Below are 279,762 nucleotides of genomic sequence, written 5' to 3'. Positions count from 1 at the left end.
TTCCTTCCAAAGAGTAAGCGTCTTTTAATTTCATGGCTGCAATCATCATCTGCAGTGATTTTGGAGCCCTCCAAAATAAAGTCTGACACTGTTTCCACTGTTTCCCCATCTACTTCCCATGAAGTGATGGGACCAGATGCCATGATCTTAGTTTTCTGAATGTTGAGCTTTAGGCCAACTTTTTCACTCTCCTCTTTCACTTTCATCAAGAGGCTTTTGAGTTCCTCTTCACTTTCTGCCATAAGGGTGGTGTCATCTGCATATCTGAGGTGATTGATATTTCTCCCGGCAATCTTGATTCCAGCTTGTGCTTCTTCCAGTCCAGCGTTTCTCATGATGTACTCTGCATATAAGTTAAATAAGCAGGGTGACAATATACAGCCTTGACATACTCCTTTTCCTCTTTGGAACCAGTCTGTTGTTCCATGTCCAGTTCTATCTGTTGTAACCTACCTGCATATAGGTTTCTCCAGAGGCAGGTCAGGTGGTCTGGTATTCCCATCTCTTTCAGAATTTTCCACAGTTTATTGTGATCCACACAGTCAAAGGCTTTGGCATTGTCAATAAAGCAGAAATAGATGTTTTTCTGGAACTCTCTTGCTTTTTCCATGATCCAGCAGATGTTGGCAATTTGATCTCTGGTTCCTTTGCCTTTTCTAAAACCAGCTTGAACATCTGGAAGTTCATGGTTCATGTATTCCTGAAGCCTGGCTTGGAGAATTTTGAGCATTACTTTACTAGCGTGTGGGATGAGTACAATTGTGTGGTACTTTGAGCATTCTTTGGCATTCCCTTCTTTAGGATTGGAATGAAAACTAACCTTTTCCAGACCTGTGGCCACTGCTGAGTTTTCCAAATTTGCTGGCATACTGAGTGCAGCACTTTCATAGCATCATCTTTCAGGATTTGAAATAGCTCAACTGGAATTCCATCACCTCCTCTAGCTTTGTTTGTAGTGATGCTTCCTAAGACCCACTTGACTTCACATTCCAGGATGTCTGGCTCTAGATTAGTGATCACATCATCATGATTATCTTGGTCATGAAGATCTTTTTTGTACAGTTCTTCCGTGTATTCTTGCCACATCTTCTTAATATCTTCTGCTTCTGTTAGGTCCAGACCATTTCTGTCCTTTATCGAGCCCATCTTTGCATGAAATGTTCCCTTGGTATCTCTAATTTTCTTGAAGAGTCTCTAGTCTTTCCCATTTTGTTCTTTTCCTCTATTTCTTTCTTGAGATTCTTAGAAGCCTTATTGTCTAGCAGATAGGACCTGAGAGTCATGCTCTTAAGAGTCTTAAAAGTCTATTGTTTATGAGGTCTTTGGGGCATGTAAACATTCCATCTTTCTGAGTTATCAGCAAAAGATCTTACAGTCACATCCTAGACTTCATCTTTACCCTGAGACCATCTTTTGCTGATAGTGCCAAATCTTGTTCTAAGGTCATTTCTTATGCTGAGAACCTTTTGCTAGCTAGAAACAGTCATAGGTCTTATTTCATAAATTCTGATTAGAAGAAACAAAACTGGACAGTTCCTTCTTTAATTCAACTCTCTCCTCTTTTTATTATAGACACTAGAAGAAGCCACTTATCACATTCAAATTTTGCCTGAAATTCTCCTTAGCAAAATTACATGTTTGTTAAGAACTCCTATTTTCCAAATTTATTCAGTGGATGGTGTTCCTAATTTTTCTGTCATATATCCTCTCTCATCTGGACTCCAATAATAACTTCCACACAGTCCTTCACAGAAGTTTGATAACAGTTTCCTTATGCTCTGTCAAGCTTCTTCTCACTGTCCAGCACCCAAATCAATGTTACAAGCTTTAGGTTTTTGGTACAAAAACACCTCACATACAGGTATCAATTTCTATTTTATTATATATTTACTGACTAACAAACAACTACCAAAATGCAGCATTTTAAAGTAACAGTGTAATCTCTCAGGGTTTTATGATGTTATGGGCTTAGCTGGGCAACTCAGATTTGGAGTCTTTCATGGAAGCTGGGACTAGAGTCACATGAAGACTGAGTTGGTCATCCAAGATGGCTCCCCCACATGGGTAATAATTAATGTTGTCTGTTGGCTAGGAGCTCATCTTAGACTGCCTACCAGATAAACTTAACTCCTTCCCCCTTGCCTTCCTATTCTTGCTTCTCTTTATTTCTTCTCTCTTTCCTTCCATTTCCTGCCTCTCTTTTCTTTCTCTCTCTCCTTCCTTTTCTTTCTTTCTTCCTTTCATTCTTTCTCCCTTCCTCCTTCTTTCTTTCCTTTCTTTCTATTTGATATTTTGAGACTTTAGTCTTTGCAGTGAGGAAACCTGAGACGAGAGAGACCTCATCTTTGTGTCTTGACTAGATGTCAACAATTTGTCAGTAAATGTGTTTCTGGCCCACAGGTGCAGAGCACGGTACATCTCCCATCACTAGTAGGTTTGTGCCACATGGGGTCCCCAAAGCTTGGCTTGAGACCTAAGGCTGTAAAACCACAAATAAGTAATGGGTAATTATAATCCATCAGCAAATAGCCAGAAAGAAGAAAAACAAATGGAATACCCAGACTTGGAAGAACTTTGTGGATTAGAATTGCTGGAAGAGATAAGTGACAAATTTAGAAAATAAATAATCAGAGCATTTAAGGAGATTCTATTAAAACCTTTTTAAAAGACCTTTAGAAATGATTCACAATCACAAAAGTTAGCAAGTGATTCAAAGGAGAGATTGTTTCTTGATGAATACCCAACAGGTAACCTATAAGAGCCACTCAAAGGAAAATCACAAAACAAAGACCGAAACGTAAAAGAAATAAAGCAAAAATAATATAAATGGAGGACAGATCCAGGAGGCATAACATTTTATTACAAGACATAAGAGAAAAAATAGACATATTTGCCTAGGTAGAAAATAAATGTTTAATGAGAAAAGATATCATAAAAATCAATCATATAGGAAATCAATCCTGAATATTCATTGGAAGGACTGATGCTGAAGCTGAAACTCCAATACTTTGGCCACCTGATGCAAAGAGCCAATTCATTGGAAAAGACTTTGATGCTGGGAAAGATTGAGGGCAGGAGAAGAAGGTGGTGACAGAGGATGAAATGGTTGGATGGCATCACTACCTCAATGGACATGAGTTTTAGAAAACTCCAGGAGATAGTGAAGAACAGGGAAGCCTGGCATGCTGCAGTTAGTAGGGTCACAGAGTAGGAGACAACTTAGCAAATGAGCAATGACAATGGGAAAAGATATCATAAATTATGAATGAAATTAAGATAATATAAACTATTTCCAACTGGAGGATGACACAACAACCCATTCCAGTGTTCTTGCCTGGAGAATCCTACGGACAACTGGTGGGTTACAGTCCATAGGGTCCCAATGAGTCGGATGTGACTGAAGTGACTCAGCATGCATACATGCAAACTATTTCCAAACACTATGGCAGATAGTGTTTTTATCTATAATAAAAAAAACTTAAAATTGATTTTGAAAAATGCAACTTGATAAAAATATGAAACAAACTACAGATCCAAATCAAAGTAAATATATAATAGGAGCCTTACTTTCATCAATAGGGAAATGGCTATATTAATTTGGATATGGTCATACAGTAAAAATATTATGGTACCATTAAAAAGATACATCAAAGGTATAAGTACAAAAAGAAATATCATAACTCTGTAGGAGACAGAGAGGGTGGGACGATTTGGGAGAATGGCATTGAAACATGTATAATATAATATATGAAATGAATCACCAAAAAAATGAAATATCATAATATGATCCCATTTTAATAAAGCAAGCAGTTCCCCCAAAGCCTTACATTTCTATACATGTATTATGGGTACACAGATGTAGTTGTCTGTATATGATAATACAAGTCAGAGAAAGAGACAAAAATTTATGATACATGGATGTTATGACTGCATAAGAAAAAAGAGATAATAAAAAAGATCAAGAAGCTTGTTTCTGAGAAAAACAACAAACATGATATGACACAAATTATGTAATTACATAGACATACACTTTGGCCACATGATGTTAAGACCCTGATGCTGGGAAAGATTGAAGGCAAAAGGAGGCATGGGCAGCAGAGGATGAGGTGGTTAGACAGCATCACCGACTCAATGGACCTGAATTTGAGCAAACTCCGGGAGATGGTGGAAGACAGGGATGCCTAGCGTGCCGTAGTCCATAAGGTACCAAAGAGTCAGACATGACTTAGTGACTGAACGACAACAATAAATGTGTATCTATATGCAGAGATATATATATATAAGGAGATGAATTAAATTTTAGAGATAATTACCTCAGGCTGGAGGAATTTCAAGTATAATTTTCTTACATACATGTTAATAATCATTTGAATTTCATTTTTACAGATAATATCCTCACATCCTCAAAAATGTGGAGAGGAAGGCTGGATAAAACTTTAATGAACACATCTTGAGATAGAAAAGGGCTGAAAGGAAGCCTGGTTGAACTTCAGCCAGAAATATGCTTTGATGTAGCACTGAATGGTCCTGCAAGACAGCCTTGATAGCTCAAGAACTGAAAGTTGCCCAAAAGAGATCTAATAGTGTGGGAAGGAAAACCCCTTCAAGCATCGTACAGATAGGAGTGCTCTCCTCTTGCCTGAGAGAGGGTCAGGGCCCTTGTGGGTGTAACAACTGGGTACCAGTGTGTGTGACAGTGATTACCAAGAAATGACAACTGCCAACAGCAACACCTGTGCAAACCCTTAACTCCGCCCTCATTCCCTCTCCTTCCTCCCATAATCCCCTGGGGCCAGAAAGGGGCAGACCGTCTTCCGTAGTCATCTTGTCTGAACCTCCTGAGGGAAGACCCTCACCTGGAAGGATTCGTTGGGAAAGTAAAAATGCTAGCTTTGATAAGCTTTAAAAAAAAAAAAAAGGTGGGAGGAGAATATTAAGGAAAAATTTAAGTCTTCTTTCAAAATGATAAACTGTTCACTAGAATACACCTTAATGCATAATTCTGTTTTCAATGTCAAATGTGGAAAGTGATCTTTTATTTGCTTTCTTTTGTAACATTGCATAATTCCCTTTTCCTACCTCTAAGAGTACTGAGGTAAAGTTCATGTGCTTGGAAATTCAAAAGAGGAAATTGTAGTAATTATTTTAAAAAATTACCAAATATTTCAAATATTTTGGTAATATTATCAAAACGTTACCCCATCACAACAAGGTCCATATACAGTGAACTTATTACATGTCAGACACTGCAGCGTTCTATATGCACATCCTTACAACAACATTATACAAGAAATATTGTTAAACTCAAGTATTTTAGTGAAAAGAAACAGACTCAAGGGAATTAAGTAATTTACTTAAGAATACACTTAGAATATCACAGTCAGTGGTAAATATTAGCTTGAAAACATCTGCCCTTAACCACACAGAACGTGTCTGTGTGTGTTTACCCATGTGAAATAGTCCTTCTGGTCTCATTTGCACAAGAGCGTGTGCCTGTGTGTGTGTGCACTAATGTATGAGTAAAATGTCTTCATTTGTCTGTAAATATTAGAAGTTTTTATCTGATGGTTAACGTCCTAGTAAATCCTGGTGGGCTACAGTCCATGAGGTTGCAACAAGTCAGACACGACTTGGCAACTAAACCTCCACCATTAGGTTTTGAATCACAGGACCCGAACAAAGAATGGTACTCGAAGGTTGCATCAGCTGTTCAGAATGCAATCCAGTGCTACCATGATATCTATGATGAGAAAAAAAGCTACTATCCAAGTTTCACTGGATCATTTTTTCAAAAGGGTAGACAGAATTAAATACAGTAAGGAACCAGAACCTGTGCCGTCAACATCAGGCATGAATGAAATAGAAGTTTGCCTTTCATCTCCTATTGCTGATGATCCTTCAGCTCTACCATCTCCCACCTCCTCTCCCTTCTCCAGTCAGTCACTCTTCTTGCCTGTTCACTGGATGCTGGCCCCTGTATGCCAACTGTTGTACTGGACTACTATACTTTTCCAGCTACTGTATTATAAGATTAAAAATGTCTTATTTGTGTTTGTTTGCTTTTATGTATTATTTGTATGAAAAGTACTAAAAGCCTATTACAGTATAATACTATATGGCTAATTAGTATTTGTTTGGTACCTAGGCTAAGCTTGTTGGACTTACAAACAAAGTGGACCTAAAGAATGTGCTCTCAGAACTCATTTTAACGTAGGGGACTTATTGTAAATAAACTCTGTTCATTCCCTCCATTTCTAAAATCAAGATTTGCATATCTGAGGACTTCCAGAAGGGAAGTGAAGTGGAGTGGAGTCGCTCAGTCGTGCCCGATTCTTTGAGACCCCATGGACTGTAGCCTATCAGGCTCCTCCATCCATGGGATTTTCCAGGCAAGAGTGCTGGAGTGGACTGCCATTTCCTTCCCCAGGGGATCTTCCTGACCCAGGAATCGAACCCCGGTCTCCCACATTGCAGGCAGATGCTTTACCATCTGAGCTGCCTTCCAGAAGCCTAGGCATAATCCTCAGTAGGGAACTAAACCCAAGAGCAGATCCAGGCTCTGTGAAGTAGAAACATGGTGCTCTGGCAGCTGAATGAAGGGAGAGAGCATCTAATAAACAGTCAGTAATGGGTCCTGGAGAAGGTGGACTTTGACCAGGGCCTCAAAGATGGGAAGATTTTCACAAAGTGTAGATAGGTAAAAAAAGCAGAGACATTACTTTGCCAACAAAGGTCCATCTAGTCAAAGCTATTGTTTTTCCAGTAGTCATGTATGGATGTGAGAGTTGGACTATAAAGAAAGCTGAGCACCGAAGAATTGATGTTTTTGAACTGTGGTGTTGGAGAAGACTCTTGAGAGTCCCTTGGACTGCCAGGAGATCCAGTCAGTCCATCCTAAAGGAAGTCAGTCCTGAATATCCATTGGAAGGACTGATGCTGAAGCTGAAACTCCAATACTTTGGCCACCTGATGTGAAGGACTGATTTATTGGAAAAGACCCTGATGCTGGGAAAGATTGAAGGCAGGAGGAGAAGGGGACGACAGAGGATGAGATGTCTGGATGGCATCACTGACTCGATGGACATGAGTTTGAGCAAGCTCCGGGAGTTGGTGATGGACAGGGAGTCCTGGTGTGCTGCAGTCCATGAGGTCGCAAAGAGTTGGACATGATTGAGCGAATGAGCTGAGCTGAACTGAACTGAACTGAAGTGGGTAAGGATTTTATTTAGAAAGAAGTTGTAGGGGCACTGAAGGAGGGAGATTTAGGCCCAGAGGACAGTAGCTGAGAACTGCAGGTACAACAACTTGAGTTAGAGATAGAATAGGAGCAGCAGAAGATGAGGTTAAAAAGTCAGACTAGATCTCTGCCGTGACAGTACTGGACCCCCAAGTAAGGAGTCTGTTCTCAATCTGAAATAGGACAGGGTCACAAATTCTCACTGCAACAGAGGCCAGGTAGGTAACGTAAGTGGGTGAAGAGGGCCGAGTATAAGACACAGGCATACACTTAATTTGTATTAAACACTTAGAAATTATCTTTACTTTCCTAAGCAAATATGTTACTTTTCAATTATAACAAATATATAGCTTCTCAGGCTATCTTTCATCTTCTTATCTTTGAAAGTGATATGAGGAAAGAAAATATTTCTCCACTCTAAGAAGAACAACCGCACAAGCACACACTTAGGTAACAAATCAGTCCCAGCATCAGGAATCAAAAGGGACAGTTTGGGTCTTGGACAAACTGGCATGGACTTTTGTCTTTAGGAGACACTCAATACTCAGCTCTTTATTGCCTCATGACAGCCTGCACCCAGGACTTGCAGATCTTTTAGGTTTTCATGGAAAATCAGAAGTTCTGGTTTTGATGTAAAGTCATTTGATTGCTTAACAAAGGCTAAAAAATAAAAAAGCTGAGTAAGCCAAATAAACAAAATATATATATATATATTCCATTTACTGTAGGCTCCAAATGTGCACCTTTGCTTAGGAAATAATGCTTTTTGAATAGAAGGATAACTCATTTAGAATTTACTTTAGGAACATATCTGCTGGTCATATATGAAATGAACTAAAGCAAAAGGAGAACTCAAAGCAGATAACCGGTTGAGGCATCTTTCAAAAAGCTTGGCTTGAAATGAGTAGGATGCTAAGGAAATGGAAAGGTGTTTCCAGGTATAGGACTGTGAAAAAGAGTTAGGATTTGGATTTCTTTTTTTCTTTCTCCCATGATGTTGATACCAAGGGAGGGTATGACAGTGACCTCAAGACCTCAAGTGTTCCCGAACAGGAAATGTGAAGCAACAGGAACAGTAACAGGCAGAAAGAAATCAGACAAGATTTCAGGAAAGGTTCAGAGGTAATACAAGAAATGAAGTAAAAAGGAGTTTGGATGTCAATGAATACGGAGCTGCCTTGTGATAGCAACTTTTTTTTTAATGTTTCCTTTTCTTTAAGGAGACTTTTTAAAAAATTAACAAAGCAACAGTTGCTCCAAGGCCAGAGGCCCAAAATACTCTTCTGACATATTTTATCAAGCACTTCTAGTGTACTAGACATTATTCTGACTACAGGAAATAGAATCTGAATATGATTGTAAAGTCTGTACTTTCATGAAAAGAATTCTAGTTCAGGAGACAGATAATTTTTTAAAAAATAGAAAATATTAAGTTATGATATGCAAAATACAAAGAAAAAACCATAGTGATGCAGTACAGAATAACTAGGGGTACTTTGATTTGGGTGGTCAGGAGAGGTTTCTCTATGAGGGGGCCAGTTTCCATTTTCTACATTCAAGAGGAGGTCCTCATCTAGAATCTAAACATGTACTGATATATGAGTAAGTGGAAAGAAAATCACCCTGAGCCAAGGAGGACAGAACCTGAGGAATTGGCTAAGAGAGTCCTGACGCTGTTAAATTGTGCTCACTGGTAGGGAAAATTCTCAGCTGAACACAGATACAGCCATTATTCCAATGCAGTATTGGCAAGTGAAAATTGGTTTTTAATTTATTTGTTTACTTCATTGTTTTATTTTTCTCTCATGGAGTGTTTTCTTGCCTATAATATAAATTGAGAGAGGTTTCTGGCAAAGATGGAGCACCTGGGAGTTGGCTTACTTTCCAACTTGAAACAAAACAGGCACAAAAGAACAAAATAGAAGATCTAAGAAGCAATAGGGCTTCCCTAGTGGCTCAGTTGGTAAAGAATCTGCCTGCAATGAAGGAGACCAGGGTTTGACCCCTGGGTCAGGAAGATCCCCTGGGGAGGGAAATGGCAACCTAATCCAGTATTTTTGCATGGAAAGTCCCATGGACAAAGGAGCCTGGCGGGCTATAGTCTATGGGGTCACAAGAGTTGGACATCAGGAAGCAATAGATTTTTAAGACATTGGAAACAGGGGATTAGTAGTTTATCCTGCCCATATTACCACATATTTCTTATTAAATGACTAAATTTAATTAACTGGACTAAGTCTCTAGTGAGAATGTAAAATTTTGTTATTATCATGTTGTAAACAGTTTAGTAGTTTCTTAGAAAGTTAAACATATCTGGGCTATCACGTAGCCCAGACATTTCACACGAAGGTATAAGAATTGAAAACAAACATCCACACAAAGATGTGTACATATAGCTCATAGCAATTTGGTCTCTGATAGCCAAAAACTGAGAAACAAGACAAAAAAAAAACAACAACACATGTCCGTCAGGAAGTAAATGGGAAAACAAATCTTGGTAGAGCTATATGAAGGGATAAACAATTGATACATGGGGCTTCCCAGGCGGCTCAGTGGTAAGGAATCTGCCTGCTAATGCAGAAAACATGGGTTGATCTCTGGGTCTGGAAGATCCCCTGAAGTAGGAAATGGTAAACTGCTCCAGTATTCTTGCCTGCCAAAATCCCATGGACAGAGAAGTCTGGTGGGCTACCGTCCATGGGGTTGCAAAGAATCGAATACAACTGAGCAACTGAGCATGCACTCATACATGCAACTACATGGATAAATCTCAAAGTAGTTTTGCTAGATAAAAAGCCAGAAAACACAGAGGATACACTGTGTGACCTTATATATAGAAAATCCTAAAAAATGTAAATTCTTCTATAATAACAGAATATAGATCAATGTTTGCCAGGGGTTGGAAGGAGGTGAGGATAGGCAGGAAGCAGAAGTACAAAGGTGTGCAAGGAATCTTTTGGGTGTGATTAATATACTCATTATTTTGACTGTGGTGATGTTTTTCATAGGTGTGTAATATGTCAACTGTATACTTTAAATATGCGCAATTTATTGTATACCAATTGTACCTCAATGAAGCTGTTAAAACTGTCAAGGAAAATATTTCAATATGTAGAACCTGACAATCAAAGATTACTGCAGACTCTTTCCTATTTAATGTGTGTGTGTAGTCAATATGACGTTGGTCTTTACCAGTTCAGTTCAGTTCATTCGCTCAGTCGTGTCCGACTCTTTGCGACCCCGTGAATTGCAGCACGCCAGGCCTCCTTGTCCATCACCAACTCCTGGAGTTCACTCAGACTCACATCCGTCGCATCCGTGATGCCATCCAGCCATCTGATCCTGGGTCGTCTCCTTCTCCTCCTGCCCCCAATCCCTCCCAGCATCAGAGACTTTTCCAATGAGTTAACTCTTCACATGAGGTGGACAAAGTACTGGAGTTTCAGCTTTAGCATCATTCCTTCCAAAGAAATCCCAGGGTTGATCTCCTTCAGAATGGACTGGTTGGATCTCCTTGAAGCCCAAGGGACTCTCAAGAGTCTTCTCCAACACCATAGTTCAAAAGCATCACTTCTTCAGCGCTCAGCCTTCTTCATAGCGCTCAACTCTCACATCCATACATGACCACAGGAAAAACCATAGCCTTGACTAGACAGACCTTTGTTGGCAAAGTAATGTCTCTGCTTTTGAATATACTATCTAGATTGGTCATAACTTTTCTTCTAAGGAGTAAGTGTCTTTTAATTTCATGGCTGCAGTCACCATCTGCAGTGATTTTGGAGCCCCCCAAAATAAAGTCTGACACTGTTTCCACTGTTTCTCCATCTATTTCCCATGAAGTGATGGGACCAGATGCCATGATCTTCGTTTTCTGAATGTTGAGCTTTAGGCCAACTTTTTCACTCTCCTCTTTCACTTTCATCAAGAAGCTTTTGAGTTCCTCTTCACTTTCTGCCATAAGGGTGGTGTCATCTGCATATCTGAGGTGATTGATATTTCTCCTGGCAATCTTGATTCCAGCTTGTGCTTCTTCCAGCCCAGCGTTTCTCATGATGTACTCTGCATCTTTCCACAAGTTTCTGTCTTTTGCAAGCTACCACTTGTCCTCTCCCCAGCCCCCGCCAACAGGCGGCTGTCATAGACATACACAACCTTTGCGGGCACAGTTTGGAGAGTCACAGGACTTTTGGAAAAGTGAGACAGTGTCTCACCATAGCCCACAAGGAAGCAGAAATTGTGTGGCAGGGAGCAGGTCACAGATCTCCACCTGATTTTGTTGTTGCTGTTCAGTGGTTAGGTCGTTGTCTGACTCTTTGCCACCCTGTGGACTGCAGCACGGCCAGGTTCCTCTGTCGTTCACTATCTCCCAGAGCTGAGCAAACCTGATTAGCCCTGAGCTTTAAAATAAGCTGATTGGCCAGGCAGGCTGGGAAGATGCCCATCAGAAATTGGCAAAGGAAAACATCTTTCACCATTCACTCTGCAGTATGGTCCTCTCCATCCAAGTTATTTATGTGCAGGGGTGGCCAGTTTTCATGGTGGGTGATGTAGCGAGGTGCGTGCCTCCTCACAGGTCACTAGCTTGTCACTCTCGCCCACTAGAACTTGCCATCTCACGGTTCTTGGCACCAGACATGCAGGTGGGCAGGGCAGGCCAGAGACACCGCAGGTTCCACCTCCGGGACACACATGGGTGCTGCCATCTTGGGCCTTAAAGTTACTGATTTTTTTTATGTTTGTATTTTCAGTGGTTTCAGTTCAGCTCAGTTCAGTCGCTCAGTCGTGTCCGACTCTTTGCGACCCCATGAATCACAGCACACCAGGCCTCCCTGTCCATCACCAACTCCCGGAGTTCACTCAAACTCATGTCCATCGAATCGATGATGCCATCCAGCCATCTCATCCTCTGTCATCCCCTTCTCCTCCTGCCCCCAATCCCTCCCAGCATCAGAGTCTTTTCCAATGAGTTAACTCTTCGCATGAGGTGGACAAAGTATCGGAATTTGAGCTTCAGTATCAGTCCCTCCAAAGAACACACAGGACTGATCTCCTTTATGATGGACTGGTTGGATCTCTTTGCAGTCCAAGGGACTCTCAAGAGTCTTCTCCAACACCACAGTTCAAAAGCATCAATTCTTTGGCACTCAGCTTTCTTCACAATCCAACTCTCACATCCATACATGACCACTGGAGAAACCATAGCCTTGACTAGATGGACCTTAATCAGCAAAGTAATATCTCTGCTTTTGAATATGTCATCTAGGTTGGTCATAACTTTCCTTCCAAGGAGTAAGTGTCTTTTAATTTCATGGCTGCAGTCACCATCTGCAATGATTTTGGAGCCCCCCCCAAAAAATAAAGTCTGCCACTGTTTCCATTGTTTCCCCACCTATTTTCCATGAAGTGATGGGACCAGATGCCATTAGTTTTCTGAATGTTGAGCTTTAAGTCAGCTTTTTCACTCTCTTCTTTCACTTTCATCAAGAGGCTTTTTACAAGCCCTTATTTTCTCCACCCTCCCAGCCTGCCACTCTCCCTTCCTCCTTGTGTGTCATTTTCTATCAACTTCCCTCCTGGCCCTCCAGAAGTACCATCTGAAAAGCAAAGCAAACCAAAGCATCATTGACTTTAAATATCAGGGCTTTATTTCCTCATTTAGCTGTTGAATCAGAAATACACTTTATGCAGACGAGATTCAGTTTGGGGAAGTATTTTATACCAGAACAGTGCATATTTCTCACTAGTATTGAAGATTAATTGCTTTTCTTCTTTTGAATCTCACACAGATACTGATTCATAGCTACCAATAAGCTTAGTTATGAATACAAGTATGGTAGGGATTGATTCATGAGGGGGTTATTAGATATTTCAATCAAGTGGATCTTTCTTTATTGCATCAGCTCAGTTTGATCACCGTGCTCACCCACGTACTTTCAAAGATTGCTAAAAGCAGCACTAACACCCAGTGAAGTCAGTGCTAAATGAAGTATCAAAGATGCAAAATTCTTCTTTTTCTCCTAAACCCCAGAAGAGACACCTATGACACAATGGAAAGTTAAGATGATATGGAATCAACGCTTCAATAAAGTCATTAGTGCCCCTTGGCAAACCGCAGACCTTTAGAAAAAAGACAATCTTATAAATGAGAGCACTTATATCTCCCCTCCCCTCTCATATAACCCTTGCAACACTTGTTCAGAATGCATTTATTTGGAAAGGTAGAATTAAATCCAGTCTTTTTTTCTTTTTCCAGAAATAACCACTGATCTCAATATAGCACCCCAAGGGAGAAAGAAGGTTATTTTAAATGGAGATTAATTTCTTTGGAAGAGACAAAATTCTTGTCACAGAAGGTTTACAAAAAGTTATTCCAGAGTAAGTGTAGAATTTATAAAAATGATGTCTTACGATTCCTACAGATAGCAAAATTCTGCCATCCTTTGTAGCTTATTATATTGGCATAGTAGGAAGACCAACTAAAACATTTAGAATAGAAAGTGTATTTTATTTAAAATTAGAAGAATTCAATTTTACTTATAATCTATATATTTCAGGTCATCTGGCCTGAATTCAATCATATTAAAAATAAATCTCATTTTCTTTGTGTAATCTACCATAGGGATACCACCAGTATTTTCTTCCTTACAGACAAGAATGTGTCCATATGATTCCATTTGTGTGAAATTGTACAGTACAAAAACCTAATCTAAAGTGTCAGAAAGTGGTTTTCTGGGGCCAGTATTGGGAGAATTTACTGAAAAGGAGAACAAGAAACTTTTTAGAGTGATGGACATATCTATCCCTTACATCATTTGCCAAAAACTCATCACACTGTGCACTTAAAATGTATTCATGTTGTTCCTTTTAAATTCTACTTCAATAAAGATTTTTTTAAAACTATATTAAGATACCATTTTTTAAAAACCTATCACATTAGCAAAAAATTCAAAAGCTAGACAGCACGCTTTTTTGGTGAGGTTGGATTTAATGAATAATCATATAGCTTAGGGAGGAAAAAATCTTTCAAGCCCTAAGGAGAGGAATCATATGCCTGTTTATATAATATTCTCAGAATGTATAGCATTCCAGCCAAAAAATGCATTAACAGAATCTAATCAGGTGAGGCTGTCAGATAAGCCCAAACTCAGAGACTTTCTGATGACTCTGAACTCAAAATCTTTCAGTGTTAAAGACAGAGAAATAGTTCCAAATTGAAGGAGACTAAAAAGATATGACAACTAAATGCAATATGTGATCCTAGAATGGATCTTGGAACAGGAAAAAGAAAACTAATTTTAAAGACAATAAATGGGACAATTGATAAAATATGAGTAAAAATACTTATATGATACTATTACACCAATATTAAGTTTCTGAAATTATCTTTATACTGTGGTTATGTAGGAAAATGTCCTTGTTAGGCGATATATGCTGAAGAATTAAAGGATTAAAAGATTATGGTGTCTGGAATTTACTCTGAGATGTTTCATCAATAATAACAGTAGCAATGATTAGAAAGATAGATAAATATGGGCAAAACATTAATGATTGTTGCCTCTGAGTAAAGGTTATATGAGAGCAGGATTTTCAGAACATTTTAAATCTGATAGTTCTTTTAAATTTGGATTTTTAAATAAATAATTTAAATGAATCTTTAGATAGTTTCTCAATGAAAAAGGAAAGCCAAAATAAGAAAACAGAGATTTTTTTTCACTCTGGGCCCCTAGAATTGAGTGCTACTGCTGCTGCTAAGTCACTTCAGTTGTGTTCGACTCTGTGCAAACCCATAGACGGCCGCCCACCAGGCTCCCCTGTCCCTGGGATTCTCCAGGCAAGAACACTGGAGTGGGTTGCCATTTCTTTCTCCAATGCATGAAAGTGAAAAGTGAAAGTGAAGTCGCTCAGTTGTGTCCGACTCTCAGTGACCCCATGGACTGCAGCCCTCCAGGCTCCCCCGTCCATGGGATTTTCCAGGCAAGAGTACTGGAGTGGGGTGCCATTGCCTTCTCTGCTAGAACTGAGTAGACCTCTTGAGTTCTCAGGAAAGATTTCAAAATGTCCCAAGACTATAGCTTTGGGAGGTCTAAGAGCTCAGAAAGTAAGGCCAGAGTATAGCTGGGGTAGGAAGTGGACAAAAATGTGTATACATGATGGTCATGGAAAGAGGTCAATATTTCTTCAGCTCTATTTCTGCTCCTGCTCTGCCAATTTGCTTCTTTAATTCAGAGAGAGTTGAACATTTCATTGCAGTTTTGGCAACATTGGAAAATGCATACACAGTAATACTAGTAACAGGTGTTGATGGCCATAATTTCTTGGGGAGAAAAATGTTGTAGAATTTACCTTGGAACTGGAGTGGACAGCTTAGTATTATTAATCAGAGGTGTTGATGGCCACAATCTTTTCCTGGGGATAAAAATATGTTCCAGAAATTACCCTGAAACTGGGGTAGACAAATTCTTAGGTCCACAATGTGGCCCTTAAGATTAAGACTGCATATTACAGTCACTGTTGGGCCATTGTGGTTTGGAAAAAATACTCCAAGAAAGAAGACACAGATAGAAGGGAAGTCTGTGAGAAGAAGAGAAAAAGGGAGAGAAAGACAAGAATAAGCACATGTTGCCACCACTACCTCAGCTGTCCCTTGAAGGAACTAGTAAGAAGTGGCTGATTCTTGCTCAAACCCCAATGAGAAGAATCATTTGAAATACAGGGGCTGGCCACTGCACTATGGAAATGCCACTCTTTTTCCCAAGTCAGTGAAACTTAAACTGGGCAAGCGTTCACTACTTCTTTGAATTTTTAGAATTCTTTGTTTTAGCTTGCCAACATTTGTCTCATGGCTTCATTTATTCTAATTTTTATGCATGTTTTATCTCCCTTCAGTTCAGGTCAGGTCAGTTCAGTTCAGTTGCTCAGTCGTGTCCGACTCTTTGCAACCCCACCCAAACTGTAAATTTCCTACAGACTGGGTACAGAACATAGTAATTTTTATATTCCTTAAAAAGATCAGTGTAGTGCTAATAACTGATTCTCAATAAATATTTCTTGAGTTAACATGACATAAAAACTAAACAACCAAGCTATCAATATTTTCATTTCACATGTCATTATGTGTGAGAGCCCCCTAGTGTGCAAAAAGAGCTTTGTGAAAGAGCCCAAAGTGAAATCGCTCAGTCGTGTCTGACTCTTTGCAACCCCATGGGCTGTAGCCTACCAGGCTCCTCTGTTCATGGGATTTTCCAGGCAATAGTCCTGGAGTGGATTGACATTTCTCTCTCCAGGGGATCTTCCCAACCCAGGGATCAAACCCGGGTCTCCCGCATTGTAGACAGACGCTTTACTGTCTGAGCCACTCAGGTCAATGGCAATTTGAGTGAGTTTTCAAGGGAACCATCTCAGACTCATTCCTTTCATTCAAGATCCTTCTTTTTATTTTTCTTATCTCTCTGATTTATTCTTCTGAGATGGAAAGATGTGTTTTAGAATATTAGAACTCATTAATTCTCCTCGACAGCAGCACTGACTGCTTCAGTCTCTTTTACAAATGCCTTTTCATTCATCCCATTAATGGAAAATAAAACATGTTATTGATTCTAACATACACCTTTTCACATTTCTGAAGTCAAACAGCATCTTAAAATATATGCCTTTCACGATCACTCTTAGCTGAGCAGTATTCCTAACATAGTTGCTACTGTCTACATGTGGGCACACTTGGTTATGGTACATCTCACATCAGTTGAGTTATGAGCACTGTTTATATCAAGCTTGTTAAATTTATCTGTCATTTGAATATCTTTTGAAAGATATATATTAAGATACACTTAATTGCACATCCATATTTATACACACGCATATACATATACATAGAGAGATAGAGCCACACTTGTCTCTAAAACATAAAGCTAGTGCATATGCAAAAACCACAGGAAAATTACACTAAAATCAATTAGTGCAAGCTGATTATTTCTTGAAAGAATTATGATAGTGTTGCACAACAACAACAAAGTTTCCTACAAGGCCTAAAGGGGGGAAGAGACCAGAATCAACGGAGCTGTGTTGCAATCTATTACTGAGATACATACAAAATGATTGCTTATTATGTGCTGAGCAATGCAACTAGAGGCAGGAAATTTGGCAACTTTCCTTTTGAATAGATGAGAGAAACTTCAGAGTAATGAGTGATGATGTGATCTATTGTACTTTGTGTAGGGCTATCAATAAGATGTAAATTTTTCATCACATTCCTGAATTTTTGAAACAGAAAGAGTTTGCTTGTAAAGATATATGATTCACCTGAAGTAAAAATGGAAACAGTAATAATGGTACATTGAACATCCTGATGAATCTCTAAGGTAGAAACATTTCTCAAAATCATATTGACGATGATAAAAGCATTAACAAGATCAAGATAATGAGCACAAATAATAAATCAGCACAACTGCAGCCACTATAGAAAACAGTGTGGCAGATTCTCAAAGAATTAAAATTAGAACTACGATATTATCTAACCATTACACTTCTGGGAATATATCCAGAGGTGAAAAAAAAAAAAAAAAGGACTAACTTGAAAAGACATCTGTATTCCCATGTTCATAGAAGCTTGATTTACAATAGCCAAGACAGATAAACAGCCTAGTGTTCATCAGTGGATGAACAGATAAAGAAGTTGTGCCATATATGTACGTATTTTACAAATTACTTTGTAAAAGACCTGTGAATTTTTGTAGTATTTGTCATGGGCTAACATTTTATTACATTCTCACTATGAAAGAATACAACTATTTTTCCAAACTGAATTTTCTAGCTGTTAGAAAGTACTAGTGATAAAAAAACGAAATTAATTTCCATATGTTGACGATATATCTGGTTCAGTTCAGTTCAGTCGCTCAGTCGTGTCCGACTCTTTGTGACCTCATGAAACCACAGCACACCAGGCCTCCCTGTGTATCACCAACTCCCGGAGTTTACCCAAACTCATGTTCATTGAGATGGTGATGCCATCCAACCATCTTGTCCTCTGTCGTTCCTTTCTCTTCTTGCCCTCAATTTTTCTCAGCATCAGTGTCTTTTCGAATAAGTCAGCACTTCACATCAGGTGGCCAAAGTATTGGAGTTTCAGCTTTAGCATCAGTCCTTCCAGTGAACACCAGGGCTGATCTCCTTTAGGATGGACTGGTTGGATCTCTTTGCAGTCCAAGGGACTCTCAAGAGTCTTCTCCAACACCACAGTTCAAAAGCATCAATTCTTCAGCACTCAGCCTTCTTCATAGTCCAATTCTCACATTCATACATGACCACTGGAAAAACCATTGCCTTGACTAGACAGACCTTTGTTGACAAAGTAATATCTCTGCTTTTTAATATGCTGTCTAGGTTGGTCATAACTTTCCTTCCAAGGAGTAAGTGTCTTTTAATTTCATGGCTGCAGTAACCATCTGCAGTGACTTTGCTGCTGCTGCTGCTGCTGCTAAGTTGTTTCAGTTGTGTCCAACTCTGTGCGACTTTGGAGCCCCTCAAAATAATAAAATCAGCCACTGTTTCCACTGTTCCCCATCTATTTGCCATGACATGATGGGACCGGATGCCATGATCTTCGTTTTCTGAATGATGAGCTTTAAGCCAACTTTTTCATTTTTATCCAGAGGCTCTTTGGTTCTTCACTTTCTTCCATTAGGGTGGTGTCATCTGTATATCTGAGGTTATTGATATTTCTCCCCAGCAATCTTGATTCCAGCTTGTGCTTCTTCCAGTCCAGCCTTTCTCATGATGTACTCTGCATTTAAGTTAAATAAGCAGGGTGACAATATACAGCCTTGACGTACTCGTTTTCTTATTTGGAATCAATCTGTTGTTCCATGTCCAGTTCTAACTGTTGCTTCCTGACTGCACACAGATTTCTCAAGAGGCAGGTCAGGCTGTCTGGTATTCCCATCTCTTTCAGAATTTTCCATAGCTTGTTGTGATCCACACAGTCAAAGGCTTTGGCATAGTCAATAAAGCAGAAATAGATGTTTTTCTGGAACTCTCTTGCTTTTTCCATGATCCAGTGGATGTTGGCAATTTGATCTCTGGTTCCTCTGCCTTTTTTAAAACCAGCTTGAAACATCTGGAAGTTCACAGTTCACGTACTGTTGAAACCTGGCTTGGAGAATTTTGAACATTACTTTACTAGTGTGTGAGATGAGTGCAATTGTGCGATAGTTTGAGAATTCTTTGGCATTATCTTTCTTTGGAAATGAAAGCTGATCTTTTCCAGTCCAGTGGCCACTGCTGAGTTTTCTGAACTTGCTGGCATATTGAGTGCAACACTTTCACAGCATCATCTTTCAGGATTTGAGATAGCTCAACTGGAATTCCATCACCTCCACTAGCTTTGTTTGTAGTGATGTTTTCTAAGGCCCACTTGACTTCACATTCCAGAATGTCTGGCACTAGGTGATCACACCATCATGATTATCTGGGTCATGAAGATCTTTTTTGTACAGTTTTTCTGTGTATTCTTATCATCTCTTCTTAATATATTCTGCTTCTGTTATGTCCATATGATTTCTGTCCTTTATTGAGCCCATCTTTGCATGAAATGTTCCCTTGGTATCTCTCATTTTCTTGAAGAGATCTCTAGTCTTTCCCATTCTATTGTTTTTAGCTATTTATTTGCATTGATCACTGAGGAAGGCTTTCTTATCTCTCCTTGCTATTCTTTGGAACTCTCCATTCAGATGCTTATATCTTTCCTTTTCTCCTTTGCTTTTCACTTCTCTTCTTTTCACAGCTATTTGTAAGGTCTCCTCCGGCAGCCATTTTGCTTTTTTGCATTTCTTTTTCTTGCGGATGGTCTTGTTCCCTGACTCCTGTACAATGTCACAAAACTCCATCCATAGTTTATCAGGCACTCTATCAGATCTAGTCCCTTAAATCTATTTCTCACTTCCACTGTATAATCATAAGGGATTTGATTTAGGTCATACCTGAATAGCCTAGTGGTTTTCCTTACTTTCTTCAATTTAAGTCCGAATCTGGCAATAAGGAGTTCATGATCTGAGCCACAGTTAGCTCCTGGCCTTGTTTTTGCTGGCTGTATAGAGCTTCTCCATCTTTGGCTGCAAAGAATATAATCAGTCTGATTTCTGTGTTGACCATCTGGTTATGTCCATGTGTAAAGTCTTCTCTTGTGTTGTTGGAAGAAGGTGTTTGCTATGATCAGTGCGTTCTCTTGGCAAAACTCTAGTAGCCTTTGCCCTACTTCATTCTGTACTCCAAAGCCAAATTTGCCTGTTACTTCAAGTGATTCTTGACTTCCTACTTTTGCATTCCAGTCCCCTATAATGAAAAGGACATCTTTTTGGGGTGTTACTTCTAGAAGGTCTTGGAGGTCTTCATAGAACCATTCAACGTCAGCTTCTTCAGCATTACTGGTCAGGGCATAGACTTGGATTACTGTGATATTGACTAGTTTGCCTTGGAAATGTACAGAGGTCATTCTGTCAGTTTTTTTTTTTTTTTATTTTAACTGGAGGCTAATTACTTTACAGTATTGTATGGGTTTTGCCATATATTGACATGAATTTGCCATGGTTGTACATGTGTTCCCCATTCTGAACACCCCTTCCACCTCCCTCCCCATACCATCACTCTGGGCCATCCCAGTGCACCAGCCCCAAACATCCTGTATCATGCATCGAACCTGGGCTGACAATTCATTTCACATACGATGATATACATGTTTCAATGCCATTCTCCCAAATCATCCCACCCTCTCCCTCTCCCACAGAGTCCAAAAGACTGTTCTATATATCTGTGTCTCTTATGCTGTCTCGCATACAGGGTTATTGTTACCATCTTTCTAAATTCAATATATGTGCGTTAGTATACTGTGCTGGTGTTTTTCTTTCTGGCTCACTTCACACTGTGTAATAAGCTCCAGTTTCATCCACCTCATTAGAACTGATTCAAATGTATTCTTTTAATGGCTGAGTAATACTCCATTGTGTATATGTACCACAGCTTTCTTATCCATTCATCTGCTGATGGACATCTAGGTTGCTTCCATGTCCTGCCTATTATAAACAGTGCTGCGATGAACATTGGGGTACACGTGTCTCTTTCAATTCTGGATTCCTCAGTGTGTATGCCCAGCAGTGGGATTGCTGGGTCATAAGGCAGTTCTATTTCCACTCTTTAAGGACTCTCCACATTGTTCTCCATAGTGGCTGTACTAGTTTGCATTCCCACCAAGAGTGTAAGAGGGTTCCCTTTTCTCCACACCCTCTCCAGCATTTATTGCTTGTAGACTTTTGCATCACAGCCATTCTGACTGGTGTGAAATGGTACCTCATTGTGATTTTGATTTGCATTTCTCTGATAATGAGTGATGTTGAGCATCTTTTCACATGTTTGTTAGCCATCTGTATGTCTTCTTTGGAAAAATGTCTGTTTGATTCTTTGGCCCATTTTTTGATTGGGACATTTATTTTTCTGGAATTGAGCTGTAGGAGTTGCTTGTATATTTTTGAGATTAATTATTTGTCAGTTGCTTCATTTGCTATTATTTTCTCCCATTCTGAAGTCTGTCTTTTCACTTTGCTTATAGTTTCCTTTGTTGTGCAGAAGCTTTTAAGTTTAACTAGGTCCCATTTGTTTATTTTTGCTTTTATTTCCAATATTCTGGGAGGTGGGTCATAGAGGATCCTGCTGTGATTTATGTCAGAGAGTGCTTTGCCTATGCTCTCCTCTAGGCGTTTTATAGTTTCTGGTCTTACGTTTAGATCTTTAATCCATTTTGAGTTTATTTTTGTGTATGGTGTTAGAAAGTGTTCTAGTTTCATCCTTTTACAAGTGGTTGACGAGTTTTCCCAGCACCACTTGTTAAAGAGATTGTCTTTTCTTCATTGTATATTCTTGCCTCCTTTGTCAAAATCAGGTGTCCATTGGTGGGTGGATTCATCTCTGGGCTTTCTGTTTTGTTCTGTTGATCTATATTTCTGTCTTTGTGCTGGGACCATACTGTCTTGGTGACTGTGGCTTTGTAGTAGAACCTGAAATCAGGCAGGTTTATTCCTCCAGTTCCATTCTTCTTTCTCAAGATTTCTTTGGCTATTCGAGGTTTTTGTAATTCCATATAAACTGTGAAATCATTTGCTCTAGCTCTGTGAAAAATACTGTTGGTAGCTTGATAAGGATTGCATTGAATCTAAAGATAACTTTGGGTAGTATACTCATTTTCCCTATATTGATTCTTCTGATCCATGAACACGGTATATTTCTCCATCTATTAGTGTCCTCTTTGATTTCTTTCACCAGTGTTTTATAGTTTTCTACATACAGTTTTTTTGTTTCTTTAGATAGATATTTTCCTTCTGTCGTTTTTGAGATTGCATCCAAGTACATCTCAATACAGCCTTGATGTACTCCTTTTCCTATTTGGGACCAGTCTGTTGTTCCATGTCCAATTCTAATTGTTGCTTCCTGACCTGCATACAGGTTTCTCAAGAGGCAGGTCAAGTGGTCTGCTATTCCCATCTCTTTCAGAATTTTCCACAGTTTATTGTGATCCACACAGTCAAAGGCTTTGGCATAGTCAATAAGCAGAAATAGATGTTTTTCTGGAACTCTATTGCTTTGTTGATGATCCAGCAGATGTTGGCAATATGATCTCTGGTTCTTCTGCCTTTTCTAAATCCAGCTTGAACATCTGGAAGTTCACAGTTCATGTATTGCTGAAGCCTGACTTGGAGAATTTTGAGCATTACTTTACTAGCATGTGAGATGAGTGCAATTGTGTGGCAGTTTCAGACCGCTTCCAAATAGGGAAAGGGGTGTGTCAAGGCTGTATGTTGTCACCCTGCTTATTTAACTTATATGAGAGTTGGACTGTGAAGAAAGCTGAGCGCTGAAGAATTGATGCTTTTGAACTGCGATGTTGGAGAAGACTCTTGAGAGTTCCTTGGACTGCAAGGAGATCCAACCAGTCCATCCTAAAGGAGATCAGTCCTGGGTGTTCTTTGGAGGGACTGATGCTGAAGCTGAAACTCCAATACTTTGGCCACCTCATGTGAAGAGTTGATTCATTGGGAAAGACCCTGATGCTGGAAGGGACTAGGGGCAGGAGGAGAAGGGGATGACAGAGGATGAGATGGCTGGATGGCATCACTGACTCAATGGACATGAGTTTGAGTGAACTCTGGAGGTTGTTGATGGACAGAAGGGCTTGGTGTGCTGTGATTCATGGGGTCACAAAGTGTCGGACATGATTGAGCGACTGAACTGAACTGAATGCAGAGTACAACATGAGAAACACTGGGCTGGATGAAGCACAAGCTGGAATCAAGATTGCTGGGAGAAATATCAATAACCTCAGATATGCAGATGACACCACCCATGGCAGAAAGTGAAGAAGAACTAAAGAGTCTCCTGGTGAAAGTAAAAGAGAGTGAGAAAGTTGGCTTAAAGCTCAACATTCAGAAAACTAAGATCATGGCATCTGGTCCCATCACTTCATGGCAAATAGATGGGGAAATAGTGGAATAGGTGGCTGACCTTATTTTGGGAGGCTCCAAAATCACTGCAGATGGTGACTGCAGCCATGAAATTAAAAGACACTTACTCCTTGGAAGGAAAGTTATGACCAATATAGACAGCAAATTAAAAATGAAGAGACGGTAGTTTGCCAACAAAGGTCTGTCTAGTCAAGGCTATGGTTTTTCCAGTAGTCATGTATGGATGTGAGAGCTGGACTGTAAAGAAAGCAGAGTGCTGAAGAATTGATGCTTTGAACTGTGGTGTTGGAGAAGACTCTTGAGAGTCCCTTGGACTCCAAGGAGATCCAACCAGTCCATCCTAAAGGAGATCAGCCCTGGTGTTCACTGGAAGGACTGATGCTAAAGCTGAAACTCCAATACTTTGGCCACCTGATGCAAAGAAATGACTCATTTGAAAAGACACTGATACTGGGAAAGATTGAGGGCAGGAAGAGAAGGGGATGACAGAGGATGAGATGGTTGAATGGCATCACCAACTCAATGGACATGAGTTTGCGTAAACTTTGGGAGTTGGTGAGGGACATGTAGGCCTGGAGTGCCACAGTCCATGGGGTCACAAAGAGTTGGACACGACTGATCGGATGAACTGACTGACATCTCAATAGGTACACATAAATGCATTTGTAAGTAGCAACAGTCACCCATGGTAACAATTCTCAAAAAAATCTAGCAATAGAATTCAAATTTTTCATTCTGGTAAGTGGCATATACCAAACAAACAGACTAGAGCTAGCATCATATTAATCCTGAAGGATGAAATGTTTTTATTTAAGATCAGGAATAAGGCAAATACATCTATTCTCTGCATTTCTATTCAACACTATGCTTGTAGTTGAAGCCAACTCAATAAGGCAAGAATAAAATTAAAGGCATTCTTTTAATTGAATTCTTTAAAATTAAAAGTGTATTGAAAAAATTAATACATGTGTCTTTATTTTCAGATGACACTAAAGTGTTATCTTTATGGAAAAACAAAATGAACTTCATAAAAGTTAAAATTCGTTTATTTTCAAGAGACATCATTAATAAAATGAAAAAATAATTCAGACAAGGAAAATATTTGCAAATCTGAGAAAGGATATGCATAAAAAATAATTTTTTAAAAATCTAAGAACTCAATAATTAGAGGAAACATTCCTTACTCCAAATGTACAATGCAAAAGATTTTAATAGACATTTCATGAGAGGAGATATATGAGAGACTAACAAACACTGAAAATATACTTACTTAGTCATTAGGGAAATGAAAACTCCATAGAGATATTATTATACATTCTCTAAGAGGGATATTTTTGTTTATTTCTTTTTATATCATTTTTTATTGTCATAAAAACCATATCACATGAGCTATACCCTCTTCACAAAGTTTTAAGTATATGGTATAATATTGCTAACTATAGATGCAATGTTGTATGAAAGTTCTCTAGAACTTTTTAACTTCATACCCATTGAGAAGAGGGATACTTTTAAAAATATTAACAATACTAATTGTCATGGAGTATGTGAAGAAACAATCACATAATTATGTTGGGTGTGTAAAATGGTATAGCTACTTTGCAAAATAGTTTTAGTAGTTTCTTAAAAGGAAAATATTACCATGTGAATCAGCAATCTGCACACAAATGTTTATAGAGTCATTATTCAAAATAGCTAAGGGCCTGCTGCTGCTGCTGCTGCTGCTAAGTCGCTTCAGTCATGTCGACTCTGTGAGACCCCATAGATGGCAGCCCACCAGGTTCCCCGTCCCTGGGATTCTCAAGGCAAGAACACTGGAGTGGGTTGCCATTTCCTTCTCCAATGTATGAAACTGAAAAGTGAAAGTGAAGTTGCTCAGTCGTGTCTGACACTTAGCAGTCCCATGGACTGCAGCCTACCAGGCTCCTCCATCCTAAACCAACCCAAATATACATTAATAAATTAATGAATTAATAATCAAAATGTGTTAAATGCATGCAATGGAATGTTATTCAGCAATATAAAGGAGCAAACTACTGATACATGCAATAACAGATGTCTCAAAAATATTTACTAAATGAAAGAAACCAGACATAAATAACTGAATATTGTATTATTTCATTTATATAAAGTACAAATGCATTTATTTAAACTTTATTTACATAAACTTTATTATTTCATTTATATAAACATCATTTAAATAAAGTTTCCATAAAAGGCCAAACTATAGAGACTGAAAGCAGATTCATGGTTGTCTGGGGTTAAGACTGAGAGCCAAGGTTGACTCCTGGAAGTAGGAAATTTGGGGGATCTATAAAAATATTATAAAACTGGACTTTGTTAATGGTTTCACAACAATAAATTTCACTAAAATTCATTGAACTGTACATTTACAATGGGTAAATAGTGTTGTACATAAAGTAGCCCAAAATATAACTGTTAAAAATATATTAGCAACCCAATTCTGTTTTAACCTTTAAGATGAAGTGTAATATTCATCTCCCACACAGACCTTAGGTGGCTTGTCTATTAAATAGCAATAGCAATAATAAGCCTATCAAGCTATTAACAATCAGAGCAAAGAGGACTGGAAATGTCCTCATGTGCAACAACAATTTACTTGGCCTGACACTTCCTGCCCTACTAAACTACTAACAACAACCTTATTGATGTGAAAAGGTTAGTTAAATTGGGCCTGAATCATATAAGAACTTACATAGTTTAGCACATTCTAGTGATATCTAGAACTGGAGACTTTGTTGTTAAATCCAAATGTAAAATCTGTGTCATGGTGCTGAAACACAAAGATAAAGAAAAATATTCTAAAAGAAGCTAGAAGGTATGAAACAAGCTAAAATCATACATAATATGACAATAATGTTAGCAAAATCCTCATCAAAAACAAAGTAAACTAGAAGACAATGGAATAACATATTTTAAACGTTAAAAACTAAAAAGCTATATTTCTATATCCAGTGAAACATATTTCAAAAATGAAGATGAACTACAGACATTTTCAGATAAACAAAAGCTGAGAGATTTTACTGCCAGCACTATTAGAAAAGCTAAAGGAATTTTCGTCAAGCTGTGAGAAATGATACCAGTTCTACAGGAAGAATAATAAACCATGAAATTAGTAAATGGGGGTAAATATGCAAAGTATATTTTAATATGCCAATTTCTTTGAAAGACAAAGTGAAACAACAATATTGCATTGCAAGGTTTTGTAATTGTATTGCATAAAATACATGGTAAAAATATATATATTGTCTTCATGTCAGTCTGAGCAGCTAAAACAAAGTACTACATCTGGGTGGGTTATAAACAACAAAAATTTATTTCTCATATTCCTGTAAGCTAGAAGTCTCAGATCAGGGCACCAGCATGATCAAGTTCTTGCGAGGCCTCTCTTTGAGGTTTCAAATTTCTGATTTCTAGTTGTGTCCTCAAATGATAGAGAACAGAGAAAGGAAGCAAATTCTTTGGTGGTTCTTCTATATACACTAATTTCATTTATGAGGACTCCACAGTCATGACCTCATTGAATCCTAATTCAAGCCCTAAATCAAAAGCCTTACATCCTAATACCATCACACTGCGGGATCGAATTTCAATGTTTGAATTTGGGGGGACATAAACGCTTATTTCAAAACACACAAAAATATGAATAAAAAGACAGGAGAGAGAGTAAAGTGACTTTATTGTTGTTCAGTAGCTCAGTTGTGTCCAGCTCTTTGAGACCCCATGGACTTCAGCATGACAGGCTTCCCTGTCCTTCACCATCTCCAAGAGCTTGCTCAAACTCAAGTCCATTGAGTTGCCAATGCCATCTGACCATCTCATCCTCTGTCATCCCCTTCTCCTCCTGCCTTCAATCTTTCCCAGCATCAGGGTCTTTCCTAATGAGTCGGCTCTTCACATAAGGTGGCCAAAGCATTGGAGCTTCAGCTTTAGCATCAGTCCTTCCAGTGAATATTCAGGGTTGATTTCCGTTAGGTTTGACTGGTTTGCAGGCCAAAGGACTCCAGAAAATCAATGCTTTGGCTCTGTACAAACCTGGTGAGGCCGGGACAGTTTCTCCTCATGAGGCCTGCCAGGCAAGGCCTTGAATTACCTATGGTTGGGGCATAAAGGATTAGACAATTGTTTGGCCTGGACTCAGATTCCTCAGTGTACGTAGTTTACAAAAGAATTGCAAAGTATATAAGGATAAGTTTTATAGAACTAAAAATAAATGGGATACACTTGGAAACTTTAAAACTTCTTTTTTCTGTAACTGAAAGAGCAAATAGGTAAAGTGTGAGTAAGGATACACTTGACCAAGTAAACAGTTTTAGTATACTCCTGCCAACAACTGTGCTCATGCACACTGGGCTATCAAGCCAGATTCAATAAACTGCAAAAAATTTAAATCATGCACAGCATATTTCCTGATCATGAGAGAATTAAATTAGAAAGAGATAGTGAAAACATACTAGTAAACCTTTCATATATTTGGAAATTGAAATGTATATGTCTAAAGCCCATGAACTAAAGAAGAGTCACAAGGTAATTAGAAAATATTCTGAATTAAATGGTAATACAAGCATGTAGTTGTTGTTGTTCAGTTGCCCAGTCATGTCCATCTCTTTGCAACTCCATGGACTACAGCATGCCAGGCTCCCCTGTCCATGTAATTTTCCATGTAAGAATACTGGAGTGGGTTGCAGTGCCCTTCTCCAGTGAATCTTCCCAACCCAGAGACTGAACCCATGTCTATGTCTAACGCATTGGCAGGCAGGTTCTTTACCACTAGTGCCACCTGGAAAGCCCGTGATAAAGAGTAATACTTGTTAATTCCATAGACATAAGCTCCTTTCTGCACTTATTTTGCTGTAAAATATTGTTGTTGTTGTTCAGTCACTAAGTTGTGTCTGACTCTGTGACCCCATGAACTGTGCAGCATGCCAGGCTTCCCTGTCCTTCACTATCTCCCAGAACTTGCTCAAACTCATGTCCATTGATTCAGTGATGCATCCAACCATCTCATCCTCTGTCATCCCCTTCTCCTCCTGCCTTCAATCCTTCCCAGCAACCAGGTCTCTCCTAATGACCTGGCTCTTCACATCAGGTGCCCAAAGTATTGGAGCTTCAGCTTCAGCATCAATCCTTCCAATGAATATTCTGGGTTGATTTCCTTTAGGATTGACTGGTTTAATCTCTTTACTGTCCAAGAGACTCTCAAGAGAGTCTTCTCCAGCACCACAGTTCAAAAGCATCAATTCTTTGGTGCTCAGCCTTCTTTATAGTCCAACTCTCACATACATACATGACTACTGGAAAAACCATAGCTTTAACTATATGGACCTTTGTCAAGAAAGTAAGGTCTCTGCTTTTTAATACATTGTCTAGCTTTGTCATAGCTATTCTTCCAAGGAGTAAGTGTCTTTTAATTTTGTGGCTGCAGTTACCGTAAAATATGTCCATGGTCAAAAGGACGCTGTGTGTAATATATATCAATATGGTACATAAGTCGTTCTGTAGATGGTGGTGTATGTAATATATGCATAAACCATAGATAGATGGTGGTGATAGCAGGAGCACTGAGGACAGTAAAGACAAATCCAGAATGAATGTCTACTTCAATGAGAACAAACTGCTGCACCTCCATGATGGAAAGCACTGAAAGCACTCGACCTTTTAAGGCATTAACTGCCCCCACATCAGTCTTAACCTTTATAAGAGATCGAGACAAAACAGTATGTTGCCCATGCACCAGCCCCAAGCAAGCTGCACCCTATGTCAGACATGGACTGGATGACCCAGAGAGATGTTGTGGGGAGGGAGGTGGGAGGGGGGTTCATGTTTGGGAACGCATGTAAGAATTAAAGATTTTAAAATTAAAAAAAAATTAAAAATTAAAATTAAAAAAAAAACTGTTAGATGCAAATAAATAAATGTTCTAAAATTTGAAAAAAAAAAACAGTATGTTGCACAGATATCATGACTCTCTTTTCTCAGTTCTTGATAGTCTTCTATATACAAAGTTCTTTTAGTGACAGGTATGGAGTTTGTACATACAATCAATAATCTGACTTTCACCACTGCTGGGTGCCCAAACATTAACAGCATAGGCCAATATAAAACCATTTCCAAACAGATCAGTAATTCACCTGGTGTGATGTTAATTACAGCAGACTCACCAAAGGAACACTCATGCTCCGTTCTTACTGTGCCCTCTTCCTCCACACACAAAGGTCAGAATCCTCTTGTTCGAAGGATATCTTGAGACCAATAAACTCTTGATTGTTTTGTAACATAATTTTTTATTTCATTGTTTATGATGAAAAAGTTACCAAATATTGAGGCTGATATTTTAATTCATGCCTGGAAACCATGACTCTTGTGGAGGACAGAAATTAATTTTCTATTCACATGAAAGAGTTAACAAAGTATTTGTTTTCCTATATTTTCAAAATCCTAGAAACTAGTTAATAAGTCTCAGAATCACACATTAAGCATTAGGAGATATGGCCTCAATTTCTTTCTATGGTTTCCTGATCACTCACAATGAACTTCACAGATTTAATTCAATCATCCTATGTGTTTAGACCTTTATCATCAAGAATCTGGAGAAGGCAATGGCACCCCACTCCAGCACTCTTGCCTGGAAAATCCCATGGACGGAGGAGACTGGTGGGCTGCAGTCCATGGGGTCACTAAGAGTTGGACACGACTGAATGACTTCACTTTCACTTTTCACTTTCATGCATTGGAGAAGGAAATGGCAACCCACTCCAGTGTTCTTGCCTGGAGAATCCCAGGGACAGGGGAGCCTCATGGGCTGCCGTCTATGGGGTCTCACAGAGTCAGATACGACTGAAGCGACTTAGCAGCAGCAGCAGCAGCAGCAGCATCAAGAATCTAACTGTATATCCAAATAATAATTTTTCAAGCAAAAATACAGTCTGTGACATGTAATTACCCTTCACTTCGGTTTAGGAATTCTTGAGTAATTAATGCCTTTGGACTCTTAATATCTGCTTTTGAAGGCTTAAATCTAAATAATGTAGAACAGCAGGGTTCAGTAATACCTAGATTTTTTTACTTAATGACAGTTGGTGAAAACAAGAAAGATCTATTTTTCTCATGTGATCTGAGAATAGATTAGAGTAACCCACATTTATGCTGGAGCTCTGTCCTTTTCTCCCAAATGATTCAGCTAAACCTCATGAAGATTTAACATTAGGTAATAGAATGTCCTTTCCTAAAATAGCTACAGTCCAAAAACCTGTTATGTGAGAATGAAGTCAGAGAATTAATAAGAAGAACTGCACAAAGCACCTGGTCATTTCTGAGGCGAAGTGCATGGTAATGGATGGACCAAGGTCATTTTTCCTGGTATCTTTCCCTCTTGAAAAAGTGGCAGAACGGGGACACCAGAGCTCAAGGGAAAATGGGAGTTTGAAGCAGTTATCTAAATAATTCGGGCAAGAGGGCATACTTAGGCTTGTCCAAGTCACTGAATTATTTTGAACCTTGTTGGAAATTTTTTAATGTATCACAAGGACACACATACTGACACTGAATTATTGCATTAAGGAAAAATGTTATCCCCGGAAAAACTAGGCTCATGTACATACACCATGTTAAATAAATACTCAGTTTTCTTTCTACTTTATGTTGCCCAGTAGATAGTAACTTTCACTGGCATAAGAAGTACGAATAATGTCTTTGTATCCTAGACACAGCATTTGTAATTCTGTATTTCTAAAGTAATTTTCTCACTAAATAGCATTGAGTTTGTAGCCAGAAGGAAAAAAAAAAAAAAAACAACAGTGTAGCTGATATGCATACAAAACTAAAGGAAGAAAAGAAAATAGAATTACCCAAATGCTTCTGGGAAATAAAAAGACTTCACAAGCTATACAAAAAAAAACCATTTTATTCACAGAGTACATTTCCAAAATTTCTCCAAGTAAGGGAGGTAGAGAAATTGAAACTTACTGAAACTTCTCAGTACCAGCCATAATTACAATGAACATAGCAAAGAAAAAGACATGTTTTAACAGCAAACCTTCTCCTATGACATTGCATTTAAATTCTGTGGAAAGAACAACTCAGCAGAACCAAAAGATATACTGTTGTTTTCAAGTCACACTATAAAAAGTACCAATTAAAGTTTTTTTCTTACCTGCTACATTTTCTATGAAACTGGAAAAAAAAAAAAAGAAGAAATGAAGAGCACTGATTTTTCCCATACCTACTGCCAGTGGAGTTTGGCTTTATTAGGAAGATGTAATTTCACATACAGTTCAAAAGTGATTTCAATTTTATGGTCTAATCTAACATCTTTTCCAGAATTACTGCATCTATCGACTTGGAGACTTGCAGACTACACTGCATGAGAAAGTCTATTTGAATTTTTCTATTTTTTTCTGAGCTCTAGTCTCTGCAAATTTACTCTTGAAAAATAGCCTTCACATATGTGGAATAATATATAATGTTCAATCATCAAGTTAAAGAGAAATTTTCTTTTTCAAAGCTTTTCAGACCAACTGTGTTGTATGGTAACTGAAGTTCTAGTCATGTTCCAGACTTTTAAAAAATTTAGGCAATCTTTTTCTTTTTTCCTTTTTAATTTTCCTTTTAGTTTTTGGGCTGTGCCACTTGGCAGGAGGGATCTCAATTCCCGGACCAGGGATGGAACCCATGCCCTCTGCTGTGGAAGTGCAGATTCTTAACCACTGGACCACAAGGGAAGCCCCAAGGCTAGCTCTTCAGCGGAGCTCTGTTCAGTGGAGCTTCAGTGTTGTCTGTTCTCACCCTTTTTAGTGTCTCTGATGTAACCCAGTGGTCATCAATCATCACAAATTGTGAATCCTATACACATTATTATGAGGGCTTCCCTGGTGGCTAAGTGGTAATGAATCCTCCTGCCAATGCAGGAGACAGGCATTCCATCCCTGGGTCAGGAAGATCCCCTGGAGAAGGAAATAGCTACCCACTGCAGTATATTTGCCTGGAAAATCCCACGGATAGAGGAGGCTGGCAAGCTACTTTCCATGGGGTCACAAAGAGTCTGACATGACTTAGCAACTAAACAACAACAATACACATTATGAAAGAGATGTCTCTAGTAACCTTTCAACAAGAAAGCCCAATGGATTGGTGCTAAAGAATAAATGGGAAATGGGAAAAAAATTGTTTTCTTGCTTCCACGAATGCTAGAATTTGCTGAAAAAACAAGCATTTTCAGTCCGTGTCCTTCTGCGGCTATCACCTAAGGCATTCCCTATGAGCAGGTTCTACTACTTCAACAAAGGATATTTACATACTGTTATCAGACGTCTCCAAGGCCTAGATACTATTGTGCATTTATATAAAATAGTCACATTCACTACACTTGTAAGAGTTCTTGCTGATGATAAAGATACAACTTGGAACAGACATCGTTACACTTCTAGAGTGACAGGGGTACATGAAGGAAATACATAAGGAAGTGGGAGCCAAGCCAGAAAAAGTTAAGGCACCCTCTGCCACCCCCAGCCAGGTCAGCCATCTTTCTCTTTCAATGGGCCTAACTAATGTAAGGGGTGTGTGTATGTGTGTGCTTGCACTAGCACATAGGAGAGGAAACACTTCTAGTCTGCCTAAGTAATAATGAATATAAAAGCCTTTTACTGAGGTATAATTGTGGGGGCAGTAACTAAAGCTAACTTTATGCATAGCACATGGTGATCACGTTTCAAAGGGTCAAGTTCAAGGTGACATTTGCTGCTATATTGCTGCTTCATCATGACAAAAGATCAAAATCACCTTATTTTGCGAGTATGCATCAAGGTAGAGATGGACAAGGGGTGTGAGAATGGGAGTGTTTGCATATTCAGGCTCAAACACCAAGGAAAACCCAACGTGGAGAGGACAGGAAGTGGGGAAGAGTGTAGACCCCGAGGGTCCAAGTAGGTAAAGAGGTACCACTTCTGCTTTTTTCCCCAAGCGCTGCACAGTCTCACGCTGCTTCCTCTAGCATGTTTCCATCATTAGAAATAACAGTTGCATGACAATGTATTTCCTTTAAAATGTTTTAAAAGGTTCTTGGGGCTGACGACAAGGACAACCACCTCCATGCTTCCTCTTCACTGCACACTGAGATCCCTCCCACTGACGTACACACACTGTGTATAAAATAGATAACTAATGAGAACCTACTGTACAGCTTAGGGAACTCTATCTACCCAGTCCTCCACAGTGAACTAAATGGGACAGAAATGCAAAATGGGGGGATATATGTACATGTATAGTTGATTCACTTTGCTGTACAGTAGAAACACAACATTGTAAGCAGATGTACTTTGATTAAAAAAATAAAGATTCTTCCCAGTGGTCCCTCTCAATTAAAGCCCTGATTTTCGTTCTATCATTTTCATTAAACTTCTTTTTTTTTTAAATGACAATTCTTCATTTCTCTTATGGTAAAGAGAAAAACAGACATATCTATCTCCTCATTTTCTCTGCCCTGGATAAAATCACATCTCTTAGATGTTTATTCATATCATGTGAAACATGAGCTTTTAAAATGACAAGTAACTGGAGAAAATCTAATTATATAGAAGCAGAAAGAGACATGATCAATACATTTAGACAGTATTCTATAAGACTTCTAGGTAGTTGCACATTATTGATTATATCCCATAGCTTCAACAAGAAAGCAAATCAGAAAGAATTTTAGCACAATGTAGAGATCAATATGAATACAGGAGGTAGGTAAATGAGTGACCATAGCCAAAATATAATTCCTCTTTTGTGCTTTAGAATTTATAGTTATGGGCTTTGGCTATCGTACAAGTGACCTCAAGTATTATAAGTTAATTTATAATGTTATTTACTCCTTAACTATTAGAGCAGAAGAAATCAGAAATGCTGGCACCAGAAAATCAGAAGGAAATGGAAGCGCATATTTTTTTCTTATTGCAATGACAAGCAGAATTTTTGTGTTATGTTTGAATGAGTTTTCCACTCATGTATTTATTTCAGGTAAAAATTCAGATCAGCCTACACTGGGAGTAAAGTCAGTAGTATCCATTTTCTTATGATAGGAAAAAAAATGGCCAATACAATTGGAGATTCACATAAATTTCCTTTCACTTACAAAATAGAAATTTTACAGTGTTCAACCTAAATACAGTGGCTTCTTACTTAGGAATTTATAAACAGGCAGTCTAGGCCTTTGCCTGCATCTCCAGAGCTTTCTCTGGGCTACTGGGGAACTAGTAGAATATTTGATATTTTCCCAGCTTCGAGAACTTAGAAAAAAATGTATCAAAGTGGGGGGAAAAAGTTTCATTTGTAACAAATGCTGGCAGGGCCATAATTAGGTCAAGATGATCAGAATTCTATCATGGGACACCCAAATTTAAAGAGCACAAGTATTAAAAAAAAAAAAAATGTTTAAGGCAGTGTAAAATTTTAAGCTTCCGAGCAAATTTGCACACCAACTCTCTAGTCACAAGACTGCTAGCTTGACCTCAGAGCTAGGAGATCTTCTGTGGTAGTAGACAGAGAGTGCTGGAAGGCCAAGGCCAAGATCAGACACTTCTCTGACCCTTTGTACGTGGAAAGCTTGGGGACTGGGTTTTTCTTCCTTTCCATTTGCCTCTTCTTCACCCCAGCATGCTGTTCACTGAAGTTGCCTAAACTGCTAGTCATATTCAGTTGTAGTTACTGTTCATATGGGGCTTCCCTGGTGGCTCAAAGGGTAAAGAATCTGCCTGCCATGCAGGAGACTTGGGCTCAATCCTTGGGCGGGGAAGATCCCCTGGAGAAGGACATGGCAACCCACTCCAGTATTCTTGCCTGGAGAATCCCATGGACAGAGGAGCATGGCAGCCTATAGTTCATGGGGATGCAAAGAATCAGACACAACTGAGTGACTAACACACACACACACTGTTCATTTTGTAAGAGGCTTGACCAACATTCCAGGTGCCTCAGTAATGTCTGCCCATGCCCATCCCTGATGTGTGCCCACCAAAATCAGATCATCTCAGAGGAGACCTCTACACTGGGAAAAAGAAGAAATAAAAAGCACAGTATTGTTCTCAAGCCTTATTGCTCCACATGCTCTTCCTAAAGCTCCCATAAAAGTCCTCTTAGAGTTTGATCTTTGAAACTCTACTGACAGAGAGCGTATATTACCTGATTTTGGTGGGAAAGTTTTTATACAACCCAATAAGCATTTCCTGAAGTTTTCAGTGGACTGTAACTTTTTTTCCTCTTTAGGTCCCTCCTAGCAAGGGTTTATCAGTTAAAATTTTCATACAATCAGTATTTTTAAACAGAAATGAAAACCCTAGGTGACTGATTTTCCAAACTGAGAAACAGGAGATGGTATATAATAAAATGACAAACCTACCTGAGTTGCTGACAATGTTATGGGTTATTATTTCTATTTGAAATTATCACTAACACTACTGTAAAGCTTTGGACTAATCTCAGAATACTTTTGGCAAATTCAGAATCCTAAGGATTTCCCCAGTTATTTTCCATATAGATTTTTAAGCCAGGTTGCCCATTGCTTCAGGTACAAGTTATATTTAACCTAAACAAGGTTTTTAGTCCAGAAAAGGGCATACAATATCACAAAGCCAAACACAGAGTACTGTTTGAACATCTGTCACTCTGGATCTCTGTATCGTTTTGAATCATTTGCCCTTGTTAAAATAGGTAAAAGTGAACTATACAGAAACAAAATCCAGGAAGCACTCCTTAACTTCTTATATTACTTTCAATTTAGATGCACAATGTTATATAAACTGTTGGTCAAATACTCTATAGAAAGCATGTGTCCAGTGTCTTCTTCCATAAAAAATCTTTCATATAAAAATCACTTTCTTAAGAAAGACTTAATCCTTCAGGCATCTTAATTTGACCTAAGTCTAATTAAAATCAAACAGAAGTCTTTCTTACTCATGATCCATAATATCAGTGCAGTTCTCCAATTAGAGCTAATAAAAATAAAAATTCATATCAGGCATACATTTTCATTCTCTTCATCCCCTCATTTATCCCCACGGAGCAACCTAATTTTTGCCACTGAAATATAACTTAAAAATTAGACTAATATGTTAGAGGATGATGCTTTCTCCTTGCAGGTGCATCAAAAGTGATGAAATACTTACTTATGAAATGTGTCTACTGCAACCTAAATCTCTTCTGAGCTGAATCTTAAGGGTCAGTAACATTAAAATGTAATCAACCAAATTTGGCAAATAATGAGGTCCAATTCTGAAGGTCTCAATTTCAAAAAAATAAACTAATGGGAGCTTAGAATTTAACTTAAGAGTAATAGAGTATGCCAGAGTACTGTGCAAGATAATGCTAGAAAGATCCTCACTTAGGAACACATATATTCCAGTAAGGATGGATATACTAACTTTATGCTATAAGCACATGTACACACACATAAGCATACACATTCACAACTCCTATATTGAGATATATCTATCTAACCACAGAAAAGGAAATATGTATGGCATACTTGTGAATTATCACTATAAAATAACGCCAAACTGTAATATACTCTGAGAAAGCATTCTCATTAAATTGTAGTCATACTTTGAATGACATGAGCATGGAAGTGAAGACAATATGGAATAATCAAAATATCATTTTGGTCTAATCTGGGGTTTCTCAACCTTGGCACTACTGGGATTTTCATGTGGGTAATTCTTTGTTAGGGGGCTGCTCTGTGCATTATAGATCTTTCATAGGACCCTTGGCCTCTATCTACTAGATGCTGGCAGCACCCTCCAAACCACGACCATCAAAAATGTGTCTTAAGAATTCCCTGGTGATTCAGTGGTCAGGACTCTGAGCTTTCACTGCCAAGGGCCTGGGTTCCATCTCTGGTGGGGGAACTAAGATCCCACAAAAAAGTCTGCAGACACTGGCAAATGTCACCAGACAGGGGAGGAGAATCACCCCAGTTAAGAAGTCATGATCTAATTATACTCTATCCATTTGCTTGCCTTTCAGAAGCCCCAAATATACAACTAACCACTGTACAAATCTCTTGCACAAACCTAGCCCAGGAATTACAAAATGCAAAATTTCCAGAAGACATCTTCAATGGAGCCAAGACACATGAGTTCGATGGAGTTTATTAATTATTGATTATAACAATGTCAACAATTAAAGCACTAATTTGAGTATTATCTATTTTCTTAACTTTTATGTGTGTTTTTTGTTAGGCCTTTTATATTTTGATGAAATGTATAGGTAAAAATGTATTCCTTTTCAGGTAGTTATTAAGTAATAACAGCTCAAAAGAGGAAATATATTCAGGATTGCACATACAGTGCATATTTAGTACAACTCACTCATAGCACATTCTCATTACATTTTTGCTGCCAAATAGGATCAAAAGAGCAAATCGGATCTGCACAGAATCAATACTCTTAAATTCTTAACTTTCTAAGTATCAATAGAATCTGTTTTTTCACCAGTTATATTTTAACTGTTGATCTCTATAATAACCTTAATATTCAATCTTATTTAGAAATTGCCTAGACAGGAAGATCCCCTGGAGTAGGAAATGGCAACCCACTTCAGTATTTTTTTCTGGAAAAGTCCATGGACAGAGAAGCTTGTGGGCCTACAGTCCATGGGGTTGCAAAGAGTCGGACATGACTGAGCGACTGAGCACCACCACATCCCAATGAGGCAGAATTTTTCCAAGGGCTTTGTTATCTTGGGATTATTTAAATGAACCCACCCCAAAACTGCGGCCTGCTTTAGTCTGTATTGTATACTAAGTTTTTTCCACGGAAAATGAAGCAGAACTTTTGGGTACACTTTACCTACATTTTGGTGACACTTAAAAGAATCAAGTTAGTGATATGTACTGTCTCCTTTTAGATGAAGACATCCCCAAACACAAAGACCATGTGAGGTTTCTTTTACCTTTCTCTGTATGTAAACGCATCTGGCTGCCCGTAAACTGTCAACAGAGTTTGTGTGCAGTGTGTCAAAGCTGAGGTAACAAGCCTTCTAAGCTGTCCTATCTGTTACTAAGGGAATCAACAACTACTAACTCACATCCCTTTACTGGTGTGAACCATGTTTTGATGACCATATGTAACTCAGGATTTACTCATGAGATGGTGGGGGGGAGTCACATACACTAAAACAGTTCTGTTCATTTGGAATGATTCGGGGGTAAGGCTCACATCTCATGCTGGTATGAGCATTAGAGCAGCAACCAGTAAGCTGGTTTGTCTCATAGCAAGGTATGGTAGGTAGTACATAATGCATTGATAGCTCTCCAACGGGTTACAGATTTCTGCTGTCTCAGGCCATATGGGTTCCGCTTTCATGGCTGCACAGGAATGAGCCTTGTCTGAGTGTGTGTATGAGTGTACAGGAGTCTATGCATGCTTTTATGTGTGCATGCATACGCTTCATCTTGGAGAGGACCTATTTACCATGGCAGAAAGAAAAGGAAGTATCTTCCGGTCTGTCTTCCAGAGACTAAGCTTGATGTCATTGTGCTTTACTTCATCTCTGAACATTAAATTATAAGATAATTATGCCATTTTGCAAATAAATAATGCACTTGCATTTGTAGTTTTTTGCACTAAAATAATAAGCAAGAGATGTGGGTTTCGGTCCCTGGGTCAGGAAGATCCTATGAAATAGGAAATGACAACCCACTCCAAATCCCCTGGACAGAGAAGTCTGGCAGGCTATGGTCCATGGGGTCACAGAGAGTAGGACACAACTGAGCAACTGAGCACACACAATAATAATGCAAATAGGCTTGCATAAAGCAGACCTAAAATTGAGTTTATGCCCTACATTCTGAGGAGGGAAAGTGATTCGTCCTCCTGACAATGAACCAACACAATCTAAATTCAACAATGTTCCACATTGTCTAAGTGGACTTGACAAAAGGGAAGGGAGTAATTCTTATTTAACAATTTTTTTAATGGAAGGGAGGGGAACTCTAGTTAACAAAGACTTGGTTCAACAAATTACAATTATCAGCTGTAGTGTCTTGTATCCATATTACTCAGTAAGGGATTTTAAAACAATGTACCCCATCACCTACTCACTGCCCTTAAATAGGGCAAAATTAAGTAAGAATTTTTTAAAAACCTAGAGTTCTAATGTTAGTCTGATTAAGATAGCTTTTTTTTTTTTTTAAACTAAGTCAGTTCAGGTTGATAACCACTAACACTTCTACTCTGGCATTTCACTTAATCTACCTTAATTCCTCAGCTTCAATAACTAGTTTTGTCTAGTTTGTGAACTGTACCTTCTCATGTAAATGTGCTTTACCAGCATCACTTCATCAGCATGTTACTAGTTGCAAATCCACCATGTGCCAAATATTTCATGGGATGGTTCACTTCTTTTTTTTTGTCTTCCAAGCCAACAGTGAAAGTAGAGTTTCCCTTGGGTTTCTGTTGTCATTTTTTTCCAAGTTGTCCGTGCAAATCCATGAAATGACCTGATCATTTCCTTTTGAAGTTATGTAGAAAACCTAACAAAAATACCCTGGCTCAGTCCTTTCTTTTTCCACAGTCCCTAGGAAGTGGGCTGGAGTGAAGTGTCCTCACATGGGTCTAACTGCATTCTCAGTGCACCAATTTTATGAAGATACCAGAGTTGAAGAAATTCCTCCGGCATGGCATGAAAGCCAGAAAAGGGTAGGACATTATCATAGTAGTGGTGGCTGATGGGCTGTTCATGCATATTCACAGAGAAGGGCCAGAAGCCATAGATGGCCACCTCTTCACAGAGGCCCAGGGCTGCGCTCACCAGAAAGAGTCCTGTGGACAGGCGCTTGGCGTGAATTCCCCTACTTTTCCAGAACTTCCCAATGCTACGCAGAAAGTTGGGGTTGGCAAAGAGCACTGTTTGATTGGCACCAACATCTGACAGTGTGTAATAAACCCGGAGGGATGGCTCTGTTCCCGTCTTCATAGAAAAGGCAGGCATGTAGATGTAACTGTGGTTATAGACCTTCATGTGGTCCACAAACGTCTTTCTGGACCACAGCAGGTTCTGAAACCTATCAAAGAGAAGAGGCTCAATTAAACCCAGGGAAAAGTAACTCATCAATACCCACTCTACAGTTCTTCTGATGCCCTGATAGGCATGTCTTCTCTGCAAAAAACATAAAAAGCACTTCTCTTGATTTAAAATCCACCTTGAACTTACCAATTATCTCTCATCAAGTAGCCTGGCTTTCCCCCACCCCAACATCTTACACTCAGGTTAAGATTTCTTAATGAAATTCTGTTTGAACTGAAATCCATTGCACATGCTGTTCTCTTTTAGAATTTACTTGCCTGGAATATAAAAATGATTTAATACTCATGAATTCACAAAGGTCGTTGGTTGTTGAATAGACTTGATAAAAGCTACCTGTGGGGCAGACATAAACACAGGACATTTTTCTTCATATGCAAATCAAAAGAACCATTTCAGAGATATTCTTCCCACTGAAATGCTCTGATTCTACAGGTATGAAGCTTTACCAATGAATGCTACAATTATAATAATATATGGAAAAAGAAAGACTTGTTTTGATTAAACAAGGTTGCTGAGATCTGCTCATATTGCTAGCTCCAGAGAACTCTACTTTTCTATGTTCTTTCAATTTGGATTACATAGGAGGATTTCTGACTGAAATGTATTCAGTTAAAACTTATGGTGGACATCCTGTGTGTCAGGCATTGGGGAAGTAAAATGTTTGATCTCAAGAAATTCAAGTCCAGTTGTAGAAACAAAAAATATAACTGAGAACATTAATATAATATAATAACATTACATTAACATTATATATTAAGCACTTAATATAATAACATTAATGTTCTAAGTACAACAGTTGACAGTTGTATAAATTACTATAGAATACAGATGAAAAAATAATTGTCTTGGGAGAGTGGGTTCCAAAAAGAGCTACATTGAGGGGATGGCACTTAAATACATTTCCTTAGGGGAACAAAAGAAGAATAACCATGAAACTATAAAAGACACCAATTGCAAGGGTGCACAGGGTCCTGAAGCAATGATAAAGATCCTGCGATAAAGATTCTGTGTCTCTGGAATGAGTGAGGCAGGGATGACTGGCGGAGGCAGTGGTGGAAGATGAGGTGTGTTGCAGAAACCCTTGTGTGTCTCTCATTTGTTTGGACTGCACTCTGATGATGGGGAACCTTCACAGAAGTGAGTACGCACAGCACTTTACTACCTGGATTACAAATATTCCATCATTTGTTTAGCTCTCAGTCTTTGTCAAGAAAAGTGACTCTGGTGATCTGGGGAGGACAGAAGCTGATGGCCTAGAGACCAGTTAAGAGACTGCCGATGTAGGTCAAACGAAAAAAGACAGTGAGTGAGAGGAGGGCCTTGCAACTTCTTCTTCCACATGGAAGTCATTTGTCTCAGGTTACATGCAGGTAAAGAAGCAGCATCTGATGGGGTGGAGAGGGAGGTGGGAGGGGGGTTCAGGATTGGGGGACACATGTACACCCATGGCTGATTCATGTCAGTTTAGTTGCTCAGTTGTGTCTGACTCTTTGTGATCCCATGAATCACAGCACGCTAGGCCCCCCTGTCCATCACCAACTCCTGGAGTTCACTCAAACTCATGTCCATTGAGTCAGTGTTGCCATTGAGCCATCTCATCCTCTGTCGTCCCCTTCTCCTCCTGCCCCCAATCCCTCCCAGCATCAGGGTCTTTTCCAATGAGTCCAACTCTTCGCATCAGGTGGCCAAAGTATTGGAGTTTCAGCTTCAGCATCAGTCCTGGAAGGACTGATCTCCTTTAGGATGGACTGGTTGGATCTCCTTGCAGTCCAAGGGACTCCCAAGAGTCTTCTCCAACACCACAGTTCAAAAGCATCAATTCTTCGGCACTCAGCTTTCTTCACAGGCCAGCTCTCACATCCATACGTGACCACTGGAAAAACCATAGCCTTGACTAGATGGACCTTTGTTGGCAAAGTAATATCTCTGCTTTTCAATATGCTATCTAGGTTGGTCATAACATTCCATCCAAGGAGTAAGTGTCTTTTAATTTCATGGCTGCAATCACCATCTGCAATGATTTTAGAGCCCCCAAAAATAAAGTTAGCCACTGTTTCCACAGTTTCCCCATCTATTTGCCATGAAGTGATGGGACTGGATGCCATGATCTTCGTTTTCTGAATGTTGAGCTTTAAGCCAACTTTTTCACTCTCCTCTTTCACTTTCATCAAGAGGCTCTTTAGTTCCTCTTCACTTTCTGCCATAAGGGTGGTGTCATCTGCATATCTGAGGTTATTGATATTTCTCCCGGCAATCTAGATTCCAGCTTGTGCTTCACCCAGACCAACGTTTCTCATGATGTTCTCTGCATAGAAGTTAAATAAGCAGGGTGACAATATACAGCCTTGATGTGCTCCTTTTCCTATTTGGAACCAGTCTGTTGTTCCATGTCCAGTTCTAACTGTTGCTTCCTGATCTGCATACAGATTTCTCAAGAGGCAGGTCAGGTGGTCTGGTATTCCCATCTCTTTCGGAATTTTCCACAGTTTATTGTGATCCACACAGTCAAATGCTTTGGCATAGTCGATAAAGCAGAAATAGATGTTTTTCTGGAACTCTCTTGCTTTTTCCATGATCCAGTGGATGGTGGCAATTTGATCTCTGGTTCCTCTGCCTTTTCTAAAACCAGCTTGAACATCTGGAAGTTCACAGTTCACGTATTGCTGAAGCCTGGCTTGGAGAATTTTGGGCATTACTTTACTACTGTGTGAGATGAGTGCAATTGTGTGGTACTTTGAGCATTCTTTGGCATTGCCTTTCTTTGGGATTGGAATGAAAACTGACCTTTTCCAGTCCTGTGGCCACTGCTGAGTTTTCCAAATTTGCTGGCATATTGAGTGAAGCACTTTCACAGCATCATCTTTCAGGATTTGAAATAGCTCAACTGGAATTCCATCACCTCCACTAGCTTTGTTCGTAGTGATGCTTTCTAAGGCCCACTTGACTTCACATTCCAGGATGTCTGGCTCTAGGAGAGTGATCACACCATCGTGATTATCTTGGTCATGAAGATCTGTTTTGTACAGTTCTTCTGTGTATTCTTGCCACCTCTTCTTAATATCTTCTGCTTCTGTTAGGTCCATACCATTTCTGTCCTTTATTGAGCCCATCTTTGCATGAAATGTTCCCTTGGTATCCTTAATTTTCTTGATGAGATCTCTAGTCTTCTTCATTCTGTTGCTTTCCTCTATTTCTTTGCACTGATCACTGAGGAAGGCTTTCTTATCTCTCCTTGCTATTCTTTTTAACTCTGCATTCAGATGCTCATATCTTTCCCTTTCTTCTTTGCTTTCGCTTCTCTTCTTTTCACAGCTATTTGTAAGGCCTCCTCAGACTTAAATTGAAGAAAGTGGGGAAAAGCATTAGACCATTCAGGAATGACCTAAATCAAATCCCTTATGATTATACAGTGGAAGTGAGAAATAGATTTAAGGGACTACATCTGATAGAGTGCCTGATGATCTATGGATGGAGGTTCATGACACTGTACAAGAGACAGGGATCAAGACCATCCCCATGGAAAAGAAATGCAAAAAGATTCATGTCAGTGTACGGCTAAAACCACCACAATACTGTAAAGTAATTAGCCTGTAACTGAAACAAATTAATTAATAAAAAGAAAAACAAATTAGGGAATACTATGTAGCTATCAGAGAGAATGAGGTAGTGCACATGTATACGTAAGTCAAAACATATATATATATGCAGAAAAGGTGTCAAGTATAATAAATATATGAAATTATAAAAGAGCAAAAAAAAAGCAGCAGCATCTGAGAATGGAACTGAGCCATATCAGCAGAGGAAAGTCTGTTCTGACAGGTTGGCAGAGCTCATCAGAAATATGTGAAACTGAAATTCTGAATACACAAATCCACAGGATTTTATGTTGCAATCAGTGTTCTGAACTCTGCCTGCCACGAAAGGTGGGTCTCTCAATTCTGTAGGAAGGGAGATTGCTCAAGTTTTCTTCATGTCCTTGATTCAGCAGCCTGCCTTAGGAACTTTTCCTGGGCCCTGACAAATAGAGAAGTGATAACAGGTTTTTAGGTGTGATTACTTTACCCTGTAAGAAGCCATGGAAGAACACTGATCCCTATTGTGGAGCTGGGCCAGCCTCTGCAACACAAATGCCTACTTCCAACTTCAATAGGCTCCACCTAATAATTCTTTTTTTCTCTCCATTACCCACCCATATCTGCTACTCACCAATGCTTTCCCGATCATGTAGACATATCCTGCAGATTACCTCCTACTTATGGCTCAGACGATAAAGCGTCTTTCTACAATGTGGGAGACCTGGGTTCGATCCCTGGGTTGGGAAGATTCCCCTGGAGAAGGAAATGGCAATCCACTCCAGGACTATTGCCTGGGAAATCCCATGGACAGAGGAGCCTGGAAGGCTCCAGTCTATGGGGTTGCCAAGAGTCGGACACGACTGAGCAACTTCACTTTCACTTTCTCCAACTTTAGTTAGAATAACTTGCATCACAGATTTCTAGACTTTGATGACAGCTGCACAGGGAGGTGAATTTTTATCCAGCCCTCCCTGCTGATTCTGATGCAGGTGTCAGGGGCTACAGTTATTCAGAAAATCAACACCATCAATGTAAGTTATCTAACTCTCTGTACCTATCTATGGGCATCTCTTTCTTTACATCTTCCAATTTCATCCTTGTTGCATTTCTGAGAGGAAGAAGTTTCTCTCAGAAACTGTGAAACAGGCTGTTTTACACCCCCTAGTGTGGGGGTGTGAAAACAGTCAAACTCTCCATCTCTATTGAATCATTCCCTTTTATCTACTAAACATGGTTCTAACTTAATAAAAGATAATTCATTGTATGCCCGGGCTGTTCCCAGAGCCACCCTCTAGTCCTCTCATTTCATCATCAACATTCTAGAGCAGTAAGTACACTCGTACTTGTTCCCTTTCTTGTTGTATTCCCTCCTCACTGCTGTACAGAATGGTTTGTATTCCATAGGGTTCTGCTGGCGGTTGGAACTTATCCCTATTTTTGTAGTGGACTACATACTAAAGAGAATAACAGACAGCTCCAATAAAATCAGGGCAGTTGAGTTTGTGTTCCCTGTCTTAAAGCTGACTGATTATTCTCGAAGATGGCAGTCTTCCTTCCTTGAGTTTTAACCTTGAAAAGAAACACACATCTTGAGTGTACTATTGTACCAATTTTATTGGCGTGGTTAAAAAAAATCTATGTTTTTTATTATTTTTATCTACCTAATTCTTCAGAATAGCTCAGAATTGTTGTATACTGTATGAATGGAAAACTATAAAATAACTGAAAAATAAGAAAAATGAAACTGACCAGTCAATAAATCATTAAGCATAGAAATGATTAAATATCATGAATATGGACATGTAGTAGAAAAACACAGCACAAAGCACAGAAATACAGCACATTTGACAAATGAATTTAATATGTGGTAGTAGAAAGTTGATGAAATGTTTAAAATCAGTTAATAGACAATGTCAAGATAAAGTGTTAGTCACTCGGTCATGTTCAACTCTTTGCAATCCCAAAGACTATGGCTTGCCAGGCTCTTCTGTCCATGGGATTCTCCAGGCCAGAATACTGGAGTGGGTTGCCATTTCCTTCTCTTTATTATGTCAAGATAAATAGTTAACAGTTTGGAAATTTGAGGGGAAACATATTTGTACTTGACAAGAAAATTTTAAAAAAAAGGATAAATATTTAAAGTCCACATTAAAGAATACAAGAAAAACTAAAGAAAAGAAATCAAAATCTTATCATTTACAAAGTACTTTTTCCAAAGAAAAATGGTGACAAAATTATGTTGAGATGTGAAATTTCATTGCCATGAAAAATAAGATAACTGAAATAAAAGAGGGAATGACCCCCAAAAATATGTTCAGCCAACATGACAAACAGAATGTTAATGTTGATAACATGAAAGAAAGCATGAAAGAAAGTGTGAAACATTAAGAAAGAAAGTAGCTCAGTCATGTCCAACTCTTTGCGACCCCAAGAACTATAGACCACCAGTCTCCTCTGTCAGGTAGATTTTTTTTTTTTTAACTGTCTGAAGCCACCAAGGAAGCCACCAACATGAAAATGGACAAAAACAGAAAATTAGAGGGAACTGAAATTCATAAAATGTTCAGCTTCAGGTTGCCAGTCAAGATGCAAACTGAACAGAATCAGAGAAGATGAAAGGTCCAGCTCTCCTCTCCTACAGCATATCTCTAGAAACAAGAGAAAAGATAATTTTAAAAATCTATATCTATTCTGAAAAAAAAAAAAAGAAAAAAGAAAGCAAACCTTCAGTGAATTCCCACATCTGGAACACTTCTGAAAACAGAAAGCTTACATTAAAAAAAAGCAGAATGTAAACTAATCTGCCAAGCATTGCTCTAAAAGTTAGCTGTGCCCTAAGCCTTAAGGCAGGAGACCCTGGAGAAGGTATGTGTCTTGGTACAATCAACAAGGTTAGTATTCAGATTATGGAGCAGCAGGAACACACAGGTGCACTGAACCCTAAAATCCTGCAATGACCAATCATCACTGTGTGTAGTGAGGAGGGAGTGTCGATCTCTATGGAGGGGCAGTGGCTGCATGCATAGATGATAGCTGGCCCAGCCTATGGGAAACTGAGGCTTCTTTACAACTCATACAGTATTGGTAGCCAGGCTTATACCAGGCTTGACACTGATGGGTCAAGAGAGAGACCTACATATTATGATATCTGAGAGTCACCCAAGAGAAAGCCACCTTGCCACTTTTTCTTCAACTGAGAGTGAAGCCCATCTGTCAACAGGTCCAGTCTCTCACAGAGCTCCAAACAAGAACAGATACTCAGGATGAGAAGATGCTGAAGGTAAGTCTTCAACATGAGGGTTAGAGAACAGAATGGAAGAACAAAAGAACTCAGAAAAGGCCAAGATCAGAAGACTCTTGAAGGTCTATAATTTGTTTAGAAATGGCAATAATTATCACACCAATGAACTAAGACTGGGATGCTATAAAATGAAAGAGAACATTTAGGCAGCAAGAAAGAACTACTGGTAATTAACATACATAACAACAGATGGATTCTGGTAAAGGAAAGCCCCAGAAAGTCAGCTTACACAGCAGGCTGAGAAAGCCATCAATCAGATTCTAGTGAGAGAAAAAGTTTCTAAAAGGATGTCTCGACAACAAAAAAGAGCCCCTGATAGATTACATGCTGGCAGTAATGAAAGATTTGCAGCTCTGATGAGAGTCTGGAGATGAATTAGTGACTATTGCATCAAAAGTCTTTATTCACTTTGGGGAAATATTTAAAAAGTTGAAAGTGAAAGTCACTCAGTCATGTCAGACACTTTGTGACCCCATTGACCATACAGTCCATGGAATTCTCTAGGCTAGAATACTGGAGTGTGTAGTCTTTCCCTTCTTCAGGGGATCTTCCCAACCCAGGGATCAAGCCCTGGTCTAGAGCATTGTAGGCAGATTCTTTACCAGATGAGCCATAAGGGAAGCCCAAGAACGCTGGAGTGGGTAGCCTAACCCTTCTCCAGCAGATCTTCCCGATCCAGGAATTGAACTGGGGTCTCCTGCATTGTACGCGGATTTTATACCAACTGAGCTATCAGGGAAGTATCATTAAATGTTGAACCGCGTATTAAATATTTGTAACAGATTTTTTTTTTTTGGTCTCAGATGCAAAGAGGACGTAGACACTAAGGTAAGCACTGACCATTGATTTGATTGTGATATATCTGGATTGAGAGATCAGGAAAGGATAAGTGTATGGTGGAGAATAGTGCTGTGAGGAGCACTTTAAGAGAGAAAAATCTTAATTTTCCATAAGAAATCAATAGATAAATGAAAAAATTGTAAATTGCAATCAATCATGTGGCTTTTAAATGTGAGAAGAGAAATATCAGCTAGAGAAGCTGAAGGCTTTGGAACATTTCTTGAGGGAGTATATGACAAGAGACTGCTGCTTTCTGTATGAAGCTCTGTCATATCATTTGGTCTTGAAAACTGTGCACATTTTGGTAAAATTAGAATCTAGAGTTTCTAAATCATGAAAATATGAAGTAAAGAATATATATATGTGCAACTGAATCACTCTGCTGTATAGCAAAAATTAACACAACACTGTAAATCAACTGTACTTCAACAAAACAAATTTTAAAACCATAAATGAATGTATATTAATCCAAAGAATAATACCACCCAAAAAAGTAATAGTCAAGAAACTTGACTGGTGCACCTAACCAGATAGTTTCAAAATACACATAGCAAAACTAATTAAAATTCAGATAGATATTCACAACTTCACGATCATGATTAAGTCTTTAATTTTAAACTATTATTTTTAAACATGAACAGAAACTTTCTAAAATGATCAGATATTATGTCAGAAAAGAAAACATATAGTATGATATATATGTATACACAAATATATTAAAATAATTACCACCATTCAGTCCAGATCATCTGATCAAAAATGTAATAAAATGAGAAGTCAACAATAAAAACACACATCAGTTCAGTTAGTTCAGTTGATCAGTTTTGTCCGAATCTTTGCGACACCATGGACTACAACATGCCAGGCTTCCCTGTCCAATACCAACTCCCAAAGCTTATTCAAACTCATGTCCATCGAGTCAGTGATGCCATCCAACCATCTCATCCTCTGCTTTCCCCTTCTCCTGCATTCTATCTTCCCCAGAATCAGGATCTTTTCCAATGAGTCAGTTCTTCACATCAGGTGGCCAAAGTATTGGAGTTTCAGCTTCAGCATCAGTCCTTCCAATGAACATTCAGGACTGATTTCCTTTAGGACAGACAGGTTGGATCTTCTTGCAGTCCAAGGGACTCTCAAGAGTCTTCTCCAACACCACAGTTCAAAAGCATCAATTCTTCAGCACTTGGCTTTCTTTATAGTCCAATTCTCACATCCATACATGACTACTGGGAAAACCATACCTTTGACTAGATGGACCTTTGTTGGCAATCTGATTTTTAATATGCTGTCTAGGTTGGTCATAGCTTTTCTTCCAAGGAACAGGCATCTTTTAATTTCATGGCTGAGGTCACCATTTGCAGTGATTTTGGAGCCCCCCAAAATAAAGTCTCTCACTGTTGCCATTGTTTCCGCATCTATTTGCCATGAAGTGATGGGACCAGATGCCATAGAAAACATATTTTAAGAGGAAATTTGTCAACTTTTACAGATAACATAATTACCTGTTAGAATATATATGAGAACCAACTGAAAATTTATTTATTTAAACAAAAAAGACTAGATAAACTTCTAAAAATCCATAGTTAAACTTCATGGATAGAGGTGAAATTCATCAGCTTTATAAAGAATGTCTACAAAAAACCTTACACCTAACATCATACTTTATGGTGAGAAACGAAGCTCCCCCACTATCATCAGGAACAAGTCAAAGATATCGTCAAGTCAAGGATCTCACCACTACTTTTCAACATCATCCTGGAAGTCACCGCTAATACGATTAGATATGAAAAGTAAGTAAAAAGTACACAGATGTGGAAGGAATAAGCAAAACTGTCTTTACAGATGACACATATAGAAAATCTGAAAGAACGGAAGCTGGTGGGACTAATAAGTGACTATAGCAAGGTTGCAGGATTGCTTTCCTATGCACCAGTAATAACAAGTGGAATTTGAAATAAAAAACACAATACAATTTATACTAGCAACCCCCAAAATGAAATACTTAGCCAGAAACCTACCAAAATATGTACAAAATCTATGTGAGGAAAACTGTAAAACTCTAATGAGCTAAATAAAAATAAAGCAACAAGTAAATGGGGAAACACTACATGTTCACAAATAAGAAGACTCAATATTCTCAAGACGTCAATTCTTCCCAACTTGATTTATAGATTCAATGCAACTCAAATCAAAAGTCCAGCAAGTTCTCTTGTGGCTATCAACAAATCTTTCTAAAGCTTATATGGAGAAGCAGAAGTTGGGCTTCCCTTGTGGCTCAGTGGGTAAAGCGTCTGCCTACAATGCGGGAGACCCGGGTTCAATCCCTGGGTCAGGAGGATCCCCTGGAGAAGGAAATGGCAACCCACTCCAGTACTCTTGCCTGGAAAATCCCATGGACTGAGAAGACTGATAGGCTACAGTCCATGGGGTCACAAAGAGTCAGACACGACTGAGCAACTTTCCCTTCCCTTCCCTAAAAGCCTGAGAATAGCAAATACAATATGGAAAGAAAAGAATGAAGTTGGGGGACTGACACTATCTGACTTCAAGTCTTACTATAATGCTATAGGAATCAAGATAGTGTGGAATTGGCAAAAGAATAAATAGATCAGTGTAACAGAAGAGGGAACCGAGAAAGAGACACAAAAATACAGCAGGTCTTTGACAAAGGAACAAAGGTAGTGGAGCTGAGACAGTCTTTTTAACAAATGGTGCTGGAGCAAGTGGACATCTACATGCCAAAAAAAGAAAAAAAAAAGGAATCTAGATACGGACTTTACACCTTTCACAAAAATTCACTCAAAATGCAATATAAGTCTAAATGTAAAATGAAAATCTATAAAACTCCTAGAAGATAATAGAACAGAAAATCTAGATGACCTTAGATATGGCAATGACTTTTTAAATAAAACACCAAAGGCACAATCCATGAAAGAAATCATTGATAAGCTGGACTTCATAAAAATTAAGAACATTTGCTCTGTGAAATACAATGTCATGAGAATGAGAAGACAAGTTATGGCTTGGGAGAAAATATATGCAAAAGAGACAGCTGACAAAGAGCTATTATCTAAAACATACAAAGAACTCTTAAAACACAACAAGAAGAAAACAACTCAATTAAAAAATAGGCCAAAGACATTGACAATTCACCAGATGGCAAATGAGCACATGAAAAGATGTTCTACATCATACATTATTCAGTTCAGTTCAGTTCAGTCACTCAGTCGTGTCCGACTCTTTGCGACCCCAGAACGGCAGCATGTCAGGCCTCGCTGTCCATCACCAACTCCCGAAGTTCATCCAAACTCATGTCCATTGAATCGGTGATGCCATCCAACCATCTCATCCTCTGCCGTCCACTTCTCCTCCTGCCCTCAATCTTTCCCAGCATCAGGGTCTTTTCAAATGAGTCAGCTTTTGGCATCAGGTGGCCAAAGTATTGGAGTTTCAGCTTCAACATCAGTCCTTTCAATGAACACCTAGGTCTGAGCTCCTTTAGGATGGACTGGTTGGATCTCCTTGCAGTGGGATATTCAAATTAAAACAACAATGAGACATCACTACATTATTTCTGGGGAGGCCAAAATCCAGAACATGGCATTCATGATCAGTCACCAAGTTGTATCTGACTGTTTGCAACCCCATGGACTGTAGGCAGCAGGCTACATGATATCACTACATGACATTTTGATATATATACATATCTTTCTTTATTGTTTGTATCCTCTTGAATGTATTGAAAAAAGACTTGATTTTGTTTACTGCTAAATCCATAACACTAAGAAAGCTACCTGACACATGGCACCAAATTAATATTCATGAATGTCTCCTGAAGTATGCAGAAAATCAGAAACCATCTAGGTGTCCATCACTCAGGGAATGGGCAAGACAAATAGCATTATGTCCATTATAAGCAGTGTTGTTATTCAGTTACTAAGTTGTGTCCAGTTCTTTTGTGACCCCATGGACTGCAGTACCCCAGGCCTCCCTGTCCATCACCAACTCTCGGAGCTTACTCAAACTCATGTCCACCGAGTTGGTGATGCCATCCAACCATCTCATCCTCTGTCATCCCCTTCTCCTCCTGCCCTCAATCTTTCCCAGCATAAGGGTCTTTTCAAATGAGTCAGTTCTTTGCATCAGGTGGCCAAAGTATTGGAGTTTCAGCTTCAACATCAGTCCTTCCAATGAACACCCAGGACTGATCTCCTTTAGGATGGACTAATTGGATCTCCTTGCAGTCCAAGGGACTCTCAAGAGTCTTCTCCAACACCACAGTTCAAAAGCATCAATTCTTCGGCACTCAGCTTTCTTCACAGTCCAACTCTCACATCCATACATGACCACAGGAAAAACCATAGCCTTGACTAGATGGACCTTTGTTGGTAAAGTAATATCTCTGCTTTTTAATATGCTGTCTAGGTTGGTCATAACTTTCCTTCCAAGGAGTAAGTGTGTTTTAATTTCATGGCTGCAATCACCATCTGCAGTGATTTTGGAGCCCAAAAAAATAAAGTCAGCCACTGTTTCCCCATCTATTTGCCATGAAGTGATGGGACTGGATGCCATGATCTTCGTTTTCTGAATGTTGAGCTTTAAGCCAACTTTTTCACTCTCCTCTTTCACTTTCATCAAGAGGCTCTTTAGTTCTTCTTCGCTTTCCGCCATAAGGGTGGTGTCATCTGCATATCTGAGGTTATTGATATTTCTCCCAGCAATCTTGATTCCATCTTGTGCTTCACCCAGTCCAACGTTTCTCATGATGTACTCTGCATAGAAGTTAAATAAGCAGGGTGACAATATACAGCCTTGATGTACTCCTTTTCCTATTTGGAACCAGTCTGTTGTTCCATGTCCAGTTCTAACTGTTGCTTCCTGACTTGCATACAGGCTTCTCAAGAGGCAGGTCAGGTGGCCTGGTATTCCCATCTCTTGAAGAATTTTCCAAAGTTTATTATGATCCACACAGTCAAAGGCTTTGGCGTAGTCAATAAAGCAGAAATAGATGTTTTTCTGGAACTCTCTTGCTTTTTCGATGATCCAGCAGATGTTGGCAATTTGATCTCTGGTTCCTCTGCCTTTTCTAAAACCAGCTTGAACATCTGGAAGTTCACAGTTCACGTATTGCTGAAGCCTGGCTTGGAGAATTTTAAGCATTACTTTACTAGCGTGTGAGATGAGTGCCAACCTAGATAGCATATTGAAAAGCAGAGACATTACTTTGCCAACAAAGGTCCATCTACTCAAGGCTATGGTTTTTCCAGTGGTCATGTATGGATGTGAGAGTTGGACTGTGAAGAAAGCTGAGCACTGAAGTATTGATGCTTTTGAACTGTGGTGTTGGAGAAGACTCTTGAGAGTCCCTTGGACTGCAAGGAGATTCAACCAGTCCATTCTAAAAGAGATCAGCCCTGGGATTTCTTTGGAAGGAATGATGCTAAAGCTGAAACTCCAGTACTTTGGCCACCTCATGTGAAGAGTTGACTCATTGGAAAAGACTCCAGTGCTGGGAGGGATTGGGGGCAGGAGGAAAAGGGGACGACAGAGGATGAGATGGCTGGATGGCAACACTGACTCTATGGACGTGAGTTTGAGTGAACTCTGGTAGTTGGTGACTGGCAGGGAGGCCTGGCATACTGAAATTCATGGGGTCATGAGAGTTGGACACGACTGAGTGACTGAACTGAACTGAAATGAGATGAGTGCAATTGTGTGGTAGTTTGAGCATTTTTTGGTATTGCCTTTCTTTAGGACTGGAATGAAAACTGACCTTTTCCAGCCTTGTGGCCATTGCTGAGTTTTTCAAATTTGCTGGCATATTGAGTGAAGCACTTTCACAGCATCATCTTTCAGGATTTGAAATAGCTCAACTGGAATTCCATCACCTCCACTAGCTTTGTTCATAGTGATGCTTCCTAAGGCCCACTTGACTTCACATTCCAGGATGTCTGGCTCCTGGTGAGTGATCACACCATTGTGATTATCTGGGTCATGAAGATCTTTTCTATACAGTGCTTCTGTGTATTCTTGCCACCTCTTCTCAATATCTTCTGCTTCTGTTAGGTCCCTAACATTTCTGTCCTTTATTGTGCCCATTTTTGCATGAGTGATTCCCTTGGTAACTAATTTTCTTGAAGAGATCTTGTGTTATTTACTTGGCTTCTTAATATTTTGGAGCAATTACCATGTTCATAGTTGCTGTCATTTTTCTATCTCTGTGCAGCTGTTTACCAGCTGTTGCTTCCTTTTTCTCTGTCAATGAACACTGATTTTTCTGTTAATTTATATTACCTTCCTCCTCTGGACCTTCTCAACCTACAGGGTTGCCTCTTCCACAAGAAATATTTTACCAGATGGCAAACAACCCATCATAAGAAGCTATCCTCTTCATACACAGTACATATTAAAATATGTACTAAGAAGGCAAACTTTAAAAATATTTGCAGGGTGAAGCTTTCAAACTTAAACTGAGGATGTTGCTAGAGGATGTTCCTCTTAGAGAGAAATTTAGGACAGGCCTTTAAGAGATGGATATATTTGAACTGAATTTTGAAGAGTGAGCAGAAGTTAGCTATGTATATGAAATTGAAAAAAAAAAAAAAAAGAGCATTTCTGCCTGAGAGAGAAGCATGGGCAGAGGAACAGAGGGAGAGAGGGGGTTCTGGGAAGTGCAAACAATTTAATATGATGGAGTTTTAGCACCTTGGGAGTAGGTAGAGTTGAAGCTAGCGTGGTGCACATGTGTGCAGGCTAAGTCACTTCAGTTGTGGCCGACTCTGTGCCACGCCATGGACTGCAGCACTCCAGGCTTCCCTGTCCTTCACTGTCTCTTGAAGTTTGCCCAGATTCATGTCCACTGAGTCAGTGATGCCATTCAACCATCTCATCCTCTGTTGTCCCCTTCTCCCCCTGCCTTCAATCTTTCCAAGCATCTTTCCAATCTTTTCAGTGAGTCAGCTCTTCCCATCAGGTGGCCAAAGTATTGGAGCTTCAGTTTTAGCATCAGTCCTTCCAATGACTATTCAGGGTTGATTTCCTTTAGGATTAACTGGTTTGATCTCCTTGCAGTCCAAGGGACTCTCAAGAATCTTCTTCAGCACCACACTTCAAAAGCATCAGTTCTTTGGTGCTCAGTCTTCTTTATGGTCCAGCTCTCACATCTGTATATGACTATTGGAAAAACCATAGCTTTGACTATACCAGCCTTTGTCAGAAAAGTGATGTCTCTGCTTTTTAATATGCTGTCTAGTTTAGTCATAGCTTTTCTTCCAAGGAGCAAGCAGCTTTTAATCTCATAGCTATAGTCACTGTCTGCAGTGATTTGGAGCCCAAGAAAATAAAGTCTGTCACTGTTTCCAGTTTTTACCCTTCCATCTGCCATGAAATGATAGGACTAGATGCCATGCTCTTAGGATTTTTTTAGTTGAGTTTTAAGCCAGCTTTTTCATTCTCCTCTTTCACCCTTATCAAGAAGCTTTTTAGTTCCTCTTCACTGCCAATCAAGGTTGAGACTTTACTCCTAAGGAAAAATGGAGACTAATTAGCAGTCATCACTCTGTGAGGAAGATGATGGGGGTGTCACCCCCAGAGCTACAGGAGAGGAAGGAGAAGCTATCCTTGCTGACTGAAAGGAACACTGAAAAACGCTGGTCACTGGAAAGCAGCGGTGAGGTCTATGGTGCAGTGTCCACGCTGATTTAGTGCGAATTCTGTACCATTTGTTAGACTTCTGTCCCTCTAAGGTGTGTCAGTGGTTTCAGTTCTTGTGGCTCTTATAATGATATGTAACACAAGAGGAGAAGGTTGTCTGAGGGGAAAGATTATTACCCAGTTTTGAACCTGTTGAACTCTTGGGCACAGGATCACCCAGAAGAACAATGTGCCAACCCCAGAAAATATTGACAAATCATAGCATTTAAATGGTGTGCAATGTGGGCAGAAATTATAACAAAAGGTATGACAGGCAGTGAGGTAAGGGGACACCAGGAATGAGATCAATAACAGAAGAGAAATGAGTTTCAGAAGTTTGTCAACAGTGGTTGATGCTGAGGAGAGATCATGTGAAATGAAGATAGACAATGCTACCTGGAGATTCAACAACATACCCATTTTTGGCAGCATCAGCTATTTTAGTAGAAATCAATCTACATCATGGGTTGAAAACTCACACGTCCAGAGCCAAGGTAATTAGGAAAATATGGAAAAGGACAAAGAATCAGACAAGAGGGAGTGGATCTGAAAATGGAATGTACATGTCCAATCTAAAAGGATTTCTAACTAAAAATAAAAAGTAATGGCTAAGTAAATGTCATGCAGACCAGGTCTGACCCAATGATAACAGCTCAACCCTCAAAACTTATTCAAAATTCTGAATGACAATGAAACCATGGAACCACAATCTTTTTGAGGCAGATGAAAGAACAAATATAGTAGATATGGTCTCTTTTTTATGATGTTAGTGACAGCCTCAGATAAGAAACAGGAAGACCTATAATCGAATTACAGCAATAATAAATTCTACCATAAGATGCTTGTTTAACATGTGTTATCCTACTTAAGCCTTGTAGTAACTCTATGAAAAGGGCATTGCCTGTTTCCTGCTGTGGAGGAAACTAAGGAGTGAGTGGTTAAGTATTCTAGTGAAGTTTCATAGATGGAATGTGTACAGTAGGCTCCAGATTTCAGTTCAGCTCAGTCTGACTCTTGATTTAACATTCTTTCAATTACACTGTGTAGCTTTTCTCTGATGGGAACACAGATCCTTCCTGCACTGAATGGAATTCATTCCCATGATCTAGCATATACTCCTTCTCACGTTCTCATGGATTTGGTCCACGTTACCCTCTTTATTGCCCTTTTCTTCATCCATTTCCTCCCACTGACCCATTTCACCCATATGAGCTCTTGACCAAGTCTTCCTCACTGAAAACCAACTAATAACAAACAAACATTTTCTCAAAAGTATATCTTTTTCTAGCTGCTTCCTGATCTCTTTCCTTCCATCCATAACTGATTTCTTCTTATCTCAAGTCACTCATACTCTCTGGGAATATTCATTCACTTTCATTTCCCAAACTAGGATTGTAATAGGGTGGAAAATACCATCTTAACAACAGACACCAGAGTCTCTTTTGGAAAGATAATTCCCTTTGTTTAAGTGGTGCTAGAGAGGACTCTTGAGAGTTGCTTGGACAATAAGGAGATCAAACTAATTAATCTTCAAGAACATCAACCTTGAATATCATCAGAAGGACTGATGCTGAAGCTAAAGCTCTAATATTCTGGCCACCTGATGCAAAGAGCTGACTCACTGGAAAAGACCCTGATACTGGGAAAGATTGAGGGACAGCAGAGGATTAGATGGTTGGATGGCATCACTGACTCAATGGGCCCAGGAGTTTGTGGAAACTCAGGGAGATAGTGAAGGACAGGGAAGCTTGGCATGCTGCAGTTCATGGGGTCACAAAGAGTTGGACATGACTTAGCAACTGAACAACAAGTTTAGAGGGTGCTTTTGGGTGTTAAGGTTATATTTTAAGAATATGTTCTGGAAACAGAAAGGAAAATAAGTAACTAACCTCTCCTCATACATAATTAAGGGGAATTTGGGGGTGGAGAGAGCCAAAGGGTGAGATGAAGGGAGAACTTAAGAAAAGAATAAAGAGTAACAACACCCTGAGAGCCTATTGAGTAGCTGTAATACACCCAGTGGGACCTTCTCAGTGACAGGTATTGAGAAGAATTGTCCTTCAAATACTTTTACAAACAGAAATGTCAGATGTTTCCTCTTTATATTCTTTGCTTGAGAGTTTTTCAGTGTTTCTGCTCTCTTACCTCTAACCTTCTATAAATTTTGCTACATTGCATAATGCCTTTGGGAACAGTTATTCTGGAAAAGCTAGGGAAAGAAAGCTTTCATCCATGTCTACACTGATGTGAAGCAGAAAGAGAGGAACAGTCACAGGAAATCCTATGAGGAGACAAGTAAACTGAAAGTAACTAAAGGAAATAGGTAATTGCAATAAACAATGGTCTTGTAAATTTAAGCCTATGGAAATTCCCAAAATAATGGGGAGAGCAGTGAACTCTGGCAAATTCAGGGTAGGGGTTCCAGGTCAATCTGAAAAAAATTTCAATGCACAGTTGACCTCTACTCACATTTAAATTCATCTGATGACTTCATCCCCTGAAAGAGGAAATGGCAACCCACTTCAGTATTCTCGCCTGGAAAATCCCATGGACAGAGGAGCCTGGTGGGCTGCAGTCCAAAGGGTCACACAAAGTTGAATACAACTGAGCACACATATACTGTTAGCTTCCTAATCTCAGGCTCCAGTCCAACTCTCAAACATTTCAAAATTAAGTGTCAGAATAGCATAATGGTTAAGAGTGTAAACTCTGAAACCCTAACACCTACATTTGAATCTCATATCTAGCACTGTGAACTTGGCCAAGTCTCTTAAGTATGTACTACAGCTTCTTCATCTGTAAAACAGAGATACTAGTTGTATCTAGCTTATAGGGATGCTTTATTACATGAGTGAATATTTGCAATGTATTTAGAGCAGTATCTGTCCCATTGTCAATATTCAATAAACATTAGCGTTTATTACTACAACCAACAGACTGCTGGCAACTTCCATTTTGATTCATTTACACACTCAACACTTATTTTTTGAGTACCTGTTATGTGCCAGGCATTGTTCTATGTAATACGGGAGAGAGTGGTGAATATAGATAGTCATTTTTGCTCTCTAGGAGCCTGTACTTGAGTGAGAAGAGACAACTAATAAGTAAAAAATGAACACTATGTGGGGAGTTCCATAAAGAAAATAAAGGAGGATCATAGCGAAAGAGAGGGTGGCGTGCTGCTATTTTATTTAGTGACATTTTAGCAGAGGTCTGAAAAAATGAGACAGCATGTCCTGTGGAGATCTACAGGAAGCGTCTCAAACTCAGCATCTTCCCTTCATTATCTTTTGCAATGACCATGTTACTTATGTGAACAAATTGTACAACCAACTATCAATGACTCAACCCAGCCATAAAACACACATTCTTCTCCTTCTTGAAGCTTCTGTACCCAGTTGGTCACTATTTTCCTTTTTATAACGTCCTTTGAGTCTACTTTCTTGTCTCTGTTACATACAGATTGAGCCACATGAAATGGCCTTTTTATAGATTAAAAATAGTTGAATATGGGTATGTGCTCACCCATTACTTACATACTTACGCATATATATAGGTATAGTCAAAGCTATGGTTTTTCCAGTAGCCAGGTACAGATATGAGAGTGGACCATAAAGAAGTCTGTGCCAAAGAATTGATGCATTCGAACTGTGGTGCTATCAAAGACTCTTGAGTACTTGGACAGAAAGGAGATCAAACCAGTCAATCCTAATGGAAATCAACCCTGAATATTCACTGGAAGGACTGACACTGAAGCTGAAGCTCTAATACTTTGGCTACCTGATGTGAAGAACCAACTCACTGGAAAAGGCCCTGATGCTGGGGAAGATTGAAGGCAAAAGGAGAAGAGGGCAGCAGAGGATGAGATGGTTAGATGGCATCACTGACTCAACTGACATTAGTTCAAGCAAACTCTAAGAGATAGTGAAGGACAGGTAGGTCTGGTGTGCTGCAATCATGGGGTCGCAAAGAGTCAGACATGGCTTAAGCAACAGAACAATGCTCACCAAGCTCCAGAGCACACAGAAGGACTACATCCCAGAATCCCTGTGGCTGGGTAGAGCCACAGAATGTGTTCTGGACAGAACTGCTATATGACACTTCAGCAAGGACCCTCAAATCTCTCACTAATACTCAATATTTGCTGGCCTCGTCTTTCTTTTGTCAGTAAGACAGACATAGTCAAGGACTCTATGGCTCTAGGAAAACAGTGGAACCACTGCAGAGAAGTTTAGGTTCATAAATGACAGCATGGAACTCATCCCTTCCCCTTCCTCAAATGACCTCAAATTATAGTTGGATGGGAAAGGTTATATTATTGTATTAATAAAGATTTGGAGTTAGTTCATTAGAGCAATTAGCACACCCTAACTAATAGAGTTGGACTGTGAAGAAGGCTGAGTGCCAAAGAATTGATGCTTTTGAACTGTGGTGTTGGAGAACACTCTTGAGAGTCCCTTGGACTACAAGCAGATCCAACCAGTCCATTCTGAAGGAGATCAGCCCTGGGATTTCTTTGGAAGGAATGATGCTAAAGCTGAAACTCCAGTACTTTGGCCACCTCATGCGAAGAGTTGACTCATTGGAAAAGACTCTGATGCTGGGAGGGATTGGGGGCTGGAGGAGAAGGGGACGACCGAGGATGAGATGGCTGGATGACATCACTGACTTGATGGACGTGAGTCTGAGTGAACTCCAGGAGTTGGTGATGGACAGGGAGGCCTGGCGTGCTGTGATTCATGGGGTCGCAAAGAGCCAGACACGACTGAGCGACTGAAATGAACTGAACTGAACTGAACTAATGTATATCCTCAATGCCAGAGTTTTATTTCAGATCATCATAAATCCTCCTCTGTATCATAGCAACAACATCCAAACTGATCTCTCAGTTTCCAGTCCATCCTTCTCAAGGCTCCCCAATTCATTGTGCCAAGTCCCAGTGTGACCATATCACTCCTTATCAAGGAGGAATTCTTCAATGGTTAGTCCTTAGCTTGTCCAACCAATCTGGATATTCAACACGTTTCATGATATAATCCCTGTCTACTTCTCCAGCATCTCTTTTTGCTATCATCATCAGCACTCTCTGCTTTTGGTCAGGCCAATTACCTGATTTTGCTCAAGCGGTCCACACACACTCATGACTCCAAGCCATTATACATGCTAGCTTTGTGTCTGAAGTGAACACCCCTATTGCCCTGCTAATTTCTACTAATTTTTAAGGACTCAACTCATAGCATATGCTAGAGAAAATTTTCCATGACCCCAAGGCTTGATTAGGTAGCTAACTTTTAGCACTCTTTTGGCACTTAGTTTTATTAAGGTCAAGATTGCCGGGAGAAATATCAATAACCTCAGATATGCAGATGACACCACCCTTATGGCAGAAAGTGAAGAGGAACTAAAAAGCCTCTTGATGAAAGTGAAAGAGGAGAATGAAAAAGTTGGCTTAAAGCTCAACATTCAGAAAACGAAGACCATGGCATCCAGTCCCACCACTTCATGGGAAATAGATGGGGAAACAGTGGAAACAGTGTCAGACTTTATTTTTTGGAGCTCCAAAATCACCACAGATGGTGATTGCAACCATGAAATTAAAAGATGCTTACTCCTTGGAAGAAAAGTTATGACCAACCTAGAGAGCATATTCAAAAGCAGAGACATTACTTTGCCAACAAAGGTCCATCTAGTCAAGGCTATGGTTTTTCCAGTGGTCATGTATGGATGTGAGAGTTGGACTGTGAAGAAGGCTGAGTGCCGAAGAATTGATGCTTTTGAACTATGGTGTTGGCGAAGACTCTTGAGAGTCCCTTGGACTGCAAGGAGATCCAACCAGTCCATTCTGAAGGAGATCAGCCCTGGGATTTCTTTGGAAGGAATGATGCTGTAGCTGAACTCCAGTACTTTGGCCACCTCATGTGAAGAGTTGACTCACTGGAAAAGACTTTGATGCTGGGAGGGATTGGGGGCAGAAGGAGAAGGGGACGACCGAGGATGAGATGGCTGGATGGCATCATTGACTCAATGGATGTGAGTCTGAGTGAACTCCAGGAGTTGGTGATGGACAGGGAGGCCTGGCGTGCTGCGATTCATGGGGTCACAAAGAGTCGGACACAACTGAGCGACTGAACTGAACTGAACTGAGTTACCTTGTCATGTAATCTTCTCTTTATGGTTCCTTTACTGAATTCCTTCAGAAAAGGCTAATATCCTTTATCTCTGTGTTCCCTAAGCCAAATACTGTGCCTGACACAGTGCAGACATTCCTTGTGAATAAATGCATACAGGAATCAATGAATTTCTAAGCATGTTTGCATCTTTGTCACAGAATGTATTTAATCCATTCCAAAATATGCTGCAGAACAAAATGTCTTTTTTTCCCCAAAATACTAAGAAAATACAAGAGATACTTCTGATTGCCTTCACATTTGTCAAGCAACATTTTATTTCACTAGGTTTTATGCAAACTATTACCCTGCCTTACCAGAAAATGGGTAATTAGAAACTGAATAACGCACTTAAATACAGATCTCTCATTAGAAGCTGGTTCATTTTCCTGTAAAAAGAATATGATAATTCTTGACAAACATCAAACTCTCTAAGAATCAAATAATCATTTTTCAATCTCAGGAACCATTTAGAAAAATTTCATTGTTTTCCAGGACAAATAAAATTGTGCTTATTTTTCTGATCAAAGGTGTTCTTTGATGGCTTCTTTTGTAGTCCTCAGAATAGCAGTTATATTCATTTCTCTAAATTTCCATATTTAAAGCCTGGGCTTCCCAGGTGGCACTAGTGATAGAGAGCCCATCTGCCAATGCAGGAGACATACGAGACACAGGTTTGATCCCTGGGTAAGGAAGATCCCCTGGAGAAGGAAACGGCAACCCACTCCAGCATTCTTGCCTGGAAAATCCCATGGACAAAGGAGCCTAGTGGACTACAGTCCACGGGGGTCACAAAGAGTTGGACACGACTGAACGGACTTAGCATGCATGCAATAAACACTTTACTTGCTTCACTACTTTCCATCTTTGTGGGAATTTAACGCCACAGTAAACTTTAAAAACAGATATTGATTTCTTTTAAGATACAAAATTAAGTGAGGTATATTCTAATCTGTGGAATGCGACCATATAAGTAACAATATATGGCAATGTTGGCACAAAACAGTAATACTGTACTTTTAAAAATAGATTCCATTTTAAAAGCCCAGAGAGATGTTATGGGGAGGGAGGTGGGAGGGGGGTTCATGTTTGGGAATGCATGTAAGAATTAAAGATTTTAAAATTAAAAAATAAAAAATAAAAAAATTTAAAAAAATTTAAAAAAAAAGCCAACAGATTTTGCCATATTTTTATCTCATGAAGATTTTAATACAGTGATGGCCTTCCAATTATAGAGAGGGTACTTTGAGAAGACTACACACTCAGTGTCTTCCTTGCTTAATGCATACTATGCAACCTCAAGCAAGTTACTTCATCTCTTTATGCCTCAGTTTTCCTTCTCTGAAAAAAGATGGAGATGACAAGAGCACATAGTTATAGGGTCACTGTGAGGGCTAGCTGAGTTCATATGTATGATATGAAGAATGTCTGGCACATAAGAATTCTTACAATTTTTTCTCTTTCATCATCACCACCATCATCATCATCGTTACTATCAACATCATCATCATCACCACCATCATCATCACCACAATCACCATCATCATCACCACCATCATCATCACTATCACCACCATCACCATCATCATCATCACCATTATCATAATCACCATTATCATATTTGTCACCACCATCATCATCACTATTAACACTGTCACCACCATCAACATCATCACCAGCATTATCATTATCATCACTGTCATCATCTTTCTACCTCTTCTCTCTGCAAGAACAAGTGATGAGAAACGGACTCTTAAAGAACTTAGAGAAAGCAAACATTACTGCCAAAGGAACAAGTTATAAACGAACAGAAAAGCTACTTCCTAGGCAGGATATGGCTGGCACACGTTTATATAGGTATTACTAGAATACTGAAGTGAGTATTAACTGTACATTTGTCAATTTTTAATATTTTGTGGAAAAAATTAAATACACGACTGATATTCAAACTGTCAATGAACACTTGGAAATAACAAGAAAAGAATAAGCCTAACGGACAGTGAAAATGGTCAACGTCAGGCAATTTGTCAGAGATTTACTGAGAGCAAAAAAGGAATATCAAAGAATCTTTTCTATAGTCAATGTCAGGCAATTTGTCAGAGATTTACTGAGAGCAAAAAAGGAATATCAAAGAATCTTTTCTATAATCAAAAAGAGAAAAGCTAAATATCATCAAAGTTTTATGAAAGAATGAGATTTCTCCAAAATACCATAAAATGTAGCATCTCTATTTATCAAAAAGAATGTATTTGTGCCCTCCAAAATGTAATTTAAAACAGTTAATGGAACCACTTGTACGAACACTTCATTATTTGATTATTTAATTTAAAAATCTGTCAATAAAATCACTGTCATAAATCTAAAGTAAATAATGTCTTAATGTCATTGAATGTGAATGTGTTAGTCGCTCACACATTAGTCCAACTCTTTGTGATCCCGCCAGGCTCCTCTGTCCATGGAATTTTCCAGCCAAGAATATTGGAGTGGGTAGAGAGCTATTTCTTTGATTACTTCTCATTCAAAAAGTTAGAAGATAACTTGTATTTTTCTTTTGTCGTATAAACACAACTCAAACTGAAAATCTGGGAAGAGTCTGAAGAAAGGGACCTTTCCCCTCCAGGTATCTGGGGGGGAGGGCATAGAGGAGGATAATCAGTTGAACTTAAGAGTCAAGAAATAGTTGAGGGCAGGGGCACTTGATATCACTGTGCTGTCCACTGACTGATCCAAAGAAACAAAGACTTCATGTTCTCCTCGACTTTGGATGACTTTGCGGGTTGAATGCTAGATACTACCACCAAAAGATAGGACTAATTTGGAGATATTTCTTCATGAGAATTTTTTAAAATGAAATTATTATCAACTAATCATTTACAAATCCCAAGAGCCACCAGAGAGTGTATTTAATAGTCGTGGGAGAGCTAATGGAAATATCCCACTAGCTGTGCCACCTGTACCTTGCAAAGATTACTTGTACAGGCAGCCACAAGACATGTCAGGGTGTCCATGACTGATCTGCAAAGAATACTCATTGTATTTGATGTGGTCATTACATAGAAAGGTCATTATCTCTAAAACATAATCAACTACCAGACTTAACTTCCACTGAACCTTTCTAATCCATTCTTGTGTACGATCATTTGATCACTAGGGTTTCGTGCTACTCAGCAAGCTTGCTCTACTTCTGAAAATCAAGACAGAATGCTGGTTTGTATATAATCACAACATGGTAGGTCTAAAATTGTGAATGAAAAGGTCTGTGTAGGAAGTAAGCTCTGTATAAACTCTACAAAATGATTACTGAGAAGCTTGGAATTTACAATTAACTAAACTCATAAACATTCAGAAAACTAATATCATGACATCTGGTCCCATCACTTCATGGAAAATAGATAGGGAAACAGTGAAAACAGTGTCAGACTTTATTTTGGGGGGCTCCAAAATCACTGCAGATGGTGATTGCAGCCATGAAATTAAAAGACGCTTACTCCTTGGAAGGAGAGTTATGACCAACCTAGATAGCATAGTAAAAGGCAGAGATATTACTTTCCCAACAAAGGTCCGTCTAGTCAAGGCTATGGTTTTTCCAGTGGTCATGTATGGATGTGTGAGTTGGACTGTGAAGAAAGCTGTGCGCCGAAGAATTGATGCTTTTGAACTGTGGTGTTGGAGAAGACTCTTGAGAGTCCCTTGGACTGCAAGGAGACCCAACCAGTCCGTTCTAAAGGAGATCAGTCCTGGGTGTTCATTGGAGGACTGATGCTAAAGCTGAAACTCCAATACTTTGGCCACCTCATGAGAAGAGTTGACTCGTTGGAAAAGACCCTGATGCTGAGAGGAATTGGGGGCAGGAGGAGAAGGGGACAACAGGAGATGAGATGGCTGGATGGCATCACCAACTCGATGGACATGAGTCTGAGTGAACTCCAGGAGTTGGTGATGGACAGGCTGGCCTGGCGTGCTGTGATTTGTGGGGTTACAAAGAGTCGGACATGACTGAGCGACTGAACTGAACTGAACTGAAACTCATAAACATACTTGGGAAGAGAAGAATCCAACTTCAAGGCTTGTTTACAACTCACATGGTGGGATACAGATCATTGAAACACCACATCTATGAGTAAACTGGATAAATTCATTTTTAAGTAGCATTAAATGATGTTTTTATCTTTATGAAAGTGAAACATAGTAATTGTATAATTGTAGAGAAATTAAGAAATATAGATAAGCATAAAGAAGCATGTTTGGCATATGGTAAATGTTCAGTAAATACATGTTGAATGATGAGAAGGAAAAATAAAATAATAATCACATAACAATTTCACCATTCAGAGTTGACCTCTATTAACACACTGATTTCCATCTTTCAACACACACACACACACACGCACACACACCTAAAAGCAGGACTGAAATTTACATACTACTCAGAAAAGTCTCACTCACTTTTTACCCTTTACAGTTGCCTTCATCTTGTTAGATTCTTACTAATGACAGAAGAAAATCTTCAATTGTCAGTTTAAAGTAATTCAGTGTCTTTTGAAGTAAAACAGTCTTTGGGGTAAATATTTAATCCATTTAAAATGCAAAACTTGGGGCTTTCTTGGAGGTCCAGTGGTTAAGACTCTGTGCTTCCAATGCAGGGCTTGGGCTCAGTTCCTGGTAGGAGAACTAAAATCCCTCATGCCTCATGGCCAAAAAAGCAAAACATAAAACAGAAGCAATATTGTAACAAATTCAATAAAGAATTTAAAAATGGCCCAAATTTTTAAAATCTTTAATAAAATAAGATAAAAAAGATAAAATGCAAAACTCCATCAGAGCTATTTTTCCTCTTTCAGGAAGTCTCTCCTGCTCTTCTCCCTTCTTGAGTCTCACAGAAATAATGGATTCTCTGGTCATCTCTAACTTGGTGAGGTTGTGTTATTGGATTCTTAGGGTTTAGCTCTAGTGTTTCTGAGATGTGGCTAGTATCTCTGGTTTTTTTGGATACCAAGCTGACTTCTACTCAAGTCATGGTCCCCTCTGCTGTTCTGTAATCCATGGCTGCCTGCCTTGCCCCAATCTGGAGCCTATTCTTCTCCACTGGCACTTTTTTTTCCAGCCAGGGAGCACCGCATACAGGATCTTAGTTCCCCAGCCAGGGATCAAATCCATGCGCCTGAAGTGGAAGGGCAAAGTCCTAACCACTAAACTGCCAGAGAGTTCCCCCTCCATTGGTGTTTCTAATGATTTTGTATCTTTCTACCGGAAATATGGAAATGTCATAATTCTCAAAATATCCAGGGAGGCTATGGAGATCTGGAGATATTATCTCAAACCCACCTTTGGACACACTCTTCAGTCATTTTTAATTCACCTCCCAGCACCAACATGGACTCCACTTGGGCTACCAGTCGCCTTGGAGAGACATGTGGTCCTTTCAGACACACACCCAGCTCATACACTCTCTTAAGACCCAAACTCTCCAATGTATACCATCACCTGGAAAAACGAAAAGGAGGCATGAGGACAGATGGAAAAGAAAGGGAAAAAAGAGAGAGTACAGAAGAATAGGAAACAAAGGGACAAGAAGAAGAGGTGAATGAAAAATGCTACCAAAAACAAATGGGAAGAAAATCAGGGGATCAAAAGCTTGTGTGCTACAGAATTAGAGAAATAAATAGAGAAAAGGAACAAATATCACTTAACTTCTTTCCCTATCACTGACTCCATTCTTTATCTGCCACAATGAACAACAATCTAGAGAGAAACAGCAAAGGGAAGAAAATAACAAAGAAGAGGAAGTGAAAAGGTCTGTCCCACTTGCTCTCCTCAACTTCAAGGACTAATTATACACCCATTCCTCTCACCTCTAATTCTTTCTAATCATGAACTGCAAACAGCCCCAAACAAACCTCAGCAGACTGCAAAACAGTTGATTCTATGGCTAGGTAGGAACAGAGGCTAAGAGTTAATTATATTACAGTTGTTGAAAACAGAACATCTATTTTAATGTTGTGATTCAAGTTTTAGTGGATTACATCAGCTTTTAAAGTTAACCATCTTTGGCACCTACACATAGATGTGGGGCAAATAGCAATTTCTTCCATTTCTATCTGTCCTGAGTCACTGCCTACCTAAGCTAGAAAGTATTTTATAACAAATTTCATATTTTATATATACACAAAAGTCATTCTCCTATTTCTTGAAAACATGGCTAATATCAATTTCTCCCACTGTTCAAAACTGGGAAAGAAAGGTTAAAAAAAGAGAACAGCACATATGCTGAAATCGTCTTAATATCGTGCTCTATAATCACAGTGTTTTAGGATGATAGACCAAATATATTTGTATGAAGGATGACTTTGGGGGAAAATGCATTGATTTATTGTATCTGCTTTTGGGTTAATTTTATTTTTAACACATTAGTCAATACCATTTAGCATCATCCTGTAAGGGTTTCCTGCAACTTGGTGGAGCAGTTAACTGCTCCTTAGAATCTCTGAGAAAAGTCTTTTAGGTCATATGTGAGTTGGAAAAGCATGGTCCAGAGAAATGTTCAGCAAGAGAAGCTGACTCACAAGAAGGAGTCATAGGGAAAAAAAAAAAAAAAAAAAACCCAACAAAAACCTTTTTGCTCTTCAGGTAGTTTTATTCCAGGAATCAAGGTACATGAGAAAACCCCTAATTTTCCAAAAAGAAAATCTCCAACACTTAAGGAAGAGAGAAAAGACACTAAAGAGTTTATGTCTTTGTCATAGTTGGTAAAAATTACTCATTCAAAATACCGAAGGAATATTAATTAAATAAGAAGTCAATGTGAGGAAAAATGAGTAATATTCAGTCAGTTCAGTCACTTAGTCGTGTCCAACTCTTTGCAACCCCATAAACTGCAGTACGCAAGGTTTCTCTGTCCATCACCAACTCCCGGAGCTTGCTCAAACTCATGTCCATTTAATCAGTGATGCCATCCAACCATCTCATCCTCTGTCATCTCCTTCTTCTCCTGCCTTCAATCTTTCCCAGTAACAGGATCTTTTCCAGTGAGTTAGTTCTTCGCATCAGGTGGCCAAAATATTGGAGCTTCAGCTTCAGCGTCAGTCTTTCCAATGAATATCGAGGAATGATTTCCTTTAGAATTGACTAGTTTGATCTCCTTGCAGTCCAAGGGACTCTCAAGAGTCTTCTCCAACACCACAGTTCAAAAGCACCAATTCTTTGGCACTCGGCTTTGTGGTCCAACTCTAACAATTTTCACAGTGACTGTTCAGTTGAAGATTCTAGGTTCTTTTTCCAAGTGTTTAGCTTTTTTTAAGAGACGGATATTCTCCGATTGCCATTTCTGATCTGAACATCATAGCTGAGGCAAGCGAGGAGAAAGAAGTATTGGCTGCAGGAAATTCTACAGAAGTGGGGAAAGAAAGACCAGAAGGACCTTACCGAGGCTGCGGAAACTCAACTAACTCCAACTGGGTGTCTTTGCTCGGTCATTTCCTATGGAAATTCAGCCAAATGAACAACTTCAGTCTCGGGAGTGCAGAACAAATCTGGAAACAACTGTCTTTATTTGCAAGTCAGATTCTGACTATAGAAGCTGGAGTCTGGAGCTAGCAGCTGCTGGTGCGGTTTCTCATTGTGGCAGGCTTCCTGCTCTGCACCCTACCGATCACACTTGCTCTGCAGTGTAGCTTTGGGAGTTGTTCTCTGTTTCCTCAAAGTCTCATCAGCCTCCCAGTGATTTTAAAATCCATTTTTAAAAGTCCCTTTATGCTTAGACTACCTAGAATGGATTACATTTTCCACAATAAATCTTCAACAATAGAGTGTTTCTAATTATTCAAAAAAAAGACTTAATTCTTTGATTCCCTCCCTTCTATTTTTTTTTTTTGTTGTTGTTGTTTGTTTTGTTATACAGATTTCAAGACTATCATTGTAGGATTGACTTTCAGAAGTGTTATTACTAATTCAAAAGGTAAGAGCATTTTTAAGTTTCTTAATACATGTCAATTCTTTTGTCTTTTTCTAACAGAAAAGATTGCACTAATTTAGTCCCCCATTGTTCTCCCCTGAGAATGAACATCATCGTTTCTCTTTATTTTCGCTGTTCTGATGGTTAAAAATAGATAGCTTGCTATTTTGATGTAATTGTATTTAACTATCAAAACTGTGAATACTTACTCATCTCATGAGCCCTCTGCACTTCTTTGTGACTCTTCCACCTTTATATCCAATTATCTCCTGGGCTGTAATATTTTTGGTGTCTATTTACACGCTATCTTTAAATATGGAAGAGTTTTACCCTTTTTTCTTTTCATAGCTGATGTAAATTCCCCCTCAAATTATTGATGGATTTTCTACTTTATTCATGTTCTGGGAATGAAGAAATTTAAAAGTTCTGGAGTCGAATAATCATCCTCCTGTGATTTCTACCAGCAGAAAGCATTCCATCTTCAGAATAAATAAATAGTAACATTAATGTTATTTTTGTGTGGTTGGTGTCTTTTTCTAAAAAGACTGATTCTTATTCTAAGATTTCATTTATTTATTCATTTGGCTGCATCCGCCCTTAGTTGCAGCATGCAGGAGCTTCACTGTGGCATGAGGGATCTTTCCTTTCTCTGGTTGCAGAGTGCAGGCTTCCTCCAGTTGTGGCATGTGGGCTTAGTTGCCCTGAGGCACATGGGAGCCCAGATCCCTGACCAGGGGTCAAACCTGAGTCTCTCTCATTGAAAGGTGGATTCTTAACCAATGGACTACCAGGCAAGTCCCTGTTTTCCTACATTTCATGTATTAATCCTTACACTGGGTTGAATAGAGTCCTTCCCAAAATCTTTGTCCACCCAGAAACTCAGAATGCAACCTTATTCAGAAATAGGGCCTTCATGATGTAATCAGTTATGTCAAAATTAGGTCACAACAGATGGCCCTAATCCAATGACTGATATTCTTGTAAGACGAGAAGACACGTGCCACTCAGAAGCACACAGGGAGAAGGCCATGTGATGGCAAAGGCAGAGACTGGAATGATCAATCTGTAAGTCGATACCTGGATTTCAGACTGCCAGCCTCTAGAGCTGCGAGACAACACAACTGTTGGTTTCAGCCACCCAGTTTCTTACGGCAGTGCAAAAACTAATATAAGGAGTATACAATACATACCAAGGATTTTGGTATGTGAGCTCAGAGAGAATGTTCAAACTATTTTTTTTCTCAAATTGTGAATAACAGATCCAGCTGAAGTTAGCTCCTAAAGGCACGTGAGTCATTCGCACTTCTCAATTCCAATAAGACATCACACTTGTAGCTTAAAATTGGCCACCATGGCCATTCTTACACCATGGTGGCAGTGGTGAAGGTATAATCTTTCAGGTGTGTCCAACTCTTGTGATGCCATGGACTGTAGCCCACCAGGCTCCTCTGTCCATAGGATTTCCCAGGCAAGAATACTGGAATGGATTGCCATTTTCTTCTCCAGGAAATCTTCCTGACTCAGGGATTGAACCTACATCTCCAGCATTGACAGGTGGATTCCTTACCACTGAGCCACCTCGGAAGCCCAAATCAATTATACTTCAATTTAAAAAGAAAGAAAAGCATCTCAAGGGAGGAGAAAAATGTTCAAACAAATAATAACTGAAAGCTCCTGAACAATAACACAAGTATTTCTAATCAGAAAACAAGTATCTAATGAGAATTTGTTAGGAAGCCTATGCCTTCTGGACTTTTTATTGATATCTGGCACAGGTTATTATATAGCAAAGATTTGAAAAAGGCAGCCTTTTTGTTTCGCATAATTTGTTGCAGCGATGAGCTGAGATGTAACCTAGGAAGAAGACAACCTTTCAGGAGTTTCTGGTCTTAGAAGACAGCAGCAGACCACAGGCTCTGTGACATAGAAAAAAAGCAGAGTCTGTTTCCCATTAGTTCTCCAAAAAACATCATTAATCTTGTGGCAGCAGGGTCAGCTCTAGGAATAACCAGCTGTATACCTGTTGTGACATAAACAGCCCTAAAGTTGACTCCTTTCCAATCCTTCAGAGAAAATATCTCCCCAGCTCCCACTCCTAAGATAGCGGAGGTGTCTGCCATTTCCAGAGTTAGAGAATTATTCTCATTTGCTAAAGCACTTAGATTCCTCCAGGTGGTTCCATAAAGACACTGAGAAGAATAAAACACTAACCCATTATTAGTCATTAATATGTCGATAAAGATCTATTCATCAAATGACTTGTTACTGTCTTAGGGAAAAAAGAGTAGGGACTGGGCGTTGCAAAGATCTGAATCAAAGGATTCTGCCTCTGGGACAGGGCTCTTGTAAAGAAGGAACTCCCCATCACTGGAATGGGAGATAGGATGCTGAAATACGAGAAAGAGACAATATAAAGCAGAGTTTCTCAAACCAAATTTCTCCTTAATAAACATTATGGATTTCCCTGGTGGGCTGTGGTAAAGAATCCACCTCCCAATGCAGGGCACACTGGTTCCATCCCTGGTCCAGAAAAATTCCACATGCCTCAGATCCCTAGAGCCCATGCTCCATGGCAGGCGAAGCCACCACAATGAGAAGCCCATGTGCCAAAACTAGAGAAAGCCCTCGCACAGAAACAAAGACCCAATGTAGCCAAAAATAAATAAATAAACATTAAGATCTCTTGGATCACTGTCCCTACACTGTACTTCCCAAGGCAGCTGTGCCATCCACCAAGAATCACAAATCTGTAAATCCCAAACAACCAAAAGAAAATGTTGCTGAACATGATTTCATTTAATTTGAATTGTGAAAACAACAAAAACGTTTCTTAAATTTTCCAAATGTAAGTATTTAAATATACAGTCATCTTATAATCCTGCATACGCTTTTCCAAAGACCCATGTCCTGCTGGAGATCCTGATATGAAACACCATCAGCGCTACCACCACTACCCCTGTCAGCAACACCTGCACTCCCAGACAGGTAAGAGGCAGGCAAATTCCCAAAGATTAATTTTCCACCCTTCAGCTGAAGGACATCACAGACAATAATTGTTTTAAGGCTGAGGCGAAAATTTAAAGCAGAGAAGCCAGTCCATGTGGGAAGAAAGTGCCTGAAAAGAGAATAAGGAAACAAAAGAATTTGGGATGGCCAAGACTAACTCTTCCATTTTATGCTAATACAACAGGCTTTATTGCTTAGATTGAGTTGTTGTGGGTTTACAAAAAGACAAGAATAAGAATTTCTTATCTGTGTGGTGACTGGCTTAAAAGTGTTGGAAAAACTGTCAACTGGATTCAGCTACTGCTATGGAAAGGGACAGTTGCTAGGGTGATGCTATAAGAATCATAAGGAGATAGGAAACTCAAGGATGCAGACAGGAAATCCACAGGATGCCAATAGGAAGAAGAAAGGCCCTGTTCCTCCAGTCTCTGTCTATTGCCCCCTATTGGAAAGCCTCATAGGGAACCAGCTGGCAAAGGAGAAATATGATTTGTAGAGTCCTGGTTCCAACATCACAAAACACTGTATAGGAAATTGTGTCTGTAGCTAAGAAACAATAGCCTACTGAATGGCACACGTGGTAAGAGTGGAAGCATAAAGATTTGTTGGAAGACTATTGCATATACCAGAAAAGAGACCGTGGTGGCCTGGACCAGGTAGTAGCTGTGGAAAAGGTGAAAAATGGTTACAGTGTTTAAGAGAAGGTTCATCAGCACTGGCAGTGGAGTTAATCAAATGAAAGGTATGCAAGAAAGAGACAAACCAAGATAGACTCGAAGGTTTATGAACTGAACGAGTGGAATCTTCTGAACAACTGAAAATTTTTCTTTGTTTTTTTCTGACGAAGAAGATGACAGAACCCATGGGTCTTAAAGGGACAATAAAAGAGTTCTGCACAGATAATTTTAAGTTTGAAATTCATATTCAATATCCAAATAGATGAGCCAAGCTGGGAGTTGGGTATATGAGCCTGGAGATTATAGAATTAGGTCCTGGCTACAGTACAAATTTAGGAGTCATCAGAGTGCATATAGTATTTAAAGCCTTGAAACTGGGAGAAATCCTGTAGGGAATGAACGAACAGTGAAAAAGAAATGTTAGAGGATAGATTCCTGGGCCACTCCAATGTTTATAGATTTCGAAGATAAGCCAGAAAAAGCTACCAAGAAGCAGCGGCTTTTGAAACAGCATGAAATCAAGAGTGTGAAGCTAAGTGAATCTAGCTAAATGAAGGAAGCTTCAGGAAGCTAACTGAAGACGCATTAAGAGGAAGGATCAAATGTATCACATGGTACTACTAGGAAAAGTAAGATGAGAACTAACAAGTAACAACATGGAATTAAAGAAATAAGCCAAGAAAATGTCCTAAAGTGGGAGGACATGAGCTTTCAGATTAAAAAGGTCCACAGAGTTCTAACATGATAAATGAAAGTAGGCCAATAATAACAAGGCCCATCACTGTGAAATTTCAAAATACTGGGGGTGCAGGAAGACGAGGAGTTAAAGATCAGACCAGCTTAGAATGCAAGGCGAAACAGAACTCCTGGTCATATACAAAAGTAAGGAATCAGAATGACATCACTTTTCTCAAAGCAACTCTGGAATCTAGAAAATACAGGAGAAATGCCTTCTAAATGCTAAAAGGACTTCCAAACAAGAAGTAAAATTCTAACAATAATGTCCATCAAGTGTGAGAGTAGAATAAAGATAATTTCAGACACACAGGGTCTCAGAACCTTTAATTCTCTTGTACCTATTCTTGGTAAGCTATTGGAGACTATGCACCAGCAAACTGGAGAGATAATCCAAGCAAGATGATACAGATTATAGGAACTCAGCGATCAATACATGTAAAAGGTGAAGGGAGTCTTTAGGATGATAGTAAAGGAAGATTACACACACAGAGACACACACATACACACATACAGACACACATGGGAAGATTCTAGACTACCAACTTGCATCTAGTAGATTAGAATGATGCTTCCCAAGGGGTGCAGTGGTAAAGAATCCACCTGCCAATGTAGGAGACACAAGAGACGTGGGTTCCATCCCTAGGTTGGGAAGATCCCCTGGAGAAGGGCATGGTAACCCACTCCAGTGTTCTTACCTGGAAAATTCCATGGACTGAGGGGTATGGGGGGCTTCAGTCCATGGGGTTGCAAAAGAGTTGGACATGAAGCACGCAGCACACACACATTGGAACACGTGAAAAGATTCCAGGACTTATTCTTTAAAAAAGCTGAAATTGCTGATACAGCTAAATGTCATTTAAACCAGGGGTCCCCAACCTGAGGCCTGTTAGGAATTGGGCCACACAGCAGGAGGTAAGAGGTAGGCAAGTGAGCGAAGCTTCATCAGTATTTATAGCCACTCCCAACCGTTTGCACTACTTACTGCCTGAACTCTGCCTCCTGTCTCCTGTCAGACCAATGGCAGCATAATAAATGAAATGAGCTTGAATTATCCTGAAGCTACCAGCCATCCTTGGTCCATGGAAAAATTGTCTTCCATGAAACTGGTCCCTGGTGCCAAAATGGTTGGGGACTGCTGACTTAAACAAATGGTTAGGATTTGGGAAGCTGTACCATAAACAGGTACTTTAAAAAAAGAGAAGGAATAAGAGGTGGATTAACTCCAGGCAAGAAGGACTGGGATTGTAGAGGGGGAGCGGGGAGGTTTCCTTCTCATCTCTTTTATTATCTCTGGAAAGTGGAAAGCTAGGTTATCACCTTGAAGAAGTGGGATGAGCAGGAGATGCTGGAAGTCTGAGAGAGAAGACAGCATATATTCATCTAGAAGTGGGAGAGTGAATGGACTTGAAAAATGCTGTGGAACTGCCTACCAGTTCTTAGTGGCACATAGGAAAGCTGGTTTCTTTGGACTGATGAATACCGCTCATGGAAGGTGTGAGCAGTAAGAAAGAGAAACTACTCCCATATGAGAAAAAAGGACAGTAAGCAGAGAGTGTGGCTCACAAGCCTGAGAGGTCACAATGAAGAGCAGAAGTCAGCTCCAGTGGAGAAATGGCAGGAGTGGTCTGGAAGAGGAGGTAGCCCATGGAAGAGTATGCCCACAACAGTGCACGTTGAACTAGAAGGTGATGACAAGGGCCTCATCTGAAGGAAAGCAATTGCGGCTCAGAGGTTAAAGCGTCTGCCTGGAATGCGGGAGACCTGGGTTTGATCCCTGGGTCGGGAAGATCCCCTGGAGAACGGAATGGCAACCCACTCCAGTACTCTTGCCTGGAGAATCCCATGGAGGGAGCAGCCTGGTAGGCTACAGTCCATGGGGTCGCAAAGAGTTGGACACGACTGAGCGACTTCACTTCACTTCACTTCAAAGAAGATCTCAGTTAAAATATCACAAGATAATCTGGCTGTGAGAATTGATTGTAAAAAGGTGAATCATAATAGAAGAAGAGAACACAGTGAGGGGTAATCACAATTTATCCTGAAAAGGAGTAATCAGTTTCCTTTTGTGCAGGTGGAAGATTCTTGCTGCTGTTTAGTTGCTAAGTCACGTCTAACTTTTTTGCACCTCCATGGACTGTAGCCCACCAAGCTCCTCTGTCCGTGGGATTTCCCAGGCAAGGAGTACTGGAGTGGGTTGCCATTTCCTTCTCCAGGGGATCTTCCCAATCCAGGGACGGAACCCAAGTCTCCTACATTCGCAGGCCGATTCTTTTACTGCTGAGCCACAGGTAAAGCCTGGGAAATGCTTAGGGGTGAGTTTAAAGCTACAAAGAAGAAAAGCAAATATTTAGTGATGGGGTGCTTCTCTTTGAAACAGCCCCCAACAAAACAACTTGAAATAGGAGAGATGGTAAATTCAGCCTTAATACAAAAGTTTTCTGTATTAACTTGCAGTGGCCGGGGCCTTTTTCTTTCTGACTCTTCATGTCTCAGTAGTAATCCTGTGGTTTCTTCTGTTTTTCTTTTCTATTCTTTTAACATTTATCGAGATTGTGTTCTTTCTTTCTTCTGTATTTCCTGCTGCTGTCAGAATCTTGCTACTACAGTATTTTTGCTGTTGTTCAGCTACTCACTCATGTCCAGCTCTTTGCAACTCCATGGACTGCAACATGCCAGGCTTCCCAGTCCTTCATATCTCTCAGGGTTTGCCCAAATTCATGTCCATTGAGTCGATGATGCCATCCAACCATCTCATCCTCTGTTGCCTCCTTCTCCCCCTGCCCTCAATCTTTCCCAGCATCAAGGGTCTTGTCCAATAAGTCAACTCTTCCCATCAGGTGGTCAAAGTATCAGAGCTTCAGCTTCAGTGTTAGTCATCTCAATGGATATTCACGGTTGATTTCCTTTAAGACTGACTGGTTTGATCTCTTTGGAGTCCACGGGACTCTCAAGAGTCTTCTCCAACACCACAGTTCAAAAGCATCAATTCTTTGGCACTCAACTTTCTTTATGATCCAACTCCCACATCTATACATGACTACTGGAAAAACCATAGCTTTGACTAGATGGACCTTTGTCAGCAAAATGATGTCTCTACTTTTTAATATGCTATCTAGGTTCTATACCTGGGTTGGGAAGATCCCCTGGAGAAGGAAATGGCAACCCACTTGCCTGAAGATCCCTGGAGAAAGAAATGGCAACCCACTTCCAGGCAACCCACTTGCCTGAAGATCCCCTGGAGAAGGAAATGGCAACCCACTTTCAGGCAACCCACTTGCCTGAAAAATCCCATGGATGGATAAGCCTGATAGGCTACAGTGCATGGGGTCACAAAGAGTCAGACACGACTGTGCGACTTCACTCACTCACTCTAGGTTTGTCATAGCTTTTCTTCCAAGGAGAAAGCATCTTTTAATTTCTTGGCTGCAGTATGTAGTATTACAAATGCATAAATCACTTTCTTTTTAATCTCCTCAGGAGTTTCACCCAATTGTTTCCTACTCAAAAATTCTCACTTTCCCTTTTAAATGGTAAACTCCTTCCTGGCCTCTTGGAGTTTTCTCTTCCCTCCTCTCCCAGAGATAACAATTAAATATAAGCTGTGATAGCAACTATAAACCCCTAGGTGACAGTTCTCCAACTACTCTCCAGGAAAAGAAAGGAGTCCAAAGTCCTAGGTTCAAGCCAGTTTGACACAGTACTTGATTGAAGCCAATCTCTTCACTTGCCTGTCATTGAAAAATCAGGATAACGCTAAATACTTGTCTTACCAGCCTCTCCATGGGTCAGTCCTATATACCTAATTGTTATGCAATGGTTAATGTTTCTTTCTGGTATGGGTCACTCTTCCTCCATTTATTCTTTCCTTCTACTAATCATTTTTATTTCTCAGTAATTAGCAGGTATTATTTATATAAAAGAAATCATATTTCATCAGATCTGAGATGTTATTATATTATTTAACAATAATACACGAAACAAAGAATACTGCAATGAAACTACAACTCAGTGATTTTACACCAGTGCTACAGATAGCCCTGCACTAGCCTCTTTTTTTTTTTTTTTTAAATCTTTTAGGCACACAGCAGGTGGGATCTTAGCTCCCTGATCAGGGATCAAACCTGTACCCCCTGCATTGGCAGCGTGGAGTCTTAACCACTGGACCACCACGGAAGTTGCCACTAGCCTCTTCCTCACTTAGACATTTCTCTCATCCGTTCTAAGAAACTGGAGAGCCTGGCGGCTACAGTCCATAGGGTCGTAAAGAGTGGGAAACAACTGACCACACACAGGCAACACAAAGAGGAACCAGCAATTTTTCCTATTTTCACTTTGAACTGTTTGACATTTGATATGGAGACAATCATTTTGCATGCATCTTGGTAACTATTTATAATACAGCTGCATCTACTCATGCGTATTTTCTTCCTTTGCTTTATTTTGCTGCCTTACAAGAAAATATAGAGTTGCTTTCAGCATTTCTCTGAAATAACTTGTTTATAAATCAAATTGGCAACTCATTGCTGTTTCCATGCCTTCCTTTATACACAACAGATATTCCAACATTTTGGTTATATTTTAAATGTCAACCAATCTTAACATGTGCAGGACCCACAATGCACAAACCCTACTTAGGGAGTGTCAGCTCTGCCTCAGCTTCTAACTGGTCACCAGAGACTGTAAAAGGCAGCTCAGTTTCACTGATGGTATAATATAAAATTGGACTCCTCTGATCAATTATTTTATCTTGTGTGTAATCCCTTCTTTTTGCCCTTCCCTTTATTAGTACTTGCAGTCTGCGCATGTGTGTGTGTGCACGTGCACACATGCACGTTAGTAGCTCAGTTGTATACAACTCTCTGTGACCCCATGGACTATAGCCCCACCAGGCTCCTCTGTCCATGGAATTCTCCAGGCAAGAATCCTGGAGTGGGTTGCCATTCCCTTCTTCAGAGGATCTTCCCAACCCAGGCATTGTGTCTCCTGCATTGCAGGTGGATTCTTTACCGTCTGAGCCACCAGGGATCATGTTTATCAAACATGTTCTCTCTCTCACAAGTGTACATTCTTCCTGCATCAATAATTTACATCACTACTCTGATCCTTAAGATGCCTGTCCTCATGGGCTGTGGTTGTGTGTGCAGGTGTGAGTCACACAGAGATCTGGATATGAGAGCATATCCAGATATCATTTAAGTTAAAATGCATATCACAATTTATAGGGTCAATCAAAGAATAGATCTCTTATTTTTCTTAAAGTTCTACTAAACAAATTAAAGCAATTTAGTAATAAAAACTTACAGAGGCATGTTCTTATAATTCAATGTGTTGCAAGTAAATATAAACTTAGTAACCCTGCTGGGTCAACTCCTTAAGCTTTCTCACTGGAGTGTAACGTACTCTCAATGGACCTGCATGAAAGTATCATGAGAATTTAGGCTATTTCAATATTTATTTACTAATTAAGTACTAATTATTCTTTTTACAGTTACATTTGATCTGACCAGCTACTTAATTCTGAGGATCAGAACTTCATAGATGGAAAGAATGCTGCAGTCCATGGGGTTACGAAAAGTTGGACACGACTTAGCAACTGAACAACAATAACAAGAGGGAAAGAGAAAGGGAAGGAACAAATGGACATTAATGTGATAACTGCTCCATGTCAGGAGCTGGGTTCTTACTGCCAGGCTCACTTCTACTGCTCCTGGTACAATGTTCCCAAAATGATGCACAGAATGTTCTAACTTTCTGAATTTGGTATATAAGATTTGGGGATCAAGCCAACCCCACTTAGATCTGGAAAAGCAGGAACACACACAAACACACACACACACACACACACACAGTCGGGGCTTCATTCTATTGCTTGCTCCTCTATTGTTGGAGGAGCTACTATATCATCAAAATGAGTCAATATTAGGAGATAATGTAAAATAACTAGGCTTGCTTTTTAATGATTTTTTCCTATTATAAAATGTTGATTTATCTCCTTAGGCATGTAATTTTATATAATTGAAGCCCATGCAATTATATATTTATTTTTCACTTAAATAAGCATTTTACCATTTGCTAAAATTATTCATGAACATTATTCCATAACATCACTGCATAATATTCCATCAACATGGACACAAGTTACAAAACCACTGCTATATTTTTGGATAGCTAAAGAGTGCAACTGTTTTCAAATTACTTACAACATGATATGTGTGCTTGCACACACTAGAGATTTTTCTCTTTGTTTTTAGGATAGATTTGTAGAAAAGTGATAAAATGTCTCTTTTAAGTAATTTTTGTCAACTTTTTAGAGAATCGATTTTAGCTTTTTGCATCCCCTTATTGTACTTTTGTTTTCAAGTTATTCTTTTTTGGGTTTCTGTTATTGTTGCTGCTTCTTTTTTCAACTCTGGAGATACTGGGACTTGAAATTGATGCTGTGTTGAAGTCAGTCTTGGTAGTCTTCCTGGAGGAGTTAAGTTTACTCTGAACAGTCGAGGGATATGAATTGTTGTGACGTAAGGCAGACAGTAGCAGATTATGTTGTCCAAAGATGACCTAGCATACACAGGATTCCCTTGTGGCTCAGCTGGTAAAGAATCTGCCTGCAATGCAGGATACCAGAGTTCAATCCTTGAGTTGGGAACATCCCCAGGAGGAGGCCATGGCAACCCACTCTAGTATTCTTGCCTGGAGAATCCCCATGGACAGAGGAGCTTGGAAGGCTACAGTCATGGGGTCACAGAGAGTCAGACATGACTGAGTGGCTAAGCACAGCAGCATACATATTCTTTTTGTGGGGCGGGGGGGGTGCTGCACTGGGTCTTGGTTGCCACACATGGGCTTTCTCTAGCTGCAGTGCATGAGTTTCTCATCGCAGAGGTTTCTCTTGTTCAGGAGCATAGGCTCTAGAGGACAGGCTCAGTAGGTGCAGCACAAGGTCTGAGTTGCTCCATGCAGAATGTGGGATCCTACCAGACCTGAGCATGCCGTGCTTTGGCAGACAGACCCCTAACCACGGGATGACGAAGGAAGTCATATTGTTTTAACAATGTGACTTTGACACTTCTCCTAATATCAGGAGGATCTGTGCCAGGACTCTCTCCCCTCAACCCTGGGGTGGGTCTTTGTGGTTGCCTCAGCCTACAAAAGTGTGATGGAACTGACCTGTATGTCATTCCAGTGTGAGGTCATAAGAACGCCATGACTTCTGCCTGCCATATTCTTTCTGGATACCAGCTTTGGTGGAAGCCAACTACCATACAAACAGTCCAACTGTCCTGAGCTAGCATGCTGTGAGTGACCACAGAGAGGTTCCTGAGACCACAAGGAGAAAGAGAGATGCCCAGCCTACCCCAGCTGCTCCAATTCTTCTCCATTTCAACTCCAGCCACCCGCTGAAGTTGATTTGATCCATCAGATCTCCCGAGCCTGGTCCTTCCTGAATTCCTGACCCACAGAAACTGTGAAAGACAATAAAACCACTGTTGTTTAAGCCATGGAGAATGACTCGCTATTGAACAACAAAAACTGAAACAAGAGCTTTAAAAAACTTCAGTCTCTCCTTCTCAATTTAAGTGATGCTATTTTCCAGTACAGTCATCCCTTGGTATATGCGAGGACTTGGTTCCAGGACCCAGTCCATGGATGCTCACATCCCTTAAAGTAGGCTCTCCATATCAGTGGCTTCTACATATCATATGTAATGATAACACATAATTATTACTTCATGCAGGTGAGGTTTGTTTAGATATGTTTATATGTTTACCAACTTCTTTGCATCTCAAATTTTCCTTTTGAAGTAACATTCCTTCTTCCTGAGATACAATCTTTAGAATTTCTTTCAGTGAAGGTCTGCTGATGATAACTAATTTTACTGTTTTTCTAGAAAATGTTTTATATTATTTGAAAGATAATCTGTACACACTTCTATGTTGATAGCGTCTTTCTCTCAGCACTTGGAAGATCTTGTCCCACTGTCTTCTGACTTCCACTGACTGTTGGAAGAAGTCTGTTTTTAGTCTAATGATCATTCTTTTGCAGATAATGTCCTTTTTCCTCTAGCTGTTTTTAAAAGCTTCTTATTATCTTTAGTTCAATTTTACTGAATTGCATTTTTAATTTTAATTTCACTCATGTTTGATACCTTGTTTTTTACGGAGTATATTATTCTTTAATTCTGAGGATGTCTCAGCCATCAAAAGTAGTGAAAGTGTTAGTTGCTTAGTCATGTCCAACTCTTTGAGACCCCATGACTGTAGACAGCCAGACTCTTCTGTCCGTGGAATTTTCCACACAAGAATACTGGAATGGATAGTCACTCGCTTCTTCAGGGGATCTTCCTGACCCAGGGATTGAATTCTGGTCTCTTGCATTGCATCTCTATTTTATAATTCCACAATTCCATTTAAATAAAGAGTGGATTTTAGTCCTTCTCATTCCATCCTCCCTGGCGGCTTAGACGGTAGAGTCTGCCTACAATGCAGGAGACCGGGGTTCAATCCCTGGGTCAGGAAGATACCCTGGAAAAGGAAATGGCAACCCACTACAGTAAGCTTGCCTGGAAAATCCCAGGGATGGAGGAGCCTGTCAGGCTGCAGTCCATGGGGTCCCAAAGAGTCAGACATGACTGAGCAACTTCTATTCCATCATCCAAGTTTCTTTGTCTTATCTTCATATTCTCTAGCAAATCTAGCATATTTTCTAGCAAACCTAGCATATTTTCTAGCATATCTCCTATCTAGCAAATTAACTGCTCTATCTCCCAGTTCACTGATACTCTCTTCAGGTATGTCTAATCTGATGTCTGTTCATCTCTACAATTGTATTTTCACTTCTAAAATTCTTATTTGGTTTTTTTAAAGATCTCTATGTAATTTTCATGTTTTACTATTGACTTTTTCCTATAAGAATTTCATACTTAGTAATATACTGCATCTGAAAATTTCAGTAAGTTCTTAGGCATGTTTATCCACAATTTTTATTTATTTTTTTTAATCTCTGAGGACTCTCAATATTGCTAATTTTAATGTTTTCTTAAGAGCTATATCTGTTTGAAACTCCATACAGATCTACACCCTTTTGAAGGGATTTCTTCTCTGTCTTCTGTTTGTTCTGTCTATTCCAGTTCTAGCATCTGTCTTTTAAATTCCCTTACATCATGGCAGATGTTAAGACAGAATGGCTATCAGTGACTGCCAAAACTTGGTGCAAACTGATAAGTTGTTCTAAGTTTGGAGAGAAAAAGAAAAAGAAGTGAGCTGGCAGAAGAGATGAGGATGTTTTAGGAACACAGTCTGGGGCATGAGTCATATAAAATATTAAACAGAAGTTGCTATAACCTTTTTTGGACCCAAGTCATTTTCCTCAAAGCTCAAATTATTTTTTAAAAGTACATCAATAAAACAAATAATTGTTCTCCCAGATAATATCTCCATAATCCCAACTGCTTTGAGTAAAATTAGAGGTGATAACCATTGGATCCCATGGACTGTAGCCCTCCAGACTCCTCTGTCCACGGGATTCCCCAGGCAAGAATACTGGAGTGGATTGTCATTCTCTTCTCCAAGGGATCTTCCTGGCCCAGGAATCAAACGTGCATCTCCTGCATTGGCAGGCAGGAGATTTTTTTACCATTTTTTTTTTACCATTGAGCCACCAGGGAAGCCCATATATATTTGCTGAGATCTCAAAAGCAAAGATAAACAATTATTGACCCCAAGCTGTTCACCCTGATACTACTGTCTCTAATATGCCTACATGGAAACACACACACAGAAAATCGCTGCTCTTTTTTGTCACTGCAAACAATAACTTCCCAAGTTGAAGTCTCAAAGTTCGAAAGTGAATTCTTAATATCATAATAAAGCAATCAATTAAGTTCCAGTTTTTATTTGTTTAACCATCACTGGCCCAAATATGTATTGACCTTCTGTTATGGGCAATTCTATTCAGAAACTGAGAAACAAGCTTTGAGAACTATAATCTCTCCTTTTTATATCATGTTAGGATAGAATGACTTAGTCTAGGCCAGTGAATTTTAAACCGATTAAGAGTAATGGAAATCTTGAAAAATCTGATAAATAATATATAATACATACACATAAATTTTTAAAATAAACTTCAAAAGGTGTTCAGAGATCCCCTTACACCCGTTATGGACACTTAGACCACAGAATATCTCTTAATTGGGAGAAACTTCAGGGTATAAGCTGTCCATCTTCTTCAACTCTGTATATTCTGTCCCAGAGTAGATTTCAAACTATATTTGTTGAATGAGCACCTCAGCAACTCTGTTCCTGTGAAGCTCCCATATTAACACCCCCTTGTCCCCATGAATTTTCAAATCCTCAACCTCTACATACATGTTTTTTGAAAACATTTACTCAAGACTAATCTGATGGGTCTAAACAACTATTTTCCAAACTCCACTTTCATAATTTTCCCTTTTCCACTTCACAAAAGAGAGACATACCTCCTATTATCCCAAATATTATAATGATGCATTGCCCCAGAGTGCAAACACCAGCTGGTCACCCAAGAAAGAAATATTTGTAAGGTACACAGCTTCTGAAAGGGTGTCCTCTGAGAAAAGGCAAAAAGATCTTTATAAGAAATAGAAAGAGGCTGAGCCTTATTTTATCTGGGGGACAATCCTTGGCAATTTCTATACCTTATTTATATGTTGAATAATTAGAATTCAGAAGGGTTATATGCTAACCTTGTAACCATATAAGGTTATACACAACCATACAAGGTTAACATATAACCAGATAAGTGTTATATGTTAACACTTAACTGAATAGAAGGCAGTCAGTTTTTTTTCTGACAGAAAGCCAACTCAACTTAATGAATCAATTTGACAAAGAGCTTTGGCTTTGCTTTGAGGACATGTAGCATACAAAAAGTTAAATCCACACTTCTGAGATTTTGTAAGCATATATTTAAATATGCACAATGCAGCATGCTCTAAAAGTACATACTTGGCAACAATTAAACTTTATGCCAAAAATATTAGGTAACTTTTAAAAGATGAAGGAAATAATGTCGGATTTTAAAAATTGTATTTTTAAAAACTTATTTATTTTTAGTTGGAGGATAATAGCTTTACAATATTAATGCTGTATTAATGCTGTTTCTGCTATATATCAACATGAATCAACCATAGATATATGTAATGCACCCTCCCTCTAGAACCTCCCTTAGTTCTTTTAAAGAGTATTGGAACGAAAATGTTTGCAGACCAACGGGTTAGAGCTGGTATATGTTAATGAAGAGTAAATTCATGAAGAGATCCTTACTGCCTCTACCTGCAAGACCCAGCAAAGGAAAGAAGACAATGACAGCAATGGGTCTAAAAATCCAACAGACTCTGCTGCCACACTTCTCCTAGGCCATGAAGGTACAATACAGAGGGTGACTACAACTGCAGAGCCTTTTCTAATCTGTGTCGCAGACACCTTAACTAATCCTTGCATTCTGGGTGCTGTCAAAGGGAGTTCACTTTCTACCCACTGAACAACAATGCGTTAACAGAACAGATTTCATATTAAGTATTATTATTTTTACACCACACTCAAAAAAAATTTTTTTTAAGAGGTGATGTCTATGTTTATTACCTTAATGATGGTGATAGTATCACGGGTGTTTGCATATGCTAGACTCATCAAATTGTACACAATGAACATATACAGTTTTGGGGGTATATCAACTGTGCCTCAATAAAGATGTTTTTTAAAAATGAGAATGTATGCTAAACAAGATATCCTGACAAAGGCTATAGTAGAGCTCCTTCTTACTGAGTGAAAATTTCTATTCCTAAAAAATATGTATTTATTTATTTGGCTGTGCTGGGTCTTAGCTGGGTCACGGGGGGTCTTCTGTCTTGGTTGTGGCATGCAGGATCTTTAGTTGCAGCATGCAAACTCTTAGTTGCGGCATATAGGATCTTAGTTCCCTGAGAAGGGATTGAACTCGGGCACCGACAGTGAAAGTGCCGACTCCCAGCCACTGGACCATCAAGGAATGCCTATTGGCTAGTTGTTAAGTATATAAAGTTCTCTAATATTATTGTAAGTGGTATGTTTTTCCTTATTTCACAAAATGGAACTGCTGTATGCATTTTGATTTTGTCTTCAAAAACCTTGCAACATTGAATACATTTTGTTAAGTGAAAAACTTTCACTCCCTTTTCCAAAATGACATCACTTGTGAAAACTCAACTGTCTCCTTGTGCAATATATGGCCCATCTGGAAAGATCAGGTGTGCAATGGTCACTGGTTAAGAGTGACTTTGGATTGAGACAAGTCTGGGTGAGGTCCCAGACTGATGAGCAGCAGCTGTGCACATGAGCAGATGACAAAATTTACATCTTGTTTTCTGTAAAAGCACACATTAAAATATTTCCTTATTAGGATTATTCTGAGGATTAAATGAGGCAAAGCACATAAAGAACACAGAACCTGGCATGCCAAAATATTGACTAAATGTTGACCTGAGATTAATCATAATGACTCTTGCTTGCCTGGTATTAATTTTTTATATTAAATTTTTTCCTTTTAAACACTTAATTATTGTGTTTAAAGGAAAGAAATAGTTTGCTTTCTCCTGCTGTAGTTAAAACATTTCTCAAAATCACCATCTCAGTCTCTCATCTTGCTCTAAGTCTTGTTCTAGATAAATACTCTTTTTCACATGCTTTTAAAAATCTTATCACCAATTCCACATATTCAGGTAGAAAATAGAATCTTTTATCCTTCAATGTAATGTACTGAATGTTTCATTCTCCTTCATAAGAACATTTATTTGTTCTTAAAAGTGATTTTATTTCCTACTCAAAATGGGAGTTAAAGTATTATACTGTGGTTATACAAGACACTACCACTGGGGTAAACTGGTTGAAGAGTACAAAGGACTTGCCTACATATTTTTTGTTTGTTTGTTTTACAACTTCTTGTGAATCTGAAATTATTTTTAAAAATTTAAATAAGCAAAGAAAAGTAATTCTTCAAGTATTCTCATGATCTTTTGCTTATTCTCTTGTATCTGATATGAATCCCTCTTAATTTTCCCAGAACCTCAATCCACTTAATTGAATTAAAGAGACATCACCATCATCACTGGTGATTTTCTAATATTTTCTTGATCAGACCTCCCATTCCCCTCAAAAATAAAATAACCACAAAAAACCAAGACTGAGTGAGGGTCAGTAACTAAACTATAAAAGAGAAATGTTTCATTTTCTTACTCTTACTAATTCCTTGCTATGCAATATTAGCTATGTCAACAAACAAATCAGACTAAAAATAATACAGAGCACTAATTTTGGGTCATTCAGTTAAGTTACTAACTCATAAATTTGACTGGCACTTTTGGTTTTCAGTGACATTTTTAAAACCAACTATTTATTATGAAAATAATACATCTATATACACCAACAGCAAAAAGGCTTCCCATATAAAAATGAACAGAAAATTAAAGTACAAATTTTAGAAAATGTCAAATCACCCATGTAGCATTAAGCCCAAAAACATAGAAGGAATAATCTGCATATAGAAAGAACAAAAACACAAAACCTGTCTTGATGATGCCTAAGAGGACATTACAGCCATAAAAAATGCTATGGAAAAATAATTTGGCTCATGGGAAACAAACATAATTAAAAAATGGAAGTAGTAGACTACAGAGTAGAATGAACCCAACTAAAATACTTGGGACTTAATACACACACACACACACACACACACACACACACGTATGCACACACAAAGCGACACAGTACAAGGGAAGAGTTACAAATAATGGTAATATGCCTGGAAGTTCTAATATCCACCTAATAGGAGGACTAGAAAGAGAGAGCAAACATAATGGAGATGAAGAAACTATCAGGCATCTGAAAGAATGCTCACAAACATGAAAAACAATACTAATGGTAACTAGCATTTATATATTGCTTACATATAGCAGGCATAAATAAGCATATATAATTACAATATATTGATACAGATATACTCCCATATTTACCATATACATATATACATAGTTTAATTCATTATATCTATTATGTAAGAATTATTATCCTTGCTTTATAGATGAGAAAACTGAAGGAGAAAGTGTTAAGTAACTCAGTCAGGCTCACAGAGCTGTGCGTGGGTGAGAGGGAAGTGGAACCTGAGTCATCAAGCTTTAGTGGACAGACTCCTAACCGCTACATCCCAACCACTACATCCCACGTCTTCCAGCTCAAAGGAACTCCATCAATGTGCCAAGCAACATTAATGAAAAAAGACCCACTCTAAGATAACATATGTTTTGGTAAACTTTCTGAATTTCAATGATGAAAAGAAATGTATAAAAAGTTTAGTGGAGGAGGTAAAGGAAGATTTCCCTCAAACAAAAAATGAATAAATTTCTATTAGGTTTCTGACTGGCAACTTTGAGTACCAGAAGATAATGAAACAGTACAGTCAAAGCTCTGAAGAATATAAGAAATATCTGACAAAAGTTCACCTCATGTTAATTATAGTTGTCTACAAATGGTGAGGTTTGGGGTAAACTCTTTGTTATCATCTTTTTCTTATTTTTATCTTTTAATTTCTTATAATGATCATACATTTTTGTGGAGAAAATTAAGATCATTGTTATAAGATAAAGATATTCAAATGGATTAAATTTCTTAATGAAAAAAATGAAACTATAAATGCACTAAAATATTAGCAATAGTTAATAAATTAAAAAATACTAGGATAATTGAACCGGGGTCACCTGCATTGCAGGCGGATTCTTTACCAGCTGAGCCACCAGTGAAACCCTTAAAAGCCTTATTTAACACGTCATTTCCAAAGCGGATGTGGTAAGGAAGACTGTCTACAGAAAAATGTTTTAAAGGAAAAGACTAATAAATTTCACTGTATAGAAATGTTGAATTCTGACAGAACATAAGTTAAACGATATGTGTCAGGTTAGAAGAAAACATTAATATTTGCTACATACATAATATAAAACATTCCTATAAATCAACAGGAAAATAGTTTTTAAAAAGAAAAAAAGCACAAAATTAGCAAAAACTACAGGTAATTTACAGAATAAAAAATACAGAGTCAACACCCACTCAGCTTTCTTGTATTCAGAAAACAACACATATTAAGTAAAAAATAACGTATCATTTTTAACTCAACAAACCAACAAAAATTTAAAAGATGAATAGCACATAATGTTTTCAATACTGAAAAACAGGCAGTCTGATGCATTATCGAAGAGGAAGTAAATGGTACATTTTGGAAGTGTAATTTCATGGTATCTGTCAAATTAAAAGTTGTTTGGTTGTGTTTCTGAACATCTATTTTTTGAGAATACTTACTTCAGAACCGAAACAAGGAGCACAGCATTGTTTATCAAGTGACACACAAGTGCTATCCACTCGGATAAGACTTCCTTAGGTGACAAGTGCCTGCACCCAGACTGTCTGGATATTTTACCCTTAATTGCTGGTGTACATGAGACAGCATAAAGGTGATGCTCAAGTCTTCTTTTCACAGAGATCAAGTTTCTCCATGTGAGCAGTCCTTGGAAAAACAGCTCACAGCTCACCACTGGGCTTCATCAGATAGAGACTGACCCCCAAAAGCTCCCACAGCAGCTGCCAAGATTTCTGGAATTGATACTAGAGCAGGAATTTCCCATCTCTTCCCCAAATCTGACTGGATATCACGTGATGTACTATATTGTAATATTATATAATCACACATTCCTGTACACTCCTGCAATATTGCTGTTTTCATGCATGCAGATGCCGCAAAGTGGTCATTTCTTTGTATTTAATAAAACTGATCTGATTTCAGTTCACCAATCAATGCCAATCAATAAGTTGGGACTGAAGCAAACAAGTTGGAAAGTAGTAGTAATGAGTAAACATGATATACTATTACTTCTTGGAGCAAAAACGGTGGATTCGCATGTTATTTTTTACCATCTCTAAAGGCAAAAAACAGAAACCCAGAGGAAGCATGAAACAGTGTTTGGATTCCCTTAATCCTGCCTAGTTTATTTACAATTCCGTCCTTCATCCTTCCTGCCTGTCCAGATGGTTTTTGTCTTTGTTTCCCAAACTGATTTATGTTCACTGTTTTTAAGATGTTAAATACCCTGAAGGCCTTCTTTCTACTTCCTCACAAGCAGAAGTCATAAATTCTTACCTTTGTCGAATTATGCTGGGGTTAGCTGTCACTAAATGACTTTTGGATCCAACATCCTTAGTGTATTCACTTGACAAAGGAGGAAGATTGCATCTAGAAAAACAAAACAAGCTCTTCAGAATGATTTACATACTTTTAAAACAAGTCAACCATCATGGCAAATAGGAATTTACCAAGTCTAGCTCAATTCACAAATAAATGACTTCTGTCACCTCTTCCTTTTAATAGATGTTAGAGGGCTATTACAGCATCTTCAGAATGTTGTCATAAAAACTATCTCTGTGTTAGAAGAAAGAAAATGTCAGCGAGAGAGGTAAGGGATCTACTAAAGGAAAGAGATACAACTAGAGTGAATTTATTCCATTCAAAATATTTTTAAGGTGATAAGTCAGGGTGTGTTAGACTTGAAATGAGCATTTGGGGGGTGTGGCCCCTGGGCAGTAGTCCCCAACCTTTTTGGCTCCAGGGACTGATTTTCATGGAAGACAACTTTCTCACAAACTGGGTGGGAGGGATGGTCTCAAGATGGTTCAAGCACATTCCACTTTGTGCACTTCATTTCTATTATTATTACATCAGCTTTACCTCAGGTCATGAGACATCAGATCCCAGAGGTTGGGGATCCCTGTCCTAGAAAATACAGGACCTATAGTCCTCTCTGTGGATACCAACAAGCCTCAAGAGAAACGGAAGAACTGTATTCACTTGTGTTTTTCATTCTTTTCCCAAATTCTAAATTATAAGAGTACATTTGAGGCAAACACTGCCACCTAAATCAGTGCATGCATGACCAACGTATGGTTGACTTCCAGTGAAAATGTTTTGTCATCCAAAAAAAAATGCAGTGATTCTCCACCATCCCAGTCTAGAGAAGGGACAGAGTACAGGTGACAGAAATAGCCCCTCCTCCCTCCCACACACACCACCCTGCCCTGGGTGCTCTCCTTGACTGCAGTGTCTTATGAATGCTTACAATGGAAAATGCTGCAGCTGCAAATCCAATCTCATGGCTTTCTACAAGTGGGCTGTTACCCAAGTTACGACATCTGCCTCAGTTTCCCCATTACAAAATGAAGATAATGACTTTTCCTCTCCAATAAGCTGTGTGTAAGGATTAAAGTAAGAAATGTATTAAAAAGTCCCTACCTTGAAGCCTCACACATAGCAAAAGCTCAAAAATATTCCATATCAGAAATATATCATGGTAACTCGGTTAGTCATTCGGTCATGTCTGACTCTTTGCAACCCCATGGGCTATAGCCTGCCAGGCTCTTCCATCCATGGAATTCTCTAGACAACAATACTGGAGTGTGTAGCCATTACCTCCTCCAGGGTATCTTCCCAACCCAAGGATGGAACTCAAGTCTCCTGCACTATAGGCAGGCAGATTCTTTATCACTGAGCCACCAGGGAAGCCCTCAAAATACTGGAGTGGGTTGCCATGATCATATCAGTTCAGCTCAGTTCAGCTCAGTTCAGTTCAGTCGCTCAGCCGTGTCCGACTCTTTGCGACCCCATGAATCGCAGCACGCCAGGCCTCCCTGTCCATCACCATCTCCAGGAGTTCACTCAGACTCACGTCCATCGAGTCCGTGATGCCATCCAGCCATCTCATCCTCGGTCGTCCCCTTCTCCTCCTGCCCGCAATCCCTCCCAGCATGAGTCTTTTCCAATGAGATATAAATATAACTAAATACATATTTATTATTTATGACCACCCCAAATGAGTCTATAGCTTCCACTGGATTTTTCTTTCCTTTTTTTTTTTTTTGTATTATGAAGTTTATTTTTTAATTGAAGGATAATTGCTTTACAATATTTATGGGGTTTGCCATACAGCCATGTGAATCAGCCATAGGTGTACACATATCTCCTCCTTTTGAGCCTCCCTACCACCTTCCACCCCATCCCACCCTTGAAGGTTGTCACAGGGCGCCAGATTTGAGCTCCCTGCATCATACAGCACATTCCCACTTGCTGTCCATTCTTTTTTTTTTTCTCCCGTTCTTAGTTTCAGTTTATTTTATTTTTTTTTAGCTTTTTATTTTTTAAATTTTAAAATCTTTAATTCTTACATGCGTTCCCAAAAATGAACCCCCCTCCCACCTCCCTCCCCATAACATCTCTCTGGGTCATCCCCATACACCAGCCCCAAGCATGCTGTATCCTGTGTCAGACATAGACTGGCGATTCAATTCTTACAAAATAGTATACATGTTAGAATGCCATTCTCCCAAATCATCCCACCCTCTCCCTCTCCCTCTGAGTCCAAAAGTCCATTATACACAGCTGTGTCTTTTTTCCTGTCTTGCATACAGGGTCGTCATTGCCATCTTCCTAAATTCCATATATATGTGTTAGTATACTGTATTGGTGTTTTTCTTTCTGGCTTACTTCACTCTGTATAATCGGCTCCAGTTTCATCCATCTCATCAGAACTGATTCAAATGAATTCTTTTTAATGGCTGAGTAATACTCCATTGTGTATATGTACCACAGCTTTCTTATCCATTCATCTGCTGATGGACATCTAGGTTGTTTCCATGTCCTGGCTATTATAAACAGTGCTGCGATGAACATTGGGGTACATGTGTCTCTTTCAATTCTGGTTTCCTCGGTGTGTATGCCCAGAAGTGGGATTGCTGGGTCATAAGGTAGTTCTATTTACAATTTTTTAAGGAATCTCCACACTGTTCTCCATAGTGGCTGTACTAGTTTGCATTCCCACCAACAGTGTAGGAGGGTTCCCTTTTCTCCACACCCTCTCCAGCATTTATTGCTTGCAGATTTTTGGATCACAGCCATTCTGACTGGTGTGAAGTGGTACCTCATTGTGGTTTTGATTTGCATTTCTCTAATAATGAGTGATGTTCAGCATCTTTTCATGTGTTTGTTAGCCATCCGTATGTCTTCTTTGGAGAAATGTCCATTTAGTTCTTTGGCCCATTTTTTGATTGGGTCGTTTATTTTTCTGGAATTGAGCTGCATAAGTTGCTTGTATATTTTTCAGATTAGTTGTTTGTCAGTTGCTTTATTTGCTATTATTTTCTCCCATTTAGAAGGCTGTCTCTTCACCTTGCTTATATTGTCCTTTGTTGTGCTGAAGCTTTTAATTTTAATTAGATCCCATTTGTTTATTTTTGCTTTTATTTCCAGAATTCTGGAAGGCGGATCATAGAGGATCCTGCTGTGATTTATGTCTGAGAGTGTTTTGCCTATGTTCTCCTCTAGGAGTTTTATAGTTTCTGATCTTACATTTAGATCTTTAATCCATTTTGAGTTTATTTTTGTGTGCGGTGTTAGAAAGTGATCTAGTTTCATTCTTTTACAAGTGGTTGACCAGTTTTCCCAGCACCACTTGTTAAAGAGATTGTCTTTACTCCATTGTATATTCTTGCCTCCTTTGTCAAAGATAAGGTGTCCATATGTGTGTGGATTTATCTCTGGGCTTTCTATTTTGTTCCATTGATCTATATGTCTGTCTTTGTGCCAGTACCATACTGTCTTGATGACTGTGGCCTTGTAGTAGAGCCTGAAGTCAGGCAAGTTGATTCCTCCAGTTCCATTCTTCTTTCTCAAGATTGCTTTGGCTATTCGAGGTTTTTTGTATTTCCATATAAATCTTGAAATTATTTGTTCTAGTTCTGTGAAAAATGTGGCTGGTAGCTTGATAGGGATTGCATTGAATTTGTAAATTGCTTTGGGTAGTATACTCATTTTCACTATATTGATTCTTCCGATCCATGAACATGGTATATTTCTCCATCTATTAGTGTCCTCTTTGATTTCTTTCATCAGTGTTTTATAGTTTTCTATGTATAGGTCTTTAGTTTCTTTAGGTAGATATATTCCTAAGTATTTTATTCTTTTCGTTGCAATGGTGAATGGAATTGTTTCCTTAATTTCTTTTTCTACTTTCTCATTATTCATGTATAGGAATGCAAGGGATTTCTGTGTGTTGATTTTATATCATGCAACTTTACTATATTCATTGATTGGCTCTAGTAATTTTCTGGTGGAGTCTTTAGGGTTTTCCATGTAGAGGATCATGTCATCTGCAAACAGTGAGAGTTTTACTTCTTCTTTTCCAATTTGGATTCCTTTTATTTCTTTTTCTGCTCTGATTGCTGTGGCCAAAACTTCCAGAACTATGTTGAATAGTAGCGGTGAAAGTGGACACCCTTGTCTTGTTCCTGACTTTAGGGGAAATGCTTTCAATTTTTCACCATTGAGGATAATGTTTGCTGTGGGTTTGTCATATATAGCTTGTATTATGTTGAGGTATGTTCCCTCTATTCCTGCTTTCTGGAGAGTTTTTATCATAAATGGATGTTGAATTTTGTCAAAGGCCTTCTCTGCATCTATTGAGATAATCATATGGTTTTTATTTTTCAGTTTGTTGATGTGGTGAATTACATTGATTGATTTGCAGATATTGAAGAATCCTTGCATCCCTGGGATAAAGCCCACTTGGTCATGGTGTATGATCTTTTTAATGTGTTGTTGGATTCCGATTGCTAGAATTTTGTTGAGGATTTTTGCATCTATGTTCATCAGTGATATTGGCCTGTAGTTTTCTTTTTTTGTGACATCTTTGTCAGGTTTTGGTATTAGGGTGATGGTGGCCTCATAGAATGAGTTTGGAAGTTTACCTTCCTCTGCAATTTTCTGGAAGAGTTTGAGTAGGATAGGTGTTAGCTCTTCTCGAAATTTTTGGTAGAATTCAGCTGTGAAGCCGTCTGGACCTGGGCTTTTGTTTGCTGGAAGATTTCTGATTACAGTTTCAATTTCCGTGCTTGTGATGGGTCTGTTAAGATTTTCTATTTCTTCCTGGTTCAGTTTTGGAAAATTGTACTTTTCTAAGAATTTGTCCATTTCTTCCACGTTGTCCATTTTATTGGCATACAACTGCTGATAGTAGTCTCTTATGATCCTTTGTATTTCTGTGTTGTCTGTTGTGATCTCTCCATTTTCATTTCTAATTTTATTGATTTGATTTTTCTCTCTTTGCTTCTTGATGAGTCTGGCTAATGGTTTGTCAATTTTATTTATCCTTTCAAAGAACCAGCTTTTGGCTTTGTTGATTTTTGCTATGGTCTCTTTTGTTTCTTTTGCATTTATTTCTGCCCTAATTTTTAAGATTTCTTTCCTTCTACTAACTCTGGGGTTCTCCAATTCTTCCTTTTCTAGTTGCTTTAGTTGTAGAGTTAGGTTATTTATTTGGCTTTTTTCTTGTTTCTTGAGGTATGCCTGTATTGCTATGAACTTTCCTCTTGGCACTGCTTTTATAGTGTCCCACAGGTTTTGGGTTGTTGTGTTTTCATTTTCATTAGTTTCTATGCATATTTTGATTTCTTTTTTGATTTCTTCTGTGATTTGTTGGTTATTCAGAAGTGTGTTGTTCATCCTCCATATGTTGGAATTTTTAATAGTTTTTCTCCTGTAATTGAGATCTAATCTTAATGCATTATGGTCAGAAAAGATGCTTGGAATGATTTCGATTTTTTTGAATTTATCAAGTTTAGATTTATGGCCCAGGATGTGATCTATCCTGGAGAAGGTTCCATGAGCACTTGAAAAAAAGCTGAAATTCATTGTTTTGGGGTGAAATGTCCTAAAGATATCAGTTAGGTCTAACTGATCTAATGTATCATTTAAAGTTTGCGTTTCTTTGTTAATTTTCTGTTTAGTTGATCTGTCCATAGGTGTGAGTGGGGTATTAAAGTCTCCCACTATTATTGTGCTATTGTTGATTTCCCCTTTCATACTTGTTAGCATTTGTCTTACATATTGCGGTGCTCCTATATTGGGTGCATATATATTTATAATTGTTATATCTTCTTCTTGGATTGTTCCTTTGATCATTATGTAGTGGCCTTCTTTGTCTCTTTTCACAGCCTTTGTTTTAAAGTCTATTTTATCGGATATGAGTATTGCCACTCCTGCTTTCTTTTGGTCTCTATTTGCGTGGTATATCTTTTTCCAGCCCTTCACTTTCAGTCTGTATGTGTCCCTTGTTTTGAGGTGGGTCTCTTGTAAGCAGCATATAGAGGGGTCTTGTTTTTGTATCCATTCGGCCACTCTTTGCCTTTTGGTTGGGGCGTTCAACCCATTTACGTTTAAGGTAATTATTGATAAGTATGATCCCGTTACCATTTACTTTATTGTTTTGGGTTCGGGTTTATACACCCTTTTCGTGTTTCCTGTCTAGAGAATGTCCTTTAGAATTTGTTGGAGAGCTGGTTTGGTGGTGCTGAATTCTCTCAGCTTTTGCTTGTCTGTAAAGCTTTTGATTTCTCTTTCGTATTTGAATGAGATCCTTGCTGGGTACAGTAATCTGGGCTGTAGGTTATTGTCTTTCATCACTTTAAGTATGTCTTGCCATTCCCTCCTGGCCTGAAGAGTTTCTATTGAAAGATCAGCTGTTATCCTTATGGGAATCCCCTTGTGTGTTATTTGTTGTTTTTCCCTTGCTGCTTTTAATACTTGTTCTTTCTGTTTGATCTTTGTTAATTTGATTAATATGTGTCTTGGGGTGTTTCGCCTTGGGTTTATCCTATTTGGAACTCTCTGTGTTTCTTGGACTTGGGTGATTATTTCCTTCCCCATTTTAGGGAAGTTTTCAACTATTATCTCCTCAAGGATTTTCTCATGATCTTTCTTTCTGTCTTCTTCTTCTGGGACTCCTATAATTCGAATGTTGGAGCGTTTCATATTGTCCTGGAGGTCTCTGAGATTGTCCTCATTTCTTTTAATTTGTTTTTCTTGTTTCCTCTCTGATTCATTTATTTCTACCATTCTATCTTCTATTTCACTAATCCTATCTTCTGCCTCCGTTATTCTACTATTTGTTGCCTCCAGAGTGTTTCTGATCTCATTTATTGCGTTATTCATTATATTTGACTCTTTTTTATTTCTTCTAGGTCCTTGTTAAACCTTTCTTGCATCTTCTCAATCTTTGTCTCTAGGCTATTTATCTGTGATTCCATTTTGATTTCAAGATTTTGGATCATTTTCACTATCAATATTCGGAATTCCTTCTCCGGTAGATTCCCTACTTCTTCCTCTTTTGTTTGGTTTGGTGGCCAACTCTCCTGTTCCTTTACCTGCTGAGTATTCCTCTGTCTCTTCATCTTGGTTATATTGCTGCGTTTGGGGTGGCCTTTTTATATTCTGGTAATTTGTGGAGTTCTCTTTATTATGGATCTTCCTCACTTTGGGTGGGGTTCTATCAGTGGCTTGTCAAGGTTTCCTGGTTAGGGAGGCTTGTGTTGGAGTTTTGGTGGGTGGAGCTGGGTTTCTTCTCTCTGGAGTGCAGTGGAGTGACCAGTAATGGGTTATGAGACATCAAAGGTTTTGGGATAATTTTGAGCTGCCTGTATATTGAAGCTCAGGGGAGTGTTCCTGTGTTGCTGGAGAATTTGCGTGGTATGTCTGGTTTTGGAACTTGTTGGCCCTTGGGTGGAGCTTGGTTTCAGTGTAGGTATGAAGGCATTTGATGAGCTCCTATTGCTTAATGTTCCCTGAATTCAAGAGTTCTCTAATGTTTTCAGGCTTTGGATTTAAGCCTCCTGCTTCTGGTTTTCAGTTTTATTTTTACAGTAGCCTCTAGACTTCTCCATCTATACAGCACCGATGATAAAACATCTAGGTTAAAGATGAAAAGTTTCTCCACATTGAGGGACACTCAGAGAGGTTCACTGAGTTACAAGGAGAAGAGAAGATGGAGGGGGTAGTTAGAGGTAACTGGAATGAGATGCGGTGAGATCAAAAGAGAAGAGAGCAAGCTAGCCAGTAGTCACTTCCTTATGTGCGCTCTATAGTCTGGACCGCTCAGAGGTATTTACAGAGTTATACGGGGAAGAGGAGAGGGAGGAAGTAGACAGAGGTGACCAGGAGGATAAGAGAGAGGAATGAGTAGGAGAGAGACAAATCCTGCCAGTAACCAGTTCCTTAGGTGTTCTCCACCGTCTGGAACACACAGAGATTCACAGAGTTGGATAGAGAAGAGATGGGGGAGAAAAGAGATAGAGGCCACCTGGTGGAGAAGAAGGAGAGTCCAGAGGAGGAGAGAGTGGTCAAGCCAGTAATCTCGCTCTCAGGTAAACTTGGGTAGTGAAGTTTGGGTTTTTAAATGTACAAAATTGACAACAAAAACCTAAGAGCAAAGATTAAAAATCTAGAGTAGAGGTTGGATTTTCAAAGATACAATATTAAAGAAAAGCAGAAGGAAAAAGGAAGAAAGAAAAAAAAATATTATTAAAAAACAAAACAAAAAAAAAACACCAACAACCATCCAAAGACTATATATGGTGTTTGCCTTAAAAAAAAAAAAGTCTTTTTTTTTCAAATAGTAATAATAGGTTATAGAAATAAAAATTAGAGGAGAAATAGAAGACTGAACAATTAAAAAAAGTTAGAAAAAAAAAGAACAAAGAAAAAAAAAAAACAAAAGAGCAAAAAAAAAAAAAAAAGGAATGATTTTAAAAATAGTAAAAATATATCTAGCCCTTCTCTGATGTTATGGGCCATGTGGGATCACTTCCAAGGTGGTTCCCTCTGTTTAACTTCTTCTGTTTGCTGGTTTTTTAGGCTCACTAGTTCAGTCGCGCTGAGGGGAGGGGGGATGCTGCAAACAAATAGCACTGTCATGTGCACACAGTATCTCAGCCCCGCTTGACCTGTCCTTTCTCACGGCGCACAAACCACTCCGGCTCTACAATGCTCAGCCGGGAACCATCTGGGGCCGGCCCTAGGCTGCGTGCACTTCCCCGGTCCAAGCCACTCAGGTTCAGCGCTCAGGCAGCCCTCAGAGGCACAAATTCGGCTGGGACTGCGCTTTGTGCCCTTCCCAGGTCCGAGTAGCTCAGGAGTTTGGCGAGCACCATCGCCACGGCTTGTCACCTTTTCTGCTGCTGCTGTTCAGCTTTCTGGGTGGACCGCTGGCGCACCCCGTGAGGCAGATTGTGACTGTCCAGCACCCCCAGAAGTCTTAGCAAAGAAGCCTGCTTGCAGTTAGGTATGTAAAGTCTCTCCGGGTCTGCAATTGCCCCTTTCCAGTCCTTACGTCTCTGGCTGCCTGTCCCCGGCAGGGGATGGTCTGCAGCCGGCTTTTTCCGTTCCGTCCTTTGTTCTGTGCTCGGTCCTGGCGGTGTCTTATGTTCGAGCTTTTCGCGTGGTAGCTATCCCACAGTCTGGTTTGCTAGCCCAAGTTAGATCGTTCTGGTTGCGCGTGGGGCGTTCCTGCCCGATTCTTACAAAGCGCTGCAGCCCGCGCCTCCCGCGAGTCCCTGCCCTGCCCCCACTTCCCAATGGCGGATGCAGGCTTCTGTGCTGCTTTTCCGCTGGGGGAGTTACTGTTGGGCTTGTAATCTGTTGGTTTTAATTATTTATCTATTTTTCCTTCCTGTTATGTTGCCCTCTGTGTTTCCAAGGCTCGCCACAGACTCGGCAGGGAGAGTGTTTCCTGGTGTTTGGAAACCTCTCTTCTTAAAATTCCCTTCCCGGGACGGGCTTCCCTTCCCGGGACGGAGCTCCCTCCCCACCTCCTTTGTCTCCTTTCTCGTCTTTTATATTTTTTCCTACCTGTTTTTGAAGACAATGGTCTGCTTTTCTGGTTGCCTGATGTCCTCTGCCAGCCTACAGAAGTTGTTTTGTGGAGTTTGCTCGGCGTTGAAATGTTCTTTTGAGGAATTTGTGAGGGAGAAAGTGGTCTTCCCGTCCTATTCCTCCGCCACCTTTCCCTCCCCTGGATTTTTCTTTCATTACTGAGTCCTGATTTCTCCTCTCCGGCCATATCTCTAAGTTGACTCCAACCATCAGAGCACCTCTAACTTTGTATTATTTCAGCAAAGTAAAGCATCATTTACTTGTTGTTAGAGATCTTACAAATATCAAGGCCTCAGCCATTTCCCAACTATTAAAATTTCCCGGACAAATTTCCTCCAGGATATGCGGTTGTCTGAGAATCGACTCAGCTGATTAGCACAAGTTCCTTGATGTTTTCTTGTGTTTGCCCCTGTGACTCCCACCACATCAGGGCATCTAAGGTAGAAATTTGTCTCACTTGATTTGGAATCTTCCTTTCATCTGCTCTTTGGTAATAAGACCCTGATTCTTCTGACAGCTCCCCACAGAGCAATGAGTCAGCCAGTTGGTGACTTTAGCTGAGTGCTCATTGAAAACAAACACAGTGGGCATTGTGAGAAGCCTGGGGGAAGCCAAGTCTCAGCGCCCACTTGAGGCATCCACAGTCCAACGGTCCCATCATATCCATGCGGTTTCTGCGGGCTGTGCTGGGGAATGAGCTTACTCATAGTGGCCAGGCTCATCTGACCATGGTGCTGACCTTGGGATTCAACTGACCTCTGCCAAGATGAACAGGACTCCCAGGATAAAACACAGGCTAGAATGTGAGCACCTTTTCCTCTCTTTTCTTGGATGAATATATTTACTTAGTTTCTTTAGTTTTTATTGGAATATAGTTGATTTACAATGTTCTGTTAATTTCAAGTGTTTACAGCAAAGTGAATCAGTTATACCTATATACTGACATATTTCCATTCTTTCTCAAATTCTTAGGTTATGACAGAATATTGAGTATAATTCCCTGTGCTATACAGTAGGTCCTTCTTAGTTAACTATTTTATATATAGAAGTGTGTATGTTAATTCCAAACTCCTAATTTATCACTTCCCCTTCAATCTTGATGGCCCTTCATAACATTTGAGAATCAATCTCACTATATTAAAACTGTAAACTCTATTGCTAGAAAGTGCAGTCAACCTATTCTGTCATCAGTAAATGTTGGTGTTCATGAATAACAACTTAGTTTTTCTGTGTGTTCCTTGTAGGTTGATCTGTGGCTTATATGTCTGGATCCCTTCATACCTCCTTTGTTGTCCAGTCGCTCAGTCATGTCAGACTCTTTGTGACCCCGTGGACTACAGCACACCAGGCTTCCCTGTCTTTCACCATCTCTCAGAGGTTGCTCACACTCATATCTGTTGAGTCGGTGATGCCATCCAGCCATCTCATCCTCCGTCATCCCCTTCCCCGCCTTCAATCTTGTCCAGCATCAGGGTCTTTTCCAATCAGTCAGCTCTTTGCATCAGGTGGCCAAACTTTGGAGCTTCAGCACCCATCCTTCCAATGAATATTCAGGGTTGATTTCCTTTAGGATTGACTAGTTTGATCTCTCTGCTGCCCAGGGGACTCTCAGGAGTCTTCTCCAACACCATAGTTTGAAACCATCAACTCTTTAGCACTCAGCCTTCTTTATGGTCCAACTTTCACATTCGTACATGACTACTGGAAAAATAACACCTTTGACTATACAGACACCTCCTGTTACAAAGCAAAACCTCAGAAATACACTTCCAGAGACTAAATGCCAAATTCTGTAACATAGTGAAATGTTTAAAACAATAAGGATAATATTTTATACATTCATTTCTGGAAAATAATGCCATTGTACTCTGGTATAAATAACTGTTCTTCTGGGTAAACTTTCTCTTCAAGTACAAATGCTTGTGATACCTCCCTGCAGCTCTCAGGGAAAAAAAAGCACACTGTAATTTTAGCTCAACTCCTAAATTGATAATTACACAGATTTACATAAAAGGCACATTTAATACAGTCAAATTGTTTCTTATAAGGCATAATTGTGTAAAATTGTTTCAAACTTTGCTTTATTGCTTATTGGCACAATGAACGGATATTACTGGCTGAAGCATCTTAGTAACTGTGCCTGGGATCATAGAGGATGTGGCCACAGAATTGATGACAAATGAAAATTCTTTGAAGTGGGGAGTGGAGATGGGTGGGATTTGGGTAGAATGGAATAGAATACATTTAAAAATTCCTTTTTAAATTATATGTATACTTCTATACATAAAACACATATAATTGAGTATAATTCACAGGCACCAAAATTATATTGTCTTCACTCATACTCCTGAGCCACCCAATTTCTCACCAGGATATAATCACTGTTACCTCTGTCTTTCAGAACTTCAAGATAAATGATATTTAACAATATTATTTTTTTAAGTGTCACTTTTGGTTACAGAGCAAATGTTTATTTTGAAATATGGGAAGGTATATTTTAGCATTAGAAGATGTGTTTGAAAATGTCCAAGCAAAGGAAATTATGGCATTGTTACAATTCTGGAAAACATCTTGAACTGTAATGCACCATTGTACATAGGTAAGGCTATTTTGGGATCTCGTCTTTCACTATAACGGTCCATGTACCCTATAGTCTAGGATCAGACATACATGTTTCTAATCATATTCACTAAATGTTTCATTTTGAACATATGCTATTACCTCAACTTTTACAAGATGCCCCCAAAATGTGTATTAATCAACCATGTATAAATAGATCCATAAGTGGTCAAATAAGAATAATTTACAATTAATCAACATTTAATTACTCCCATATTATAAATTCTTTGTGTGTGTGTGTGTGTGTGTGCACGCACTCAGTTGTGTCTGATTCTTTGCGACCACATGGACCGTAGCCTACCAAGCTCCTCTGTGTTTGGGACTTTCCAGGCAAGAATACTGGAGGGGATTGCCATTTCCTTCTCCAGAGGATCTTCCTGACCCAGGGATTAAACCCATGTCTCCCACATCTCCTGCATCGCAAGAGGATTCTTTCCTGCCAAGCCACGGGGGAAGCCCCATAAACTATCAATTCAGTTCAGTCACTCAGTCGTGTCCAACTCTTTGTGACCTCACGGACTGAGCACGCCAGGCTTCCCTGTCCATCACCAACTCCCGGAGCTTACTCAAACTCATGTCCATCGAGTAAGTGATGTCATCCAACCATCTCATCCTCTGTTGTCCCCTTCTCCTCCTGCCTTCAATCTTTCCCAGCATCAGGATCTTTCCAATAAGTCAGTTCTTCCCATCAGGTAGCCGAAGTAGTGGAGCTTCAGTTTTAGCATCAGTCCTTCCAATGAGTATTCAGGACTGATCTCCTTTAGGATGGACTGGTTGGATCTCCTTGTCATCCAAGGGACTCTCAAGAGTCTTCTCCAACACCACAGTTCAAAAGCATCAATTCTTCAGTGCTCAGCTTTCTTTATAGTCCAATTCTCACATCCATACATGACTACTGGAAAAACCACAGCTTTGACTAGATGGACCTTTGTTGGCAAAGTAATGCCTCTGCTTTTTAATATGCTGTCTAGGTTGGTCATAGCTTTTCTTCCAAGGAGCAAGTGTCTTTTAATTTCACTGCTACAGTCACCATCTGCAGTGATTTTGGAGACCAAAATAATAAAGTCTGTCACTGTTTCCATTGTTTCCCCATCTATTTGCCATGAACTATAAATAAAGCTTTTTAAAGATTCAAATGTGTTAGGACAATGGCACCATTCTTGAAACTGAATCAAAGGCACATGCACACATACCTCTAGTCTTGACGCTGCCGTCTTTGAATTCTTTTCAATCCTCACCTCTCTCATCATCCCATGAACATCCCATGAACATTATTTAATCCTGTGCTGTGCACCCTAATCACAGGCACTTATTAATTTTCAATGTGAATATATCAACATTGATTGTATACAGTGCAAATGTAGTCTTTTGTATTTGTAATAAATAAATATGGATAACCCCATAAGATGCTTAATACTGATTTTCTGCACATTAAGTTTAAAAAAGATCCATCTTCCTAAAGGTGGTGACACACACATGTGTGCTCAGGAATAATTTAAGAAAACACATTGATTATACTGTCTCCTTCTACATTGTACTCAGACATCTTAAAATCACTTAACTTTCCTGAATCTGTGAATATAATATTTCCGCTTCTTCCTTACATAGTTTCTGGAAAAAGAAAGTCAACTTATACTCGAGAGCAATATGAAAAATCAAACTAGACTACGTGAATGTGTTACAGTGTGTGATAGTCACATTATCACATAATCAGAGTTTCCACAATGGAAAGGCTTAGGGAATTGTCTGCAGCCACCTCTGCAAGATTATCAGAAAGCTGAGCTGCAGCAAATGTACCATAGTGCGCTCTGGGTCACAGAGTGAGTCTGTGGCAAGGGCTGGTCCTTCTTCTGAGTTTTCTTTGCCCTCAGACCCCGCCTAACGCCAGTGTCATGGAGGGAGTGCCTCTGCTCTCCTCCTCCACTCTGCTCTCCAGGTGATCGTCTCCGCTTCTATAGCTACCATCTCACCGTGCTCACTCCACGGCTCACAACCCTGTGGAGCCTTGGTATCCTTCCCACATCAGAGCTTGGAAAGGCTGGACTGTGCCCAGAGTGGAATGGACAGAGGGCTCCATCCAGACACCCTTTCCCCACAGAAGGACCCCACTCACTCATCGTTTACCTCTGAGCCACCCTGACCTCGGCAATGACACAGCTCCGGATTCTAAGTCCGTGATGGAACTGTCCAAAATACCATTTCCAACCCCAGTGAAGACCGATACAGATCAGGTACTCACTAAGCAGATGTTAACCTGAATTAAGAGAACTACATTTTTTCCTTCTCCTCTCTTCTATTTTCATTATCTTTCTTGTCTTCTATTTTTATTGCAAAATTAATCATTACAGTGGAGAGGAAAACACATTCTCACACTGGAAAAACTAGGGCAGGGCACCTCCATAAAGGAAAGATAGAAAAGGATTCCCCCTCTGCCGCAGGCTTCACCAGTGAGATGAAGTCCTCTGAGGAGCCCAACCCTTGCTCTCTCAGAAGGAACCTGACCCTCCCCTTGAAATGGCTTCCTTGAAACACTCTCAGACAAGCTTTACTCTCCCCTACTCCGCTTAGCTTAGAGCCCAGAGGTGGCTAAGTGTTTCCTCAGCTACCTATTTTTTGTTTGTTTTGTCACTTTAGACCATTATTTACTTATCCTTATTACCCTTAAAAATGAACACAAACCCCCAACCTCCACCCCACTTCAGCTTTCTGCCCCCTGTGTTGCTTGAGGAGTCAGTCGTCCTGGCCCCAGAGCCTTCTCAGAAGGTAAAGAATCTGCCTGCAATGCAGGAGACCCAGGTTCGATCCCTGGGTCGAGATGACCCTCTGGAGAAGGAAGTGGCAACCCACTCCACTATTCTTGCCTAAAGAAGTCCATGGGCAGAGGAGTTTGGCAGGCCACAGTCAGACACAGCTGAGGGATCAACACAAAGCCTCAATGCCTCACTTATTCCCACTTCAAGGAGACTTTGGGGCCATCGTGTAAGACCCTCCCCAGAGTAGCCTCCAAGCTCCTACATTTCTTCAGTAACAAGTGTCCTCTTTGTCTACAGCGTATCTGCTCATCCCAGAGAAGGTGACATCAGATTCATAAGAAGTCACATGCTCCAGCGGGCCACTCTTTGACACTAACTCTCATTTTCCCATCTTCTTTTATCTTTCCCACTTCCACTCCCTCAGCTCTGAATGGCCCTGTCATATGGCCCCATTGCCCCCCTTCCTCTCTCCAGGCCTCTCAGGGCCAACTTCCTTCCGGCTCAGATTCCAAAGTGTGTCCTTCAGGCGCTCTCCAGCCATGCTGTCCCTCCTCACCCTCCTCCCCTCTCCCCCAGACAGTCCTAAGCCTGTGTCCATCCAATCACTCACTGCCTTTCCTTCTGGTCAAAACCACCCCATGGTGCAGGCTGGCACCATGTCAGTGTCACGGTCTCTATCCTCGGCTGGGTGTGTCCTAGCAGCCCCTTTACACACTCCTGCAGGAACTTCCTGTTTCCCAGCACAAGCGACATCATGTCACCACTCCACTCAGTCCCCTTGCTAAGCTGCCGCCTTGCTCAAAACGTATTCCCCCTCCTTCCTTCCAGTTTCCCTAGCCCTGCACAGACCCACTGCCTCTTCGAATTCCACTCACTACTTCCAAATGCTTTTGAGAAAAACAAAGCAGCAAAAAGTGCAGAATGAAATGAACTCGTGAAATCGCTTATTCATTGAGAATTCGTCTTAAGGACAGGTTTTAAAGTTGGAGTCACCCAACTGTATCATCTAAAATAAGATGAGTGTTTCCACTTTGGGTATCTCCCCTTGACCTCTGAGCGTTTCTTATCTTTGTGCTTTCGTGGGGCCCGTTCCCTGGTTCCCCTGGCCCTCTCCTCAACTCACTTGTATGTGAACTTGGACGGAAGTTGAAGAGAAGCTACAGCTGATTAATCACCAGTGACTGGTCTCCAAAGGCCCCAGGGCTGGCGGGAGGGGTGAGGGAGAGGAGAGAAGGCGGAGGCCACGCTGTGGGAGCTCTCTCTTACCGCATGACAAAATCTGCTTCATCTATTTGACGGCCACAGCCACTCTTCTTCAGAATCCCACCATTTCCCACCACCGCGCATTTCTTCAAGGGCAGCTGGAATGGGGTTGCCTAGCAACAGAAAACAAGGCGGGTTTTCACTGCAGAGAACATACAACCGCTCACCAAATCATTGTTTACAGCAGACCCTGCCGGAGAATTTGATTGAAGACTGGGCAGAGTGAAAAGAGTGCATAGAAAGAAAGATGCCAGGAAGCCTGCAAGGAGCAAACTAGCCCATTCCTTTGAAATAGAAACATTTCTTTTTTAACTCCCTGAAGTGGATTTCAATACAACCACATTTTGGGTATCAAACTGGCCATGCATATAATAGGGAGTAACTGCTAAGGAAAATGGAAAAATCCCCACTAGACACTGGATTCTTTTCAAAGGCATTAAGCTGGGAACAAACTCAAATGAATTCTACTCCCCTGTTTAGATGCACTTTCATTCGTTCATACAATCAGTCATTCACTCAGCAAATGTTGCTGAGCGTTTCCTATGCTAACTGTTGGGGATAAACACAAAGACAGCGAAGTCACAGGTCTCAGGATTCACAGTTTGGGATGTGAGGAGAGTGTGAATATATAAGCTTATGTAACAGACCGTATTGTGAAGGTGACCTTGCTGTACAACAGGAATATTTCAAATGCTGTGGAGAAGCCAGAGAGGGACGAGAAGGACAGAGAAGCCAGAGAGGGACGAGAAGGCACATCTGTGAAGCCGACTCAGGGAGAGCTTTCTTACTTGAGATGAATCTTTAAGGATGAGTAGGATTTTGCAGGCAGGGAGAGCAGCATCAGCAGAGGTGCAGAAGTATGCTGAGAGCAAGTGCAGTGTTTATGAGCAAATGCACACTCTGGGTCTGTTTAGAACTTAGGAGCAACTCAGGGGCAAGTGACTTGTGTCTAACCAGGCAGCATGTGACTTTCTGCAGACATTGACCTGGACTGCAAAGAAAATGTCCCCTGTACCTGAATGTTCCCTGGAGTGCTATTTATAGTACCAGGGACTATCAAAACCCAGCAACAGCCCCTGGAAGTGAAATGCGACATTCAGTCTTTTTTAGCTGGGTCAGCAAGAACCACCAGCGTAGCATTTCCTGCTTGCTGAAACCAGGCACAGTGGCTGGCAGTCTCTGGCGGAAGACGTTACATCTGTATAAAACAACCATGCCCACATTAAGTCATCATTGTTGATGAATCTGAGGGCATCATATGGATTACACCAAAAGAATAAATGATTATATGACCATATGCACATAGGTATAAATAATTAAAGCAGAAAAATGAAATTCCAGGAGCGTACATAGTCACTGGGAGCTGAGGGGTACTCAGCAAAGCCCAAGAAGGAAATTTAACTTCCTTGATTTCTAATTTGTAAAAGGAACAGCCAGAGCTCTGACAATAAAGGTGATGAAGATACAGCACTGAAACTGCAGTGTCTAAGCATATGCCTGCAGATGGAAAGACTTTCCGGAGACTGTCCAGTGACCTCCAGAGCAGGATACAGAGAAGGAGGGTCAGGAAAAGGGCTGCACTCCAACTCTCCTTGATGAGCCAGGATGATACATGGCATTTTTCTCAGTCACTCCTGGGAGGAAGATTTGAATCAATACCAGAAATACACAAGTAAGATCTGTAATTTGCTAGATGTAGATTAAGGTATTTATGCTCAAGTTAACTGCCTTTTTATTCCACAAATATTTACTGAGTGCCTACTATGTTCCAAGCACTGTCCTGGGTGACCAGGACATAATAATCCCTGTTCACAAGGAGGTCAGGTTCTAGTGGGAAATAGATGATAAAGACAAATGAATAAAATAAACAAAATATCATATGGTGGAGAGAAAGAAATCACTGGCATGAGAAAATCAGGAAATACTTTTGAAGAAAACCTGCCATTGAACTAGGGTGGTCAGGAGATATGAAAGCAAATCCCCAAAGGTGAGGGGGTAGTGAGCCTTTCAGGCACCTGGGAGAGTCGGTGGGGCAGATATGGAAGAGGGATACTCCTGGGTTTTAAATGAAGAGAAAGAGGTCATTGTGTCTGGAGATGAGTAAGCAAGGGACAGAGGAGAAGAGATCGGAGACTTAGCTGATAGGAAGGTTGGGGAACAAATTCTATGGGCTTTGGAGGATACTGTAAAGACTCTAAGTTTTATTCTCAGATGAGAATCAAGTCAAGGTAGAGTGAGCAAAGGAGTGGCATTCTGTCATATTCTAGAACAATCACTCTGCTGCTGGGTGAATAGGCTGCAAGATGTCATGCACAGAAAGAGAGACCAGTCTCCTGAAATGACAGGCTAGAGATTATGGTGGCCTGGGCTAGAGTCAGAGCAGCAGGGATGGCCGGAAGAAAGCAGATGCTGGAGATGTTTTGGAGGAACAGCTGACTGGAGTTGCAATGAAAATAGCATAAGAGAAGAATCAAGAACAATGCCAAGGTCGGGGCTCAGACAGCTGTAAAGATGGACTTGCCATTTACCGTGACATGGACAATAACAGAGAAGCAAGTTTGGGTGAGACGATTTGAAGTTCACTTTTAAGTACGTAAAATATGAAATCTCCATTACATTTAAGTGGTGATTTCAAATAAGCAGTTGAATATATGAGAATACAGTCAGGGAACTGATTTCTCCTGAAGATAGAAAGCTGGGGGTGATAAGCATACAGTTGGTATTTAAAATCAGAGGACTACCTGGTGAGCGAGTTTAGACAGGAAAGAGAGGAAGTCTTAGACCTGAATCTCCAGATGCTCCAAGAAAGAAGTTAGGAGACTGAGAAGAAATAGGTAAAAGAGATGGAGGAAGTGGCCAATGGAATGGGAGGGAAAAACAGGAAAGTAACGTGTCTGGGAAGTAAGTTTTTTCTTTTTTTTTTTTAAAGTATCTAAAGATACTCAAGAAGAACAGGAGAAAACTGCAGCAAATGCTATTGATAGATTATGTAAAATAAGAGCTGAAAATTGCCAAGGGATTTTGAACACAGAGGTCAATGGTAACCTTGACCAGGACAGATCTGGTTCAGAAGTGAGGATGGAAGCCTGGTCTAAGTACAGTGAGTAATACGTGCATATTTGCAACTGTTTGTATATAGTTTATTTGAAAAGTGTGGTTTCACTCATGCTCAACTAATATTTAGTTTGCTTTGTAAAAGCCAACTTAAGCCCCACTTTCCGACTGCCGCCCCACCCCCGTTGTTAAGGAAAAGTCCCCAGACCAGACTGACTGGCAATCTCAGTTTTCTGAACAAGAATCTGGGCACAGAACATGCAAATCTGGAAAGCAGTAGTAACAGCATAAACCTGGGTACAAACACTACCTCCTAACTTCCAGATTGTGGGACCCCTTGACATTTCACTTTCTGTCTCTAAACAGGGAACATGCTGCATAGGATTACGTGAAACGACAGAGGTAAAGCATTTCACCAAGCTACTAGCATGGGGTTCCCCCATTATCCTTCCCCTCTTCTTTCACCTTTTTCCTTCTCTTAGCAAGGTCTACTGACTTGTTAAAGCACAGAATACTCAGATTCCATGAGTTTGGGGGAATACACGGTAAAAGAGTGATTCTCAAAATCTATCTTAACATAGAAGATTTTATGGCAGAAAATGTACCTATTTTCTACAGTGTTTACCTATTTGGGGTGACACTAGGGATAAAGAATCTGCCTGCCAATGCAAGAGACCCAAGAGACGTCAGTCTGACTCCTGGATCGAGAAGAGCCCCTGGAGGAGGAAATGGCCACCCACTCCATTTTGCCTGGGAATCCGATGGACAGAGGAGTGGGCTACAGTCTGCGGGACTGCAAATGAGGCGGACAAGACTGAACACACACACATACATATGTAATCTTTCTGTAAGTAAAGCCACTTAGTCGTGTCTGACTCTTTGTGACCCCATGGACTGTAACCTACTAGGCTCCTCTGTCCGTCAGATTTTCCAAGCAAGAATACTGGAGTGGGTTGTCATTTCCTTCTCCAGGGGATCTTCCCGACTCAGGGATTGAACCCAGGTCTCCTGCGTTGCAGGCAAACACTTTACCGTCTGAGCTACCAGGGAAGCCCCTTCTGAATGTATATATGTATATAAATGTATATACTTTTCAAAGACTTTGAACCTAAGCCTAGTTGAGGAGGAAGCTGTTTATGAGTTGGAGCTGGTAATATTTGCTTACTTCCTCTTCATTTGGTCAACACTGGCCCTCACACAGCAATTTCATTTCGATAACTGTTTCTCCAGTGCCCTGAGTGCACTCTTCAGGGCACTGGCAGCAGCAAACAGAACAGCTCACCAAAGTTTAAGAAGGAAAAACTTAGTAGGGAAAATACTGTGAAATGTTTTTAACTAATTGAGACAATACTATCATTATTCTATTTAAGACACAGAATATCTCAACTTGGCAATGATCAATGCTTATTAGAATGATGTGTGAACAAGGTGTTCTCCGTTTGGTGTTTATTACACAGAAAGGGGGGCTTCCCAGTTGGTGCTGGTGGTAAAGAACCCACCTGCTAATGCAGGAAACTAAAAGAGATATGGTTTCAATCCCTGGATTGGGAAGGTCCCCTGGAGGAGGGCGTGGCAACCTGCTCCCGTATTCTTGCCTGGAGAATCCCATGGACAGAGGAACCTGGTGGGCTACAGTTCATAGGGTCACAAAGAGTCAGACACAACTGAAGCAACTTAGCACATACGCATCCACATAGAAAGAACGGAAAATGTTTTGGATAATCCATTTCCACATAAAGATTACAATTCTGTTAAGGAGTATTTTCATTAAGGTACTAACTTCATTCTTTCTTTTCAAAAGTATCTCCTTGCATCCATGTTAGAAAATATCTACTATATCTGAGAACATAGTATTATGCTACAGCACTCCTCATGCTAACCTTAAAAATACTACTCTAAAGGAAAGACTGGATTAGGCAAATTGATTACAGCCATGGGCTCAAAATATTGCATGACCACCAATTCACCTTATAAATCTTTGTCCAGGATTTTTCACCTTCACTCTTCCATCTGTTAATGGCCATCTTCTTAATGACTATATTATATTAACCATCTGGATTCAGATTATGGTTTGCCAGGCCCCTCAAACTCTCAGTGCTTCACTGGAAGTCAGGCATGATAATAACCATCCCATCTGTCTCTCAGTATGATTATGCAAACTAAAAATGAACTGAGGTGTTGAAAATTATCAGAAAACTCTGAAATCCTATATAAATGAGATTAGTACATTACTAAACACTAAAACTGGAGAAAAAATATCATTACATTGCTGGACCACTACTATTACATGTAGTTTATCCTTGTGTGAAAGGCTTTCAATTTCAAAGGTTTTATATAGATTTTAATCAAAGCACTTTTTATCATTGGCCCTTTGAGGGTATATCTACTACTTTGACCAAATAGTTTTTTTTTTAATATATAATTATTTATCTTATTTATGTATTATTTTTGCTTTTGGCTGTGCTGGGTCTTTGCTGCTGTGCACGAGTTTTCTCTAGTTTTGGAGAGCAGGGACTACACTCTAGTCGCAGTGCACCAGCTTCTCATTGCAGCGGCTTCTCTTGTTGCAGAGCACGGCTCCAGCATGCACAGGTTTCAGCAGTTACAGCACATGAGCTCAGTAGTTGTGGCTCCCGGGCTCTAGAGCACGGGCTCAGCAGCTGTGCTGCACAGGCTTAACTGTCCTGCAGCATGTGTGATCTTCCTGGACCAAGGATTGAACCGGTGTCCCCTGCATTGCAAGGTGGACTCAACTACTGGATCACCAGGGAGCCCAGTCAATGAGTTTTTAAATGCACATATTTGTATGAATCATTCCAAGTACCATATTTTTTTTTTTTTTTGCTCCCTGCTCTACACACAAATTAAGAATAGATGAGATGATCAACAACTTGCTCAATAAGCTAATTATTTATATTTAATCCGAAGAGTTCCGTTGAGCATCCAATCTACTCTAAACAGTGTCTGACCTAAACAGTGGCATTTTCTTAACATCATAATGGATATATTATTTTATTTATTTTTAAAATATATTTTATTGAAATACAGTTGATTTACAATGTTAACATCTGCTGTACAGCAAAGTGATTCAGTTACAAATATATACACATTCTTTATTTATATTCTTTTTCTTCATGGTCTATCACAAGATATTGAATATCTTGTGCTATACAGTTAGATTTTGTTCTTTATCCATACTGTGTATAATAGTTTGCATCTGCTAATCCCAAACTCCTACTTCATTCCTTCCCCACTCCCCCTTCCCCTTGGCAACCACAAATCTGTTCTCACATCTGTGAGTCTGTTTCTGTTTCGTAGATTAAGCTCACTTGTGTCATATTTGAGACTCCACGTATAAGCAATATCATACATTTGTTCTCTGTCTGACTTACTTCACTTAATATGATTATCTCTAGGTCCATCCATATTGCTGCAGATTGTATTATTTCATTCTTTTTTTTTATGGCTGAGCAGTATTCCATCTTCTTTATCCACCGTCTTTTGATGAACATTTAGGTTGTTTCCATATCTTGGTTATCGTGAATAGTGCTGCTATGACTTTAGGGGTGCAAGTATCTTTTTGAATTATCACTTTGCCGAGACATATGCCCAGGAATGGAATTACTGGATCATATGACAACTCCATTTTTAGTTTTTTGAGGAATCTCCACACTGGTTTTCACAGCGGCTGCACCAATTTGCATTCCCACCAACAGTGTGGGACGGTTACCTTTTTTCCACATCCTCTTCAGCACTTACTGTTTGTAGATTTTTTTAATGGTGGTTACTCTGACCACCGTGAGGTGGTACCTCACCATAGTTTTGACTTGTACTTCCCTAATAATTAGCAATGTTGAACATCTTTTCATGTGACCACTGGCCATCTGTATGTTTTCTTTGGGAAAAATGTCTATTTAAATCTTCCTCCATAATGGATATACAATTTAATCTCTGAACTTTAAGAACAAACACAAATTCCACCACTCTCTAAATAAGAGTCAATTAATGAAGCTATTCAGAATCTTGCTTCTGAGATTACCTTATCCTCATCACGGCCCATAGCCTACACTCTCTGTGTCTCTTTTAAATAGCTCTGATGCCTGATTTGCCTTCAATTCAACAATTATTTGTTGAGCCCTATTAAGGAGCAGGAGCTGTTATGAATTCTGAAAAGGGACTGATGAACAAACAGACATATATCTTGCTCATGGAAACAGGAAACACAAAATTTAACAAATAGGAAAGTACAGAGTGCTATATAAGGTGAAGAAAAAAATCTTTCTGAGGAAACGATGCTGGGACCTGAGGACTGCAGTTTTTAGGCATAAGAAAGACAGTTGAGATCTCTGGCCTATCAGATAATCTTCAGTTCAGTTCAGCTCAGTCACTCAGTTGTGTCCAACTCTGCGACCTCATGAATTGCAGCACGCCAGGCCTCCCTGTCCATCACCAACTCCTGGAGTTCACCCAAACTCATGTCCATCGAGTCAGTGATGCCATCCAGCCATCTCATCCTCTGTCGTCCCCTTCTCCTCTTGCCCCCAATCCCTCTCAGCATCAGAGTCTTTTCCAATGAGTCAACTCTTCGCATGAGGTGGCCAAAGTACTGGAGCTTCAGCTTTAGCATCAGACCTTCCAAAGAAATCCCAGGGCTGATCTCCTTCAGAATGGACTGCTTGGATCTCCTTGCAGTCCAAGGGACTCGCAAGAGTCTTCTCCAACACCACAGTTCAAAAGCATCAATTCTTCAGTGCTCAGCTTTCTTCACAGTCCAACTCTCACATCCATACATGACTACTGGAAAAACCATAGCCTTGACTAGATGGACCTTTGTTGGCAAAGTAATGTCTCTGCTTTTCAATATGCTATCTAGGTTGGTTATAACTTTCCTTCCAAGGAGTAAGCATCTTTTAATTGCATGGCTGCAATCACCATCTGCAGTGATTTTGGAGCCCCCCAAAATAAAGTCTGACACTGTTTCCACTGTTTCACCATCTATTTCCCATGAAGTGTTGGGACCAGATGCTAAGATTAAAAAAAAAAATAAAGACAAAAATTAGAGTCACTGATGTCTTATGGAATGAATGAAAGTAGAAGACTTGTTACAGGCTGGAAGACTTTTTCAGATAAAAACCACAAATGCCAACTGCGAAAATATTCCTGGCTGAGAATATGACTTTTGACAAAGGCTATTAAAAACTAAAGAACTTAAACCCGGTTCTTTCTGCCTTACATAAATAGCTCCAGAGGATCCAGGAATGGATTTTATAATTGAGTGAATAAAAGCTTTATTTGAAAAGTGAAAGTTGCTCAGTCATGTCCACCTCTTTGCGACCCCATGGAATTCTCAACATACAAAGTGGGTAGTCCTTCCCTTCTCAGGAGATCGTCCCAACCCAGGGGTCTAACCCAGGTCTCCCGCATTGCAGGCAGATTCTTTACCAGCTGAGCCACAAGGGAAGCCCAAGAATACTGGAGTGGGTAACCTATCCCTTCTCCAAAAGATCTTTCTGACCCAGGAATCAAACCGGGGTCTCCTGCATTGCAGGCGGATTCTTTACCAGCTGAGCCACCAGAGAAGCCCTTAAAAGCCTTATTTAACATGTCATTTCCAAAGCCAAATGCCTGACTTCTCCCTCCTCCTCATGAGCAATCCACGCAAGACAACAAAGTAGTCAGACGCAGTAACCATGATCACCTACCCCTCTTCCATCTCACAGACCTAACTAGATGCCCGGAATGACAATTACACTGCCTCTGTGAAGGACTGAGTTAACCACCATCGATCTCTAAAACTCTTAGGAGTTTGAGCTGGCCTTGGGAAGAGGGGAGGAAGGACAGGCATGGGAAAAAAGAAACATGCAAACCATTTAATACAGAAAGAACCGGGCTAAAAAATGTTGCTGTAACTATTCTCATGGGAATATAGAACATTTTAGTAAGAGTGCCTCTGATTGAAAATTAAGTTACAACAGTCTTGAGGAGAGGGGGTAACTTTTAGGCATTCAGTGTAAACAACTAGCTGATGTAAACTCAGAATCAAAGAATAAAAAGTCTTCTACAGAACCATGGTAGGACAAAACTGAGGACTAGGGTGCAGGCTGTAATGTCTCTACATTGAAGTAATAAATATAACTAACTCTAAGGCCAGGGGTTTCCCAGGTGGCACTATGGTAAAGAACCCGCCTGCCAATGCAGGAGTGGCAGCAGACACGGGTTCAATCCCTGGGTCCAGAATATCCCCTGGAGGAGGGCCTAGCAATCTACTCATGTTCTTACCTGGAGAATCCCGTGGACAGAGGAACCAGGTGGGCTATAGTCCATAGGGTCACAAAGACTCGGACACGATTGAAGGAACTGAGTATACAAGCACAACCTTCGATCTAGGCTCCAGTACTCTTGCCTGGAAAATCCCATGGATGGAGGAACCTGGTGGGCTGCAGTCCATGGGGTTGGGAAGAGTCGGACACGACTGAGTGACTTCACTTTCACACACTGGAGAAGGAAATGGCAACCCACTCCAGTGTTCTTGCCTGGAGAATCCCAGGAACAGCGAAGCCTGGTAGGGTGCCGTCTGCGGGGTCACACAGAGTCAGACACGACTGAAGCAACTTAGCAGCAGCAGCAGCAGCAGAAGGAACACCAGGAAGTCAAAAAGTTTGAAATCCTGTAAGTGTCCCACTTAGATTCTTTCCACAGTGAAGTTCGACCAGAAATAACTTAGGCCCTCAACGGGTGAGAAGCAGCTCTGGGGTGCCCAGCATTAGGAAAATTAAGTAACAGACTGAATCAGATTAAGCAGACTAGTGGCCAATTAAAACACTTTAATATTAAGAAATTTCTGTAAGCAATAAACTTGTATGTTTTTGATAGACAAGAAGTAGATGTATTAATATAGGATGCTTGTGAGAGATGCAAATGGGCAGGCAAGGGGGCTCTGTCCCCAGGATTAAATGGACTATAATTTTATAATCAAAGGGAAGTGAGAGAGGGGGAAAAGACCACCTTCTTTGAGGAGATGTCAGGCTTACATCACTAGGTCCTCCTTTGTATTGAACAGGAGAGTGTCTGACCCTATGAGGTCAAACTAGAATTACCATAGTCCTGGGCGTTGTGACATTTTTCTTCCACCTAAAGGCCTGGGGCATATTTTGCGCTTTTACTTATGGCTTTATACTTAAGCAAGCCAGCTTCTGAACTTGTATTTTACAATGCTCTCTTGCTTTTGAAGATGGCAACAAAAGACACCACTGTTTCAAGTTTAATAATAGGATACTTAGGTTACTATCATTCTCACAATACTTCACTGATTCAGTATAAGTTTCACAGACTCACTGAGTGATTTTCACTTACCCACTGCTCTAGATTCTTCTTCCTCTAGCTTTCTTCTATCCCTCTTCTATCCCTCTTTCTTCTATCCCTATTTTATCTATAACCTCTATTCCTCACCTTGTTGCTTTTATACTTGGAGGGAAGGGGAGAAATGCCATAAATATTTCTGAATAAACATGGTTTCATAAACAAACAAAAAAGATGAGGCTGTCAAGCTAAATTTTGTTGGTTTTGTTATGCACGTAACCTTATGCTGATACTTTTAGCTACAAGAGTTGGCATTTCTATTTTCACAATTCAAGGGAAATCTTTTTTGTTACCTTTCAAACTCCTCTTTGATAGGAAGGAAAAGTAAGTCTTCCTTGTCATGCAGTTGTGTTTTCAAGCTGGAGAATTTACCAACTCTTTCAGTACTTAGAACACTGTAAAGTGCCATGATTAAGAATAATAATCAATGTCATTGTTGGATGTGGGTCTCAAGTCCTAATAGAAAAACAGGGGGTTTTGATTTGCAGCCCTTTAGAATGGCCTGAAAGGCTGTCACCAGATGTCAGCTACTATTACTCATGAAGTCAAAACATATGCTTGCCCTTACTTGATGAAAATATCAAGTTTTTGTCCAAAAGAACATGAACTCACACCTAATTGCAGTCCAACCCATTCATTTCTATGTACCTTCACCCACATATCCACATGGACTCCCACATATAATTATGCTTCACCCACACACATAATTTAATTTCTCATCCCTATGTTAATTATATCCTCAACCTAAGCATCTAAATACACCCCCTGCCTCACATCTAATTACAGCCCCCCCTTATGAATGTAATTATACCATTCAGCCACCCATCTAATTATGCCCTCCTTGACGTATTTAATTGCACTGCCCTGCTCAAGGACCTAATTACATTCTAACCAGTCCATCAATTAAGCCCCCAACCCTCCAACCATATTCTTCAGATGCACATCTCTTTATCTCTGTACCCCACTTTCTTATTTCAACTAGAGGCTGCCAACTTCCCACAAGCAAATTCTTAGCAAGTACGGCACCCAGATAAACATGCAAAATAATGATGCATGTTCAGATGCAGTTGAATCAAAAGCAGCTTTGGTGCTTTCAAGTAAATAAGCTTTTCTGGTATTTGTTTTTTCAGTTTTATTTAACCAGGCCCTTGGAAGTCAAAATTAAAATTTCAGCTGTTTTTTTTTTTTTTTTAACTTTGCATGCTTAAGCATTTTTGTGATGAAAAGATCTAGTAATTAGTTAATTTATTTCAGAGACAAATGCTTCTCATTACAGATATTTAATTATTGAACCCTTTAAAAAAGCATTACCCAAAACTTTGCCTGGGGATATATATTTATAAATACTAATGACAGAATATTTGCACATCCCTTCCATTTGAAAAAGGTTAAGTGTTCTTCAATTACACAAAACGAATTTCCAGAAAGCTGTTGCTAAGATCTGTATTCCCCATTCCACTAATAAAATTATGATTATAAAAAGACTAGTTCACTATTAATAGTTCTGCTACACAGGATGCATCTCTGGAAACTGAAAGATGTTGAGTATGCATACATGCTGTGCTGTGCTGAGTCGCTCAGTCTGACTCTGTGAGCCCATGGACTGTAGCCCACCACCTCTGACCATGGGATTTTCCAGGCAAGAATACTGGAGTGGGTTGTGATGCCCTCCTCCAGGGGATCTTCCCAACCCAGGGATCAAACCCAGTTCCCACACTTCAGGCAGATTCTTTACCTTCTGAGTCACCAGGGAATCCCGAGTATTTATATATACAAAAGTAGGAAGTCAAGGAACACCCAGCTGCTGCTGCTGCTAAGTCGCTTCAGTTGTATCCGACTCTGTGCGACCCCATAGACGACAGCCCACCAGGCTCCTCCGTCCCTGGGATTCTCGAGGCAAGAACACTGGAGTGGGTTGCCATTTCCTTCTCCAGTGCGTGAAAGTGAAAAGTGAAAGCAAACTCGCTCAGTCGTGTTAGACTCTTTGTGACCCCATGGACTGCAGCCCACCAGGTTCCTCCGTCCATGGGATTTTCCAGGCAAGAGTACTGGAGAGGGGTGCTATCGCCTTCTCCAGAAACACCTGGAGTAACAGGTAAATTTGGCCTTAGAGTACAAAATGAAGCAGGGCAAAGGCTAATAGAGTTCTGCCAAGAGAATGCACTGAAGATAGCAAACACCCTCTTCCAACAACACAAGAGAAGACTCTACACATGGACATCACCAGATGGCCAACACCGAAATCAGATTGATTATATTCTTTGCAGTGAAAGATGGAGAAGCTCTATACAGTCAATGAAGCAGGGCAAAGGCTAATAGAGTTCTGCCAAGAGAATGCACTGAAGATAGCAAACACCCTCTTCCAACAACACAGGAGAAGACTCTACACATGGACATCACCAGATGGCCAACACCGAAATCAGATTGATTATATTCTTTGCAACAAAAGATGGAGAAGCTCTATACAGTCAGCAAAAACAAGACCGAGAGCTAACTGTGGCTCAGATCCTTATTGCCAAATTCAGACTTAAACTAAAGAAAGTAAGGAAAACCACTAGACCATTCAGGTATGACCTAAATCAAATCCGTAAAGATTATATAGTGGAAGTGAGCAATAGATTTAAGGGACTAGATCTGATAGATAGATCTGATGAAATATGGATGGAGGTTCGTGACACTGTACAGGAGACAGGGAACAAGACCATTGCCAAGAAAAAGAAATGCAAAAAAGAAAAATGGCTGTCTGAGGAGGCCTTACAAATAGCTGTGAAAAGACGAGAAGCAAAAGGCAAAGGAGAAAAGGAAAGATATACCCATTTGAATGCAGCATTCCAAAGAATAGCAAAGAGAGACAAGAAAGCCTTCCTCAGTGATTAGTGCAAAGAAATAGAGTAAAACAACAGAATGGGAAAGACTAGAGATCTCTTCAAGAAAATTAGAGATACCAAGGGAACATTTCATGCAAAGATGGGCTCAATAAAGAACAGAAATGGTATGGACCTAACAGAAGCAGAAGATATTAAGAAGAGGTGACAAGAATACACATAAAAACTATACAAAAAATATCTCACAACCCAGATAATTACAATGGTGTGATCACTCACACTCACCTAGAGCCAGACATCCTGTACTGTGAAGTCAAGTGGGCCTTAGGAAGCATCACTATGAACAAAGCTAGTGGAGGGGATGGAATTCCAGTTGAGCTATTTCAAATCCTGAAAGATGATGCTGTGAAAGTGCTGCACTCAATATCCCAGCAAGTTTGGAAAACTCAGCAGTGGCCACAGGACTGGAAAAGGTCAATTTTCATTCCAATCCCAAAGAAAGGCAATGCCAAAGAATGCTCAAACTACCTCACAATTGCACTCATCTCACACTCTAGTAAAGTAATGCTCAAAATTCTCCAAGCCAGGCTTCGGCAATACGTGAACCATGAACTTCCAGATGTTCAAGCTGGTTTTAGAAAAGGCAGAGGAACCAGAGATCAAATTGCCAACATTTGCTAGATCATTGAAAAAGCAAGAGAGTTCCAGAAAAATATCTATTTCTGCTTGGTTGGCTATGCCAAAGCCTTTGACTGTGTGGATCACAATAAACTGGAAAATTCTGAAAGAGATGGGAATACCAGACCACTTGACCTGCCTCTCGAGAAATCTGTATGCAGGTCAGGAAGCAAAAGTTAGAACTGGACATGGAACAACAGACTGGTTCCAAATAGGAAAAGCAGTACGTCAAGGCTGTATATTGTCACCCAGCTTATTTAACTTGTATGCAGAGTACATCATGAGAAATGCTAGACTGGATGAAGCACAAGCTGGAATTAAGATTGCTAGAAGAAATATCAATAACCTCACATATGCAGATGACACCACCCTTATGGCAGAAAGTGAAGAGAAACTCAAAAGCCTCTTGATGAAAGTGAAAGAGGAGAGTGTAAAAGTTGGCTAAAAGCTCAACATTCAGAAAACAAAGATCATGGCATCTGGTCCCACCACTTCATGGCAAATAGATGGGTAACAGTGGAAACAGCGTCAGACTGTATTTTGCAGGGGGGGGGGGTGCTCCAAAATCATTGCAAATGGTAACTGCAGCCATGAAATTAAAAGACGCTTGCTTCTTGGAAGAAAAGCTATGGCCAATCTAGACAGCATAGTAAAAAGCAGAGACACTACTTTGCCAACAAAGGTCTATCTAGTCAAGGCTATGGTTTTTCCAGTGGTCATGTATGGATGTGAGAGTTGGACTATAAAGAGAGCTGAGTGCTGAAGAACTGATGCTTTCGAACTGCGGTGTTGGAGAAGACTCTTGAGAGTCCCTTGGACAGCAAGGAGATCCAACCAGTCCATTCTAAAGGAAATCAATCCTGAATATTCACTGGAAGGACTGATGCTGAAGCTGAAACTCCAGTTCTTTGGCCACCTGATGAGAAGAGCTGACTCATTTGAAAAGACCCTGATGCTGGGAAAGATTGAGGGCGGGAGGAGAAGGGGACAACAGAGGCTGAGATGGTTGGATGGTATCACCAACTCAATGGACATGAGTTTGTGTAAGCTCCAGTAGTTGGTGATGGACAGGGAGGCCTGGAGTGCTGCAGTTCATGGGGTTGCAAAGAGTCGGACACGACTGAGCGGCTGAACTGAACTGAACTCCCTATTAAACTATTTGACTCAATTCATTATTTAAAAATAACACTTAATCATTCTAAGGAGTACTATGTATTTTCACATATCCATTATTCTGGATATAACTTCTGGAAGCCAACTACAAAATAAAACATCAGTTTAGGTTTCAATTGTTGTATTATGTATTTTTCACATATCTGGATATAACTTCTGGAAGCCAATTATAAAACATCAGTTTAGATTATAATAGAAAAGAACAAATCTGACTCCATATTAGATCTGTTCCTTTTCTTGTGCTTAGTCATTCTGGCTTTGCATCTTTTGTAAAAGAATGTTACAAATGGCTTATTCTCAGGGTTCTGACCTTTAAAGTGTCCATTCATATGGAGATAAAATGTTGCAGAACAGAGAATAACTTTTGTTTCATTGAAGCTGACCTATGTAAACATTGCAAGAACAAAGAATTCTGACAGAAGTTTGCAGCAAACTAATCACATCCCTCCCTCAACTTGCTTTAAAAGTTCAGTTCAGTTCAGTTCAGTTCAGTTCAGTCACTCAGTTGTGTCCGACTCTTTGTGACCCCATGAACCGTCGGGCCTCCCTGTCCATCATCAATTCCCGGAGTTTACCCAAACTCATGTCCATTGAATAGGCAATGCCATCCAACCATCTCATCCTCTGTTGTCCCCTTCTCCTCCTGACTTCAATCTTTCCCAACATCAGGGTCTTTTCAAATGAGTCAGCCCTTTGCATCAGATGGCCAAAATACTGGAGTTTCAGCTTTAACATCAGTACTTCCAATGACCACCCAGGATCGATTTTCCTTAGGATGGACTGGTTGGATCTCCTTGCAGTCCAAGGGACGCTCAAGAGACTTCTCCAACACCACAGTTCAAAAGCATCTCTTCTTCTGCACTCAGCCCTGTTTATAGTCCAACTCTAACATCCATATTGGAGAAGGCAATGGCAACGCACTCCAGTACTTTTGCCTGGAAAATCCCATGGACGGAGGAGCCTGGTAGGCTGCAGTCCATGGGGTCGCAAAGAGTCAGACACGACTGAGTGACTTCACTCTCACTTTTCACTTTCATCCATTGGAGAAGGAAATGGCAACCCACTCTAGTGTTCTTGCCTCGAGAATCCCAGGGACAGAGGAGCCTGGTGGGCTGCTGTCTATGGGATCCCACAGAGTTGGACATGACTGAAGCGACTTAGCAGTAGCAGCAGCAGCAACATCCATACACGACCACTTTGCTGAAACTCTTTGAGGAGTTCCAGTTTGGGGGGTGGGGGCATAAGCAAACTGTCTCCTTGCACAGCCCCGAAATAAAACTTTCTCTATTTCAAACTGCATCGTTTGGGTTTGTTGGGACTCACTGTTTGTCAGGCACACAAACTCACTGTAGGTAATAAGATGTTAGATTTATTGAACATCTCATACTCAATTCCTGGTTAACTTAAGTTTGTTAATGATGTAGTTTCTGATGGAAGGATGCTAAAGATGTGAGGAAGGCTGTCCCTATACTTTAAGCCAGAGGTTGACCACACTTCAAAAATTCTCAAAATCAAGAGGAAAGGAAATATGAAGGGCATGCACATTACAAAGGTTGTGGGCAATGATTCTTAGTGATGGAGCAGAAAGTGGCGGCTGCCACAGAAGAAGCTACACCCTGTATCATGGTGAGACTTCTGTCTTCTCCACTCACAAGGTGAAAGTCCCACCAAAAGCTTTTTCTACAAATACAGGCAGCACATCTCCCTGTTGATGAGCCTTACCCTAGAGCCTGCCTGCCTGCCTGCATCCAAGTTTGGCTTAATGTTTCTTCTGTGACTGCTGGCAAGTCACCTAACATCAGTGTCTTCGTCTTTTCATTTGTAATAATGGTACCCACCTTGTATAGTTGTAAGGATTAAATGAGTTATGTCTAGCTAGCACACGATAAATGATTGCTGTTATTTTTAATCAACTCAGATTTTCTCAGCAGCACAGCCCAGAAACCCTGGGAGTAATGTTTGCACATCTCTCAATATCACCTAACATATAACTCTGCAAAAGCTCTTCTATGCTTGTTCTCTTTCCACCCTCATAAATACTTTTACAGTGGCTGGTTGCTATTAGTCAGCTTCTGGCTCTTGTCTACCATTCCTCCTTCACTCTCATGCACTACTTACTCTTCTAAGACAAAGGTGATGGTATCACAGGTGTTCACAGTGTGTCAAATAATGCTCATTAAATGTGTGTAGCAATTATCCCACAGTAAATCTTCATATAAACAAAGGCTAGTGTGAATCATTTCCCTATCAAAAGAAAAAAGTACAGAATATGTTTGCTCCTTATTCATAGGCGAAAATGTTTGAGATCTTCATTGAGACACTCAGGACCCGTCAATATGCCAAAGTCCCTGTTCATCCTTTACTCAAACCACATCATCTATGCTCATACCCCAAGTTCTCTCCACACCGTTTTATTTACAGCTGCTGACCTTCAATACAGCCTGAATTTCTTGTCTCTCTGTACTTTTGTTGGGGACTTCCCAGGTCGCCCAAGTGGTTAAGAACCTGCCTGCCAATGCAATGCAGGAGACATAAGAGACGTGGGTTTGATCCCTGAGTTGGGAAGATCCCCTGAAGAAGAAAATGGCAACCCACTCCAGTATTCTTGCCTGGAAAATCCTATGGACAGGGGAGCCTGGCAGGCTACAGTCCGTGGAGTGGCAAAGAGTCAGACATGACTGAAACGACTTAGCATACACGTTTGAGGCTGCTCCAGTGCCTCCTCCTCTCCCCTCCTCACAACTTCCCTCCTCTATTATCTACCAAACAAATTATTTTTTACTGTTAATATTTTACTATTAATAATGAAGTGTCTGCAGGTTTATGTCCACTAAGATCCCCCACAAATTCAAGGAAATAATCCAAAAACTAAAGCAGAAGAGAAAAACATTGTAATTCATTTATGCTCAATGAGTCATGAGAATTAGGTATTAAAGCTCTGCACAGAGGCTTGTAACTATGTGTAGAATTGAATCAAATCACTTCTTCAATACTTCAGAGACTTTTAAACTTTTAAACACCACTGTTGATGTTATTATTCTGTTTGCTTTGAAATGGAAGTCTCCTGTTTTTCAAACAAGATTGTATGAAGAAAAATTCCATAAAAAGAAAAAGAAATAGAAAAACAAATGAGAAGATGTTGTTCTGAGGTCAAGGTGGGCATCCTTCCACACTGACCTTTTGTGGTAGTTGCTCAGTTGTGTCTGATTCTTCGAGATTTCATGGACTATAGTTCACCAGGCTCCTCTGTCCATGGGATTGATTCTCTGGGCAAGAAAACTGGAGTGGGATGCCATTTCCTTCTCCAACTGACCTCTTGGTCTCTCTCAGTTTTGAAAGTGACCCTGAGACACAGCAAGGAATTTGATACTTCAGAAAACTACTAACCTAATCAAATTCCTTTTTCCCCCCAGGAATGAAGAACCATAAACATCAAACACCTTTCAGCTAAGAAAATGTGGCAAGTATTTACTGAGTGCCAACCAACCATAAACCAGTTACCATATGATGTGCTGGGGCAAAAACCCCGACCCCCAGCTCAACGTTTATTCCACTAAAATATGGTGGGAATTAAGACATCTGTTTTGTTTTCGACTATAAATAGTTACTCATAGTTCAACTATGCATAGTTACTCAGTAATGCAGCAGACTGTTAAACCGTTAATCCGATTTAACTGATTAAACTTGAACTAGCAACTGCCTGCTAGTTAACTATTAATTATTAAATTTTTAAAAATCAGTATTGTCCCATATATAACTATCTCCATTAAAAATGAAAAAGGAGGGAAAATTGGGAGACTGGGATTGACATGTACACAAACTCAGTCGCTGCAGTCATGTTCTGCTCTTTGCAACCCTATGGACTATAGCCCACTAGACTCCTCTGTCCATGGGATTTCCTAGGCAACAATACTGGAGTGGGGTTGCCATTTCCTATTCCAGGGGATCTTCCTAACCCAGGGATCGAACTGGCATCTCCCGCAATGGCAGGTGGATTCTTTACTGCTGATCCACTAGGGAAGCCCAGGACCAAGAATAAGCATCTCTAATAAGCATGGCAGGGTGATTCTGACATACATGGGCCACACTGAAGGAACTGGGGAGGGTGGGAGGGTGAAATAAACAGAGGTAAGGATGTGAGTACGGAATTTAGAGGCTGTAAAATGTAGCTGATTGGAGGTTCATTGGTGGGGAGCATTCCTGGGAGATGACTAAGGGAGCAAAACTGGGAAAAGGGGTGCTCTGGAAACAACTTTTCCTTTTTTTCTCACAAGTAAGGATGACAGATTTTTTTAAAAATGCAGTTGAGGGAGGTAGGAAGCTCAGAAGCCAGTAACTCTGGAAGAGAATATTCCCCCACTTGATTTCCTCATTTAAAAAATGTTTTTATTAATTTTTTATTGAAGTATAGTCGATTGGCAATGCTTCATTAGTTTCATGTGTACAGCAAACTGAATCAGTTATACATGTACATGTTTCTATGCTTTTTAAGATTCTTTTCCCATATAGGTTATTACAGAGATAATAACCTATTACTCTCTTCAAAGAGTTCTCTGTGCTATGCAATAGGTTCTTATTATTTATCTGTTTATACAGATAAATAATATATTTATCTTATTATTTATCTTTTATACAGGAATGCATGCATGCTCAGTCACGTCTGATTCTCTGTGACCCTTTGGATTGTAGCTCTGCTGGGCTCCTCTGTCCATGGGATTCTCCAGGCAGGAACACTGGAGTGGGTTGCCGTGCCCTCCTCCTCTGTGGGATCTTCCCGACCCACAGATCCTACTGGTGTCTGCCTGTGTCTCCTGTATTGCAGGCAGATTCTTTATTAACTGAGCCACTTGGGAAGCCCTGAAATATACACACTACTATATATAAAAGATAGCTCAGTGAGTAAAGAATCTGCCAGCAATGCAGGAGCTGCAGGAGATGTGGGTTCGATCCTCGGGCTGGGAAAATCCCCTGAAGGACGGCATGGCAACTCACTCCAGAATTGTTGTCTGGGAAATCAGAATCACCCTGCCATGCATAGTTGAGATGAGTATTCTTGGCCAGACACGACTGAGTGACTGAACTGAACTGAACTGATTCTTGGTCCTGGCTTTGCTGGTGGATCAGAGGTAAAGAATACACCTGCCATTTGGGGAGATGCCGGTTCGATCGCTGGGTTGGGAAGATCCCCTGGAGTAGGAAATGGCAACCCCACTCCAGTATTGTTGCCTGGGAAATCCCATGGACAGAGGAGTCTGGTGGGCTACAGTCCATAGGGTCGCAAAAGAGTCAGACACAATGAATCGACTAAATAACAACAATATTCTTGGTCCCACCTCAGCCCTCTTGAATCACTATTTCTGAGTACAGCATGAAAAGTTGAAAGTGCACTCAGGCGTGTCTGACTCTTTTCAAGGCCAGACTTCTGGAGCGGGTACCCTTTTCCTTCAAATTCACGTGCACAATAAAGATTGTGAGTCACCAGATTCTGCCAACTTTCAAATACAGGCTAAGGTCTTCCTTCCTTAGCACTTCCCCTGACAAATCTAATTTTCTGGGATTGTCATCCACAGTCCTGCCCACTGCCACCAAAAAACCTACACCCTGTAACCAATCTAGACACTAGGCATTTGGTACCAATTGCTATCCTCCATTGTATGAATACAGTCATCTTCCACAAATGGAGAATAAGCCAACCAAGAGTATAAAGCATGTCTTGTAACTCTTAATGTCCTCAGACATTACACACTGACCACAATAAGTACGATGAAAGCATCTGCATACTTACAGTGGTCAGTATATATAGATGTTTTCATTTGATTGATTAATTTCAGTTCAGTTTAGTTGCTCAGTCGTGTCCTACTCTTTGCGACTCCATGGACTGCAGCAGGCCAGGCTTCCCTGTCTTTTACCAACTCCCGAGCTTGCTCAAACCCATGTCCATTGAGATGATTGATTTACCTACCCAGAAATGCCAAGAATATAAGCAAATGAAGCAAATCTGTTAACTTTCTCAGACCACTGGTATAAAGGTTAGCAGCTGAGCTAAAAAGAGTCTAGCATAGAGAAGTTGCAAAATCACACATCTACAGAATCCAGGTTGGAAGCACAAGCAGAATGGAAGGAAAACAATAGGGAGTGCTGAGGACTGGGGTAAACAGAGGACACCTGATCAAACTGAAATGATCAGGAACTGATCCATACTCTGCTGATGGGCACTGGGACCCAGTGCTGCCAGATATACTGATGTTTTTCCTAAGGAAAACTAAAAATCCATATTTTTATATGAAATCTAGTCTTTAATATTGATCGTATAGTTCACATGGCTTAAAAAAAAAAAAACTGTAAAAGCCAAACAAAATATATTCGAGGGACAGTTTTGGCTTGCTGGTAGCAATTTTTCCTCTAGAACGCAGGGAGGGCCCTAGCAGATTTATATTTATTCAAAGAGCAGGAAGCTAGAGGGGAAGGGCATGGAAACCCACTCCAGTATTCCTGGGTGGAGAATCCAATGGACAGAGGATCATGGTGGGCTATAGTCCCTGAGGTCGCAGAGTCAGACATGACTGAGCAACTAAGCACAGCACACAGCACAGGAAGCTACAGATGAGAGTAAATCTTAAGTTATTCAGAAATACATAGGAAAAGACATGTGTTAGAGAATCTTTAGCCAAAAAATGAGGAAGACTCTCTCTCCCTTTTCAGGCCCAGAGAAGAAACAGGTCCTTTCAGAAGGCAGTCTGTGGAAGAATTCAGGATATGAAGAGACAACAGATGGAAGGTTTTTTGAGAAGTCTCCCTAAGCCTTACTTTAAAATAATATTGTCATATTCAGATATTACCCACTGTGATTTCTCAACCCTTAGTGGCTGAAGCCTCTCATTCCAAAGAGTTGTTTGTTTTCTAACCAAAATGGGATCATCTTATCCCTGCTATTGCAACATGCAAGCTTATTTAACAAGATATGATGGGCATAACTTATTTAATGGCATGGGCCCATACCATATCTTTATTTAAAGATATGAGCATATCTTATTTAACAAGATACGATGGGCATTATTTTAATGCCAGGATATTATTTGACTGGATAGGTGGCTCATAATTTAACCAATTCCTTACTGTGAGTATTTTAGTGCTAAGTTGCTTCAGTTCAGTTCAGTCGCTCAGTCGTGTCCGACTCTTTGCGACCCCATGAATCGCAGCACGCCAGGCCTCCCCATCCATCACTAATTCCCAGAGTTCACCCAGACTCACATCCATTGAGTCAGTGACGCCACCCAGCCATCTCATCCTCGGTCGTCCCCTTCTCCTCCTGCCCCCAATCCCTCCCAGCATCAGAGTCTTTTCCAATGAGTCAACTCTTTGCATGAGGTGGCCAAAGTACTGGAGTTTCAGCTTTAGCATCATTCCTTCCAAAGAAATCCCAGGGCTGATCTCCTGCAGAATGGACTGGTTGGATCTCCTTGCAGTCCAAGGGACCCTCAAGAGTCTTCTCCAACACCACAGTTGAAAAGCATCAACTCTTCATCGCTCAGCTTTCTTCACAACTCTATGGATCATAGCTTGCCAGGCTCCTCTGTCCATGGGATTCTCCAGGCAAGCATACTGGAGTGGGTAGCCATTTCATCCCATTGGGGTTTTCCCAACCCAGGGATGGAACTGGAGTCTCTGGCGTCTGCTGCACTGGCACATGGGTTGTTTACAACTAGAGCCACCTGGAAAGTCCCATGAATATTTAAGTGGTTCCTAATTTTTCACTTGTGTTAAATAACACTGCTATAAACATCTTCAGATTGTGGCAAATCCAGGAAGGTGGATGAGGAAGAACAGATGAATCCATTCTTCTTTCTCCTTTTGTATAAACTATCAAGTTGGCTTAATTTTATGTAAAGCACCAGAAAGATTGTCATCCCTGACCCATTCCACACAGAATTCCTCTTGGATTGTCATCCCTAACCCATACACACAGAATTTCACATGAGAAATATATATATTGACCTGATACATATAACCTTGAGAACTTGATCAGTTATTTTAAAGTAAATCCTTCCTATATGGAATTACTGGGTCAGATGACAAGCACATATTTAAGGCTTTTGACATACACTGTGAAATTTCCCACCAGAAAAAAACTGTACCAGGTTCACTGACACCAGTGTACCCTGCATTGAAAATAACTTGGGTCATATTAATAGAAGTTAGCAACTGAGCAAGTATTCGTCCATTTCCATAAGAAAAGCACAATGGAAATTTCCTTTAGCTATCTCTCCCAGACATACTAAAGGAGAGACTTTATTGTGTTGTAATCATTCTGTGGCAGTTACTTAATCTGAAGAAAGGCAGTGTAGTTTAAATGGATATATTCCAGGTTTGGCATCAATGGGCCTAAATTCAAATCCAGACTCAGCTTGGAACCAGTTTCTAGCTGGGAGACCTGGGTCACATGAACATCTCTCAGCCTTAATTTCTACATGTAAAATGGAAATGATAAAACCTTTATCAGATGAAACGTTTAGCAAAAAGCCTAGCACATAGTAAGTTCTCAGCCAGCTACAGCTGTACAGTATATCTACACTTCACTCTGTGTATGTTAGTTGCAGAGTCATGTCTGACTCTTTGAGACCCCATGGACTATAGCCCGCTAGACTCCTCTGTCCATGGAATTCCCCAGGCAAGAATACTGGAATGGGTTGCCAGGCCTTCCTCCAGGAGATCTGCCTGACCCAGGGACTGAACCCAGTTTTCCCACATTGCAGGCAGACACTTTACCCTCTGAGGCACCAATTACAAACATATAATTAACTCACACTTTCATAGATTTTATTTAACATATTTGATTTTCATGAATATTTATTAGACATTTTACTTAAAAGGTAACAGTTTTATAAATTTATTTACTTCACTTTCACTTTCCACTTTCATGCATTGGAGAAGGAAATGGCAACCCACTCCAGTATTCTGGCCTGGAGAATCCCAGGGACAGAGGAGCCTAGTGGGTTGCCATCTATGGGGTCACACAGAGTCAGACACAAGTGAAGCGACTTAGCAGCAGCAGCAGAAATAATACATTATTTAAATAAATGTACCTATTTTTTCTAATTTAAAATGAGAATGGTGAATTAAAACAAAAATATGTTCAACATTATTCTTCTAAATAGAAGTATTGCAATTAAGGAACTTGTAGAGGAGTTATAAGCAACTTACACTCATTGCTTTATTTGCATTTATGCTTATTGTAGAGTCATAATTAGTAAATTGAAACATATTTGAAACTCCATTATGTCTTTTTTCTATGTATTTGGCCATCTTCATTTGCATACACTCCTCACTGCTACCCTGTCTCTCCTGCATCTATGGCAGCCTTTCATGTGCTGTAGGATAGTTCCATGATGTCTTTCATTTCCCAGAGACACACAGATTTCTTTTTTCTTTTTTGCACTTACCAATAATATTCTCAAGTAAATGAAGCTTCATTGTTTTGTCAGCAGCAGCTTTGATGGACCATTTGGCTCATATAACCCTTAACTGACTTAGTGAGAAAAAAATGTGCATTGACAGGGTGATTTTCAAGGCTAGAATGATTTCTTTTCAAGTGTACTAAACATAATACCAACCCCATAGCAGCACTGGCAATAGAAAGTTCGAGGTTGGCCAATTTAACCCTCAGCACTTCTCAAACACATCCTAACTGAAGAAAACTTTGCAGACAGATAGAAGAATAACATACATAGACTGCATATTTATACAGGTAACATAATACATCCATATGATTTGTCAATCATTCTCTAAGTGCCCAGGTCATGGAAAGGACTCAAATGTCATGGAGGATGTAACACAGAAACAAATGACAGAGTCAGAGATTCTCCAACCCACTGTGTGACCTTGAGATTTTTACTGAACCTGAGTCTCAGTTTTCTCTTCTATCAAATGAAAATAAAAGGACCTTCTGAGAGGTATTAAGAGAATTAGATAGGATGATAACTAAAAAACGTGCCGAGCCTGGCACGTTTACTCAGTAAATATTAGCAATTACTAACATTAATTAACCACTTCAGCTCAGTTCAGTCGCTCAGTCGTGTCCGACTCTTTGGGACCCCATGGACTGCAGCACGCCAGGCCTCCCTGTCCATCACCAACTCCCGGAGTCCACCCAAACCCATGTGCATTGAGTCGGTGATGCCATCCAACCATCTCATTCTCTGTCATCCTCTTCTCCTCCTGCTTTCAATCTTTCCCAGCATCAGGGTCTTTTCAAATGAGTCAGCTCTTCACATCAGGTGGCCAAAGTATTGGAGTTTCAGCTTTAGCATTAGTTCTTCCAATGAATATTCAGGACTGATTTCCTTTAGGGTGTACTGGTCGTAACCAATAGCCACATTGCTTTGATCTCCTCCCTGTTTTCCATCATTTTTCCAGTGCCCACTTCCCCATATCTGCTCTGCCTATCCCCATAGCTTACATACTCCTGCCTTATTCAGCTTACAACTTCTCTCAACTATCTGCAAGCGAGATTCACCAAGATTCCAGTGGTTTTTACAAACTAAAGCATAAAACCCGAGTTTCCTTCAGGCACTCTCTTTTTAAAGACATGACATAATCCACTACATTTTAATGCCACTATTTTTTTTTACTAATATGATAACAGTTTGCCTTTCCTGCCCCCAAGGTCTCCTAGTCCTCACTTAATCCACCTCACAGCTGACAAATCCTCACCATGATTTAATTTTCTGGACCTAAATCTTCATGTTCTAAACCTTTCCTTGCCTCTATTTGTTCCTTAAGGGAAAGGTCAGCAATGAAGTGATAAAATGCCTTAAGAACTTAATGCCTGTCATTGACTTTTAATTTTTGACCTGTTCTATCTTCTTCCTTCTGAATATTATAGAGCATTTCACTACTTTAGTTGCAAGGTTTTTCATGAAATGGGATTACAATCTGAAAAAGAAGTCTTAAGAGGATTACTTAATTGATGGCTTTTACTACTTCCCAGAAAAGTCATGAACTTTTCAAGTCAAAAGATGATTTTTCTAACCGCACACTCAACATACTAGTTAGTGTCTATAATCTGGCTGAAATATTTTTCCTTACTAGAGTTCCAAGGGGCTAAAATATTATTACAGTCTCTGGTAAGAGGTTGTTTGGGAGCTATATTGATTGGTTTGTTTCCTAAACATTTTGGCTCTGCAGTGCTACAAAGACTAAAAAATGTTTCCCTCTAGCAGCTGAGGCAAGATACCTAAAACAAGCAGGGAAGGAGTATGTTAATTGAAAAGATGGTGGTATTGTAAGAGCCGTCATTTCAAAATACAAATCCCACACGTTTGTTTTGCAAGAAAATTGGTGCTGGGATATCTGATGGCTGGAAGATTAAAGAAGACAGCATGATGGCCTCAACACGGGGGCTTAGAGCCTGGGGATGCCAGCTCCAGGCAGGGAGAAGACCCAGGGGACACCTATTCTTCTAGCTCCATCACTGCTCCTGCCCTTTAGTTCTGCTTGGGCAGAGGGCAAAGCCTGGCTGAACTGACATCACTGACAGTGATTTTAAATCTTTGGAAAGAGGAGCAATTTCTTCATTGTGGTATCTTGCAAGATTGATTTCACTGCAACACCTGAGACCCTGTATTGATAAATAACCACCTAAGGGCAATAATAGTTGCAGCAACACTAGGGGTTCAATGTCTATTTGGGCTGTTCAACTCTGCTTGAGCATCACCACCAGGCTTCTCTTACAGGCTTCAGTCTCAGACAATCATTTAGAGGTTTCCCAAGTGACTGCATCCAATGTGGGGCTTTCCCCCTCTGCTCTGTGATAATGAACTCCAAGTTTCTTACATATAAATATATATGTGCGTGTGTATATATATATATGTGTGTGTGTGTATATATATATGCCACACCTAGTTGGGAGGTCTACCAGGATTACAGTTGGTGATTTTACACAGTAAAATCAAGCTGCTTCAGTCCTTCCACTAAATTTACTGAACCTCTATCACATCCCAAGCTTCAGGGTAATAACTGAGATACTGTAACAGAGAACAAACCTGAAATATATACAACAGCTCTTTCTCAAAGCTCTGCCTCCCAGGCTTGACTTTTAAAGCTATAACACTTTCATTCATATCGAGATAAAAAGTTGCAGAACAGACAATAACATTTGTCTTCCTGATGTTTACAGGATGTCCTAGAAAATAACATTTGTCTTCTTGTATATTTACCTGACCTATGGAGACAACTACAAGAACAAAAGGATTCTGCACCAAGAAGTTTGCAAAAACCAGCCATACCTCTTCCCCTTTTAGTACAGAAGCCTGAATCCGAATTTGGGTAAGATGGATCTTTGGGACACTAGTCTGTCATCTTCTCGGTCTGAGGGTTTTCTGGATAAAGTCATGATTCCTTGTCCAAACATCTCATCTCTTCACTGACTGACTGGCCTGTCGTGTGGCAAGCAATACGAGCTGAGACTTGGTAACAGAAAGTACTACAGAGCTCCCTATCCTCCCAAACTAAATACTGTCCCTGGGACAGTGAATACTGTCTCAAATGAGAGAGAACCTTGAATCAAATACTTAAAACAACTGAATCTGAAGTGATAAATGAGAGGTATCTGAAGAAAGGTACCTGAAGGAACTGATATTCAAACAGGATCCAAGGGATTAACATGAGTGAACCAGATAAGAGAACATAAGAGCTTTCCAGGGAAAGAGACAGAGTGTCAAAAAGCTGTATAGAAAGAGAGCACATAGTGTTTATTAGGGACTGAAAGCAGGCCAGAAAGGTGAAGAGTCAAGGGTGAGAGGGAGCACCGTGCAAACGGATGCCAGAGCTCCAGGCAGGGAACAGAGTAGGCAGAGCCTTGTGGGCCTAAGAAGTCTGTCTTATCCTGAAATCAATGGGATAGCTCAAGGATTTTAAACAATGGGATGACACAATCTGATTTGCATTCTAAAGCAGTAACTCAGGCTGCAATTTGGAAATCGACTGGAGAGGAGGCCAGATAAGATAGAAGAAGGCCAATAAGGGACTATTATAAAATCCTGGGCAAGAGGCCACTGTCACCTGGAACAGCAGGGGAGAGGCAAAGGTGGAAAATAAGGAAGAGAGATGTGAAAGACAAAGAGATATCTTCTCAAACATTCAAATGCCCTTCAGCTCTATCCAATAACAATTTCTCAAGAATAATATATTTGAAAACTGGTTTAATAATAACAAAACAAACTAAAATAAAATACAGTAATTCCCTTATATACAAACCTTCAAGTTGCAAACTTTCAAAGATGTGAATGTGTGTTTCATCAATGTCAGGCATCAGTGAAATTGCAGTTTGCCTTCTGTCTCCTATTGCTGACTATCCATCAGCTCTACCATCTCCTACCTCCTCTCCCTCCTCCAGTCAGTAACTCTTCTTGCCTGTTCACTCGATGCCAGCCCCCATATGCTTTGGACTGTACTACTGCACTTCTCAAGGTACTGTACTATAAGACTAAAAATGTTTTTATTTTTGTATTTTTATGTATTATTTGGGTGAAAGTATTATAAATCTATTATAGTACTATACTATATAATAGATTGTTAGTTTAGGTACCTAGGCTAACTTTGTTGGATTTAAAAAATATTGGATTTATGAATGCATCCTTGAAACAAAACTCATTCATATGTAGGGGACTTATTATAACAACTACATGTCCAGCACCAAAACTGTGGCTTAACTTTAAAACTGTATGATCGTGTTCATCTAAAAACTAGAATGAAACCCTAAGTGATCTCGGGCATGCCACATCCCATACAACGTGGGTCGTTGTTAACACCCACTCCCTTTCCTCCTCCCAGTATTGTGGACTTCACAGGACTGATCCTGGGTCCTTCCAGCACAGGCAGCATCTCCTTCCAAAAGAATGAAGCTGCAGTCATGTGGTTGCAAAAGCTCTGGAAGAACAACTCTCTCTCCTATTGTTAATTCAGCTTGTTTTCACTTCCCATCTGCCATGCTACGTGCCAGGCCCTATCTAGATACTGCCCTCAGAAGCTTTCTGGTGTGCAGAAAGCATATGAACAAATCACTGCTATTCAGTAGTGCAGTGATGGAGATATACACAAATTTGGGCAGGGCAGAGGAGGGGGAGAGCAGATTTTTAGTTGACATGGCAGGCAACAGAGATTTTGGAGAGGAAACTGGGATGCTTTAGCTGGATCTTGAAAGGTAAAGAAGAATTATCAGACAATGAAAGAAAGAGTATGCTGGGCAGAGGGAATAAAAAAGCACAACTTTTGAGGGGAAATGCAAGTTACGTGGTAATCACAGAGTACAGCTGATTCTTGAATGTAGGGGGAAGGGTGGTTAGGGAGCCCAATCGTCTGCACAGTCAAAAACGTTCTCATGTTAACTTATAGTCAGCCCTTCTTATACATGGTTCCTCTGTATTCACGGTTCTGAATCTGAGTTTCAAGCCACAGGAGATGAAGCAGTACTTTAGTATTTACCATTGAAAAAAATTGGCATATAAGTGGTCCCGTGCACTTCAAACCCTTGTTGTTTGAGAATCAATTGTATAAAGTAATAAGCAGCAGGGGAAAGAAGGTGGATGGCTATTACTAAACTGATACCATCGTATATTCTCCAAGAGTTCAGATATTGAAGGCCTGTGTGCCACTGAATGAAGTCTGACCTTTATCTATAGGTGGTAATCAGGCAGGATTAACTTGTCTAAGACTGAGTGCCTGCGGTCTAAAAAAGGAAGTGGCCTCTGGTAAAAGCACCATTGAGGCCAGCAGAGGTCTGTCACTGAAGGCCCTCAATCCAGGCCAACAGCAAGGCAGGATCCCAGCCCTCCCATCATGCCAGGCAAGAGGGCAACTCTTACCCATCCCTGAGCCAATTGATAAATCCCTTTTCTGGCAAGCTATGTCGTTCACCCATGGGTGGAAGGCGTGTCCTCTGGCTGCTAGTCATGACTACAGAGGGCTCACCATCAGCCACAAACTCTGAGATGATAAACCAAGACAAAGTCAAGCTCTGCTGTCAGTTCAGTTCAGTTCAGTTCAGTCGCTCAGTCGTGTCTGACTCTTTGCGACCCCATGAACTGCAGCACGCCAGGCCTCCCTGTCCATCACCATCTCCCGGAGTTCACTCAAACTCACGTCCATCAAGTCGGAGATGCCATCCAGCCATCTCATCCTCTGTCATCCTCTTTTCCTCCTGCCCCCAATCCCTCCCAGCATCAGAGTCTTTTCCAATGAGTCAACTCTTCGCATCTGTATCTTAGTACAAAAACACCACAGTTTTTTGATCACATGAGGGGAAGAGTTAGCACTCCTAATTAGATGATTAATACGCCAGCCTAGCTTAACGGTCCCTCTCCTGGAGTCTTGAACATCTAGAATCTCATCATTTTTAATCATGCAAAGGCAGCAGAGTATCTGCCAGCTGCTACTTGTCCTTCTCCATGAGTCTCCTGCGCTGACCCTGCTCCAGAAGGCTTGGCGAGTGTTCAGTCTGGCCACTTGCTTTTGTTTACTTGCATGGCAAGCAGAGAGGAGCAGCCTAACCATTTACATTTTGTAACGACAGCCATTGGCATCAGGGTGCAGGGCATTGCAGGGAGGCAAGTTCGTTAACAGTGAAACTTGTCAGAAAGTTCTCGAATGAACCTATGTAACAGATGACAAACCCTGACCTACTGCAGTGGCAGAGAGGTCTTGAAAGAGGGGGTGGAATCAAGAGATATTTACAAAAGGAAACAGCACTGGAAAAGTGGTTGGTACAGAGGATGGACTCAAACAGAAGTACAACTCCGGTGATTGAGTGGGTTATGGTATCATTTCCTGCAGCAGGGAATAAAGAAAAGCTGATGGGGAGGGAGAGAGTTAAATTTTGAACATGTGGAAGGTAAGGAGTCTCTGGGACACTGAAGACAGGACCCAAATAAGGGGAGAGAAAGGGTCTCTTTTCACTCACCACCACCTCCCCAGGAGTGCGTCCAGTCCCTAGTACACAACAGAAGTTGCTTAATAAATGCCTGATGAATGAATGTGTCAAGTCTCTATTTTATACAGAATTACCTAAATTTTAGGAAAGCATAGTTTTGCTGGCACAGCGCATATTCATTTTGGTGGCAAGTTCAACAAACGTGAAAGGGAATTTCTGTGGCAGCAAAGCCTTATTTTAAAATGTAACTCAACTCTGATTATATGTTGTTGATTTTCGATTTGTACTAAATTTTATGGATCACATAGAAGTACTATAGTTTTTATATAATCAACAAGGACCTACTGGAAAGCACAGGAAACTATACTCAGTTCTTTGTAATAAGGGAAAAGAATATGAAAAAAAATACATACATATATAGATGTATATATACGTACAACTGTGCTGTATACCCATAACTAACATGATATTGTAAATCAGCTATACTTCTTTAAAAAAATGACACTTGAACAGGACCAATAGATATTTGTAAATAAATAAGTAAATACAAATAAAATTAAGATTGCTGCTGCTGCTGCTAAGTCGCTTCAGTCGTGTCCGACTCTGTGCAACCCCATAAACGGCAGCCCACCAGGCTCCCCCGTCCAGGGGATTCTCCAGGCAAGAACACTGAAGCGGGTTGCCATTTCCTTCTCCAATGCATGAAAGTGAAAAGTGAAAGGGAAGTGGCTCAGTCATGTCCGACCCTCAGCGACCCCATGGACTGCAGCCTTCAAGGCTCCTCCATCCATGGGATTTTCCAGGCAAGAGTACTGGAGTAGGATGCCATTGCCTTCTCCGAAAATTAAGATTAAGGCTTATTTTACTGGAAAAGAAATACTATACTTTTCCCTGGAGTCCATACATATCACTGGCCTTCAGGTTTGAAGAACTCCAACAATCTCCATCTCATCTGGAAGCACCTGCCAACTGCAGTTACGTCATTTCTTAATGACCTTGTGTGTAACAGTCAACATCTATGTCAGACTTTAACAAGAAAAAAAAAAAAAACAATTTGGAAATGTATATGTTCTACGGTTCCAGAATAATAATACTTTGTGAATGTGCTATCATCTGAATAGTAGATAAGACCCCAAATTGTATTAGATCGGCCTAAAGGTTCATTCGGGTTTTTCTGTAAGATGGTATGGAAAAACCCAAATGAAACTTTTGGCCAACTCATCAGAGTAGACCGAACCCTAAGAAGAGCAAAATTTAAGCAAAATAGTCATATACTTATAAGGAGCTGCTAGCCAGTGCATTAACAGCAGATCGCCCAGAGTAAAAATTCTCGAATTAATTTAATTTGCTATTGTTGTTTTGCTCAGCACCTTTTTATTTTCCTTAGCAAAGAGTTAAAAGTCTGAGTCTCAGCAGACAGGAAAAATAAAATGTAGCAAGAAAAATTTTATGTGTAATAGTTTTCAGAGTATAAAATATTGGTTATCCTCAGAAAGCACTTCTGTTTCCATTACAGTCAGCAAATCTTGATCCACACTCTATTCATCCTAAATTTCACCACACTTAGCCTGTCACCTATCCCACCAGCCTCCTCTGTCCATGGAATTCTCCACGCAAGAATATTGGAATGGGGAACCATTTCCTTTTCCGAGGGATCTTCCCCACCAAGGAATCGAACTCAGGTCTCCTGCATTGGAGGCGGATTCTTTACTCTCTGAGTCACCAGGGAAGCCCCATATTTTTCAGACAAACTGCTAATACATTGTCTTGGTTAACAATCTGCCCAGATTCTCTCCTTCACTGAGCGTCTGTGTCCTCCACAGAGGTGACCCAAGAGAGGGTAAGAACTTAATATTTTGTCTAGAAAATTCTTCTTTATCAGGCCTAATTCTCAGCCTGAACCCACAATCAGGTCACTGCAGACTTGGCCTGAGCCCTGGGAAATGTGGACCAGCCCTGGCTTCAGGGAAATGATCTGGGAAAGTAGCCACCCAAAGTTGTGGGAACCACCATCAAGTTACCCACGGTCTTCTGCCTCCAGCCTTGTGGTGTGACGCTGGTAACTTGGCTTCTGTCTTATTTTCAAAACACAGTCCCACATTGTTCTTCCAGATTCCTGGTGCCCAGCTCAGACTCAGTTCTAGAAATGTACCTCTGCCTTGTTCTCAAAAACTGTCCCTATTAGGCCAGGATTAGGGATGAAATAAACATCGTTGACTTCAAACACTCCTTGGAAGGACTGATGCTGAAGTCATTTGATGGGAACAGACGACTCATTGGAAAAGTCCCTGATGCTGGAAAGACTGAGGGCAGAAGAAGAGGGCGTCAGAGGATGAGATGGCTGGATGGAATCACTGATGCAATGGACATGAACTTGGGCAAGCTTTGGGAGATGTTGAGGGACAGGGAGACCTGGTGTGCTGGGGTCACAAAGTCCCTGGGGTCGCAAAGAGTCAAACATGACTGAGCGACTGGAACAACAGGGATACATTTGAACCTGCAGCCATAATGACAGTGTTTCATGCCCTCATGTTTTCAAATTCATCCACATTAGACTTAGCAAATCTCCACTTCCTGGACATGTGGATCTTCTGGCCGCCAGGGAACTTGAACTTGGCCCTGCAGAGGGCCTCACATGCTCCTTGTCCTTCTTCAGCTTGTGGGGATGGACATTATGACTTGGCCAATGTGGACCCTGGCCACTGTGCCCTAGGGCTTTCCAAAGGCACCACACATACCTGTCTGGAGCCTATCAGCTCCAGCACAGAACAACATCTTATTGATACAGATGACATGATGGGGTGGAGCCACACAAGGATGTGAAAACCACCTTTGCCACAGCTTTTCACCATGTGATTGCCTGACAAATAAGGGAAGCCTCCAGAGCTTCAGAGGAAAGCTACTCATGCTTACCTCACACCATGTGGCCACAGAGTGGCAACTCATCCACTTTTGCCTTCTTCCGCCCCAGGTCAAAGATGTAGATCTTAGAAGGGAGACTTTGGGTACGGCTTTTTCTTACAGTACCCGTAACACCGTGCAGGGCAGCAGCCCATGGGACACCAGAAACTTCGGTGGTGTGGCAAAGGGAAACAGCCAGTAATTCTCTACTTTTTGGAGCTGTGGAGCTTCTGGTGGCCAGGAAACTAGAACTTGGCCCCGGAGAGGGCCTCAATCACGTGCTTCTTGCTTTTGCAGCTTGGTGTGGACAGACATTATGATTTGGCCAAGTCCTAACAATCTCCATGCTGGAAACGTCCATCCTGTTCCCCTGGGTCCCTGCCTGGATTAGAGAATCAGCTCCCAAGTCTCTAGAAGGATGGGACCCTGTTCTCCCCTGGTCTGTACCTCCCTGAAGCTGCCAGTTGCCAAAATGTCTAGCCTAGTGGCTGGAAACTTGAAATCAATGACAGCTGAATCTGGCTCTCTGGATAGAGCTTCACACTAGTGGAACATTATGTTTTTCTTCTTTTTCAAATTGAAGTATAACTGATTTGCAATGTTGTGTTACTTTCAAGTGTACAACAAATTGATATAGGTACACATATACATCTACTCTTTCTCAGATTCTTTTCATTACAGGTTATTACAAGATACTGAATATAGTTCCCTGTGCTATACAATAGGCCCTTATTGTTTATCTTTTTATATATAGAAGTGTGTGTATGTTAATCCAAAACTCTTAATTTAACCTTCCCTCTCCTCCCTTTCCCCTTTGGTAACCATTCGTTTATTTCCTTTTTATTTTATTAAAGTATAGTTGATTTACAATATTAATTTCTACTGTATAGCAAAGTGGTTTGGTTATATACACATTCTTTTTCATACTTTTCATTGTGATTTATCACAGATATTGAATCTACATTTCCCTGTGCTATACAGTAAGACCTTGTTTACGCCTTCTCTATATAACAGTTTGCATCTGCTAAGCCCAAACTTCCACTCTATCCCTTCACCATCCCCCTCCGCCTTGGCAACCACAAGTCTGTTTTCTATGTCTGTTTCTGTCTTGCAGATAAGTTTATTTGTATCATCTTTCTGACTCCAGACATATAAGTGATATCATATGGTATTTGTCTTTCTTTTGCCTCTTCTTATCTCCTGGTTACTGACAACAGTTACCTAGATTGAGAATCTTAATCTACTTAGCTACTACTGGCTGGACCTCCTTTTAGTCTCCATAGCTAAATTCACTTCTCTGTTCTATCCCCTCACTGCCCCTTCTTCACCCTGTCGGGCAAGTCTACCCTGAAGCTCTGACCTGCAGATAAGAAGGTGTGTCAGGCCTCGAACAATGGCAAGAACACTGTGTCAGCTCCCAAGGGACCTAAAGCCTACAGGCCAGTTAGCAGAAGAAAGGGAGTGAATTGGTTTGAACAGATACAAACATTAAGAAAATGTTCTCCACACTCACTTTGTATCTTTTTATTCCGACCAAATTAATTAAGTCAGAGAAAATTCAGTGTTGATATGCTCTAAGTTAATCAAATGTATCTTTATGCAGTTACTACTGCTGCTGCTGCTGCTAAGTCGCTTCAGTCGTGTCCGACTCTGTGCGACCCCATAGACAGCAGCCCACCAGGCTCCACCGTCCCTGGGATTCTCCAGGCAAGGACACTGAAGTGGGTTGCCATTTCCTTCTCCAATGCAGGAAAGTGAAAAGTGAAAGTGAAGTCACTCAGTCGTGCCCAACTCTTAGCAACCCCATGGACTGCAGCCTACCAGGCTCCTCTGTCCATGGGATTTGCCAGGCAAGAGTCCTGGAGTGGGGTGCCATTGCCTTCTCTGTTATGCAGTTAAGAGATCGCTAATAGAGTTAAGAAATGCAAATGAGTACATCAAGAGCATAAAAGAAACTGAGGCTTCCTGGTATGAAAACAAAAGCTCAAAATGAAATCAGAATCAGAAATGCCTCTCTACATCTGGACATTGGCCCGTAAGAAGGACCAAGATAAAGACAACAGCTGAAGAAAAACAAAGATATACCAGCTTTCTGTGCAGGAAAATATCCTGTCATGTCAACCAAATCTAAGAAGAAAATGGTCTATGAAACATGCAAACCTCCTGAAAAGAGTTATCACTCCCATCACACCAGTGGATGAGATCTGACTCAGTGGTAACTGGTGCCAAGCAGGCTTTTCAATTGTTTCCAGGAAGTTGTATGTCTGAGCCATGATCAGTCTTTGCACTAAATTTTATACACTGCCAAACATTTTAAAAAGGTCCATACCATGGCAAGATAGACCACTCATTACATCTCATTTCCATTTTATTTTCAACCATAGACAACCTGTGATAATTTTATTAGAAAAGAGAAAGTGTTTGTTGCTCAGTCATGTCCAACTCTTTGCAACTCCCTGGACTGTAGCCTGCCAGGTTCCTTTGTCCATAGAATTCCCCAGGCAAGAATACTGGAGTGGGTTGCCATTTCCTCCTCCAGGGGATCTTCCCTACCCAGAGATCCAGCCCAGATCTCCTAGCATTGCAGGCAGAGTCTTTACCATCTGAGGTACCAGGCAAGCCCAATTTTCATTAGAGAAAGATCTTAACTTATAATTATTTTTAAGTTTGAAAGACAAACACATCTTTCAGTTTACCTTCAACTACTCTGTGGGGCAACTCATTTTTTTTTTCCTTTTATGTTTCTTTTAATTGGAGTATAATTGCTTTACAATGTTGTGTTAGTTTTTGCTGTACCACAATGTGAATCGGCTATATGTATACATATATCTCCTCTCTTGAGACCCACCACCCCCCGCCCATCCCACCCCTCTAGGTTATCACAGAGCACCAAGCCAAGCCCTCTGTGCTATACAGCAGGCTCCCACTAGCTATCTGTCTTACAATGGTAGTGTAGTGTATATATATCAATCCTAATCTTCAATTAGTCCCACCCTCTCCCCTCATTGCGTCCACACATCTGTTCTCTACTCTGTGTCTCTATTCCTGTCCTGCAAATAGGTTCATCAGTACCATTTTTCCAGATTCCACATATATGTGTTGTTGTTTAGTCACTAAGTGATGTCTGATTTTTTTGTGACCCCATGAACTGTAGCCCATCAGGTTTCTCTGTCCATAGGATTTCTCAGGCAAGAATACTGGAGTCTGTTGCCATTTTCTGCTCCAGGGGATCTTCTCAACCAAGGGATAAAACCCGCATTAACTGCATTGGCAGGCAGATTCTTTAGCACCGAGCCACCAGGGAAACCCCAATATACGTGCTATATTCTATATCTGTTTTCCTCTTTCTGACTTACTTCATGCTGAATGACAGACTCTAGATTCATCCACAACTCACTTCTCATCTTGTGCTTTCCTCTCCTCTGAGGATAACAGACATGTGGAAATCCTGGGATGACCCACTCTCCTTATCTTCTCAATTATAGAACAGTATGAGGTACAATAGTTAATCCACTGTTTGGACACAGCATCTTAATTCACTAGAAATTAATAATGTTTCTCACATTGCATATTTCTCACGTCACATTTCAGCATATCATCATCATTAGCCAACTATAATGATACAAATGTCTGACTGCCAGAGTCTGAGGCATTCTCCATCACTTCTTTCTATTTTCCCAAATCCAAGACTCACCAGATTTATCTCCTCACTACTCACCAGCATGGAAAACTGACCCCTTTTCTAGTGCTTCCACTCCCCCATTGGTTCCTTTATTACCAAAATTCCTAAGAAATGCTTACATACCATAAATGCTTAAAAAGACAATAAAAGTAACATCATTATATGTTTGCATCATGCATTCATTACAAAGTACTTTTACATCCCTATTCTCATTTTAACTTTGTTTCTCATAAGAACACTGAACTATGAACACCAGGTATTATCAATTCCGAGCTGAAAATTCTAAAATTCAGGCTGAAAATAGTTACAACCACTAATGACTTTCCTGAGATGACAAATACCATCATAGAAAGGCCAGGTCTAAAACCCAGATGTTTAGATTCCATTCCCTACATATTTTTTCTCTATCACCGGCATTCAATCAATGATGACAGAATAAATGCCCTGAGGTAGTTAATGGCAGTGGAATCGTGTTCTGGATTCCTATAATAAAGAAGCAATGTACAGAGAATAAAGTGCTTCCCTCTGAGAACCTGGACTTCTCTATGACAGATGTGATGTGATTTATAAGGAACAAATATATTTGGTCATTCAGATGACTAAAATATGTTTCTGAAAGATATTTGGTCTTCATCCACAGTTCTGGCCTTACGGCTCCCCAAACCCTTGGAATTTCCTGAGTAATATGAGTGAAGGGAGCATCTTTTATAATATTTGGTCTCTTGTCACCAGTTCCTGGGGGCTTCCCTGGTGGCTCAGAGGATAAAGCATCTGCCTGCAATGCAGGAGACCCGGGTTGGGAAGATCCCCTGGAGAAGGAAATGGCAACCCACTCCAGTATTCTTGCCTGGAGAATCCCATGGACAGAGGAGCCTGGAGGGCTACAGTCCACAGGGTCGCAAAGAGTCAGACACGACTGAGTGACTTCACTTCACTTCCCTTCCCTTCCCCAGTTCCTGAAACTCCTTCAGAGCCACAAAGGTGAAATGGGTGTTTTGTTATTCATCACAAGCCCCTTCACACCACAACTGGGTTTATGCTAATGAAGGTCACTTTTGGAAACCACCTAAGGATGGGGGCTGGTTGTCAAGGGGACTCATCATGAACAGAGGATTGGAAGTTTCAGTCTCACTCCCTGGATCTCCAGGGAGAGGAGAGTGGCCAACAGTTGAATCAAATACTAATGGTCAATGTGCTAGTCAGTCATGCTGACATAATAAAACCATCATAAAACACCCCAAGGATGAGGGTCAGAGATCTTCCAGGTTGTGGAAACAGGGTGCTTCCACTTGCCACCAAGCAAAGCCCCAAGGTCCCCAAGAACAGAAGCTCCTTTGTCGGGGACATTGCTCTATGTAACTCTTCATCAGGCTGTTGATCTGTATCCTCTAATAGCCTTTGTAATAAATCGGTAATGGAACAAGTAAACAGATTCCTTGAGTTCTGTGAGCAGTTCAAGCAAACTCATAGAATGCAAGAAGGAGGTCATAGGAACCTCTGATTTATAGACGGTCAGTCAGACGTCTATGGGGTCGCACAGAGTCGGACACAACTGAAGCGACTTAGCAGCAGCAGCAGCAGCAGCAGCAGTCAGAAGTCAATCAGGATAAGACCTGGACTTGCGACTGGCAGCCTGAGTTGGAGGGAGTCACTGGAACCTCCAATGCATAGTCAGCCAGTTAAAAGCACAAGCCATAACCTGGGCTTGCCACTGATGTCTGAAGTGGAGGGCAGTCTTATTGGACTGAGTCCTTGGTGTGTGTGCTAAGTCACTTCAGTTGTGTCCTCTCTTTGTAACCCCATGAACTGCAGCCCACCAGGCTCCTGTGTCCATGAATACTAGGCAAGAATACTAGAGTGGGTTGCCATGCCTTCCTCCAGGGCATCTTCCTGACTCAGGGATCAAACCTGCATCTCTTAGTCCTTGGAATCTGATGCTAATTCCAGGTATGTAGTGTCAGAATTGCACTGAATTGTAAGACCACCAGTTGATGTCTGAGAATTGCTTGGTGGTGTGGCGAAGTCTCCAGTCACACACATTGGAATTGGGTTCAAGAACCCATTTAATAGAAACCAAAATAAAGGGACTAGTCTTATTTCTCCTTCCTAAGTGGGCCATAAAGGCACTCAAAGTCAAAGGGAAACCACAGTGTGGCAGGAGATCCTAGAGTCTGCATGTCTGGACTCTGCTTTTTATTTTCTCTCAGATAGCTACGAAAAGAATGTCTCATTTCTTTTAAGAATATTCATCTAAGGGAAGTAAAAACCTTAAAATGGTTTCAAGGTAACTGATATAAACTAACAATAAATCACCAGAACCCATAATTTTTCAAGAAGAAAAAAAAGAGAATAAACAATAATACACTGGAAATCAGATGGGCCAGGTTCTACACGTCAGCCCTCCACTTGCAATCTCTAGAATCATGTGTTAGAATCAATCTTTAGAATCATGCAATCTCTAGAATCATGCCTGCCTCAGTTTTCAGTTTCACCTATGAAATGAAGACCACAGTAACCATCACACAGGGTTGCTATGAGGATAAAGCGAGCTAACATGTGAAAAAAAACTAAGGCAGATAGCGCAGGTCAACACACAGCTTCTCAGGTGGCACTAGTGGTAAAGAATCTGCCTGCCAATATAGAAGACATAAGAGACATGGGTTTGATCCCTGGATCAGGAAGATCCCCTGGAGGAGGGCATGACAACCCACTCCAGTGATTTTGCCTGGAGAATCCCATGGACAGAGAAGCCCGGTGGGCTACAGTCCATGGGGTCACAAAGAGTCCTGAAACGGCTTAGCATGCATGCACAGGTCAGCACATGGAGGGAGTCTGTCCAGAGCTGAAATACTAAAATTGCCTAGCCTCTCTTTTGGTTAGACACAGCCGTGAGACTCAGTTCTGATCACTGGCACATCAGCAGGAGTCTATCCATATTTTCCTCTTTTGTTTCCTCGCCACCCTACAGGGATCCTGGATCAAAACTGGGTTACTTGGCCATCAGCTAAGGCTGTTCAAGCAGGAGCCTAAGAACCAGATGGCACTGTGTGGCTACCACCCAGCCTTAAACTACTCACCTAATTTTGAATTACTGCTTGAGATAAATAAGTACCTATTTGGTTAAGCCCCTGTGTCAGAATTAGAGAAATTTTATAATAAAGCCATGAGGAATCATAAGAGGTTCAAAGTTTAGCCAAAACAAGTCTGACAGCATGAACCAACACTGGCTTGGCAAAGATCTATGCCCACCAAACATTAGTCTCCTTAGTTTCCTTCAGTTGAAATGGTATGTGTTTGGAAAATGACTACCATCATACTGGTGAGCAAAAAAGCTGAATTACCGAAAGCCATATATTATACAGTTGAATCTAAATTTTGTTAAGAGAAAAAAAAAAAATTGCTGTGTGAATGTCCAGAAGCTCAGAGGATTCTATTAAGCACGTTACTCAGAAGGAAAATAAAAATGCGTATTTTCATTTTAACAGTCATTTTGACAAAACTGCTTCAACATGTCCTGCTGGGTTTCCCACGGGCCAAGGGTATGGTGGATCTAGGCCAAGTGGAAGTCTATGGCAACCAAAGAAACTGGAAATGAGTGTCTGTTTGAGGTGCGTTAATTATGTGATTCTTTACATATGGCCTTGGGTGGATATTTTGAGGAAAAATGACTCATCTACTTTGTGATGTATATCACGTGAGTATCCAGTACAATGTAAGAGAACGGTAGGCTGACCATGTTTTTATTACACCACAGAAAGATATTTCTCAGATTATATTAGCACAGGTGTGGTTGCTAACATTCCTGCTACTTCCTTACTCATTTCCAAAGAAATTTATGCTCTTTCTGGGAAAAAATATGTTTTAAGCCAAGTGAAAGTGAAAGTAGCTCAGTCATGTCCAACTCTTTGCGACCCCCATGGACTACAGTCCATGGAATTCTCTAGCCCAGAATACCAGAATACTGGAGTGGGTAGCCATTCCCTTCTCCAGGGTATCTTCCCAAATCAGGGATTGAACCCAGGTCTCCCGCATTGCCGGTGGGTTCTTTACCAGCTGAGTCACCAGGGAATCCCAAGAATTCTGGACTGGGTAGCCTGTCCTTTCTCCAGTGGATATTCCAGACTCAGGAATCGAACCGGGGTCTCCTGCACTGCAGATGGATTCTTAACCAGCTGAGCTACTAGGGAAGCCCCAAAATAGTATTTATTCGGCATTATCTACAAATATGGACCATGCAGGCTACAAACAGACAGGCAGAGCAAGGAGTTGATTCCAACCCAGGGGATGGAGGGATCCTAAAGTATTCTCAAAGTGGGAACACCTACGAACACACCTTCCCCTCCAAACACACACACACAGTACATTCTAGAAAACCCACATAAAGATTATAATTCAGCCCTTCATGTCTAATCGGTGCATGCATGCATGCTCAGCCGTGTCCAATTCTCTGCCACCCCATGGACTATAACCTGCCAGGCTCCTCTGTCCATGGAATTTCCCAGTCAAGAATACTGGAGTGGGTTGCCAGTTCCTACTCCAGGGGATCTTCTTGACCTAAGGATTGAACCCACATCTCCTGAAGCTCCTGCATCGGCAGGTGGATTCTTTATCATTGCACCACTTCATACCTAATAATAATCAAGAAGTATCTCATCAAAACACATTGATAGAGCCATTTGGAAACAACTACATCAAACTATCCTGCTTGGTCTCCTATAGTTCAAGCCAGAGCAGAGCAGTGGTCCAGCCCAGGTGGGATGTTTCCAAGGAGATCTTGGCAACCGTGAGCAGCTAGATGAACATCTACACTGAGTGCAAAGCACTGTACGAGGCACAAAAATGAGTTCCACAAAACCTCACAAGATAGTATTGAGATCAGCAAAGAAAGAATTTTAGAAAACTGTGATAGATAGTTATGCAGATAATTGCATAGGAGGTGAAACTGAATAAATTAAAGCCAGGCTTCCCAGGTGGCTCAGTGGTAAAGAATCTGCGTGCCAAGCAGGAGACGCTGAAGACACAGGTTTGAACCCTGGATCAAGAAGACCCCCTGGCGGAGGAAATGGCCACTCCACTATTCTTGCCTGGGAAATCCTATGGACAGAGAAGCCTGGTGAGGTACAGTCCATGGGGTCACAAAAGAGTTGGACATGACCTGGCGACTAAACAGCAGCAGCAGCAACAGATAATAAAGCCGTGGGATGTTGTAAGATGTACAAGTAAGAAGCCACTAACTGTAATTACAAAATACACACCATCTCTACAGGGTCTCTGTGGACCCTCCAACCTTGATTCAGGACCTATTACTTTCCACATCAAACACATAATCTTGGATTGCACCTTGGCAACAACAATAAAAGCAGTGGATAAAAATGGGCGAAGGAATAATACCAATAATAACGATGGCTAACTTATATTGAGCCTTTAGGGGAGACGTATAATATATAATTAAAATAAACACATTAAAATATATAGTTAAAAGTGTAATATAAAGCTATGCATCTCAGTTAGAGAAGGAGTGATTTAGCATTATTTTGCTGAAACACAGGGAAAGGAGAGATGTTATACTCAATTGACAACATGGAGCCCAGCTCACTCACCTGCATTTCTGCCTAATGAGCACATGCCACTTTCTTCCCACCAGGAGCATGAATGAAGCCTAACAATTAACTGACAATTTAGCTTCCTGATAACAAACTAGAACTCTTTCACTAAGAAATAAGAGGGCCCAGGGATATATACCTTTTGTGTTGCTGCAAACTGATTTTCCAAGGTTTCTATAAATTAATTAGTCATTTCAGAATCTCATCAGAAGAATATATATGTAACTTTTTTTTTTCAAGTCCACCCATTGAACTGGTTCAGGCCTTTGGAATGACTGTGCACACACAGTGACAAAATGGCTTAATGCTTTCTAAGAAAAAAAGCACTTTTCCTTTATTATTCAGGGACGGTTCCTTGATCTCCCAGCTGGCAGGGAGAGACACAGAATTCACGCGCATGCACTTGCAAAGGACAATATTTCCTGCTATCTGACTGCTGCAACTTACAGATAAGATGGGAGGTTAGTTTGTATTTCTTTAATCATTTCTTTTCTTCAAATCTATTTCCTAGCACAGGGTCAGTTAGTATGACTGAAAGCCTTCATCTATAAAATTCTATTTGGATTTCTTCAAATATTTTTCTATTTGATGAGCTGTTAAAGGAGATTGCTCCCTTATCTCATCTTTATTTCATAGCAAGTTGGTATCAGTTTTTGCACAAAGAAGATACTACAGATTGGCTTACTCAACCTCAATTCCACTCTTTTTCTAGCTTCCTGCTAAAGCTGCACTGCTTTAAAGAAAACTGCCCCTCTTGGATTCTTTGCAACTAGTGTTCTGGATGCAAATTAATCTTACCCATTAGATGCACTGGAGGAAGGTCTTGAGGGAGGAGGTGAGTTGAAACAACTTCCTGGGGCCAGTTTCTGCTAACGGCAGTGGCCACTGTGTTTTTCTAATCTCTAAACCACGATTATGGCAGTAACTTCTTGTTCTAAGTAATTTCAGGAGCCACCATGACTCCTACTCCACCATTCACCTAATGATTTCTAGGGCTCCCTAGAAATAAGGATTTCCTTTCTTTCCCCCTCACTTGCTACATAGATGCTCTGTGCTGTGCTAAGTTGCTTCAGTTCAGTTCAGTTCAGTCGCTCAGTCGTGTCCGACTCTTTGCAACCCCATGAATTGCAGCATGCCAGGCCTCCCTGTCCATCACCAACTCCTGGAGTTCACTCAAACTCATGCCCATCGAGCCAGTGATGCCATGCAGCCATCTCATCCTCTGTCGTCCCCTTCTCATCCTGCCCCCAATCCCTCACAGCATCAGAGTCTTTTCCAATGAGTCAACTCTTCGCATGAAGTGGCCAAAGTATTGGAGTTTCAGCTTTAGCATCATTCCTTCCAAAGAACACCCAGGACTGATCTCCTTCAGAATGGACTGGTTGGATCTCCTTGCAGTCCAAGGGACTCTCAAGAGTCTTCTCCAACACCACAGTTCAAAAGCATCAATTCTTCGGTGCTCAGCTTTCTTCACAGTCCAACTCTCACATCCATACATGACCACAGGAAAAACCATAGCCTTGACTAGACAGACCTTTGTTGGCAAAGTATGCTAAGTACTGTCTCTGCTGTTCAATATGCTATCTAGATTGGTTATAACTTTCATTCCAAGGAGCAAGTGTCTTTTAATTTCATGGCTGCAGTCACCATCTGCAGTGATTTTGGAGCCCAGAAAAATAAAGTCTGACACTGTTTCCACTGTTTCCCCATCTATTTCCCATGAATTGATGGGACTGGATGCCATGATCTTAGTTTTCTGAATGTTGAGCTTTAAGCCAACTTTTTCACTCTCCTCTTTCACTTTCATCAAGAGGCTCTTTAGTTCTTCTTTGCTTTCTGCCATAAGGGTGGTGTCAACTGCATATCTGAGGTTACTGATATTTCTCCTGGCAATCTTGATTCCAGCTTGTGCTTCTTCCAGCCCAGCGTTTCTCATGATGTACTCTGCATAGAAGTTAAATAGCAGGGTGACAATATACACCCTTGACGTACTCCTTTTCCTATTTGGAACCAGTTTGTCGTTCCATGTCCAGTTCTAACTGTTGCTTCCTGACCTGCATATAGGTTTCTCAAGAAGTTGCCTCAGTTGTGTCTAACTCTGCAGCCCCATAGACTGTAGCCCACCAGGCTCCTCTGTCCATGGGATTTTCCAGGCAAGAATACTAGAGTGGGTTGTCATGCCCTCCTCCAGGGGATCTTCCCAACCCAGGTAGCAAACCTGTATCTCCTGTGTCTTCTGCATTGCAGGCAGATTCTTTACCACTAAGCAACTGGGAAAGTCCATTGTTACACAGATCTATTTTAATAAAAACATTTGATTTCAGTGCTTGGAAAACCACAGAGGAAAACATTAAGGGAGCAAAGCTTAATTTAGACCACTTCAAAACTGGTCAGATACTCTTTCTCCATCACCACCACTCGTCCACTTCAGAGCAGTAATCTAACCACAGGGTTAAGATTCACGAGCTCTAAGAAGCAACTTTTGACCATATGGTCCCATATGGTCCACTCCCCGAGAGCAATACCAGCCTTAAGAAAACATTCCAGTATTGCAAATCTTCAAGATCATTCCACAGCCAACCTCAAAACACTAGAATTCCACAATTCCCTGACCTCGCCTCCTTCTCTGCTTGCCTCCTTCAGTCTCATATGACTCAAATCAGAAGTGCTAGGAAATCTGTTATTCTATTCTATCCTACTGCTGCCCCTGTATCAAAACACCATTTGACTTCTTCCCACACATACACACACAAATGAAAGTTATAAAGGGGAGAATTTATAATTAAGAAGAGAATACAGACTTCTCTGATGGTCCAGCGGTTAAGAATACACCTGCTAAGGCAGGGGACACAAGTTTGATCCCTGGTCCAGGAAGATGCCACAGGGCAACTAAGCCTGTGAGCCACAACTGCTGAAGCCTGCATGCCTAGAGCTGGTGATATGCAACAAGAGAAAGCAACAAAAGCCCAGCATAGTCATAAGTAAATAAATAATTTTTTTTAGAAGAAAGAAGATGAAGTAGATCTGATTAGTAAGAAAAGGCCAGTGATCCCTTTGCTATGATATCAAGACATGTAAAAAACTATATTGAAAGGCAGTAAACTCTTTACTAACCTGGGGGAAGAGAGAATAAGTTGAATTGTCAATGGTGAATGAGTATAAAAACTCCCCATCGTACCACAGGCTTTTCCCCATGGGGGAATTCATTTTAGTCATAGCAAAGAGATGGGCGGGGTCGCAGCAGTCTTCCATCTGTTTCCTAGGAGAGAAAACGGAGAGAGAAAAGAACAGCAGGTTAAGTGAACAGCAGACTCATTCACTTGTCATTCCCACAGAGACGTGCAGCCTTACCTCAGTACCAGCTCACAAAAGCATCTGTGTCTCCAGGGTGATTAGACAACTATTCATTCACCCTTCCAGCCATCGGAATGCATGACTGGAGTATTTCAAGTTTTAAAAAGTTTCAGAAGAACAGACATCAGGTGGTAGGATTGTAAATTGGTGCAACCACTTTGGAAAACAGTATGTCGATGCCTCAGAAAATTAAGACTAGAACTACCATGTGACCCAGCTATTCCACTTCTGGGTATTTATCACATGTGCACAAAAACACTAATTTGAAAAGAAGATATATGCACTCCCGATGTTCACTACAGCATTAAAGTTGTCCCTTGGTATCTGCAGGGAACTGGTTCCAAGATCTGCCTCAGATACTAAAACCCACAGATGCTCAAGTCCCACAGTCAGCCCTCCATATCTGAAGTTCTGCATCCATGGATTCAACCGACCTCACATTGTGCGGTACTATATGTATTGTTTATTGGGAAAAAAAAAACCATGTAGAAGTGAACCTTATGGCAGTTCGAACCCATATTGTTCAAGGGTCAACTGAATTAACGATCATGTAATCATGTGCGTGCTCAGTCGTGTTCGATTCTTTGTGGGTCCACGGACTGCAGGACTGTAGCCCCCCAGGTTCCCCATCCATGGGATTTCCCAGACAAGAATATTGGAGTGGGTTGTCATTTCCTTCTCCAGTATTTACAATAGCCAAGATATAAAAACAACTTAAGCGTCCATCGATGGACGAATGGATAAAGAAGTTGTGGAACACCACAGAATACTACTCAGTCATAAAAAAAGAATGAAATCCTGCCATCTGCAACAACATGGATGACCCTTGAAGGTATTATGCTTAGTGACATAAGTCAGACAGAGAAAGACTGATTTCATTCATAGGCAGAATCTACAAAAATGAACAAAAAACCAAAATAAAACAAAAACAAACTCAGAGTTACAGAGATCAGATTAGTGGTTACCAGAAGGAAAAGAGGCTGGGGGATGGGTGAAACGAGTGAAGGCGGTCACCTCTCTGGTGATGGACGGTAACTAGATTTGAGGTGGTGATCAATTTGTAGTGTATACAGATGTCAAAGTATAAGGCTGTACACCTTACACCTGAAACTGATATAACTAAACAGAAACAAAGAAACATATCAGCTCTCACATGCAGCTGAAATGTGTCTGAAAGCAAAAATAGTCATTGTAATTGCAGACTGATGGATTTAAATATCCAAGGCTTGGATGGCTAACATCTCTTCATGGTAATGTACCATCAAGTGGTGACTTTCAGAGATCAGGGACTTTAGGAGAACTGTACAGAGTAGGAAATACACATATTGGCCCTAAAAAGGGTAAACCCCCCAAAAACTGAGGATATGATCCAAGAACGAGCCCTGGGAAATCTCTGGAAACAGAAACTGAATGAGATGAGGGATGTGATTTCAGGCACTGATGAAGCAACCTGCATTCCAGCTGGTAAATCTCGTGAGCTTTTCCTGTTCTTGTTTTGTCTGACCTCTCAATAGGGTGGGACACAGCTGAGCACAGGAAGGAGCTGAGAAGTCCCACTCCTTCCTTACCCCCTTTCTCTCTGAAACACCAGGGTCTTCTGGATCTCCCCCACCCACCCTCCTGGGATGGCTCACAGCTGTTCCTCTGCTGGTCCCTCACATGGAGGCTACTATTCTACAAGCCAGTCTTCACCCTCTCCTCAAATTCAAAGCCTGTCAGAAACCAACTCTGTTTCCTCACTGAGCTTTCAGGGATAAAAGAGCTTATTCCCCAGTCCCACTTCTAGAAGGACCAATAAAATAAACCGATGACATAAACCACTTCTGAATGGCACCCCCAAGTAGACTTGCCGGCTCAGACATCTTTAGCCACCAGGGGTACCCGAGCTTGGAGCTGAAAAATGGCAGATAATAAAATCATGCTTGGTCTCACAGGGTCGGTTCCACAACCAACCTAAATACCAAACCCCAAGGATGCTCAGGTTCCTTATATACAACGGCACAGTGTTTGCAGATAACCTACACACTTCTTGCCCTGTACCCTAAATCATCTCTAGATTACTTATCATACCTAATTCAATACAAGCATTATTAAAATAGTTATAAAGACAAATGCCATTAAATAGTGACCAGTGTGCAGCAAATTCAAGTTGGCTTTTTAGATCTTTAGGCATTTTTAATTTTTCCAAATACTTTCTATCCACCCATCAGTTGAATCCTTGGATGCAAAATCTGAGGATGAGGATTTACGGGCAACTGTACTTGGGTTCAAAACCTGGTTCTGCAACTTACTAACTCTATAACCCAGGAATGTTACTGGGCTTCAGAAATGGTCTCAGAAACTATTCTTGGGAATTCCCCTGAGGACATACAGGTGCAGCACGTAGACCAAGTTCAAGCTCAACGCGGAGACAGATAAACTGAATCATAGTCCGGGGTTCTTGCCGCCACCTGGTGCTTTCTCTGGTGCTTTTTGGTTGGCACCAGGGGAACTTCACAAAGGTTTCAACAGAAAGGACAGGACTGGGGTCTGGGGAAGCTGGCCTTCTTCTTTCACATTTGCTAGTATCTGTGTCCCTCTTGCTCCTACATCATCATCCCATTTCCCCCAAGTGCCCCTCTTCTCTCGCCTCTCCCATGTTCAATAATTCTTACTGTGTTCCATTATCCAAAAGGCAGCCTGAACAGAGGCAGGAAAGTTTTACAGTGAATTGCCTTCATTTTCTCAAAAGAGCATCCTGGGTACGATCGTCAGTTAACATAGAACAAGACATGGCTTAAGACTGTCTTTAAAAATGAGAACTGCGGACTTCCCTGGTGATCCAGCAGTTGAGAGTCCAGCTGCCAGTGCGAGGGACACGGGTTCAATCCCTGATCTGGGAAGTAAGATCCCACATGCCTCGGGGAAAGTGAGCCTGTGCCCTCCAACAAGAGAAGCCCATGCACAGCTAGAGTAGCCGCCCACTCACCGCAGAGGGGCAACTAGAGAAAGCCCTCGTGCAGCAACGAGACCCAGCACAGCCAATGACAAACTAAAATAACAAACAAAAATTAGGAGAATTATCTTAGGCATGACTCTGAGCTCTGTGAGGTGAGGAAAGTTTTGAGCCCTTAATCCTCTTCTGGTTAAATGGAAATAATGAGAAATGGAATACCTTTTAGTTCTTAGAGTGCTCCTAAGAGATAATTAAGGGAATACATGGGCTTTCCTGGTGTCTCAGAAGGTAAAGTTTCTGCCTGCAATGTAGGAGACCTGGGTTCAATCCCTGGGTCAGGAAGATGCCCTGGAGAAGGAAATGGCAATCCACTCCAGTATTCTTGCCTGGAAAATTCCATGGACAGAGGAGCCTGGCAGGCTATAGTCCATGCAGTCTCAAAGAGTCAGACATGACTGAGTGACTATCACTAACTATTATTAGTCCCAATTCACATCTGAGAAAACGGTATTAGGGCAATTGCAGGACATGCTTTTTCCTCTCTGCAAGGCTGCCTATCAGGACCATTCTGACTCACCCTTATCTTTCTCTTCCCTGAAGAAATGCTTTCTTAACACCAGCCAAACATGCCAGGTGCCTCCCTAGATCTTTCTCTACTTAATTCTCACAGTGAGTGACCTTGGAGCTACATAGCTTTAGGATTTTTTTTTTTTTTTCAGTAATTTAACTTGGGGCACATAACTAGCAAAGCAGGGTGGAGTGTGGCTTTGCTCCCAGGTCTTCTCACTTCATGTCTGGTACTTACTTTCAGCCAGACCATAGCTCTCGCCTCCAAACCAAGCTAAATTTGCCATTTAGCACAAAGTGCTACAGAAAACTCAGAAGAAAAAATTGTCCCAGCTACATAATAAGACCCCATTTAATCTTTATTAGTGGAGAGTGATATGTAAGTGTCCCAGCCACTTCCATATCACTTTATACTGGCTTCCTCTTTTCATCCTCATAAAAAACTAAGATAGAGATGATTACATTATCCTAAATTCACAGACGATGAAACTGAAGCTCGGTCCAAGAGATTTGCTCAAGTCAAGTTCATGAGGTAAATAAATGTTTGCTTAATTATCAATCAAATTGTGTGTTTAGATGGACTCAAATTCACACCTTTTCCTACAGCATCATCATGCTCAGGGCAACTATACCTTGAGGAGGGAAACCAAACACTGGACAAAAATAGAAACCATCACATGCATATAAATACTTTTAAAAATTCAACAAAGAATTATGAATTCAAATTCATAATAATCATAGCACCATTTGCAGTATGGGAGTGTTTTTCCTAGAAACTTATGAACTTTTCCCTCTATCCTCCATCCCGAGTGCCTCTGCATCTTCCGTCTGTCAGGCCCTTTGTCTAGAGGGTGGCTGAAAAGAGACTACAACGTAAAAGTGTGCTCACTCCCCTATTCCTGAGAAGGGCCCCACGAGCTCACCAGCCATATGGCTACATAACCACAGAAGCAAAAGCAGAAGTGGAGATGGTTCTCCCGGCAGCAGGACTGGGAATCAGGGTAGTGGTAGCAATGACTTTTACTGAGCTCTTGCTTAACACTGCTAGGTTTGGGGGAAAAGAAAGTTGAGCTTCACCTCCTGCCATCCTACAGGTGATCCTGGAGAGAAGACACATACCAGCTTTTAGAATGTTTAGCAATTTTTATTCCAACCCCCTTTTTCATCCTTGGCACTGATGCTGCCTATTCTTTGCTTCTCTTATGCCTACAAGCAAAGTTGCTTCAGTCGTGTCCAACTCTTTGCGACTCTCTGGACTATAGCCCACCAGGCTCCTCTGTCCATGGGATTCTCCAGGCAAGAATACTGGAGGGAGTTACCATGCCCTCCTCCAGGGGATCTTCACAACCCAGGGACCAAACCTATGTCTCTTATGTCCCCTGCATTGGCAAGCCAGTTCTTTACCACTAGTGCAACCTAGGAAGCCCAATTTTTATGGCAGGCAATAAAATCACAGGGTTAAAATGGTAAAAGTAAATCCATTTTAATGTTCAAGTTTAAATCTTCAGATTATTAATTTTTACCAGTTGAGTGTAAGGTGAGTACTGGAGTTAAAGCGCAAGTGGTTTTTATTATTTGAATTTAAGCTTCTGCAGAGCTCCTACCCATGACACTATAGCTGCTTTGTGAAGTTAAGTTATTAGGAGCCACATGCTAAAAACTCACTCAGGTTCTCATCGCCTACCAGTGAAAGCCATGCATATCAACAAAGCCAAAAGGACCATACTGGCTTACTGTGCCAGAAAGACTGAGAGACTAACAGACAAATAAGAGTGAAAAGCCAATCACTCAGTGAATAACACCCAGTAATAGCAGAAACTGCGACGGACCGCGCAGCAGAAGCGCACCGCCTGCGAGGACCTTGCAGAAGCGTGGCTGAGAGGACCTACCCCCCACTCGAAGCCAGGGCCGGCAGCCAGGAGGAGCTACCCCATGACCGAGGTCAGGGGCAGCGCCCGAGAGGAGCAACCCCACGTCCAAAGAGCGATGGCTGCGTGGGTACAGGAGGGCTGAGAGGTCAGGAGGGGCGGCGGTGAGGAGATGCCCCTCGTCCAAGGTAAGGGGCAGCAGGTGCACTTTGCTGGAGCAGCCGTGAAGAGATATTCCATGTCCAAGGTAAGAGAAACCCAAGTAAGACGGTAACTGTTGCAAGGACATCAGAGGGCAGACACACTGAAACCGTAATCACAGAAAACTAGTCAATCTAATCACAGGGACCACAGCCTGGTCTAACTCAGTGAAACTAAGCCATGCCCTATGGAGCCACCCAAGACGGGCGTGTCATGGTGGAGAGGTCTGACAGAATGTGGTCCACTGAAGAAGGGAATGGCAAACCACTTCAGTATTCTTGCTTTGAGAACCCCATGAACAGTATGAAAAGGCAAAATGATAGGATACTGAAAGAGGAACTCCCCAGGTCAATAGGTCCCCAGTATGCTACTGGAAATCACTGGAGAAATAACTCCAGAAGGAATGAAGGGATGGAGCCAAGGCAAAAACAATATCCGGTTGTGGATGTGACTGGTGATAGAAGCAACATCTGATGCTATAAAGAGAAATATTGCATAGGAACCTGGATTGTTAGGTCCATGAATCAAGGCAAATTGGAAGTGGTCAAACAGGAGATGGCAAGAGCGAACATCGACATTCTAGGAATCAGCGAACTAAAATGGACTGGAATGGGTGAATTTAACTCAGATGACTATTATATCTACTACTGCGGGCAAGAATCCCTTAGAAGAAATGGAGTAGCCATCATGGTCAACAAAAGAGTCCGAAATGCAGTACTTAGATGCAATCTGAAAAATGACAGAATGATCTCTGTTCATTTCCAAGGCAAACTATTCAATATCACGGTAATCCAAGTCTATGCCCCAACCAGTAATGCTGAAGAAGCTGAAGTTGAACGGTTCTATGAAGACCTACAAGACCTTTTAGAACTAACACCCAAAAAAGATGTCCTTTTCATTATAGGGGACTGGAATGCAAAAGCAGGAAGTCAAGAAACACCTGGAGTAACAGGCAAATTTGGCCTTGGAATACGGAATGAAGCAGGGCAAAGGCTAATAAAGTTCTGCCAAGAGAACGCGTTGGTCATAGCAAGCACCCTCTTCCAACAACAAAAGAGAAGACTCTACACATGGACATCACCAGATGGTCAACACCGAAATCAGATTGATTATATTCTTTGCAGCCATAGATGGAGAAGCTCTATAGAGTTAGCAAAAACAAGACTGGGAGCTGACTGTGGCTCAGATCATGAGCTCCTTATTGCCAAATTCTGACTGAAATTGAAGAAAGTAGGGAAAACCACTAGACCATTCAGGTATGACCTAAATCAAATCCCTTATAATTATACAGTGGAAGTGAGAAATAGATTCAAGGGACTAGATCTGATAGATAGAGTGCCTGATGAACTATGGACGGAGGTTCATGACACTGTACAGGAGACAGGGATCAAGACCATCCCCATGGAAAAGAAATGCAAAAAAGCAAAATGGCTGTCTGGGGAGGCCTTACAAATAGCTGTGAGAAGAAGAGAAGGGAAAAGCAAAGGAGAAAAGGAAAGATATATATATATATATATAAAGAAAGATATAAGCATCTGAATGGAGAGTTTCAAAGAATAGTAAGAAGAGATAAGAAAGCCTTCCTCAGTGATCGATGCAAAGAAATAGAGGAAAACAATACAATGGGAAAGACTAGAGATCTCTTCAAGAAAATTAGAGATACCAAGGGAACATTTCATGCAAAGATGGGTTCGATAAAGGACAGAAATTTTATGGACCTAACAGATGCAGAAGATATTAAGAAGAGGTGGCAAGAATACACAGAACTGTACAAAAAAGAGCTTCATGACCCGGATAATCACGATGGCGTGATCACTCATCTAGAGCCAGACATCGTGGAATGTGAAGTCAAGTGGGCCTTAGAAAGCATCACTACGAACAAAGCTAGTGGAGGGGATGGAATTCCTATCGAGCTATTTCAAATCCTGGAAGATGATGCTGTGAAAGTGCTGCACTCGATATGCCAGCAAATTTGGAAAACTCAGCAGTGGCCACAGGACTGGAAAAGGTCACCTTTCATTCCAATCCCAAAGAAAGGTAATGCCAAAGAATGCTCAAAGTACCGCACAACTGCACTCATCTCACACACTAGTAAAGTAATGCTCAAAATTCTCCAAGCCAGGCTTCAGGTTCACGTGAACCGTGAACTTCCAGATGTTCAAGCTGGTTTTAGAAAAGGCAGAGGAACCAGAGATCAAATTGCCAACATCCGCTGGATCATGGAAAAAGCAAGAGAGTTCCAGAAAAACATCTATTTCTGCTTTATTGACTATGCCAAAGCCTTTGACTGTGTGGATCACAATAAACTGTGGAAAATCCTTCAAGAGATGGGAATACCAGGCCACCTGACCTGCCTCTTGAGAAACATATATGCAGGTCAGGAAGCAACAGTTAGAATTGGACATGGAACAACAGACTGGTTCCAAATAGAAAAGGGTATACGTCAAGGCTTTATATTGTCACCCTGCTTATTTAACTTATATGCAGAGTACATCATGAGAAACGCTGGGCTGGAAGAAGCACAAGCTAGAATCAAGACTGCCGGGAGGAACGCAATAACCTCAAATATGCAGATGACACCACCCTTATGGCATAAAGTGAAGAGGAACTCAAAAGCCTCTTGATGAAAGTGAAAGAGGAGAGTGAAAAAGTTGGCTTAAAGCTCAACATTCAGAAAACTAAGATCATGGCATCTGGTCCCATCACTTCATAGGAAATAGATGGGGAAACAGGGGAAACAGTGTCAGACTTTATCTTTTTGGGCTCCAAAATCACTGCAGATGGTGACTGCAGCCATGAAATTAAAAGACGCTTACTCCTTGGATGGAATGTTATGACCAACCTAGATAGCATATTGAAAAGCAGAGACATTACTTTGCCAACAAAGGTCCATCTACTCAAGGCTATGGTTTTTCCAGTATTCATGTATGGATGTGAGAGTTGGACTGTGAAGAAGGCTGAGAGCTGAAGAATTGATGTTTTTGAACTGTGGTGCTGGAGAAGACTCTGGAGAGTCCCTTGGACTGCAAGATCCAACCAGTCCATTCTAAAGGAGATCAGTCCTAGGTGTTCTTTGGAAGGACTGATGCTAAAGCTGCAACTCCAGTACTTTGGCCACCTCATGCAAAGAGCTGACTCATTGGAAAAGACCCTGATGCTGGGAGGGATTGGGGACAGGAGGAGAAGGGGATGACAGAGGATGAGATGGCTGGATGGCATCACCGACTCAAAGGACGTGAGTCTGAGTGAACTCCGGGAGATGGTGATGGACAGGGAGGCCTGGCGTGCTGTACTTCATGGGGTCGCAAATAGTCGGACATGACTGAGCTATTGAACTGAACTGATAGCAGAAAGTGAAGAGGAACTAAAGAGCCTCTTGATGAAGGTGAAAGAGGAAAGTGAAAATCTGGCTTAAAACTCAACATCCAAAAAACTAAGATCATGACATCTATCCCATTCCTTCATGGCAAATAGATGGGGAAAAAATGGAAACAGTGACAGACTTTGTTTTCTTGATCTCCAAAATCACTGCAGATAGTCACTGCAGCCATGAAATTAAAACATGCTTGCTTCTTGGAAGAAAAGTTATGACAAACCTAGACAGCATACTAAAAAGAAGAGCCATCACTTTGCTGACAAAGGTATGATTTTTCCAGAAGTCATGTATGGACCTGAGAGGTGGACCATAAAGAAAGCTGAGCGTCGAATTGATGCTTTTGAACTGTGGTGTTAGAGAAGCCTCTTGAGAGTCCCTTGGACAGAAGGAGATTAAGCCAGTCAATCCTAAAGAAACCAACTCTGGATATTCATTAGAAGGACAAATGCTGAAGCTGAAGCTACAATACTTTGGCCACCTGATGCGAAGAGCCAACTGATTGGAAAATACCTTAATGCTGGGAAAGACTGAAGGCAAAAGGAGAAGGGGGTGACAGAGGATGAGATGGCTGGATGGCATCATCGACTCAATGGATTTGAGTTTGAGCAAACTCCAGGAGAAGCTGAAGGACAGGGAAGCCTAGTGTACTGTAGTCCATGCGGTTGCAAAGAGTCGGACACGACTGAGCGACTGAACAACAAAGCAACATGAACCCTGCTAAGATCTCTTAGATGCCATGTTCATTGCTCTAGGCACCAGACACGATGAAGGTTGGGAGGCTCCCACTCCAGTGACTGACACTATTGTGCCCCTCCAGAGGAAGAAGTGAATTTGAGAAAGCAAACTTGAAGAAGAGTTCTACCTCTAAAGAGTTCAGCTTTAGACTCAGCTAAACATCTGATTTGATGCCATCTCTGGCCTTCCTGAACAGGTATGCGACAGAGGCTTGTGTGATCATGCCCTTCATCATCATATCTAAACAGGGTATTGAAGCAACCCAAACAGGAAATATCATAAAAGTTGACTGTTCATAACTGAGTGTGTAATTTAAAATTCTATAAGCAACCTAGGAGTAAATGGAATGAGGATTTCCTTATGTGCTTTCTATATTGAAATTCCATCCATCAGGCGAAGTATAAATAAATGTATCTTTAATACTTTAAGAGGAAAATGCTGCAATAATAAATTTATTGTGAAAGCGATTAATTTTACATACAAAAGTTACGAAGGATTATTGATTACAGAAGAGAATAAACTGTCAGTTAAAGGAAATATTAAGTGTGCCTAGAAGATAACTTTAAGGAAAATATTGCATTTTTTCGGCCAATAAATATTTATAAAATTCTACATAATAATATAAGACAATATAACAGAGTTGAAGTTTCATGAAAATCCAAATCTTTGTATAATTAGTTGATATACTAGCATTCAAAATATTAAACAAAATAACCTTTAAGAACTATATTTGATTTTTAGTTTTTAAATTACATTTAGATAGTGAGTTGTTCAGGGAAAAAAAATCCCTAGTTGGGAACTCTTCATATGCAAGATTGTTAAATGCCAAATTTGCTCCTAAAAATTTCATGAAAATAAAAACCCCCACAAACATCATGAGAAATCATCACGACCCAGTCATAATAGAGAATTCCTCATATCCTTCGTAATTGTTTTATTCTTCTTAAAAGCACTTAATACTATTTATATGCTTTTTAAAAAATATTTATGTGCTTAGCTGCACCAGGTCTTTTTTTTAATTTAAATTTATTTATTTTAATTGGAGGTTAATTACTTTACAATATTGTATTGGTTTTGCCATACATCAATATGAATCCGCCACGGGTGTACACGTGTTCCCAATCCTGAACCCCCCTCCTGCCTCCCTCCCTGTACCATCCCTCTGGGTCATCCCAGTGTACCAGCCCCAAGCATCCTGTATCCTGCATTGAACCTAGACTGGCGATTCATTTCTTATATATTATACATGTTTCAATGCCATTCTCCCAAGTCATCCCGCCCTCTCCCTCTCCCACAGAGTCCAAAAGACTGTTCTATACATCTGTGTCTCTTTTGCTGTATCGCATACAGGGTTATCGTTACCATCTTTCTAAATTCCATATATATGCATTACTATACTGTATTGGTGTTTTTCTTTCTGACTTACTTCACTCTGTATAATCGGCTCCAGTTTCATCCACCTCATTAGAACTGATTCAAATGTATTCTTTTTAATGGCTGAGTAATACTCCATTGGAAAGCTGTGGTACATATGCACCGGGTCTTAGTTGTAGCATGTGGGATCTAGTTTCCTGAACAGGGATTGAACCCAGGCCCCTTCCGCACTCGGAGCATGGCGTCTTAGCCACTGGACCACCAGGGAAGTCCCTATACGTTATACGTTTTATCTATAGTTTTACTTATTGTCTGTCTCCGCAAGTCCCACGATTCAAACTCCTTGAGGGCAAAGACTTTTGTCTTACACAAAATAAGTGCTTAATATATGCTGATCAACTGGATGAATAAATTACAAGTAGGAAGAAAAGAAAAAAAAACATAAGAGAATCAAGAGAACCTCAATGCACATTTTGTTACCACTTGTCGAAATTCAAATTGAGGAAGTCAATTCTTTCCAGTTTTAGTCTATGGAGACCAAAAAACAAAAGCCTGACAAAATAGTTGCTACAGCTGGGAGGGATTGGGGGCAGGAGAAGAAGGGGACGACAGAGGATGAGATGGCTGGATGGCATCACAGACTCGATGAAGGTGAGTCTGAGTGAACTCCGGGAGATGGTAATGGACAGGGAGGCCTGGCATGCTGCAATTCATGGGGTCGCAAAGAGTCGGACACGACTGAGCGACTGAACTGAACTGAACTGAACTGAACTGACAGGTGAGTAAACATTTTCAGTAGCAGCAGATCCAGGATTTTTAAGGTTCGATGATAGGTGAATCCAAAGTTCCTTACACTGTGCACTAACAAACATTACTCTGATCAAAGTGAGCATGTCTTTGGGATTGCAGGCCTGCAGCACAGGGACCACAGGACTGCTCCATCAGTGAATGGTGCCAATAAATTCTGTTTCCTTCACCACTGTCAAACTTTCAAAATTTGACTTCTAAAATGTTAGATAAGTTTTCAGATTTTAATCTTGCCTCCAAAAAGTTCCTTCTATTCTAACGCTATCTGACTTCAGTCAAGTATTGATTGTAACATTTGGCTTTTGGCCATAATGTGTATCTAATGCATTTCCTCCGTTCAATCAATGGTTCTTACTGTAAACTGTACTGAGTTCACAAAATTCCTTTTAGATTAGTATATGTTAACTCCTTGGGTTAACATTTTCATTGCTAAAAATGTGCCCACATAACCACATCAGAGGATGGTTTTGAAAGTGGGGTAATACATATAAAATGCTTAGCACATTATATGCTTTCCATAAGTATTCATTCTCCTTAACAGTCAGGGACCATACCATTCTGCTTGTTTCTCATGATCTGCAGTTATGATGGCTTTCTAGATATAATTATTAATAGTTATCCCCCTTCTATTCCCAAACATGTCCCTATTTGGATGATAAATTATATATTCACTCCATCAAGAGTAGAAGATAAACAGAGACTCCTATAAAAGAGGGCCTTTCTTTAAGTGCAGAATCTAATGGCCTAAGAGAAATCAGACAAGTTTCTTTTTTTACATATGTAAATCACAGATTTCACAGAAATTATGGCAGGTAGAGTTTGGACCACTCTGAAGTTTTTTGTTTTTTGGTTTTTTTTTGCCCTAACATAAAGAAATCTGTGTCTTAAAACTACCCATTCTGAAGTGAGTTTAAAAATCAGGAGTCACTGCTGAGAGTCCAGGATCTGGAATAAGCACTAGAAGTTGCTCTGAAGTGAACGAACAGCAGGGCCCTGCCTGCAGCAGACGTGGGAGCAGGTGGTGACAATACCATCTCTGTGGCAAAGACCACATCTTCTGTCCACACCACGGCCCCATAGATGGCTTAGATCCCTGACCTAAGAGATTCAAAATACCCCCTCAGTATAGGGGAGAGATCTGTATTCATCTTATTTCTCTGCAAAATTCTCTTGAACGGTGTGGAGGAGAATTACTTTCATGAGATTATTGCTTACAATAATCTTTTCTACAGTTATAATAAAAAAGCTTCTCAAAGATTAATATTCTGTATAATTTGCCAGGACTACAAAAACAGGGAAAAACAACTCTTGCGTACTACTCAAGATGGCAAGCAATCTTTTATTTAGTGGCATTTTATTCTTCACATTTGAAATGACTGCATAATAAGGAAAAAGTACTCCAAAGAGAAATCAATTTATGCCACATGTAAGTTGCATTTCTCTACCACAGGCAGAGCAGACTTTAAGAAAGGAACTTTTGGAAAACAAGTATTTCAAAGATAATCTGGTTTTCCCAAATACATATTTGTTCTGTAATGTGCTTAACAAGTATATATGATTATTTGAACTGAAGAGCATAAATTTTTCCAGGAAGAATCTCAATAAGCACTTACCTGCAATCTTCCAACTTATGCTTATATATCTATACAACTAGAAAACCTCTAATATTATCCTCTGAGAATCACATGTTTGCTTTTTTGGTAACTGAAACTGACTAGACTCCTTTGACCAGCATTCATTATTTGATTCATTCAATAAATATTTATGGAGCATTTTCTATGTGCCCAGTGCTATTCCAGGTGCTACAGCCAGAATGGGAGCTAGGAAAAGGAGAGGTGGGAATACTCTGCCCTTGTAAATTCTAACAGAGAAGATAAACAAATGATAAATAAAGTATGTGGGTAAGGGGTGGGGTGTAATTTTCAGCAGGGGGCTAAGTAAGTCCTCACTGGTAACTGAGTTTACTCAGACGGAGGTGAGGAAAGTAAGTCATATAGATATCGAGGATATCCCAGGGAGAGCACTTGGGAAGAACAAACAAGTACAAAAGTCTCAAGGCAGGAGTGACCCTGATATGTTCAAAGAACATGAAGGAAACCAACGAAGCTAGACTATGGGTTGGGGAGAGGGGTTCAGAGAAGGAGGATCAGGTCAGATTGCGTATGTGGCTTTTACTCCAGTGAAAGGAGCAGAATCTGTCCTCACCACCAAACTTCTGGTGGCATCATCCACAGCCAGCCAAGAATAAATCCAACTCCAAGATCATGTAAACATTTGGATTTTACTGAAGTTGTAATGGAGGGGGCTGGGTCGCCACACAACAGAAACGTCAATACCTATCTCTCCCCTGGATACAATTCTATCACTTCCTCTAGACTATTGGAAGGCCTGATGCTGAAGCTGAAACTCCAATACTTTGGCCACCTGATGCAAAGAGCTGACTCATTGGAAAAGACCCTGATGCTGGGAAAGATTGAAGGCCGGAGAAGAAGGGGACGACAGAGGATGAGACGGTCGGATGGCATCACCAACTCAATGGAAATGAGTTTGAGTAAACTCCGGGAGTTGGTGATGGACAGGAGGCCTGGCATGTTGCAGTCCTGGGGTTGTGAAGAGCCAGAAATGACTGAGTGACTGAACTGAAATGAACCCAAAATCTGGCCTTTTCTCCATCACCTCTCTCTCTCTTATCCAGAGAAATTTCACTTGATTAATCCCTCTAACTTTGACTCCTTTCGTAATCATTTAACAACAAACTTAGGTATGAGAAGATCTATTATACAAACTTTTTTTCTGATTTTTCCCCTCTTTTTGTTCCTAGCCACAACAGTTAGACAAGGGGAAAAAAATCACAGGAATCCAAATCAAAAAGGAAGAAGTACAACTGTCACCGCTTGCAGATAACATGACACTATACACAGAAAATCCTAAAGACATCACCAAAAAATTAATAGAACTCATCAAAGAATTCAGCAAAGTTGCAAGAGAAAAAATCAATAAACAAAAATTTATTGCATTTCTAATAACTAAAATAAATTATCATTAAGAGAAATCAAGAAAAAATTCCATGTACAATCATATCAAAAACAATAAAATACTTGAGAATAAATCTAACTAAGGAGATAAAAGACTTACTTGGAAAACTGTAAGACACTGATGAAAAGAAGTTGAAGACACAAAGTAACAAATATACTGTGTTCATGGACTGGAAGAATTAATAACGCTAAAGTGACTATATACCCAAATGCAATCTGCAGACTCAATGTAATCACTATCAAAACACCAATGGTGTTTTTCACAGAACGAGAACAAACAGTTATAAAATTTGTATGGAATACAAAAAAGACCCCACATAGCAAAGCAATCTTGATAAAAGAGAACAAAGCTGGAGGTATCCCTGATTTCAAACTATACTACAAAGCTACAGTAATCAAAACAGTATAACACTGATGAAAACCAGATACACAGATCTATGGAACAGAATAGAGAGTTCAGAAACAAACCCACACTTAAATGATCAATTCAGTTCAGTTCAGTTCAGTCACTAGTCATGTCCGACTCTGCAACCCCATGAATCGCAGCATGCCAGGCCTCCCTGTCCATCACCAACTCCCGGAGTTTACCCAAACTCACATCGTTCGAGTAGGTGATGCCGTCCAGCCATCTCATCCTCTGTCATCCCCTTCTCCTCCTGCCTCCAATCTTTCCCAGCATCAGGGTCTTTTCCAATGAGTTAACTCTTTGCATGAGGTAGCCAAAGTATTGGAGTTTCAGTTTCAACATCAGTCCTTCCAGTGAACACCCAGGACTGATCTCCTTTAAGATGGACTGGTTGGATCTCCTTGCAGTCCAAGGGACTCAAGAGTCTTCTCCAACACCACCGTTCAAAAGCATCAATTCTTCAGCGCTCAGCTTTCTTCTCAGTCCAACTCTCACATTCATACATGACTACTGGAAAAACCACAGCCTTGACTAGATGGACCTTTGTTGGCAAAGTAATGTCTCTGCTTTTTAATATGCTATCTAGGTTGGTCAGTTAGTCTATGGCAAAGATGGTAAGCATAAACCATGGGAAAAAGACAGCCTCTTCATTAAATGGTGTTGGGAAAACTGAACAGCTACATGCACAAGAATCAAACTGGACTATTTGCTCACACTATATAAAAAATAAGCTACAAATGGATTAAAGACTTAAATATAGACCTGAAACCAAAAAATGACTAGAGGAAAACACAGGCACTAAGCACTTCGGTCTCAGTCTTAAGCAATATTTCCTTAAACAGAGGAAACAAAAGCCAAAATAAGGAAATGAAGCTACATCACACTAAAAAAAATGTTTTACATAGCAAAGGAAACTAACAGTGAAACAAAAAGGCAGCCTACTAAAGAGGAGAAAATATTTGCAAGAAATATATTTGATAAGGGGTTGAATTCCAGAGTACACAAAGGACATATACAACTCAACATTAAAAATTCCAGTTAAAAAACCGGCAAAGGACCTAAACAGACATTTTTCCAAAGAAGACATACAGATGTCCAACAAGCACATGAAAAGATGCTCCACGTCACTAATCATCAGAGAAATGCAAATCAAAACTGCAATAAAATATCACCTCACATCTGTCAGAATGGCTATCATCAAAGAGACAACAAATAACAAGCGTTGGTGATGATATGAAGAAAATGGAACCCTCGAACACTGTTGGTGAGAATGTAAACTGACGCAGCTACGATGGAAAACAGTATGGAGATTCCTCAAAAAGTTAAAACCTGAAGTACTATATGATCCAGCAATTCCACTCCTGGGTGTTTATCTGAAAAGTGGAAACACTAATTCTGAAAGCTATAAATGTTAAGCATTCAGACGGTGTGAGTGTGTGTGTTGTTGGCCCAGAACCACTGTCTGGGGGGACAGTGTCTCCTGGTGGAAAGTGGAGGGCTTGGCTCTCCTAGAAGCAAAGTTTGGGTCAGTGAGAGTTAAATAGATGTGGTTGCTGTAACAAAAAGCTCTCAAGCTACAGTAGCTATCTAAAAAGAGAAAACAATTTATTCTTTGGATACTTCTATGGGATCACTTGGAAACTCTGTTTTCTTTCTGTTTCTTACGCTGCCTTCACCTTGGGTGTGGCCAAAGCTGTATCACAGATCAATGCTCCAGCTCATGGGAAAGGGAAGGGAATGTGGAAGAGCCCCCACCCAGACCCAGTATTGGCACATGTCACCTCTGCTTATGTTTCACCAGTGAGAACTCAGTCCATGGTTACACCTAGCTGCAAGGGAGGCTGGGAGTGGCATCCGACTACAGTTCTGTTATAGCGGCAGGACAGATCTGGGGAGTAGCTGCCACTCTGGGTATCATGTATTTTTCCTTTGTTCCCTCATCCATCCACATTTTCCCTGTAGGGCCAGGCCCTTCTCTGTAGCGGTCCTTTAGTCTCAGCTCTTCCTTGGCTGGGTGTCCTCAGGCAAGTGACTCAGCTCTGAGCCTCTATGTCTTCATCTGTCAAAGGAGCTCCCCTCTCCCCTCCTGAGGTCGGTTCAGGCCGTAGCCTGGAGCCTGCAGTGGGGCCCAGAAGGCCCAGCTCCTCAGGTGTGGGCAGGAAGTGTTTCTCATACCCAGAGCCCAGTGGTGCCAAGGGTTTAGCCAAGATATGGAAGCAACTAAGTGCTCATTGATGGATAAATGGATGAAGAAGATGTAGTGTGTATATATAACAGAATATTGTTGTTGTGTAGTGGCTAAGTCACATCCAGCTCTTTTGCAACCTCATGGACTATAGCCCATGAAGCCCCTCTGTTCATGGGATTTACCAGGCAATAATAATACCAGAGCTGGTTGCCATTTCCTTCTCCAACAATGGAATATTACTCCACCATAAAAAATGAAATCTTGTCATTAGTGAGAACACGGATGGACCTAGAATGTATTATGCTAAAAAGTGAAATCAGTCAGACAGAGAAAGACAAATATTGTATTATTTCAATTATATATGGAATATAAAAACAAATGAACAAATGTAACTAAATAGAAAGAGACTCCTAGATATGGAGAACAAACAGGTGGCTGCCAGAGGGAAAGGGGGTCAGCAAAGGAGAGAAATAGGTGAGGGAGATTAAGATGTACAGATTCATAGTTACAAAATAAATGCCAGAGGTATGAAATGTACAGTGTGGGGCTGCTATGCATATAACAAATTATCAATAAGGGTCTACTGTACAGCACAGGAAACTATACTCAATATTTTATAATAACCTATAAGGGAAAAGAATCTTAAGTATATGTACTTACGCATATATATGGCCTTCCAAGGCGGTGCAAAGGGTAAGAACCCTCCTACCAATGCAGGAGACGTAAGAGGTGTGAGTTCAATTCCTAGGTCAGGAAGACCCCTGGAGGCAACCTACTCCACCCACTCCAGTATTCTTGCCTGGAGACCGTCCATAGGGCCACAGAGAGTTGGACACAACTGAAGCAACTGAGCACGCACACACACGTGTGTGTGTGTATATATATGTGTGTGTGAGTGTGTGTGTGTATACGTGTATATATATATGTAGTTTGCTGTACACCTGAAATTAAAACAACACTGTAAATCAACTATATTTCAATAAAAGATACAATTTTAAAAATAATGTACAGTATGGGGAAGATAGTAATTATGTAATATCTTTGTATAGTGACAGATGGTAACTAGACTTACCATGGTGAGCATTTTGAAATGTATAGAAATATCACATTACTATGTTGTATAACAGGAACTAACATAGTGTTGTAGGTCAATTATACTTCAAAAACAAAAAACTCACAGAAAAAGAGATCAGATTTTCATTTCCAGAGGTGACAGAGTGGGGAAAGGGCAATTGGATGAATGTTCTTCAAAATGTACAAAATCCCAGTTACAAGATAAATAAATATAAGGAATATAATGTACAACACGATAAATATAATTAACACAGATATATAGAGAGGTTTATATATAGAGGTTAAAAGATTAAATCCTAAGAGTTCTCATCATAAGGACAAATATTTTTTCTATTTCTTTAATGTTGTAGCTATGAGATGATGGATGCTCACTAAACTTATTGTGATAATCCATTCATGATGCATGTAGGTCATTATGCTGAAAATAAAATAAAATCATCTCTCTTCAGAACCACTTTTTTCTTATTTTAATAACGCCTAGGTCTGAGATTATTTTCTGTGAAAGATAAGAAGTGAGAAAATAAAGGATATTACAAATGTAGATGGCAAGAAGTTAGTAGAAAAGGAGACAAATGTGATAGAAACCATGTAAGTCTTCCAAACTATACAGATTTGTCTAAACTAGGAAACTGAACCAACAAACATGAGATGACCTAAGTGGTAAGTTTTAGAAGTTCAAGCCCAGGAGTCAAATTTGTTGGATTCACCTCAGCTTTGCCTTCAGTGCAGGACTGGAGCATTAGTCCTAAAATTCTTCCAGACCATGGCTGTCTCTTCTACGGTTTATGGCACACACACCTGGCATTTCAGTGCATAATCATTCTGGTATTTGAACATGTTCAAAATTATTTTCTGAGGAAAATTTTGGCTTTTTGCATTATGACCCACTTTCACAGGATGGAACTCTGTGCAACAACACAAACCAGGGATTCTCAATTTTCTTACCAGAATATTAACTGTACCACCTGCTTGCCTAAAGCATATGGGTCTCTCTTTACTCAGCACAGAATATCAGCCGTTCAGGTTGTCAACAACCTTCAATCGACCATCATCTAGTTTCCATTAAATTATGGTTAAAGGAACAAGTATTTGGGAGAGACATAGGGATGTGTTAGCTGATTTTTCCTTGGAGTTAGAGTTACATTTTCTTTCTCTATATCAAATCAAACCACAAACAAGCCAGCTATTTGCATAACTAGTATCTATTTTTAACTGTCCACTCTATAAACTTCCACAGATGAGAATACACCTTTTGTTCAGGTCAAATGTATAAACTCAGTTTACCTGCAACATGTTGTGAAAACAATCAGGCAGGCATTTTCATTTCATCTATCTATCATCCCTCTTCTTGTTGCTAGGTTCGCTACATTCATACTCAATTTTGAATTGTTTTGTGGATATCATTGACCCTATCTACATAGAAAAGTATTGAGAGAGTTGACAGCAACAGTTAAGGAGAAGCATATGCTTAAAAATGGAAACAAAAGTGGAGATGACTTTTAAAAGCTAAAAGCACTGAGAAAATAAAAGATATTACAAGTGCAGATGGAATGAGTCCTTTGATAGAGTGGATAAAGAAACAATTGAAAAAAGAGAAGGAAAAATGACAGATTAAAGGAAAAAAAATTTTTTAGTTTGTCAGTAAAAGACAAAAAGAGGCTGAAAACTAGAGACTAGATAAGCCTACTCTCAATGCTTTGAGGTGAACAAGACTGCATTCAACTGAGGGAAACACAAAAAAACATTATCCCTCCAGGGAGAGAGAATCACTATTAATAGATTTTTATGTGCATTTTTCCTATGCATTAAGTCAATTACTCCCTTAGTCAGTAAATACTCAACAAATATTTATTGAGTACCTCAGTCAGTCAGTCAGTCAGTTCAGTCACTCAGTCGTGTCCGACTCTTTGCAACCCCATGAATCGCAGCACACCAGGCCTCCCTGTCCATCACCAACTCCCGGAGTTCACTCAGATTCATGCCCATCGAGTCAGTGATGCCATCCAGCCATCTCATCCTCGGTCGTCCCCTTCTCCTCCTGCCCCCAATCCCTCCCAGCATCAGAGTCTTTTCCAATGAGTCAACTCTTCGCCATGAGGTGGCCAAAGTACTGGAGCTTCAGCTTTAGCATCATTCCTTCCAAAGAAATCCCAGGGTTGATCTCCTTCAGAATGGACTGGTTGGATCTCCTTGCAGTCCAAGGGACTCTCAAGAGTCTTCTCCAACACCACAGTTCAAAAGCATCAATTCTTCGGCGCTCAGCCTTCTTCACAGTCCAACTCTCACATCCATACATGACCACTGGAAAAACCATAGCCTTGACTAGCCGGACCTTAGTCAGCAAAGTAATGTCTCTGCTTTTGTATATGCTATCTAGGTAGGTCACAACTTTTCTTCCAAGGAGTAAGCGTCTTTTACTTTCATGGCTGCAGTCACCATCTGCAGTGATTTTGGAGCCCCCAAAAGTAAAGTCTGACACTGTTTCCCCTGTTTCCCCATCTATTCCCCATGAAGTGATGGGACCAGATGCCATGATCTTCGTTTTCTGAATGTTGAGCTTTAAGCCAACTTTTTCACTCTCCTCTTTCACTTTCATCAAGAGGCTTTTGAGTTCCTCTTCACTTTATGCCATTAGGGTGGTGTCATCTGCATATTTGAGGTTATTGCGTTCCTCCCGGCAGTCTTGATTCTAGCTTGTGCTTCTTCCAGCCCAGCGTTTCTCATGATGTACTCTGCATATAAGTTAAATAAGCAGGGTGACAATATACAGCCTTGACATACCCCTTTTCCTATTTGGAACCAGTCTGTTGTTCCATGTCCAGTTCTAACTGTTGCTTCCTTACCTGCACACAGATTTCTCAAGAGGCAGGTCAGGTGGTCTGGTATTCCCATCTCTTTCAGAACTTTCCACAGTTTATTGTGATCCACACAGTCAAAGGCTTCGGCATAGTCAATAAAGCAGAAGTAGATATTTTTCTGGAACTCTCTTGCTTTTTCCGTGATCCAGCAGATGTTGGCAATTTGATCTCTGGTTCCTCTGCCTTGTCTAAAACCAGCTTGAACATCAGAAAGTTCACGGTTCACATATTGCTGAAGCTTGGCTTGGAGAATTTTGAGCATTACTTTACTAGTGTGTGAGATGAGTGCAATACCATGTATCAAAGATTTCAGACACAGCAGTAAACAAAATGCTCAGTAGTTGTCCTCTAGAAATGGGAATTTAGTCCGTTTATAATTTATTGATGTTATACACAACACTGTGGTAAAAACATTCACATTATTAGATTTGTAAACATATACATGATTGTTTTCCTGGTATAAATTTTAAAGTATTTACTTTTAATTCTATACTAATGAGGTTCCTCTTGATTCAAAAAAATATTGTTACACAAAATATTTATAGAGCTTAAGCTACTATAAGGCAACAAACACAAATGTTCCCTTTCATATTCTTCACAAAGACATCTAGATTAAAAAGCAATTAGATTAGATTTAAAAGCAATAGGTATTCCTATTTCTGACTACCATTCAAATAATGCTATTTTTATTTTCTAATTATTTGTACTATCAACTGACTGAACTATGGAAGATGAAGATGTCACTTTCCAGTCCCACCCCAAATAAACCCATGCACAGACTTCTCTTCATTCCACATTCCCTAAAGAATTACATAAAATATTTAACTTAACCAACATTATTACAGTATTATGAGTCTCTAAGTATGACTTAATAGCTGAGTACTATCACTGTATTTCCTGTCTTGAAGGCTTTCTAAAATTTGCTCTTCCTAGATGGAAGGCAATAGCTATTAGGCAATAACTATTGCCTAACTTTTTTCACTAGCTTCATTTATTAATAACATGCACCTTCCAATAATTCCCCTTCTAGTTCTTCAAGGAACTATAAATTTTTGTCAATGTTGTCAAACACATCAAGAAATCAGTCAGTTTGATTTTTTTTCTTGGGAACATCTCTTCTGGAGCCCTCTACCCTCTAGTTCCAACCTGGGATGCTTTCTTTCTAGCTCTGATTAACACCTGTCATCTTGAAAACTGCCTTCACCTCTTTTCTGTATTGTATTATTCAGTTCCTTTATCCATATTTTCTCTTTTTTAGTACTTTCTTGTTTGGGTATAGCATATATTCTATTCCTTTCTCAATAAATGGTGCAGCAAAGTACATTTTTGACTCTCTGAATGTTGAAAACACTCTTCCTTGGTTTGGCTGGGTGTAAAATTACAATTTAGAAATTTTTTTCAAATTTTGAAGGCATTATCCATGTTTTCTAGCTTCCAGTGTTTTTGTTGAGAAATGTGGGATCATTCTTATTTCTAATCATTCGATTTCAATCATTTTTCATCTTAAGATCCTAAATTAGGGATTATGAAATTTCACAATAATATGGCTTGGATAGGTCTTCTGCACTCACTGTGCTAGACACTTGGTATTCCCTTGCAATCAGGAAACATGTCCTTCAGTTCCGGAAACAACTTTATATTATGTCTTTAATAACTTTTACCTCCCCTTTCTTCTATACTTCTCTTTCCATATCAAACTTCTCACCTTTTCCCCATTTTTTCACTCTCTTATTTTTCTTTCCTATTTTGAGATGGAATTATTTTCTAAACATTATTTTACAAATCCACCTACTCAACTTTTAATTTCCACTACCACATTTTTAATATCAAAAAGTTCTTTCTGGTCTTCAAAAAGTTTTGTTCATAGCTTCCTAACCTTTGTTAATGCAACGTAATTTGTGAGACTCATAACCATATCATTTGTTATACATTCTTCTGCTTCCTTATCGTTTGTTTCATGTATGTTTTTTTCTGTTGGTTTACACTGGTCTCTTTCATGTCAGAGATTTTCTAAAAATATTTACAGATTTATACGTGTTTACAGTTAAAAATAATGTACTAGAGTGATAAATAAGACGTTTGGGTATAATTACCAACTGCTGAGCCTCATCAGAGTATGAGCCAATAGAGACCCAGTCATTTCATGAGAGGATCCCTAAATGTCAGTATCCACATCTTTTTCTCTTTTACTAATCAGTTTTCCCATTGAGGGATCTTCCAATTTCTTGATGTTATTGGACTGGCCAAAAGGTTCACTGGCCAAAAAGATACTATGGAAAACCAGAACGAACTTTTTGGCCAGTCACCATAAGCCTGGTTGATAACATTCTAAGAGCTAAGTGAAAACAGAAGGCTGATATCTCACTCCAGAATACAGCCTTTCTCTCAATTCGCCTGTTCTCAGCTGATGTCCCAGGTGCAGAGCCTCTCTGTCTCATCTCTAGCCGTCTAACACATGGACAGAGGCAGCTCCTTGTGTCTGTGGGCAAGGGGAGATCAGGAACACTCAATCAGCCTCCCTGCTTTCAGTGTCATTGGCATTCACCTCTTACTGCTGAGTCTACCAGGAATTCTGCAACATAAACTGGTTGCCTTCTTGCTGGGTTACCCTGTTGTATTTCAAATTTCTGTACTCTACATGTTGTCAGATATGATTGGGCCATCTGCTTCTTATCTCCAAAAATCGTGTTGATGTCTTTTGTCTGCTATTGTCTCTTCCATTTTCTTCAGTCTTACAAGTTTATTAATATTTATATTCTTCTCTTATTATTTATTAGTCTTTCAAGATAGGTCCGAAAACCAGAAGCCAGGTGGTATTAACTTTTTCCAGTTTAGCTTCTTTACTGGTGATTGTCAATAATGTTTTCTGATTTGAAAACATATGTGTATAAAACTAAAAGGCTGCCAGGGAAAATCATTCTGATGATGGCTGCTTTAAAAAAATGGAAATGGGCTATTTTAGGATATGTAGGGACTTTTATTATTTATCTTATATGTTTCTATGCTTTTGTAGTGCTCTGAAAGTTATCATTTTTTATTATTTTATCAGTTTATCACATTTGTCATATTTATTTCTATTCATTCACATTATGTATTTATATTTACCATTTTGTTACTTTATCAGATTAAATTTGATTAATTTTTAGAGCTTTTATAAATTGAAAGTAATAAATGCTTGTTACAGAAAATCTGAAAAAATATTTAAAAGGACAAATAGGAAATTGAAATTTAAAAAGCAATACATCCACACTGAGAAAACTGTAAGTAATATTTTTTTCTCCCTGTGATCTTAAGGCCATATTCTCAGATTTTCTTTAAAATTTAGACTGACTAATCACTTACCTCCAGCTTCTTCCAAGGCTCCTTCTTATCTAAGTCCTTAGCTTTTGACCATAAAAATATTTATATTTGTCCTTAACAGAAGAAAAGTTGCCCCCAAAATGCCTCCTTCTTCAAGATATGCTAAAATCTCTCTGAGGTCTTTTACAAACAAAACATCTCAATGCACTCATTGCTTCTATTTCGTCATTAACCTTTCCACTTGCCTCCAGTGCATCAACTTGACTGAAACTACCCTCTCTAATGTCTTCAAATATATCCAAATGACCAAACCAAATCAGAGAGCCCTTCCTCATTCCTTACTCATTCTGGCCACTTCAGCATTTAGCACTGTTGACCACCTGCTTTCTTCTTATATGTTTCTCTGCCCTGGATATCCAAAACAGTGTATCAACCCACATAACCACCTCCTATTTGCTTTTTCTCTCTTTCCTAACAAAACAGCACTTGTTCCTCCCATCACCTAAATGTGGTTATGTCCCAAGGCTTGAACTTTGGTTCCTAGTACTTTTATTTGATTCTAATAATAATGAAGGAATGAATCACAGTCACATTCCTTACACTCAACCCGAGAAAACTAACAATATCATGTCAAGAGCTACAAAAGAGAACAAATCTAGAATGGACCATCAGGAGATATCTAAAACTGGGGGGCAAGGTTGAGCTAATGGAGAAAGGGAGACATAGAGAAAAAAGAAGGAATTAAGAAAAGCATTCCTATGTAGCTCTGTCAGTAAAGAATCCACCTGCAATATAGGAGTCAGTCTGCAATGCAGGAGACCCGGGTTTAATCCCTGGATCAGGAAGATCCCCTGGAGAAGGAAATGGCAACCCACTCCAGTATTCTTGCCTAGAGAATCCCATGGACAGAGGAGCCTGGCAGGCTACATTCCATGGGGTCGCAAGAGTAGGACACGACTTAGCTACTGAACCACCACAAGAAAAGCATTCAGTTCTTAAGATGCACAAGACACTATGCCAAGTCCTTTCAAATACATGCTACCTCATTTAGTTCCCGACACAATCCTATAGTCAGGTACTTTATCTCTCTTTACAAGAATTAAGCAGAAGCAGAAAACCCAGGTCACCTGATAAAGAAGGAGGCACGGTGCTGGAAAAAAACAGAGGCTTTGAGATCACACGGCTTTAACTCTGCCACTTACTGCAGAGTTTGGCCAAGCTAATTTACACTCTTTGTTTTCGATTTTCTCACTTATAAAATGGGGAAAATTTAGTTGATAAGTAATGAAAAGATTGTAAATAAGACATAAAGTACTTAGTACGTAGGACATGCTCATAAGTTGTTGTGGTTATTATTATTCTGACAATATAAAGTAGGGGTATTTTCATAACAAAAGGGCATGCCATGGGAAGCAAAGGAAGAGAGTTTCAAGAAGAAGAGTAAATGTTTCTTCCAAGGCATAGACCCAAGCCCAGACTGAAGCCGGCCTTCCTGTAGCTACACAACAGAGCTCTCAGTAATTTGCTGTTTACATGGAGCATCTGTGTGGGAAGGGTCAATGAATAGGTCCCACTGTGAGCAAGTCAGTGAAATAACATGAGCCAAAGTCATCTTGTGAGCGGGGAAAGTGCTCAGCCCAGGACCTCCTACTGCCTAGAGACTGTATGTCCCCAAAAGAGGGGGCTTGCATCACTACTGAATCTCGAGACAAGCTGTGGCTATCCTTTCTGGATAAATTATTTTGACAAAAATTTTAAAAGGCAAAAAAAGGTATGTATTTTTGAAGGAATAATAACAAAAAGGAAAAGTATCATAAGCCCATGTGGATTTAGAAAGATCAGACTACAACAAATGCTAAATATTCTCCATACCTCCCTTATAGCATGTCTTAACATTCCTTTGCCATAAAAATACATAAAAATGTGATCACTGACATGGTGAACCAAAACGGAACAGACTACAAGGGAAAGACAAACTGACCAGAAAAGCTGACAGAAGCATTATGGCCTGTGGAAGTACTCTAGACAGCAGCTGCAGACTTTTCCCAGACACTCTGATAATGGAGAATGTAATTAGTTTTCCTTGACAAAGAAAAACAGGAGAACTGATGAGGTCAAAAATCCATAAATTAATTCAGTTCAATGAGTGCTTGTGTTTGTTTGAATAAATCCTCTGTGCTTGAAATTGCAGGTCACAGAAGATGAACAAGACACAAGCCAAGGGCATAAAGGGCACCCAGCTAGCCATGCATTCATTCATTCACTTATTCATTGACTAAATGCTTATTTCACACTGAGTGTGTGCAAAGACTATATGCTAAACCTTATGAATGAAGGTGAATAAGACGGGTCTCTGTCTCCTGAAATCTCACAGTTTTTTTTCAAGAGACAGCAGCAAATAAACAACCTCAGCACCATTTATCAGTGTCTGGAGGAGGATGCACCACCTAGGAGAGATAACTGGGGGGCGGGGTTGTGTGGGAAAGAATAGGTAGAGGAAGATGGAAAAAGATTTTCTAAGGTCAACGCATAAGCTGAGAATAGAAGGACTAAGAGGATTCAGCCAGACAGACCAAAGGCTTGAGGCATGAGAAAAATAGAGATTTTCTGACCAAGAAAACAGCATGTACAAAAGCACCAAGCTCCTAAATTCCACAGGCCAGGGCCAATCCAGAACATTTTTTTTAACCATCTCTGGTAAAATGAGGAAAATACAGTCAATGAATGAGGCTTTCATATATTACTTTAATTAGCAGTCTTTTTTCCTGAGATCATGTTCTTTCTACTTCAAATTTTATTTTTTATTTTTATTTTTTTGGCCACACCACACAGCATGTGTGACCTTAGTTCCCCAACCAGGGATTGAACCCGTGCCCACTCTATCCCTGCATTGGGAGTATGGAGTTTTAACCACTGGACATCCAGGGACATCCCTGTCCTTTATACATTTTTATGGTAATGTGTAAAGTCTTCAATGAAATGGTGGTATTTTATAATTTCCTTGCTTGCCGGAATACAAAATTATCCCCTTTATTAATATCCACAGCTTAATTTCTTTGGTAATTTTCTAGTCTATTAAGTTTTAAATTTGAGTAACTCTGAACACAATGAACAGAGCCTCAGGTACTCTGAGAAGGCAAAATATACAAGGCAAATAAGCACGCGTTAGTTTACACAGGAGAATGAACTTAAAAAGTAGGTGAGGACCAGATTAAATTATGAAGGACTTTATATGGCTAGTTAATAAGTTTAAACTTTATCCTACCAGCAAAAAGGAGAGAGGGCTTCTGTGGTGGCTCAGTAGTAAAGAATCCACCTGCGGTCACAGGAGATGTAGGTTCGATCCCTGGGTCAGGAAGATCCTCTACAGAAGGGAATGGCAACCCATTCCAGTATCCTTGCCTCGGAAATCCCACGGACAGGGGAGCCGGGGGGCTACAGTCCATGAGGTCGCAAAGAATTAGACACAACTGGGCGACTAAATAACGACAACAAAAAGAAGAGGAGTGACATTCAAAAGGGAGAGTAATTAGCAAGTATGATGCTGGACAAGTTGCTTACTCTCCTTCTCTGCTGCTTATTTGGCAAATGGGCTTCCTTTGCGGCTCAGCTGGTAAAGAATCCGCCTGCAATGCGGGAGACCTCGGTTTGATCCCTGGCTTGGGAACATTCCCTGGAGATGGGAAAGGCCACCCACTCCAGTATTCTGGCCTAGAAAATTCCATGGACTGTATAGTCCATGGGTCGCAAAGAGTCAGACAAAACTGAGTGACTTTCACTTCACTATTTGGCAAATACTGTTCATGGGGTTCTCAAGGCAAGACTACTGAATGTTTGCCATTCCCTTCTCCAGCGGACCACATTTTGTCAGAACTCTCCACCATGACCCGTCTTGAGTGGCCCTACACAGCATGGCTCATAGTTTCATTGAGTTAAACAAGGCTGGGTCCATGTAATCAGTTTGATTAGTATTCTGTGATTGTGGTTTTCATTCTGTTGAAGAATTGATGCTTTTGAACTGTGGTGTTGGAGAAGACTCTTCAGAGTCCCTTGGACTGCAAGGAGATCAAAGCAGTCAATCCTAAAGGAAATTGGTGCTGAGTATTCATTGGAAGGACTGATGCTGAAGCTGAAACTCCAATACTTAGCCCCCTGATGCGAAGAACTGACTCACTGGAAAAGACCCTGATGCTGGGAAAGGTTGAAGGCAGGAGGAGAAGGGGATGACAGAGGAATGAGACGGTTGGATGGTATAACCGGCTCAATGGACATGAGTTTGAGCAAGCTGAGAGTTGGTAATGGACAGGGAAGCCTGGCGTGCTGCAGTCCATGGAGCTGCAAAGAGACAGACATGACTGAGTGACTGAACTGAACTATTTGGAAAATACTGATGCTGGTAACCACACCACATCTACTAGACTTATGGGTGCTTAAATCAAACTCAAGTTGATGAAATATTTTTTAAATTCTACTGCTTATTACAAAGGTAAAGCGTTAATATTAATAGGATCCTCACTCTTCTCTACATAAATATTTAAACAAATCAGCTTTAAACTCCTACCTCCTTCCCCATCCCTTTTGGCCAAGATACTAGACCAACAGGTCTTACTGACAGGACACGAAGCGACATAAACAGTAAGACACTTCTTGAATTCCAATTGATGAATAACAAGTCTCTCTACCAGGGTCTGATGTTACTATATGACAAAGCACCACCTCCCAACAATCTACCAAGTTAACTTTTGAGAGCTATGAAAAATATCGTCTTCAAATACTAGAATTATGACATTTTTAGAGTGTATCAAGAATTCCCACTCCACATTCTACAGAGAAGCCTGGCTGCTGTACCACACTTGGCTGCAGAACAATGCTTCCTTTGTGCCTGACACAGGCAGTATTGAGATTCCCACAATTACTAGAAAAGACGTGTCGTATCCGGGCACCATCAGTCTTGTGGGGAACTGGCTGTGATTTTCAATGGCTACTGCTCTTGTTTGTAAATATAAATTACTTTAGTGTTTGCTGGATTAACCGAAAGGCAGATGATGTGTGTATACGGCGTGCCAACCAAGTAGGGCATGACAGAAATGGGAAAAAAAATTTTTGTTAATAACTTAATACTTGAATTCCTAAAAAGCATTGAAATAATCATGTGCAAATTCAAAAAACTTTGCTAAACCAAGCATCTTATATTCTTTTCAATTTTTAGGTCTTTTAAAATTTTAAGCAGAACTTTTGATTAATTTAGCCAACAACTTTAGTCTCTCGTTCATTATTAGACTAACTCTTTGGCAGGTAGAGATGAGGCGTTACATTGACAGTGTCATATGCTATTAATTTTCAAATAACTAATTTGAGACATACCTCTATTATTTACAGCTCAAATGTGAACCATCCATAAGTGTGCTGTATAGTTATAGCTCGTGGCCCTGAATTTGAATGCTGGTCCTACTCTTAATACATAGGAGACCTTGGGCATGTTCCTGAAGCTGTCTAAGCCTGTGTTTGTTTTCTCAACTGGAATATAAGTAAAACAGTATCTACTGCATAGCTAAGTAGAGAAAACAAAACAAGATCAGTCATAGAAATTCCTTTTGGGAACCTATCACATTGCTCAAACTAATTAACCATTATTACTATTACAATGTTAATTCATTTTTAAACATAAAGTACACTAGGTTACAAAGAAGGACAAGAAGAATTCATGGATTAAAGCTACCAAATAAACACACTTGAGTTCTGCCAACAAGAAAATAGGAAAAATGCAGAACAAATGATAGAGGACTTATTTCCACACAGAAACCATCAGGAAGAGAAAATGGGACAAGATCCAAGGGAGCAGAAAATGAGAAGAGAATTTCAGCCTGTGCCAAAGGACTTGGGTAACCACTTGTCCACAAATGTCACCCTATTTCAGGGAAATGGACTAGTAAGCCAGACAGCCCTGATGATCAACAGCAAAAGAGAATTACTGAAATGTAAATTAATTTGTACCAAAATTGATGAATGTGTGCCTAAGCTCAATTTCCCAATTATAATGGAAAGTACTTTAAACTTCTCACCAGGTACTTTTATATCTGGAATATGCTAGGGATGTCCATGAAGCCAAGGGCATGTGTTGCCAGCAGGAAGGTCCTAGGCCATATGGGCTACCAATTAGTGGTCAGATACCTGGCATCAGCAGACCTGCTCTGATTATGCCTTGGAATGCACTGATAATGCAAATTTAGTGACTTTCATTTTTATTAAATGTTTGTCTAGTGAAAAAGTATTTGCTTCATGTGGGCATGTGCGTGTGTGTGTGTATGTGTCTATCTCTGAGTGTGTTGAAGGGAAAGGTGTGCGTTTGGAATAAGTGCCCTGTGATCCTTAGAGCACTGTGTTGGTTTATCAGAAGATGGATAAAGGAAGGGCATAAATATGCCAAGATGTCTGCTTCTGACATCCATCCAGACCCTACTAGCTCAGGCCCACCTGGTGCACAAACACCCAGAGCTCATGGGCCAGAACAGAGCAAACGACCAAGTGACTAACATGGAACTGGGCTAGCCTTACACTCTCCCCTTCCCTCCTCCATGATCACTGGTGGTGGTTGTTTGGTCTCTCAGTTGTGTCTGACTCTTTGCAGTCTCACAGACTGTAGCCTGCCTGGCCCCTCTGTCCACAGGATTTCCCAGGCAAGAATACTGGAGTGGGTTGCTATTTCCTTCTCCAGGGGATCCTCCTGACCCAGGGATCGAACCCGTGTTCCCTGCATTGGCAGGTGGATTCTTTATCACTGAGCCACCAGGGAAGCCCATGATCACTGGTCCCAGGATTCACTGTAGATCTTCACTCCTCCAAGAGCTCTCAAACACAGTATCAAAGACAGAAAAGGAAGCCAGCCCGTGCGTCTCCTAACAGAGGTTCCTAATTGCCCCTCTATTTATGCCATCATGGTGAGAGCTTTGACTTTCCACTCTTTGGAGCATCTTCTGGAGGATCGCTTAAAGACAAGTCAACACATAACTGAAGAAAGAGTTAAGGGAATGAACTGAGAATCCCATCTAAAATGGGGCAAAGATTTAAGAAGAAAGATGGAATGATAACTGGCTCAACAAGCAGAAGAAAATTCGACTCCAGTGCAGGCTCCATGACTCAGGAGGAGAGGATGCAGATAATGCCAAATTGGTCCATTGGTCCAGATTTGTATAGTAGCACCTGAGGCTCAAATCTAAATTATGCTGTATCTTCCTTTTCTTCCATTAACCCTACCAAATCATTTTTCAGTCCAGAGGGTTTTCTTCTAGGTCTTTTATTTATTTTTTAAAATTTATATATTTTAATTGGAGATTGCTGGCAGAGGACATCAGGTCTTTTATTTTTGTAATTAATTTTTATTGAAGTATAGTTGCCTTACAAGGTTGTATTAGTTTCTACTGTACAGCAAAATGAATCAGCCATAATACACATGTATCCCCTCCCTTTTAGACTTCCTTCCCATTCAGATCACCAGAGTGCATTAAGCAGAGTTCCCTGTGCCATACAGTATGTTCTCGTTAGTTATTTATTTTAAACATAGTATCAATAGTGTGTACGTGTTGAGCATCTCCTAGGTCTCTTGGATCTCCACTCTATGCCAATTCCATCTCTGCACTTGACATCGAGCTCTTGGCATGCCAGTCTCTTAACTCACATTCCTGCCTCTGCCAATCTGCCCCCACGCCACTACCAGACGTCTGCTCCTAATCACAGTTACTGAGTAATTTCCACATCCAGGATCTTACAGTGGCTCTTAAATGCCTATTGAACCCCATCTGAACTGCTTGAGCTTTTCTCTCATTCTCACATAATTCTGTTAAGACCAACCATTCAGTGCTAGCTCACAACCAGAAAGCATTTCTTAGTTGCAGAGTGTGCTATTACTATTTTTCTGCCAATTCAAATCCCACTCGTCTTTCAGGCCTAGGTTCAGTGGTCTTCTCTATCACCAACTACCATCACTGAGTTGTCTGACCCACTGCCTACAAGCACTTGGAGATCAGGGACTATGCCTTACCCTTTCTCTGTATCCCTCCTCAAAGTCATCATCATAGTAGGAGAGCAACAATAATTTGCTGAATAAAGATGCACTAAGCAGAGCTGGAATTCTATCACTTGCAAGTAAGAAGTTGCTATTTTTCTCATTTTTCCTACTCCTTATCCAACCCCATCCCAAGAACTAATGAAAAACCGGTGCTTCATTAACAAAAAAACTTGGTTCAGAGCAGCCAATCTCTCTCTGAAGTAAGACACGTGCAGAGAAAAAAAAACACAAAATTAACACATACCGATGTTTCAAACCTATCACCAATTTCCTCTCTTCTGAACAGAACTTCTATTTTGCCTCTTGCTTTCCATTTCCCCACAAAAATCTAAACTATTTTCCTGCCCTCCCTCCTGTGCTCCCTTCTAAAATAATGACATTTCCAGAAACCAGATTCATGTAAGCCTCTCACAGTGAGCTGTGTTTCCCTCTCCAACTGAGGGCCTTACAGTAGTGAAGGCAAAGGGGAGAATATGCAGCAAGAGTCCTTGAAGGAGTGAAGAAATAATGACTTCGAATAATCTGGAGAAGATGAAAATGGTTAGGGCAAACCAACTAACCCACTCAGATCTCTCCTCCCAAAGGCCCTCGAAAACAGGAGATGCTGTATAATGAAATCTGCTGTTTCTTCAAGTCAGAGGTCCATCTTATCTTGTTTCCAGTCACCATAATGCTTTGTCTGGATGTTTATTATGTCAACTGTGGAATCCCACCACCACTATTCCAACAGGATGCAATCTGGGATGAGGTGTGGTGACTAGATTTAGAGGATCTATAGGCAATAAGCAGTGGGGAGGGGGAGAGAGTGGAAAAAGAGGGGGAGAGTGGGAAAAGAGAGGGAGAAAGGGAAGGAGTGGGAAAGACTGGGAGGAATGTGAGGAGGATGAGGAAGGAAGGAGGAGGGGGATGAAAAGGAGCAGGGGTGGGGAGGGGAAGAGAGGAAGGGAAGGAGAGAGGGAAGGGGAGAATGAGAGGAGGAGAAGAAGGAAGAAGCCAGGAGGAAAAGGAAGCATACAGAGGAGGAGGAAGGGGAGGGGTGGGCGGAGCAGTGGGAGAGTGGACAAGGGTGCGGGGGAGGGAGACAGAGAGGCAGGCAGGAGGGATGGGGAAGAGAAGAGGGAGACAGGGAGCAAACAAGCTTCCAAAATCATTTTTGAGGCCATATTTACAGATGGTGCTTAGAGAGTGAGTCCTGAGTCAGAGTTTTGCATCCTGGCTCAGCCATTCACTACCTCTCTGAGCTCCACTTTCTTCATGAGTCATTAACTTGCCCCAGGTCCCAGAGTTAGAAACTGATTAGGGACAAGATTCAACTGAAGAGAGAGACAGAAGAAGAAGAAAGAAATCCAGCACCAAATCCACTGAAGAAACACCAAAAGCAAGCCCATGAAAGAAGAGGACAGAAATGGTAAATATTAGAAAAAAAATCATCATTATTTATAAAGTATTTTTATTACATATAAAAATACAAGTGCATATATGGAAACCCAAAGAAGATAAACTGGAAATAAAAACACTTGAGAAACTCAAAAAAGGTAGACTGTTATAAATAAAAATTAATAACTTTCCTCTAATCAAAAAATAATCACAGAAATAATTATGAAAAGAAGATATTAGTGGGTATAAAAAAAGAAGCATCAAAGAAAAACAAAATAACTAGGAGCAATCTCAATAAGAAATGTATAGAATCTAACAGAAAACACTACTCTGTTTTGGGAAATAAAAGAAGGATAGAATATGTAAGTAAACATATCTTATGCTTGGGTAGAAAACATCAATTCTGTAACATATCAATTAATGAAATGCAAATGAAAATATCAACAGGAATCACTTGAACTTCAAAAGCAATCTCAAGTGTATGTAAGAGAAAAATATGAAAGAACTACAAAGAAAACTCTGACAAAGAAACGATGACTAGCCTTTACTACGAAGCTACAGTAACTGAGACAGTAGGATTGTAAAACAGAACTACTGAGACAGTTTTGCACGGAAAGTGAAACTTCCAAAACAGACCCACACATATAGAATTATTTAGCATGGATACACTTGACATTTCAAATCAGTGTGGGGAGGTTAAGTTTTCTGTTTTGTTTTTAAGTAATGATGCTAGAACATATGGGGAAAATACTGGATCTCTACCTCATTATACTAAAATAAGTCACAGACAGATCTAAAATTTAAATGCAAAAAGTTAAATCAGAAAAATACCAGATGAAAATATCCTAGGCTGCTGGAATCATGATAAGAAGGTTTAAAAACCATAAAAGAAAAAACAAAACAAAAAAAAACACTGGTGAAGTTGATTGCCGAATTCTTGTGTTTACAGAAAGAAAGAAAACAAACCCTTTCTTTTTAATTCTTTTTTTTTTTTGCAAAAAGCAGACTTTTCTTAGGCTTCCCTGGTGGCTCAGTGGTAAAGAATCTGCCTGCCAATGCAGGAGACACAGGAGATGTGGGTTCAATCAGGAATATCCCCTGAGGAAGGGAATGGCAACCTGCTCCAGTATTCTTGCCTGGAGAATCCCATGGACAGAGGAGCCTAGTGGCTACAATCCACGGGGTCAGAATGAGTCAGACACAATGTAGTGACTTACCAACATCAACGCTTTCTTCCACGTGCTTTCCTTTTAACAAGATCTCATGACCTTGTGAATGGGACTGGTGTTAATGGGACTGGTGATAGAGGCAAGGTCCGATGCTATAAAAAGCAGTATTGCATAGGAACCTGGAAAGATAGGTCCATGAATCAAGGCAAATTGGAAGTGGTCAAACAGGAGATGGCAAGAGTGAACATTGACATTCTAGAAATCAGTGAACTAAAATGGACTGGAATGGGTGAATTTAACTCAGATGACCATTGTATCTACTACTGTGGGCAGGAATCCCTTAGAAGAAATGGAGTAGCCATCATACTCAACAAAAGAGTCCAAAATGCAGTACTTGGATGCAATCTCAAAAACGACAGAATGATCTCTGTTCGTTTCCAAGGCAAACCATTCAATATCACGGTAATCCAAGTCTATGCCCCGACCAGTAATGCCGAAGAAGCTGAAGTTGAACAGTTCTATGAAGACCTACAAGACCTTCTAGAACTAACACCCGAAAAAGATGTCCTTTTCATTATAGGGGACTGGAATACAAAAGTAGGAAGTCAAGAAACACCTGGAGTAACAGGCAAATTTGGCCTTGGAGTACAGAATGAAGAGGGCAAAGGCTAATAGAGTTCTGCCAAGAGAACGGACTGGTCATAGCAAACACCCTCTTCCAACAACATAAGAGAAGACTATACAAATGGACATCACCAGATGGTCGACACCAAAATCAGATTGATTATATTCTTTGCAGCCAGAGCTGGAGAAGCTCTATACAGTCAGCAAAAACAAGACCGGGAGCTGACTGTGGCTCAGATCATGAACTCCTTATTGCCAAATTCAGACTGAAATTTAAAAAAAGTGGAGAAAACCACTAGACCATTCAGGTATGACCTAAATCAAATCCCTTATGACTATACAGTGGAACAGAAACAGATTTAAGGGACTAGATCGGATAGACAGAGTGCCTGATGAACTATGGATGGAGATTCATGACACTGTACAGGAGACAGGAATCAAGACAATCCCCAAGAAAAACAAACACAAAAAAGCAAAATGGCTCTCTGGGGAGGCCTTACAAATAGCTCTGAAAAGAAGGCAAGCAAAAAGCAAAGGAGAAAAGGAAACATATACCCATTTGAATGCAAAGTTCCAAAGAATAGCTAGGAGAGATAAGAAAGCCTTCCTCAGCGATCAATGCAAAGAAATAGAGGAAAACAATAGAATGGGAAAGACTAGAGATCTCTTCAAGAAAATTAGAGATACCAAGGGAACATTTCATGCAAGGATGGGCTCAATAAAGGACAGAAATGATATGGACCTAACAGAACAGAAGATATTAAGAAGAGACGGCAATAATACACAGAAGAACTGTACAAAAAAGATCTTCACGACCCAGATAATCACAATGGTGTGATCACTCACCTACAGCCAGACATCCTGGAATGTGAAGTCAAGTGGGCCTTAGAAAGCATCACTACGAACAAAGCTAGTGGAGGGGATGGAATTCCAGTTGAGCTATTTCAAATCCTGAAAGATTATGCTGTGAAAGTGCTGCACTCAATACGCCAGCAAATTTGGAAAACTCAGCAGTGGCCACAGGACTGGAAAAGGTCAGTTTTCATTCCAATCCCAAAGAAAGGCAATGCAAAAGAATGCTCAAACTACTGCACAGTTGCATTCATCTCACATGCTAGTAAAGTAATGCTCAAAATTCTCCAAGCCAGGCTTCAGCAATACATGAACCGTGAACTTCCAGATGTTCAAGCTGGTTTTAGAAAAGGCAGAGGAACCAGAGATCAAACTGCCAACATCTGCTGGATCATGGAAAAAGCAAGAGAGTTCCAGAAAAACATCTATTTCTGCTTTATTGACTGTGCCAAAGCCTCTGACTGCGTGGATCACAATAAACTGTGGAAAATTCTGAAAGAGATGAGAATACCAGACCACCTGACCTGCCTCTTGAGAAACCTGTATGCAGGTCAGGAAGCAACAGTTAGAACTGGACATGGAACAACAGGTTGGTTCCAAATAGGAAAAGGAATACATCAAGCTGTATATTGTCACCCTGCTTATTTAACTTATATGCAGGGTACATCATGAGAAACGCTGGGCTGGAAGAAGCACAAGCTGGAATCAAGATTGCCGGGAGAAACATCAATAACCTCAGATATGCAGATAACACCATCCTAATGGCAGAAAGTGAGGAAGAACTAAAGAGCCTCTTGATGAAAGTGAAAGAGAAGAGTGAAAAAGTTGGCTTAAAGCTCAACATTCAGAAAACTAAGATCATGGCATCCAGTCCCATCACTTCATGGCAAATAGATGGGGAACGGTGGAAACAGTGGCTGACTTTATTTTCCAGGCTCCAAAATCACTGCAGATGGGGACTGCAGCCATGAAATTAAAAGACGCTTACTGCTTGGAAGGAACGTTATAACCAACATAGACAGCATATTAAAAAGCAGAGGCATTACGTTGTCAACAAAAGTCCATCTAGTCAATGCTATGGTTTTTTCAGTGGTCATGTATTGATATAAGAGTTGGACTGTAAAGAAAGCGGAGTGCCAAAGAATTGATGCTTTTGAACTGAGGTGTTGGAGAAGACTCTTGAGAGTCCCTTTGACTGCAAGGAGACACAACCAGTCCATCCTAAAGGAGATCAGTCCTGAATATTCATTGGAAGGACTGATGCTGAAGCTGAAACTCCAATACTGTGGCCACCTGGTGCAACAAGCTGACTCATTTGAAAAGACCCTGATCCTGGGAAAGATTAAGGGCAGGAGGAGAAGGGGACAACAGAGGATGAGATGGTTGGATGGCATCACCGACTCGATGGACATGGGTTTGATTGGACTCCAGCAGATGGTGATGGACAGGGAGAGCTGGCGTGCTGTGATTCATGGGGTCACAAAGAGTCGGACACGACTGAGCAACTGAATTGAACATGACCTCGTGAGCAGTTCTCTTTGCCACCCCAGACAGCGTATGACTGAACCAAGGTTTCTTTATTTCCCATTCTTTCTCATTCCAATTCCTACTACTTTCTTCCCATTGTAAACAACACTGTGGTGGCCTCAATGGTACAAACGTCCCTGGCAACTGACCATCTTCTTCTGCTTTCATGCTTGCAAACAAGGCCTGCTCTATCCTCAACATCTAAACAAAAACTGACTCTTGTCACCATTTTTATGTTTTCCTACCAGTAAGCCCACCATAGCATTGTTAAAATAAGAAAGCAATAGGTATTGGAATCAGAAGAGTCTGCCTGCAATGCAGGAGACCCAGGTTCAATCCCTGGGTCAGGAAGATCCCTGGAGAAGAAAATAGCAACCCACTCCAGTATTCTTGCCTGGAAAATCCCAAGGACAGAGGAGCTTAGTGGGTTACAGTCCATGGGGTTGCAAAAAGCCGGACACGACTGAGCAACTAACGCTAGTTAACATGTAAATTTTTAATCTGTCCAGAATTGAACTGGGTTTAACACTTAAGCTCAGGATTAGCTGTAGTTTCCTGTTTAATCTGTTTGTGAAACGTCATCATTTCTCCATCTGGGTTGGAGAGAAAGGGTGGCTTAGGGACTTGAGCACCTATAATATCTATTAACCAGCCCTCCCCAGCCTAAATTTGATATGGACAATTAATATTGCCTCAGCCTTCAAGAATCACGCACAGCCCCCACCGTGACCCCACAGACCAGAGAGTAACCCTGAAGATTCGTCTCTAAAGGAAGACTAAAGCCACAACTATGCCACAATGACTGGGTGTCAGTCTTGCCATGTCTTCCTTATACATCCTTGGCTCTGTTTCCAGTCTGGTCCATCTGCTCATATGCACCACACACCCTTAAGACCAGGGTAGCTCTCACATGCCTGTGCTACAGGCTGGGGCAAGTACGCTCTCACCCTTTGCCCCCAGTCATACCTATTTCTCTCCTCCCCAATAATTTCATTATTACTTACTCTTTTTCCAAAACACTGGAATAGTTTCATAAAGTTACAAAAGAAAGATAATAGCATTGATATCATCGTTGTAATTGCATTACACATATGCCTTAGATTTGGAGAAAACTGGTATCTTTACAGTATAAATCTTTTCAATCAATCAAAAAAAAAAAAAAAAGAGACTATCCTGTGGGGAGCAGAAACACCTATTTCCAGTAGCTCCTGGTTTTAAAAAGAAGGAAAAAACCCACCATGGTCAATTCTAACATGCAATTTTATATTCTCTCCATCTTTTTGTTTAATGAGATAGTACTGCTTTGTGCTACACAAACTAAATGAGGTATCAACTGATTGATACTCTGTGGACAGGAAACGATGGATGCTATTAAAAATAATTTTTATGTGATCCGATAATTACTTTATAAATGTGTTAGCTATTTATTATTACATTAGTAAGTTACTCAAAAACTCAGCAGCTTCAAACAATAACGACATACTTCTCACACAGTTTCTGAGGGTCAGGAGTGTCTGAGTTACATGGGTCTGGCTCAGGGTTTCTCAGGTCAAGATGTTGGCTGCGGTCACTGAAAACTAGAGGATCCATTTCCTGGCTCATTCCTGTGGTTGTTGCGGGGCTTGGTTTCTCACTGGCTGCTGACAAGACACCTCAGTCCCCTGCCATGTACCCTTTGCCAATTTCTTACCCCAGTTCCGTGAACGGCCTGAGTGTCCTTACAACATGGCAGCTGGTTTCTCCCAGAGTAAGTGACCCAATGGAGAGAGGAAAAAAGAATACCCTAATCTTGGAAATGACATGCCATCATTTCCACAGTAATCTATTCTATTCTAGAAGTGAGTCACTAAACCCAGCCTACACTCAAAAGGAGGGGATGACACATGAATACCAGGATGTAGGGAGCGCTGGAAGCCATCTTAGAAGCCATCACTATATAATATATATGGAGTTTATCTAGATGTTTACAGAGATATGAATAAAAACACTTATATAAAGTAGAGTTGTCTCAATACATTCCAGCTTGTTTGAAATAGTCCTATTTTACTGCAGTTGTCATGGAATAGTGATGGTATCCAGTTTGGATACTAAATTATACTCTAAATAGAAGAAACAGAAGAAAAGATATACATCAAAACATCAACATTGTTTACCTACAGGGAATGAGACTGAGAAGACTTTGCTCAGTGCACACTCGTGAGTTTTAACTTTTACAATAAAAATGCATTAGCTTACTAAAGAATTCTCAAAAAGCAGAAATTACACATTGGATTGATGCATTATCTTTTAGAATAACTCAAAATATTATCACATGGCTTTCACTTCAGACACAGAGACTGACACCAAAAAAGAAGCCCCTGGGGATTTCAGCAATGGATAAAAGAGAGAGGGTAACTTCCCTTTCCAGGTGACACAGAAAAGGTCTCCACGTGGCTGGCTGTCCCACTTCAGTTTCTCAGTTTTATACATTTCAGTTCCCTTACCATGGCATACTTGGTATCATTTCTTAGCATACATCTCAGATAAGAATGAGAATTAAGAAAATAAGCTACGACAGCTAGATAAGAAAAAAATAAATAGATAAGAAAGAAGAAATAGATAAATAGATAAGAAAGAAGAAATAGATAAATAGATAATAATAAATAGATAAGAAAAAATAAAACCAATCCTAAAACTAACCCATTGGGATGAATAAGAGATGTTAGGCAGAGAAAGAAGGAAGGAGGCACCTTCCCACTGACTTGAACCCAAGATCTTTGCTTGACTTGCAGGATCCTTGAAAAGTGGGCAGGTAAAAACAGTCTTTCAGTTCAGTTCAGTTCAGTTCAGTCACTCAGTCATGTCTGACTCTTTGTGACCCCATGAATCGCAGCATGCCAGGCCTCCCTGTCCATCCTCAACTCCCAGAGTTCACTTAGACTCACGTCCATCGAATCAGTGATGCCATCCAGCCATCTCATCCTCTGTTGTCCCCTTCTCCTCTTGCCCCCAATCCCTCCCAGCATCAGAGTCTTTTCCAGTGAGTCAAGTCTTCATATGAGATGGCCAAAGTACTGGAGTTTCAGCTTTAGCATCATTCCTTCCAAAGAAATCCCAGGGCTGATCTTCAGAATGGACTGGTTGGATTTCCTTGCAGTCCAAGGGACTCTCAAGAGTCTTCTCCAACACCACAGTTCAAAAGCATCAATTCTTTGGCGCTCTGCTTTCCTCACAGTCCAACTCTCACATCCATACATGACCACTGGAAAAACCATAGCCTTGACTAGATGGACCTTTGTTGGCAAAGTAATGTCTCTGCTTTTCAATATGCTATCTAGGTTGGTCATAACAGTCTTGGATACTAACAAAAGTAAAGATACAGCAAATGGTAATTCACCTTCACAGACTGAAATTTTACCATTTGAGATTCTTTCCATTGTTAAAACTGCAACATAAGGAGATATGGACTTCCCTGCTGGCTCAGAGAGCAAAGAATCTGCCTGCAATGCAGGAGACCCAGGTTTGATCCCTGGATCAGGAGGATCCCCTGGAGGAGGGCATGACAACCCACTCCAGTATTCTTGCCTGGAGAATCCCATGGACAGAGGAGGCTGGCGGGCTACAGTCCATAGGGTTGCAAGGAGTCGGACACAACTGAGCAACTAACACTTTCACACACACACACAAAGATATAGTAGGCTTTAACTGAAAGCCCTCAATGTTGATTTTGGTTCTACAGTAAAGGGGGCATCCAGCATAGTAAGGAGCCCCAGAACCCTAGATCTCATAAGTTCTAGGGCCAGACAGGCTTCTTACTAACTGCATAAGCCCGAGCAAAGTCCTTAAACTCTTTGCTTCAGTTTCTCCGTCAATAAAATAGGACTATCAGTTTTTCAACAACTGGTACTGAAATAATTGGACATCCACATGCAAAAGAAATTAATCTAGACACAAACTTACACTCTCCACAAAAAATAACTCAAAATAGATCACAGACCTAAATGTAAAATGCAAAACTATAAAACTCCTAGAAGATAACATAGAAAAAGACCTAGATGACCTTAGATGTAGTAATGATGTTTTAGATCCAATACCAAAGGTGCAATCCATGACAGAAATAATTGATAATTATTTTCAAATAATTGACTAGACTCCATTAAATTAAAAATTCCTGCTCTGTGAAAGACAGTGTCAAGAGAATGAAAAGATAAGCCACAAACTGGGAGAAAATATCTGCAAAGCACAGCTGATAAATGACTTATCCAAAATATATCAATAAGAAAATAATAACTCAAATTTTAAACGGAAAAAAAAAAACCTCATAGATACAGAGAACTGATTGCTATTTGCCAAAGGCTGAGGGTGGAAGTGGGTAAAATGAGTGAAGGAGGCCAAAAGGTACAAATTCCCAGTTTTAAAATGAATAAATTCTGGGTCTATAATATGTGGCACGGTGACTACAGTGAGTAAGGTGCTGAGCTCAGTCACCTCAGTTGTGTCTGATTCTTTGTGACCCCATGGACTATAGCCTGCCAGTCTCCTCTGTCCATGGGATTTGCCAGGCAAGAGTACTGGAGTGGGTTACCATGCCCTCCTCCAGGGAATCGTCTCAACCTAGGGATCAATCCCAAGTCTCCTGTGTCTCCTACATTGAAGGCTGATTCTTTACTGGCTGAGCCACTTGGGAAGTCAGTTAGTATTTACAGTTAGTAATACTATATTGTATATCTGAAAGTTGCTAAGAGAGTAGAGCTTTAAAGTTCTCATCACAAGAAGAAAAAACTCTGTAACTATGTACAGTGGTGGGTTTTAGCTAGGCTTATAGTGGGAATCATTTCATAATACATTCAAATACTGAATCATTATTTTGTATACCTGAAACTAACATAATGTTACATGTCAGTTAGATCTCACATTGAAAAAAATGGGCCAAAGACCTTAACAGACACCTTACCAAATGGCAAATAAACAGATGATTATGCTCCACATCATACATAATAGGGAAAATGCAAATTAAAACAACAATGAAATATCATTGCACATCTATTAGAAGGGCCAAAACCTGGAATGCTGATAGCACCAAACGATGGTGAGGGTGTGGAGCAACAGGAACTCTCATTTGTTGCCGGTGGGAATGCAAAATGGTACAGCCACCCTGAAAGGCAACTGGACAGTTTCTTACAAAACTAAACATACTCTTATGCAACTAAGTACATACACACACACACACACACACACACACACACACACACACACACACCATACAATCTAGCAACCAAACTCCTTGATATTTACCCCAAAGAAGTTTAAAAACTTATGTCCACATAAAAATCTGCACACACATGTTTATAGAAGCTTTATTCCTAACTGCCAAAACTTGGAAGCAACCAAGAGGCCCTTCAGTAGGTGAATGGATGAATAAACTGTGATAGATTCACACAATGGAATATTACTCAGGGCTAAAAGGAAATGAGCTGTCAAGCTGTGAAAAGATATGGAAAAACATTAATGTACATTACTAAAAGACAGTAGCCAATCTGAAGAGCTCGTATACTATATGATGTTATATATATATGTGTGTGTGTGTGTATATATATACATATATATATATATGTATGTATATACACAACTATAGGACATTCTGGAAAAGGCAAAATTGGAGTCAGTAAAAGATTAGTGGTTGCCAGGGGTTGGGAGGAAAGGACAGGGGTGAATAGACAGAGCATTAATAGGGCAGTGAAAGTACACTGTATGATCCTATAATGATGGATACATGTCATAATGCATTTATTTAAACCTGTAGAATCTACAACACCAAGAGTGAATTTTAAACTATGGACTTTGGGTAATTAGGTCAATTCATCAATTGCAACAAATGTCCCACTCTGGTGGGGGATGGTGATAATGAGGGATGTTATTCATATGTGGGGGAGAGGATATGTAGGAAATCTCTATAACCTTCTCCATTTTGCTGTGAACCTAAAACTGCTCTTTAAAAATATCACCTTAAAAAAAGGCATGGGCAGGAGGTGAGAGGTGGGATGGGGAACTCAACCAGCTCTTGGGAGTTTTTCCTTTTTCTTAGTTTACTTATTTACTTGCTTGCACTGGGCCTCTGTTGTTGCACACAGGCTTTCTCTAGTTGCAGCAGTCAGGGATTCCTCTTCCTTGGGGTGCTCAGGCTTCTCATCGCTGTGGTTTCTCTTGCATAGGCTCTAGGGGTGCAGGTTTCGGTAGTTGTGTCTCATGGGCTTAGCTGCCCCTTGGCATGTCGGATCTTCCTGGACCAGGAATCAAACCCAAGTCACCTGCGTTGTCAGGTGGATTCCCATCCACCGCGTCCCCAGGGAAGTCCCTGGGAGTTTTTAAGGAGAAAGAAGGGAAACATAGGCCAAGGAATGAGGGTGGCCTTTAGGGCTTCCCTGGTGCCTCTGGTGGTAAAAGAATCAGCCTGCAATGCAGAAGCCCTGGGTTCGATCCCTGGATCGGTAAGATTCCCTGGAGAAGGGAATGGCAGCCCACTCCAGTAGTCTTTCCTGGAGAATCTCATGGACAGGGGAGCCTGGTGGACTTACAGTCCATGCGGCTGCATCTTGCCTGGAGAATCCCATGGACAGAGGAGTCTCGTGGAATACAAAGAATCAGACCTAACTAAGTGACTAAGCAAGAGCACACAGACTCTGGAAGTTGAAGACAGTCTTCAACTGGCAGCCAGCAAAGAAATGGTGACCTCCATCCTTCAACCACACAGAAGTGAATGCTGCCAGCCACCTGAAAGAGGAAATAAATAGCCCCTACTCTAGAACCTTCAAAAAGAGCTGAATCCTGCGGACACTTTGATCTAAGCCCACTGAGAAGAGGCCTATGTTAGACTTCTCTTCTGTAGAAATGTAAAATAATAAATTCGTGTTGTTCCAGAGTGAGGAAGGACTAATTTACAAAGCTCCTATGATGATGGTAACACACATAAAAGTATTTAAAAGAGGATCTGACACATAGTAAGCATTCATTAAATGCTAGCTCTCAGCACCACCTACAATCTAAATGGACTTAGGCAAGTAATTACTCATAGCCTGTTTCTTTATAAAATAAGGACAATAATATCTCCCTCCCAGAGCATTTGTGAATGTTAAATGATAACACTGTGTAAAGCGCTTAAAGCAGGGCTTGACATATGGCAGACACAAAATAAATAATGACAATACTCTAAAAATATCAGCATTACTGTTTGAAAAATGGAGCTGATTTTAAAATTCAGGGTTAGATGGATATATTGCATATGAGAGCATCTAACACAGTGCTTGCATGTAACTGGTGCTCAATAAATGCTAATTAATATAGGCTTAATTTTCCATATTGCATCTCTATTTTTAAAATGTAAAGAGAATCTTTCAGACTGCTTAAAGTTCTAAATCTTGAAATCTGATACACCAGGAGATATCTTCTGGCTTATCTACAAGTTCTCTTTTTTCCATAACAAGATTTTCAGTGGGATTTTATGCTGGAATTAAGGTTGAAGTCCAAAGCTGGAGACACAGATGCTAAGTAAACCACATTCTGAGTCAAGAGTGACGCTGGACATGTGGTCAGTCCCCCAGGAGGGCTTGAGGCATGTTCATTAGCAATCAAGGGCCCACTACTACCACACCACAGCCTCATCAGAAAAAAAGAAAAGAAAAAACTGGGAAGGGGAAGGGACCAATTAAAAGTTTGGGGTTAACATACATACATTCAGTTCAGTTCAGTCGCTCAGTCATGTCCAACCCTTTGCGACCCCATGAATCGCAGCATGCCAGGCCTCCCTGTCCATCACCAACTCCCGGAGTTCACTCAAACTCACGTCCATTCAGTGATGCCATCCAGCCATCTCATCCTCTGTCGTCCCCTTCTCCTCCTGCCCCCAATCCCTCTCAGCATCAGAGTCTTTTCCAATGAGTCAACTCTTATTTATACACAAAATAGATAACCAACAAGGATCTACTGTATAGCACAGGGAACTATATGCTGTATTTTCTAATGATATTTTAAGGGAAATGAATCTGAAAAATAATATGTGTATGTGTGTGTGTGTGTGTGTGTGTGTGTGTCTACATATATATGTTAAGTTGCTTCAGTCATGTCTGACCCTGTGCGACCCCATGAACTGTAGCTTGCCAGGCTCCTCTGTCCATGGATTCTCCAAGCAAGAATACTGGGGTGGGTTGCCATTCCCTTCTCCAGGGGATCTTCCTGACTCAGGGATTGAACCCATGTCTCATGTCTCCTGCACTGAAAGGCGGATTCTTTACCACTAGCACCACCTGGGAGTAGATATATAGAGAGAGATAAATATATAGATATATAGTAGACATATACATATATAAGTCACTTTGCTGCACATCTGTGACAACACTGTAAATCAACTATATGTCTATGAAAAAGACAGAAAAGGAGAAAACTAGGAGTCAGAGAACCCTGCTGAGGCACTAGTGGGGATTCTCCCCTACCCTGATGAAGAGGGAGCACCCAGGATAATCAAGACTGGGGGTACCTGGCCAGAGGGGTATCCTTCCATAGGATTGGCTTAAGCCAACATACTTGTTGGTCTGTCCCCTCTCGATTAAAAAATATAGTCACAACTTGAATGTACAGTTATTTTATTTGGTGGGAATGTTTAGGACTCCCAGCCAGGGAGACAGCATGTCAGTAGCTCTCATAAAACTGCTCCAAGGAGGCAGAAGAGGAAGTCGGGCTATATTCCAGTTCACAACAGAGGGAGTGGGGCAGTCTGAACATACAAGATCAGGTATCAAGTTAAGGAATTTAGCATTCCATGTATGGGAAGAGTCAAGTCTCTGGGCTCTCTGAATTCATTCCTTTCATATGCACTTCAGCTATCTGGGGCCAATTCTGTTTCCTTGTTCATCTTGCTTCTTGCATTCCTTCAGCTCCTCAGCAATCACCCTGGTGGGTGGCAGCATCCACTGGGTCGTAGTTTAGGGAGCCCTCATTCACATTAGGAGTCCAGAATTCGACGATGGCTGTGACATTTCTTATTTATTGATATGGCAGGAGATATTTTCATTTCACACTCCCCAAGCTTTTATTTCATGACTGCAGCTGTGAAATCAAAAGACGCTTGCTCCTTGGAAGAAAAGCTATGACAAACCTAGACAGCTTATTAAAAAGCAGAGACACTACTTGGCCGACAAAGGTCCATCTAGTCAAAGCTATGGTTTTTCCAATAATCATGTATGGATGTGAGAGTTGGACCATAAAGAAGGCTGAGTGCTGAAGAACTGAAGCTTTTGAACTGTGGTGTTGGAGAAGACTACTGAAAGTCCCTTGGACTGCAAGGAGATCCAACCAGTCCATCCTAAAGGAAATAAACCTTGAATATTCATTGGAAGGACTGATGCTGAAGCTGAAGTCCCAATACTTTGGCCACCTGATGCAAAGAGCTGACTCATTAGAAAAGACCCTGATTGTAGGAAAGATTGAAAGCAGGAGGAGAAGGGGATAACAGAGTATGAAATGGTTGGATGGCATCACCGACTCAATGGACATGAGTTTGAACAAGCTCCAGGAAATGGTAATGGACAGAGAAACCTGGTGTGCTGCAGTCCATGGGGTCTCAAAGAATTGGACATGACTGAGTGACTGAACAACAGAGCTTTTAAACAACAACAACAAACCTTATAAAGTGAAAGGAAAAGGAAACGAGAACCAACTGGCAGCAGATAGTGACCCTAAACTATGAGGCAACAGTTGGAAACACTCGTGGTAAACCCCCAAAATGAGAGGGAGGGAAGCATGGGTGCCTTTTGTGATGTGAGACCTTGATCACCTGCTCAGGATGAAAGTGAATCAACTAGGTTGAACATTTCACTGTTCCTGGGGCCATGAGGATCCTTTAAGAAACAATACACAATAACTGAGTTTTAGAAGGATGCACAAACTCATCCAGGGCACATGTAGAACAAAACATGAAGGTTTTTCTTCTATCTGGGAATTATGATCATTGCCCAAAACTGAGACCAAAATGGGCAGTAAGTTCCCCATCTTTTAAGTTCAAGAAGCTGCCAGAAGTCAAAGCAGCCACCTCTCTACAAGTCTTGGAAGTGACGGTACCTGTCAGAGGAGCACCACTGGCACCATGCCACTGAGCCACACTTGGAAGGCATAGAGGGAATGAGCAGTCCCATTTCTGCCATGATGCCCCTGCTTCCCCACTCTACAGAGAGGCTAGACATCCCTCTCCTTCCCTGCCAACTAGGGAAGAAGAGGGGTAGGGGAACAAAAGAACCACTTATCAAGGCCCTGAGGGTCTGCATTAAAAAAGAAACTGTCACTTCATCCCAGATGCTTTGATGTGCTGGTCCTGAGCTGTCTGGGAAGAAGAAACAGACATGGAAAGATATGGTGAGGCTGAGGCTGAAAGGTGGTGAAATTCCCTTTGGTATGGCAAGGACAGCATCTTTCTTCCACCTTAGAAGACTTCCCAGCAAGCAAAGGAACAGGGACAATTTGCTCTTAAAAGACATGGACAAGGACTTCCCTGGCGGTCCAGGGATTAAGAATCACACTTCCACTGCAAGGTGCACGAGTTCAATCCCTAGTCAGGCATCTGAGCCTGCGTATGGCGCTCCTTGGAAGAAAAGCTATGACCAACCTAGACAGCATATTCAAAAGCAGAGACATTACTTTGCCAACAAAGGTCCGTCTAGTCAAAGCTATGGTTTTTCCAATAGTTGTGTATGGATGTGAGAGTTGGACTATAAAGAAAGCTGAGCACTGAAGAATTGATGCTTTTGAACTGTGGTGTTGGAGAAGACTCTTGAGAGTCCCTTGGACTGCAAGGAGCTCCAACCAGTCAATCCTAAAGGAAATTGGTCCTGAATATTCATTGGAAGGACTGATTGTTGCTAAAGCTGAAACTCCAATACTTTGGCCACCTGATGCGAACAGCTGAGTCACTGGAAAAGACCCTGATGCTGGGAAAGGTTGAAGGCGGGAGGAGAAGGGGACAACAGAGGATGAGATGGTTGGATGGCATCACTGACGCGACAGACATGAGTTTGAATAGGCTCCAGGAATTGGTGATGGACAGGGAACCCTGTCGTGTTGCAGTTCATGGGGTCACAAAGAGTCGGACACGACTGAGCAACTGAATGGTGGTGTGTAGCCAGAAAAAAAAAAAAAAGATGTGGGCAGCCCATCAGGGTTCACATGAAAAGCAGCAGTCACCAAGAGAAGGACTGTGAAATAGTCTCGTCCTCTCTGCACAGTGGGAACGGAGTAGCTCTCAGGCAGGGGACAGACTGGGGCTCTGCAGCAGAGGGTGCCCTGCACACTCCCACTCCAGATGCGTGCATGCGTGCTCACTCACTCAGTCATGTCCAACTCTTTGCAATGCTATGGATTGTAGCCTTCCAGGCTCCTCTGTCCATGGGATTCTCCAGGCAAGAATACTGGACTGGGTTGCCATGCCCTCCTCCAGGGGATCTTCTGGACCCAGGAGTCAAACCCAATCCATCTTTTGGAAATCCAAGAGATCCATCTCTCCCAAATCCTCTTCCATCTCCCACATAGGCAGGTGGATTCTTTACCACAAGTGCCACCTGGGAAGCCCTCAAAGCTAGCAGAGGTGGTAGACACACAAGAGGTTTCATTGTGCTTTAAAAGCAACATAACTGAGCTAAATACCAGAATAAGACTATCCCAATAATCAAGGTGGGATAAAATTGATAAAATCTGGCCAGGTTGGTCACAGATCCATTGGCATCCTAAAGGGGATTAAGGGTGAGGATCAAGCGATAGATTTGACAAGGCATAGTCGGAGTAGGAAAAGAATAAAATGACCATGTTTTTACCCCCAAATTGAGGCTTCCCGATCCCAGTGGACACCTCTTGCTTTCTGCCTCTCCGAGTCCTGTTGAGCTCCCTCTCACTATGGCAGCCTGGCCAGAGGAGGGCAGATCAGCTGCTCATCCAGCCCAGCTGGCTACTCCATCTCTTTTATTCCATAGTGATTGTTGTGCTTTCCCCTCATGTATCTTTTAGCAATGCTTTAAAGAGCTTTTCCCCTCTGACATCTCGTATGTTGCATAGTTTACCCAGAGTCAAAAGATATTATACCACTGAACTGTGTGGAGACCTCTGGGTGCATCTCTCCATTCAGGTCAAAACCTCAGTGGGCCAGAGGAGGAACTTGGGCCCTCTCTGGACTCCACTGAATACAGACATATACAGCTCACTTCTGAAAGTGAAGGTCAACCTGCATTTGGCTTTCCTCCACAAAAGGAATTGAGAGGGTTTTTGGAGACCATAGCTGTTCCTATAAATACCGTGTGCTTCTATGTTCTCTGCAGGAAGGCCCATGTCCTTCTGACTAACTTCTTTATTTCCAGGGCCTAGCAACAGCGCCCAGCACATAGAAAGCACTGAAGAAATATTTGCTGAAGGAAGGAATGAGTGGAGGAGTGAATGAATGAATTGGGAGTGAATATATATGACAGGGAATCTTAGGCCACAACAGAAACTACCCTTGAAAGGTATTCAGACAGCTGCGGACAATCTAGTATCTTTATTCAGACAACAAATACTTCTTAAATTTGTAATGACTGTGATGAGGGATCTAAAACAAATTAAAACAAGATTCAGTCTCTGACCCTGAAACACCAAAGCAACAATGTGTAAGTTGCTTCAAAAAGGTGCAAGGGGACAAGGACATGGACAGGAATGACAGGCAATGTCAACTCAGTCATCATCACTCAACCTCCAAAAGCCCAACCCGGCCAAATATCATCATGAGGGTTTTGTGCCTTTTTACTGCACCTTCACCCCCACTCATGTGGTTATAATCTGCTCCAGATTCAAGCACAAGAGCAAGAAAAATACTCTTAACAGAGTCAGAAAATACAATTGCTTTATTTAACACAGTTGCAATTTTCCTTGAAATCTCTATAATGAAGCAAAAGTTCATTTCCTTTTCTTTCCATTTATTATTTATTTAGCCACATCATGCAGCATGTGGGATCTTATTTCCCTGACCAGGGACTGAACCTGAGCCCTTCGCAGTGAAGGTGCAGAGTTCTAACCACTGGACTGCCAGGGAATTCCATTTTTCCTTTTAAATCACAGCTTTATGTAACTGCTTAAGTCCTGGGAAAATGATACAAATGATCTCATTAAGGCACTGCTTTAAAAAAAAAACTATACTTGATTTACAATATTGTGTTAGTTTCAGATATACAGCAAAGTGTTTAAGTTGTGACACACATACACACATACACACACACATACACATATATATATATATTCTTGTCAGACTCTTTTCTATTTAGGTTATTACTAGATATTGAATATGGTTCCCTGTGCTATATATAGGCCCTTGTTGGTTATCTATTTTATAAATAGTAGCATCTATCTTAATCTTAATCCCATCCACCTAATTTATCCCTCCACTCCTTTCCCTTTCATAATCATAAGTTTGTTTTCTGCATCTGTGTGTCTGCTTGCCGGAAAGTATGAAAACTCAAATTCAAAAAGATGCATGAAACCCAATGTTCACACCAGCACTGTTTACAATAGCCAAGATGTAGAACCTAAGTGTCCATCAATAGATGAATGGGTAAAGAAGATATGCTATAGAAACATATATAATATATATATGTATATACACACACACATATTTCTATGATAAAATATTACTCAGCCATAAAAAAGAGTGAAATATTGCTATTTTCAGGAACATGTATGGACTTAGAGATGATCATACTAAAACAAATAGTATATGATATCACTTATATGGGAAATCTGAAAAAACAATACAAATGAACTTATTTACAAAATAAGGCCCTGCTTTTTAAAAGTACGTGACAGACCATGCTAATGGGAAGGATAACCATGGCAGATAAAGGTACATGCTCCACTGCACTAAATAAATTCCTCATAGCTATTAATAGGCCTGCAATGCTCAGTAAGGGAAAACTGCCTCTGTAAGTATCCTGCTTTGTGGGAATCTTTCTTAGCTGCTTTGGCTTCTTGAAAACTCCCTAAGGGGAATTTCATCATTTAATGTTAACAATCATTGTATGCCTGACTATTTACACAATTGCTATCCACACTGAAATGGAGGAAAGCTCAAATCTGCCCTTAGCCGAAGTCAAATTTCCTGTGAACAACCAAACAAACCAGTTATAAAAAACTGATGGTAGTGGGGAATAACTATCAAGAAACCACTTTCAGAAATTTATACTTAGAAAATAAATAAATACTTAAAATTATACAAGGGTGTTCATAAAAGCATTATTTACATAGGTGAGAAATTGCAACATGAATATCCAATAACAGTGGTTACTTAAATAAACTCTCCCAAAAAAGGAAAATCTTGCAGCCATTAAAAGGGGATGATGAAGACCTACATATACCGTTACTACAAAAATATTCACAACGTACTGTCCAAATTCATTGTATACACACAGGCATAGAATGAATAGTCTAGAAGAACATATACCAAAATATTAGAAATGTTTCTCTTTGGGTGAATACATGTCAGTCACTTTCACAAATAAAAACAGAACTGCTCTCATCATTAAGTGTCAACTTTGCAAAGAAGAACTCTTTAAAGAGGCTTTTTGATTTTCCATATTCAGTATTTCCCTTGTGGCTCGGACGGTAAAGAATCTGCCTGCCACGCAGAAGACCCCAGTTCATTTCCTGGGTTGGGAGGATCCCCTGGAGAAGGGAATGGCAACCCACTCCAGTATTCTTGCTTGGAGAATTCCACGGACAGGAGGAGTCTGGTGGGCTATAGTTCAAAGAGTCAGACACGAGTAAGCAATTAACACATTCATTATTCACCATATATATGAAGAAATTTTAAAAGAATCTAACATAGCCTGTCAATATCCTTTTTAAGTATCTTTTTGAAGAAAGTAATTTGTTCCAATAACATTTTTTTAAAAACATAGGTAAATAATCTTTTTCCAAAATGAAAATCACAGAACTATCACGGGTTGTAAGTTAAAAGTTAATTATATGAGAAAATGTTACAGATATAACCCTGAATGATTTTAAAAGGATAGAAAACCAAATACACAAAATACATACAATTTAATTATACATTCACATGCAAACACAAAAAGCTGTTCACAATGAGTACTTCTTTTTCCTACATTTAAAATTTTCCTACAGTCGGTATCTCTGACCTCCAAAATCAGACTAATAATAAACATTATAAATTCTTTAAATAAGCATGAGGGATATAAAAATCATGTATACATTTGTCTTATCAATAATTGAAACAAGCACTTTGTTTAAAACAAGCCCTTTCTCATTACATTCACTTGGAAATAAATCTCTGGCTTGCAGTCTGTTACTTAAGCCTTGAATAATGGAGAACTGTAGCTCTGAATTCATTTCGGCTTCCTCCTGGCACCTAATTAAAGGAGTGACACAGCTCTTACGGTCTTGGCTGATTCCCTCTCATGCAGTGCCATAGCCAGAAAACGGTCCAACAGAAAGGGGAGACAATTGGTTGCTTCAAAACCCAGCATGATTACTTACAACAAACTCTCACCCTTGGAACACATGACTCAATTTCTTACTGACTTAACTAATGACACTTGATGCAACTGTAAATTCTATAAAATCATAAACCATGTCTAACTTTCATCATGTATCCCAGCACCTAAGTGGCACGCAGGAGGCATTTACTAAACGTAGATAAAGGAATAACTAAATGAATGAATGAACTGGTGATTTATGCCAGGGGCCTGCTCTCTCCCTTAAAAGTCTCCTAGCCATTGTACAGCAGCCTTCATTCTAGCACTATGGAAGAACGATAGGATAAGGTCACATTTTGTTGCCATCTATTCTATTACTAAAAGTGTAATCATAGGCATAGGATGTGTCTCAGGAAGCAGCATTTCTCATCATTATGGCTTAATAATTAGCAATTATTCAGCACCTAATACTCTCATGGTAAAAACTGCCACCCACAGCTAAGGCTCAGAAAAGCCAGATAAATTTTTTAAGGTCACAAAGTTAATAAATGACAGAATTGGGATTAAAACCTGATTCTCTGGGGCTCTGAAGTCCAGATTCTTTCCAGGTGGGAACAATCATTTTGTCAGCCCACCAAGCCAGGTTGAGGATGGCTACAGACCATACACTCATTATCTCCCTTAATTAACATCATAAACCTAGGAAGTGGGTTAGCAAAGTACACCATTTTTCAGATGACATAACAAAGGAACTGAGAGGTTAAGCAGCTTGCCCAAGGTCACACAGCTCCCAGAAGAGCCAAAATAGAAGGAAAAAGTTAAAAACGATTTTCCTGTAAATAGATCAACTTCATTGTTAAGGACTGCATTGATGATACATACACAGTCAGCATCACTTCCAAAATGATTCACAGCTGTGATGAGAAAAATGACCCTTGAGGGAAAAAAACAAAACTGTTTTACTGAGTTGCTGCCTAGGCATTTTACAGTATGATAACCCTGCTCACATTTAAGAGTACGGACATTCTGATGAGGACTCAAGTTTAGGATGCCTGCCATAAGTTCCCTCTTTGCTTTTTCCCAGGCACCTTTTAAAATAACCACTTAAGAGTTTAAGCCCACGAAAAGTTCCAGACACCCCCCACTCGCAACCACATTATAAGTAATAGATGCTTGTTACCCTGCTCTAATACTGTGGCCGCCTGATGCGAAGAGCCCACTCATTGGAAAAGACCCTGATGCTGCGAAAGACTGAAAGCAAAAGGGGGCAGCAGACGATGAGATGGTTGGATGGCATCACCAACTCAACAGACATGAGTTTGAGCAAACTTAGGGAGACGGTGGAGAACAAGGGAGCCTGGAGTGCTGCAGTCCATGGGGTCGGAAAGAATCGGACACGACTAAGCCACTGAACAATAGCAACAACACTGCTCTCTTCATCTCCCGCTCCAAGCCTGGGATGGAGGGCAGCCCCTCCCCCAGCTCACAGCGCCCCCTGGCTTCTTAGATCTGTAAGTAACATATCTTGGACTCTCCTTTGAGTGTTATTAAAGCCTTGTCCTAAATCAATTCGACCATAGGTTTCACCTCCCCAAAATGGGAACTGGATGCTGACGGAGGTACCTGCCCTCCCAGTGGGAAGCTTATGTTGCCTCCTTCAGCAGGTTCCAACCTGCATGTTCTTAGTTTGATACAACAGCTCTGGCTTCCAAACAGAACTTTGTCAGAAGACAAACTGGCCATGCTCTAGACTAACATATACAATTATCCAGTTGATCCAACTAGCTTCCTAAACACGCCTCTGCAAAATGAAGACGAATAGGCTCTCACACTGCAAAAAAAAAAAAAAAAAAGACCCTACTTGCAAGGCAGAACACAAAGGTATTACAAATGAGTCTAATATTTAATTAAAAGTTATAATCACATTAACAAACAAATAAAATATATATTCTCTCCTAATCTTTTCCCTGGATAAACATACCTATAAGACAACCTGGAATGCCAGATTCAAACTGAGGCCTCTCAAATCCCAGGGCATTTCATATTGAAACATGGCAACACAAGGAGACCTTCTCCCCACATGTGTACACATGAATCCCCCTAGCCCCATAGGCAAGTTGTTCTCACAGCCTCCCATTCTTGCAAAGAGCTGTTCCTTGTCTGGGGGTCCAGGAGTGCACACAGCAGTGGGGCAAGCCACCCTTAGGATGGAGAAGGGGGAAACGCTCCCTGACGGCAGGCAGGCTACAGTGACCCCATTGAGCCTTGCCTGACTGAGAAGGGGTGAGACTAGAAAAGAGCCAAGCAAGCTTCCCCGAAACACAGGACATGAAGCATGGGCTGCTCTCGCCAAGGTCTAAGGGGGCGACTGACAAGCTCACATACAAGCTTTCAAAAGACACAGATGCTTATCATAAATCTCCCCAAATGTGTCCCAGGGTTCCCTACCCTTCCCTAACCAAGACCTGGCCATCTATCAAAGTACCATTCATTCACTCGTCTTTTGGTAGTCAGAGTATCCACAGTTTGCAGTTTTCATTTCACTGTTAATTGCATGATGTTTTCTGGATTTCTTAAATCCTGTCAACTGGATTGGTTTTGTTTCCCTAAAGTAGTGATTCCTAACCAGGGGCCGTTCTGCCCCCCACAGGAGACATTTTACTAAGTCTGCAGACACATCTGGTTGTTTCATTCAGTGGACAAAAGACATGGGTGTGATGAACATTCTACAATGTACCAGACAACCCGCCAGAACAGTGAATTATCCAGCCCAGGATGTTAGTGGCTTCCCAGGCGGCACAGTTGGTAAAGAATTGCCTGCCATTGCAGGAGAGACAGGAGACACGGGTTTGATCCCTGGGTGGGGAAGATCCCCTGCAGTAGGGCACGGCAATCCACTCCAGTATTCCTGCCTGGAGAATCTCAAGGGCAGAAGAGCCTGGTGGGCTACAGTCCATGGGGTCGCCAAGAGTCAGACACTACTGAGCACACACACACAACACAAACACACACATACACACACACACACATACGGGTGTTAGTAGTGCTAAGACTAGGAAACTGTTCTAGAGGAAGAACACTTAGAAATTAGAGGATGCTGTTTACTCCTTTGACCCCACACAGCCAAGCAGAGTGTCGAACCTCAATAAATCCTTGCTGGTGAACTGACTGGCTAACTGGGCCCACTCCTTTATAAAATGTTCACTCACTCAGGAACCCAAGGAAAACGAGTGTGACAGTAACCATGCTCAGCTCCAGGTATGCAAATATGAAGGAGCTGGCAGAAAAGGCAGACAAATAAACTGGTATTTTTAATACAGCTTGAGAAATTACCAGATTATCTGTTTATTATGTCTCCCTTCATCAGCCTATAAATCTCCAAGAAAGTAAGGATTCTGTTAAATTCACTTTTGTGGTTCCAGCACCTTCTATGGTAATAGTGGTAGAAACAGTAGCAGATATTCTGGGTCAGCGGGAAAAAAAATGCAATAATAGGCATAATGTTTTCTCCTTGTTGGTTCTCTTTGGTTTGTTTTAAAGGAGAAGGGTCTAACACAGCCTGGGGGAGAAGGAAGGAAAGCTACCTTGAGGGAAGTTAATGTGAACTAAGCACTTATCACACTCGGCTCTCGGTACCCTCGAGGGATTGGTTGCAGGACTCCATCCCAGCTCCCTCCCCTCCCAACCCCACCCTGCTCCCAAAATTCCCCAGTGCCAAAGTCCCTTATGTATAATGGCTAGTAGAGTCTGGCCTCCGTATTTGCAGGTTCTGCATCCAAGGATTCAGCCAACTGCAGGTCTTGAATTTCGACCCGAAGCTGGTTCAACCCATTGAGTTGGAACCCACAGATATGGAAACTGTGGACATAAAGGGCCAAACCTATACGCCAGAAACAGTTCTCAGCATGTTCAACGCACTATCTGTTTTAAAGCTCATAACACTTCTACAAAAAGCCAGCCTGTACGTGTGAAGAAATGGACCATGAAGGCTGATTAGCTCAAGAACAAAACAAATGGTGGAATCAGGATTTGAACACAGCCAACTTAGGAAACTTTGTTCTTAACCACTATTAGGCACTACGGAGATAGGAGTAAGGATTGGCCCCGTGAAGGCTGGACTTTGTGGTCTTGAAAGAAAAGATTTCAGGTAGAAGGTATGGTACAAGCAAACCCAACACAGCCTGGCTTGTTTCAGGGACTATATCCTTTATCAATCTGACTAAATCATAAAGGGGAATGCTGATGAAAGATGATGGCAGAAGAGTAATCATGGCCAGATCGTAAGAGACATCAGCAATGCTTCATTTCCCCAAGATTATCAGGGAGCAAGCATATGCTTAGAGTCTAACAGCTCTAGGTGGAATCCCAACCCCATCACTTCGTTAATGGTTCTCTCTGAACCTCCATTTCCTCAACTGTAAAACAAAGAACGTACAAATATAAAATGGGGACTTTATACAATAGCTATGGAAAAACAAGATAACCCATACAAGCACTAAGAACAGGAGCTGATATATATCATGAGTCCAAGCAATGTTAATGACTTATTTTTGCTGTTTTGGAGAAGGAAATGGCTACCCTCTTCATTATTCTTGCCTGGGAAATTCCATGGACAGAGGAGCCTGCAGGGCTACAGTCCATGGGGTCAAAAGAGTCAGACACAACTTACTGACTAAACTGACCCCACCACGGTCATTGCTGGTCAAGTTTTTTCACGTGTGAATCTGCAATGTAATGGCAGCTTATTTTCATTAAGCACCAAATTTATTAAACCATCTTCTTCCTAAATGACCTTTGCAGTGAATTCCACAAATTCCACACTTAACAAACATGAACCTACATTCCATATGCACAGACGTCTGCACCCCGCCTCTCATCCCCTCACTACCACCACCCAATGCCCTTCTGCACTCACCAGGGCAGCTGTGGAAACACCCAAAGCTTCTAGAAACCATAGATTAAAACCAAGGACAGAAAGGAAAGTGCAGAAAGCTATAACTGCTTAAAGACTTAAAGACTAGCAATGTATAGACTTTCCAGCCAGGAAGCACACACCTGACCCTTCGCCATCTGCCCGCTCTCACAACTGGCGTCCTCTCTGCCTGGAACACCCTTTGCCCTCTCTCACTACTTCCCCATCCTAACAACCTTCAACCCTGAGTACAAATACCACTCCCTTTCAGCTTCCCTCCTTCCCCAGAATCAAGCGCCAAGTTCTGTGAATTTCCCCAGCCCTTTGCTTTGTATTTTGACTGTTGTAAAGATCACTTATAAAACAGAGGTATGAAGCAAGCAACATGCCTTTAAGTGCTATCTGTATGCTATCAGGTAATTTTCACAATAAACCTGTAAGAAATGACTACAAGTCCCATTTTGAAGCTCTGAGAGTTGAACTTACCAGTGGTCATACAACCAGACAGGGAACTCCAAGCATGTGCTGATAGCTCCACAATCTGAAACTTTTTCACTCTGTTATGCTGTCTCTCTTTAACAGCTCTATTGCTAAGACATTGGTTGATTATATACATATATGCCTGTCCCACAGGATGACAGCAAGTCCTTTGATGGCAAGGACCAGGGCACATTCATCTTTGTAAACCATGGATAGTACTGTACCCATTTATATAACACTCTTAGGAGAATTAAATTAGACAGGATATTTAAAACACTTAACATACTGCCTTAGGAAGCATCACTATGAACAAAGCTAGTAGAAGTGATGGAATTCCAGTTGAGCTATTTCAAATCCTAAAAGATGACGCTGTGAAAGGGCTGCACTCAATATGCCAGCAAATTTGGAAAACTCAGCAGTGGCCACAGGACTGGAAAAGGTCAGTTTTCATTCCAATCCCTAAGAAAGGCAATGCCAAAAAATGCTCAAACTACTGCACAATTGCACTCATCTCACATGCTAGTCAAGTAATGCTCAAAATTCTCCAAGCCAGGCTTCAACAATATGTGAACCATGAACTTCCAGATGTTCAACTTGGTTTTAGATAAAGCAGAGGAACCAGAGATCAAATTGCCAACATCCGCTGGATCATCGAAAAAGCAAGAGAATTCCAGAAAAACAGCTACTTCTGCTTTATTGACTATGCCAAAGCCTTTGACTGTGTAAGCCTTTTACTTACAATAAACTGTGGAAAATTCTGAAAGAGATGGGAATACCAGACCACCTAACCTGCCTCTTAAGAAATCTGTATGCAGGTCAGGAAGCAACAGTTAGAACTGGACATGGAACAACAGACTGGTTCCAAATCGTCAAATGTCACCCTGCTTATTTAACTTGTATGCAGAGTACATCATGAGAAATGCTGGACTGGATGAAGCACAAGCTAGAATCAAGATTGCCTGGAGAAATATCAATAACCTCAAATATGCAGATGACACCACCCTTATGGCAAAAAGTGAAGAAGAACTAAATAGCCTCTTGATGAAAGTGAAAGAGGAGAGTGAAAAAGTTGGTTTAAAGCTCAACATTCAGAAAAGTAAGATCATGGCATCCAGTCCCATCACTTCATGGCAAATAGATGGAGAAACAGTGGAAACAGTGTCAGACTTTATTTTTCTGGGCTCCAAAATCACTACAGATGATTGATTGCAGCCATGAAATTAAAAGACACTTACTCCTTGGAAGGAAAGTTACAACTAACCTAGACAGCATATTAAAAAGCAGAAATATTACTTTGCCAACTAAAGTCCGTCTAGTCAAGGCTATGGTTTTTCCAGTAGTCATGTATGGATGTGAGAGTTGGACCATAAGGAAAGCTGAGCATCGAAGAATTGATGCTTTTGAACTGAGGTGTTGGAGAAGACTCTTGAGAGTCCCTTGGACTGCAAGGAGAGCCAACCATCCCATCCTAAAGGAAATCAGTCCTGAATATTCATTGGAAGGACTGATGCTGAAGCTGAAACTCCAATACTGTGGCCACCTGATGCGACAAGCTGACTCATTTGAAAAGACCCTGATGCTGGGAAAGATTGGAGACAGGAGGAGAAGGAGACGACAGAGGATGGAGATGGCTCAATGGCATCACCGACTCAATGGACATAAGTCTGAGTAAACTTCGGGAGCTGGTGATGGACAGGGAGGCCTGGCATCCTGCAGTCCGTGGGGTCACAAAGAGTCAGACAGGACTGAGCAACTGAACTGAACTGAACATAGTGCCACGCACATAACAAGGGCCTGATAATTCTTTGGCTTTGTTGTCACTGTTGCCAAGTCAGGTGCCAAGAATAAAGCCTTGCACATAAACCCTGAACAGAAGCTTATTTCTGAGGAACAAACACAATGGGTAAGGACCCGACAGAAGACACAAATGCCACTCTCCTCACGCTACTTAAGGACCTTCCAAGTGGCTCAGTGGTAAAGAATCCACTTGCCAATGCCAGAGAGGCAGAAAACGCGGGTTCAATTCCTGGATCAGGGAAGATTCCCTGGAGAAGGGAATGGCAACCCACTCCAGTATTCTGGTCTGGGAAATCCCCTGGACAAAGGAGCCTGGTGGGCTACAGTCCATGGGGTCCCAAAGAGTAGGACACGTCTGAGCACACAACACAGAACATACCACCTGACTGTTTAATCAGAAGCAGCAAGAGTTGCCTACAAAGTTTAAGTTTCTATGATAGGGTGAACTGATTCATGTATCTTTCTACCGCTATGTGGATGAGAGGGAAACTTTGTGTTTCGCCAACACTCCTAAAGCTTGGTTGCTTTCTTGCTGCTCCCCATCCTCCCGGGGGATTTGTCAAAGTTCCCCCCTGAGGGATCAGCACTTAACAAACTCTAAGCTTGGAGAAGAAAATCACAAAAGTAAGTGGAAGCACAAAAGGCAAAATGGAATCTGAAATTCCGATGCTTATCAACCTAAGGAAACACTTTCTTTTGTCCTCACAGTATTTTACAAGACTTTAAACCATCACATTCTTTCCTCATATGTTTTTGTCAGTCACCACCCATGAGGAGGTAATCTGTCTCGGAGAAGGCAGCTGTCCATCCTGTCCACTGCTATCCTAATTCACATCTGGTGCACTGTAGTCACTCATATATGGGTCGACTGACTGGCTGCAATTATTTGCATGTGTGTATATATGAATATGGGCTTCCCCGGTGGCTCAGTGGTAAAGAATCGCCTGCAATGCACAAGCCACAGGAGCTGGGGATTCGATCCATGGATCAGCAAGATCCCCTGGAGGAGGGCATGGCAACCCACTCCAGTATTCTCACCCAGAGAAACCCATGGGCAGACGAGCCTGGTGGGCTACAGTTCATAGCGTCACAAAGACTTAGCGTGCATGCATACATATATGAATATATGTATTTACGTCAATACATATACGTACATCATTCCACGGTTTATGGATAAATGTGTGTATATCCCCACACATAAGTGTACATTGTACATTTATGTACATGTGTTTGTATGTGTGTAGAAGATTTGTCAGACTGGAAAACACAGATACCTGTTTGCCAAAGTTGTGTCTCCTTAACACAACAAAGGCTTCTGGCTGAGTTGTTTCATATTTAACAAACATATGACAAATGTCATAGCTCACAGGGCTTCCGTCACAGCTCAGTCAGTAAAGAATCTGCCTGCAATGCAGGAGACCCCGGTTTGATTTCAGGGTCAGGAAGATACCCTGAAGAAGGAAATGGCAATCCATTCCAGCATTCTTGCCTAGAGAATCCCATGAACAGAGGAGCCTGGCAGGCTACAGTCCATGTGGTTGCAAGAGTTGGACACGACTTAGCAACTAAACCACCACCACATGGCAAACATAGACAGTGTATTAAGAAATAGAGACATCACTCTGCCAACAAAGGTCTGTCTAGCCAAAGCTATGGTTTTTCCAGTAGTCATGTATGGATGTGAGAGCTGGACACAAAGAAGGATGAGCGCCAAGGAATTGATGCTTTTGAACTGTGGTGTTGGAGAAGACTCTTGAGAGTCCCTGGATGGCAAGGAGATCAAACCAGTCAATCCTAAAGGAAATAAATCCTGAATAGTCATTGGAAGGACTGATGCTAAAGCTGAAACTCCAATACTTTGACCACCTGATGTGAAGAGCTGACTCATTAGAAAAGACCCTCATGCTGGGAAAGATTGAGGGCAGGAGGAAAAGGGTACAACAGAGGATGAGATGGTTGGATGGCATCACTGACTCAATAGAAATGAATTTGAGCAAACTCTGGGAGATGGTGATAGACAGAGAGGCCTGTCGTGCTGCAGTCCGTGGGGGTCACAAAGAGTCAGACATAACTGAGAGACTGAACAACACTATTATCTACATACTAATGATCCAGATGTTAAAAAATCAATCATTTAGAGTAAAAAAAAAGAAAAGAGTTAACAAACAATGATACTTGGACTATCTTTCAAAATCCTCCTCCCTGTTTATTAGCCTCAGTGTAAAGGTGGGGAGAGCAGTGGAGCGTATAAGGACTAATAATGATTATTTGCAAATCTGCCAGGTGAAACATTCCAAGTTCTTTTGGCCTGGCCAAGTGTCCTTATTTAAGTTGTAACATATATAACTTACAATTTACAATTTATAACAACTGGAATGATACTATTGACTGGTTATATGTGCCAGATACTGGCAGTCAGTATTTTGTTTTGTTTTGTTTTTTTCCTATCTAAACTTTACACCAACTCTGCAAGGTAGATGTTATTATCTCCATTTATTCATAAAAAAACTAAAACTCAAAAAGAGTAATTTGCTAAAGATACTCTGCTGTTTACCTAGTCATGGCAGTCTATAAACTCAGGATTCAACTCTGAAGCCCAACTCTTTTTTCAGCTCGCCAGGCTCTTCTATCCATGGGATTCTCCAGGCAAGAATATTGGAGTGAGTTGCCATTCCCTTATCCAGGGGATCTTCCTGATCCAGGGATCGAACCCGGGTCTCTTGCACTGCAGGTAGATTCTTTACTGCCTGAGTCAAGCAGCATGCATTCAACGGTACCTCTTACACAGTTTTCTAAACACTAACTTTGAGGGATATGTGTTCAGGCAGTTTTTATTTGTTGTCCTTGTTCAGCCGCCAAGTCGTGTCCGACTCTTTGCGACCCCATGGACTGTAGCACGCAAGACTTCCCTGTCCTCCACTATCTCCCTAAGTCTGATCAAATTCATGTGGATTTTCATAAGTAATTCTCTGCACAGAGAGAACAGCCCACATGCCAGCCAAGCACACTGAACATCACCCCAGGTTACAGACAGCAAGAGGCAAGTGTGTCTCAGGAACAACCTGCCTGGGCTTCTCAGAAAATGAAGCATTTTCCTCTTGATGATGTCCTCCGAAAGAAATCCAGTCTCTAACAGAGCTTCATTCTTGCTCCTTCTATACAAAAAAAATGGGCTCATTCATTGCAAACGAATGGGAAGTTCTGAACTCATTTCCTTATATTACTTGAAATGAAAGTGCTTTCTGTGTTTAGAGCAAAGAACTGCTGCATGCTATGCCCTTTGAGTAGAACAATCAATACCATGAAGGTGAGAGAAAATGAGCTCTTATATATTTTTAAGGGGAGTGGAGTTATTTTTAAACTTAATGATAGCAGAATTCTAAAGAGAGCAAAGGAAATTCCCAGTTTAGAGAATTCCGCTGCCTTTCCCTGCAAGGATTGGCTGTTACCTCTTTGACCTTCTTTCCAGGAGCAGGCCTGAGAAAGGGAGGGAAACCATATGTTTCCAAAGTTTGTTTGTTTTCTTTTTTAATTTACAGATGTTTCTGAGCATTTGTAACAGCCGTGAAACTGTTTCAGTTGGTTCTCACCTGGCCCTATACTCCTTCGCTCCGCATAGGAAAGCACTGTCTACTCCCTCCATATCCCTAGACCGCAACCATCCCTAGAAGAGCCAAACACAGCATCTTCAGCTGAAGGGACTGAAGGTGAAAGGGGCCCCTGACAGTGAGAGAAGCACCAGGGTGTCCCTTCAACATGACCAGGAGGACCGAGAAGAAGCAAAGGGAAGGAGGTCTGCCTCACCTCCAGTCTTTCCGCACAGTCCCTCCTGCCAAGAACTCATTTTTAGACCCTTAACCTGAACGTCCCAGAAAGGAAGGGAAACTTCGACCTCTGAGTGATCCTCAGAGTTCTGATTTCCAGGCTGATTTTAGTTTTCTATGTTTTCTGATTTCAACCCCCTGCCTAAAGCAATCTCCCGGTCACCAGAAGACAGCCACCGTGTAAGCCGAGCAAAATTGCTTTATGTGACAAAAATTCCAGCTCTGATCCCGCAAAGGTACATGACCTTGGGGGAAATTAACTCCTCCTTCTGAATATTTAGTTTGGGGGGCGGGGGGTACAATGAGGATATAATATCCATTATTAGAAAGCTGATAAAGCCCCAATAAAAATCACCTAGTCCCTGACTCTTTAGCAGCTAGGGTTATCAACGAGTGTCCTGTGTTTATTATGGGCTCACTGCACAAAGCAGCGGAGCCAGGCTGGGTGTCCGTGTTTTCATTGTCCACGACTCCCTCGTTAGCGACTTCTCTTACCAAGCATTCACCAAACCTCAGGAAGATGCCTGGTACCTGCTTCTAGTTCTCCACTGCTCTGAACTTCTACATAGCCTAAGATACATTCTCATTAAGTTCAAGGGACAAAGTTAGCCTAGCTGCTTCTTCCCCTCGGTCATCGGCAAATCACTGACCACCACTCAAGCTTGGGAAGAAAGGCGAAAAGACTTTCTTTCCATGGCCAGGACAGGAGTCCGCACATCTCTCGGGGTTAAGGGCTGGGGAAAGGCCCCCTGACTACCGTCTCCAGGTTGGGGAACGACAAAGAAAGGGAGGAGGAGGAGAAGATCCGGATGAAAGGGCCGCTGCGAGGCAGTCCTCGCCGGTGACCCTGTCCTCGGCGCCCCGGGGAGAAAAGGACACGAGTGGGGTGGAGCCGCGAGGGCAAGAGTACCTGAAGATTCCGGCCGCCGTCCGGTTCCTCCTCCACGCAGTGCCCTGTTGCAGGACTCCCTGTACGATCTCCTTCTCGTCCGGCAGCCGATAGACAGGGAAGACGTAGAGCCAACAGAGGACCACAACGCAGAGGGCACTGGCTCCCACGGGCAGCCGGGTCCGCGGGAACTTCCACGCCAGGACGGCCATAGCCCCTCTGGATGTGTGTCGCCGGGCCCGCCCGCAGGGGCTCATCGCAGCCCCGGGGTCCCGGGGTGGGGGTTGGGGGCGAGGGCCGGAGCCTCAGCACCAGGCTAGGCGCAGCGGCAGCGGAGGGTTCCCCCACCGCCGGCCCCCCATGCACACACACCTTCCGCTTTCTTGCACGCACTGGGACGCCCGCTCCTTGGGCGCCCAGAACCCCAAAGGTCAGCGCAAAGATATTTTTTTCCAATGCAACTTTTCCAAGGATGTCTTGCTAGGGTAAGTGGCCGGGGAGCAAGTCACGAGCTACGGCCATGGTCGTTTCTCCCTGCAGAAGGCGGGCGCCTGGGTCTCCGAGAGCGCGGGGAAGCGGGGGGGCGGCGGCGAGGTGTTGCTCCCGCCGGTTCTGCAGCATCACCGTCGCCCTCGGCGTGGGTCCGGGGAGAGGCTCGGCTCCCTCCCAGACATCTGGCCCGCGGCGTCCCCTTCCGAGCGATGCTCCTGCGCCCTTCACCGCCTCTCCCCGCCTCCTGCTCTGCTGAGCCGCCAGGCAGCCCCCCCAGCCGCCCCACGCCGCCCCCTAGACGCGCCAAGTCCTTGGAAATTTCCACGGCGGCCGGGACCGCTAGCCCGCCCCGGGCTTCTCCTCCTGGCTTGCCAGGACCCCCGCTCCCCACCCCTCCCGCAGAAGAAAAGAACTCGCTCTCATCAGTGAATTCAGCGGCGCGCCGCAGCCTTCCGCGGCGCCCGGGACTTCGCAGACACACGCCCGGGGATTGGTGGAAATCAAGGTCTCCCCTCCTTGCCCCACCCGCAAAATTGCCTCCTTTGACCCGTTCAGATCCGCGACGCTCGGGTGGAGAGCGAACTCCCCTCTCCCGCTCTGGTCCCTCCGGAGGTAGAGGCACACAATAAAATAAAAACAATAAATAATAACCGCCCTCCCCCAAAATGTATATATTCAAATCCCTGAGCGTGGCCGAGGCTGGCGGATAGCCTGACTCTCCGACACACAGCCGGCTCGCCGGGCTGTCACCCCGCCGCCGTCACCCTCGGCTCTCTCTAACTGGTTGGTTATTAACCCGCAGTGAGGCGCGAGGAGGCCGGCGGAGACTGAGTCCTTGCTGGGTCCCCACCCCCATTCCCCGGTCCGAAGCCGCGGCTCCAGCGGTCCCGGTGCGCGCGCACAGGCAGGCACACACGCTCGCGGGCTCGCGCGCGCGCGCCCACGAAGAGGTGCTTGCACCCCGGGGTCCTCTGCCTCGCCTCCGCCCTGCGGGGAAAGGCACTGCCGCATTCAGATGTGAGGTCAGCTGGTAGCCAAGCAAGCCGACCTCGGGACGTGACAATGCCTTGGAGGTGCAGTCGCCTTCTCTCCCTGTTAGACGACAGGGCCGTCTGTTCCTCGACGTCTTTCTAGCTTAATCGACCAGCTTATGGCAACCCTAACCTTGGAAAAGCGCCACCCGCCTGGGCGGGTGGTTCCGGGAGCCAGCCTGAGGAACTCTGCCTGTGGCAAAGGTCGTGAGGAAGGAGGCTTCCTCATAGGCAAAGGCAAGATTGAGCCTCAGGAAACCCCCTGTTCCCAAGGATCTACCCCCCCAAACCAGAGTCTGCCTACTTTACTGTTTCATGCTCTCACCTACACCTCTAACTTTACCGGGGGCTGTCCCCCCACCACCTCTCTCGGAGAAGGAGTTAACTTGCAGCTCCAGTCAATAAACATTCCTGGGCGTGACAAGGGTGTCTCAGGTCAAACCTCTCTGTTAGCAGAATAGCTTGTGTGACAGGATTATCCACAGGCCTGCCACTATGTACATGATGGTTTACTACCTCTCAACCATAAACAGCACAGAGAGTCTGGAGTATTTTGAAAGTCTTAATTAGCATAGCAAGAATACCAAGAAGAGATAAGAAAGCCTTCTTCAGCGATCAATGCAAAAAAATAGAGGAAAACAGAATGGGAAAGACTAGAGATCTCTTCAAGAAAATCAGAGATACCAAGGGAACATTTCATGCAATAAAGGACAGAAATGGTATGGACCTAAGAGAAGCAGAAGATATTAAGAAGAGGTGGCAAGAATACACGGAAGAACTGTACAAAAAACATCTTTACGACCCGGATAATCATGATGATGTGATCACTAATCTAGAGCCAGACATCTTGGAATGTGAAGTCAAGTGGGCCTTAGAAAGCATCACTATGAACAAAGCTAGTGGAGGGGATGGAATTCCAGCTGAGCTCTTTCAAATCCTGAAAGATGATGCTGTGAAAGTGCTGCACTCAATATGCCAGCAAATTTGGAAATCTCAGCAGTAACCACAGGACTGGAAAAGGTCGGTTTTCATTCCAATTCCAAAGAAAGGATGCAAAAGAATGCTCAAACTACTGCACAATTGCGCTCATCTCACATGCTAGTAAAGTAATGCTCAAAATTCTCCAAGCCAGGCTTCAGCAATACGTGAACTGTGAACTCCCTGATGTTCAAGCTGGTTTTCGAAAAGGCAGAGGAACCAGAGATCAAATTTCCAACACTAGCTGGATCATGGAAAAAGCAAGAGAGTTCCAGAAAAACATCTATTTCTGCTTTATTGACTATCCAAAGCCTTTGACTGTGTGGATCACAATAAACTGTGGAAAATTCTTCAAGAGATGGGAATACCAGACCACCTGACCTGCCTCTTGAGAAATCTGTATGCAGGTCAAGAAGCAACAGTTACAACTGGACATGGAACAACAGACTGGTTCCAAATAGGAAAAGGAGTACGTCAAGGCTGTATATTGTCACCCTGCTTATTTAACTTCTATGCAGAGTACATCATGAGAAACGCTGGGTTGGAAGAAACATTAGCTGGAATCAAGATTGCCAGGAGAAATATCAATAACGTCAGATATGCAGATGACACCACCCTTATGGCAGAAACTGAAGGGGAACTAAAAAGCCTCTTGATGAAAGTGAAAGAGGAGAGTGAAAAAGTTGGCTTAAAGCTCAACATACAGAAAACGAAGACCATGGCATCTGGTCCCATCACTCCATGGCAAATAGATGGGGAAACAGTGGAAACAGTGTCAGACTTTGTTTTTTTGGGCTCCAAAATCACTGCAGATGGTGACTGCAGCCATGAAATTAAAAGGCGCTTACTCCTTGGAAGAAAAGTTATGACCAACCTAGATAGTATATTCAAAAGCAGAGACATTACTTTGCCGACTAAGGTCCATCTAGTCAAGGCTATGGTTTTTCCAGTGGTCATGTATGGATGTGAGAGTTGGACTGTGAAGAAGGCAGAGCGCTGAAGAATTGATGCTTTTAAACTGTGGTGTTGGAGAAGACTCTTGAGAGTCCCTTGGACTGCAAGGAGATCCAACCAGTCCATTCTGAAGGAGATCAACCCTGGGATTTCTTTGGAAGGAATGATGCTAAAGCTGAAGCTCCAGTACTTTGGCCGCCTCATGCAAAGAGTTGACTCATTGGAAAAGACTCTGATGCTGGGAAGGATTGGGAGCAGGAGGAGAAGGGGACGACCGAGGATGAGATGGTTGGATGGCATCACGGACTCGATGGACGTGAGTCTGAGTGAACTCCGGGAGATGGTTATGAACAGGGAGGCCTGGCGTGCTGCGATTCATGGGGTCGCAAAGAGTCAGACTCGACTGAGTGACTGAACTGAACTGAACTGAACTGAATTAGCGTAGGGCTTTTCTCATTGTTGAGTCAGGCCTCTATACCCTTAAGCACCTGGGAGTATGTTTTGAGTTTCTGAATTTTCTCTTTCTTTGTCATAAACTGTATCCTTGCAATGTAAGAATGTAAGTAGTGAGTAGTGAAGTCGCTCAGTCGTGTCCGACTCTTGCGACCCCATGGACTGTAACCTACCAAGCTCCTCTGTCCATGGGATTTTCCAGGCAATAGTACTGGAGTGGATTGCCATCTCCTTCTCCAGGAAGAATGTAAGGATATCACTATCTTAAGACTAAGTAGATGTTAAGGGAAAACAAGTTTTCTGATTGACTAACCTTTATCAATAGAAAGTAAGACGGGGCCATAAAATGTCACCAGATCAGAAGATATTGTAAACAAATGTAAGACCCTTGTAGGAACAAAGATATGCTGATAAGGGTCGGAGCAGCTGACCCTGCGTCACTGTTTCTTACATTTATGTCTATGCATAACTAAAAGTATAAAAGTGGACCTGACAATAAAGAAAACGGATCAGTTCCTGGAAAGACTGATTCCCCCGTGTAGTTTCTTTCTTGTTCTCCATTTTTCTGGTTGAATTCCCATCTGGAGTGTGGGTACTCGCCAAGCCTGCTAATTTTGCCTGGGCTTCTAAGATCTGATCGGGGAGGCCTCAGTATCTCCTCTCCTTCGGGAGAACGGAAAGAAGCCTGAGGCCTACATAGGTGGTGCAAGTTCCTTGTCTTGGAACTTTATTGGTATTCCACGTAAACCAAGTTATTCAGCCTCTTTTTCTCCACTAATATTTCCTACTACACTATCCTTTTCTAATCTCTCTTTATACTTCTAATTAAATAGCTTTTTCCTAGGATGCCAACTCGGTATCCGCTTCGAATTCCCTGGCAGGGCGGAGTCCAGAGACCCATAGTGTCTGCTATCACTGGCGGCCGGGTGAATAGCGCGGCTCCTCCTAGCGGTTGCCTGTACTGTTTGCTTAGGCACCGCATCAAGCATGAAGTGTGCAGGGACAAAGAAATCCCGCAGCCTGCTAACGGGGTCGCCTTCGTCGTCAGGAGATCACAATTTAAGGCCATAGCTTCAGCTGCTCAAGCCCACTTTGGCTACCACGTCCCTCAAATCTACAGTGACTGTTAGGTGGGCTGATGCATCTTTATCTACTGAGAGATGGGACTTGAGAAGTTGATGGAAAGTTATTTATCAAAAATCACTGCTCTCCGCCTGCAAGCATGCCCCAGAAATCCCTCCAACTTACTTTAGGCAAAGCAAGAGAGATGAAAAAGCGTGAAATCCCAAAGTTAAATCTTACACAGTGGAACCTAATCCAGAGTCTTTGAAATGATGATTACCTGAAGTCTGGCAAAATACCCAACCCACCTTCGTCTGCTCTGGGAAGGGAATTCAGGGAATGGGAGCGGTCCAAGGGGACAAGGAAACATGTCCCATAGTTGCCAGACTGGATAAATCATATACCTCCTTTGTTCCAGTGATTTAGATCGAACCCAGACTATCCCAGTTTCTCTCTTCTCCCCTCAGTCCAAGGGATACACTTATTTCAATTTAAGGGCTACAAATCAATAGGACAGAAACCACAAATATGGTATGGTTATGAAGGGTCTGTGTGAATGTTTCCCTATTTAACATCATTTAAAAATGCAGCAAAGTTGTGCCTTAAACTGAGGGGCTTCTGTGATGCAGTATGCTGTTTTTCCTTCTTCTGAAAATTAAGATTCTATTTCCCTGCAATCCAGCCTCATTACCTGCTTCTCTGGAGCATGAACACTTGAATCTAGGCAGACCATTGCCTGTCCCCTTTCCAAGTCACACAGGCATTTCTTTTGTCACTGTGTTTTGTTGTCTATGTACTTCTCATATGGGATATCTTTTTTTCTCCCTCCATACAAATACAGTGCATCATTAAAGGCCAATCCAAGATACTAGGGATTTCTCCCCCTGTGTGTCCCCAGATTACCTAAAACACAGACTTCGTGAGTAGGAACTCATTAAATGTTTCTGATTTCTGCTTCTATTCCCTTTGACCTCCTGATCTGAATGTCTGTAGCGTTACCTGTCTCTGACAGGTGATTAAACTTTTAGATGTGTCCTGTTCTTATTGCTAGCATTTTTCATATGTAACTTTGTCTCAGCAAGGGGGCAGTAAGAATATTGGGTCTCATATATCAAATGACAAGCCTATACTTTTCATCCAAAGGAGGATCAATGTCTGAGGAAGAGCAGGAACAATATTTTACACTTTTTTCATATTCCTCCAGGTGCCATCTCAGGCTTGAACACACACATACTCAACAATTGTTGCTTGATTACTTTCTTGATAAATCTGAGCATCTCTAATTTATTCCAGCTGTTGCTAAGGCAGCACTGTTTAAGGAAAGGTATAAAGCCCTATGTTTAATGTTTTAAATAAAATATTTTACCTGATATTTAGCTCTTTCACTGGTATGACTTTTAGTAGGCAGTTTAGGTGTTATTTTATAGTTCTGCATCTGAGTACACACAAGAGGGGTTTGCTCAATAAATGTCTTTTACTGGACCAGTAAATACCATGTAAACACCATGGGCAAAACTACCTGATATCATAAGTAAACTTAATGGGCAGCACTTTTGTGACATTGGAGTTGTGAAAGCTGGTCTAAGATACATCCATCACAGAACTGAAGCCATGGAGAAGAGAGAGAAAAAGAGCCCCTCTCATTGAACAGTCAAGAGAGACCAAAATGCAGAAAGATGATCAGAGTGAATGGGTCAGGTGCAATTTACAAGTTAGCTTGGACACTAATGGTGTGTAGAGAAATATTAATAGTCACATAGAAGTATCTCATTAGAAGATTAAAAATTCAAAAATGTCATCCTTTCTTCAGTCTCTTCTTAAGTTCTTGTTGTCAGAACGACTTGGAATGAAGAGATAGCCAAAAACACACCCTTTTTACAACCAGTTATAATACCGAAGTAAATAGGGTTGTAGTGTGAGAAAGATCAAATAAATGCATTTGCTTATCTTCACTCCCTCTTGTGACGCCACTAAAAGGACAGCAAAGCAATAAAAGAGGCATAAACTCAAACAAAAAAAAAAAAGAGAGAGAGAGAGAAAAGGAAAAGATGCATAAGCAGAAAAATGATGTCAAGAAGTTCACAAGTGGGTAAGCAATTGAAGAGTGATAACTGATTTATCAGAATGGAGAAAACTCCAGGCCTTCAAGTGATATTATGTGTGTGTGTGTGTGTGTGTGTGTGTGTGTGTAGGCACACAGGATGAAGCAGTATAGATTGAAGCCAACAGGAGTCAAACTAATTGGCACGAAGGAGTTCTTTAAAGGCTCAGAAAATAGAAGTACCTGTTACCTCTGAAGATGGAAGTGATGGATGAAAGGAAATAAGAGGTTTGAAAGTCTATAGAAGGAAGTAATGTCTCTAGGAACAGTTGTGTCCTGTAGCCTGGCTTAACATAAGAGATCAACTTTCCAGAGAGACTGACCAGCACAAACAAAAAAGAAAACCTACAGATTGTGATATACGCAGGAGGTCTCCTTCCAAGTAGCCATATCCCTACCTCACACGTGTGGTGAATCCCATCAGTAGATAAAGTCAACTCACACAGACCCACTGGCTTCTTTGTTAGGCTTCAATCTTAAATAACAGTGGCGAGTCAAGGATCTAAAAAAATGCAAAAAAAAAAAAAATCAACCCAGAGTGGGTAAATCTCCAATAAAAACTATAATAAAATCTTCACAGGGTTAAGAGATAATCCATAAAGCAAGAAAAAAAAACGACATATTCAAATGACCAGATTAAAAGCATGGTAAACACACACACACACATATACAAAATTCGTAGAAGAGTTGAAAAACAAATTTGAAGAAGTCTCCCAGAAAGTAGATCAAAATCATAAAAAAGAGCAAAAAGAACAGACTCAAGCAGAAAAATAAACATCCAAAATAATAGGAATGGAAGAGAAAAAAACTAGGAGAAAATTTTCAAAGACCTACTTTAAAAGTCCTAAAATTAGAGTCCATCAAGGACTCAACATAAGGAATAAAAAAGACCCACAACAAAGGATATATGACAGTGAAATTTTAGAAAGCAAGGAAGAAAATTTTGTGAAAGATTTTTTTTTAACACAAAAGACTGGAAATAATGAAGGCATTAGATTTATTTAAAAAGAAAAAAAAAGCATTAGAAACCAGAAGGAAATGGAGATAGGTTATCAAAATTCTTAAGGAATTTTTTTATAGCCTCAAGTTCTCTGTAGAGTCAACATGTGACTCAAACCTGAAGATAGAATAGAATTTTCAAATGCAGATTTCAAACTTTCAAAAGTCATAAAAATTTTACTCCTGGGCACTCTTTCCTGGTAAGATAAGGGAAAGAGTCCACTAAAATAAGTTTACAAAGAAAAAAATGAATTAGGGATCAAAGGTTCCATACAAAAGGGGAACAAAGGGAATTCCTAGGGAAATAGCCTCGGATCAGAAGAACAATTAATAACTCCTGGTTTTAGCTCAAAAGTAACTTGGAAGTTGTAACTCCCATCCTTCCCAGAAAGCTGAACAAGCTGTAAATCAACTTCTGTTGCACCATCAGAGAACTGAGGTCACAAGGCAAACCACTAGTCTGGAGACATAGGCAGATTCAAAGCCAGAGCTGAGACCTGTTTATTTGAAGTAGAAGATATGGAGCCAAAAACTGGTAGGAGCAAAGCATCCTAACTTGGAGTTGGTAAAAATGGAATTTCTGAAAGTTGAATGTGGACTAGCAAGAGTCAGAAACTCCTAGGAATAATAATGAGGTGGGTCCCTATTTTGTAAAATTTAACTCCAGGAATCCCACCAGGCTCTCAGGGTGAAAAACTGAGAAAGATCCTTCTAAGACTCTGGTAGGGGTAGAGAAGAGTAACTATTGTAAAATATGTAAAATATGCTCAGAAGATTCTTGATAGCAAAGTCCTATCATATCTCTATCCCATCTGGAGGAATAGCACTTCTCCCATTTTAACAGTTATCTTCCTACCTCAGTTAAGCTGAGAAAACAAAACTATGTAACATTCGTGAAGTTCACAGCCCAGGGACACAGGTCTTTGATCATAATATCACGAAAGGTTTGCCTTCTTCCACACCTTGTGCTGTGCTGTGCTTAGTTACTCAGTCGTATCCAACTCTTTGTGACCCCATGGATTGTAACGTACCAGGCGCCTCTGTCCATGGGGATTCCCCTGGCAAGAATACTGGAGTGGGTTGTGATGCCCTTCTCCAGGGGATCTTCCCAACCCAGGGATTAAATCCAGGTCTCCTGCACTCCAGGCAGATTCTTTACCATCTGAGCCACCAGGGAAGCCCAAGAATACTGAAGTGGGAGCCTATTCCTTCTCCAGGAGATCTTCCCGACCCAGGAATTGAACAGCAGGCTCCTGCACTATGGGCCGATTCTTTACCAGCCAAGCTACCGGGGAAGCCGCTTCTACCCCTTACAACCAGACTAACAAGTTTTTAAGCAGAGGATATAGCTGAAAAGTTACAAGATGCAAATTCTCCCTGAGGAAAGCACTTAGAAGAAGCCCCAAGTCAATAGATGAGTTAAAACAAGTGATGTTGGAGCAATTTGAAGTCTATGGCACTTTGGAGCTACTACAAACATTAAACATGGGCAAAAATTCAGCCAAATTATCACAAAACTTTACACTAAAGGCCTAATTACATCTGTTCTTATTACTCAGTACATCATGTCTGGCTTTCAACAAAAATAATAAGGCTAGATAATTATACATTATATATTACAAAACAAGAAAACAAAAAATAGCATGAAAAAAAAGAGCAAGCATCAGAACCAGACCCAGCAAAGAACATATGACCCATGTGTAGGAATTATCAGACAGAGAATTTAAAATCATTGTGATTAAGATGTTAAAAGCTTTAATGAAAAAGGTAAATAACACACAAGACCAGTGGCTAATGTAAGATGAGCAATAGAACCTCTAAGGAAGGATCAAATGAAAATGCTGGAAAACAAAACCACTATCATGGAAATAAAAAATATATTTGATGAGCTTATCAGTACTGCATATAGCTGAGGAGAGAATCAGCAAGCCAGAAGACAGGCCTAAATAAATTCTCAAACTAAATGTGGGATCAGTTCAGTTCAGTTCAGTCACTCAGTTGTGTCTGGCTCTTTGCAACCCCATGAATTGTAGCATGCCAGGCCTCCCTGTCCATCACCAACTCCTGGAGTTCACTCAGACTCATGTTCATCAGGTCAGTGATGCCATCCAGCCATCTCATCCTCTGTTGCCCCCTTCTCCTTCTGCCCCCAATCCCTCCCAGCATCAGAGTCTTTTCCAATGAGTCAACTCTTCTCATGAGGTGGCCAAAGTATTGGAGTTTCAGCTTCAGCATCAGTCCTTCCAATGAACACCCAGGGTTGATCTCCTTTAGAATGGACTGGTTGGATCTCCTTGCAGTCCAAGGGACTCTCAAGAGTCTTCTCCAACACCACAGTTCAAAAGCATCGATTCTTCGGCACTCAGTTTTCTTCATGGTCCAACTGTCACATCCATACATGACCACTGGAAAAACCATAGCCTTGACTAGACGGACCTTTGTTGGCAAAGTAATGTCTCTGCTTTTTAATATGCTATCTAGGTTGGTCATAGCTTTTCTTCCAAGGAGTAAGTGTCTTTTAATTTCACGGCTGCAACAGAAAATAGTTAATTCAAAACATATTAAATAGGCATTTCCTGGAGGATGACCAAGATTGAGGAGTAGGAAGATTGAGTTCACCTTCCACAGGCATACCAAAATTAAAACTATGTACAATATATTATTTAGTTCGGTTCAGCCACTCAGTCATGTCTGACTGTGGCTCAGACCATGAACTCCTTATTACCAAATTCAGACTTAAATTGAAGAAAGTAGGGAAAACCACTAGACCATTCAGGTATGACCTAAATCAAATCCCTTATGATTATACAGTGGAAGTGAGAAATAGATTTAAAGGACTAGATCTGATAGATAGAGTGCCTGATGAACTATGGAATGAGGTTCGTGACATTGTACAGGAGACAGGGATCAAGACCATCCCCATGGAAAAGAAATGCAAAAAAGCAAAATGCCTGTCTGGGGAGGCCTTACAAATAGCTGTGAAAAGAAGAGAGGTGAAAAGCCAAGGAGAAAAGGGAAGATATAAGCATCTGAATGCAGGGTTCCAAAGAATAGCAAGAAGAGATAAGAAAGCCTTCTTCAGCGATCAGTGCAAAGAAATAGAGGAAAACAACAGAATGGGAAAGACTAGAGATCTCTTCAAGAAAATCAGAGATACCAAGGGAACATTTCATGCAAAGATGGGCTCAATAAAGGACAGAAATGGTATGGACCTAACAGAAGCAGAAGATATTAAGAAGATGACAAGAATACACGGAAGAACTGTACAAAAAAGATCTTCATGACCTGGATAATCATGATGATGTGATCACTAATTTAGAGCCAGACATCTTGGAATGTGAAGTCAAGTGGGCCTTAGAAAGCATCACTATGAACAAAGCTAGTGGAGGGGATGGAATTCCAGTTGAGCTATTTCAAATCCTGGAAGATGATGCTGTGAAAGTGCTGCACTCAATATGCCAGCAAATTTGGAAATCTCAGCAGTAACCACAGGACTGGAAAAGGTCGGTTTTCATTCCAATTCCAAAGAAAGGATGCAAAAGAATGCTCAAACTACTGCACAATTGCACTCATCTCACATGCTAGTAAAGTAATGCTCAAAATTCTCCAAGCCAGGCTTCAGCAATACATGAACCGTGAACTCCCTGATGTTCAAACTGGTTTTAGAAAAGGCAGAGGAACCAGAGATCAAATTTCCAACATTGGCTAGATGATGGAAAAAGCAAGAGAATTCCAGAAAAACGTCTATTTCTGCTTTATTGACTATGCCAAAGCCTTTGACTGTGTGGATCACAATAAACTGTGGAAAATTCTTCAAGAGATGGGAATACTAGACCACCTAACCTGCCTCTTCAGAAATCTGTATGCAGGTCAGGAAGCAACAGTTAGAACTGGACATGGAACAACAGACTGGTTCCAAATAGGAAAAGGAGTATGTCAAGGCTGTATATTGTCACCCTGCTTGTTTAACTTATATGCTGAGTACATCATGAGAAACGCTGGACTGGAAGAAACACAAGCTGGAATCAAGATTGCCAGGAGAAATATCAATAACCTCAGATATGCAGATGACACCAGCCTTATGGCAGAAAGTGAAGAGGAACTCAAAAGCCTCTTGATGAAAGTGAAAGAGGAGAGTGAAAAAGTTGACTTAAAGCTCAACATTCAGAAAACGAAGATCATGGCATCCAGTCCCATCCCTTCATGGGAAATAGATGGGGAAACAGTGGAAACAGTGTCAGACTTTATTTTTGGGGGCTCCCAAATCACTGCAGATGGTGACTGCAGCCATGAAATTAAAAGACGCTTACTCCTTGGAAGAAAAGTCATGACCAACCTAGATAGTATATTCAAAAGCAGAGACATTACTTTGCTGACTAAAGTCCATCTAGTCAAGGCTACGGTTTTTCCTGTGGTCACGTACGGATGTGAAAGTTGGACTGTGAAGAAGGCTGAGAGCCAAAGAATTGATGCTTTTAAACTGTGGTGTTGGAGAAGACTCTTGAGAGTCCCTTGGACTGCAAGGAGATCCAACCAGTCCATTCTGAAAGAGATCAACCCTGGGATTTCTTTGGAAGGAATGATGCTAAAGCTGAAGCTTCAGTACTTTGTCCACCTCATGCGAAGAGTTGACTCATTGGAAAAGACTCTGATGTTGGGAGGGATTGGGTGCAGGAGGAGAAGGGGATGACCGAGGATGAGATGGCTGGATGGCATCACGGACTTGATGGACGTGAGTCTGAGTGAACTCCGGAGATGGTGATGGACAGGGAGGCCTTGTGTGCTGTGATTCATGGGGTCACAAAGAGTCGCACACGACTGAGCGACTGAATTGAACTGAACTGAACCATCTATACAATACACTTTTGATGAGAAAGCCAAGAAGACTAGCAGAAAAGATATTCTACAACTAAAGATATAATGAGGGAACTGGAAAAGGGTGGGCAGAAAGGATGGAGACATGATATAGCCAAGACCCATACTTCTAAATGGGTAACCCACAAATGAAAGGATAATTATAATTTCAGGGGTTCTTCCCTAGGAACAAGGAGAAGACCTCACTACCCTGGGGGTCCTGCACTGGGAAGATGAGGCCCCAGTATATTTGGCTTTGAAAGTCAATGGGTCTTACTCTTGGGAAGGGAGATCCAGAGGGATGTGGGAAAGAGACTTCACCTTTAAAGAATGCACACAATGTCTCAAATGGTTGAGGACACAGGTCAGAGGCAATAGTGTGAATGGAGACTGGGACAGACTCACCTTTGCTTTTGGAGAGCCTCCCAGAGAGGCAGGAAGAAACTGGAGCTCACCTTGGGGACAAGGACACTGGGGACAGTAATTTGCAGAAGTTTGTTCTACCATGAGAAAAATGTTGCTGGAAATCCCCATTTTGAAATATTCCCTTTAGCTTTTTCATGCCAGAACCTGGCCGCACCTATTGCACTCTTAGCACCAGCACTGGACCTCCTATGGCCAAGACACTAGGCAGGTAGGGACACAGACCCACCACCAACAGGCAGACACCAGCCTCAGGACTGTGGGAGCCCTGCAGCCTGCCATGTAAAGATACAACCCATCCACCACTGGGCCAACACCAGCTCTGGGACACCTTGGGCACCTCAGCCACTCACCCTGGGATCTGACCTCACCCACCAGAAAGGCAGCACAAGCTTTGAGACACTCCTGATCTCACAGCAAGAAGAGTTAGGAACTAGCCACACTGACTAGAGGGCCAGCACCAGCTCCAGGACCCTCACAGCCTTGCAACCAGAGACCCCAGAACCTGGCTCTGTCTACAAGCAGACCAACAGCGGCTCCAAGACACCTTGAACTCCTTAGCCAGCTGCCTTGGGATCCAACAGCTTTGGGACATCTCTAACACCACATCCAGCTGTATCAAGAACTGGACCCATCCACCACCAGGACAAAATTAAATCCAGGATCCTTGGTCCCACAGCTTCTGCCACAGAACCCAGCTCCAACCACCAGTGGGCCAGCATTAGTTCTGAGACATGATAGGGCTCTGTAGCAAGCCACCTTGTGATCTGGCACCAACCTCTACACAAGACAAGGCCTGGCAATTAAGTGGACCAAGGGCCAGCCTCACTTACCAGACTGCTCACAGTAGTGAGCCCATTACAGCAGAGGGACACACACAGACCACATAGAGAGCACCACTGGGGCATATAGTTCTGATGATCGGAGAGGAGTACACTGTTGGATGCATAGGATGTCTCACCCTCTCCCCCAAAAAAGCATCTTCTCCTAGGTTGGGAAACAGCCAACCTACCATACACATAGAAATAAATACAGCAAAGTAGGCAAAATGAGGCAACATAAGAATATGTTCCAAAATAAGGAACAAGATAAAATCCCTGGAGAATTAAGTAAAGTGATGATGACGGTAAGAAATCTACGCAATAAAGAGCATAAGGTAATAATCACTGTTGGTAGTTGGTTGTTCAGTCGCTAAATTGTGTCCAACTCTTTGCAACCCCATGGACTACAGCATGCCAGGTTCCTCTGCCCATGGAGATTTCCAGGCAAAAATACTGGAGTGGATTGCATTTCCTTCTCCAAGGGATCTTCCCACATCAGGTATTGAACCCATGTCTCCTGCACTGACAGGCAGATTCTTTACCACTGAGCCACTGAAGCTGTTCAAAGAACCTGAAAGAAAATTAGACAAACAGAGAAGTTGAAAGTTTTTAACAGTTAAAAATATAAAGAGAAAACAAAAAGAGATAAAGAATATAATCTGAGAAGTAGCTCAGTCTTGTCTGACTCTTTGCAACCCCGTGGACTGTAGCCCACCAGGCTCCTCTGTCCATGGGATTCTTCAGGCAAGAATACTGGAGTGGCTTACCATTTCCTTCTCCAGGGGATCTTCCCAACCCAGGGATCAAACCCAGGTCTCCCGCATTGCAGGCAGACGCTTTAACCTCTGAGCCACCAGGGAAGCTAAAGAATATAATAACTGAAATAAAAAGTACACTAGAAGGAATCAACAGTAGACTAGATGATACAGAAGAATGTATCAAATAGATGGAAGAGAGTAGTGGAAATCACTGAAGCTGAACAGAAAAAAGAATAAAAAAGAAACAAGGACAGTTTAAGAGAACTCAAGGACAACATAAAGCAGTCTAACATTCATATTATTGACGTAGATAAAGGGGCTGAGAATATATTTGAAGACATAATAACCGAAAATTTTCCTAACATGGGAAAGAAATATACAGGTCCAATAAGCACAGAGAGTCCCAAACAGGATCAATGCAAAGAGGACTGCACCAAGGCATATTGTAATTAAAATCACAAAAGTTAAAGCTAAGGGACAATATTAAAAGCAGCCAGGTAAAAATAGTAAGTTATATACAAGGAACTTTGATAAGGCTATCAGCTGACTTATCAACAGAAAATTGCAGGCAATAAGGGAGTGACAGGATATATTTAAAATGATGAAAGGGAAAAACCTACAACTAAGAATACTCTGGTTGGCAAGGCTTTCATTCAGATTTGATGGTGAGATCACAAGTTTTACAAACAAGCAAAAGTTAAAAGAGTTCAGCACCACCAAACCAGCTTTACAGGAAATGTTACAAGAGACTTCTCTAAGCAAAAGAAGAGAAAGCCAAAATTAGAAATACAAAAATTGCAAGAAGAAAAAACTCACTTGTAAAGGCAAATATGTAGGAAAGGTAGTAAATCAACCACCTATAAAGCTGGTAGGAAGATCAAAAGGCAAAAGTAGTCAAAGTTTCTATCCCCACAGCTAGTAGTTAAGGGATACACAGAACAACAAGATGTAAAATATGTCAAAAACAGTGAAAGTAGGGGAGGAAATAAAAATACGGGATTTTAAAAATGCATTTGAACTTAAGAGATCAGGAACTTAATCACACATATGTAGGGATTGCTGTATATAAACCTCATGGTAACCACCGCAAACCAAAAATCTATATTAGACACACACACACACACACACACACACACACACAAATAGAAAGGAAGGAACTTGAACATAATACTAAAGCTAGTCATCAAATCACAAGGGAAGACAGGAAAAGAAAAAGAAATGAATAAAAAAGAGCTACAAAAACAAAGCAAAAGCAAATAAAAAAATAGCAAAAGTATGCACCTTTCAATAATTTCTTTAAATGTTAATAGGCTAGATGTTCTAATCAGAAGATATAGAATGGATGAATAGATACAAAGACAAGATACACACATATGTATGCTGCCTAAAAGAGATTTACTTCAGATCTAAAGACAAACCGAGACTGAAAGTGAGGCAATGGGAAAAATTATATCATGCAAATAGAAATAAAAAGAAACCTAGGGTAGCAATCTTATATAAGACAAAATAGACCATAAAGCAAACACTGTAATAAGATACAAAGAAGGCCATTGTATAATGATCAAAGGATCAACCCAAGAAGATATTAGAATTATAAATATATAGGCACTCAACATTGAAGCATCTAAATATATAAAGCAAATATTAACAAGCATAAACAGAGAAATCAACAGTAACACAACAATAGTGGAGGACGTTACCACTCCATTAATGGGCAGATCATTCAAACAGAAAATAATAAGGAAACACAAGGCTTAAATGACACTTTAGACCAGAAGAATTTTACATATATATAAAACATTCCATCCAAAAAGCAGCAGAGCACACGATAATTTCAAGTGTACATGAAGTATTCTCCAGTATAGATCATATACTATGACACTAAACAGGTCTCAGTGAAAGGAAGGAAATTGAAATCATATCAAGAATGTTGGTGGTTCAGTGGTCAAGATTCAGTGCTTCTAACACAAGGGAAATGGGTTCAATCCTGGTCAGGGAGCTTATATTCCACACACTGCATGGCAAAAAAAAAAAAATTCTGACAATTTTATGCCACAAGAAATTACCTACAAGGGAAAAAGAAATGTAAAAAACACAAGTATATGGAGGCTGAACAATATACAACTAAACAACAAATGGATTACTGAAGAAACCAAAGATGAAAGAACATTCTGGAGGCAAATGAAAATTAAAACACAATGATGCAAAATACGAGATGCAGCAAAAGAAGTTTTAACAGGAAAGTTTATAGCAATGCAAGCTTACCTCAGGAAATAAGAAAAATGTCAAATAAAAATCAAATCATATACCTAAAGGAACTGGAAAAAGAACAAACAAAATCCAAAGTTAGTAAATGGAAATAAAGCATAAAGATCAGAAAAGAAATGGTGAAATAGAGACCAAAGAAATAGAAAAGATCAATGAAACCAAATGCTTCTTCTTTGAAAAGATAAAATTATAAACTTTTAGCCTAGACTCATCAAGAAAAGAAAAAGAAGGCCTGAAGAAATAAAATCAAAAATGAAAGAAGTTAGAACCAATACCACAGAAATATAACTAAGGATTATAAGAGATTACTGCATAGAACTATATACTAATAAAATGGAAAATCTGGAAGAAATGGACAAATACTTAGAAATGTACACTCTCCCAAGTCTGAACCAGGAAGAAATAGAAAATATGAAGAAACAAATTATCTGTTCGGTTCAGTTCAGTCGCTCAGTAGTGTCCGACTCTTTGCGACACCATGAACCGCACCATGCCAGGCTTCTCTGTCCATCACCAACTCCTGGAGTTCACCCAAACCCATGTCCATTGAGTCGGTGATGCCATCCAACCATCTTATCCTCTGTCGTCCCCTTCTCCTCCTGCCCTCAATCTTTCCCAGCATCAGGGTCTCTTCCAATGAGTCAGCTTTTCGCATCAGGTGGCCAGATGGTGTTTCAGCTTCAACATCAGTCCTTCCAATGAATATTCAAAACTGATCTCCTTTAGAATGGACTGATTGGATCTCCTTGCAGTCCAAGGGGCTCTCAAGAGTCTTCTCCAACACCACAGTACAAAAACATCCATTTTTCCTCTTTCCGTCTCCCACCACCTCCGAGAGGAGTCACCACCATGGCCGCGCATCTTCAACTGATGGTCCTGCGGAACTGCTCCAGCTTCTTGATCAAGGGGAACAAGCAGATGTACAGGGCCGAGCCGAATAACCTGAAAGCATGCAACTCCTTCCGCTATAATGGGCTCATTCACTGCAAGACTGTGGGTGGAGCCGGGGGCAGACACCAAAGGAGTCGTGGTGGTGATGAAGAGGAGATCGGCCAGTGCAAGCTGGCCACTTCCTACGTGTGGACCACCATCAACAAGAACGCCCAGGCCACCCTCAGCAGCATCCAGCACATGATCCAGAAGAACAAGTACCACCTGGATTTGCGCATGGCCGCCATCCACAGAGCCAGCACCATCCTGCACAGCCAGAAGCCTGTGATGGTGAAGCCACCCCACCAAGAGCTCCTGAGCCTCTGGCCTCCCCTCCCCAGAGCAATAAAGCTGTCAGCCGCTACCTTACAGCGTCAAAAAAAACACACAAACAAACAGGAATATATCTACCTAAAGAAACTAAAGACCTATATATAGAAAACTATAAAACACTGATGAAAGAAATCAAAGAGGACACTAATAGATGGAGAAATATACCATGTTCATGGATCAGAAGAATCAATATAGTGAAAATGAGTATACCACCCAAAGCAATCTATAGATTCAATGCAATCCCTATCAAGCTACCAATGGTATTTTTCACAGAGCTAGAACAAATAATTTCACAATTTGTATGGAAATACAAAAAAAACCTCAAATAGCCAAAGCAATCTTGAGAAAGAAGAATGGAACTGGAGGAATCAACTTGCCTGACTTCAGGCTCTACTACAAAGCCACAGTCATCAAGACAGTATGGTACTGGCACAAAGACAGAAATATAGATCAATGGAACAAAATAGAAAGCCCAGAGATAAATCCACACACCTGTGGACACCTTATCTTTGACAAAGGAGGCAAGAATATACAGTGGATTAAAGACAATCTGTTTAACAAGTGGTGCTGGGAAAACTGGTCAATCACTTGTAAAAGAATGAAACTAAAACACTTTCTAACACCATACACAAAAATAAACTCAAAATGGATTAAAGATCTAAATGTAAGATCAGAAACTATAAAACGCCTAGAGGAGAGCATAGGTAAAACACTCTCTGACATAAATCACAGCAGGATCCTCTATGACCCACCTCCCAGAATATTGGAAATAAAAGCAAAAATAAACAAATGGGACCTAATTAAACTTAACAGCTTCTGCACAACAAAGGAAACTATAAGCAAGGTGAAAAGACAGCCTTCAGAATGGGAGAAAATAATAGCAAATGAAGCAACTGACAAACAACTAATCTCAAAAATATACAAGCAACTCCTGCAGCTCAATTCCAGAGAAATAAATGACCCTTTCAAAAAATGGGCCAAAGACCTAAATAGACATTTCTCCAAAGAAGACATATGGATGGCTAACAAACACATGAAAAGATGCTCAACATCAGTCTTATCAGAGAAATGAAAATCAAAACCACAATGAGGTACCATTTCACGCCAGTCAGAATGGCTGCGATCCAAAAGTCTACAAGCAATAAATGCTGGAGAGGGTGTGGAGAAAAGGGAACCCTCTAACACTGTTGGTGGGAACGCAAACTAGTACAGGCACTATGGAGAACAGTGTGGAGATTCCTTAAAAAACTGGAAATAGAACTGCATTATCACCCAGCAATCCCACTGCTGGGCATACACACTGAGGAAACCAGAACTGAAAGAGACATGTGTACCCCAGTGTTCATCACAGCACTGTATATAATAGCCAGGACATGGAAGCAACCTAGATGTCCATCAGCAGACAAATGGATAAGAAAGCTGTGGTACATATACACAATGGAGTATTACTCAGCCATTAAAAAAATACATTTGAATCAGTTCTAATGAGGTGGGTGAAACTGGAACCTATTATACAGAGTGAAGTAAGCCAGAAAGAAAAACACCAATACAGTATACTAACACATATATATGGAATTTAGAAAGATGGTAATGATAACCCTGTATGCGAGACAGCAAAAGAGACACAGATGTATAAAACAGTCTTTTGGACTCTGTGGGAGAGGAAGAGGGTGGGCTGGTTTGGGAGAATGGCATTGAAACATGTATAATATCATATATGAAATGAGTCACCAGCCCAGGTTCAATGCATGATACTGGATGCTTGGGGCTGGTTCACTGGGACGACCCGGAGGGATGGTATGGGGAGGGAGGAGGGATGGAGGTTCAGGATGGGGAACACGTGTATACCTGTGGTGGATACATGTTGAACTATGGCAAAACCAATACAATATTGTAAAGTAATTAACCTCCAATTAAAATAAATAAATTTATATTTTTAAAAATCCATTTTTCAGCACTTAGCTTTTCTTATAGTTCAGCTCTCACATCCATACACGACTACTGGAAAAACCATAGCCTTGACTAAATGGGCCTTTCTTTGGCAAAGTCATATCTCTGCTTTTTAATGCACTGTGTAGATTGGTCATAGAGATCATAGATTTCTTCTAAGGAGCAAGCGTCTTTTCATTTCATGGCTACAGTCACCATCTGCAGTGATTTTGGAGCCCCCCAAAATAAAGTCTGTCACTGTTTCCATTGTTTCCCCATCTATTTCCCATGAAATGATGGGACCAGATCTTAGTTTTCTGAATGTTGAGTTTTAAGGCAACTTTTTCACTCTCGTCTTTCACTTTCACCAAGAGGCCTTTTAGTTCTTCTTCACGTTCTTCCATAAGGGTGTCATCTACATATCTGAGGTTATTGATATTTCTCCCGTCACTCTTGATTCCTGCTTGTGCTTCATCCTACCTGGCATTTCACATGAGGTACTCTACATATAAGTTAAATAAGCAGGGCAACAATATCCCACCCTGATGTACTCCTTTCCCAATTTGGAACCAGTCCGTTGTTCCATGTCCAGTTCTAACTGCTGCTTTTTGACCTGCACACAGATTTCTCAGGAAGCAGGTAAGGTGGTCTGGTATTCTGTCCATCTGTGGGGCCACAAAGAGTGGGACACGACCGAGTGAATTTCACCTTCTTAATCACTTTTTAAACCAGACAAAGGTTCCATATAAAAGAATTACAGGCCAATATCACTGATGAACATAGGTGGAAAATCCTCAACAAAATATCAGCAAACTGAATTCAACAATACAATAAAGGAACAAACAGCATGTTAAAGTAGGTTTTATGTTAGGGATCAAAGAATGGCTCAATATCTGCAAATCAATGCATGTAATACACCACACAAACCAATTGAAAACTAAAAGTCAAATGTTTTTCAATAGATGCAGAAAAAGCTTTAGACAAAATTCAGGATCTGTTTATGATAAAAAAAAAAAAAACTTTCCATAAAGTGGGCATGAAGGGAACATACCACAACATAATAAGGGCCATATTTGATTAGCCCACAGCTCGCATCATCCTCAGTGGTGAAAAGCTGAAAGCATTTGCCCTAAGAGTAAACAGGACAGGATGTCCTTTCTTTCAAACTTTATTCAACATAGTATTGGAAGTCCTAGCCACAGATATTGGAGTAAAAAAAAAAAAAAAAAGTTAAAGGAAGACAAAATGGAAGGAAAGAAGTAAAACTGTTACTGTTTGCAAATGACATGCTACTATACATAGAAAATTCTAAAGATGCCACCAAAAAACTATGATGGTTCAGTAAATTCAGTAAAGTTGCAATTACAATTAATTGAGCAATCTGTTGCATTTCTATACACTAACAACAAACTATCAGAAAGAAACCAAGTAAACAATCCCATTTATGATCACATAAAAAATAATAATATACATAGGAATAAATCTAACTAAGGAGGCAAAAGACCTGTCCTCAGAAAACCAAAAGACACTGATGAAAGAAATTGAAGATGATACAAACATATGGAAAGATATACTGTTTCCTTGGATTTGAAGAATTAATAATATTAAAATGACCATATTCCCTATCAAAATATCAATGGCATTTTTCACAGAACTAGAACAACTAATTCTAATATGTATGGAAGCCCAAAGACCCCAAAGAGCCAAAACAATCTTGAGAAAGATGGAAGTATAATGCAACCTGATTTCAAAATATCCTACAAAGCTACAATAATCAAAACAGCATGGTACTGGCACAAAAACAGACACAAGGACTAATTGGAACAGAATAGAGAGACCAGAAGTGGACCTACACTTATATGGGCAATTAATTGTAAAGTAATTAACCTCCAATTAAAATAAATAAATTCATATTTTAAAAAATCCATTTTTCAGCAATTAATCTATGAGAAATGAGGCAAGAATATACAATGAAGAAAAGACAGTATCTTCGATAAATGGGGTTGAGAAAACTGGAGAGCTATATGCAAAAGAATCAAACTGCACTACCATTTCACACTATATGCAAGATAAACTCAAAATGGATTAAAGTCTTGAAATCTAAGACCCAAACAGAAAACTTCTGGAATAAAATATAGGCAGTACTCTCCTTCACATTAGTCTTAAGCAATATATTTTTGGATGTTTCCTCACGCAAGGGAAACAAAAACAAAAATAAGCAAATGGGATTACAACAAACTAAAAAGCTTTGCACAGCAAAGGAAACTATCAACAAAATGAAAAGGCAATCTACTGAGTTGGAGAAGATATTTGCAAACAATGTATCAGACAATGAATTAATATCCAAAATATACAAAGACTCATATAACCCAACACCAAACAAATAAGTAATTCAATTTAAAAAAATGGGAAGAGGATCTGAATAAACTTTTCTTCCAAAGAAGACATAGAGATGGCCCATGAGCATATGAAAAGATGCTCAACATCACTAGTCATCAGTTCACTTCAGTTCAGTTCAGTTGCTCAGTCGTGTCCGACTCTTTGCGACCCCATGAATCACAGCACGCCAGGCCTCCCTGTCCACCACCAACTCCGGGAGTTCACTCAGACTCACGTCCATCGAGTCAGTGATGCCATCCAGCCATCTCATCCTCTGTCGTCTCCTTCTCCTCTTGCCCCAATCCCTCCCAGCATCTGAGTCTTTTCCAATAAGTCAACTCTTTGCATGAGGTGGCCAAAGTACTGGAGTTTCAGCTTTAGCATCATTCCTTCCAAAGAAATCCCAGGGCTGATCGCCTTCAGAATGGACTGGTTGGATCTCCTTGCAGTCCAAGGGACTCTCAAGAGTCTTCTCCAACACCACAGGGAAATGCAACTCAAAACTACAATGAGATATCAACTTATATCTGTCAAATTGCTATTGTTAAAAAGTCTACATATCACAAGTGTTGGCAAGGATACAGAGAAAAGAGAACCCTCATGCACCACTGGTGAAAATATAAACTGATGCAATCACAATGGAAAACAGTATGGAGATTCCTCAAAAAATTAAAAATATACCTACAATCTGATACAGCAAATCCACATCTGGGTATATATCTGAAGAAAACCAAAACACTAATTAAACAAGCTATATGCACCCTTATGTTCACTGCAGCATTATTTACAAAGGTAAGATATGGACGAACCTAAGTGTCAACTGATAGATGAATAAATAAAGAAGATGTAATATATATGCATATATGCTATGGAATAAAAAAAGAAGGAAATCTTGCCATCTGCAATAACATGATGGACCTAGAGAGTATTATGCTAACTGAAATCAATCATAAAAGAAAGACAAATATTATATTATTTTGCTTACATGTGGAACCTAAAAAGCAAATGAATAAATACAAAATAGAAACAGAGTCATAGATATGAGGAATGAACAGGTGATTGGTTTCCAGAGGGGAGGGGGTCAAGGGAGGAAAGAAATAGATGAGGGAGATTAAGAGATACAACTTTGTTACAAAATATATGAGTCATGCATATGAAATGTACACTGTGGTGATCATAGTCAATAATTATGCAATATCTTTGTATGGAAACATATTGTAACTAGATTTATCAAGGTGATCATTTTGTATAGAAATGTATAGAAGTATCAAATCACTATGCTTTGTAACAGGAACTAGCATAATGTTATAGATCAGTTACACCTCGAAAACAAACAGACTTATATAAAATGAGATCAGATTTTTGGTTACCAGTTCTGGAATATGGGAGAGAAGAATTGGATGAAGGTGGTTAAAATGTGCAAACTTGTGGCTATTAGATTAATAAGTATACTGGAGATATAGCATACAACATGATAAATTTAATTAACAATGCTATATGTTATACATGAACGTGATTTAAAGAGTAAATCCTAAGAGTTCTTATCACAAGGAAAATTTTTTCTTTATCTTTAATTTTGTTTCTATATGAGATAATGAATGTTCACTAAGCTTACTTTGATAATCATTTCATGATGCATATGCCAAATCATTACATTGTACACCTTAAACTTATACAGTGAAGTATGTCAATTATATCTCAATAAAACTAGAAGAAAAGCCAAACAACCAAAAACAACTTTTTTAAAGGTGTTAAATACGTTTAATTGCAATACCAGAAAGAAAACTAAGAGAGAAAGGAACAGAAGAAATACTTGAAGTAATAATAGTTTAAATGTTCCAAAAGTAATAATAGACACCAAACCACAGATCCAGAAAGCTCAGCAAACACCAAGCCAGAAAAATATACACACACAAAAAAACTGCATATAAATTTATCATATACTATAGAAATCAAAGACACTTTCTCATAAAATCTTGAAATAAGTCTACAAGGAGAAAAATTGCCTTATATACAGAGGAAATACAATAAGAATTACAAACCGTTCCTCATCAGAAACTATACAAGCAAGAAGATAATGTAGTGAAATATTTAAGATGTTGAGGAAAAAAAAGTCACTCACCTAGGATTGTATACTCAGTGAAAGTATTCTTCAAAAGTGGGAAAAAAAAAAATCAAAGAGACTTTCCCAGACAAAAAATGAGGGAATTCATCACCAGTAGATCTACCCTGCAGAACATATTGTTAGAAGTTCTTTGAGAGAAGGAAATGTTATAGGTCAGAAACTCAGAGCTACAGAAAGGAAAGAAGAGCATCAGAGAAGGAATAAATGAAGGTACAATGAAAATGTTTTATCTTTCTTATTCTGATTTTAGCTAAAGATAATTGCTAAAAGTAATAGCAGTATCAGTTTACAGGGTATTTACAGCAGATGTGTAAGTAAAATGAATGCCAGCAATGTCATAGGAAGGATCAGGAGGGAGGAACTGGAAACACTGCTCTAAGGTACCTGCACTGCACATGAATCACCATAGCATTGTTGAAAGATGGACTGAGATGAACTAAAAATGTGTATTGCAATCTCTGCGGTAACAAAGAATTTTTAGAAAGAAGTATAACTATTAATATTATGTTAAGAGAGGAGAAAAATGCTCAATTAAAACTATAGAGAACTGGAAAAGGGAAGGACAGAGAGTAGCCAATCTAAACTGGACCCAGAATACAGAGGGTCTGAGAAAGGAGTTCTCAAAAAAAAAAAAAAAAAAAAAAAAAAACAGAAGAAGAAAAATATGGAAGAAAGGAAAGAAAAAGAACCTGAGTGACCTCCTGTTCTGTTTGAATGTGTTGAGATTAGACACTTATGTTAACTAGTTTGGAGTTAAAATATGAATAGGTACATAAAAAACTAAACCAATGTGAAAATAATGTAATAACTAACTCCTGATCAAAGCAAAAAGTTATGCAAGAAAAGAAACATTTTCATACACTCAATCCATAATCTTAATAACATAAATAATAAATACTAATTTAACCAAAAAATAAAGGGGGGGCTACGAAGGTATTAAGGGTAAGGTATAATGGGGGTGTAAAATAACAAAATCCTCAGAAATAATATAATCCATAATCTGTTTTTTAACACCAAGAAAAGGCAACATAAGCACATTATTTAGAAATATGGAGTATTATCTAATGAAACAACAACAAAAAAGCTGAAACTGATTTACACTGTGGAGTAAGGAATAATGGATGGAGCAGGGAGCACTTATTTATTTGTGTGTTTGTTTTTTTTAATTCATTTACTGTTTTAAGCTACTACCTAATGTGTATATTCATTTTGTAAAATAGAAAATAAATTCTTAAAAGAAAGAAAATATTAATAAATAGTAGAGAAACCAAAGGATGTTCAGGGAGATCGTTGAGTCTGGGATGTTTGCAGTGGAAATTAAGAAAAGAGAACTGGGACTTCCCTGGTGGCCCATTGCAAGGGGCACTTCCCTCCCAATGCAGAGGGCACAGGTTTGTTCCCTGGTCAGGGAACCAGATTTCACATACCACACCTGAAAGATGCTGCACGCCACAACAAAAATTGAAGATCCCTCATGCTGCGGCTGAGATGTGGCACAGCCAAATAAACAGATATTTTTTTAAAAAGGAGGGTTGATTAGAGAAACATTTAGGAGGTAAAATTGATGGCAGCTGGTCATGAATTTGGTAACAGACATGAGAGTGATATGTGTTGAGAATAACTCATAGTTTTCTGGCTAAATAATAAAAGGTGCTATTTTTAAAGACAGAAAATACTAGAAAAAGAGCAAGTTGGATCTGAGGACTTAAGTTTTGTTTTGGACATGTGGATTTGTGGTACCTTTGAGAAATCCAAGGAGAAATATCTTCTAGGCAAGGACTCATTTGTATGTGGAACTCAGAGGAGAGGTTTGGGCATAATATATACTTGGGAATTGTAGACCTGTATGGGGCTTCCCAGGTGGTGCTAGTGATAAACAATCCGCCTGCCAATGCAGGAGTTGTAAGAATGCAGGTTCAATCCCGGATCAGGAAGATCCCCTGGAGGAGGGCATGACAACCCATTGCAGTATTTTTGCCTGGAGAATCCCATGGACAAGGAGCATTATGGGCTACAGCCTGAAGTGACTTAGCATGCATGCATGCAGAGGTTGGCATAGATGAAACTGTTTAGTGAAGGAAAACACAGAGGAGAAAACAGTGTCCAGGATTGAGAGATGAATACTTTGCATTCAGGCAGCCAGATAGAAGAGAGTGAGTCTGTAGAAGAGTTATAAATGGACTGGTCCAAGAGGTGGAATGAAACCCCAGAGGGTCTAGTGCCACGGAATATAAGAGAATAAAGTATGAGACTCCAATAAATAAAGAATAAAGTATGAAACTCTAATACTTTGGCCACCTGATGTGAAGAACTGACTCATTGCAAAAGACCCTGATGGTGGAAAAGATTGAAAGCAGGAGGAGAAGGGAACAACAGAGGATGAGATGGTTGGATGGTATCACCAAGTAAGTGGACACGAGTTTGAGCAAGCTCCAGAAGTTGGTGATGGACAGGGAAGCCTGGCGTGCTGCAGTCCATGGGGGTCACAAAGAGTCAGACACGACTGAGCAACTGAACTGAGAGTATGAGAACAGAGGAAGTCCTGACCCACGGTGTATGAAAAAGAACACATTTTCCTTTGAGTGGTATGTACTTTTGAGGTGGTCTGAGAAACCTAGTCATGGAACATCAAAATTTTGTGAACTGACAGTTAATCATTTTGATGCTATACAATTTTAAGAAACTATACTTGGGATGAAATGCCATTTTGGTATAACAGTTGCATGATTTCAAAAACGGCTACTTCAGGTGCAGTAAATATAAAATGGAGGAAGAGTAGGGGAGGGGAGCTAAGACTTCCTGAGATAACTTTGTGGGGCATTTCACATGTTTTAACTCATTTAATCCTCAGGACAGCTCCTGGGGTGCTTATATGTTGTTATCTCCATTTTTCAAAGGAGCAATCTGAGGCATATAGAGGCTCAATAATTTACAACATTTTATTCTTTTTCAAGATCTGCCTAGAAATATCTTGAGAAAAACTTTTTAAAAAGGGGTAGTTCCCTCATGGAGTAACCCTAAGCAGCAGAACTGAAGGGTATTGGGATATTATTCTTCCCCCATACCTTCAGAGATTGCTAATAAAAGTGTGTTAATCTGTTCACACTGAAAAGACTATATTATTGATTAACTCTACATATGATATTCATCTTTCTTTAAGAAAATTCTAAGTCCCTAGGTTACAGGTAGAAAGAATGAAGCATTAGTGAATGTATCTCATCTAATGGGTCCTAAGTTCAGCTAATTCTTTGTGTGTCTTTAGAATCCAATCTTCCTGAGTTGTTCTCAAGAGTCTGCTTCTGATTTTATCTCCTAAACTAACCCTTGCCTGCAGTCCTTTAGCTCCTCCATCTTGGGGACTATTGACATGCTTATCTTTCTAAGAAACTCTTAATTCTGGCATCCTGCCATTAAACAAGGACTCCCAGTTTCCAAGTATGTGTGTATAAATCCATAGTCAAGCAGGCTGCATGCACCATAATCTCACCAATCATTATTCTCAGACTTGTATTCCCATGCAAGACTCTGCCTCCAACCAAGTCATTCTATTCATGGTCCTACTTTTCCTGTGCTTACTTTGTTTATACAAGTTTCGTTTAACATTCTGCCTGTGTAGATCTTGCCCGTCTTCAAATCCCATCTTTTTCATGAATGTTCATTCACCCCACAATATTTTAAGCCATGATCATATCTCCCCTACTTGATTTTATGCCAGTATCTATAAACCTCTTTTAGCAGTGCTTCTAGAACAATTTCAACATGGTTTGAATTTTCACTTTGTCTTCCTGAAGGAGTTTTTGGGCCCAGAAAAGAAAACAACAGTCTCAAAGGCCCTTGCTGAATCATCTAACTTCTGATAAAACAAAACTGAACTTTAGGTCCCGCCCTGATGCTTCAGACCAGTTGTATCTACCAGGGACTTATCACTCCCTGTCCAGAAACCTTCCACCCCCTACATCTGCCAGGGACTTATCACCCCCTGCCCAGAGGACTTATCACCCCTCTGCCCAACTACAAATGCCATCTTAACTAAAGAATACCCAAAACATCCCGCCTGACTAAAGTTTCCCCTATTGCTTCCACAAACCTCCCTTTAAATATGTGTTATGCCCAGAGTCCGAGTCCACAAAACTGAGAGAATAAGACGTCCACAGCAATGCAAAAGCATAAAGGGGTTTATTGCTAGCTCGAGTTAGGGCCCAAGTCTTATCCAGCACAGTGGAATCCGACAAGAGCCCCGAGCTCTGAATCACATATACTTTTATACAGACGGTTCTTTGTTTCTGTAACAGCATAGCTGATTGGTTAAACCATACGCACACGCGGGACTTTTAAACCTCGCATCCCTATCTGGATTGGCTCGGGTCTGGCACGGGCGGGGGGGGGGGGGGGGGCTACGGGGATTTTTCTGATTGGTCTAGCTACACTGCCTGCGGGAGTTCCCAGTGCCTCAGCTTTCCTAGAGACTAAACCTCAGGCCTAGCCTGCCCCTTAGAGCCTGTCCTGGCTTCAGTTTGGTCCTAACATATGAAGCCTCCCTGATCCCTCTTGCTCTCAGTCTGGCTGTTAGGCCAACCGACACCCCTCCTTGCCTAAAGGTAACTTGCTTCCATTGAGATTGTCTCTCTTTCTTTTCTGCCTTGGCCCAAACTATACCTTACGCTTCCTACCTATATATTAAATTTACATGATTTGCCTTCTCAGTTAAATTTTAAATGACTTAGGTAACATCAAATACAAATAAAAGGCTATCTTTTAAGGCCAAACCACTATGTAGGTATAAGAATACAACTATGAATAAAACAGACACAGTCCCAGTTCACACACTGCTTAAATCCCATCCTTTTGGGCACTAATCTTCTTTTGTGTATTAATGGAGATAAAACAGGTATTCAGTGACTTTGCCTACCTGTAATTCTGCTGAAATAACCTAAGACAGAATTTTGTTATACAAAGTGCTTGTGAAACAGGAAAAAATGTGTTTATCAAGACAAGTTTGTATTCCCAAATTCACAGCCTAAAGCAAAGACATTTCCTTTCTTTCAGAGTCAAATACCTTAGGGCATTGATGGTATAGTGGTGAGTCTAGCCGCCTTCCACAATCCAATACCTTTGCTCCTGTCAGTAAAATCATCCAGAGGGAAACTTGTATTGAATGCTGTTTCAGTGGCCTATGGTGATTTTTATCACAGGGCCTTTTTCAAATAGATTCTTTGTGTACCTTGTAAGATAATCTATTTTATGAGACCCATTGGAGACTATTGCCCACTCCATCTGGCATAATTTATTTTTCCTAAATGTCAATATGTACACTATATGAAATTTCACCCACAATAGATTACAAAGTCACTTAATTTTTCTAGGCCACATAGTTCTCTCTTCTAAAATTAGGAAATTATGCCTGCTTATCTTGAATGTGCCTCTAGTTATAAATTATTCTACGATTCTACAATTACAATAATAATTCTATAATAATACAATTGCAATAATAATCTATAATAATTCTACAATTATTCTCACATTCACACCACCTAGAGTTAAAATTGGAGTGATAAACATAGAAAAGGTGGAGAACAAAAAAATTTCTTTGTGTGATGGTTAATTTTCTTTGTCAACCTGACTATACCAACAGGGTGCCCAGAATTAAGCCTTATTTCTGGGTGTGTCTATAAGTGTGTTTCTTCATGAGATTAGCATTGAAATTGTTGTAGCCATGTGTTCCAGGAAACAAACTCACTCAGAAGGACAATGCAGATAGTGGAATGCAGATTATTACACCGGTGGGCCCAAGGCAGAATCTTCTCTTAGCCAAGGACCCTGACCAGTTTTTGTGAAAACCTTAACCATAAGTGCGTAAGGTTCCTTGAAACTAGTCTGAACAAAGGAAAAAAAAACAAGATACAATCAAAGTTAACCTGTGATCATAGGCCTTTAAGCCTAGGTAGTTAACAGTGGACAATTATCAATAGGCCTGTGGTCATCAAATTGCCAACATCTGGTGGATCATTGAAAAAGCAAGAGAGTTCCAGAAAAACATCTATTTCTGCTTTATTGACTATGCTAAAGCCTTTGACTGTGTGGATCACAATAAACTGGAAAATTCTGAAAGAGATGGTAATACCAGGCCACCTAACCTGCCTCTTGAGAAATCTGTATGCAAGTCAGGAAGCAACAGTTAGAACTGGACATGGAACAACAGACTGGCTCCAAGTAGGAAAAGGAGTATGTCAAGGCTGTATATTGTCACCCTGCTTATTTAACTTATATGTAGAGTACATCATGAGAAACGCTGGACTGGAAGAAACACAAGCTGGAATCAAGATTGCCAGGAGAAATATCAATAACCTCAGATATGCAGATGACACCACCCTTATGGCAAAAAGTGAAGAAGAACTAAAGAGCCTCTTGATGAAAGTGAAAGAGGAGAGTGAAAAACTTGGCTTAAAGCTCAACATTCAGAAAACGAAGATCATGGCATCTGGCCCCATCACTTCATGGCAAATAGATGGGGAAACAGTGGAAACAGTGTCAGACTTTATTTTTCTGGGCTCCCAAATCATTGCAGATGGTGACTGCAGCCATGAAATTAAAAGATGCTTGTTCCTTGGAAGAAAAGTTATGACCAACCTAGACAGCATATTAAAGAGCAGAGACATTACTTTGCCAACAAAGGTCTGTCCAGTCAAGGCTATGGTTTTTCCAGTAGTCATGTATGGATGTGAGAGTTGGACTATAAAGCAAGATGAGTGCTGAAGAATTGATGCTTTTGAACTGTGGTGTTGGAGAAGACTCTTGAGAGTCCCTTGGACTGCAAGGAGATCCAACCAGTCCATCCTAAAGGGTATCGGTCCAGGGTGTTCATTGGAAGGACTGATGCTGAAGCTGAAACTCCAATACTTTGGCCACCTGATGCAGAGAGCTGACTAGTTTGAAAAGACCCTTATACTGGGAAAGATTGAGGGCAGGAGGAGAAGGGCATGACAGAGGATGAGATGGTTGGATAGCAACACTGACATAATGGACGTGGGTTTGGGTGGACTCCAGGAGTTGGTGATGGACAGGGAGGCCTGGCTTACTGCAGTTCATGGTGTTGCAAAGAGTCAGACAGGACTGATCGACTGAACTGAACTGAACTGTGGTCATACCTCAATAAGCATAATAGAATAAATGATTCTATTCAGTTAAACAAATAATTAGGGTATTCTTTTAGGTGATGGAGAGCCCTGGAGCTCTTCCTTCTGGAGGCCTGGTTTTTCAGTTGGTATGTCGTTTCCATAGATACTGGGCATATAGCTCAAAGTCCACAGTCCAACCCAAGATGGAGTCCTGCTTTCAAGATAGAGCCTGTTCTGTTTCCTCCTTCAAAATCAGTGGACTAAGTAAAGTATATACTGGCCTCTGCAATATGGATAAGCATTATACAATCCATTTAGGGCCAAAACAGAACTAAAAGCAGAGAAAGGAGGAATTTTTCCCTTTTATCTTTATGCCTACTTGCTCAAGCTGGATTATTCGTCTTTTGATCTTGCACTGGAATTTATACCATCAACTACCCTGATTCTCCAGCCTTCAGACTGGAATTACACCACCAACTTTTTTCCTGTGTCCCCAGCTTGCAGATAGATGGAAGATCACAGCACTTCTCAGCCTCCATAATCTTGCAAGACAATTCCTATATATAGGAATATATATATATATATGCATGATATATATATATATATGCATGATATATATATATGAATGCATTTTCCATTGGTTCCGTGTTTCAGGAGAACTCTAATACAAGTTGTAAGATGAAATGAAAGGGAAGATGAGGTCAAAGGAGCCAGGAGAGGATTTAGATGTAGCCATGTCCAACTCCACAAACCCACAAGTCCCTCTTAGTATATAGTGGCCAGTATTGATTTGGGCACAACAGATATTCCTACCATGTATTTGTGGTCAGAGCTGTCCCCAACCATCTACCAATAGAGATGTTTGGGTGAAATGAAGCAAGAAAAACTTAACCTGGGTGTTGTGGATAAACATTTGAGTGAATGAGTGAAAATCATTCAGTCGTGTCCGACTCTTTGCAACACCACGGACTATACAGTCCACGGAATTCTCCAGGCCAGAGAACTGGAGTGGGCAGCCTTTTCCTTCTCCAGGGGATCTTCCCAACCCAGGGATTTAATCCAGGTCTCCTGTATTGCAGGTGGATTCTTTATCAGCTGAGCCACAAGGGAAGCTGATAAACAAGGGAAGGGATAAACATTTGGCACTTGACCCAAGTGGCACTATTGGTAAAGAATACACCTACCAATACAGGAGGCACAAAAAACATGTGTTTGATCCCTGGGTTGGGAAGATCCTCTGGAGGAGGACGTGGCAACCCACTCCAGTATTCTTCCCTAAAAAGTTCCACAGACAGAGGAGCCTGGCAGACTACAGACCATGGGGTTGCAAAAGAGTCAGACACGACTGAACAACTGAGTACACACACACACAAATATCAAAACCAGGCAAGGTCCCTAGTTATTCTTTCAGATCCACTGACAGAAATAGAAGCAATCCTATATCATAAGAAGGATTTTAAAAAGCTTATTTCAGTGTCTCCCAAACTTAAATGCACATACAGTTCACCTGGGGGTCTTGTTAAAATGCAGATTCAATTTCGTTAGGTTTGAAGTCCAGGCCTGCTATTCTATGTGGTCAACAATGATCCTTCACTTGACAAAATCTAACCAACATATGCCACAGGAAATATAAGTATATTTTTAATTAATGGCATCATGGTGTAATGGAACCAAAAAACCAAACCTACTTTCTGGTGATATCTTGCCATAGCTTAGGCTGGGTTCAGTTTTTCTGCAAATGACCCCTCCTAGACTGAATCTCTATTGTATCCTTGGGCACTGCCCTTTTAATTATATCAGATTCTGTTGTAAGCAATGTGCCAAGGCTCATGCCTTCCCCCAGAGATATTATCAAGCCTGGCCCTCCATCAGATTAGAAATAAGAAAAGCCCATTCTCTTATTGCCTCATCATCTTTCCAAACCCAATGCCAAGCCTGTAGCTATCTCACTAGTTGTCATTTTCCAGCTTAACAGATCTTTACTATCATGATGCCACCCCCTATCTCCACTTGTCTTCATGTACCAAATCCAACGCCCCAAACCCAAAAGTTCCTCTTAGTAGATTGTGGCTAATATTGATTAAGGCACAACAGATGTTTCCCACCATATGATTGTGGTTTGAGTGACATTCAGAAGCTGTGTTCTATGAGCCTATGAAACTCCTAGATACAGTTAATTTTAAGTAAATCGTAAAACTCTCCATAATTTTTCTTTTTGAAGTTCCAGGCATAAATTACCAATGATATATGATAATCACATCAAACCAGGATTCGCCCTTTGGAGGATCATCCTGATTCCATCAAGACAGGCTTGTAAAGCACTCTATCTGCATTCACATCTGGTATTGTTGAAAGAGTAAAGTAGATCCTGATATCTAAGGCAGGCAGCAAATCATCTCCCATCACACCCAGCTGCCTCAGCAGGCTGTCATCTTGGTTCACAGCAGGCCATGGTATCAGCTATAGATGCTACACCTGTGATTCCTCTTCCAGTTCAAAGATAGGTTCCTTTTAAAACCACAAAAGATTCAATACAATAAACACAATCAATAGAACATCACCCAAATGGCACTTGCAACCTGCTCTCACTCAAGTGATTCATCATAAGATGCTGTTGATTAAGCTTTTCTCCAAGTTTCCCAAGTACATTTTTCAGATGAATCTTATAGTATGGCTTCAGTCCAGTTCTCCTTCTCAGGGGAAAACAAATCTGGGGGCTTTGCCTAGCCTTGGCCATGACTCAACAGTACATCTGAAACAGCTACAAGTATTGATTCTCTTGTTCTGAGATTGTTCTCCCAGGAAAAATGTGATGATGCCTATTCCTAGCATCATCACCCAGCTCCCTAACTCCTCTCCATCCTCTGCAGTTTCCATTTGCTTTCATTTATTACCTTTTTTTCAGCCTTAGCCTAACCATAGAGCAGGCTGCAGGCACAGTCTTGCCAGAGTTTCCTTTTCTGTCCATGCTGAGGAAACAGGACTAGAGTTAGAAAGAGTAAGCGTGATGAGCCTGTTTCTACCACTAGGCAGTGAAACAGCCTGGTTTAAGCACATGACATGCTACCCAACTCACTGTTCCCTTAAGAATACACTGAGTCAAATTCAAAGCAATTAAAACAGTGTTCTGGAACTTCCCTGGTGGTGCAGTAGTTAAGAATCAGCCTGCCAGGGCAGGAGACACGAGTTTGATCCCTGGTCCAGGAAGATCCCACATGTTGCAGGACAACAAACTGCATGTGCCACAACTACTGAGCCTGAGCTCCAGAGCCTGGGAGCCGCAACTACTGAAGCCTACATGCCTCAAGCCTGTGCTCTGCGGCAAGGAAGCCACCACAGTGAGAAGCCGGCGCACCACAACTAGAAAGTAGCCCCCGCTTGCTCTAACTAGAGAAAGTCCGCACAGAGCAACGAAGATCTAGTGCAGCCAATAGTAAATAAGTAAATAATTTTTAAAAACATTTCTTTTTTAAAAAATAGTGTTCTGAATACTAATTTCCTTTTCCAGACCCACAAGAACAGTCTCAGAACCAGCCCATTTGAATGAGGGAAAACAAGAAAAAAATGTTGTGAGACAGGAAGAAAGCAGAATTGCTGTGAGTGCATCAAACTCCGCTCCTTTCTTCCCAATCCGCATTCCAGAAACTTGTCCAAAGGTGTCTCCCCTTTACTACCCATATAATCAGATGAAACACACATTCATCGTATGAGTCAGCCACTTTTTCTTGCATAATAACCCCCAGTTATTAGGTGCTTTAATAGCTCATTCTAGCTCTCAACCAAACTTCTACTCTGCGTGTGGTCAGGGACATCTGTCCACATGTTATTATTTTCTTTAGTCCAGTTCTGTACATAACCAGCAGCTAACTACAGAGTCCAATGAACTCTGGTCCAGGGGACCAGCTAATGCATAACTGGTGCCCCATACCTTAGATGAGCTTCTCAGCCATTGCTGAGGTCACTGGGGAAGCACAGGCCAAAGAAAACCACATTCTATTCCAGGGAGGACCCACTGGAAGCCAGCTAGGGCTACTCATGAGAGTCCTACTATCCACCTGTCGGCTAAATGCTGGCTCTTGAACACGGAGACTGTTATCCAAAGCCGTCTTCAGCCATCTTTTCTTCTTGACGTTTTCTACAATCTTTTAGTTCATTAGCAGCTTCAGGAGGAGGCAAAGGAATTTTTCATGTTTCCATCGACATTTCATAACTTGAGCATCTATCATGTAACTCAGGTCATGTATCTGGGTCGCTTTTCCAGGGGCTGGACAACAACAGGTCTACATTCCAGTCCCCTTCTGAGGCACCCACTGGGCTTCCCTCATTGGCATCTACGTAGGCCACTTCAATTCATCCTTGGAATTCCTATAGGAATTTTCGTAACTACATTCTCCTCAAAGCATTGCCTGACTATACATTAAGATCTTGGTAAGACCAAGATCTTGCTGTACCACAGATATATTACCCTCAATTTTGACCACTGTTCAAACTCATCCTTGCTTTTTGCAGCCCAGGTTTTCAGACCCACTGATCAAATGGGGCAAATTTCAAGACTGCAAAGCATTCTCCAGTTTGGGAACTTCTATCAGTAAATCAGGAAATCAACTTTGCTTTAACAAGAAGAGAAACCAGTGATTCAAACCATTCATCACTAAGAGCTGCCAATTTGGGAGGCTCCTGTGGTTGGCTCTAAGAGCAGGGTGGTGATATAATTATGGATGCAATGTCTTAATACATCCCCAGGGCCATGGCCTGTGGGATATTCCTATTTATATCATTTCCATTTTAACACCAAGCTCTTCTGAGCTGCTTGTTCCTGAATGGCATGATTCTGACATTGCCCAAGACATGAAGGTATTTTGGATCTCAGAATTATTTTAAATCCCTGAGTGGCAGGAACAATATCCATTAATGCCCAGGAAAAGGCTGATAATTATCTCTCAAGAGTCATATCTCTTTTCAGCATCAGGGAACCTTGAATCTAATATTTCAGCAACTACCACTTGGGCAGGGAAGGGTAGTGTTAAAGACTTCTGCAAGAGACTATTCTGTGTGTATTTAGATAGTAAAAGCCTCCACAATAATCTGTGCATTAGGGTAACCCAAATGGTACTATTTGAGGCCACAACCCTTCTTTGCAAATCTCTCAAAGCCTGGTTTTGTTTTGGATCTCATTCACATTTCTTTCTTGTCATTTAATATATTTATGCTTGCAAGATGCTTAGGAACAGTCAGTGGTGTCCCCCCAAACCCAAAGTGCCCCACAAGTTCTGTATCTTATTAGCTCCTCTGTCCATGAGATTCTCCAGGCAAGAATACTGGAGTGGGTTGCTGTTTCCTCCTCCAGGGGATCTTCCCAACCCAGGGACTGAACTTGTGTCTTTTACGTCTAACCTGCAATGCAGGTGGGTTCTTTACCACTAGCGCCACCAGCGAAGACTACCTTATTAGCAGGGCTTGGCAAATATATCAGTTTATTCCCTGCCTTGGGTGGCCTGTCATGGTCTCCAACCCAAGGAATTCCCAAGCATTTAGGTGAGGAACTCAGCTCTGTGTCATTTAGCTGATGAGCTCAGCTCTGTGTCTTAGCCACACATATTAACCATCTTCAACTAGTCATATGTACCAGTGCTGTTTTCAAATCCTGGAGTCTTCCTTCTCTGAGAGGGAAACCTTTACATGATCTTTAATGCACATATTCACTTAGCCTTTGACTGTGGTTGGGCTAAACTTCCCCAGGTTGTCAAAAGGCACTGGAAAATTCAATAACCCTTGGGAGAGGATGGTGAATGTATATCAGTGATTTTTATGAAAAAGGAGAATTTTGCGTGACTTGCTTCTAAGACTGGGACAGTAAAGAAAGTATTAGCCAAGACTGTAACAGCATCCCAGTCATCTTAGCTTACTGCATTTTCTGAGCAGCTTTCCACACATGTGACACAGCAGGAGTGACCAGTGGAACTACTTGTTTTAATCACATAAACAGAACTTCATCTCCATGAATCACCTGTTTCTTTTTTCTCACAGACCAGAGAGGATGGTTGCAGAGCGAGTTTCTGGGAATTAATATCCTTTAAAATATTTAAATCAAAATTTAAACCATTTAAAAATTAAAACTGAAATTTCTTGTTATTTTCTTAGGTCTTGGTACCATTTAGTATTTAGTAGCAAGGAGGGTGTAGGCAATTTTAAAAATCCATAATTAATACGACCAATTAAAATCAAGCAACAGAGATTGCACACAATGGCAAAGCCCTTCATTCACAAACATATTTATTCCAACTATGCACTCAGGTATATAGGTAATGTCACTACAGGTTTTTGCATTTAGGAGGTTTTATTTATTTATTTATTTATTTATTTATTTTGATATGGTTCTTTTGTTTCTCACTTTCCAAATAATTGTTTTGCCAAAATGCTAGTTCTTCACATTGTAAATCACCATATCCCTAAAGATTTGCTTTTGGTCTCCTGATTTTTCCTAGCTCTATAAAAAAAATGTTGCAGTACATTATTCACCAGTATGCTATAATTGTATCACCCAAGGCTGTTTAGTTTAGCCGTAGCATATGGCCTTGGACCACCGCCCCCACCCTTAGGACTCAAGTCAATCATCTTTTCTTTTACCACTTAACAGGTGGAGCAAACTCAGCACCCTCCTCACACATCCTTCTTCCACTCCCCATCAGTACTAAAGAATTTAAATTTATTCAAGCTGGAACAAATAGAGTGAATTTGATAAGACATTTTAAGCAAGATGGTCACCTGTATGGAAGTTTTTCTTTTCCCAGCTAGCAATAATGTGCAGTCTGGTAATGTGCAGAGTCAGTACATTTTCCTTTGGTTTCTAAAGAACTACTTTATGTTGTTAGACATTGTTGTTGTTTTTTTCCCTTAGCCCCATCAAGGATTTAATTTTCATGAAAGCAGTTTTGCTGTAAACAGAGGACTGTGTTTCTGGCCACTTATTCCTTATTTGGCCTATCCTTCTCAATGTATTTTACCAATCCCTCAAAAGTCAAAATTTTAGATTCCACATATAGATGATCTTATTTGCAAAACGGACATAGACCCCCAAAAAAGTCAAAATTTTAGAGTCCAAATTTCATAGGTAAGATTTGTCCCAGGTAATGTGTCACAGATTTTTCACAACTCCAAACCTAGGGCAGGTTGACTAACAACTTAGCTTCAAAATGTGTTTAGATTTCCACTCTGGCCAGGATGGTGTCCATCTACTATAGCCCAATTACAACTCTGGACAAGACACAAAGGCACCCACCTGAGAGCTTTGAAAATTAAAAAGTAGCAGGGAGATAGGGAAGCGGAATCAAATAATCAGTATGATAGTGAATTTTTAAACCTTTTCCTCCCCTTATCACCCTACTTTGACCCAAGGGTGGCCCACTGCACAGCAAATAAGATAAAAACTCAAAGGGAAATTTTCTTTTTCCTGCCAGAGGACCAAAAAAACAGCAACGCATTTCAGTATTCTTGCCTGGAGAATTCCCAGGACAGAGGAGTCTAGTGAGCTACAGTCCATGGGGTCGCAAAGAGTTGGACACAACCAAGCGATTAACACACACACACACACACACACACACTTATACATTACGATTTTACTGATTCTTAGGATGAGTGATTCTGATAGTATTCTGGACACTTTAAGTATTGTCATGAGACTCATTTAAACCTCTGATTTAGCAGATGTTCTAACACCAGGCTAGTTGGGGAGAAGTGGAACTTTCCTATTAGTCCCAGGTGGACACTGAAGTCTATGTCCCCATGTGCTCTACTGATGCCACAGGCAGTGGGAGGAGGTGAGGAGAGTCATTACAGCTGGATGAGGGTGAAGTCTAGCCTCCTCAGTCTTGGAAAAAGAACAAATGGCAACTATTTATTCTGGGTTTTAGTGGGTTGCATTAGGGTCATTAATGTCTACAAGATTTCTTGCTCTTCTTCCACCTTCCTGGTCCTTTGGCTAAAGAGAGTCCGTTTTTCTTGAAACATTTTTTGCTATACATATTGGTGTTTCAGTGGCACTAGTGGTAAAGTAAGGGGTTCCCTGGTTGCTCAGATGGTAAAGAATCTGCCTACAGTGCAGGAGACCCAAGTTCAATCCCTGGGTTGAGAAGGTCCCCTGGAGAAGGGAGTGGTTACCCACTCCAGTATTCCTGCCTGGAGAATCCCATGGACAGAGGAACCTGGTGGATTACAGTCCATGGTGTCACAAAGAGTTGGACAAAATTGAGCAACTAATCATCATTACATTGGTGTTTCCACGTTTTCTTCTGCAGCACCCAAACCAGGGGATATTAATCAACAACAGCAACAACAGTAACAGAAAGGAACTCTGCCAGTGACTCTGCCAAGTCCCTAGTCTTTCTTCTTTCTCTTTATCTTTCAAAGTCTCCTCTGTTTGCGTTCAACATGCTGTCCAGGATTTTTAGCTGTACTTATTGGGAAGTCAATAATAGAAATATATATGGAAAATTCCTTCCTACAATTGAAAATTAAACAACTTCTTCTAAATGCCATAAGGGTTACACAAATTGTGGAAAAGTTTAAAAGTCATTTAAGCTGAATAAAAATGAACATGAAACATATCAAAATTTGTAGTTGGCTACTAAATCAGGAATTAGAGGGATATATAATACATATAATGTGCTTAGACTATTTACATTTGATATAGATATAATTAATTAAAAGTTTGTGCTAGAAACAATGTCTCAAGTTAGTCATTTAAGATTCCACTTAAAGAAACTAAAAAGAGAAGACCGAATTGAATTGAAAACAAAGAAAATAACAACCACAACAAAAAGCAGAAATCAATGACTTAGAATTTTTAGGAGAAAATTGATAAAACTAAAAGCCAATTACTTGAATCAAATTATAAAAATGATAGGCCTCTCAGGGAAAAACAGAGAAGATACACATTGCTAATGACAGAAAAGAAAGAAGAACTATTACTACAGACCATGTAGACACTAAGAAGATAAAGAGAAAACACTGCCAATTTCTCTACGCCCATAATATTAAATGTGGAGAAAATAAAATAATCCCTTAAATGAATTTTTAAAATTCTTTGAAAGACTGCTAAAACTCACTTAAAAAGAAACAACTAAAACAAAAATTCCATATACAAAGTGTTTGACTGTCAAATTCTACCAGGCATTCAAAGAAGAAATAATACCAGTTCTATATAAGCTCCTCAGAAAAAGAAAAGGAAGAAACACATCTCCACTTATGTTATGAAACCAGCACTACCTAATACCAAGACCACATATAGACATTACAAGAAATAAAAACTAGATAAAATTATCCATCAAGAATAATAAAAAATAAATTAAAAAAAGAATACAAACACAAAACTTTTCAATAAAACATTAGCAAATAGAATTCTACAATGTGTTAAAAGGATAATACATCATGACGAAGTGGCTGTTTCCTAAGAATTCAAGGATAACGATCAATGTATTTCATAATTTTAAAAGAAGAAAAACTACAAAGTTATCTCACCAGATACAAAAAGTGAGCAATTTACAAAATTCAACATCCATTCATGATATAAACCTTTAGCAAGCTAAGAATACAAACTTCATTAACCTAACAAAATATATCTACATAAAACCTGTATTCTGCCTCCCACTTAAAAGATGAATGACTGAATGCTTTGTCCCTGATAATGAACATCTACAAAAATACTCAGAAAACCCCACATTCTGCATAACACTTATTGATAAAACTAAAAATTTTGCTGCTAAGATCAATAATGAAGTAAGGATATCTACTTCCACCCTTCCTATGCAGTATTATACTGGAACTTCTAACTAGTGCAATGAAACAGTAAAAGAATAAATAGCTTGCAGATAAGAAAGGAACAAATAAAATGTTCTCTACTTTTAGATTACATGACTATCTACATAGAAATTCCAAAGAAAGCTATAAAAAAAAGCACCTAGAACTAACAAATGAGTAGCAAGTTTGCAAGATACTGATGATCTAGTCGTTAAGTCATTTTTTAAAAGAAGTTGATAAAGTGTATTTCATCAAATTTACAGTATTTCTATCTCTGACAGACACTATAAAGAGAATGAAATGAAAATCCACAGAATTTGAGAAAATATTTATAAGCCACATTACTGACAAAAAACTGGTATCTAGAATAAAGACCTCTCAAAACTTAGGAATGAAAAACATTTCAGTTTTTCAAAAAGGACAAATTATATCAATAGACACTTTAACAAAATAGATATACAAATGGAAAATAAACACATAGATGTTTGTCATCATTATTCATTATGAATAATGAATGCTTATTTAAAACTATAGTATCACCACAAATCTATTAAATAGCTTAATTGATTAATTATATAAATTTAATTAAAAGCCATTACCAATACTAAATGCTGATGAGTATGCAAAGCAATTAATAGTTTCACAGGTGACTGATGGGAATGCAAAATGGTACTGTCACTTGGGAAAACAGTTTGCATTTCTTATAATACTAAGTATGTACTTTGAACTTCCTTGGTTCCTTCAGCAGTGCAGAAGACTTGGATTTGATCAATGGGTCAGGAAGATCCCCTGGAGAAGGAAATGGCAACCCACTCTAGTATTCTTGCCTGGAGAATCCCATGGGCAAAGGAGCCTGGTGGGCTACAGTCCATGGGGTCTTAAGAGTCAGACACTTAGCCACTAAACCACCATCAGCAGGTATACACTTACTGTGTGATTCAGAATCCCATTCCTAGATATTTATCCAAGAAAAATACAAGCTTATGTTCACTTGAAATCTGTATAAGGATGTGTGTAGTAGTTTAATTTATAACTTCCAAAAGTTGGAAACAACCCAAATGTCTTCTGGTGAGTGGTAAACTCTATTACATCCATAAAAAGGAATATTACTCAGCAATATTTTAAAAAGAGCTATTGATACCACAAAAACAAGAGTAAACCTCAATGCATCATGCCAGATTTAAAAAGCCATACTCAAGAGGCTGCATACTGTACAATTCCAAATATAAAATATTCTGGCAAAGGCAAAATCATAGCGTAGAGGACAGATTGTTGGTTGTGGGTTTGGGTTTGGATGGTACTTGGTTACAAAGGAGTAGCATGAGAAACCTTTTCTTAGGTAAAGAAAGGATTATGTTTCCTGATTGTGATGGCAGTGATTGTTGTTGTTTAGTCACTAAGTCATGTCCAACTTTTTGTGACCCTATGGACACACCAGGTTCACCAGGCTCCTCTGTCCATGGGATTTCCCAGGCAAGAATCCTGGAGTGGGTTGCCATGTCCTTTTTCAGGGGATCTTCCCGACCCAGGGATTGAACCCCCATTTCCTGCAGGTGGGTTCTTTACCACTGACCCACCATGGAAGCCGGTGGTGGTGATTATATGACTTTATTCATCTTTCACAACACATAGAACTGTACACCAAAAAGTGCACATTTTACTGTATGCAAAGTCAACATATTACAATAAAGTATTAAGTAAAACCTTGTTAGATTCCATCTCCATGTACATTTTATTGCACCTGGGCACTTATTTCTTGCAATAATTACTATAAGGGGAGAACAGACTTCTGTGGACAATCAACTGTGTCCACTATAGAAAGTTTAATTCTGTATATGATTATTCACTAGTGAAAAACCTTTTGGAAAGGCCAATAAAGATAAATGGTAAAAGGATTAAAAATCTGCAGTCAGTAGAATTAAATAATTGTAACAATTCTCTCATTCATATAGAAACTCAGTAAAGCCATTTCAGCTGTTCAATAGACTGTTAAGAGATGAAGGAACTAAGCCAAAGAGAAAAAAACAGAAAGGAACAGAAATAATATTTAAAATGGATAACTGACAAGGACCTACTCTGTGGCACAAGAGACTCTGCTCAGTGTTATGTTGTGGCATGGATGGGAGGGGAGTTTGGGGGTGAGTGTGTGCTAAGTTGCTTTAGTTGTGTCTGACTCTTTGTGACCCTATGGACTGTAGCCCGCCAGGCTTCTCTACCCATAGGATTCTCCAGGCAAGAATACTGGAGTGAGTTGCCATTCCCTTCTCCAGGAGATCTTCCTGGTTCAGGGATCGAACTCAAGTCTCCTGCACTGCAGGCAGATCTTTACCATCTGAACCACCAGAAGAAAACTGAAGTGGATTGCCATGCCCTCCTCCAGGGACTCTTCCCACGACTCAGGGATAAAACCCACATCTCCTGTGGCTCCTGCATTGTAGGTGGCTTAAAACTGCGCCACCAGGGAATGGATACATGTAGATGTACGGCTGGTTCACTCTGCTGTGCACCTGAAACTATCATCACTAAACATTAATCGGCTATGTGCCAATGTGAAATAAAGAGTTTTTTAAAAAAGGAAAGAGATAGAAAGGAAAGGAAAAGTACAAATCAGGGTAAAAGGAGAATGCAGTGTAAAAGGGGGAGAAGAGGTAGAGTTGGAAAGGGAAGACAAGATAAGTGGGGAAAAAAATGGAAGAAATAGGGTATATGAGATCTTTATTTCTTATGCAGAATACATTTCCCATAATATAGATACAGAAGCAAAAACATTTGTTGGGTACAAAGTATTATCGCTTTTTAGATTTGAATTAAGTTTCTCACACACTAAAACAAATTGCTGAAAGTCTTCTTCTGTGCAAAAATATTGTTAATTATTTTGCCTTAGAGCGGACATATAAAAGATTGCTGTGTTTCTCAGAAAATGAAATTGTCTAAGTGTTCTCCTATGAGTATCTTTGATGCCAGTTCTCATATTCTTTAAGCATGTGGAAACTGCTTTTTCCATAGATGTTAAGTTGAAAACAACATTAAAATCAACTTTTAAGATTACCAAAGTTATCAATAAAATATGAGATGTTTAACATTTACTAGTAGTGCAGTGTGGCATGGATATATTTACGGCATAAGAAAGTAACCTCTTTTGTTAAAATAAAACACCAAATCCTTTCAATCAAATAGTATTAATTAAAATGACAATGAAAATATATACAGAGAGGCTGCCATGAGCACTATAAATGAAAGCTAAGAGAAGAAGATATATCAAATTCTGAGACGTTCTACTAAATGCACTGTCTATTGAGATGAATTGTGAAGAACATTCTTGAACTGTGGACCAAAACACATTAGAACATTCTTCCCAGAATTTCCAATGAGCACATTTAGAATGGTCAACTTAGTTTTCCATCTTCCCTGTCTCTAATTCTTTTTCTTCAAGTCCTAGCATAAGGAAAGTCAAACATCCTTTAATATCTGTCCATGCCAGGGCTTCCTTGGTGGCTCAGTGGTAAAGAATCTGCCTGCCAATGCAGGAGACAGGGGCTCAACCCCTGACCAGGGAAGATCCCCCATGCTGTGGAGCAGCTAAGCCCATGCACCGCAACTACCAAGCCTGTGCTCTAGTACCCAGGGAACCGCAACTACAGAACCCACGTGTCACAACTACTGAAGCCCAAGTGCCCTAGAGCCCATGCTCCGCAAAAACAGAAACTACTGCAATGAAAAGCTCGTGTACCACAATTGGAGAGTATCCCCCACTCCCTGCAAACAAGAGAAAAGCCTGTGCAGCAACAAAGAACTCAGCACAGCCAAAAATAAATAAAATTTTAAAATAATAAAATACATGCTTTAAAAATGTATCTGTCGGTGTCACTTAGGTAAAGCTGACTATCCCAGTTTCTGGAATAGGCTTGTGGACAAAGCATGGACAATCAAAAATCTGAGGCTCCCTGTACCAGAGTCATTGATTCAGAAATGGGCATTTGACCCAACCTGGGCCAACCACTGCCAATAAGACTCTGTTTTAAGACTTAAAAAAAAAAATTGTTAGGAAAGTGAAGCTCTCTTTCTACTGAACTTGAACTAGTAGAGTGTATATCTAAAGATATTGGTGTCCATCTTCCCTGGTGGCTCAGATGGTAAAGAATCTGCCTGCAATGCAGGCGACCTGGGTTCCATCCCTTGCGTCAGGAGGATCCCCTGGAGAAGTAAATGGCAACCCACTCCAGTATTCTTGCCTGGAGAATTCCATGGAGCCTGGTGAGCTACAGTCTGTGGGGTCACAAAGAGTCGGACATGACTGAGAGGCTAACACTTTACTACCATGCAAAGAGAGTTGAGCAAGGAGTCAACACAGAGAAAGCAGAGCTTCTAGATGTAGGTAGAAACTGAGTCCCTGATGGTATCCTGTACATCTCTGGATCTATTTCTGTAGCTCTACCTTTGAACTTTCCGGTTGTTGAGTGAATAAATTTACTACGTTTGTTAGTCCGTTTGAGTTAAGGATCTGCCAAGTCTAATGGAAAGCACAGAGGCTAATATAATTTATAAGCGTCTTTTTCTACATTTATGATTCAAGTTCCTGAAAAAAGAAAAACCAAACTGAAAACCCAGCAGTAAGAGTAAAAGACCAGTAGATAGGGCAACTGATTACAAAAATGAGTCGGGAAACAGGAAGTGTGGAGTGCCCCTCTGCCTCATTTCCAATCAGCAATATCAGATTGAGAAAAGTTTAGTTTTTTTGGGGGGAGGGTGGGGGCGGGGGGGCGCTATGCTGTGTCTTCATTGCTTTTCTCTAGTTGTGGCCAGCAGGGGCTACTCTCTAGTTGCAATGCACAGGTTTCTCCTTGCGGAGGCTTCTGGTTGCAGAGCACAGGACGTAGGGCGTGCAGGCTTGCGTAGCTGCGGCTCCGGCCTCTAGAGCACAGGCTCAGTAGTTGTGGTGCAGTTGCTCCACATCAAATGGGATCTTCCTAGATCAGGGATGAACTCTGTATCTCCTTCATTGGCAGGTGGATTTTTTTTTTCTTTTTTACCACTGGCCCCCAAGGAAGCCCGAGAGATTTTTTTAAAAGCTTCTATTTGTGTCTGATTCTGAAGCACAAGCTGGAATCAAGATTGCTGGGAGAAATATCAGTAACCTCAGATATGCAGATGACATCATGCAGAAAAGCTAAGAAGAACCAGAGTCTCTTGATGAATGTGAAAGAGAAGAGTGAAAAAGTTGGGTTAAAACTCAACATTCAGTAAACAAAGATCATGGCATCTGGTCCCATCACTTCATGGCAAATAGATGGGGAAACAATGGAAACAGTGACAGACTATTTTGGGGGGCTCCAAAATCACTGCAGATGATGACTGCAGCTGTGAAATTAAAAGACACTTACTCCTTGGAAGAAAAGTTATCACCAACCTAGACAACATATTAAAAAGCAGAGACATTACTTTGCCAACAAAAGTCTGTCTAGTCAAAGCTATGGTTTTTCCAGTAGTCATGTATGTATGGATGTGAGAGTTGGACTATAAAGAAAGCTGAGTGCTGAAGAATTGATGCTTTTGAACCGTGGTGTTGGAGAAGACTCTTGAGAGTCCCTTGGACTGCAAGGAAATCCAACCAGTCCATCCTAAAGGAAATCAATCCTGAATATTCATTGGAAGGACTGATGCTGAAGCTGAAACTCCAATACTTTGGCCACCTGATGCAGAAAACTGACTCATTGGAATAGACCCTGATGCTGGGAAAGATTGAAGGCGGGAAGAGAAAGGGATGACAGAGGATGAGACGGTTGGATGACATCACTGACTCGATGGACGTGAGTTTGAGTAAACTTCAGGAGTTGGTGATGGACAGGGGGGTCTGGCATGCTGCAGTTCATGGGGTTGCAAAGATTTGGACATAACTGAGCAACTGAACTGAACTGAACTGTGTCTGATTCTCCGTTCAGTACTATACAAGTGGATTATGACATATGTATGCCAACAGTCTTCAATCAAAGAGATTTTGTTCTCCACGTGCTGCTGGGCGATGTCTGGATGGAGACAGTCTTGGCTGTGATAATTAGGGGAGAGGGTGCTATGAGCATCTAGTGGTAGAGACCAAGAACAGGGATGCTGCCAAAGTCTACATTGCACAAGACTGCCTTCCACAACAAAAAATTACCCAGTGCAAGATATCAAGAGAATCAAGGCTGGAAAACTCTCATCTGTATCTCTCAACATCTACATGCTTATTTGTGTCTATTTTTAGGTCAAGTACTTGTTTGGGTTTCTGGTGGCTTTTATAGTTTTGAATGTTTGGGGTTTTTTGACAAGTATCACAGTTTCTGGGTAAGAGACCACAGGCTCCACTACCAGACTTTCGTAAGGCCTTAAAAAAAGATGTTTTCAGTCATATTGACCATTTGCAATTAGTTTCTGACTCAAGTGACAGAGCCCTGATTTATGCAACCACATAAACCCTGAAGAGGAACAGATCCTGTGATCAGGAATGGAAACTTCCACAGTTCTGAAGATTGCACAGCTGGCCTCCACTGGAGAGGTAATATTATTCCTGTGGCAATTCTTTAAAATGATAGCAAAAGGGAGGGCTAAAAAGGAAACTAGCTTTTGGTGTAGAATGCCAGCATGAATATATTTTCAAATACTTGGGAAACTGGTACTTCTTTACCTGGAATCTGGTGGCTTAGATGGTAAAGAATCTGCCTGCAATGCAGGAGACCTGGGTTTGATCCCTGGGTCGAGAAGATCCCCTGTAGAAAGGAATGGTAACTCACTCAGACCTCCAGTATTCTTGCCTGGGAAATTCTATGGACAAGAGAGCCTGGTAGGCTACAGTCCATGCAGTCACAAGGAGTCACCTCTGAGTGACTAACACTACGTGGAATTATAATAAATTAGTAAATTCGATTTACTCCTAAATGGGTATTCAGGCTCAGGTAATACTATTCATCTCTGAGAGGCACTGAAAGTGCAAAACTTAGGTTCATCCTGTTAAGTGGATAGATGATTTATGTATGAAATAAATCACAGAAAATCTTTATTTCTGAAAATGGAGAGTGTCTCAATAAATCAAACTTTTACTAACAAAAGAGAGTATGGGGGAGGGAGTGAGAGTAAAAACTGAAAAATTCCCTAGTTTGCATGTAGCAAATCCTCTCTATAAGAGTAAAAAGATAAAGCTACATTTTGAGCCATGCTATATTTAAAACTGGTTTGCATATAAAAACAAAGAAAAAAGTCTTTTAAATCATTGCTTTATTTTAAATGCATTTTTTAAAGACTTAAAAAAATTTAAAAAAATTTGCTGCGGTAGACTTATGAAAACTTTATGATTACAACCATGTTTAAGTATGTGGAAATTTTAATTGACTACATAAATAAATTTCTACATATAGTTATAAAAATAATTTGTAAATATTTGTATTAAGGATTAGACAAACATAAAAGTGAAGATTCCTCTACACACATAAAAAACTTCATTTTACAAATTACTGCTTCATATTTCTCTCCCTTTACTTTAGGTTTCTCTGATTATAATGTCATAAGGAAGCAAGAATCCACTGAGAGAAATCACTTGTCGAAAAAGATTAAATTGCCCCATTATAAAGTCCTTTCTCTGAATCATAATATTTTATTTAAGAGTCCATGTATGAGAACTAGATTTCATAGATTTAACTCCTTTGGCTCAGCCATTTAATACTGGTGTCACCTTGGACAAATTATTTAGCTTATTCAATTATTCTCTATCTCAGTTTATTTATTTATAAATGGGAAGAATAATAGGGTGGTTATGAGAATTGTTGTTATTGTTTAGTTGCTAAGTCGTGTCCAACTTTTTGGTTACCCCATGGAATGTAACCCAGCAGGCTCCTCTATCCATGGGATTTCCCAGACAAGAGTACTGGAGCTGGTTGCCATTTCCTCCTCCAAGGGATCTTCCTGACCCAGGATCAAACCTGAGTCTCCCGAGTTGGCAGGTGGATTCATTACCACTGAGCCACCTGGGAAGCCCAGCTATGAGGATAGAATGAGATAATTTTTTAAAGACTTGGCATAATACATGAAAGATGGATAATCTTATTATATTACTCAAAACACTATATACTTTCTCCCTGTCCCCTAGAATTGGCGGGGGTTTGTTTTTGCTATTGTTGTTTGATTTTGATTTTTACATTTCAGAGACACAATCCTGAAAATCAGAAGGGGAACTACATAAAAATTTTCAAAATATTCCTCTGACTTCACCAAACTGTACAAGAAATGTACTGTTAACTTTTAGTAAAATGTTTTAATAGTGCATTTAACAAATACAAAAAAAAAAGCACAAAGTTGAAAATAGAACATAAGATACATCATTGAGTTCCATTTAATACTTGACTGGATCAGAATGAGATAAAACTTAGAATAAAAGGAGTCATATGGACTTTCACAGTGATGGTGACAAAGATATGGGGGTGGTTCTGATTTGCTGGATGTCTACTGTACCCACAGTCTCTAGTAGGTATTTGTCCACTCATGTTCATTCAACTGGTTTTCAGAACATCCTTGTAAGTGGACACGAGTATGGTTTTCATTTTTGTAAATGAAGAAGCTACACACTGAGAAGTTGAGAAGTTTACCCAGGTCTGTGACAGATGTCACGCCAAAAAGATTGAGACTTGTGTCTGTAAGAGTATAATGTCTGTCTTTTGTTATAGTTAGCTTACCACATTGTGTTAGTTTGAAGTGTACAGCAAATTGAACCAGTTATGCAAGTATGCTGCTGCTGCGTTGCTTCAGTTGTCCGACTCTGTGCGACCCCATAGACGGCAGCCCACCAGGCTCCCCTGTCCCTGGGATTCTCCAGGCAAGAACACTGGAGTGGGCTGCCATTTCCTCCTCCAATGCATGAAAGTGAAAAGGGAAAGTGAAGTCGCTCAGTTGAGTCCGACTCTTCGCGACCCCATGGACCACAGCCTACCAGGCTCCTCCGTCCATGGGATTTTCCAGGCGAGAGTACTGGAGTGGGTTGCCATTGCCTTCTCCAATATGCAAGTGTGTGTATATATATATATATATTCCCTTTTCAGATTCTTTTCCATTATGGTTTATTACAAAATATTGAATATAGTTCCTTGTGCTACACAGTAAGTCCTTGTTGGTTATCTGTTCTATGTATAGTAGCATGTATACATTAATCCTAAACTCCTAATTTACCTCTCTGTCCCCACTAGCCCCTTTGGTAACCATTAAATATAATATTTTTAAATTACTTTTATTACTGTAATAATAGTTTACTTATATGAAACAATAAAGTTAATAAAATGCTTTTTAGGCTAATAATTGTAGCAGTTCAATTCAATTCAGTTCAGTTCAGTTCAGGCGCTCAGTCATGTCCAACTCTTTGCAACCCCATGAATCGCAGCACGCCAGGCCTCCCTGTCCATCACCACCTCTCGGAGTTCACTCAGACTCACGTCCATCAAGTCCGTGATGCCATCCAGCCATCTCATCCTCGGTCGTCCCCTTCTCCTCCTGCCCCCAATCCCTCCCAGCATCAGGGTCTTTTCCAATGAGTCAACTCTTCGCATGAGGTGGCCAAAGTACTGGAGCTTCAGCTTTAGCATCATTCCTTCCAAAGAACACCCAGGACTGATCTCCTTCAGAATGGACTGGTTGGATCTCCTTGCAGTCCAAGGGACTCTCAAGAGTCTTCTCCAACACCACAGTTCAAAAGCATCAATTCTTCAGTGCTCAGCCTTCTTCACAGTCCAACTCTCACATCCATACATGACCACAGGAAAAACCATAGCCTTGACTAGACGGACCTTAGTCGGCGAAGTAATGTCTCTGCTTTTGAATATACTATCTAGGTTGGTAATAACTTTTCTTCCAAGGAGTAAGCGTCTTTTAATTTCATGACTGCAGTCACCATCTGCAGTGATTTTGGAGCCCCCCAAAAATAAAGTCTGACACTGTTTCCACTGTTTCCCCATCTATTTCCCATAAAGTGATGGGACCAGATGCCATGATCTTCGTTTTCTGAATGTTGAGCTTGAAGCCAACTTTTTCGCTCTCCTCTTTCACTTTCATCAAGAGGCTTTTTAGCTCCTCTTTACTTTCTGCCATAAGGGTGGTGTCATCTGCATATCTAAAGTTATTGAGATTTCTCCCGGCAATCTTGATTCCAGCTTGTGTTTCTTCCAGTCCAGTGTTTCTCGTGATGTACTCTGCATATAAGCAGGTAACAGTTAATGCTTATTATGCCCCAAGAGGTATTCCAAATGCTTTACATATGTTAGCTCTCTTCACACTCAAAACTCTAGGAAATGAATTACTGTTATTTAACCCAACTTGTAGATGAGGATGCCAAGGCCCAAGGAAAGCTAAGTGACTTGCCAAGGTGTATCCATGTCATGGAAAGGAAAAGGGTCAAGTTGCATCAGAAATCTATATCCAAGAGGAATACTACCTCTTACTATGAAAGAAATAGTCTTTCTACCTTAAGACAGTAAATGATAAATACGTATTATGTATCTTAAAATAGTAATAAAAGGCTAATTATGGGAGAAATAGTTTAGTTCCTATGTTGGCTCATAAATTCATATTTTCATCTAACTCTTTTCAAATGTGCACTAAAAATTGTTCTCCTTAGTGACAATCCTGGCGTGAATCACTAATACTTATACAAACAAATTAGATTCAAGAAAAATCTGTTGCTTCAAGACAGAGACAGAAATGTTTCTCTATTTGAACTAGGTATTTAATAGATTCCTGAAACTTTCATTGCCAAAATGTACAGAAGATAATTTCTTTGTAAATCTTTGTATTTATCTGGGCCAAGCAAAATAGACTATTACCCCGATTATATGTCTTTGAGACTTTTATAAGCTTCATCATTTGCATGAAAATCTATCTTACTAAATTAAAACCTAGCACTGAGAGAAAGCTACTGAAGTGTTCAATTTTTCTATTTTAATCTTCAATATTTCAAATATTTCTATTTTATTATTTTTTATTTCATGTGTAAATCTTGTTAGGTAAGAATGATCTTCATAAACTATAACAGAAATCATCTGAATGAATTTTTTTACCAAACACAAACAGATTCGGTCTTCGAAAACAAACTTATAGTTACCAAAGGTGAAAGGTGAGGGCAAGGGATAAAGTAAGACGTTGGGATTAACATATACACACCGCTATACATAAAATAGGTAATCAACTAGGATGTACAATTTATCGCGGGGCTTCCCTAGTGGCACAGTGGTAAAGAATCTGCCTGCCAATGCAGGAGACATGGTTTGATCCTTGGGTGGGGAAGATCCCCCAGAGGAGGAAATGGCAATACACTTCAGGATTCTTGCCTGAGAAATCCCTTGGCCAGAGAAGCCTGGCAGGCTACAGTCCATGGGATCGCAAAAGGATCAGACTCTGGCTTAGTAACTAAACAACAACATCGTGTAGCACAGGGAACTCTACTCAATGTTCTGTAATAAACCCTATGTGGAAAGAATCTGAAAAAGAATGGATACATGTATAAGCATAACGGAATCATTTTGCTGTACAGCAAAAACTAACACAGCATTATAAATCAACTATACTGTAATATGAAATATAGTAAATTAAAAATTTATAAAAGAAACAAGCTGGCATCATACCTCACTGACATTTTAAGCAACGAGGAAAATATAATTCAGCTTAGGTAGTTTGAAACCCTGGTCTGAGGCCACAGCTTCTGTAGCTTTGAACTGTTTCACATAGAAGTCGAAATTTGAATTCTCCTTTTCTATATTTTTTTTTTTTCATAAAAACAGGGATGTTAAATGAGTGATACTTTATGTTTGTTTCTTTATCTTTGTCTGTGTTGGATCTTCACTGCCGTGCTGGTTTTTCTCTAGCTGTGGCGAGTGAGGGTTACTCTCCAGTTACAGTGAGCAGGCTTCACATTGCAGTGGCTTCTCTTGTGGAGCATAAGCTCTAGGGCATGCAGGCTTCATTAGTTGCAGCATACAGTCTCAGTAGTTGTGGCTCCTGGGCTTTAGAACACAGGCTCAACAGTTGTGGTGCACAGGCTTAGTTGCTCCGAGGCATGTGGAATCTTCCTAGATCAGTGATTGAACCCATGTCTCCTACATTGGCAAGTAGATTCTTAACCACTGAGCCAACCAGGGAAGCCCTAGATGAGTGATATTAATCAAAGAAAAAAATTATATTTTCAGAGTTAGTCAACATGCATCAAAAGTTCATATACCAAGAGTCGGAAGAAGTGAGGGGTGAGAAAGTGATCCCCAAACTGAAAGCTGAGGTGTGGTACCCAGACTCCAGTAAGACTGTGGGATTCCCTCATCCCTGGGCTTACAAAGCCTGCACACAGCCATGCTGGCAGAACCAATTTAAAAAGAGAGCGTCAGAGAAAAACTAAAGAAACAAAGCAATGCCCAAGAATGAGGGAGGCAGATAGATGCAGGCTAGAATGAGTAATTATGATTAGCCTCGTGGAAAGGCACATCATCTCTGCTGTAAATAGATGTATGGTAGGACCAAGAGTCTTCCTCATTCACCTAGAAAGACAAAGTAGCCCTTCCTGAAATTGTTGGTATGAGGCTTAAAGATGAGGTCACTTAAACTGTATGTAATGCTACTCTATCTTCAGACATGTGCTATTTAAACTTGCAAAACAAGACACTAATAATTACAGCTCCAAACAAATAATTTAGGGTATTTAAGCTCTTGGGAATCACATGCTTAGGGGTATTTCTTAAAAGCCCACGCAGTGGAAAATGTTTTTATGACATTTCTCGACTTCATGCTGGCTGAATTTCTTTATTATCACTCTAGCTGAAAATAACTGTAAATGGTGCATACAATTTATATGTTTTTATCTCATCTTAAAGTCACTAAAGAGAAAAGGAGATGGTAAGCAATTTCAGTGTCTAAATCTAAATGAAGGCAGAAACCCACAGGGGAAACCAAGCCTTAATTGTTCCCTGAGAGTATTTGACAAAACTAGACAAATTTTGATTTTGTTTTCACCACCTAGAGGAGTGTATACTCATGGGTGGAAGGAATAAGGCAAAGACAATGTATGTGCCAAACATGCCCTTTCTTCATCCTAGACCCACAGGGTGACTGTATTTCCCATTCCTACTTATAGGAATGTTGACGCACATGTCTAGTTTTAGACAATGGAATAGGTGCAGAACTTAACGTATGCGGCTCGGGCCTAACCCTTCACATAATCCACAAGGTCCTTGGCTTGTTAAGCTAAAAGTTCAAGATTTCTAGAAAAGGACTCTGACGGAGATGAATTCAAGAGAGCCAATTGAGTTATATCTGATTATGACATGAGCAAAATAATAAATTTCTATTTTTTTAAACCACCAAAACCACAAGCTGAAGCAGCTTATGAGCATTATGTTAACAAATTTGGAGACTAAGAAGAGCCCTTAAACCTCATAAATGTAAAAACAATGTCAAGGCATTCTATTATCCTAAACCTAGGAAACAAAGGGAACACCATCTTAAGTTGAACAAAAAATTGAGACAGTGAGAATGAGCTTGAAAAATTGAAAACACTAGTGATTATCAGATTATTAAATGGGTTATTAGATTCTATTCTTATTTCCTGTATAGTGAAAAACACCTCAAGTTGAAAATTTGGCTTAAAATTATCTCAGATTATATTGAATAGTTTTATCTGGAAATATCAAATGAAAACAAAAATTCTTTCTGTGGAATTCATCTTCATCCTGGGCATCAAAGAACTTCCAAAAATAATTTTACAGGAAAAACTCATGAATCACCCCCCAAAATCACTGTAAACAGGAAGAAACAAAGCAGCAAAACAGAGAAATAATAGGATGATATAGTAGAATCATCAGATATATAATTCTATAATTACTATGCTTAAAACATAAAAGATGTATTTGAATGTATCTGAAATCAGAAAACTATAAAGAATGACCAACAGATTTTTTTAATTGAAAAAAATCTAATAATGAATTTCATGAACATAACATGTACTTATTTTTTCCTTTTTACTTCTTTGAAGTTGAGAGGTTGCTCACAAGCTATGGCAACATTGTTAAAAAGAAACATCATCACTGAAGTGAAAATTCGTTGGAAATTTAAACAGTAGATGAGACAGAGCTAGAGAGAGAACTGGTAAAATGCAAGATAGATCAGAAGGAATTATCCAGAAAGATGCACAATGAGGAAAACGAAATTGAAAATATTTTTTGAAAGATTTTCAAAACATGGGGGAAAAGTACTTCCAGAATTGTGGAATATGGATCTCTGAAAATCATCTCCTTCATAAAAGTATATATTGTCAAAATCAACTTTCTTGGAACTCTGGAAATTAACTACTAGTTTGCTACAATCTAAGGGGTATTGTTCAAGAAAACAGCTGCATCTCAGTAGTAATTATGAGCCTTGTGATGCTTTAATTTGCTCTAGTCTCATCTGCCTTTCCAGCACCATGGTAGCCATGAAAGCCAACAGCCTCACAACTGTCTTGGGTGTGAAAACCAGCACCCTAGAGAACCTAGAGGACAGACAGATCTGAACCTGCCTGAAAGTCCCATATGCAGAAAATTGTCAGTATCTGAATATCTGTTAGTTTCCTGAAAAAGCTTCATTCTCAAGACTTGACTCAGGACATGATCTGTGCAAGCTATTCTGTCCTAGCGTATTTCTTGAAACAATAAATGGCAATTGTTTAACATAATCCCTCACTTCTCACAGACCTTGAGAGTCTGTGGAAGCAAGAAGAGAGTTAAGGCAGAGTTGTGAACTTCCTGCTGTAGCACTGAAAACATTTCTAGTGCATGCATCCATGTAAAGATACTTAGCAAAGGCTGGGATAGTTATTGAAATAACTATTAAATCATTACCTGATCAATAAGTTAACTGATTTCAGTTGCTCCACAGAATGCAGAATGTAGAATTTATAGAATTAGTCCAGGAAAGTCACTAAAAAATCAAACATCAACAACAGTAATAATACCAATGAAAAGCAACAACTAACCCTAAAGGAGGAAGAAGGAGACTGTGATTTCCATAATTAAAATATTTTATTATTTTAAATAATAAATCTTAAACAAAAATGATGAAAACAGGAAACTATGACCCATACTCAGAAAATAAAAAGTTAATAGAAATTGTCCCTGAATAGTTCTAGACACTGGATGTACTAGACAAGAACTTTAAGCAAGCTATTAGAAATATTTTCAAAGAAATAAAAATAACCATGACTAAAGAATTAAAGGGAAGTGTGAGAACCACGTGTCACCAAATAGAGAATATCAATAAAGAGACAGAAATTATGACAAAGAACCAAAGAGAAATTATGGAGTTGAAAAGAATAACTGAAATGAAAAATTCACTAGATGGGCTCAACATCAGATTTGAAATGGCAGAAGAAAAAACTATAAAACTATAACCTAGGTTACTTGATATTATATTCACTTAGGAGTAGAAAGAAAAGAGAATAAACAAAACTGAACAGAGCCTCAGGCTTATGGGAAACCCTCAAGCATATCAACATACATATAATGGGCATATTAGGAGGAGAGGTGAGAGAAAATTGAGAAGGAGGAATATTTGAAAAATAATAATTAATCAATGCACACATTCCATGACTTTTCCTCAGGAATTATGGAGCCAGGGAACAGTAGGACAGCATATTCAAAGTCCTGAGAGAAATAGGCTATCGACCAAGAATATTATACCCAGCAAAACTGTCTTTCAAAAAACAAATGTGAATTTAAGACATTCCCACATTAACAAAAACTTTAAAAAATCCATCACTAGCAGATGCACCTTACAAGAAGTATTAATTTTACTGAAGCTACAGTTGATCATTGAGTACAGGCTCACCACTTTTATATAACTTTCTATTGAAGATTCTAGGGAAAAATTTTATTCCTAAAAGGAAAACATTTATTCAAAAAAAAATAAAACATTCAGAAAATATAAATTTTTTAAATGTGTACTTTCCTGTTTATAACCACAGACTATACAGAGTAAGATTTTACATACGGGAAAGTTAAAACTTGTACAATCAGAATGGAAAATTTTTAACACCTCTTCCTTCAGTAGATTAAAATTCAGATTTTTTAAAAAAGCTATAAAATGTTTGAATAGCACACCCTACAAACCTGACCTGATGAACAGCAGTGCTTATGGAACATATGTGCAAACTCTACAAATCACATTCTTTCAAATACACATAAATTATTTACAAAAAGATTTGAAGTCACATAAATGATATACTATGACCTTAATTCAACCTAGAAGTCAGTAACAAAGATAAAATGGAAAAAAGCTTCCAAGTTTGGAAATAAATATGCTTTTGGCTGAGCCATGGTCCAGTTAATGAATTATAATGGAAGCAAAAAGAAAGTAAAATTGTCTTCTGAAAATGAAACAGACTATATAGTAACATAATAAAAGAGGAAGAAAGGAAGGGAATGTCTTGAAAATATAAAAAGGAGTTAGGAAAGAAGATAGTGGGTGGAGGAAACCACGAATATCTTTAGAAACAATAGAAACAAACAAAATAATAGGAACAGAATTTTCAGAAAGTAAGGTGGAATGGATGGAATTTACATCAATCTTGACATGTAAAATTCAGTAAAATAGGAGCATCTGAATATGTCCTTTACACATTCACCACACACACATTTCAACCACCTAGTCTGACTGACTTACTAACAGGATAGAAACAGCAGAAGAATAAAATCAAAAGAAAGGAAAAAAAACTTTATTACACTGAAGGGAAAAAAAAGATATTTTCTTAGGCAGTGGGATTAAGGGCATACTAGAGAAACATGAAAGGAAAATGAGGTTTTAGAGACTAGCAAAACTACACCTAGAATGGAGAAAAAGATCTGTCCAGCTATTGGAAAAGAGAGATGTACAGTTGCATAACACAAAGGGCGACTGGAGCCCCAGTAAATCTGACACAGGAAGAGCAGTGAGGTCTCAGACAGTCATCAGGAAGGGCCCAGCCTTTGACCCCCAACAGGAGACAGGATCAAAGGTGCAGAGAGACCACAGTACCGTTAATTGGGAGAATTACCTTGAAGATTGGGAAAGGTATGAAAAATTGCTAAATAAAATTTGGACAGATTTGATGGGGGAAACCAAGAACAGAGTGAATTATTCACAGAATTATTGGATGAGCTTCAAAGCAACACCACATTTACTCTAAGCAGACAAGGCAAGCATTAGCCAGGCCCTGTAGAGACATGCCAAGAAATGTATGGAATTTGGGACTCTTAAGGAAAGACCCAACCAGGATGAGCCAAGATAAAAGGGAGCCAGGTAGGACAACAATAGATAAAAAACAAGCCTGTGGTAGATGTTCACAGAACACAAAATACCTCCTCTGTCAGATTAGCCAGTTCAAAAAGGTGAAGATGGATGAGGTTTGTTTCAACGGGTGATTTTAGTAGATCCATAACTTAAATGACTCATCTATCTTACTATGGGAAATACCACAAAGCGAACTCTAATAGAACAAATGAGAAAATAAACATACGGGCTGGGAAGAAAGAACTAAAAACAAAAATGCATTCATTTTGGGTTTTTTTCTACAGTAGAGAAGTAAAGGGTACAATTTTACAAGCATTTTAAATGCAAGGATCTCAGCCAAACCTTTCTGAAAGGGGTCAAGAAAGAGCAGAGGGGAAACAAAATACTTAAGAGATATCCTGCAATTGACAAAATAAAGATATAAGAGTAAGAAATGCTACTTAAGGCATGAAACAAAGGCTGACAGAACATGTTTTGAGGAGCAGGTGGCAGAAGCACCCATCCACCTTATGCCCCTGGTAGCACACTTTTGAGACCCTCAGTTCAGGAACTGGCTGAGACATCTTCTCTAGTTGAAACCTAAATGGAGACTAGGTAAAAATCTTCCAGAAGAAGTAAGTTTCACACACACTTCATCAATGAGAGGAAGTCACTGTAGCCCCTGTGTCATGAACTGAACTTGGCTCACAAAAGTAGAACAGTGCCCAGATTCAAAGGATCAATGGAAATAAAGAGATTTTGTACATTCTTCTTGAGGTAAAACTAGAGACCCACGAAAGACCTGAGAACTGGGATTGCCACCATTGAAATGCCTCAATTCTTGAGAAAGACCATAATGTACATAGGTTGGGACATCCCTCCTCTTCATGGATCACAGCCTTGTCATAGCGAAGAGGCTTGTGTAACTCGGTGAAGCTATGCGGCTTGCCATGCAGGCAGGTCATAGTGAAGATAAAATGTGGTCCACTGGAGGAGGAAATGGCAGTCCACTCCAGTATTCTTGCCTGGAGAACCCCATGGACAAATAGGAAAAGGCAAACGATATAACACCAGAAGATGAGCTCCCCCAGGTTGAAAGGGGTCCAATATGCTATTGGGGAGGTGCTGATGGTTTAGTCACTAAGTCGTGTCCAACTCTTGTGAACCTATGGACTGTAGCCTGCTAGGCTCCTCTGTCCATGGGATTCTCCAGGCAAGAACACTGGAATG

General features: G+C 40.5%; 1 protein-coding gene and 2 pseudogenes across 2 annotated transcripts; 1 reads left to right on the top strand and 2 right to left on the bottom strand.

The window, feature by feature from the left end:
• Positions 39,447-220,307, bottom strand: ST8SIA1 (ST8 alpha-N-acetyl-neuraminide alpha-2,8-sialyltransferase 1). Of its 2 annotated transcripts, XM_005680759.2 has the most exons (5): positions 219,483-220,301; positions 153,515-153,659; positions 107,204-107,313; positions 90,957-91,049; positions 39,922-40,792 (listed from the first exon to the last, which is right to left on the bottom strand). In XM_005680759.2, exons 1-5 carry the CDS (start codon positions 219,716-219,718, stop codon positions 40,306-40,308), a joined length of 1,071 nt encoding a protein of 356 aa, XP_005680816.2. In that variant the 5' UTR covers positions 219,719-220,301; the 3' UTR covers positions 39,922-40,305. The 2 variants fall into 2 exon arrangements, with proteins under 2 accessions (XP_017903898.1, XP_005680816.2); XM_018048409.1 differs by lacking the exon at positions 90,957-91,049 and having other exon boundaries at positions 39,447-40,792; positions 219,483-220,307.
• On the bottom strand, positions 140,734-141,270 carry LOC102184246 (annotated as a pseudogene).
• On the top strand, positions 237,505-238,774 carry LOC102176674 (annotated as a pseudogene).

Source organism: Capra hircus, chromosome 5, assembly GCF_001704415.2.
Source record: "Capra hircus breed San Clemente chromosome 5, ASM170441v1, whole genome shotgun sequence".
NCBI classification, from domain to species: domain Eukaryota; kingdom Metazoa; phylum Chordata; class Mammalia; order Artiodactyla; family Bovidae; genus Capra; species Capra hircus.
This window is presented reverse-complemented; position numbering and strand designations above follow the sequence as displayed.

What these genes read in the sequence shown, in the direction of transcription:
- ST8SIA1 (XM_005680759.2), bottom strand. Translation starts at nt 219,718, where the DNA reads ATGAGCCCCTGCGGGCGGGCCCGGCGACACACATCCAGAGGGGCTATG. An exon ending in ACGGCGGCCGGAATCTTCAG is followed by an intron (nt 153,660 to 219,482) that starts GTACTCTTGCCC and finishes TTTCTCTCCTAG; the next exon opens with GAAACAGATGGAAGACTGCT. An exon ending in CTTATTCTCTCTTCCCCCAG is followed by an intron (nt 107,314 to 153,514) that starts GTTAGTAAAGAG and finishes TTCTGTTGCTAG; the next exon opens with GCAACCCCATTCCAGCTGCC.